The sequence below is a fragment of the Engystomops pustulosus genome, chromosome 9 (genome assembly GCF_040894005.1).
Source record: "Engystomops pustulosus chromosome 9, aEngPut4.maternal, whole genome shotgun sequence".
Lineage (NCBI taxonomy): Eukaryota > Metazoa > Chordata > Amphibia > Anura > Leptodactylidae > Engystomops > Engystomops pustulosus.
Genome location: NC_092419.1, coordinates 110,972,842 through 111,261,199, shown reverse-complemented (window position 1 = coordinate 111,261,199; position 288,358 = coordinate 110,972,842). Strand labels below are relative to the sequence as shown.

General features: G+C 51.8%; 3 protein-coding genes across 19 annotated transcripts; 2 read left to right on the top strand and 1 right to left on the bottom strand.

Moving 5' to 3' along the window:
• Positions 1-10,501: 10,501 nt before the first annotated feature.
• Positions 10,502-51,419, bottom strand: GPR107 (G protein-coupled receptor 107). The gene is made up of 18 exons (XM_072125738.1): positions 51,177-51,419; positions 45,187-45,312; positions 44,976-45,026; positions 44,700-44,788; positions 44,461-44,609; positions 43,649-43,869; positions 41,932-41,973; positions 41,761-41,853; positions 41,524-41,657; positions 38,629-38,704; positions 38,414-38,487; positions 37,116-37,233; positions 33,775-33,905; positions 32,854-32,897; positions 21,024-21,073; positions 16,519-16,602; positions 15,520-15,647; positions 10,502-12,934 (listed from the first exon to the last, which is right to left on the bottom strand). Exons 1-18 carry the CDS (start codon positions 51,402-51,404, stop codon positions 12,838-12,840), a joined length of 1,935 nt encoding a protein of 644 aa, XP_071981839.1. The 5' UTR covers positions 51,405-51,419; the 3' UTR covers positions 10,502-12,837.
• A 24,442-nt stretch (positions 51,420-75,861) lies between these two features.
• FNBP1 (formin binding protein 1) lies at positions 75,862-185,596 on the top strand. 17 transcript variants are annotated; one of them, XR_011849872.1, is made up of 17 exons: positions 75,864-76,112; positions 102,156-102,271; positions 111,034-111,090; positions 111,482-111,629; positions 130,523-130,585; positions 133,774-133,878; positions 148,686-148,814; positions 149,059-149,205; positions 158,121-158,321; positions 160,410-160,592; positions 173,304-173,431; positions 175,054-175,186; positions 176,636-176,754; positions 179,164-179,303; positions 179,375-179,533; positions 183,150-185,095; positions 185,164-185,596. XR_011849872.1 is itself a non-coding variant. In XM_072125731.1 (16 exons), the coding sequence occupies exons 1-16, from the start codon at positions 76,089-76,091 to the stop codon at positions 179,551-179,553; spliced, it is 1,836 nt and encodes a 611-aa protein (XP_071981832.1). In that variant the 5' UTR covers positions 75,864-76,088; the 3' UTR covers positions 179,554-182,824. The 17 variants fall into 17 exon arrangements, 12 of the variants coding, with proteins under 12 accessions (XP_071981831.1, XP_071981825.1, XP_071981829.1 ...); XR_011849868.1 differs by lacking the exons at positions 183,150-185,095; positions 185,164-185,596 and adding an exon at positions 181,237-182,824 and having other exon boundaries at positions 75,862-76,112; positions 179,375-181,072; XR_011849871.1 differs by lacking the exons at positions 183,150-185,095; positions 185,164-185,596 and adding an exon at positions 182,427-182,824 and having other exon boundaries at positions 75,862-76,112; positions 179,375-181,851.
• A 33,391-nt stretch (positions 185,597-218,987) lies between these two features.
• On the top strand, positions 218,988-287,088 carry ASS1 (argininosuccinate synthase 1). The gene is made up of 16 exons (XM_072125737.1): positions 218,988-219,070; positions 225,164-225,215; positions 227,061-227,173; positions 228,437-228,505; positions 233,575-233,763; positions 237,062-237,118; positions 237,241-237,315; positions 249,399-249,469; positions 250,411-250,441; positions 253,820-253,910; positions 257,076-257,160; positions 258,217-258,281; positions 279,820-279,951; positions 282,111-282,267; positions 283,959-284,024; positions 286,830-287,088. The coding sequence occupies exons 3-16, from the start codon at positions 227,066-227,068 to the stop codon at positions 286,873-286,875; spliced, it is 1,242 nt and encodes a 413-aa protein (XP_071981838.1). The 5' UTR covers positions 218,988-219,070; positions 225,164-225,215; positions 227,061-227,065; the 3' UTR covers positions 286,876-287,088.
• The last annotated feature ends 1,270 nt before the right edge of the window (positions 287,089-288,358 follow it).

The window sequence follows — 288,358 nt, the reverse complement described above, 5'->3', positions numbered from 1 at the left end:
TCTCTGTTATCAGCCATTACATCCCGGGGAGAGGAGACTGTACAGGGGGGATACAATCTATTACTCTCTGTTATCAGCCATTACATCCCGGGGAGAGGAGACTGTACAGGGGGGATACAATCTATTACTCTCTGTTATCAGCCATTACATCCCGGGGAGAGGAGACTGTACAGGGGGATACAGTCTATTACTCTCTGTTATCAGCCATTACACCCCGGGGAGGGGAGACTGTACAGGGGGGATACAATCTATTACTCTCTGTTATCAGCCATTACACCCCGGGGAGATGAGACTGTACAGGGGGGGATACAATCTATTACTCTCTGTTATCAGCCATTACATCCCAGGGAGAGGAGACTGTACAGGGGGGATACAATCTATTACTCTCTGTTATCAGTCATTACACCCCGGGGAGAGGAGACTGTACAGGGGCGATACAATCTATTACTCTCTGTTATCAGCCATTACATCCCGGGGAGAGGAGACTGTACAGGAGGATACAATCTATTACTCTCTGTTATCAGCCATTACATCCCGGGGAGAGGAGACTGTACAGGGGGGGATACAATCTATTACTCTCTGTTATCAGCCATTACATCCTGGAGAGAGGAGACTGTACAGGGGGGATACAATCTATTACTCTCTGTTATCAGCCATTACACCCCGGGGAGAGGAGACTGTACAGGGGGGATACAATCTATTACTCTCTGTTATCAGCCATTACATCCCGGGGAGAGGAGACTGTACAGGGGGATACAATCTATTACTCTCTGTTATCAGCCATTACATCCCGTGGAGAGGAGACTGTACAGGGGGGGGGGATACAATCTATTACTCTCTGTTATCAGCCATTACATCCCGGGGAGAGGAGACTGTACAGGGGGATACAATCTATTACTCTCTGTTATCAGCCATTACATCCCGGGGAGAGCAGCCTGTACAGGGGGGGATACAATCTATTACTCTCTGTTATCAGCCATTACACCCCGGGGAGAGGAGACTGTACAGGGGGGGATACAATCTATTACTCTCTGTTATCAGCCATTACACCCCGGGGAGAGGAGACTGTACAGGGGGGGACACAATCTATTACTCTCTGTTATCAGCCATTACATCCCGGGGAGAGGAGACTGTACAGGGGGGATACAATCTATTACTCTCTGTTATCAGCCATTACATCCCGGGGAGAGGAGACTGTACAGGGGGGTTACAATCTATTACTCTCTGTTATCAGCCATTACATCCCGGGGAGATACAATCTATTACTCTCTGTTATCAGCCATTACATCCCGGGGAGAGGAGACTGTACAGGGGGGATACAATCTATTACTCTCTGTTATCAGCCATTACATCCCGGGGAGAGGAGACTGTACAGGGGGGATACAATCTATTACTCTCTGTTATCAGCCATTACATCCCGGGGAGAGGAGACTGTACAGGGGGGATACAATCTATTACTCTCTGTTATCAGCCATTACATCCCGGGGAGAGGAGACTGTACAGGGGGGGGATACAATCTATTACTCTCTGTTATCAGCCATTACACCCCGGGGAGAGGAGACTGTACAGGGGGGGATACAATCTATTACTCTCTGTTATCAGCCATTACATCCCGGGGAGAGGAGACTGTACAGGGGGGATACAATCTATTACTCTCTGTTATCAGCCATTACATCCCGGGGAGAGGAGACTGTACAGGGGGATACAATCTATTACTCTCTGTTATCAGCCATTACATCCCGGGGAGAGGAGACTGTACAGGGGGGATACAATCTATTACTCTCTGTTATCAGCCATTACATCCCGGGGAGAGGAGACTGTACAGGGGGGGATACAATCTATTACTCTCTGTTATCAGCCATTACACCCTGGGGAGAGGAGACTGTACAGGGGGGATACAATCTATTACTCTCTGTTATCAGCCATTACACCCCGGGGAGAGGAGACTGTACAGGGGGATACAATCTATTACTCTCTGTTATCAGCCATTACATCCCGGGGAGAGGAGACTGTAAAGGGGGATACAATCTATTACTCTCTGTTATCAGCCATTACACCCCGGGGAGAGGAGACTGTACAGGGGGGATACAATCTATTACTCTCTGTTATCAGCCATTACATCCCGGGGAGAGGAGACTGTACAGGGGGGTACAATCTATTACTCTCTGTTATCAGCCATTACATCCCGGGGAGAGGAGACTGTACAGGGGGATACAATCTATTACTCTCTGTTATCAGCCATTACACCCCGGGGAGAGGAGACTGTACAGGGGGATACAATCTATTACTCTCTGTTATCAGCCATTACATCCCGGGGAGAGGAGACTGTAAAGGGGGGGATACAATCTATTACTCTCTGTTATCAGCCATTACATCCCGGGGAGAGGAGACTGTACAGGGGGATACAATCTATTACTCTCTGTTATCAGCCATTACATCCCGGGGAGAGGAGACTGTAAAGGGGGGGATACAATCTATTACTCTCTGTTATCAGCCATTACATCCCGGGGAGAGGAGACTGTACAGGGGGATACAATCTATTACTCTCTGTTATCATCCATTACACCCCAGGGAGAGGACACTGTACAGGTGGGGATACAATCTATTACTCTCTGTTATCAGCCATTACATCCCGGGGAGAGGAGACTGTACAGGGGGGGATACAATCTATTACTCTCTGTTATCAGCCATTACATCCCGGGGAGAGGAGACTGTACAGGGGGGGATACAATCTATTACTCTCTGTTATCAGCCATTACATCCCGGGGAGAGGACACTGTACAGGGGGATACAATCTATTACTCTCTGTTATCAGCCATTACATCCCGGGGAGAGGAGACTGTACAGGGGGGGATACAATCTATTACTCTCTGTTATCAGCCATTACACCCCGGGGAGAGGAGACTGTACAGGGGGGGATACAATCTATTACTCTCTGTTATCAGCCATTACACCCCGGGGAGAGGAGACTGTACAGGGGGGGGGATACAATCTATTACTCTCTGTTATCAGCCATTACATCCCGGGGAGAGGAGACTGTACAGGGGGATACAATCTATTACTCTCTGTTATCAGCCATTACATCCCGGGGAGAGGAGACTGTACAGGGGGATACAATCTATTACTCTCTGTTATCAGCCATTACATCCTGGAGAGAGGAGACTGTACAGGGGGGATACAATCTATTACTCTCTGTTATCAGCCATTACATCCCGGGGAGAGGAGACTGTACAGGAGGATACAATCTATTACTCTCTGTTATCAGCCATTACACCCCGGGGAGAGGAGACTGTACAGGGGGGATACAATCTATTACTCTCTGTTATCAGCCATTACACCCCGGGGAGAGGAGACTGTACAGGGGGGATACAATCTATTACTCTCTGGTATCAGCCATTACATCCCGGGGAGAGGAGACTGTACAGGGGGGGATACAATCTATTACTCTCTGTTATCAGCCATTACATCCCGGGGAGAGGAGACTGTACAGGGGGGATACAATCTATTACTCTCTGTTATCAGCCATTACACCCCGGGGAGAGGAGACTGTACAGGGGGATACAATCTATTACTCTCTTATCAGCCATTACACCCCGGGGAGAGCAGACTGTACAGGGGGGATACAATCTATTACTCTCTGTTATCAGCCATTACACCCCGGGGAGAGGAGACTGTACAGGGGGGGATACAATCTATTACTCTCTGTTATCAGCCATTACATCCCGGGGAGAGGAGACTGTACAGGGGGGGATACAATCTATTACTCTCTGTTATCAGCCATTACATCCCGGGGAGAGGAGACTGTACAGGGGGGGATACAATCTATTACTCTCTGTTATCAGCCATTACATCCCGGGGAGAGGAGACTGTACAGGGGGGGGGGGGGGGGAAGGATACAATCTATTACTCTCTGTTATCAGCCATTACATCCCGGGGAGAGGAGACTGTACAGGGGGGATACAATCTATTACTCTCTGTTATCAGCCATTACATCCCGGGGAGATACAATCTATTACTCTCTGTTATCAGCCATTACATCCCGGGGAGAGGAGACTGTACAGGGGGGATACAATCTATTACTCTCTGTTATCAGCCATTACATCCCGGGGAGAGGAGACTGCACAGGGGGGATACAATCTATTACTCTCTGTTATCAGCCATTACATCCCGGGGAGAGGAGACTGTACAGGGGGGGGGATACAATCTATTACTCTCTGTTATCAGCCATTACACCCCGGGGAGAGGAGACTGTACAGGGGGGATACAATCTATTACTCTCTGTTATCAGCCATTACATCCCGGGGAGAGGAGACTGTACAGGGGGGGGGATACAATCTATTACTCTCTGTTATCAGCCATTACACCCCGGGGAGAGGAGACTGTACATGGGGGGATACAATCTATTACTCTCTGTTATCAGCCATTACACCCCGGGGAGAGGAGACTGTACAGGGGGGATACAATCTATTACTCTCTGTTATCAGCCATTACATCCCGGGGAGAGGAGACTGTACAGGGGGGGATACAATCTATTACTCTCTGTTATCAGCCATTACACCCCGGGCAGAGGAGACTGTACAGGGGGGATACAATCTATTACTCTCTGGTATCAGCCATTACATCCCGGGGAGAGGAGACTGTACAGGGGGGGATACAATCTATTACTCTCTGTTATCAGCCATTACATCCCGGGGAGAGGAGACTGTAAAGGAGGATACAATCTATTACTCTCTGTTATCAGCCATTACATCCCGGGGAGAGGAGACTGTACAGGGGGGGATACAATCTATTACTCTCTGTTATCAGCCATTACATCCTGGAGAGAGGAGACTGTACAGGGGGGATACAATCTATTACTCTCTGTTATCAGCCATTACACCCCGGGGAGAGGAGACTGTACAGGGGGGGTTACAATCTATTACTCTCTGTTATCAGCCATTACATCCCGGGGAGAGGAGACTGTACAGGGGGGATACAATCTATTACTCTCTGTTATCAGCCATTACATCCCGGGGAGAGGAGACTGTACAGGGGGGATACAATCTATTACTCTCTGTTATCAGCCATTACATCCCGGGGAGATACAATCTATTACTCTCTGTTATCAGCCATTACATCCCGGGGAGAGGAGACTGTACAGGGGGGATACAATCTATTACTCTCTGTTATCAGCCATTACATCCCGGGGAGAGTAGACTGTACAGGGGGGGGATACAATCTATTACTCTCTGTTATCAGCCATTACACCCCGGGGAGAGGAGACTGTACAGGGGGGGATACAATCTATTACTCTCTGTTATCAGCCATTACACCCCGGGGAGAGGAGACTGTACAGGGGGGATACAATCTATTACTCTCTGTTATCAGCCATTACATCCCGGGGAGAGGAGACTGTACAGGGGGGATACAATCTATTACTCTCTGTTATCAGCCATTACATCCCGGGGAGAGGAGACTGTACAGGGGGGGATACAATCTATTACTCTCTGTTATCAGCCATTACATCCTGGGGAGAGGAGACTGTACAGGGGGGATACAATCTATTACTCTCTGTTATCAGCCATTACACCCCGGGGAGAGGAGACTGTACATGGGGGGATACAATCTATTACTCTCTGTTATCAGCCATTACACCCCGGGGAGAGGAGACTGTACAGGGGGGATACAATCTATTACTCTCTGTTATCAGCCATTACATCCCGGGGAGAGGAGACTGTACAGGGGGGGATACAATCTATTACTCTCTGTTATCAGCCATTACACCCCGGGGAGAGGAGACTGTACAGGGGGGATACAATCTATTACTCTCTGGTATCAGCCATTACATCCCGGGGAGAGGAGACTGTACAGGGGGGGATACAATCTATTACTCTCTGTTATCAGCCATTACATCCCGGGGAGAGGAGACTGTACAGGAGGATACAATCTATTACTCTCTGTTATCAGCCATTACACCCCGGGGAGAGGAGACTGTACAGGGGGGGATACAATCAATTACTCTCTGTTATCAGCCATTACATCCCGGGGAGAGGAGACTGTACAGGGGGATACAATCTATTACTCTCTGTTATCATCCATTACACCCCAGGGAGAGGACACTGTACAGGTGGGGATACAATCTATTACTCTCTGTTATCAGCCATTACATCCCGGGGAGAGGAGACTGTACAGGGGGGGGGGGATACAATCTATTACTCTCTGTTATCATCCATTACACCCCAGGGAGAGGACACTGTACAGGTGGGGATACAATCTATTACTCTCTGTTATCATCCATTACACCCCAGGGAGAGGAGACTGTACAGGGGGGATACAATCTATTACTCTCTGTTATCAGCCATTACATCCCGGGGAGAGGAGACTGTACAGGGGGATACAATCTATTACTCTCTGTTATCAGCCATTACATCCCGGGGAGAGGAGACTGTACAGGGGGGATACAATCTATTACTCTCTGTTATCAGCCATTACATCCCGGGGAGAGGAGACTGTACAGGGGGATACAATCTATTACTCTCTGTTATCAGCCATTACACCCCGGGGAGAGGAGACTGTACAGGGGGGGATACAATCTATTACTCTCTGTTATCAGCCATTACATCCCGGGGAGAGGAGACTGTACAGGGGGGATACAATCTATTACTCTCTGTTATCAGCCATTACATCCCGGGGAGAGGAGACTGTACAGGGGGATACAATCTATTACTCTCTGTTATCAGCCATTACATCCCGGGGAGAGGAGACTGTACAGGGGGATACAATCTATTACTCTCTGTTATCAGCCATTACACCCCGGGGAGAGGAGACTGTACAGGGGGATACAATCTATTACTCTCTGTTATCAGCCATTACACCCCGGGAAGAGGAGACTGTACAGGGGGATACAATCTATTACTCTCTGTTATCAGCCATTACATCCCGGGGAGAGGAGACTGTAAAGGGGGGGATACAATCTATTACTCTCTGTTATCAGCCATTACATCCCGGGGAGAGAAGACTGTACAGGGGGGATACAATCTATTACTCTCTGTTATCAGCCATTACACCCCGGGGAGAGGAGACTACTGTACAGGGGGGGGGATACAATCTATTACTCTCTGTTATCAGCCATTACATCCCGGGGAGAGGAGACTGTACAGGGGGGATACAATCTATTACTCTCTGTTATCAGCCATTACACCCCGGGGAGAGGAGACTGTACAGGGGGGGATACAATCAATTACTCTCTGTTATCAGCCATTACATCCCGGGGAGAGGAGACTGTACAGGGGGATACAATCTATTACTCTCTGTTATCAGCCATTACACCCCGGGGAGAGGAGACTGTACAGGGGGATACAATCTATTACTCTCTGTTATCAGCCATTACATCCCGGGGAGAGGAGACTGTACAGGGGGGATACAATCTATTACTCTCTGTTATCAGCCATTACATCCCGGGGAGAGGAGACTGTACAGGGGGGATACAATCTATTACTCTCTGTTATCAGCCATTACACCCCGGGGAGAGGAGACTGTACAGGGGGGGATACAATCTATTACTCTCTGTTATCAGCCATTACACCCCGGGGAGAGGAGACTGTACAGGGGGGATACAATCTATTACTCTCTGTTATCAGCCATTACATCCCGGGGAGAGGAGACTGTACAGGGGGGGGGGATACAATCTATTACTCTCTGTTATCAGCCATTACACCCCGGGGAGAGGAGACTGTACAGGGGGGGATACAATCTATTACTCTCTGTTATCAGCCATTACACCCCGGGGAGAGGAGACTGTACAGGGGGATACAATCTATTACTCTCTGTTATCATCCATTACACCCCAGGGAGAGGACACTGTACAGGTGGGGATACAATCTATTACTCTCTGTTATCAGCCATTACATCCCGGGGAGAGGAGACTGTACAGGGGGGGGGGGGGGGATACAATCTATTACTCTCTGTTATCATCCATTACACCCCAGGGAGAGGACACTGTACAGGTGGGGATACAATCTATTACTCTCTGTTATCATCCATTACACCCCAGGGAGAGGACACTGTACAGGTGGGGATACAATCTATTACTCTCTGTTATCAGCCATTACATCCCGGGGAGAGGAGACTGTACAGGGGGGGGATACAATCTATTACTCTCTGTTATCAGCCATTACATCCCGGGGAGAGGAGACTGTACAGGGGGGGATACAATCTATTACTCTCTGTTATCAGCCATTACACCCCGGGGAGAGGAGACTGTACAGGGGGGGATACAATCTATTACTCTCTGTTATCAGCCATTACACCCCGGGGAGAGGAGACTGTACAGGGGGCGGGGGATACAATCTATTACTCTCTGTTATCAGCCATTACATCCCGGGGAGAGGAGACTGTACAGGGGGATACAATCTATTACTCTCTGTTATCAGCCATTACACCCCGGGGAGAGGAGACTGTACAGGGGGGATACAATCTATTACTCTCTGTTATCAGCCATTACATCCCGGGGAGAGGAGACTGTACAGGGGGATACAATCTATTACTCTCTGTTATCAGCCATTACATCCCAGGGAGAGGAGACTGTACAGGGGGGATACAATCTATTACTCTCTGTTATTAGCCATTACATCCCGGGGAGAGGAGACTGTACAGGGGGGGATACAATCTATTACTCTCTGTTATCAGCCATTACATCCTGGGGAGAGGAGACTGTACAGGGGGGGGGATACAATCTATTACTCTCTGTTATCAGCCATTACATCCCGGGGAGAGGAGACTGTACAGGGAGGATACAATCTATTACTCTCTGTTATCAGCCATTACACCCCAGGGAGAGGAGACTGTACAGGGGGGGATACAATCTATTACTCTCTGTTATCAGCCATTACATCCCAGGGAGAGGAGACTGTACAGGGGGGATACAATCTATTACTCTCTGTTATCAGCCATTACATCCCGGGGAGAGGAGACTGTACAGGGGCGATACAATCTATTATTCTCTGTTATCAGCCATTACATCCCGGGGAGAGGAGACTGTACAGGGGGGATACAATCTATTACTCTCTGTTATCAGCCATTACATCCCGGGGAGAGGAGACTGTACAGGGGGGATACAATCTATTACTCTCTGTTATCAGCCATTACACCCCGGGGAGAGGAGACTGTACAGGGGGGATACAATCTATTACTCTCTGTTATCAGCCATTACACCCCGGGGAGAGGAGACTGTACAGGGGGGATACAATCTATTACTCTCTGTTATCAGCCATTACATCCCGGGGAGAGGAGACTGTACAGGGGGATACAATCTATTACTCTCTGTTATCAGCCATTACATCCTGGGGAGAGGAGACTGTACAGGGGGATACAATCTATTACTCTCTGTTATCAGCCATTACATCCTGGGGAGAGGAGACTGTACAGGGGGATACAATCTATTACTCTCTGTTATCAGCCATTACATCCCGGGGAGAGGAGACTGTACAGGGGGGGGATACAATCTATTACTCTCTGTTATCAGTCATTACACCCCGGGGAGAGGAGACTGTACAGGGGGGATACAATCTATTACTCTCTGTTATCAGCCATTACACCCCGGGGAGAGGAGACTGTACAGGGGGGGATACAATCTATTACTCTCTGTTATCAGCCATTACATCCCGGGGAGAGGAGACTGTACAGGGGGGGGGTACAATCTATTACTCTCTGTTATCAGCCATTACATCCTGGGGAGAGGAGACTGTACAGGGGGATACAATCTATTACTCTCTGTTATCAGCCATTACATCCCGGGGAGAGGAGACTGTACAGGGGGGGGATACAATCTATTACTCTCTGTTATCAGTCATTACACCCCGGGGAGAGGAGACTGTACAGGGGGGGGTACAATCTATTACTCTCTGTTATCAGCCATTACATCCTGGGGAGAGGAGACTGTACAGGGGGATACAATCTATTACTCTCTGTTATCAGCCATTACATCCCGGGGAGAGGAGACTGTACAGGGGGGGGGGATACAATCTATTACTCTCTGTTATCAGCCATTACATCCCGGGGAGAGGAGACTGTACAGGAGGGGATACAATCTATTACTCTCTGTTATCAGCCATTACATCCCGGGGAGAGGAGACTGTACAGGGGGATACAATCTATTACTCTCTGTTATCAGCCATTACATCCCGGGGAGAGGAGACTGTACAGGGGGGATACAATCTATTACTCTCTGTTATCAGCCATTACACCCCGGGGAGAGGAGACTGTACAGGGGGGATACAATCTATTACTCTCTGTTATCAGCCATTACATCCCGGGGAGAGGAGACTGTACAGGGGGGATACAATCTATTACTCTCTGTGATCAGCCATTACATCCCGGGGAGAGGAGACTGTACGGGGGGGATACAAGCTATTCCTCTCTGTTATCAGCCATATTAGCCCAGCTGGTGTATAGCCACCTTTGTTGCAGTTGGACGTGTTGTGTTATCTTATAATATGAAAAGAATCCACAAAACAATAATTGGTCACTTTTCTGTCGCTCCCCTTTTATTTCACTTGCATAGAAGGTAACACACAGAGACCCCGCACCTCGCTCCCCACGAGGTCCGCAGCTACATGTACAACAGGGGCCCTTGGTTAATAAAGCCAAAAATCTTCATTTTTATTCACAAAAAGAAATGTATCAATGAAAACACTGGAGATTATCGCCGGTGCATTAACTCTTTCAGCACTGGAGGGGAAAAACAACTAGAAAATATAGAAAACAAAACCTGAACCCCCCATAACCAAAACACCACAAAGCCACTTCACCCCAAGACCACCAGCGGCCCCCAATATTTGTAACCATTGGTCCTCTGACAGATGCAGCACAACCTTCTCTTGTAGAAAGCATCTCCTGCTCAATGTCAATAAAGTTTATTCAAAAAGTTCTTCCTCTTTCTAACACACGGGGTCCACATGTGTATAGTGCCTCTGCTTGCTACTATAGAATGGAAACCAATGAGACTGGTCTGTGTATCCGAGAGGTTCCATTCTCTGACAGAAAGCAGGAATAGTGAAAATGGAGGAGAGTGGGATCACAGAGATTCCAGGTATAGAGTCCATCAGGGTGTAGACCTAGCAGTGGTTGGGACCTGATAGATGTCCTAAGAAGTTCTGCAGCAGCCGACTCTCCTGGACAGATTACAGGTCAGCCACGTATGTATCAATCACTGCAGGAGGCAACATTTGTCACATGCAGCAATGAAAGGGTCAGAAGCAGCTGCCCCCACCCCCTCCTCATATATAGGATGGGCAGAGGGGGTGCAGGTAAGAATCCTCCCCACACCCTCTTATTTCAAGTAACAAGTAATATGGCCTCCAATACATGATGATACACCGCACCATGTCTACTACCACCCCAGCAATAGAGAATGTATCAGTATAGTCTATGGAGAGATGTGTAATCAGACCTCACACTGCTGTGCTCTGTGCTCTCTGCAGCCAGTGTTATGTAGTGTCCCTGGAGAGACGTGTAATTATACCTCACACTGCTGTGCTCTGTGCTCTCTGCAGCCAGTGTTATGTACTGTCCCTGGAGAGATGTGTAATCAGACCTCACACTGCTGTGCTCTGTGCTCTCTGCAGCCAGTGTTATGTATTGTCCCTGGAGAGATGTGTAATCAGACCTCACACTGCTGTGCTCTGTGCTCTCTGCAGCCAGTGTTATGTATTGTCCCTGGAGAGATGTGTAAGCATACCTCACACTGCTGTGCTCTGTGCTCCCTGCAGCCAGTGTTATGTATTGTCCCTGGAGAGACGTGTAATTATACCTCACACTGCTGTGCTCTGTGCTCTCTGCAGCCAGTGTTATGTACTGTCCCTGGAGAGATGTGTAATCAGACCTCACACTGCTGTGCTCTGTGCTCTCTGCAGCCAGTGTTATGTATTGTCCCTGGAGAGATGTGTAATCAGACCTCACACTGCTGTGCTCTGTGCTCTCTGCAGCCAGTGTTGTGTATTGTCCCAGGAGAAATGCACAATAAGACAATGGTGTATGTCATTAGTAGCAGCAGGACTGTGAAATATGGATCTATATTCCAGGAGTGTAGATTCTTCAAATACTCAACACTGGCTGCAGAGAGCAAAGAGCACAGCAGTGTGAGATATGATTACACATCTCTCCAGGGACAATACATAGCACTGGCTGCAGAGAGTACAGAGCACAGCAGTGTGAGGTCTGATTACACATCTCTCCAGGGACAATACATAACACTGGCTGCAGAGAGCACAGCAGTGTGAGGTATGATTACACATCTCTCCAGGGACATTGCACATCACTGGTTGCACAGAGCACAGCAGTGTGAGGGATGATTACACATGTCCCCCGGGCTGGCTGCAGTCCGCACGGTCACACTGAGGAGAGATCCCTAGAATGTCTGTGATCTGGATAGTGATGACTTCCTGTGGCTACCCGGATCAGTACTGAAAGAGTCAGCGAGGTTCTGGAGGCCCCATCTCCGCGGCTCGGCGCGCCCCCTCTGATATATATAGATTATGATTCCCCCTTTCTATAAACAGTAAAGATTTGCTACAAAATGAAAAATGATAATATTTACAGGTGTAGTTCCGCTCGCTGCGGTGGGGGGCGCTGCGCTCCTGACCTACAAAGTGTCCAGAAACCAAAGGAAGATTGGCGGATCCCGCAGCCCAGCAGCCGCCATGTTTCCGTGTATGGTCCCTGCTGCCCCCGGGGGCTGGTGTCCTGCTGGTTTTTGGGGTGTAAGCTGAGTATGTGGCGGCGGGGGGAGGGGGTGACCCGCTTCTCTCAATGTACCATAGGAGGAAATAATAAATTAAAATCCAGGCTCAGACTGTCCGTTCAGGCAGAGATCTCCCACTCAGAGCGGGGGTCCGACGAACCGTTCTGGACCTTCTTCACTTTCTTGATGCCCTCCGTGGATCCCGTGGTCGTCACCCTGAAACAGAGACACAACACAGACATCACAAACCCTTCTGTTACAATGTATCAGCGCAGGCTGCAGGTGTAATCCCCAACCAGTACCAGGCATTGTCCATAGAGAGCTGCTGCACCATCACAGTGCTCTGCGGCTGGGTCCTCACACTGCTGTGCTCAATGCTCTGTGCTATAAACTGCTCCACAGCCTCTTCTCTTAGCTCTGACTGCAGTAATACAAGAAACAGTGTGCATCAGATTTTAGTTTGAATAAAGCACCGAATCACAGAGCACAGCAGTGTGAGGCCAGAACACCTCCACGTGTACTAAACATAATCCTGGAATATAAATCCAAAAGTCACAGTCCTGCTGCTACTAACATACACAAAGGTCTGATTACACATCTCTCCAGAGACAATACATAACACTGGCTGCAGAGAGCACAGAGCACAGCAGTGTGAGGTATGATTACACATCTCTCCAGGGACACTACATAACACTGGCTGCACAGAGCACAGAGCACAGCAGTGTGAGGCCAGAACACCTCCACGTGTACTAAATATAATCCTGGAATATAAATCCAAATGTCACAGTCCTGCTGCTACTAACATACACAAAGGTCTGATTACACATCTCTCCAGGGACAATACATAACACTGGCTGCAGAGAGCACAGAGCACAGCAGTGTGAGGCCAGAACACCTCCACGTGTACTAAATATAATCCTGGAATATAAATCCAAATGTCACAGTCCTGCTGCTACTAACATACACAAAGGTCTGATTACACATCTCTCCAGGGACAATACATAACACTGGCTGCAGAGAGCACAGAGCACAGCAGTGTGAGGCAAGAACACCTCCACGTGTACTAAATATAATCCTGGAATATAAATCCAAATGTCACAGTCCTGCTGCTACTAACATACACAAAGGTCTGATTACACATCTCTCCAGGGACAATACATAATACTGGCGGCAGAGAGCACAGAGCACAGCAGTGTGAGGTCTGATTACACATCTCTCCAGGGACAATACATAACACTGGCTGCAGAGAGCACAGAGCACAGCAGTGTGAGGTCTGATTACACATCTCTCCAGGGACAATACATAACACTGGCTGCACAGAGCACAGCAGTGTGAGGTCTGATTACACATCTCTCCAGGGACAATACATTACACTGGCTGCAGAGAGCACAGAGCACAGCAGTGTGATGTCTGATTACACATCTCTCCAGGGACAATACATTACACTGGCTGCAGATAGCACAGCAGTGTGAGGTCTGATTACACATCTCTCCAGGGACAATACATAACACTGGCTGCAGAGAGCACAGAGCACAGTAGTGTGAGGAATGATTACACATCGCTCCAGGGACAATACATAACACTGGCTGCAGAGAGCACAGAGCACAGCAGTGTGAGGTCTGATTACACATCTCTCCAGGGACAATACATAACACTGGCTGCAGAGAGCACAGAGCACAGCAGTGTGAGGTCTGATTACACATCTCTCCAGTGACACTATATAACACTGGCTGCAGAGAGCACAGCAGTGTGAGGTCTGATTACACATCTCTCCAGGGACAATACATAACACTGGCTGCAGAGAGCACAGAGCACAGCAGTGTGAGGTCTGATTACACATCTCTCCAGGGACAATACATAACACTGGCTGCAGAGAGCACAGAGCACAGCAGTGTGAGGTATGATTACACATCTCTCCAGGGACAATACATAACACTGGCTGCAGAGAGCACAGAGCACAGTAGTGTGAGGAATGATTACACATCTCTCCAGGGGGTTGTGTATACAGAGCTGCAGAGCATTGCTTGCAGAGCAGGGGGTTGTGTATACAGAGCTGCAGAGCAGGGGGTTGTGTATACAGAGCTGCAGAGCATTGCTCCGGCAGAGCAGGGGGTTGTGTATACAGAGCTGCAGAGCATTGCTCCGGCAGAGCAGGGGGTTGTGTATACAGAGCTGCAGAGCATTGCTCCGGCAGAGCAGGGGGTTGTGTATACAGAGCTGCAGAGCATTGCTCCGGCAGAGCAGGGGGTTGTGTATACAGAGCTGCAGAGCATTGCTCCGGCAGAGCAGGGGGTTGTGTATACAGAGCTGCAGAGCATTGCTCCGGCAGAGCAGGGGGTTGTGTATACAGATCTGCAGAGCATTGCCAGGCACACATGACGCTTTGATGTTAGAAGAAACAGGAACAAGCTGCTGCCTAAACCGGGACATGTGACCGGCCGGACACTAAGCAGACACCGCCGGGGGGAGGGGGAGCTCCACAAGTAAAGCCTGCTGAAATACTCTGCACTGCTGCTTCACCACTGGGGCCTCTTCCTGACATCCTCTGTGATGCTGCCATCTGATCGGGCTGTAACAGGCACAACCTGCCTGACACCAGCAGGGGGCGCACTGGAAACAGGAAGAGATGCGTCCAGCAGAGCGCTGGGCATCAGAGATAGCACCGAGACACCGAGGCAGGGGCAACTACAAGGGGGCAACTACCTAGGGGCCTTGTCCCGCCTTATCGCCAGCCCCATCGTCTAGTCACCCCTCATCGATCTTAACCCCAGAGTTTAGTATGTCTGTACATAGTTACTCACACCGCCTCCATCTCCAGATCATCCGTGTCCTCGTCCTGGGGAAGCTGCAGGTAGGGATTGTCAGACGCCGGACGGAACTTGTACCCGGTCAGCACAAAGAAGACGAAGGTGGCCAATTCATCCAGGAGCTGGGGGGGAAGAAGGGAGAGATTTATACCCAGACACCTCACCTGAGGAGCAGACCAGCCCAGTCCTACACGCCGCCCCCTGCGCCGACCCCAGTCCTACGCGCCGCCCCCTGCGCCGACCCCAGTCCTACGCGCCGCCCCCTGCGCCGACCCCAGTCCTACGCGCCGCCCCCAGTCCTACACGCCGCCCCCTGCACTGACACCAGTCCTACACGCCGCCCCCTGCGCCGACCCCAGTCCTACGCGCCGCCCCCTGCGCCGCCCCCAGTCCTACACGCCGCCCCCTGCGCCGACCCCAGTCCTACACGCCGCCCCCAGTCCTACACGCCGCCCCCTGCGCCGACCCCAGTCCTACGCGCCGCCCCCTGCGCCGCCCCCAGTCCTACACGCCGCCCCCTGCGCCGACCCCAGTCCTACACGCCGCCCCCTGCGCCGCCCCCAGTCCTACACGCCGCCCCCAGTCCTACACGCCGCCCCCTGCGCCGCCCCCAGTCCTACACGCCGCCCCCTGCGCCGACCCCAGTCCTACACGCCGCCCCCTGCGCCGACCCCAGTGCCGACCCCAGTCCTACACGCCGCCCCCTGCGCCGACCCCAGTCCTACACGCCGCCCCCTGCACCGACTCCAGTCCTACACGCCGCCCCCTGCACCGACTCCAGTCCTACACGCCGCCCCCTGCACCGACTCCAGTCCTACACGCCGCCCCCTGCACCGATTTCAGTCCTACACGCCGCCCCCTGCACCGACTCCAGTCCTACACGCCGCCCCCTGCACCGACTCCAGTCCTACATACAGTCTTGCATCTAAATGTTGATAAAACCAATGAAAATCAATCCAACGCTGGATCTGAACAGAACATGGGGGAACCCACCTGGTACATCCATTTCCACTGGAAGGGGACGGCCAACTTGATAAGGAAGGCAATGATCCTCGTGAAGTAGATAAAGCAGACAATCTACAGAGAGAAATGGGAGAAATTGGGCCACATAAGAGGCTTTTTGTATCCCTCCTGCAGCGCTGAGCCCGTGCCCCACCCCAGCAGCGCGGCATCTCCGAGAGGCTGCGGATCTGGGATTAATCTCACTGAAAGGAATTTAATAGATTGTGGGAGCGCTGCAGGTTATTATGTCTGCATCACCAGCACCCGCTGCCTCCTGACCCATAGATGAGTGCAATTACTGCAGCACCAACGATCCATCCTGCCTGACATACAGAAGCACCGCAACACTGCAGGATAACCTACATCTGTACCATAGTTATAGTAGTTATATTCCTGTACATAGGGGGCAGTATTATAGTAGTTATATTCCTGTACATAGGGGGCAGTATTATAGTAGTTATATTCTTGTACATAGGGGGCAGTATTATAGTAGTTATATTCCTGTACATAGGGGGCAGTATTATAGTAGTTATATTCTTGTACATAGGGGGCAGTATTATAGTAGTTATATTCTTGTACATAGGGGGCAGTATTATAGTAGTTATATCCCTGTACATAGGGGGCAGTATTATAGTAGTTATATCCCTGTACATAGGGGCAGTATTATAGTAGTTATATTCTTGTACATAGGGGGCAGTATTATAGTAGTTATATTCCTGTACATAGGGGGCAGTATTATAGTAGTTATATTCTTGTACATAGGGGGCAGTATTATAGTAGTTATATTCCTGTACATAGGGGGCAGTATTATAGTAGTTATATTCTTGTACATAGGGGGCAGTATTATAGTAGTTATATTCTTGTACATAGGGGGCAGTATTATAGTAGTTATATCCCTGTACATAGGGGGCAGTATTATAGTAGTTATATCCCTGTACATAGGGGCAGTATTATAGTAGTTATATTCTTGTACATAGGGGGCAGTATTATAGTAGTTATATTCCTGTACATAGGGGGCAGTATTATAGTAGTTATATTCTTGTACATAGGGGGCAGTATTATAGTAGTTATATTCCTGTACATAGGGGGCAGTATTATAGTAGTTATATTCTTGTACATAGGGGGCAGTATTATAGTAGTTATATTCCTGTACATAGGGGGCAGTATTATAGTAGTTATATTCTTGTACATAGGGGGCAGTATTATAGTAGTTATATTCTTGTACATAGGGGGCAGTATTATAGTAGTTATATCCCTGTACATAGGGGGCAGTATTATAGTAGTTATATCCCTGTACATAGGGGCAGTATTATAGTAGTTATATTCTTGTACATAGGGGGCAGTATTATAGTAGTTATATTCCTGTACATAGGGGGCAGTATTATAGTAGTTATATTCTTGTACATAGGGGGCAGTATTATAGTAGTTATATTCCTGTACATAGGGGGCAGTATTATAGTAGTTATATTCTTGTACATAGGGGGCAGTATTATAGTAGTTATATTCTTGTACATAGGGGGCAGTATTATAGTAGTTATATCCCTGTACATAGGGGGCAGTATTATAGTAGTTATATCCCTGTACATAGGGGCAGTATTATAGTAGTTATATTCTTGTACATAGGGGGCAGTATTATAGTAGTTATATTCCTGTACATAGGGGGCAGTATTATAGTAGTTATATTCTTGTACATAGGGGGCAGTATTATAGTAGTTATATTCCTGTACATAGGGGGCAGTATTATAGTAGTTATATTCTTGTACATAGGGGGCAGTATTATAGTAGTTATATTCCTGTACATAGGGGGCAGTATTATAGTAGTTATATTCTTGTACATAGGGGGCAGTATTATAGTAGTTATATTCTTGTACATAGGGGGCAGTATTATAGTAGTTATATTCTTGTACATAGGGGGCAGTATTATAGTAGTTATATTCCTGTACATAGGGGGCAGTATTATAGTAGTTATATTCCTGTACATAGGGGGCAGTATTATAGTAGTTATATTCTTGTACATAGGGGGCAGTATTATAGTAGTTATATTCTTGTACATAGGGGGCAGTATTATAGTAGTTATATTCTTGTACATAGGGGGCAGTATTATAGTAGTTATATCCCTGTACATAGGGGGCAGTATTATAGTAGTTATATCCCTGTACATAGGGGCAGTATTATAGTAGTTATATTCTTGTACATAGGGGGCAGTATTATAGTAGTTATATTCCTGTACATAGGGGGCAGTATTATAGTAGTTATATTCTTGTACATAGGGGGCAGTATTATAGTAGTTATATTCCTGTACATAGGGGGCAGTATTATAGTAGTTATATTCTTGTACATAGGGGGCAGTATTATAGTAGTTATATTCTTGTACATAGGGGGCAGTATTATAGTAGTTATATTCTTGTACATAGGGGGCAGTATTATAGTAGTTATATCCCTGTACATAGGGGGCAGTATTATAGTAGTTATATCCCTGTACATAGGGGCAGTATTATAGTAGTTATATTCTTGTACATAGGGGGCAGTATTATAGTAGTTATATTCCCGTACATAGGGGGCAGTATTATAGTAGTTATATTCCTGTACATAGGGGGCAGTATTATAGTAGTTATATTCTTGTACATAGGGGGCAGTATTATAGTAGTTATATTCTTGTACATAGGGGGCAGTATTATAGTAGTTATATTCCTGTACATAGGAGGCAGTATTATAGTAGTTATATCCCTGTACATAGGGGGCAGTATTATAGTAGTTATATTCTTGTACATAGGGGGCAGTATTATAGTAGTTATATTCTTGTACATAGGGGGCAGTATTATAGTAGTTATATTCCTGTACATAGGAGGCAGTATTATAGTAGTTATATCCCTGTACATAGGGGGCAGTATTATAGTAGTTATATTCCTGTACATAGGGGGCAGTATTATAGTAGTTATATTCCTGTACATAGGGGGCAGTATTATAGTAGTTATATTCTTGTACATAGGGGGCAGTATTATAGTAGTTATATTCCTGTACATAGGGGGCAGTATTATAGTAGTTATATTCCTGTACATAGGGGGCAGTATTATAGTAGTTATATTCTTGTACATAGGGGGCAGTATTATAGTAGTTATATTCCTGTACATAGGGGGCAGTATTATAGTAGTTATATTCTTGTACATAGGGGGCAGTATTATAGTAGTTATATTCTTGTACATAGGGGGCAGTATTATAGTAGTTATATCCCTGTACATAGGAGGCAGTATTATAGTAGTTATATCCCTGTACATAGGGGGCAGTATTATAGTAGTTATATTCTTGTACATAGGGGGCAGTATTATAGTAGTTATATTCCTGTACATAGGAGGCAGTATTATAGTAGTTATATCCCTGTACATAGGGGGCAGTATTATAGTAGTTATATTCTTGTACATAGGGGGCAGTATTATAGTAGTTATATTCCTGTACATAGGGCAGTATTATAGTAGTTATATTCCTGTACATAGGGGGCAGTATTATAGTAGTCATATTCCTGTACATAGTGGGCAGTATTATAGTAGTTATATTCCTGTACATAGGGGGCAGTATTATAGTAGTTATATTCCTGTACATAGGGTGCAGTATTATAGCAGTTATATTCCTGTACATAGGGGGCAGTATTATAGTAGTTATATTCCTGTACATAGGGGGCAGTATTATAGTAGTTATAGTCTTGTACATAGGGGGCAGTATTATAGTAGTTATATAAGTTATATATAGTAGAATATAGTAGTTATATTCTTGTACATAGGGGGCAGTATTATAGTAGTTATATTCCTGTACATAGGGGGCAGTATTATAGTAGTTATATTCTTGTACATAGGGGGCAGTATTATAGTAGTTATATTCTTGTACATAGGGGGCAGTATTATAGTAGTTATATTCCTGTACATAGGGGGCAGTATTATAGTAGTTATATTCCTGTACATAGGGAGCAGTATTATAGTAGTTATATTCTTGTACATAGGGGGCGGTATTATAGTAGTTATATTCCTGTACATAGGGGGCAGTATTATAGTAGTTATATTCCTGTACATAGGGGGCAGTATTATAGTAGTTATATTCCTGTACATAGGGGGCAGTATTATAGTAGTTATATTCTTGTACATAGGGGGCAGTATTATAGTAGTTATATTCTTGTACATAGGGGGCAGTATTATAGTAGTTATATTCCTGTACATAGGGGGCAGTATTATAGTAGTTATATTCCTGTACATAGGGGGCGGTATTATAGTAGTTATATTCTTGTACATAGGGGGCAGTATTATAGTAGTTATATCCCTGTACATAGGGGGCAGTATTATAGTAGTTATATTCTTGTACATAGGGGGCAGTATTTTAGTAGTTATATTCCTGTACATAGGGGGCAGTATTATAGTAGTTATATTCTTGTACATAGGGGGCGGTATTATAGTAGTTATATTCCTGTACATAAGAGGCAGTATTATGTCCGTCTTCTTGCTCCTACTTACCATCACGTAATAATGTCTGAACAGCTTGAGCTTCGCCAGGTTGATAGCAGCTGATGGAAAGAAGCAGATGAAGAGGGAAGTGTTAGGGATGGGATCGCACATCTGCAGAATCAGTTAATAATGACAGATTTTCATCGTCACATGACCCTGCATTGAGCCCCTAGACCTTGATGCTTCATGATGGTCAAAATAATTAAAGTACATTGGTCCTTGTCCACAATTACAGATCTTTAACCCTTCGGAGGAGGGGGGGGGAAGTCATTATTACAAGTATTGTCCATTATCTCACATATTATGGCGGAGGACGACCCCAGAGGTCCATGAGATGGGACAGAGATGATGGGGCTGCTGATGAGGCTCCATATGAGGGGCTTCTCCTCCCATGAGCAGATCCCAGACATTATGTGGATCCTCCGGAGAGCGGATCAGCGACTCTCCACATCCACACTTGTCACATCTCACTTTGCTCACACTGAAGAATTCCTCTAAGAAAACATTGAGCTGAGGATGGGCGGCTGGGAGATGTCCAGAGCGTCTCGTGTGGATGTCCCGGTGCTTCAGGACTCTCCTACAGAGTATCGCACTTCAGAGCAGAACTAACAGCGAGAGGCAAATGATTTATTGTGTGGCATCAGGAAGCAGCCACCTAAGAGGAAGGATCAAGGAGTGGTGGTCACAGCGCCCCCGACAGCACGGGCCATGGCGCCCCCCCCCCAAATCCACCCAACAGCACGGGCCATGGCGCCCCCCCCAAAACCACCCAACAGCACGGTCCATGGCGCCCCCCCCCCCAAAACCACCCAACAGCACGGCCATGGCGCCCCCCCAAAACCACCCAACAGCACGGGCCATGGCGCCCCCCCCCAAATCCACCCAACAGCACGGGCCATGGCGCCCCCCCCAAAACCACCCAACAGCACGGTCCATGGCGCCCCCCCCCCCAAAACCACCCAACAGCACGGGCCATGGCGCCCCCCCCCCAAATCCACCCAACAGCACGGGCCATGGCGCCCCCCCCAAAACCACCCAACAGCACGGTCCATGGCGCCCCCCCCCAAAACCACCCAACAGCACGGGCCATGGCGCCCCCCCCCCCCAAAACCACCCAACAGCACGGGCCATGGCGCCCCCCCAAAACCACCCAACAGCACGGGCCTTGGCGCCCCCCCAAAACCACCCAACAGCACGGGCCATGGCGCCCCCCCAAAACCACCCAACAGCACGGGCCATGGCGCCCCCCCAAAACCACCCAACAGCACGGGCCATGGCGCCCCCCCAAAACCACCCAACAGCACGGGCCATGCCCCCCCCCCCAAAACCACCCAACAGCACGGGCCATGGCGCCCACTGACCTACCCAACAGCAGGGGCCATGGTGTCCCACACCCTCCCAACAGCAGGGGCCATGGTGTCCCACACCCTCCCAACAGCACGGGCCATGGTGTCCCACACCCTCCCAACAGCACAGGCCATGGCGTCCCACACCCTCCCAACAGCACGGGCCATGGTGTCCCACACCCTCCCAACAGCACGGGCCATGGTGTCCCACACCCTCCCAACAGCACGGGCCATGGTGTCCCACACCCTCCCAACAGCACGGGCCATGGCGTCCCACACCCTCCCAACAGCACGGGCCATGGTGTCCCACACCCTCCCAACAGCACGGGCCATGGTGTCCCACACCCTCCCAACAGCACGGGCCATGGTGTCCTACACCCAACCAACAGCACGGGGCATGGTGTCCCACACCCTCCCAACAGCACGGGCCATGGTGTCCCACACCCTCCCAACAGCACGGGCCATGGTGTCCCACACCCTCCCAACAGCACGGGCCATGGTGTCCCACACCCTCCCAACAGCACGGGCCATGGTGTCCCACACCCTCCCAACAGCACGGGCCATGGTGTCCCACACCCTCCCAACAGCACGGGCCATGGCTACAACAGAACGGGCCATTGAGCCCGGACCAGCCAACAGCATGGGCCAAGTTGAAACCATGTAAACTATACTGCCCCCGATAGCAAGTCACTACTCATCACAGCCCCCATAACAATACCACAACTGTGCAGACCTATAGATAGGAGCCGGCATCTCCACAACACAAGAGCAGTACAACCCACCAGCACATCCAGCCACGGGGGTCCTAGATGTAACTGTATAGGAGGAAGGACCATTTAACATGGAATAGCGACATGGAGCAGTGTGTGGCCTGTGCTGGTACTACATCACAAATACAAGAGAGGGGTTGAGGAAAGAGAAGAATACGCACAGATTTCACTCATCATGGGAGACCCTTAAAGGGGCATCACCATTCAGACATAGCAACGTGGACAGGAGAGAGTCTGGTATCTGTAGGAGAGGGACCCCCCAGCCCCACATAACCTGCACTGGTTCCTGTATAATCATGGTTACCATATAGGAGACCCATCATCACAGCTTAGGTCTGGGGGCACATGGCGATGTGCGTCACCCAGCCCCCGCGTCCTTACAAAGCCCGGACGTGACGGTAAATACTCTGCAGCAGCCGCAGCACATCGCTCCGGGCCCATGTAAGTAATGGAGGTTTTGTTTACGTGTGTAAACATGATGTGTTCCCGGGTCACAGCGTCAGGCGGAGGAGCAGAAAGCAGCCCTTATATAGACAGGGCCGGGAGAGGTATGTGACGGGGCAGATCTGCTACCGAAACCAACAACCAGACTATATGTAGTGATGGGGAGAGGGGGCATCCTGCTCCCCTATTTATACCAATCACACATATCACAGGGGGGTCTCCAGCACTGCCATACACCAGACTATATGTAGTGATGGGGAGAGGGGGCATCCTGCACCCCTATATATACCAATCACACATATCACAGGGGGGTCTCCAGCACTGCCATACACCAGACTATATGTAGTGATGGGGAGAGGGGGCATCCTGCACCCCTATATATACCAATCACACATATCACAGGGGGGTCTCCAGCACTGCCATACACCAGACTATATGTAGTGATGGGGAGGGGGCATCCTGCACCCCTATATATACCAATCACACATATCACAGGGGGGTCTCCAGCACTGCCATACACCAGACTATATGTAGTGATGGGGAGAGGGGGCATCCTGCACCCCTATTTATACCAATCACACATATCACAGGGGGGTCTCCAGCACTGCCATACACCAGACTATATGTAGTGATGGGGAGAGGGGGCATCCTGCACCCCTATATATACCAATCACACATATCACAGGGGGGTCTCCAGCACTGCCATACACCAGACTATATGTAGTGATGGGGAGAGGGGGCATCCTGCACCCCTATATATACCAATCACACATATCACAGGGGGGTCTCCAGCACTGCCATACACCAGACTATATGTAGTGATGGGGAGGGGGCATCCTGCACCCCTATATATACCAATCACACATATCACAGGGGGGTCTCCAGCACTGCCATACACCAGACTATATGTAGTGATGGGGAGAGGGGGCATCCTGCACCCCTATTTATACCAATCACACATATCACAGGGGGGTCTCCAGCACTGCCATACACCAGACTATATGTAGTGATGGGGAGAGGGGGCATCCTGCACCCCTATTTATACCAATCACACATATCACAGGGGGGTCTCCAGCACTGCCATACACCAGACTATATGTAGTGATGGGGAGGGGGGCATCCTGCACCCCTATATATACCAATCACACATATCACAGGGGGGTCTCCAGCACTGCCATACACCAGACTATATGTAGTGATGGGGAGGGGGCATCCTGCACCCCTATATATACCAATCACACACATCACAAGGGGGTCTCCAGCACCGCCATACACCAGACTATATGTAGTGATGGGGAGGGGGCATCCTGCACCCCTATATATACCAATCACACATATCACAGGGGGGTCTCCAGCACTGCCATACACCAGACTATATGTAGTGATGGGGAGGGGGCATCCTGCACCCCTATATATACCAATCACACATATCACAGGGGGGTCTCCAGCACTGCCATACACCAGACTATATGTAGTGATGGGGAGAGGGGGCATCCTGCACCCCTATTTATACCAATCACACATATCACAGGGGGGTCTCCAGCACTGCCATACACCAGACTATATGTAGTGATGGGGAGAGGGGGCATCCTGCACCCCTATATATACCAATCACACATATCACAGGGGGGTCTCCAGCACTGCCATACACCAGACTATATGTAGTGATGGGGAGAGGGGGCATCCTGCACCCCTATTTATACCAATCACACATATCACAGGGGGGTCTCCAGCACTGCCATACACCAGACTATATGTAGTGATGGGGAGAGGGGGCATCCTGCACCCCTATATATACCAATCACACATATCACAGGGGGGTCTCCAGCACTGCCATACACCAGACTATATGTAGTGATGGGGAGAGGGGGCATCCTGCACCCCTATTTATACCAATCACACATATCACAGGGGGGTCTCCAGCACTGCCATACACCAGACTATATGTAGTGATGGGGAGAGGGGGCATCCTGCACCCCTATATATACCAATCACACATATCACAGGGGGGTCTCCAGCACTGCCATACACCAGACTATATGTAGTGATGGGGAGAGGGGGCATCCTGCACCCCTATATATACCAATCACACATATCACAGGGGGGTCTCCAGCACTGCCATACACCAGACTATATGTAGTGATGGGGAGAGGGGGCATCCTGCACCCCTATTTATACCAATCACACATATCACAGGGGGGTCTCCAGCACTGCCATACACCAGACTATATGTAGTGATGGGGAGGGGGCATCCTGCACCCCTATATATACCAATCACACATATCACAAGGGGGGTCTCCAGCACTGCCATACACCAGACTATATGTAGTTATGGGGAGAGGGGGCATCCTGCACCCCTATATATACCAATCACACATATCACAGGGGGGTCTCCAGCACTGCCATACACCAGACTATATGTAGTGATGGGGAGAGGGGGCATCCTGCACCCCTATTTATACCAATCACACATATCACAGGGGGGTCTCCAGCACTGCCATACACCAGACTATATGTAGTGATGGGGAGAGGGGGCATCCTGCACCCCTATATATACCAATCACACATATCACAGGGGGGTCTCCAGCACTGCCATACACCAGACTATATGTAGTGATGGGGAGAGGGGGCATCCTGCACCCCTATATATACCAATCACACATATCACAGGGGGGTCTCCAGCACTGCCATACACCAGACTATATGTAGTGATGGGGAGAGGGGGCATCCTGCACCCCTATTTATACCAATCACACATATCACAGGGGGGTCTCCAGCACTGCCATACACCAGACTATATGTAGTGATGGGGAGAGGGGGCATCCTGCACCCCTATATATACCAATCACACATATCACAGGGGGGTCTCCAGCACTGCCATACACCAGACTATATGTAGTGATGGGGAGAGGGGGCATCCTGCACCCCTATATATACCAATCACACATATCACAGGGGGGTCTCCAGCACTGCCATACACCAGACTATATGTAGTTATGGGGAGAGGGGGCATCCTGCACCCCTATATATACCAATCACACATATCACAGGGGGGTCTCCAGCACTGCCATACACCAGACTATATGTAGTGATGGGGAGAGGGGGCATCCTGCACCCCTATATATACCAATCACACATATCACAGGGGGTCTCCAGCACTGCCATACACCAGACTATATGTAGTGATGGGGAGAGGGGGCATCCTGCACCCCTATTTATACCAATCACACATATCACAGGGGGGTCTCCTGCACTGCCATACACCAGACTATATGTAGTGATGGGGAGAGGGGGCATCCTGCACCCCTATTTATACCAATCACACACATCACAGGGGGGTCTCCAGCACTGCCATACACCAGACTATATGTAGTGATGGGGAGAGGGGGCATCCTGCACCCCTATATATACCAATCACACATATCACAGGGGGGTCTCCAGCACTGCCATACACCAGACTATATGTAGTGATGGGGAGAGGGGGCATCCTGCACCCCTATATATACCAATCACACATATCACAGGGGGGTCTCCAGCACTGCCATACACCAGACTATATGTAGTGATGGGGAGAGGGGGCATCCTGCACCCCTATTTATACCAATCACACATATCACAGGGGGGTCTCCAGCACTGCCATACACCAGACTATATGTAGTGATGGGGAGAGGGGGCATCCTGCACCCCTATTTATACCAATCACACATATCACAGGGGGGTCTCCAGCACTGCCATACACCAGACTATATGTAGTGATGGGGAGGGGGCATCCTGCACCCCTATATATACCAATCACACACATCACAAGGGGGTCTCCAGCACTGCCATACACCAGACTATATGTAGTGATGGGGAGAGGGGGCATCCTGCACCCCTATTTATACCAATCACACATATCACAGGGGGGTCTCCAGCACTGCCATACACCAGACTATATGTAGTGATGGGGAGAGGGGGCATCCTGCACCCCTATATATACCAATCACACATATCACAGGGGGGTCTCCAGCACTGCCATACACCAGACTATATGTAGTGATGGGGAGAGGGGGCATCCTGCACCCCTATTTATACCAATCACACATATCACAGGGGGGTCTCCAGCACTGCCATACACCAGACTATATGTAGTGATGGGGAGAGGGGGCATCCTGCACCCCTATATATACCAATCACACATATCACAGGGGGGTCTCCAGCACTGCCATACACCAGACTATATGTAGTGATGGGGAGAGGGGGCATCCTGCACCCCTATTTATACCAATCACACATATCACAGGGGGGTCTCCAGCACTGCCATACACCAGACTATATGTAGTGATGGGGAGAGGGGGCATCCTGCACCCCTATATATACCAATCACACATATCACAGGGGGGTCTCCAGCACTGCCATACACCAGACTATATGTAGTGATGGGGAGAGGGGGCATCCTGCACCCCTATATATACCAATCACACATATCACAGGGGGGTCTCCAGCACTGCCATACACCAGACTATATGTAGTGATGGGGAGAGGGGGCATCCTGCACCCCTATTTATACCAATCACACATATCACAGGGGGGTCTCCAGCACTGCCATACACCAGACTATATGTAGTGATGGGGAGAGGGGGCATCCTGCACCCCTATATATACCAATCACACATATCACAGGGGGGTCTCCAGCACTGCCATACACCAGACTATATGTAGTTATGGGGAGAGGGGGCATCCTGCACCCCTATTTATACCAATCACACATATCACAGGGGGGTCTCCTGCACTGCCATACACCAGACTATATGTAGTGATGGGGAGAGGGGGCATCCTGCACCCCTATTTATACCAATCACACACATCACAGGGGGGTCTCCAGCACTGCCATACACCAGACTATATGTAGTGATGGGGAGAGGGGGCATCCTGCACCCCTATATATACCAATCACACATATCACAGGGGGGTCTCCAGCACTGCCATACACCAGACTATATGTAGTGATGGGGAGAGGGGGCATCCTGCACCCCTATATATACCAATCACACATATCACAGGGGGGTCTCCAGCACTGCCATACACCAGACTATATGTAGTGATGGGGAGAGGGGGCATCCTGCACCCCTATTTATACCAATCACACATATCACAGGGGGGTCTCCAGCACTGCCATACACCAGACTATATGTAGTGATGGGGAGAGGGGGCATCCTGCACCCCTATTTATACCAATCACACATATCACAGGGGGGTCTCCAGCACTGCCATACACCAGACTATATGTAGTGATGGGGAGGGGGGCATCCTGCACCCCTATATATACCAATCACACATATCACAGGGGGTCTCCAGCACTGCCATACACCAGACTATATGTAGTGATGGGGAGAGGGGGCATCCTGCACCCCTATTTATACCAATCACACATATCACAGGGGGGTCTCCAGCACTGCCATACACCAGACTATATGTAGTGATGGGGAGGGGGCATCCTGCACCCCTATATATACCAATCACACACATCACAAGGGGGTCTCCAGCACCGCCATACACCAGACTATATGTAGTGATGGGGAGGGGGCATCCTGCACCCCTATATATACCAATCACACATATCACAGGGGGGTCTCCAGCACTGCCATACACCAGACTATATGTAGTGATGGGGAGGGGGCATCCTGCACCCCTATATATACCAATCACACACATCACAAGGGGGTCTCCAGCACCGCCATACACCAGACTATATGTAGTGATGGGGAGGGGGCATCCTGCACCCCTATATATACCAATCACACATATCACAGGGGGGTCTCCAGCACTGCCATACACCAGACTATATGTAGTTATGGGGAGAGGGGGCATCCTGCACCCCTATATATACCAATCACACATATCACAGGGGGGTCTCCTGCACTGCCATACACCAGACTATATGTAGTGATGGGGAGAGGGGGCATCCTGCACCCCTATTTATACCAATCACACACATCACAGGGGGGTCTCCAGCACTGCCATACACCAGACTATATGTAGTGATGGGGAGAGGGGGCATCCTGCACCCCTATATATACCAATCACACATATCACAGGGGGGTCTCCAGCACTGCCATACACCAGACTATATGTAGTGATGGGGAGAGGGGGCATCCTGCACCCCTATATATACCAATCACACATATCACAGGGGGGTCTCCAGCACTGCCATACACCAGACTATATGTAGTGATGGGGAGAGGGGGCATCCTGCACCCCTATTTATACCAATCACACATATCACAGGGGGGTCTCCAGCACTGCCATACACCAGACTATATGTAGTGATGGGGAGAGGGGGCATCCTGCACCCCTATATATACCAATCACACATATCACAGGGGGGTCTCCAGCACTGCCATACACCAGACTATATGTAGTGATGGGGAGAGGGGGCATCCTGCACCCCTATATATACCAATCACACATATCACAGGGGGGTCTCCAGCACTGCCATACACCAGACTATATGTAGTGATGGGGAGAGGGGGCATCCTGCACCCCTATATATACCAATCACACATATCACAGGGGGGTCTCCAGCACTGCCATACACCAGACTATATGTAGTGATGGGGAGAGGGGGCATCCTGCACCCCTATTTATACCAATCACACATATCACAGGGGGGTCTCCAGCACTGCCATACACCAGACTATATGTAGTGATGGGGAGAGGGGGCATCCTGCACCCCTATATATACCAATCACACATATCACAGGGGGGTCTCCAGCACTGCCATACACCAGACTATATGTAGTTATGGGGAGAGGGGGCATCCTGCACCCCTATATATACCAATCACACATATCACAGGGGGGTCTCCTGCACTGCCATACACCAGACTATATGTAGTGATGGGGAGAGGGGGCATCCTGCACCCCTATTTATACCAATCACACACATCACAGGGGGGTCTCCAGCACTGCCATACACCAGACTATATGTAGTGATGGGGAGAGGGGGCATCCTGCACCCCTATATATACCAATCACACATATCACAGGGGGGTCTCCAGCACTGCCATACACCAGACTATATGTAGTGATGGGGAGAGGGGGCATCCTGCACCCCTATATATACCAATCACACATATCACAGGGGGGTCTCCAGCACTGCCATACACCAGACTATATGTAGTTATGGGGAGAGGGGGCATCCTGCACCCCTATATATACCAATCACACATATCACAGGGGGGTCTCCTGCACTGCCATACACCAGACTATATGTAGTGATGGGGAGAGGGGGCATCCTGCACCCCTATTTATACCAATCACACACATCACAGGGGGGTCTCCAGCACTGCCATACACCAGACTATATGTAGTGATGGGGAGAGGGGGCATCCTGCACCCCTATATATACCAATCACACATATCACAGGGGGGTCTCCAGCACTGCCATACACCAGACTATATGTAGTGATGGGGAGAGGGGGCATCCTGCACCCCTATATATACCAATCACACATATCACAGGGGGGTCTCCAGCACTGCCATACACCAGACTATATGTAGTGATGGGGAGAGGGGGCATCCTGCACCCCTATTTATACCAATCACACATATCACAGGGGGGTCTCCAGCACTGCCATACACCAGACTATATGTAGTGATGGGGAGAGGGGGCATCCTGCACCCCTATTTATACCAATCACACATATCACAGGGGGGTCTCCAGCACTGCCATACACCAGACTATATGTAGTGATGGGGAGAGGGGGCATCCTGCACCCCTATTTATACCAATCACACATATCACAGGGGGGTCTCCAGCACTGCCATACACCAGACTATATGTAGTGATGGGGAGAGGGGGCATCCTGCACCCCTATTTATACCAATCACACACATCACAAGGGGGGTCTCCAGCACTGCCATAGAGCACATGCCGACCAACCTCTGGGATCAGTCTATGCTTAGAGAATTACACAGAATCTTGGGGCATCCCTGTAAGATGGCTCGTTTTATACTCTATAAACAGCGATGGCCTCAGGTCCTGATGCCACCATTAAGCCGACCACCAGCCTCAATGATCACATCTGCATGAACGGTGATCACAGAGGTCAAGGATTGGTTCAAAGGTGACACGCACGAACCCTTTAACATGAAAAATCACTCCTACAGAAGGGGTGGTACAATCTGCAAACCTGACAGCAGTGAAACTACAACTCCTACTATACTGCCTGATGAGACCTGTAGTTCTACAGTCATGTCTCTGCCGCTGGTCCCCCTCCTCCATGTTTTTATTAGAGAAGCCACAAGGCAGTCACACATCATTACAAAAGGAGTAAACATGTCTGACTGCACCCTAGGGGGACGCCTCACACCCGCTACAATCTCCTCTGCCAGCTGCTCCCGCTACACTTATAAAACCAAGTGCGTTATGCCAGAACGAGCGACGGATATTTCCCGACCAGCAGGGCAATGGGCAGGGGTCCACTTGGGAGGGCAATGGGCAGGGGTCCACCTGGGAGGGCAATGGGCAGGGGCCCTCCAGGGAGCATGACGGGTGGTTGGAAGGGGGCTACTGGGGGCGCACTGTGGTATTTGAGGTGAAGGAGTGCTCAGGCTTCTTCCAGGCAGCAGTTATAGTCATGGTTTATAGCAGGTAACTTCTCCCTGTAGGTGAGACGCTGCTGTGTGCACGCTGCATGGATGAGATGCCAACATAAAACCCCAACAAGGCGACAGGCCCCCACACACGTGATTATACCCTCCTGTGCAGCGTACGCAGCTCCCATGCAGAGTTTTACACCCTTTGAACTGCCTGGGAGCACTGCAGCTATGGTAGCAAAAGTATTCACCCCCCCCCCTTACAATAAACCCAGCACATTGTACCCCAATACTGCACAGGTTTCATCTGGAAGATGAAGGAGTTTTAATGTTTTTTTTTTTATTTTTTAAGACTGAAGAGGTCAGTGGCTGGTGTGTTACAGAGTTACCAAAGACTATGAGGGGGCAGCAGAGCTAAAATAGCTGGGGGGGGGGGGGGAGCGATCCCTGTGGTCACTGGGGGGGGCATCCTGCGCCTCTATTTATACCACGGCCAATCACACATATCACAGGGGATAATGTTGCGAACCGGACAATCAATCGCTGCTACTTAATATAAAGTATCAGCAATTACTTGCACATGTGCAGCAGGGGTGGTCGCCCCCTGGTGGCGGAGAAACGCATTACAGCAACATTACAGGAGGTCAGAGGGTGAGGCCACCAGGGGCATGAGCAGCCAGAGGTCACAGCAGACAATTACCTTTCCCATCTGTGGCTGAAGCTTCCTGAAGATGTCGGATGGACCTGGTAGGAGAGAGAGAATATAACAACATCTAAGGAGACGGTCAGCAAGTAACACTTACAGGAAGATCCCCCACCCTACAAGCCCCTGTCTCTGCCCCTAGAGGCATAGACTCCCCAAAACCTCTATAGAAGCCCTGAGGCTACAGAATGCCCATGACCGGACGTGCAGCCATACACATGACCGGACGTGCAGCCATACACATGACCGGACGTGCAGCCATACACATGACCGGACGTGCAGCCATACACATGACCGGACGTGCAGCCATACACATGACCGGACGTGCAGCCATACACATGACCGGACGTGCAGCCATACACATGACCGGACGTGCAGCCATACACATGACCGGACGTGCAGCCATACACATGACCGGACGTGCAGCCATACACATGACCGGACGTGCAGCCATACACATGACCGGACGTGCAGCCATACACATGACCGGACGTGCAGCCATACACATGACCGGACGTGCAGCCATACACATGACCGGACGTGCAGCCATACACATGACCGGACGTGCAGCCATACACATGACCGGACGTGCAGCCATACACATGACCGGACGTGCAGCCATACACATGACCGGACGTGCAGCCATACACATGACCGGACGTGCAGCCATACACATGACCGGACGTGCAGCCATACACATGACCGGACGTGCAGCCATACACATGACCGGACGTGCAGCCATACACATGACCGGACGTGCAGCCATACACATGACCGGACGTGCAGCCATACATGGGAGCGCTGTGGATAGCCGGGAGCAGAGATAGGCCATAGAGATGAAGCTCATGTGGCGAGGGGTAGGAGTGGAAGCTCATGGGGCGAGGGGTAGGAATGTTACTCTATGACTGCAGTGATTACCATATAACCGGAAACAAGATGGCACCACAACACATGAGGTCAACAAGGAATAGGATCTCTTTCCATAGGCCGGAATCTGAGGTGCCCTCCTCTGTGGACTCAATGATGATGTAAGCCACATTGGCCAGAACCTAAGAAGAGAAAGAGTTCAGAAGAAAAACTTATGTGCAATGTAAGCCCTGGATATAACACCGCGACTGCTCCGGCACAGGCCCCGGATATAACACCGCGACTGCTCCGGCACAGGCCCCGGATATAACACCGCGACTGCTCCGGCACAGGCCCCGGATATAACACCACGACTGCTCCAGCACAGGTCCCGGATATAACACCGCGACTGCTCCGACACAGGCCCCGGATATAACACCGCGACTGCTCCAGCACAGGCCCCGGATATAACACCGCGACTGCTCCGGCACAGGCCCCGGATATAACACCGCGACTGCTCCGGCACAGGCCCCGGATATAACACCGCGACTGCTCCGGCACAGGCCCCGGATATAACACCGCGATTGCTCCGGCACAGGCCCCGGATATAACACCGCGACTGCTCCGACACAGGCCCCGGATATAACACCGCGACTGCTCCAGCACAGGCCCCGGATATAACACCGCGACTGCTCCGGCACAGGCCCCGGATATAACACCGCGACTGCTCCGGCACAGGCCCCAAATATAACACCGCGACTGCTCCGGCACAGGCCCCGGATAGAACAGCGCGACTGCTCCGGCACAGGCCCCGGATAGAACAGCGCGACTGCTCCGGCACAGGCCCCGGATAGAACAGCGCGACTGCTCCAGCACAGGCCCCGGATATAACAGCGCGACTGCTCCGGCACAGGTCCCGGATATAACAGCGCGACTGCTCCGACACAGGCCCTGGATATAACACCGCGACTGCTCCGACACAGGCCCCGGATATAACACCGCGACTGCTCCAGCACAGGCCCCGGATATAACACCGCGACTGCTCCAGCACAGGCCCCGGATATAACACCGCGACTGCTCCAGCACAGGCCCCGGATATAACAGCGCGACTGCTCCGGCACAGGTCCCGGATATAACAGCGCGACTGCTCCGACACAGGCCCTGGAAATAACACCACGACTGATGTAACCTGTGCCATACTGTCCTCACCTGCAGGAGGATGATAGGAGCACACAGGTAACCTGTGCCATACTGTCCCCACCTGCAGGAGGATGATAGGAGCACACAGGTAACCTGTGCCATACTGTCCTCACCTGCAGGAGGATGATAGGAGCACACAGGTAACCTGTGCCATACTGTCCCCACCTGCAGGAGGATGATAGGAGCACACAGGTAACCTGTGCCATACTGTCCTCACCTGCAGGAGGATGATAGGAGCACACAGGTAACCTGTGCCATACTGCCCTCACCTGCAGGAGGATGATAGGAGCACACAGGTAACCTGTGCCATACTGCCCTCACCTGCAGGAGGATGATAGGAGCACACAGGTAATCTGTGCCATACTGTCCCCACCTGCAGGAGGATGATAGGAGCACACAGGTAACCTGTGCCATACTGTCCTCACCTGCAGGAGGATGATAGGAGCACACAGGTAACCTGTGCCATACTGTCCTCACCTGCAGGAGGATGATAGGAGCACACAGGTAATCTGTGCCATACTGTCCTCACCTGCAGGAGGATGATAGGAGCACACAGGTAACCTGTGCCATACTGTCCTCACCTGCAGGAGGATGATAGGAGCACACAGGTAACCTGTGCCATACTGCCCTCACCTGCAGGAGGATGATAGGAGCACTGAGGTAACCTGTGCCATACTGTCCTCACCTGCAGGAGGATGATAGGAGCACACAGGTAATCTGTGCCATACTGTCCCCACCTGCAGGAGGATGATAGGAGCACACAGGTAACCTGTGCCATACTGTCCTCACCTGCAGGAGGATGATAGGAGCACACAGGTAACCTGTGCCATACTGCCCTCACCTGCAGGAGGATGATAGGAGCACACAGGTAATCTGTGCCATACTGTCCTCACCTGCAGGAGGATGATAGGAGCACACAGGTAACCTGTGCCATAATGCCCTCACTTGCAGGAGGATGATAGGAGCACACAGGTAATCTGTGCCATACTGTCCCCACCTGCAGGAGGATGATAGGAGCACACAGGTAACCTGTGCCATACTGTCCTCACCTGCAGGAGGATGATAGGAGCACACAGGTAACCTGTGCCATACTGTCCTCACCTGCAGGAGGATGATAGGAGCACACAGGTAACCTGTGCCATACTGCCCTCACCTGCAGGAGGATGATAGGAGCACACAGGTAACCTGTGCCATACTGTCCTCACCAGCAGGAGGATGATAGGAGCACACAGGTAACCTGTGCCATACTGTCCTCACCTGCAGGAGGATGATAGGAGCACACAGGTAACCTGTGCCATACTGTCCTCACCTGCAGGAGGATGATAGGAGCACACAGGTAACCTGTGCCATACTGCCCTCACCTGCAGGAGGATGATAGGAGCACACAGGTAACCTGTGCCATACTGTCCTCACCAGCAGGAGGATGATAGGAGCACACAGGTAACCTGTGCCATACTGCCCTCACCTGCAGGAGGATGATAGGAGCACACAGGTAACCTGTGCCATACTGTCCTCACCAGCAGGAGGATGATAGGAGCACACAGGTAACCTGTGCCATACTGCCCTCACCTGCAGGAGGATGATAGGAGCACTGAGGTAACCTGTGCCATACTGCCCTCACCTGCAGGAGGATGATAGGAGCACACAGGTAACCTGTGCCATACTGCCCTCACCTGCAGGAGGATGATAGAAGCACACAGGTAATCTGTGCCATACTGTCCTCACCTGCAGGAGGATGATAGGAGCACACAGGTAACCTGTGCCATACTGTCCTCACCTGCAGGAGGATGATAGGAGCACACAGGTAACCTGTGCCATACTGTCCTCACCTGCAGGAGGATGATAGGAGCACACAGGTAACCTGTGCCATACTGTCCTCACCTGCAGGAGGATGATAGAAGCACACAGGTAACCTGTGCCATACTGTCCTCACCTGCAGGAGGATGATAGGAGCACACAGGTAACCTGTGCCATACTGTCCTCACCTGCAGGAGGATGATAGGAGCACACAGGTAACCTGTGCCATACTGCCCTCACCTGCAGGAGGATGATAGGAGCACACAGGTAACCTGTGCCATACTGTCCTCACCTGCAGGAGGATGATAGGAGCACACAGGTAACCTGTGCCATACTGCCCTCACCTGCAGGAGGATGATAGGAGCACACAGGTAACCTGTGCCATACTCTCCTCACTGGTGCCATAACGTCCTTACCTGCAGCGGGATGACAATCATGAAGATCTTCTTATCCTTATCCGATAGGATGTGTTTGACGAATGCCCAGCCGGTCCCGATGAGAGCGATGGTAATGAAGAGCAGCGCACCTTTCAACCTGTCAGGTGATGACCCCACTGTAAGCATTACATCTTATAGGATACTACCAAAACAGCTCCTACAGTGACCGGAGTCACATCTATGCTGCAACTGTCCCATCTAACACTACCTCCCCCGGGTACATGGACATGATGGTCAATAAGCTACAACTTACCAGCCACATCCAGTTCTGTTAGTGAAGGTCTTAGCAGTGCAATGCATTGTGGGATTTCATCTGTATATTACGGGACCCTCCAGATCTAACAATACACAGGGTCCTACGCTACCTGAATCGTATTCTGTGGATAGGGGGGTAACATACCGACCTGGGACAACGTTTTAATTCTACATTAACTCCTGAAGAGGCTACTGCTCCCTCTGGAAGGAGGGGGAGATCATGTGATAATGCTGCTCACTCTGGAGCAAAGGGTCATGGGACGCTGCTCTGTGTGTAGCTAGCAGGAGAGCCTTGTGACTGCAGTTCATTGGATGAAGAAGTCTCCTGCAAAGAATAGTGAGGTACAGGGTCTCCCCTGATTCCCATCAATATCTCCATCTCACTCTGCACTGCAACCTGTGTTATTGACTGCTCTGAAGCCCAAATCTATCCTTTCCGGGCACCATCTACACAGCAGGGAAGCTTTTAACACTTTGTGCACAAACAGCACAAAATATATCCCTTACGTCACTGCTGGTCTCTACTACCAATTACATGCTCCGTGTTCCTCCATGTAATGGAAGCTGCCAGGTTTTGTCGCTATATAATCCTGTATGCTACACTATGCTAATCTCAGTGGATTATTTTATAGGAATCTCATTTTATTTGCTACAGTATTTCATGAGAAAAAACAAGGCATCTGTGAGCAGCTTATAACTAACTCAGCTTTAGGGCAAAGACAGGGAGAGGTTAGTCTCTGTCCACTTTACTGCTGCTGAGGAGGATTTCTGATAATTAGCTTATTACAGAAAATCTAATTATTCTGGAAAGAAACAAATGATCAGTACAATACGGGACTCATTCATATATGACAAATCGGTAAAAGTCTACAGAATGATGACTACAGCTCTGGATGTGACTGGAGTATAACCTTACTCAGTATACGCCTAGCAGTACATTTATGTATATAGTGCAACCCCATAACTGAATACATGGATGTGAGTGTGCGCAGGGTCTCGCACTACACACAGGTTACACTTACAGGTGAGTGATGTAGTAGACCACCGCCCAGCCCTCGATGGGATAACCCTGAGTTGCGATGTAGTGGTAATCGATCTGCAAAAAACAGAAATAATGTCAGATATGTAGGAGACTTCACAGCAGCAGCGCACACAGCCGAGGCAGCCACACAGCCGAGGCAGCCACACAGCCGAGGCAGCCACACAGCCGAGGCAGCCACACAGCCGAGGCACCTACCGTGTGGAAGACCAGGGACAGGGACTTGGTGAAGGGCAGCGCCGCCATCAGCCAATGGATCTTGAACACATCGCTTCTAGAAGAGAGACTGGAGATTATTAACTCTTTACACCGACAGCCATCACTATGCACTCGCCATGGAGACAGCCATCCGCAACAAGATGGAGACAGCGGCCGCATTTATTACAACACCTGCGCCAGTTTTCTGTCTAGAAAGAACATGGAAACTGCTTGCACATGTATTTATATACTGTCTGCGCCAGTTTTGTGGCTGCTCTGCGTCCGACAAGACAGTAAAACACGCTCCAAAATGGGCCGGTACTGCTCACTCCAACCGTGCGCCACATTTATTACTGACGTGCGCCACAATTCTGAAGCATAAACAAAGTGCACCAAGAAAAAGTTGTTGCCCACTTCCTGATCAGTGCAGGGGGTTCCAGTACTCAAGAATCCGGCACCTCCTGCACACTCCACAGGACACTGCACTGGTGGTCAGTGACTATGTCTATGCCCTGCTGTAGGGCAGCCATGCAGCGCCCCCTCCAGGTAGACTGATCATAGCACCGAGCCTCAAGGTGACCAGGGCTCCAGCTGAGCAGCGTCCTATAACAGGGGACAGCACACAATGCAGTTATCAGCTGTGCTCTCAGGTGTTGGGGTGGATTAGTGCAGGTCTTATTCCGGACATCACCAGACGCACAGTGTAACTGGAGGAATGCGATAAGAACTTATCAGAAAAGTACAATTAACCCCCGAGTCACTGAGGGCAAAGCCGCAGCTGCACGTCTCCTGCTCATGTCATTGCCGGGGGCCTACACTCTTCCACATGTCTGCCTAACCTTCATGTGATACGGCTCCTCATGCAAGATGTAGATTTATATTCAGGGATTGTAGCTTCTTCCAGTCTATAGGGCAGTGGTGGCGAACCTGTGGCACGGGTGCCAGAGGCAGCACTTCGAGCTCTTTCTGTGGGCATACTTACTTTGCTACTTGGGACTGTAGGAAGAGGGAAAATGAATTGACAGGGCCGAATTATCTTGGGAGGACCTCCTGCCGGCCCCACGATTCTCTGTGTGCAGAGGGACACTGGTTGCTTTCCTCAGGAGGCCAATATGATTGAAAGTTGTTGAAGAACAGGGATCAGTAAGTTACGCTTTAATTTTTGGTTGGCACCTCACGATAAATAAGGGGGGTTTTGGGTTGCTTTTTGGGCACTCGGCTGCTAAAAGGTTCGCCATCACTGGTATAGGGAATTGTGTCCTTACACTGCTGTGCTCTGTGCTTCTCATTAGTGCACTTGGAGAAGCTACATTCATAGACTATAAATCCATATATCACAGTCATTCTGCTACTGACATACATCTTTCTAGGGACAACACATAACCTTGGCTGCACAGAGCACAGCAGTGTGAGGTTTGATTACACATCTCTCCAGGGACAATACATAGCACTGGCTGCAGAGAGCACAGAGCACAGCAGTGTGAGGTCTGATTACACATCTCTCCAGGGACAATACATAACACTGGCTGCAGAGAGCACAGAGCACAGCAGTGTGAGGTCTGATTACACATCTCTCCAGGGACAATACATAACACTGGCTGCAGAGAGCACAGAACACAGCAGTGTGAGGTCTGATTACACATCTCTCCAGGGACAATACATAGCACTGGCTGCAGAGAGCACAGAGCACAGCAGTGTGAGGTCTGATTACACATCTCTCCAGGGACAATACATAACACTGGCTACAGAGAGCACAGCAGTGTGAGGTATGATTACACATCTCTCCAGGGACAGTACATAACACTGGCTGCAGAGAGCACAGAGCACAGCAGTGTGAGGTCTGATTACACATCTATCCAGGGACAGTACATAATACTGGCTGCAGAGAGCACAGAGCACAGCAGTGTGAGGTCTGATTACACAGCTCTCCAGGGATAATACATAACACTGGCTGCAGAGAGCACAGAGCACAGCAGTGTGAGGTCTGATTACACATCTCTCCAGGGACAATACATAACACTGGCTGTAGAGAGCACAGAACACAGCAGTGTGAGGTCTGATTACACATCTCTCCAGGGACAGTACATAACACTGGCTGCAGAGAGCACAGAGCACAGCAGTGTGAGGTCTGATTACACATCTCTCCAGGGACAGTACATAACACTGGCTGCAGAGAGCACAGAGCACAGCAGTGTGAGGTCTGATTACACATCTCTCCAGGGACAATACATAACACTGGCTGCAGAGTGCACAGAGCACAGCAGTGTGAGGTCTGATTACACATCTCTCCAGTGACACTATATAACACTGGCTGCAGAGAGCACAGCAGTGTGAGGTCTGATTACACATCTCTCCAGGGACAATACATAACACTGGCTGCAGAGAGCACAGAGCACAGCAGTGTGAGGTCTGATTACACATCTCTCCAGGGACAATGCATAACACTGGCTGCAGAGAGCACAGAGCACAGCAGTGTGAGGTCTGATTACACATCTCTCCAGGGACAGTACATAACACTGGCTGCAGAGAGCACAGAGCACAGCAGTGTGAGGTCTGATTACACATCTCTCCTGGACAATACATAACACTGGATGCAGAGAGCACAGAGCACAGCAGTGTGAGGTCTGATTACACATCTCTCCAGGGACAATACATAACACTGGCTGCAGAGAGCACAGAGCACAGCAGTGTGAGGTCTGATTACACATCTCTCCTGGACAATACATAACACTGGATGCAGAGAGCACAGAGCACAGCAGTGTGAGGTCTGATTACACATCTCTCCAGGGACAATACATAACACTGGCTGCAGTCTGTATGGTCAGTGTACTTGCGTACAAATCCCTTTAATAAATCTGCTGTATTGTGTAAGTAAACGAGTAGCCATTTCTACACCTGCGCTTTCGGAGGATGTGAACCCAGACGAGGCCGGCGATGAAGAAGAACAGGGCCATAGAGATGTAGAGTTTGGGCAGAGGGATCTCGTCTGCAGACAGGTAGCTGTCAGGATTTTTCTCTGTGATGTAGATCTATAAGGGAGCGAGACATAAATCAGGAGTAACTTACACAGTTCTGAGCTCAAGAACCTCCCCCCCCCCCCCAAAAAAAAAAACAGTGAAGGGGGCCTCTTACCTCCAGACTGAAGGGGTTCTCCTTCTCACCGCAGCTGTGGAAGTACAGGCTGTACTGCCCCTCCATCTCTGGCTTACTCACATTGAACGAGAACTAATAATGAGGAAATTGGATCAAAACCCACAAGTCCCACAGCACAGAGAACCACGACATGACAGATGGACTGCATACCTGAAATGAGGCCACTCCGTTCTTCACCAGCATGGGGTAACACTAACAAAGGGACAGAGGCAATAAGCATTAGTAGGGTTTCCTACACCTGGTCATTCCTTTTATAGCTCAATGATATCACAGAGCCAGGCACAGGGTTGTGGCTGCACCCGGTATTGCAGGTCATGTAATAGGAACTGCAATAACAAGTGCAGCCACAATCTTACATATGGCGCTCTACCATGGAAATGTAACAGCTGCCTCAGCTAGAGATGGACCAAAACTAATCAAATCCTGATGCTCTATCCTATGAAATCCCTTGTAGGGTGATGGCTCGTATCAGCACAATTCCTCACTGACAGATAAGGTTATCAGGCCAAGCATCACTGGACCCAGGGGGGTGGAGGGGGCAGGTCCTCTGTGATTGGCTGCCAGGTAGAACTGACAGAGGGTGCATGGGGAGAGGATACTGGCACAGAGTGGTTCATACCGACCCCAACATGCAGAGTATTCAGCGCTGCATCTAATTAGGTAAATGGTCATGATCAGAACGGTCCTTCATAGGACTGTAAGCTCTTGTGTCACCCCTCATCCTCATAGACTGTAAGCTCTTGTGTCCTTCCTCCTCCTCATAGACTGTAAGCTCTTGTGTCACCCCATCCCCCTCATAGACTGTAAGCTCTTGTATCACCCCCTCATCCCCATAGACTGTAAGCTCTTGTGTCACCCCCTCCTCATCCCCATAGACTGTAAGCTCTTGTGTCACCCCCTCCTCATCCTCATAGACTCTAAGCTCTTGTGTCCCCCTCATCCTCATAGACTGTAAGCTCTTGTGTCACCCCTCATCCTCATAGACTGTAAGCTCTTGTGTCACCCCCTCATCCTCATAGACTGTAAGCTCTTGTGTCACCCCTCATCCTCATAGACTGTAAGCTCTTGTGTCACCCCTCATCCTCATAGACTGTAAGCTCTTGTGTCCCCCTCATCCTCATAGACTGTAAGCTCTTGTGTCACCCCCTCCTCATCCTCATAGACTGTAAGCTCTTGTGTCACCCCTCATCCTCATAGACTGTAAGCTCTTGTGTCACCCCTCATCCTCATAGACTGTAAGCTCTTGTGTCACCTTCTTATCCTCATAGACTGTAAGCTCTTGTGTCCTCCTCATCCTCATAGACTGTAAGCTCTTGTGTCACCCCTCATCCTCATAGACTGTAAGCTCGTGTCACCTTCTTATCCTCATAGACTGTAAGCTCTTGTGTCACCCCTCATCCTCATAGACTGTAAGCTCTTGTGTCATCATCTCATCCTCATAGGCTGTAAGCTCTTGTGATCAGGGCCCTCCCTCCTATTGGTCCATATGACTGTTTGTACTCTATAATGTAATATTATATTTGTATTTGTCCCCCATAATTATATTAAAAACTATATAAAGAAAGATTATTATCTGTTATTAATTTGCCGTGTATACTCCTTTAAGGTATCCGTGACTACAGTGATGTAGCTTAAAGGGGTTTTAGCACCACCATCCGTAATAGGACTCACATCCACTTCATGGATTCAGCTCTAAGGGAGTGGGAGATGAGTCCTGGAAACCCATCACCCTGCACCCCCTTCCAGCCAGAGGGGTAAAAGTGTGGACACTCATGTTGCTAACAATTTGGACCCACACAAGGTCTCCAGGTTCTACTATAAGATGTAGCAGTTACATACACTCGTACATGTAAATCTAGCGAGTTACCGGGTTTCTTTCCTGCTCTTTGGCGTCACTTTTTGGTTTGGGCTCCGCCTTGGGGTCCGCTTTCGGCTCCGCCTTGGGGTCCGCTTTCGGCTCCGCCTTGGGGTCCGCTTTCGGCTCCGCCTTGGGGTCCGCTTTCGGCTCCGCCTTGGGGTCCGCTTTCGGCTCCGCCTTGGGGTCCGCTTTCGGCTCCGCCTTGGGGTCCGCTTTCGGATCCTTCAAATCTGTATACAGATATGTACAGTGAGTATAAAGTTGAAGTCATTGATGAGGCTCAGTGTACAAGGCCCAGCGGATCCAGAAGGTCCAACATTCAACCTGTAAGCAGCGCCTCACCCTCTTCAGAACAGAACCCACCATCATACAAGGCTCAGATCGTTCATCTCCGTTAAAACATCTTCATTGCTCAAAAACTAACTCGCTAACCTACAGACTAGCAGCGGTGAAGCGCTCGGCATCTCTAGGTCACATCTCATCCCGTCTGGAGACGTCTCAGTTACAGCTGGAGTGAATCACGTGAGTGCATGCTCCCGGGAGTGGCACCAGTCACCTCAATCTCACCCCTACCTGTTTCTCTTCATCCGCACCTGAAGCCACTTTCGGGAGTGTGCAATGTAGAGAACGCGAGGCCGGAGGGGGGGTGTACAGAGAGCCTTGCATGACTGTATGATTGGTACTAATACACTACTTCTAGGATTTCTGCTGCACTGCATGATGAGAGATGTAGTCCTTCTTCCTGGGATTCTCCACCACTACAGTTCCATACAGACACTGCATGCATCTGTATAACCCTGCTGGGCCCCGGCTCTGCTCACCTGCGTCTCTGCGCTCTTTCTTTGCTGCAGGAGCTTTGGCCTCTGGTTTCTCTGGGGGGCTCTTAGTGGCGGAGGTTTTGGAGTCTTCCTTGGGTGTTGAGAAGGTGATGTGGGGTAGAAGGTTGTCATCAGCGATGCTAAGACAAACACTGTGATGGGGGAAGTGGAGAAAGAAGAAGTTACAGAACTGAATATGTAGAAGACAAATGCAAGGAGGGAAAAACTCCCCCAAAGTTCACCTCTTATCAGAGAAGTTGAGTTGCAGCAGAGCAGCGTCTTTGGGGCGGCTGCCCGTGTTCTTCAGGATACAGTTATGGATATCTTGATCCTTGTAGGAAGAAAGGCAAAAAGTAACCTAAATATAATGCAGGATGTCATATCCAAGCCCCAGTGATCAGAGCCGCAGTGTAAAGCATGAGCCACACCAGGATTCCTGACGGCACCAGAACTATACAGACAGCAGCACTAGGGGCCCACATCTGCCCCCTCTAACCCATCATGGATGAGGGTCTCACCAGGTATGTGGAGAAGCCGTCATTTTTGGTTCTGTCCAGGCTGAAGCCGAACTGCAGGAAAAGAGAAAAAAACTAATCAGCAAAAATAAGAACTGGAAAACAGATCAGGAGGTCCCAAAGGGTGATCACCCAGCTTTCCCAGAACCCAGAATGGGATCACTGAGCAGAGAGCAGAAAGGACCAGCACCACGTTCAGGGCTCTGCCACTTACCAGCCAGTTGCCCACTTCTGGGAGGTTAGTGAAGCCCTTTATAGAGAGGCCGGAGACCGTCACATCCATGTAACCATTGGTGAAGAAACCGAAAGTATTCAGGCGGACCTTCTGCCGCAGATCGTCCTGTGCAGAGCAGAAGACAGGTCACAGGGAGAGGCTGAGCACCCAAATGCATCACCCTCCGCTCACAGTATACTAGTCACTACTTACCAGGCCTAGTACCCCCATCACATTACCCCCAGTGCCCCTGTAGTCACCGCCGTCCTATTACCCCATCACATTTACCCCCAGTGCCCCTGCAGTCACCACCGTCCTATTACCGCCTGCTGCCCCTGTAGTCACCGCCGTCCTATTACCCCTGCTGCCCCTGTAGTCACCGCCGTCCTATTACCGCCTGCTGCCCCTGTAGTCACCGCCGTCCTATTACCGCCTGCTGCCCCTGTAGTCACCGCCGTCCTATTACCGCCTGCTGCCCCTGTAGTCACTGCCGCCCTATTACCGCCTGCTGCCCCTGTAGTCACCGCCGTCCTATTACCGCCTGCTGCCCCTGTAGTCACTGCCGCCCTATTACTGCCTGCTGCCCCTGTAGTCACCGCCGTCCTATTACCGCCTGCTGCCCCTGTAGTCACCGCCGTCCTATTACCACCTGCTGCCCCTGTAGTTACCGCCGTCCTATTACCACCGCCGTCCTATTACCCCATCACATTTACCCCCATTGCCCCTGTAGTCACCACCGTCCTATTACCGCCTGCTGCCCCTGTAGTCACTGCCGCCCTATTACCGCCTGCTGCCCCTGTAGTCACTGCCGCCCTATTACCGCCTGCTGCCCCTGTAGTCATCGCCGTCCTATTACCGCCTGCTGCCCCTGTAGTCACCGCCGTCCTATTACCGCCTGCTGCCCCTGTAGTCACCGCCGTCCTATTACCGCCTGCTGCCCCTGTAGTCATGGCTTCCCCTAGTACCCCGTCACATATACCCCCTGCTGCCCCTGTAGTCACTGCCGTCCTATTACCGCCTGCTGCCCCTGTAGTCACCGCCGTCCTATTACCGCCTGCTGCCCCTGTAGTCATGGCTTCCCCTAGTACCCCGTCACATATACCCCCTGCTGCCCCTGTAGTCACCACCGTCCTATTACCGCCTGCTGCCCCTGTAGTCACCACCGTCCTATTACCGCCTGCTGCCCCTGTAGTCACCGCCGTCCTATTACCGCCTGCTGCCCCTGTAGTCACTGCCGCCCTATTACCGCCTGCTGCCCCTGTAGTCATCGCCGTCCTATTACCGCCTGCTGCCCCTGTAGTCACCGCCGTCCTATTACCGCCTGCTGCCCCTGTAGTCACTGCCGCCCTATTACTGCCTGCTGCCCCTGTAGTCACCGCCGTCCTATTACCGCCTGCTGCCCCTGTAGTCACCGCCGTCCTATTACCGCCTGCTGCCCCTGTAGTCACTGCCGCCCTATTACCGCCTGCTGCCCCTGTAGTTACCGCCGTCCTATTACCACCGCCGTCCTATTACCCCATCACATTTACCCCCATTGCCCCTGTAGTCACCACCGTCCTATTACCGCCTGCTGCCCCTGTAGTCACCGCCGTCCTATTACCGCCTGCTGCCCCTGTAGTCATGGCTTCCCCTAGTACCCCGTCACATATACCCCCTGCTGCCCCTGTAGTCACCACCGTCCTATTACCGCCTGCTGCCCCTGTAGTCACCGCCGTCCTACGGTATTACCGCCTGCTGCCCCTGTAGTCACCGCCGTCCTATTACCGCCTGCTGCCCCTGTAGTCACCGCCGTCCTATTACCGCCTGCTGCCCCTGTAGTCACCGCCGTCCTATTACCGCCTGCTGCCCCTGTAGTCATGGCTGCCCCTAGTACCCCGTCACATATACCCCCTGCTGCCTCTGTAGTCACCGCCGCCCTAGTACCCCTGCAGCAGTTTTAACCCCCTAACGCTGCTCTTGTGCAGCACTTCCATTATTCATGGCCCTAACATAATCCACGTCACCCTCCTCTGATGTCACCCTTCCTGCTCTCACCCATCTGTCATCCGCAGTGCACCAGCTCTCACATCTATTAATCTGTCACCATATTGTTCTTTCACTTTTCTAATCTTCCTGCCACTCCCTCTCCTCATCCTGTCTGTCTTATTCATGTCTCCCGCACATCACCCTCCCGTCACCCCCTCTCTCTCTCTCTCTCTCTCTCTCCTCCCGTCACCCTCTCTCTCTCTCTCTCTCTCTCTCTCTCTCTCCAACCGTCACCCCCCCCTCTCTCTCTCTCCTCCCGTCACCCCCCCCTCTCTCTCTCTCTCCTCCCGTCACCCCCCCTCTCTCTCTCTCCTCCCGTCACCCCCCCCTCTCTCTCTCTCCTCCCGTCACCCCCCCTCTCTCTCTCTCCTCCCGTCACCCCCCTCTCTCTCTCTCCTCCCGTCACCCCCCTCTCTCTCTCTCCTCCCGTCATCCCCCCTCTCTCTCTCCTCCCGTCACCCCCTCCCTCTCTCTCTCTCTCTCCTCCCTTCACCCCCTCTCTCCTCCCGTCACCCTCTCCCTCTCTCCTCCCGTCACCCTCTCCCTCTCTCCTCCCGTCACCCTCTCCCTCTCTCCTCCCGTCACCCTCTCCCTCTCTCCTCCCGTCACCCTCTCCTCCTCCCGTCACCCTCTCCTCCTCCCGTCACCCTCTCCTCCTCCCGTCACCCTCTCCTCCTCCCGTCACCCTCTCCTCCTCCCGTCACCCTCTCCTCCTCCCGTCACCCTCTCCTCCTCCCGTCACCCTCTCCTCCTCCCGTCACCCTCTCCTCCTGTCACCCTCTCCTCCTGTCACCCTCTCTCTCTCCTCCTCCTGTCACCCTCTCTCTCTCCTCCTCCTGTCACCCTCTCCTCCTCCTGTCACCCTCTCCTCCTCCTGTCACCCTCTCCTCCTGTCACCCTCTCTCTCTCCTCCTCCTGTCACCCTCTCCTCCTGTCACCCTCTCCTCCTGTCACCCTCTCCTCCTGTCACCCTCTCTCTCTCCTCCTCCTGTCACCCTCTCCTCCTGTCACCCTCTCCTCCTGTCACCCTCTCCTCCTGTCACCCTCTCTCTCTCCTCCTCCTGTCACCCTCTCCTCCTGTCACCCTCTCTCTCTCCTCCTCCTGTCACCCTCTCCTCCTGTCACCCTCTCTCTCTCCTCCTCCTGTCACCCTCTCCTCCTGTCACCCTCTCTCTCTCCTCCTCCTGTCACCCTCTCCTCCTGTCACCCTCTCTCTCTCCTCCTCCTGTCACCCTCTCCTCCTGTCACCCTCTCTCTCTCCTCCTCCTGTCACCCTCTCCTCCTGTCACCCTCTCTCTCTCCTCCTCCTGTCACCCTCTCCTCCTGTCACCCTCTCTCTCTCCTCCTCCTGTCACCCTCTCCTCCTGTCACCCTCTCTCTCTCCTCCTCCTGTCACCCTCTCCTCCTGTCACCCTCTCTCTCTCTCCTCCTCCTGTCACCCTCTCCTCCTGTCACCCTCTCTCTCTCCTCCTCCTGTCACCCTCTCCTCCTGTCACCCTCTCTCTCTCTCCTCCTCCTGTCACCCTCTCCTCCTGTCACCCTCTCTCTCTCCTCCTCCTGTCACCCTCTCCTCCTGTCACCCTCTCTCTCTCCTCCTCCTGTCACCCTCTCTCTCTCTCCTCCTCCTGTCACCCTCTCCTCCTGTCACCCTCTCCTCCTGTCACCCTCTCCTCCTGTCACCCTCTCCTCCTGTCACCCTCTCCTCCTGTCACCCTCTCTCTCTCCTCCTCCTGTCACCCTCTCCTCCTGTCACCCTCTCTCTCTCCTCCTCCTGTCACCCTCTCCTCCTGTCACCCTCTCTCTCTCTCCTCCTCCTGTCACCCTCTCCTCCTGTCACCCTCTCTCTCTCCTCCTCCTGTCACCCTCTCCTCCTGTCACCCTCTCTCTCTCTCCTCCTGTCACCCTCTCTCACTCTCCTCCTGTCACCCTCTCCTCCTGTCACCCTCTCTCTCTCTCCTCCTCCTGTCACCCTCTCCTCCTGTCACCCTCTCTCTCTCCTCCTCCTGTCACCCTCTCCTCCTGTCACCCTCTCTCTCTCCTCCTCCTGTCACCCTCTCTCTCTCTCCTCCTCCTGTCACCCTCTCCTCCTGTCACCCTCTCTCTCTCCTCCTCCTGTCACCCTCTCCTCCTCCTGTCACCCTCTCTCTCTCCTCCTCCTGTCACCCTCTCCTCCTGTCACCCTCTCTCTCTCCTCCTCCTGTCACTCTCTCCTCCTGTCACCCTCTCCTCCTCCTGTCACCCTCTCCTCCTGTCACCCTCTCCTCCTGTCACCCTCTCTCTCCTCCTCCTGTCACCCTCTCCCTCTCCTCCTGTCACCCTCACCCTCTCCTCCTGTCACCCTCTCCTCCTGTCACCCTCTCCTCCTGTCACCCTCTCCTCCTGTCACCCTCTCCTCCTGTCACCCTCTCCTCCTGTCACCCTCTCCTCCTGTCACCCTCTCCTCCTGTCACCCTCTCCTCCTGTCACCCTCTCCTCCTGTCACCCTCTCCTCCTGTCACCCTCTCCTCCTGTCACCCTCTCCTCCTGTCACCCTCTCCTCCTGTCACCCTCTCCTCCTGTCACCCTCTCCTCCTGTCACCCTCTCCTCCTGTCACCCTCTCTCTCTCTCTCTCTCCTCCTGTCACCCTCTCTCTCTCTCTCCTCCTGTCACCCTCTCTCTCTCTCTCCTCCTGTCACCCTCTCTCTCTCTCTCCTCCTGTCACCCTCTCTCTCTCTCCTCCTGTCACCCTCTCTCTCTCTCCTCCTGTCACCCTCTCTCTCTCTCCTCCTGTCACCCTCTCTCTCTCTCCTCCTGTCACCCTCTCTCTCTCCTCCTGTCACCCTCTCTCTCTCCTCCTGTCACCCTCTCTCTCTCCTCCTGTCACCCTCTCTCTCTCCTCCTGTCACCCTCTCTCTCTCCTCCTGTCACCCTCTCTCTCTCCTCCTGTCACCCTCTCTCTCTCCTCCTGTCACCCTCTCTCTCTCCTCCTGTCACCCTCTCTCTCTCCTCCTGTCACCCTCTCTCTCTCTCCTCCTGTCACCCTCTCTCTATCTCCTCCTGTCACCCTCTCTCTCTCCTCCTGTCACCCTCTCTCTCTCTCCTCCTGTCACCCTCTCTCTCTCTCCTCCTGTCACCCTCTCCTCCTGTCACCCTCTCCTCCTGTCACCCTCTCTCTCTCTCCTCCTGTCACCCTCTCCTCCTGTCACCCTCTCTCTCTCTCCTCCTGTCACCCTCTCCTCCTGTCACCCTCTCTCTCTCTCCTCCTGTCACCCTCTCCTCCTGTCACCCTCTCCTCCTGTCACCCTCTCTCTCCTCCTCCTGTCACCCTCTCTCTCTCCTCCTGTCACCCTCTCTCTCCTCCTCCTGTCACCCTCTCTCTCTCCTCCTGTCACCCTCTCCTCCTGTCACCCTCCCTCTCTCTCCTCCTGTCACCCTCTCTCTCCTCCTCCTGTCACCCTCTCCTCCTGTCACCCTCCCTCTCTCTCCTCCTCCTGTCACCCTCTCTCTCCTCCTCCTGTCACCCTCTCTCTCTCCTCCTGTCACCCTCTCTCTCCTCCTCCTGTCACCCTCTCCTCCTGTCACCCTCTCTCTCTCTCCTCCTGTCACCCTCTCTCTCCTCCTCCTGTCACCCTCTCTCTCCTCCTCCTGTCACCCTCTCTCTCCTCCTCCTGTCACCCTCTCTCTCTCCTCCTGTCACCCTCTCTCTCCTCCTCCTGTCACCCTCTCCTCCTGTCACCCTCCCTCTCTCTCCTCCTCCTGTCACCCTCTCTCTCCTCCTCCTGTCACCCTCTCTCTCTCCTCCTGTCACCCTCTCTCTCCTCCTCCTGTCACCCTCTCCTCCTGTCACCCTCTCTCTCTCTCCTCCTGTCACCCTCTCTCTCCTCCTCCTGTCACCCTCTCTCTCCTCCTCCTGTCACCCTCTCTCTCCTCCTCCTGTCACCCTCTCTCTCTGCTGTCCCGCCGCCCCCCAGGCTTCGGCCTGTACCTTGAGGACCAGGTGATGGACCCGCGCCCAGCACAGGGGCAGCAGCAGGAGGCTCAGGATGAGCATTGGGCCGCCCTCGCACCGCAGCGCCATGTTTATTCCAGCATCAGCATCCCTCTCACTTCCGGGACCCGGCTCCGCCCCTATCACATGACGTTCAGCCGCTTCACCAGCATCCGACAGTATCCCGGATGTTGACGTCACCGGAAGAAAAAGAAAGACCAGCATGCTCTGCAGTGCGACTGTTTCCGGGTGGTACAAGGCATGCTGGGACTTGTAGTGCAGAAGTGAGCGGGGTCAGTATTAGACCCCTCCAAGTGCTGGAAATCAGGGTGTCCGCCAGCAGGGGGCAGATATGTTACCAGCCCTGTATAGGAAAAATACCCCATCCCCTGCCCCAATGGAGGAAGCTCAGGGGCGCGGGCAGACCCTTCCCCAAACAAGTCAGGGGGTTTCTAATTCGTTCCCCAGGGTCACATCATCTGTGGGGTACAACCCTGCAAACCCCAGGGGTCATTTATTAACAGACCTATTACAGGCAAATACAGGAGGAGGAGGACAGAGGAGTCTGCAGGGAGGAGGAGGACAGAGGGGTCTGGAGGAGGAGGAGGACAGAGGAGTCTGGAGGAGGAGGAGGACAGAGGAGTCTGGAGGGAGGAGGAGGACAGAGGAGTCTGGAGGAGGAGGAGGACAGAGGAGTCTGGAGGAGGACAGAGGAGTCTGGAGGAGGAGGAGGACAGAGGAGTCTGGAGGAGGACAGAGGAGTCTGGAGGGAGGAGGAGGACAGAGGAGTCTGGAGGAGGAGGAGGACAGAGGAGTCTGGAGGAGGACAGAGGAGTCTGGAGGAGGAGGAGCACAGAGGAGTCTGGAGGAGGAGGACAGAGGAGTCTGGAGGAGGAGGAGGACAGAGGAGTCTGGAGGAGGAAGACAGAGGAGTCTGGAGGAGGAGGACAGAGGAGTCTGCAGGGGGGAGGAGGACAGAGGAGTCTGGAGGAGCAGGACAGAGGGGTCTGGAGGAGGAGGACAGAGGAGTCTGGAGGAGGAGGAGGACAGAGGAGTCTGGAGGAGGAGGACAGAGGAGTCTGGGGGAGAAGGAGGACAGAGGAGTCTGGAGGGAGGAGGACAGAGGAGTCTGGAGGGAGGAGGACAGAGGGGTCTGGAGGGAGGAGGACAGAGGGGTCTGGAGGAGGAGGACAGAGGAGTCTGCAGGGAGGAGGAGGACAGAGGAGTCTGGAGCGGGGAGGAGGACAGAGGAGTCTGAAGAGAGGAGGAGGACAGAGGAGTCTGGAGGAAGGAGGACAGAGGAGTCTGGAGGAGGAGGAGGACAGAGGAGTCTGCAGGGGGGAGGAGGACAGAGGAGTCTGGAGGATGAGGACAGAGGAGTCTGGAGGATGAGGACAGAGGAGTCTGGAGGAGGAGGACAGAGGAGTCTGGAGGATGAGGACAGAGGAGCCTGGAGGAGGAGGAGGAGGACAGAGGAGCCTGGGGTAGGAGGACAGAGGGGTTTGGAGGAGGACAGAGGAGTCTGGAGGGAGGAGGACAGAGGAGTCTGGAGGGAGGAGGACAGAGGAGTCTGGAGGGAGGAGGACAGAGGAGTCTAGAGGAGGACAGAGGAATCTGGAGGGAGGAGGACAGAGGAGTCTGGAGGGAGGAGGACAGAGGAGTCTGGAGGGAGGAGGACAGAGGAGTCTGGAGGGAGGAGGACAGAGGAGTCTGGAGGGAGGAGGACAGAGGAGTCTGGAGGGAGGAGGACAGAGGAGTCTGGAGGGAGGAGGACAGAGGAGTCAGGGGGAGGAGGAGGACAGAGGAGTCAGGTGGAGGAGGAGGACAAAGGAGTCTGGAGGGAGGAGGACAGATGAGTCTGGAGGAGGACAGAGGAGTCTGGAGGAGGAGGAGGACAGAGGAGTCTGGGGGAGAAGGAGGACAGAGGAGTCTGGAGGGGGAGGAGGACAGAGGAGTCTGGAGGAGGAGGACAGAGGAGTCTGGAGGTGGACAGAGGAGTCTGGAGGAGGAGGAGGACAGAGGAGTCTGGAGGAGGAGGAGGACAGAGGAGTCTGGAGGAGGAGGAGGACAGAGGAGTCTGGAGGAGGAGGAGGACAGAGGAGTCTGGAGGAGGAGGAGGACAGAGGAGTCTGGGGGAGAAGGAGGACAGAGGAGTTTGGGGAGAAGGAGGACAGAGGAGTCTGGAGGAGGAGGAGGACAGAGGAGTCTGGGGGAGAAGGAGGACAGAGGAGTCTGGAGGAGAACAGAGGAGTCTGGGGGAGAAGGAGGACAGAGGAGTCTGGAGGAGGAGGAGGACAGAGGAGTCTGGGGGAGAAGGAGGACAGAGGGTCTGGAGGAGGACAGAGGAGTCTGGAGGGAGGAGTTTGGAGGAGGCGGAGGGCAGAGGAGTCTGGAGGAGGACAGAGGAGTTTGGGGGAGAAGGAGGACAGAGTAGTTTGGGGGAGAAGGAGGACAGAGGAGTCTGGAGGAGGAGGAGGACAGAGGAGTCTGGGGGAGAAGGAGGACAGATGAGTCTGGAGGAGGACAGAGGAGTCTGGAGGAGGAGGAGGACAGAGGAGTCTGGAGGAGGAGGAGGACAGAGGAGTCTGGAGGGAGGAGGACAGAGGAGTCTGGAGGAGGAGGAGGACAGAGGAGTCTGGAGGAGGAGGACAGAGGAGTCTGGAGGAGGAGGACAGAGGAGTCTGGGGGAGAAGGAGGACAGAGGAGTCTGGAGGAGGAGGACAGAGGAGTCTGGGGGAGAAGGAGGACAGAGGAGTCTGGAGGAGGAGGACAGAGGAGTCTGGAGGAGGAGGAGGACAGAGGAGTCTGGAGGAGGAGGAGGAGGACAGAGGAGTCTGGAGGAGGACAGAGGAGTCTGGAGGAGGAGGAGGACATAGGAGTCTGCAGGGAAGAGGACAGAGGAATCTGGAGGGAGGAGGAGGACAGAGCAGTCTGCAGGGAAGAGGACAGAGGCGTTTGGGGGAGAAGGAGGACAGAGGAGTCTGGAGGAGGAGGAGGACAGAGGAGTCTGCAGGGAAGAGGACAGAGGAGTCTGGGGGAGAAGGAGGACAGAGGAGTCTGCAGGGAAGAGGACAGAGGAGTCTGGGGGAGAAGGAGGACAGAGGAGTCTGCAGGGAAGAGGACAGAGGAGTCTGGAGGAAGAGGAGGACAGAGGAGTCTGGAGGAGGAGGACAGAGGAGTCTGGAGGGAGGAGTTTGGAGGAGGCGGAGGGCAGAGGAGTCTGGAGGAGGACAGAGGAGTTTGGGGGAGAAGGAGGACAGAGTAGTTTGGGGGAGAAGGAGGACAGAGGAGTCTGGAGGAGGAGGAGGACAGAGGAGTCTGGGGGAGAAGGAGGACAGATGAGTCTGGAGGAGGACAGAGGAGTCTGGAGGAGGAGGAGGACAGAGGAGTCTGGAGGAGGAGGAGGACAGAGGAGTCTGGAGGAGGACAGAGGAGTCTGGAGGGAGGAGGACAGAGGAGTCTGGAGGGAGGAGGACAGAGGATTCTGGAGGGAGGAGGAGGACAGAGGAGTCTGGGGGAGGAGGAGGACAGAGGAGTCTGGGGGAGGAGGAGGACAGAGGAGTCTGGATGAGGAGGAGGACAGAGGAGTCTGGAGGAGGAGGAGGACAGAGTATTCTGGGGGAGAAGGAGGACAGAGGGTCTGGAGGAGGAGGAGGACAGAGGAGTCTGGAGGAGGAGGACAGAGGAGTCTGGAGGAGGAGGAGGACAGAGGGGTCTGGAGGAGGAGGAGGGCAGAGGAGTCTGGAGGAGGAGGAGGACAGAGGAGTCTGGAGGAGGAGGACAGAGGAGTCTGGGGGAGAAGGAGGACAGAGGAGTCTGGGGGAGAAGGAGGACAGAGGAGTCTGGAGGAGGAGGACAGAGGAGTCTGGGGGAGAAGGAGGACAGAGGAGTCTGGAGGAGGAGGACAGAGGAGTCTGGAGGAGGAGGAGGACAGAGGAGTCTGGAGGAGGAGGAGGAGGACAGAGGAGTCTGGAGGAGGAGGAGGACATAGGAGTCTGCAGGGAAGAGGACAGAGGAATCTGGAGGGAGGAGGAGGACAGAGCAGTCTGCAGGGAAGAGGACAGAGGCGTTTGGGGGAGAAGGAGGACAGAGGAGTCTGGAGGAGGAGGAGGACAGAGGAGTCTGCAGGGAAGAGGACAGAGGAGTCTGGGGGAGAAGGAGGACAGAGGAGTCTGCAGGGAAGAGGACAGAGGAGTCTGGGGGAGAAGGAGGACAGAGGAGTCTGGAGGAGGAGGAGGACAGAGGAGTCTGGAGGAGGAGGACAGAGGAGTCTGGAGGAGGAGGACAGAGGGGTCTGGAGGAGGAGGAGGACAGAGGAGTCTGCAGGGAAGAGGACAGAGGAGTCTGGGGGAGAAGGAGGACAGAGGAGTCTGCAGGGAAGAGGACAGAGGAGTCTGGGGGAGAAGGAGGACAGAGGAATTCTGCAGGGAAGAGGACAGAGGAGTCTGGAGGAAGAGGAGGACAGAGGAGTCTGGAGGAGGAGGACAGAGGAGTCTGGAGGAGGAAGAATAAAGCGGCTCTGCTCTCCGAAGTCTGGATTTAATAAGAACTTGTCCCCGAAAAATAGGCGCTACCTCAGATGTAGCAGTGATAAGGTGCGAGTGTTATCGCTAACAGACAATGCAGCGCCGTACAATAGGAACATGAGGAGGCGGAGACTGCTGCATGGCGCTATGGAGTGGGAGGGGCAGCTCCTAGTCCCGCCCCCTCATGTCCCTGTTGTACGGCGCTGCAGTGTCTGTTAGCGATAACACTCGCACCTTATCACTGCTACATCTGAGGCAGCGCCAGGAGCTGCTTTCTATCAGTGATTATTAGTGTGAGTCTGGCTGATGCTCTCTGCTCTCCCTGCTGTGCTGTGCTCTGTGTGACGCTCTCTGCTCTCCCTCCTGTGCTCTGCTCTGTGTGACGCTCTCTGCTCTCCCTCCTGTGCTCTGCTCTGTGTGACGCTCTCTGCTCTCCCTGCTGTGCTGTGCTCTGTGTGACGCTCTCTGCTCTCCCTCCTGTGATCTGCTCTGTGTGAAGCTCTCTGCTCTCCCTGCTGTGCTCTGCTCTGTGTGACGCTCTCTGCTCTCCCTGCTCTGCTCTGTGTGACGCTCTCTGCTCTCCCTCCTGTGCTCTGCTCTGTGTGACGCTCTCTTCTCTCCCTGCTGTGCTCTGCTCTGTGTGACGCTCTCTGCTCTCCCTGCTGTGCTCTGCTCTGCGTGAAGCTCTCTGCTCTCCCTGCTGTGCTCTGCTCTTTGTGAAGCTCTCTGCTCTCCCTCCTGTGCTCTGCTCTGTGTGAAGCTCTCTGCTCTCCCTCCTGTGATCTGCTCTGTGTGACGCTCTCTGCTCTCCCTCCTGTGCTCTGCTCTTTGTGAAGCTCTCTGCTCTCCCTGCTGTGCTCTGCTCTTTGTGAAGCTCTCTGCTCTCCCTGCTGTGCTCTGCTCTTTGTGAAGCTCTCTCCTGTCCCTGCTGTGCTGTGCTCTGTGTGAAGCTCTCTGCTCTCCCTGCTGTGCTGTGCTCTGTGTGAAGCTCTCTGCTCTCCCTGCTGTGCTCTGCTCTTTCTGAAGCTCTCTCCTGTCCCTGCTGTGCTGTGCACTGTGTGAAGCTCTCTGCTCTCCCTCCTGTGCTCTGCTCTTTGTGAAGCTCTCTGCTCTCCCTGCTGTGCTGTGCTCTGTGTGAAGCTCTCTGCTCTCCCTGCTGTGCTCTGCTCTTTCTGAAGCTCTCTGCTCTCCCTGCTGTGCTCTGCTCTTTGTGAAGCTCTCTGCTCTCCCTCCTGTGCTCTGCTCTTTGTGACGCTCTCTGCTCTCCCTCCTGTGCTCTGCTCTTTGTGACGCTCTCTGCTCTCCCTCCTGTGCTCTGCTCTTTGTGACGCTCTCTGCTCTCCCTCCTGTGCTCTGCTCTTTGTGAAGCTCTCTGCTCTCCCTCCTGTGATCTGCTCTGTGTGACGCTCTCTGCTCTCCCTGCTGTGCTCTGCTCTTTGTGAAGCTCTCTGCTCTCCCTGCTGTGCTCTGCTCTTTGTGAAGCTCTCTCCTGTCCCTGTGTTGCTCAGTGTGAAGCTCTCTGCTCTCCCTGCTGTGCTCTGTGTGAAGCTCTCTGCTCTCCCTCCTGTGATCTGCTCTGTGTGACGCTCTCTGCTCTCCCTGCTGTGCTCTGCTCTTTGTGAAGCTCTCTGCTCTCCCTGCTGTGCTCTGCTCTTTGTGACGCTCTCTGCTCTCCCTCCTGTGCTCTGCTCTTTGTGAAGCTCTCTCCTGTCCCTGTGTTGCTCAGTGTGAAGCTCTCTGCTGTCTCTGCAAGTATCAACAAAATACATGATGATGATATTCGGAGAACAGAGAAAGATTAAAATGACATTCGGTGACATTCAGTAGGGAGCCATCACCAATCAGTAAGGAGAGCACAGGACCTCCGCCCCGGACACAGGACCTCCGTCCCGGCCACAGGACCTCCGCCCGGCCACAGGACCTCCGTCCCGGCCACAGGACCTCTGCCCCGGCCACAGGACCTCTGCCCCGGCCACAGGACCTCTGCCCCGGCCACAGGACCTCTGCCCCGGCCACAGGACCTCCGCCCCGGCCACAGGACCTCCTCCCCGGCCACAGGACCTCCGCCCTGGCACCAGATATCACTGGTCTCTTACACGGCTCTGCTGGACTCTGCTCCTCTCCTCTTCCAGTCTCTTCCTCAGTTCTGTGACTATTGTGAGTTTCTTGGCCAGGTCTTGGTCACCAGTGATTTCCAGAGGTTTTCTAATGGGTTTCGATCAGGACTCGGGGCTGAGGCCATTTCATTATTTCGATGTTTCTGTTCGCTATGTGACAGCATTTGACAGCTATGTGACAGAAATTAAAGCTGTCTGTCTTCTGAATCAGCCTGGATTCCTGCTCCTATGGGGTTCTGGGGGCGGTTCTGCATAAATTGGATGTGGACCTTCCACCTGTGCAGTGTTTGTCCTTCTGGAGCTCACAGCCGCTGGATTCCTGGTCTCCTGTAGCATTGTTTGCTTCCCCCTGGTATTGTATTCACCAGTTAGGTTACGCTCCCTTGTCTAGTGGTTGACCTTGACGTCCCCTCTGGTGTGGGTACGAGACCCTGTATGAGGAGACTGATCCTTACCCTGTTCAGCACCGAACTGGCGGCAATTCCAACTGCAGTGAGGAACAATTACCCATGGAGATTCTCTGCGTTATCCTGTCCTCTCTCACATTTGTGACCAGCCTTCTTGGGGAATTGAATGAATTTGTTAAAATGCTGTGGCTGATAAGGTCACCCATTTGTCCTTCATCTGGTGTCAGTTACATCGTGCGGCCACGTGTGGTGTTTGCATTGTGTTCATAAGTGCTATACATTGTTAGACTGTATATATAGACAGTGAAGCACCACTTCTCCTATACAGTGGGTACGGAAAGTATTCAGAACCGTTTCAAATTTTGTTTCATTTGTAAAAAAGTTCTTTATTTTTGCTCATTACTGTGCCCTCCGCCCCCATCTTGACAAAAATAAAACAGAAATGTAGATATTTTTAATAATTTATTAAATAAGAAAAACTGAAATATCACATGGTCACTAGTATTAGCATGCTCTCCATTTCCTGCTGATCCTCCTCGAGATGGTTCTACTCCTTCATTGGAGTCCAGTTGTGCTTAAATACACTTACTGGACTTGATTAGGAAAGGCGCGCACCTGTCTATGCAAGACCTCACAGGTCACAGTGCATGTCAGAGCACATGAGAATCATGAGGTCTAAAGAACTGCCCAATGAGCTCAGAGACAAAATTGTGGCAAGGCACAGATCTGGCTAAGGTTACAAATATCTGAAGAACTCAAGGTTCCTTAGAACACAGTCTTTAAATGGAAGAAGTTTGGGATGGCCACACCTCTTCCTTGTCCTGGCCGTCCAGCCAAACTATGCAATGGTGGGAGAAGAGCCTTAGTGAGAGGTAACCCCGAAGCAGAAGACCCTGTGTCTGAGCTCCAGAGATGCTGTAGGGAGAAGGAGTCAACTTTCACTGCAGGCATTACTGTATATACAGTAATGTGCCCACCCTAGAATGTGCCCTCTGCCCCCCCTAGTAATGTGCCCTCTGCCCCCCCTAGTAATGTGCCCTCTGACCCCTCAGTCATCATCCCTCTGCCCCCCCTCAGTCATGAGCCCTCACCCCCCACAGCCATGGGCACTCTACCCCCCCCCCCCCCAGTAATGTGCACTCCACCGCCCCAGTAATGGGCACTCTGCTCCCCCCCCAGTAATGTGCCCTATGCCTCCCCTCAGTAATGTGCCCCCTGGCCCCCCAGTAATGTGCCCTCTGCTCCCCCAATACTGTGCCCTCTGCTCCCCCAGTAATGTGCCCTCTGCCCCCCAGTAATGTGCCCTCTGCTCCCCCAGTAATGTGCCCTCTGCACCCCCCACTAATGTGCCCTCTGCCCCCCCAGTAATGTGCCCTCTGCTCCCCCAGTAATGGGCACTCTGCCTCCCCCCCCCCCAGTAATGTGCCCTCTGCTCCCCCAGTAATGTGCCCTCTGCCCCCCAGTAATGGGCACACTGCCCCCCAGTAATGGGCACTCTGCCTCCCCCCCCCCCAGTAATGTGCCGCCCCCCCCCCCCCCCCAGTAATGTGCCCTCTGCTCCCCCAGTAATGTGCCCTCCGCCTCCCCCCCAGTAATGTGCCCTCTGCTCCCCAGTAATGGGCACTCTGCCCCCCCCCAGTAATGTGCCCTCTGCCCCCCAGTAATGGGCACTCTGCCCCCCCCCCAGTAATGTGCCCTCTGTCCCCCAGTAATGGACACTCTGCCCCCCCCCCAGTAATGTGCCCTCTGTCCCCCAGTAATCGTCACTCAGCCCCCCCCCCCAGTAATGTGCCTTGTGCCCCCCAGTAATGGGCACTATGCCCCCCCCCCAGTAATGTGCCGCCCCCCCCAGTAATGTGCCCGCTGCTCCCCCAGTAATGTGCCCTCTGCCTCCCCCCCAGTAATGTGCCCTCCGCTCCCCAGTAATGGGCACTCTGCCCCCCCCCCCCCAGTAATGTGCCCTCTGCCCCCCAGTAATGGGCACTCTGACCCCCCCCAGTAATGTGCCCTCTGCCCCCCCTAGTAATGTGCCCTCTGCCCCCCCTAGTAATGTGCCCTCTGACCCCTCAGTCATCATCCCTCTGCCCCCCCTCAGTCATGAGCCCTCACCCCCCACAGCCATGGGCACTCTACCCCCCCCCCCAGTAATGTGCCCTCTGCTCCCCCAATAATGTGCCCTCTGCTCCCCCAGTAATGTGCCCTCTGCCCCCCAGTAATGTGCCCTCTGCTCCCCCAGTAATGTGCCCTCTGCACCCCCCAGTAATGTGCCCTCTGCCCCCCCAGTAATGTGCCCTCTGCTCTTCCAGTAATGGGCACTCTGCCTCCCCCCCCCCCCTAGTAATGTGCCCTCTGCTCCCCCAGTAATGTGCCCTCTGCCTCCCCCCCAGTAATGTGCCCTCTGCTCCCCAGTAATGGGCACTCTGCCCCCCCCCCCCCCCAGTAATGTGCCCTCTGCTCCCCAGTAATGGGCACTCTGCCCCCCCCCCCAGTAATGTGCCCTCTGCTCCCCCAGTAATGTGCCCTCTGCCCCCCAGTAATGGGCACACTGCCCCCCAGTAATGGGCACTCTGCCTCCCCTCCCCAGTAATGTGCCGCCCCCCCCCCCCAGTAATGTGCCCTCTGCTCCCCCAGAAGTGTGCCCTCTGCCTCCCCCCCAGTAATGTGCCCTCTGCTCCCCAGTAATGGGCACTCTGCCCCCCCCCAGTAATGTGCCCTCTGCCCCCCAGTAATGGGCACTCTGCCCCCCCCCCCCAGTAATGTGCCCTCTGTCCCCCAGTAATGGACACTCTGCCCCCCCCCCAGTAATGTGCCCTCTGCCCCCCAGTAATGGGCACTCTGCCCCCCCCCCCCAGTAATGTGCCCTCTGTCCCCCAGTAATGGGCACTCTGCCCCCCCCCAGTAATGTGCCCTCTGTCCCCCAGTAATGGGCACTCTGCCCCCCCCCCAGTAATGTGCCCTCTGTCCCCCAGTAATCGTCACTCAGCCTTAATTTTCAAAGTTCTAAATTCTCTACTTGTGATGCAGATGTCACAGCACTTACTTACTCACTTATTTCCCGGGTGTCGGCTTCGTGTTAGAAGGTTCTTTAACCCTCCATGTGGGTTTAACCCTCCATGTATATATATATATATATATATATATATACAGTGCACAGTACTACTTCTCCTATATATATATATACAGTGCACAGTACTACTTCTCCTGTATATATACAGTGCACAGTACTACTTCTCCTGTATATATACAGTGCACAGTACTACTTCCCCTGTCCTGTATATATACAGTGCACAGTACTACTTCCCCTGTCCTGTATATATATAGTGCACAGTACTACTTCTCCTGTATATATATACAGTGCACAGTACTACTTCTCCTGTATATATATAGTGCACAGTACTACTTCTCCTGTATATATACAGTGCACAGTACTACTTCCCCTGTCCTGTATATATATAGTGCACAGTACTACTTCTCCTGTATATATACAGTGCACAGTACTACTTCCCCTGTCCTGTATATATATAGTGCACAGTACTACTTCCCCTGCCCTGTATATATATAGTGCACAGTACTACTTCCCCTGTCCTGTATATATATATAGTGCACAGTACTACTTCCCCTGTCCTGTATATATACAGTGCACAGTACTACTTCCCCTGTCCTGTATATATATAGTGCACAGTACTACTTCCCCTGTCCTGTATATATATAGTGCACAGTACTACTTCCCCTGTCCTGTATATATATAGTGCACAGTACTCCTTCCCCTGTCCTGTATATATACAGTGCACAGTACTACTTCCCCTGTCCTGTATATAAATAGTGCACAGTACTACTCCCCCTGTCCTGTATATATATATATAGTGCACAGTACTACTTCCCCTGTCCTGTATATACAGTGCACAGTACTACTTCCCCTGTCCTGTATATATACAGTGCACAGTACTACTTCCCCTGTCCTGTATATATATACAGTGCACAGTACTACTTCCCCTGTATATATAGTGCACAGTACTACTTCCCCTGTCCTGTATATATATAGTGCACAGTACTACTTCCCCTGTCCTGTATATATATAGTGCACAGTACTACTTCCCCTGTCCTGTATATATATACAGTGCAAAATACTACTTCTCCTTTATATATATAGTGCACAGTACTACTTCCCCTGTCCTGTATATATATAGTGCACAGTACTACTTCCCCTGCCCTGTATATATATATATATATATATATATATATATATATATATATATATATATATAGTGCACAGTACTACTTCCCCTGTATATATACAGTGCACAGTACTACTTCCCCTGTCCTGTATATATACAGTGCACAGTACTACTTCCCCTGTCCTGTATATATATATAGTGCACAGTACTACTTCCCCTGTCCTGTATATATATATAGTGCACAGTACTACTTCCCCTGTCCTGTATATATACAGTGCACAGTACTACTTCTCCTGTCCTGTATATATATATAGTGCACAGTACTACTTCCCCTGTCCTGTATATATACAGTGCACAGTACTACTTCCCCTGTCCTGTATATATATAGTGCACAGTACTACTTCCCCTGTCCTGTATATATATAGTGCACAGTACTCCTTCCCCTGTCCTGTATATATATAGTGCACAGTACTACTTCCCCTGTCCTGTATATATAGAGTGCACAGTACTACTTCCCCTGTCCTGTATATATATAGTGCACAGTACTCCTTCCCCTGTCCTGTATATATATAGTGCACAGTACTACTTCCCCTGTCCTGTATATATACAGTGCACAGTACTACTTCTCCTGTCCTGTATATATATATAGTGCACAGTACTACTTCCCCTGTCCTGTATATATATAGTGCACAGTACTACTTCCCCTGTCCTGTATATATATAGTGCACAGTACTCCTTCCCCTGTCCTGTATATATATAGTGCACAGTACTACTTCCCCTGTCCTGTATATATATAGTGCACAGTACTACTTCCCCTGTCCTGTATATATATAGTGTACAGTACTACTTCCCCTGTCCTGTATATATACAGTGCACAGTACTACTTCCCCTGTCTGTATATATATAGTGCACAGTACTACTTCCCCTGTCCTATATATATACAGTGCACAGTACTACTTCCCCTGTCTGTATATATACAGTGCACAGTACTCCTTCCCCTGTCCTGTATATATATAGTGCACAGTACTACTTCCCCTGTCCTGTATATATACAGTGCACAGTACTACTTCTCCTGTATATATACAGCGCACAGTACTACTTCCCCTGTCCTGTATATATATAGTGCACAGTACTACTTCCCCTGTCCTGTATATATACAGTGCACAGTACTACTTCCACTGTCCTGTATATATATAGTGCACAGTACTACTTCCCCTGTCCTGTATATATATAGTGCACAGTACTACTTCCCCTGTCCTTTATATATATATATACAGTGCACAGTACTACTTCCCCTGTCCTGTATATATATAGTGCACAGTACTACTTCCCCTGTCCTGTATATATACAGTGCACAGTACTACTTCCCCTGTCCTGTATATATATAGTGCACAGTACTACTTCCCCTGTCCTGTATATATATAGTGCACAGTACTACTTCCCCTGTCCTTTATATATAGTGCACAGTACTACTTCCCCTGTCCTGTATATATATAGTGCACAGTACTACTTCCCCTGTCCTGTATATATAGTGCACAGTACTACTTCCCCTGTCCTGTATTTATATAGTGCACAGTACTCCTTCCCCTGTCCTGTATATATATATAGTACACAGTACTACTTCCCCTGTCCTGTATATATATATAGTGCACAGTACTACTTCCCCTGTCCTGTATATATATAGTGCACAGTACTACTTCCCCTGTCCTGTATATATACAGTGCACAGTACTACTTCCCCTTTCCTGTATATATATACAGTGCACAGTACTACTTCCCCTGTCCTGTATATATATACAGTGCACAGTACTACTTCCCCTGTCCTGTATATATATATATATATATATATATATATATATATATATATATACAGTGCACAGTACTACTTCCCCTGTCCTGTATATATACAGTGCACAGTACTACTTCCCCTGTCCTGTATATATATATAGTGCACAGTACTACTTCCCCTGTCCTGTATATATAGTGCACAGTACTACTTCCCCTGTCCTGTATATATATAGTGCACAGTACTCCTTCCCCTGTCCTGTATATATATAGTGCACAGTACTACTTCCCCTGTCCTGTATATATATACAGTGCACAGTACTACTTCCCCTGTCCTGTATATATATAGTGCACAGTACTCCTTCCCCTGTCCTGTATATATATATATACAGTGCACAGTACTACTTCCCCTGTCCTGTATATATACAGTGCACAGTACTCCTTCCCCTGTCCTGTATATATATACAGTGCACAGTACTACTTCCCCTGTCCTGTATATATATATACAGTGCACAGTACTACTTCCCCTGTCCTGTATATATACAGTGCACAGTACTACTTCCCCTGTCCTGTATATATATATAGTGCACAGTACTACTTCCCCTGTCCTTTATATATATATACAGTGCACAGTACTACTTCCCCTGTCCTGTATATATAGTGCACAGTACTACTTCCCCTGTCCTGTATATATATACAGTGCACAGTACTACTTCCCCTGTCCTGTATATATATATACAGTGCACAGTACTACTTCCCCTGTCCTGTATATATACAGTGCACAGTACTCCTTCCCCTGTCCTGTATATATATAGTGCACAGTACTACTTCCCCTGTCCTTTATATATATATACAGTGCACAGTACTACTTCCCCTGTCCTGTATATATAGTGCACAGTACTACTTCCCCTGTCCTGTATATATATAGTGCACAGTACTACTTCCCCTGTCCTGTATATATATAGTGCACAGTACTACTTCCCCTGTCCTTTATATATATACAGTGCACAGTACTACTTCCCCTGTCCTGTATATATAGTGCACAGTACTACTTCCCCTGTCCTGTATATATATAGTGCACAGTACTACTTCCCCTGTCCTGTATATATACAGTGCACAGTACTACTTCCCCTGTCCTGTATATATATAGTGCACAGTACTACTTCCCCTGTCCTGTATATATATAGTGCACAGTACTACTTCCCCTGTCCTGTATATATATATATAGTGCACAGTACTACTTCCCCTGTATATATACAGTGCACAGTACTACTTCCCCTGTCCTGTATATATATATAGTGCACAGTACTACTTCCCCTGTCCTGTATATATACAGTGCACAGTACTCCTTCCCCTGTCCTGTATATATATATATATATATATATATATATATATATATATAGTGCACAGTACTACTTCCCCTGTCCTGTATATATATATAGTGCACAGTACTACTTCCCCTGTCCTGTATATATATAGTGCACAGTACTACTTCCCCTGTCCTGTATATATATATAGTGCACAGTACTACTTCCCCTGTATATATACAGTGCACAGTACTACTTCCCCTGTCCTGTATATATATAGTGCACAGTACTACTTCCCCTGTCCTGTATATATACAGTGCACAGTACTACTTCCCCTGTGTATATATATAGTGCACATTACTACTTCCCCTGTTCTGTATATATACAGTGCACAGTACTCCTTCCCCTGTCCTGTATATATATAGTGCACAGTACTACTTCCCCTGTCCTGTATATATATAGTGCACAGTACTCCTTCCCCTGTCCTGTATATATATAGTGCACAGTACTACTTCCCCTGTCCTGTATATATACAGTGCACAGTACTACTTCCCCTGTCCTGTATATATATAGTGCACAGTACTCCTTCCCCTGTTCTGTATATATATAGTGCACAGTACTACTTCCCCTGTCCTGTATATATATAGTGCACAGTACTACTTCCCCTGTCCTGTATATATATAATGCACAGTACTACTTCCCCTGTATATATACAGTGCACAGTACTACTTCCCCTGTCCTGTATATATATAGTGCACAGTACTCCTTCCCCTGTCCTGTATATATACAGTGCACAGTACTACTTCCCCTGTCCTGTATATATACAGTGCACAGTACTACTTCCCCTGTCCTGTATATATATAGTGCACAGTACTCCTTCCCCTGTCCTGTATATATACAGTGCACAGTACTACTTCTCCTGTATATATATACAGTGCACAGTACTACTTCCCCTGTCCTGTATATATATAGTGCACAGTACTACTTCCCCTGTCCTGTATATATACAGTGCACAGTACTACTTCCCCTGTCCTGTATATATATATACAGTGCACAGTACTACTTCCCCTGTCCTGTATATATATAGTGCACAGTACTCCTTCCCCTGTCCTGTATATACAGTGCACAGTACTACTTCCCCTGTCCTGTATATATACAGTGCACAGTACTACTTCCCCTGTCCTGTATATATATAGTGCACAGTACTCCTTCCCCTGTCCTGTATATACAGTGCACAGTACTACTTCCCCTGTCCTGTATCTATACAGTGCACAGTACTACTTCCCCTGTCCTGTATATATATAGTGCACAGTACTACTTCCCCTGTCCTGTATATATATAGTGCACAGTACTACTTCCCCTGTCCTGTATATATATAGTGCACAGTACTACTTCCCCTGTCCTGTATATATATAGTGCACAGTACTACTTCCCCTGTCCTGTATATATATAGTGCACAGTACTACTTCCCCTGTATATATATAGTGCACAGTACTACTTCCCCTGTCCTGTATATATATACAGTGCACAGTACTACTTCCCCTGTCCTGTATATATATAGTGCACAGTACTCCTTCCCCTGTCCTGTATATATATAGTGCACAGTACTACTTCCCCTGTCCTGTATATATACAGTGCACAGTACTACTTCCCCTGTCCTGTATATATATAGTGCACAGTACTACTTCCCCTGTCCTGTATATATACAGTGCACAGTACTACTTCCCCTGTCCTGTATATATATATATATTGCACAGTACTCCTTCCCCTGTCCTGTATATATATAGTGCACAGTACTACTTCCCCTGTATATATATAGTGCACAGTACTACTTCCCCTGTCCTGTATATATATACAGTGCACAGTACTACTTCTCCTTTATATATATAGTGCACAGTACTACTTCCCCTGTCCTGTATATATATAGTGCACAGTACTACTTCCCCTGTCCTTTATATATATACAGTGCACAGTACTACTTCCCCTGTCCTGTATATATAGTGCACAGTACTACTTCCCCTGTCCTGTATATATATAGTGCACAGTACTACTTCCCCTGTCCTGTATATATATAGTGCACAGTACTACTTCCCCTGTCCTGTATATATATATAGTGCACAGTACTACTTCCCCTGTATATATACAGTGCACAGTACTACTTCCCCTGTCCTGTATATATATATAGTGCACAGTACTACTTCCCCTGTCCTGTATATATATAGTGCACAGTACTACTTCCCCTGTACTGTATATATACAGTGCACAGTACTACTTCCCCTGTCCTGTATATAGACAGTGCACAGTACTACTTCTCCTGTCCTGTATATATATAGTGCACAGTACTCCTTCCCCTGTCCTGTATATATACAGTGCACAGTACTACTTCCCCTGTCCTGTATATATATAGTGCACAGTACTACTTCCCCTGTCCTGTATATATATAGTGCACAGTACTACTTCCCCTGTCCTGTATATATATATATAGTGCACAGTACTACTTCCCCTGTCCTGTATATATACAGTGCATAGTACTACTTCCCCTGTCCTGTATATAGACAGTGCACAGTACTACTTCCCCTGTCCTGTATATATAGTGCACAGTACTACTTCCCCTGTCCTGTATATATATAGTGCACAGTACTACTTCCCCTGTCCTGTATATATATAGTGCACAGTACTACTTCCCCTGTATATATAGTGCACATTACTACTTCTCCTGTCCTGTATATAGACAGTGCACAGTACTACTTCTCCTGTCCTGTATATATACAGTGCACAGTACTACTTCCCCTGTCCTGTATATATATAGTGCACAGTACTACTTCCCCTGTCCTGTATATATACAGTGCACAGTACTACTTCCCCTGTCCTGTATATAGACAGTGCACAGTACTACTTCTCCTGTCCTGTATATAGACAGTGCACAGTACTACTTCCCCTGTCCTGTATATATAGTGCACAGTACTACTTCCCCTGTCCTGTATATATATAGTGCACAGTACTACTTCCCCTGTCCTGTATATATAGTGCACAGTACTACTTCCCCTGTCCTGTATATATATATAGTGCACAGTACTCCTTCCCCTGTCCTGTATATATATAGTGCACAGTACTACTTCCCCTGTCCTGTATATATACAGTGCACAGTACTACTTCCCCTGTCCTGTATATATATATACAGTGCACAGTACTACTTCCCCTGTCCTGTATATATACAGTGCACAGTACTCCTTCCCCTGTCCTGTATATACAGTGCACAGTACTACTTCCCCTGTCCTGTATATATACAGTGCACAGTACTACTTCCCCTGTCCTGTATATAGACAGTGCACAGTACTACTTCTCCTGTCCTGTATATACAGTGCACAGTACTACTTCCCCTGTCCTGTATATATATAGTGCACAGTACTACTTCCCCTGTCCTGTATATAGACAGTGCACAGTACTACTTCCCCTGTCCTGTATATATATAGTGCACAGTAGTACTTCCCCTGTCCTGTATATATATAGTGCACAGTACTACTTCCCCTGTCATGTATATATATACAGTGCACAGTACTACTTCTCCTGTATATATGGACAGTGCACAGTACTACTTCTCCTGTATATATATACAGTGCACAGTACTACTTCTCCTGTATATATGTACAGTGCACAGTACTACTTCTCCTGTATATATGTACAGTGCACAGTACTACTTCTCCTGTATATATGGACAGTGCACAGTACTACTTCTCCTGTGTATATGGGCAGTGCACAGTACTACTTCTCCTGTACATATACAGTGCACAGTACTACTTCTCCTGTATATATATACAGTGCACAGTACTACTTCCCCTGTCCTGTATATATACAGTGCACAGTACTACTTCCCCTGTCCTGTATATAGACAGTGCACAGTACTACTTCCCCTGTATATAGACAGTGCACAGTACTACTTCCCCTGTCCTGTATATATATAGTGCACAGTAGTACTTCCCCTGTCCTGTATATATATAGTGCACAGTACTACTTCCCCTGTCATGTATATATATACAGTGCACAGTACTACTTCTCCTGTATATATGGACAGTACACAGTACTACTTCTCCTGTATATATATACAGTGCACAGTACTACTTCTCCTGTATATATGTACAGTGCACAGTACTACTTCTCCTGTATATATGTACAGTGCACAGTACTACTTCTCCTGTATATATGGACAGTGCACAGTACTACTTCTCCTGTGTATATGGGCAGTGCACAGTACTACTTCTCCTGTACATATACAGTGCACAGTACTACTTCTCCTGTATATATATACAGTGCACAGTACTACTTCTCCTGTATATATATACAGTGCACAGTACTACTTCTCCTGTATATATATACAGTGCACAGTACTACTTCTCCTGTATATATACAGTGCACAGTACTACTTCTCCTGTATATATGGGCAGTGCACAGTACTACTTCTCCTGTATATATACAGTGCACAGTACTACTTCCCCTGTCCTGTATATATATAGTGCACAGTACTACTTCCCCTGTCCTGTATATATATAGTGCACAATACTACTTCCCCTGCCCTGTATATATAGTGCACAGTACTACTTCCCCTGTCCTGTATATATATAGTGCACAGTACTACTTCCCCTGTCCTGTATATATATACAGTGCACAGTACTACTTCCCCGGTCCTGTATATATATAGTGCACAGTACTCCTTCCCCTGTCCTGTATATATATAGTGCACAGTACTACTTCCCCTGTCCTGTATATATACAGTGCACAGTACTACTTCCCCTGTCCTGTATATATATAGTGCACAGTACTACTTCCCCTGTCCTGTATATATATAGTGCACAGTACTACTTCCCCTGTCCTGTATATATATAGTGCACAGTACTACTTCCCCTGTCATGTATATATATAGTGCACAGTACTACTTCCCCTGTCCTGTATATATACAGTGCACAGTACTACTTCCCCTGTCCTGTATATATATAGTGCACAGTACTACTTCCCCTGTCCTGTATATATACAGTGCACAGTACTCCTTCCCCTGTCCTGTATATACAGTGCACAGTACTACTTCCCCTGTCCTGTATATATAGAGTGCACAGTACTACTTCCCCTGTCCTGTATATAGACAGTGCACAGTACTACTTCTCCTGTCCTGTATATAGACAGTGCACAGTACTACTTCCCCTGTCCTGTATATATAGTGCACAGTACTACTTCCCCTGTCCTGTATATATATAGTGCACAGTACTACTTCCCCTGTCCTGTATATATACAGTGCACAGTACTCCTTCCCTTGTCCTGTATATATACAGTGCACAGTACTACTTCCCCTGTCCTGTATATATATAGTGCACAGTACTACTTCCCCTGTCCTGTATATATATAGTGCACAGTACTACTTCCCCTGTCCTGTATATATAGTGCACAGTACTACTTCCCCTGTCCTGTATATATATAGTGCACAGTACTCCTTCCCCTGTCCTGTATATATATAGTGCACAGTACTACTTACCCTGTCCTGTATATATATAGTGCACAGTACTCCTTCCCCTGTCCTGTATATATATAGTGCACAGTACTACTTCCCCTGTCATGTATATATAGTGCACAGTACTACTTCCCCTGTCCTTTATATATATAGTGCACAGTACTACTTCCCCTGTCCTGTATATATATAAAGTGCACAGTACTACTTCCCCTGTCCTGTATATATATACAGTGCACAGTACTACTTCCCCTGTCCTGTATATATATAGTGCACAGTACTACTTCCCCTGTCATGTATGTATATATATATATATATATATATATATATATATATATAGTGCACAGTACTACTTCCCCTGTCCTGTATATATATACAGTGCACAGTACTACTTCCCCTGTCCTGTATATATATAGTGCACAGTACTACTTCCCCTGTCCTGTATATATATATAGTGCACAGTACTACTTCCCCTGTATATATACAGTGCACAGTACTACTTCCCCTGTCCTGTATATATATATAGTGCACAGTACTACTTCCCCTGTCCTGTATATATATAGTGCACAGTACTACTTCCCCTGTCCTGTATATATAGTGCACAGTACTACTTCCCCTGTCCTGTATATATATAGTGCACAGTACTCCTTCCCCTGTCCTGTATATATATAGTGCACAGTACTACTTCCCCTGTCATGTATATATATATAGTGCACAGTACTACTTCCCCTGTCCTGTATATATACAGTGCACAGTACTACTTCCCCTGTCCTGTATATATATAGTGCACAGTACTACTTCCCCTGTCCTGTATATATAGTGCACAGTACTACTTCCCCTGTCCTGTGTATATATATATATATAGTGCACAGTACTACTTCCCCTGTCCTGTATATATATAGTGCACAGTACTACTTCCCCTGTCCTGTATATATATAGTGCACAGTACTCCTTCCCCTGTCCTGTATATATATAGTGCACAGTACTACTTCCCCTGTCATGTATATATATATATAGTGCACAGTACTACTTCCCCTGTCCTGTATATATATAAAGTGCACAGTACTCCTTCCTCTGTCCTGTATATTATATAGTGCACAGTACTACTTCCCCTGTCCTGTGTATATATAGTGCACAGTACTACTTCCCCTGTCATGTATATATATATATATATATATATATATATATATATATATATATATATATATATAGTGCACAGTACTACTTCCCCTGTCCTGTATATATACAGTGCACAGTACTACTTCCCCTGTCCTGTATATATATAGTGCACAGTACTACCTCCCCTGTCCTGTATATATAGTGCACAGTACTACTTCCCCTGTCCTGTATATATATAGTGCACAGTACTCCTTCCCCTGTCCTGTATATATATAGTGCACAGTACTACTTCCCCTGTCCTGTATATATATAAAGTGCACAGTACTGCTTCTCCTGTATATATACAGTGCACAGTACTACTTCCCCTGTCCTGTATATATACAGTGCACAGTACTCCTTCCCCTGTCCTGTATATATATAGTGCACAGTACTACTTCCCCTGTCCTGTATATATATACAGTGCACAGTACTACTTCCCCTGTCCTGTGTATATATAGTGCACAGTACTACTTCCCCTGTCCTGTATATATATAGTGCACAGTACTACTTCCCCTGTCCTGTATATACAGTGCACAGTACTACTTCCCCTGTCCTGTATATATACAGTGCACAGTACTACTTCCCCTGTCCTGTATATATATAGTGCACAGTACTACTTCCCCTGTCCTGTATATATATAGTGCACAGTACTCCTTCCCCTGTCCTGTATATATACAGTGCACAGTACTACTTCCCCTGTCCTGTATATATACAGTGCACAGTATTACTTCCCCTGTCCTGTATATATATATAGTGCACAGTACTACTTCCCCTGTCCTGTATATATATAGTGCACAGTACTACTTCCCCTGTCCTGTATATATACAGTGCACAGTACTACTTCCCCTGTCCTGTATATATACAGTGCACAGTACTACTTCCCCTTTCCTGTATATATATATATATAGTGCACAGTACTACTTCCCCTGTCCTGTATATATATAGTGCACAGTACTACTTCCCGTGTCCTGTATATATATACAGTGCACAGTACTACTTCCCCTGTCCTGTATATATATATAGTGCACAGTACTACTTCCCCTGTCCTGTATATATATAGTGCACAGTACTACTTCCCCTGTCCTGTATATATATAGTGCACAGTACTACTTCCCCTGTCCTGTATATATAGAGTGCACAGTACTACTTCCCCTGTCCTGTATATATACAGTGCACAGTACTACTTCCCCTGTCCTGTATATATATAGTGCACAGTACTACCTCCCCTGTCCTGTATATATATAGTGCACAGTACTACTTCCCCTGTCCTTTATATATATACAGTGCACAGTACTACTTCCCCTGTCCTGTATATATATAGTGCACAGTACTACCTCCCCTGTCCTGTATATATATAGTGCACAGTACTACTTCCCCTGTCCTTTATATATATACAGTGCACAGTACTACTTCCCCTGTCCTTTATATATATACAGTGCACAGTACTACTTCCCCTGTCCTGTGTATATATAGTGCACAGTACTACTTCCCCTGTCCTGTATATATATAGTGCACAGTACTACTTCCCCTGTCCTGTATATACAGTGCACAGTACTACTTCCCCTGTCCTGTATATATACAGTGCACAGTACTACTTCCCCTGTCCTGTATATATATAGTGCACAGTACTACTTCCCCTGTCCTGTATATATATAGTGCACAGTACTCCTTCCCCTGTCCTGTATATATACAGTGCACAGTACTACTTCCCCTGTCCTGTATATATACAGTGCACAGTATTACTTCCCCTGTCCTGTATATATATATAGTGCACAGTACTACTTCCCCTGTCCTGTATATATACAGTGCACAGTACTACTTCCCCTGTCCTGTATATATATAGTGCACAGTACTACTTCTCCTGTCCTGTATATAGACAGTGCACAGTACTACTTCCCCTGTCCTGTATATATAGTGCACAGTACTACTTCCCCTGTCCTGTATATATATAGTGCACAGTACTACTTCCCCTGTCCTGTATATATAGTGCACAGTACTACTTCCCCTGTCCTGTATATATATAGTGCACAGTACTCCTTCCCCTGTCCTGTATATATATAGTGCACAGTACTACTTCCCCTGTCATGTATATATATATAGTGCACAGTACTACTTCCCCTGTCCTGTATATATACAGTGCACAGTACTACTTCCCCTGTCCTGTATATATATAGTGCACAGTACTCCTTCCCAGGTCCTGTATATATACAGTGCACAGTACTACTTCCCCTGTCCTGTATATATACAGTGCACAGTACTCCTTCCCTTGTCCTGTATATATATAGTGCACAGTACTACTTCCCCTGTCCTGTATATATATAGTGCACAGTACTACTTCCCCTGTCCTGTATATATATAGTGCACAGTACTACTTCCCCTGTCCTGTATATATATAGTGCACAGTACTACTTCCCCTGTCCTGTATATATATAGTGCACAGTACTCCTTCCCCTGTCCTGTATATATACAGTGCACAGTACTACTTCCCCTGTCCTGTATATATATAGTGCACAGTACTACTTCCCCTGTCCTGTATATATACAGTGCACAGTACTACTTCATCTATATATATACAGTGCACAGTACTACTTCCCCTGTCCTGTATATATATAGTGCACAGTACTACTTCCCCTGCCCTGTATATATATATTGCACAGTACTACTTCCCCTGTCCTGTATATATATATAGTGCACAGTACTACTTCCCCTGTCCTGTATATATATAGTGCACAGTACTACTTCCCCTGTCCTGTATATATACAGTGCACAGTACTACTTCATCTATATATATACAGTGCACAGTACTACTTCCCCTGTCCTGTATATATATAGTGCACAGTACTACTTCCCCTGCCCTGTATATATATATTGCACAGTACTACTTCCCCTGTCCTGTATATATATATAGTGCACAGTACTACTTCCCCTGCCCTGTATATATATAGTGCACAGTACTACTTCCCCTGTCCTGTATATATATATAGTGCACAGTACTACTTCCCCTGTCCTTTATATATATATACAGTGCACAGTACTACTTCCCCTGTCCTGTATATATACAGTGCACAGTACTACTTCCCCTGTCCTGTATATATATAGTGCACAGTACTACTTCCCCTGTCCTGTATATATATATAGTGCACAGTACTACTTCCCCTGTCCTGTATATATACAGTGCACAATACTACTTCCCCTGTATATATATAGTGCACAGTACTACTTCCCCTGTCCTGTATATATATAGTGCACAGTACTACTTCCCCTGTCCTGTATATATACAGTGCACAGTACTACTTCCCCTGTATATATATAGTGCACAGTACTACTTCCCCTGTCCTGTATATATATAGTGCACAGTACTACTTCCCCTGTCCTGTATATATACAGTGCACAGTACTACTTCCGCTGTCCTGTATATTATGGTCAGATGGACTCCCCATTATTATTGGGGCCCCTGTTAGCTCCTCCTTTGTGTTCTGCTCTTTAATTATTATTACGGATAATATTTATAGATTATTAGGATTCTATGTTGCTGTGCGGCCTGTGGCCACCAGGTGTCGCCGCAGCACCTCCTAGCGGTCAGTTAGACCCGCCTCCTTCAGTCTCCGCCCTCTTCTCATCTCCCGCATGAACCGTTATCCTGTGAGGTCCGCGCTCCCGAGCTGTCAAATCTGACCCCGCCCCCTAGCACAGATTAGCGGTGGGCGGAGCCTCCTTGATTCCAGCTCTATGCACGTGTGGGCGGGGTCTGTTATCAGTGAGGGTGCGCGCTCCCGCGGTTCCTCCCGTCTTGTGCGCGCTCCCGCTTCTCCGCTGCTGAGGGGGGGACACCCGGTACTGACACACGGAGACCCCGCGCCCGAGAGCAGCCTCCGCCCGCAGACACGCCCCCGGACACTGCCCGCCGTACTGCGGCACCGAGGGCACCCGCCCGGGACACCATGAGCTGGGGCACAGAGCTGTGGGTGAGCGCAGAACCGCCGTGTGTGCACTGTGTCTATGTGTATAGCACCATATATATATTATATACCTGGTATACTCCTCTATGTATATATACCGTGTATAACACTATGTATATTATATACTATGTATACTCCATGTATATATACCGTGTATAGCACCATATGTATTATATACTATGTATACACCTCTATGTCTATATACCGTGTATAACACCATATGTATATATAATAATATGCTTTGTATACTCCATTTATGTATGTATGCATATATATATATATATATATATATATATATATACACACACACTGCATATATAGCTATATACTGTGTATACTCTATCTCTCTCTATACATACTGTGTGTAGCTCCCTGTATATACATGGTGTGTATACTCCTCTATATATTCTGTGTATATACCTCGCTTTATACAGTGCACTGCACTTTAGATTGTATTCCCTATAGATATCAATGTATGTATATAATTCTATAATTCATGTACAGAACCATTATCCCCCCTTGTATACAGCATACATAGCGCTATATACCTCTACACAATCCACTATAGAGCTGTATGTGACCCTGATTCCAGCCTATACATCACATATATGTAAGAATACTATATACCTACATATAGGGCCTGTATATACATCCCTCTATATAACTATTTCTCTGTGTATTGTGTCTGTCCTCCAGAAGGCGGCGACTCTCCTGCCGAATACAGGTTCACCCCTGCACAGGACACTAGGGGGGTACAGCCCCGACTTTTGTAATACAGGGTCAGCGTGTCCCTGTCCTGTCCCCCCAAGTGTCAGCGTGTCCCTGTCCTGTCCCCCCAAGTGTCAGCGTGTCCCTGTCCTGTCCCCCCAAGTGTCAGCGTGTCCCTGTCCTGTCCCCCCCAAGTGTCAGCGTGTCCCTGTCCTGTCCCCCCAAGTGTCAGCGTGTCCTGTCCCCCCAAGTGTCAGCGTGTCCCTGTCCTGTCCCCCCAAGTGTCAGCGTGTCCTGTCCCCCCAAGTGTCAGCGTGTCCCTGTCCTGTCCCCCCAAGTGTCAGCGTGTCCCTGTCCCGTCCCCCCAAGTGTCAGCGTGTCCCTGTCCCGTCCCCCCAAGTGTCAGCGTGTCCCTGTCCCGTCCCCCCAAGTGTCAGCGTGTCCCTGTCCCGTCCCCCCAAGTGTCAGCGTGTCCCTGTCCTGTCCCCCCAAGTGTCAGCGTGTCCCTGTCCTGTCCCCCCAAGTGTCAGCGTGTCCCTGTCCTTCCCCCCCCAAGTGTCAGCGTGTCCCTGTCCTATCCCCCCAAGTGTCAGCGTGTCCATGTCCTGTCCCCCCAAGTGTCAGCGTGTCCCTGTCCTGTCCCCCCAAGTGTCAGCGTGTCCCTGTCCTGTCCCCCCAAGTGTCAGTGTGTCCCTGTCCTGTCCCCCCCAAGTGTCAGCGTGTCCCTGTCCTGTCCCCCCCAAGTGTCAGCGTGTCCCTGTCCTTCCCCCCCAAGTGTCAGCGTGTCCCTGTCCTTCCCCCCCCAAGTGTCAGCGTGTCCCTGTCCTATCCCAAGTGTCAGCGTGTCCCTGTCCCGTCCCCCCAAGTGTCAGCGTGTCCCTGTCCTGTCCCCCCAAGTGTCAGCGTGTCCCTGTCCTGTCTCCCCAAGTGTCAGCGTGTCCCTGTCCTGTCCCCCCAAGTGTCAGCGTGTCCCTGTCCTATCCCCCCAAGTGTCAGCGTGTCCCTGTCCTGTCCCCCCAAGTGTCAGCGTGTCCCTGTCCTGTCCCCCCAAGTGTCAGCGTGTCCCTGTCCTGTCCCCCCAAGTGTCAGCGTGTCCCTGTCCTGTCCCCCAAGTGTCAGCGTGTCCCCGTCCTGTCCCCCCAAGTGTCAGCGTGTCCCTGTCCTATCCCCCAAGTGTCAGCGTGTCCCTGTCCTATCCCCCCAAGTGTCAGCGTGTCCCTGTCCTGTCCCCCCAAGTGTCAGCGTGTCCCTGTCCTATCCCCCCAAGTGTCAGCGTATCCATGTCCTGTCCCCCCAAGTGTCAGCGTGTCCCTGTCCTATCCCCCCAAGTGTCAGCGTGTCCCTGTCCTGTCCCCCCAAGTGTCAGCGTGTCCCCGTCCTGTCCCCCAAGTGTCAGCGTGTCCCTGTCCTGTCCCCCCAAGTGTCAGCGTGTCCCTGTCCTGTCCCCCCAAGTGTCAGCGTGTCCCTGTCCTGTCCCCCCAAGTGTCAGCGTGTCCCCCCCTGTCCCCCCAAGTGTCAGCGTGTCCCTGTCCTGTCCCCCCAAGTGTCAGCGTGTCCCTGTCCTGTCCCCCAAGTGTCAGCGTGTCCCTGTCCTGTCCCCCCGAGTGTCAGCGTGTCCCTGTCCTGTCCCCCCGAGTGTCAGCGCGTGTCCCTGTCCCCCAAGTGTCAGCGCGTGTGCCTGTCCTGTCCCCCCGAGTGTCAGCGCGTGTCCCTGTCGTGTCCCCCCCGTGTGAATGTTAGGTTACTGCTGGAGTGACAAGTATTGCAGAATCTCTGGTTCATTCTGTGTTGAGGAGAAGTTGTTACTTTGTATTTCCTTTATTATTACTTGCAGTATTTATCTGGATTACATTGATACATCAGTGATTGGGGGGGGGAGGGGGGGATCTTTGCAGCTTCTCTGACTAATGAAGGGACTTTCCATTCAGGGGGATCCCACTCTGTACCTAGTGGCTCCTGGGCAGTGGGGCAGCCCCCAGGATGGTCATTGAACAGAATTGTAAAGTTCTGCTATGACTTGGATTATCTTGCTTTAATTTGAAATCTTCCGCTCTAGTCACATCCAGAGCTGCAGTCACAATCCTGCTTTGGTTTGGGAGATCCCTCCTATTTAGGCCTTTAATGTTGTTGGAACCGGAGTCCTGAGGCCTCAGAAGGTTCTGGGTACCAGGATTGTGACCGCAGCTCTGGATGTGACTGGAGCTTTGGAGGAGCTTGTGTTGCTGACCTGGAGATGATCCGTCTCACGGCTGCGCCTGTCCGGATGGGTTCGGTTTGTTTAATTTGACTTGTTTACCGCTGTCTCTCAATATAGGCTGCCGGCCAGAAGCGTCACACTGTAGATCGCATAATAGCCGTCCCTTTAAATTATTTAAAGGGTTTGTGGATACATAAAGAACGTGTGATCATGGGGGTGACTGCTGAGGCTAAATCACCTCTCTGAACAGCGGGGGGACCCCAAATGATAGAAGCCCGGACCCTCATAGTCTCATTCCCTGACAGTGATAGGTTTTGGGTGGGGTTGACCTTTAACTCCTAAACCTGCAGATGTGTATAGCGCGGCATCACGAGGCGTCTTCTGCTGCATGTTCCGGGGACTTACACAAGGACATGTCGTAATCCAAGCCACACAGCGACACGTCCTCCACTACTCACCCCAACATACTGCCAGGAGATAGTAAGAATACACCTCTCCCAGAGACAAACTGGCTGATAACAGAGAGTAATAGATTGTATCCCCCCACTTACAGTCTTCTCTCCCCGGGATGTAATGGCTGATAACAGAGAGTAATAGATTGTATCCCCCCCCTGTACAGTCTCCTCTCCCCGGGGTGTAATGGCTGATAACAGAGAGTAATAGATTGTATCCCCCCCCTGTACAGTCTCCTCTCCCCGGGGTGTAATGGCTGATAACAGAGAGTAATAGATTGTATCCCCCCCTGTACAGTCTCCTCTCCCCGGGATGTAATGGCTGATAACAGAGAGTAATAGATTGTATCCCCCCCCTGTACAGTCTCCTCTCCCCGGGGTGTAATGGCTGATAACAGAGAGTAATAGATTGTATCCCCCCCTGTACAGTCTCCTCTCCCCGGGATGTAATGGCTGATAACAGAGAGTAATAGATTGTATCCCCCCCTGTACAGTCTCCTCTCCCCGGGGTGTAATGGCTGATAACAGAGAGTAATAGATTGTATCCCCCCTGTACAGTCACCTCTCCCCGGGGTGTAATGGCTGATAACAGAGAGTAATAGATTGTATCCCCCTGTACAGTCTCCAATCCCCGGGGTGTAATGGCTGATAACAGAGAGTAATAGATTGTATCCCCCCTGTACAGTCTCCTCTCCCCGGGATGTAATGGCTGATAACAGAGAGTAATAGATTGTATCCCCCCTGTACAGTCTCCTCTCCCCGGGATGTAATGGCTGATAACAGAGAGTAATAGATTGTATCCCCCCCCTGTACAGTCTCCTCTCCCCGGGGTGTGATGGCTGATAACAGAGAGTAATAGATTGTATCCCCCCTGTACAGTCTCCTCTCCCCGGGATGTAATGGCTGATAACAGAGAGTAATAGATTGTATCCCCCTGTACAGTCTCCTCTCCCCAGGATGTAATGGCTGATAACAGAGAGTAATAGATTGTATCCCCCCCCCCTGTACAGTCTCCTCTCCCCGGGATGTAATGGCTGATAACAGAGAGTAATAGATTGTATCCCCCCTGTACAGTCTCCTCTCCCCGGGGTGTAATGGCTGATATCAGAGAGTAATAGATTGTATCCCCCCCTGTACAGTCTCCTCTCCCCGGGATGTAATGGCTGATAACAGAGAGTAATAGATTGTATCCCCCCTGTACAGTCTCCTCTCCCCGGGGTGTAATGGCTGATAATAGAGAGTAATAGATTGTATCCCCCCTGTACAGTCTCCTCTCCCCGGGATGTAATGGCTGATAACAGAGAGAAATAGATTGTATCCCCCCTGTACAGTCTCCTCTCCCCGGGATGTAATGGCTGATAACAGAGAGTAATAGATTGTATCCCCCCTGTACAGTCTCCTCTCCCCGGGGTGTAATGGCTGATAACAGAGAGTAATAGATTGTATCCCCCTGTACAGTCTCCTCTCCCCGGGAGGTAATGGCTGATAACAGAGAGTAATAGATTGTATCCCCCTGTACAGTCTCCTCTCCCCGGGATGTAATGGCTGATAACAGAGAGTAATAGATTGTATCCCCCCTGTACAGTCTCCTCTCCCCGGGATGTAATGGCTGATAACAGAGAGTAATAGATTGTATCCCCCCCCCTGTACAGTCTCCTCTCCCCGGGATGTAATGGCTGATAACAGAGAGTAATAGATTGTATCCCCCCTGTACAGTCTCCTCTCCCCGGGATGTAATGGCTGATAACAGAGAGTAATAGATTGTATCCCCCTGTACAGTCTCCTCTCCCCGGGGTGTAATGGATGATAACAGAGAGTAATAGATTGTATCCCCCCTGTACAGTCTCCTCTCCCCGGGATGTAATGGCTGATAACAGAGAGTAATAGATTGTATCCCCCCTGTACAGTCTCCTCTCCCCGGGGTGTAATGGCTGATAACAGAGAGTAATAGATTGTATCCCCCCCTGTACAGTCTCCTCTCCCCGGGGTGTAATGGCTGATAACAGAGAGTAATAGATTGTATCCCCCCCTGTACAGTCTCCTCTCCCCGGGGTGTAATGGCTGATAACAGAGAGTAATAGATTGTATCCCCCCCTGTACAGTCTCCTCTCCCCGGGATGTAATGGCTGATAACAGAGAGTAATAGATTGTATCCCCCCTGTACAGTCTCCTCTCCCCGGGGTGTAATGGCTGATAACAGAGAGTAATAGATTGTATCCCCCCCTGTACAGTCTCCCCTCCCCGGGGTGTAATGGCTGATAACAGAGAGTAATAGATTGTATCCCCCCCTGTACAGTCTCCTCTCCCCGGGGTGTAATGGCTGATAACAGAGAGTAATAGATTGTATCCCCCTGTACAGTCTCCTCTCCCCGGGATGTAATGGCTGATAACAGAGAGTAATAGATTGTATCCCCCCCTGTACAGTCTCCTCTCCCCGGGATGTAATGGCTGATAACAGAGAGTAATAGATTGTATCCCCCCCCCTGTACAGTCTCCTCTCCCCGGGATGTAATGGCTGATAACAGAGAGTAATAGATTGTATCCCCCCTGTACAGTCTCCTCTCCCCGGGATGTAATGGCTGATAACAGAGAGTAATAGATTGTATCCCCCCTGTACAGTCTCCTCTCCCCGGGATGTAATGGCTGATAACAGAGAGTAATAGATTGTATCCCCCTGTACAGTCTCCTCTCCCCGGGATGTAATGGCTGATAACAGAGAGTAATAGATTGTATCCCCCTGTACAGTCTCCACTCCCTGGGATGTAATGGCTGATAACAGAGAGTAATAGATTGTATCCCCCCCCCCCCTGTACAGTCTCCTCTCCCCGGGATGTAATGGCTGATAACAGAGAGTAATAGATTGTATCCCCCCCTGTACAGTCTCCTCTCCTCGGGATGTAATGGCTGATAACAGAGAGTAATAGATTGTATCCCCCCCTGTACAGTCTCCTCTCCCCGGGTTGTAATGGCTGATAACAGAGAGTAATAGATTGTATCCCCCCCTGTACAGTCTCCTCTCCCCGGGATGTAATGGCTGATAACAGAGAGTAATAGATTGTATCCCCCCCTGTACAGTCTCCTCTCCCCGGGATGTAATGGCTGATAACAGAGAGTAATAGATTGTATCCCCCCCTCTACAGTCTCCTCTCCCCGGGGTGTAGTGGCTGATAACAGAGAGTAATAGATTGTATCCCCCCCTGTACAGTCTCCTCTCCCCGGGATCTAATGGCTGATAACAGAGAGTAATAGATTGTATCCCCCCCCTGTACAGTCTCCTCTCCCCGGGATGTAATGGCTGATAACAGAGAGTAATAGATTGTATCCCCCCCTGTACAGTCTCCTCTCCCCGGGATGTAATGGCTGATAACAGAGAGTAATAGATTGTATCCCCTCCTGTACAGTCTCCTCTCCCCGGGATGTAATGGCTGATAACAGAGAGTAATAGATTGTATCCCCCCCTGTACAGTCTCCTCTCCCTGGGATGTAATGGCTGATAACAGAGAGTAATAGATTGTATCCCCTCCTTTACAGTCTCCTCTCCCCGGGGTGTAATGGCTGATAACAGAGAGTAATAGATTGTATCCCCCCTGTACAGTCTCCTCTCCCCAGGATGTAGTGGCTGATAACAGAGAGTAATAGATTGTATCCCCCCTGTACAGTCTCCTCTCCCCGGGGTGTAATGGCTGATAACAGAGAGTAATAGATTGTATCCCCCCCTGTACAGTCTCCTCTCCCCGGGGTGTAATGGCTGATAACAGAGAGTAATAGATTGTATTCCCCCCTGTACAGTCTCCTCTCCCCGGGGTGTAATGGCTGATAACAGAGAGTAATAGATTGTATCCCCCCTGTACAGTCTCCTCTCCCCGGGATGTAATGGCTGATAACAGAGAGTAATAGATTATATCCTCCCCTGTACAGTCTCCTTTCCCCGGGATGTAATGGCTGATAACAGAGAATAATAGATTGTATCCCCCCCCCCCCCCCTGTACAGTCTCCTCTCCCCGGGGTGTAATGGCTGATAACAGAGAGTAATAGATTGTATCCCCCCCTGTACAGTCTCCTCTCCCCGGGGTGTAATGGCTGATAACAGAGAGTAATAGATTGTACCCCCTGTACAGTCTCCTCTCCCTGGGATGTAATGGCTGATAACAGAGAGTAATAGATTGTATCCCCCCTGTACATTCTCCTCTCCCCGGGATGTAATGGCTGATAACAGAGAGTAATAGATTGTATCCCCCCTGTACAGTCTCCTCTCCCTGGGATGTAATGGCTGATAACAGAGAGTAATAGATTGTATCCCCCCCCCCCCCCCTGTACTGTCTCCTCTCCCCGGGATGTAATGGCTGATAACAGAGAGCAATAGATTGTATCCCCCCCTGTACAGTCTCCTCTCCCCGGGATGTAATGGCTGATAACAGAGAGTAATAGATTGTATCCCCCCTGTACAGTCTCCTCTCCCCGGGATGTAATGGCTGATAACAGAGAGTAATAGATTGTATCCCCCCCTGTACAGTCTCCTCTCCCCGGGATGTAGTGGCTGATAACAGAGAGTAATAGATTGTATCCCCCCCTGTACAGTCTCCTCTCCCCGGGATGTAATGGCTGATAACAGAGAGTAATAGATTGTATCCCCCTGTACAGTCTCCTCTCCCCGGGATGTAATGGCTGATAACAGAGAGTAATAGATTGTATCCCCCCTGTACAGTCTCCTCTCCCCGGGGTGTAATGGCTGATAACAGAGAGTAATAGATTGTATCCCCCCTGTACAGTCTCCTCTCCCTGGGATGTAATGGCTGATAACAGAGAGTAATAGATTGTATCCCCCCCTGTACAGTCTCCTCTCCCTGGGATGTAATGGCTGATAACAGAGAGTAATAGATTGTATCCCCCCTGTACATTCTCCTCTCCCCGGGATGTAATGGCTGATAACAGAGAGTAATAGATTGTATCCCCCCTGTACAGTCTCCTCTCCCTGGGATGTAATGGCTGATAACAGAGAGTAATAGATTGTATCCCCCCCTGTACAGTCTCCTCTCCCCGGGGTGTAATGGCTGATAACAGAGAGTAATAGATTGTATCCCCCCCCCCCTGTACAGTCTCCTCTCCCCGGGGTGTAATGGCTGATAACAGAGAGTAATAGATTGTATCCCCCCCCCCCCCCTGTACAGTCTCCTCTCCCCGGGATGTAATGGCTGATAACAGAGAGTAATAGATTGTATCCCCCCTGTACAGTCTCCTCTCCCCGGGATGTAATGGCTGATAACAGAGAGTAATAGATTGTATCCCCCTGTACAGTCTCCTCTCCCCGGGGTGTAATGGCTGATAACAGAAAGTAATAGATTGTATCCCTCCTGTACAGTCTCCTCTCCCCGGGGTGTAATGGCTGATAACAGAGAGTAATAGATTGTATCCCCCCCTGTACAGTCTCCTCTCCCCGGGGTGTAATGGCTGATAACAGAGAGTAATAGATTGTATCCCCCCCCCCCCCCCCCCTGTACTGTCTCCTCTCCCCGGGATGTAATGGCTGATAACAGAGAGTAATAGATTGTATCCCCCCTGTACAGTCTCCTCTCCCCGGGATGTAATGGCTGATAACAGAGAGTAATAGATTGTATCCCCCCTGTACAGTCTCCTCTCCCCGGGGTGTAATGGCTGATAACAGAGAGTAATAGATTGTATCCCCCCCTGTACAGTCTCCTCTCCCCGGGATGTAATGGCTGATAACAGAGAGTAATAGATAGTATCCCCCCCTGTACAGTCTCCTCTCCCCGGGATGTAATGGCTGATAACAGAGAGTAATAGATTGTATCCCCCCCCACCCTGTACAGTCTCCTCTCCCCGGGGTGTAATGGCTGATAACAGAGAGTAATAGATTGTATCCCCCCCCCCCTGTACAGTCTCCTCTCCCCGGGATGTAATGGCTGATAACAGAGAGTAATAGATTGTATTCCCCCTGTACAGTCTCCTCTCCCCGGGGTGTAATGGCTGATAACAGAGAGTAATAGATTGTATCCCCCCCTGTACAGTCTCCTCTCCCCGGGATGTAATGGCTGATAACAGAGAGTAATAGATTGTATCCCCCCTGTACAGTCTCCTCTCCCCGGGATGTAATGGCTGATAACAGAGAGTAATAGATTGTATCCCCCCCACCCTGTACAGTCTCCTCTCCCCGGGGTGTAATGGCTGATAACAGAGAGTAATAGATTGTATCCCCCCCCCCTGTACAGTCTCCTCTCCCCGGGATGTAATGGCTGATAACAGAGAGTAATAGATTGTATTCCCCCTGTACAGTCTCCTCTCCCCGGGGTGTAATGGCTGATAACAGAGAGTAATAGATTGTATCCCCCCCTGTACAGTCTCCTCTCCCCGGGATGTAATGGCTGATAACAGAGAGTAATAGATTGTATCCCCCCTGTACAGTCTCCTCTCCCCGGGGTGTAATGGCTGATAACAGAGAGTAATAGATTGTATCCCCCCTGTACAGTCTCCTCTCCCCGGGATGTAATGGCTGATAACAGAGAGTAATAGATTGTATACCCCTGTACAGTCTCCTCTCCCCGGGATGTAATGGCTGATAACAGAGAGTAATAGATTGTATACCCCTGTACAGTCTCCTCTCCCCGGGATGTAATGGCTGATAACAGAGAGTAATAGATTGTATCCCCCCTGTACAGTCTCCTCTCCCCGGGGTGTAATGGCTGATAACAGAGAGTAATAGATTGTATCCCCCCCTGTACAGTCTCCTCTCCCCGGGGTGTAATGGCTGATAACAGAGAGTAATAGATTGTATCCCCCCCTGTACAGTCTCCTCCCCCCGGGGTGTAATGGCTGATAACAGAGAGTAATAGATTGTATCCCCCCTGTACAGTCTCCTCTCCCCGGGGTGTAATGGCTGATAACAGAGAGTAATAGATGGTACCCCCCCCTCCTCCGTGGATGATGTCCTGCAGTGGATGGTTCTAGGCCCCGGACTGGATGATGTCCTGCAGTGGATGGTCCTAGGCCCTGGACTGGATGATGTCCTGCAGTGGATGGTCCTAGGCCCTGGACTGGATGATGTCCTGCAGTGGATGGTCCTAGGCCCCTGGACTGGATGATGTCCTGCAGTGGATGGTCCTAGGCCCCCGGGCTGGATGATGTCCTGCAGTGGATGGTCCTAGGCCCTGGACTGGATGATGTCCTGCAGTGGATGGTCCTAGGCCCCGGACTGGATGATGTCCTGCAGTGGATGGTCCTAGGCCCCCGGACTGGATGATGTCCTGCAGTGGATGGTCCTAGGCCCTGGACTGGATGATGTCCTGCAGTGGATGGTCCTAGGCCCCGGACTGGATGATGTCCTGCAGTGGGGGGTCCTAGGCCCTGGACTGGATGATGTCCTGCAGTGGGTGGTCCTAGGCCCTGGACTGGATGATGTCCTGCAGTGGGTGGTCCTAGGCCCCCGGACTGGATGATGTCCTGCAGGGGATGGTCCTAGGCCCCCGGACTGGATGATGTCCTGTAGTGGGTGGTCCTAGGCCCCCGGACTGGATGATGTCCTGCAGTGGATGGTCCTAGGCCCCCGGACTGGATGATGTCCTGCAGGGGGTGGTCCTAGGCCCTGGACTGGATGATGTCCTGCAGGGGATGGTCCTAGGCCCTGGACTGGATGATTTCCTGCAGTGGATGGTCTTAGGCCCTGGACTGGATGATGTCCTGCAGTGGATGGTCCTAGGCCCCGGACTGGATGATGTCCTGCAGTGGATGGTCCTAGGCCCTGGACTGGATGATGTCCTGCAGTGGATGGTCCTAGGCCCTGGACTGGATGATGTCCTGCAGTGGATGGTCCTAGGCCCCCGGACTGGATGATGTCCTGCAGTGGATGGTCCTAGGCCCTGGACTGGATGATGTCCTGCAGTGGATGGTCCTAGGCCCCGGACTGGATGATGTCCTGCAGTGGATGGTCCTAGGCCCCGGACTGGATGATGTCCTGCAGTGGATGGTCCTAGGCCCTGGACTGGATGATGTCCTGCAGTGGATGGTCCTAGGCCTCCGGACTGGATGATGTCCTGCAGTGGATGGGCCTAGGCCCTGGACTGGATGATGTCCTGCAGGGGATGGTCCTAGGCCCTGGACTGGATGATGTCCTGCAGTGGATGGTCCTAGGCCCCCGGACTGGATGATGTCCTGCAGTGGGGGGTCCTAGGCCCCGGACTGGATGATGTCCTGCAGTGGATGGTCCTAGGCCCCGGACTGGATGATGTCCTGCAGGGGATGGTCCTTGGCCCCGGACTGGATGATGTCCTGCAGGGGATGGTCCTAGGCCCCTGGACTGGATGATGTCCTGCAGTGGATGGTCCTAGGCCCCCGGACTGGATGATGTCCTGCAGTGGATGGTCCTAGGCCCTGGACTGGATGATGTCCTGCAGGGGATGGTCCTAGGCCCCGGACTGGATGATGTCCTGCAGGGGATGGTCCTAGGCCCCCGGACTGGATGATGTCCTGCAGTGGGTGGTCCTAGGCCCCCGGACTGGATGATGTCCTGCAGTGGGTGGTCCTAGGCCCCCGGACTGGATGATGTCCTGCAGTGGGTGGTCCTAGGCCCCCGGACTGGATGATGTCCTGCAGTGGGTGGTCCTAGGCCCTGGACTGGATGATGTCCTGCAGGGGATGGTCCTAGGCCCCCGGACTGGATGATGTCCTGCAGTGGGTGGTCCTAGGCCCCCGGACTGGATGATGTCCTGCAGTGGGTGGTCCTAGGCCCTGGACTGGATGATGTCCTGCAGGGGATGGTCCTAGGCCCCCGGGCTGGATGATGTCCTGCAGTGGATGGTCCTAGGCCCTGGACTGGATGATGTCCTGCAGTGGGTGGTCCTAGGCCCTGGACTGGATGATGTCCTTCAGTGGATGGTCCTAGGCCCCCGGGCTGGATGATGTCCTGCAGTGGATGGTCCTAGGCCCTGGACTGGATGATGTCCTGCAGGGGATGGTCCTAGGCCCCCGGGCTGGATGATGTCCTGCAGTGGATGGTCCTAGGCCCTGGACTGGATGATGTCCTGCAGTGGGTGGTCCTAGGCCCTGGACTGGATGATGTCCTTCAGTGGATGGTCCTAGGCCCCCGGGCTGGATGATGTCCTGCAGTGGATGGTCCTAGGCCCTGGACTGGATGATGTCCTGCAGGGGATGGTCCTAGGCCCCGGACTGGATGATGTCCTGCAGGGGATGGTCCTAGGCCCCCGGACTGGATGATGTCCTGCAGTGGGTGGTCCTAGGCCCCCAGACTGGATGATGTCCTGCAGGGGATGGTCCTAGGCCCCCGGACTGGATGATGTCCTGCAGTGGGTGGTCCTAGGCCCTGGACTGGATGATGTCCTGCAGTGGATGGTCCTAGGCCCTGGACTGGATGATGTCCTGCAGTGGATGGTCCTAGGCCCCGGACTGGATGATGATCTGCAGTGGATGGTCCTAGGCCCCGGACTGGATGATGATCTGCAGTGGGTGGTCCTAGGCCCCGGACTGGATGATGTCCTGCAGTGGGTGGTCCTAGGCCCCCCATGTCGCTGTGTTATATGAAGGATTGAAGTGTCACCCGCTGCCTGTAATTAATGTTCTGTATAATAATTAGCGTGTGATATAATCCCGCACCTCATTAATATTCACCTCATTCCTGGCAAATTGGATCTAATTACAGGAAAATCCTTGTTCTGTAGAACTGCGCTGAGTACAGTCATAGCTGCCGGGTGCCCTCCCAAAGGAACCTGTCAGCAGGAGAGACCATATACACTGTGATATATGTATTTCATTTCCAGAATTGTACTGGGGGCAGTCTCTAGATAGTGTTACGTACTGTCCGTGGAGAGATGTGTAATCATACCTCACACTGCTGTGCTCTGTGCTCTCTGCAGCCAGTGTTATGTACTGTCCCTGGAGAGATGTGTAATCATACCTCACACTGCTGTGCTCTGTGCTCTCTGCAGCCAGTGTTATGTATTGTCCCTGGAGAGATGTGTAATCAGACCTCACACTGCTGTGCTCTGTGCTCTCTGCAGCCAGTGTTATGTATTGTCCCTGGAGAGATGTGTAATCAGACCTCACACTGCTGTGCTCTGTGCTCTCTGCAGCCAGTGTTATGTATTGTCCCTGGAGAGATGTGTAATCATACCTCACACTGCTGTGCTCTGTGCTCTCTGCAGCCAGTGTTGTGTATAGTCTCAAGATAGTTCTGTAGTCAGAGCACAGCAGTGTGAGGTCTGATTACACATCTCTCCAGAGACAATACATAACACTGGCTGCAGAGAGCGCAGAGCACAGCAGTGTGAGGTCTGATTACACATCTCTCCAGGGACAATACATAACACTGGCTGCAGAGAGCACAGAGCACAGCAGTGTGAGGTCTGATTACACATCTCTCCAGGGACATTACATAACACTGGCTGCAGAGAGCACAGAGCACAGCAGTGTGAGGTCTGATTACACATCTCTCCAGTGACACTACATAACACTGGCTGCAGAGAGCACAGAGCACAGCAGTGTGAGGTCTGATTACACATCTCTCCAGGGACAATACATAACACTGGCTGCAGAGAGCACAGAGCACAGCAGTGTGAGGTATGATTACACATCTCTCCAGTGACAGTACATAACACTGGCTGCAGAGAGCACAGAGCACAGCAGTGTGAGGTCTGATTACACATCTCTCCAGGGACAGTACATAGCACTGGCTGCAGAGAGCACAGAGCACAGCAGTGTGAGGTCTGATTACACATCTCTCCAGGGACAGTACATAACACTGGCTGCAGAGAGCACAGAGCACAGCAGTGTGAGGTCTGATTACACATCTCTCCAGGGACAGTACATAACACTGGCTGCAGAGAGCACAGAGCACAGCAGTGTGAGGTCTGATTACACATCTCTCCAGGGATAATACATAACACTGGCTGCAGAGAGCACAGAGCACAGCAGTGTGAGGTATGATTACACATCTCTCCAGGGACAATACATAACACTGGCTGCAGAGAGCACAGAGCACAGCAGTGTGAAGTCTGATTACACATCTCTCCAGGGACAATACATAACACTGGCTGCAGAGAGCACAGCAGTGTGAGGCATGATTACACATCTCTCCAGGGACAGTACATAACACTGGCTGCAGAGAGCACAGAGCACAGCAGTGTGAGGTCTGATCACACATCTCTCCAGGGACAATACATAACACTGGCTGCAGAGAGCACAGAGCACAGCAGTGTGAGGTCTGATTACACATCTCTCCAGGGATAATACATAACACTGGCTGCAGAGAGCACAGCAGTGTGAGGCATGATTACACATCTCTCCAGGGACAGTACATAACACTGGCTGCAGAGAGCACAGAGCAGAGCAGTGTGAGGTCTGATTACACATCTCTCCAAGACATTACATAACACTGGCTGCAGAGAGCACAGAGCACAGCAGTGTGAGGTCTGATTACACATCTCTACAGGTACAATACATAACACTGGCTGCAGAGAGCACAGAGCACAGCAGTGTGAGGTCTGATTACACATCTCTCCAGGGACAGTACATAACACTGGCTCCAGAGAGCACAGAGCACAGCAGTGTGAGGTCTGATTACACATCTCTACAGGTACAATACATAACACTGGCTGCAGAGAGCACAGAGCACAGCAGTGTGAGGTCTGATTACACATCTCTCCAGGGACAGTACATAACACTGGCTGCAGAGAGCACAGAGCACAGCAGTGTGAGGTCTGATCACACATCTCTCCAGGGACAGTACATAACACTGGCTGCAGAGAGCACAGAGCACAGCAGTGTGAGGTCTGATTACACATTTCTCCAGGGACAATACATAACACTGGCTGCAGAGAGCACAGAGCACAGCAGTGTGAGGTCTGATTACACATCTCTCCAGGGATAATACATAACACTGGCTGCAGGGAGCACAGAGCACAGCAGTGTGAGTAAACAACCACAATGCATTTTGGGTGCAGTCCTACAGTATAAATCCATTATTTTGGTTGGGGTTGGCCCGTAGATGAATATATGGAGCCCCTCAGCCTGGAATGTGTGGGGGGACACCATGTATTACGCTGGGCGGCCCTGGCACAGAGCCATGGAGAATGGGCCTCTCAGTTTATCAGTATGGGGGGGGGGGGGTACTGAGGCTGCAGACCCCCAGGCAGGGGATGGATGGATGTGCACGAGGCTACACACATTTGCGTCATGATCCCCCCTTCCTCCATCACCCGCACCCCCGGTATCAGGGCGCAGCGTGCACAAGGTGCTGATTAGATTGTGTCATATATCACAGGTATCTGCATCGCCCACATCACAGTCACAGCCGCGAACAGGGGGGTAACTCATAGACCAGACCAGGCACTGGGGCTGCAGGAATCTTCTTATATCTGTTATCTATGGCCTCCTGCCTTCTAATATCAACCTTAACAATTATGCAAATGAGCCTGTAGAGCCCCTCAGTGCTGTAGTAGCTTCACAGGCTGTTACACTGCAGAAACACTTCCCCCTCCCACTGTGTGAGATGACAACAGGAAGAGGGAGGGAAAAAGTGCTGAGGGAGCAGGGAGGGAGACAGTGTAGCAGCCTGTGAAGCTCCAGCACAGATGGACTCTGGCAGTGCCCCATAGCCCTTCAGACTCATTAGCATGATTTTAAAAGTTTATTTTAGAAGACAGGAGGCCATGAATTACAGCCGTTACATCCCAGGGAGAGGAGACTGTACAGGGGGGATACAATCTATTACTCTCTGTTATCAGCCGTTACATCCCAGGGAGAGGAGACTGTACAGGGGGGATACAATCTATTACTCTCTATTATCAGCCATTACATCCCGGGGAGAGGAGACTGTACAGGGGGATACAATCTATTACTCTCTGTTATCAGCCATTACATCCCGGGGAGAGGAGACTGTAAAGGGGGGGATACAATCTATTACTCTCTGTTATCAGCCATTACATCCCGGGGAGAGGAGACTGTACAGGGGGATACAATCTATTACTCTCTGTTATCAGCCATTACATCCCGGGGAGAGGAGACTGTACAGGGGGGGGGGGGGATACAATCTATTACTCTCTGTTATCAGCCGTTACATCCCAGGGAGAGGAGACTGTACAGGGGGGATACAATCTATTACTCTCTGTTATCAGCCGTTACATCCCAGGGAGAGGAGACTGTACAGGGGGGATACAATCTATTACTCTCTGTTATCAGCCGTTACATCCCAGGGAGAGGAGACTGTACAGGGGGGATACAATCTATTACTCTCTGTTATCAGCCGTTACATCCCAGGGAGAGGAGACTGTACAGGGGGGATACAATCTATTACTCTCTGTTATCAGCCGTTACATCCCGGGGAGAGGAGACTGTACAGGGGGGGATACAATCTCTTACTCTCTGTTATCAGCCATTACATCCCAGGGAGAGGAGACTGTACAGGGGGGGATACAATCTATTACTCTCTGTTATCAGCCATTACATCCCGGGGAGAGGAGACTGTACAGGGGGGGATACAATCTATTACTCTCTGTTATCAGCCATTACATCCCGGGGAGAGGAGACTGTACAGGGGGATACAATCTATTACTCTCTGTTATCAGCCATTACACCCCGGGGAGAGGAGACTGTACAGGGGGGATACAATCTATTACTCTCTGTTATCAGCCATTACACCCCGGGGAGAGGAGACTGAACAGGGGGGGATACAATCTATTACTCTCTGTTATCAGCCATTACACCCCGGGGAGAGGAGACTGTACAGGGGGGATACAATCTATTACTCTCTGTTATCAGCCATTACACCCCGGGGAGAGGAGACTGTACAGGGGGATACAATCTATTACTCTCTGTTATCAGCCATTACACCCCGGGGAGAGGAGACTGTACAGGGGGGATACAATCTATTACTCTCTGTTATCAGCCATTACATCCCGGGGAGAGGAGACTGTACAGGGGGGGGGGGATACAATCTATTACTCTCTGTTATCAGCCATTACACCCCGGGGAGAGGAGACTGTACAGGGGGGGATACAATCTATTACTCTCTGTTATCAGCCGTTACATCCCAGGGAGAGGAGACTGTACAGGGGGGATACAATCTATTACTCTCTGTTATCAGCCATTACACCCCGGGGAGAGGAGACTGTACAGGGGGGATACAATCTATTACTCTCTGTTATCAGCCATTGCATCCCGGGGAGAGGAGACTGTACAGGGGGGGGGGATACAATCTATTACTCTCTGTTATCAGCCACTACATCCCGGTGAGAGGAGACTGTACAGGGGGGGGATACAATCTATTACTCTCTGTTATCAGCCATTACACCCCGGGGACAGGAGACTGTACAGGGGGGGATACAATCTATTACTCTCTGTTATCAGCCATTACACCCCGGGGAGAGGAGACTGTACAGGGGGGGATACAATCTATTACTCTCTGTTATCAGCCATTACATCCCGGGGAGAGGAGACTGTACAGGGGGGATACAATCTATTACTCTCTGTTATCAGCCATTACATCCCGGGGAGAGGAGACTGTACAGGGGGGGATACAATCTCTTACTCTCTGTTATCAGCCATTACATCCCAGGGAGAGGAGACTGTACAGGGGGGATACAATCTATTACTCTCTGTTATCAGCCATTACATCCCGGGGAGAGGAGACTGTACAGGGGGGGGATACAATCTATTACTCTCTGTTATCAGCCATTACACCCCGGGGAGAGGAGACTGTACAGGGGGGGATACAATCTATTACTCTCTGTTATCAGCCATTACATCCCGGGGAGAGGAGACTGTACAGGGGGGATACAATCTATTACTCTCTGTTATCAGCCATTACACCCCGGGGAGAGGAATCTGTACAGGGGGATACAATCTATTACTCTCTGTTATCAGCCATTACATCCCGGGGAGAGGAGACTGTACAGGGGGATACAATCTATTACTCTCTGTTATCAGCCATTACATCCCGGGGAGAGGAGACTGTACAGGGGGGGGATTACAATCTATTACTCTCTGTTATCAGCCATTACATCCCGGGGAGAGGAGACTGTACAGGGGGGGATACAATCTATTACTCTCTGTTATCAGCCATTACATCCCGGGGAGAGGAGACTGTACAGGGGGGGATACAATCTATTACTCTCTGTTATCAGCCATTACATCCCGGGGAGAGGAGACTGTACAGGGGGGGATACAATCTATTACTCTCTGTTATCAGCCGTTACATCCCGGGGAGAGGAGACTGTACAGGGGGGGATACAATCTATTACTCTCTGTTATCAGCCATTACACCCCGGGGAGAGGAGACTGTACAGGGGGGGATACAATCTATTACTCTCTGTTATCAGCCGTTACATCCCAGGGAGAGGAGACTGTACAGGGGGATACAATCTATTACTCTCTGTTATCAGCCGTTACATCCCGGGGAGAGGAGACTGTACAGGGGGGGATACAATCTATTACTCTCTGTTATCAGCCATTACACCCCGGGGAGAGGAGACTGTACAGGGGGGATACAATCTATTACTCTCTGTTATCAGCCATTACATCCCGGGGAGAGGAGACTGTACAGGGGGGATACAATCTATTACTCTCTGTTATCAGCCATTACATCCCGGGGAGAGGAGACTGTACAGGGGGGATACAATCTATTACTCTCTGTTATCAGCCGTTACATCCCGGGGAGAGGAGACTGTACAGGGGGGGGACACAATCTATTACTCTCTGTTATCAGCCATTACATCCCAGGGAGAGGAGACTGTACAGGGGGGATACAATCTATTACTCTCTGTTATCAGCCATTACATCCCAGGGAGAGGAGACTGTACAGGGGGATACAATCTATTACTCTCTGTTATCAGCCGTTACATCCCGGGGAGAGGAGACTGTACAGGGGGGGATACAATCTATTACTCTCTGTTATCAGCCATTACACCCCGGGGAGAGGAGACTGTACAGGGGGGATACAATCTATTACTCTCTGTTATCAGCCATTACATCCCGGGGAGAGGAGACTGTACAGGGGGGATACAATCTATTACTCTCTGTTATCAGCCATTACATCCCGGGGAGAGGAGACTGTACAGGGGGGATACAATCTATTACTCTCTGTTATCAGCCGTTACATCCCGGGGAGAGGAGACTGTACAGGGGGGGGACACAATCTATTACTCTCTGTTATCAGCCATTACATCCCAGGGAGAGGAGACTGTACAGGGGGGATACAATCTATTACTCTCTGTTATCAGCCATTACATCCCAGGGAGAGGAGACTGTACAGGGGGATACAATCTATTACTCTCTGTTATCAGCCGTTACATCCCGGGGAGAGGAGACTGTACAGGGGGGGATACAATCTATTACTCTCTGTTATCAGCCATTACATCCTGGGGAGAGGAGACTGTACAGGGGGGATACAATCTATTACTCTCTGTTATCAGCCGTTACATCCCAGGGAGAGGAGACTGTACAGGGGGATACAATCTATTACTCTCTGTTATCAGCCGTTACATCCCGGGGAGAGGAGACTGTACAGGGGGGGATACAATCTATTACTCTCTGTTATCAGCCATTACATCCCAGGGAGAGGAGACTGTACAGGGGGGGATACAATCTATTACTCTCTGTTATCAGCCATTACATCCCGGGGAGAGGAGACTGTACAGGGGGGATACAATCTATTACTCTCTGTTATCAGCCGTTACATCCCAGGGAGAGGAGACTGTACAGGGGGATACAATCTATTACTCTCTGTTATCAGCCGTTACATCCCAGGGAGAGGAGACTGTACAGGGGGGATACAATCTATTACTCTCTGTTATCAGCCGTTACATCCCAGGGAGAGGAGACTGTACAGGGGGGATACAATCTATTACTCTCTGTTATCAGCCATTACATCCCGGGGAGAGGAGACTGTACAGGGGGGGGATACAATCTATTACTCTCTGTTATCAGCCATTACATCCCGGGGAGAGGAGACTGTACAGGGGGGATACAATCTATTACTCTCTGTTATCAGCCATTACATCCCGGGGAGGGGAGACTGTACAGGAGGATACAATCTATTACTCTCTGTTATCAGCCATTACATCCCGGGGAGAGGAGACTGTACAGGGGGATACAATCTATTACTCTCTGTTATCAGCCATTACATCCCGGGGAGAGGAGACTGTACAGGGGGGGGATACAATCTATTACTCTCTGTTATCAGCCATTACATCCCGGGGAGAGGAGACTGTACAGGGGGGGGATACAATCTATTACTCTCTGTTATCAGCCATTACATCCTTGTCCTGTAGTGCTGGGGTCAGGGGTGTGTAGTGTGTTGTATTATTCATGACCCTATAACACAGGAGTCGTCTCTTCTTTGTGTCCGCTCAGCGCTTCTGTAAATGTCGCCTGTTTTCCGCCCTCCCACGTCCATACCAGGCGCATTCCTCCGCCGCCTCTCTCGTATCTCTGGCGGTGACTTTGCTCCATGGGAAAATGTTATTGTACTGGAAGTGTCCGCAACAACAACTGCATCATCTTGTGTCTGCGCCTGGGAAAGCTGGGTGGTCCCTATCACTATGGTTATGGGGGTGTCTGGCTGGTGAGGATGGTGGGCGCCCGGGGATTCTGCTCCTCTTTCCCATTATTGCGTCCCTGGTGACGCTTCTTGTTGTGCCGCAGAACCGTTGTTTGTTTTTATTTTTGCTCTTTTGCTTTGCAAACAATCGCACGTCGCGTCCCAGCACAGACGGATCCCAGCGTCGCGTCCCGTCCCAGCACAGACGGATCCCAGCGTCGCGTCCCAGCACAGACGGATCCCAGCGTCGCGTCCCGTCCCAGCACAGACGGATCCCAGCGTCGCGTCCCAGCACAGACGGATCCCAGCTGAGTGTGAGTCATTGTACTCCTCCAGCCAATAGCGATGGGTAACGAGCGGCTGCACATTGGCGCGATCCCTCCTCGGCATCACTGGAGGGTGACCCGGGAGCCGTCCTCCAGCGTGGCCTCTCCTTGGGGATGAGCCGGGGAGGGAGACTCTTATTGCAAACAAAATAAATGCCGAAATTCCTAGAATTTTATCCATCGGATTTTCTTAGTCTGTAATAACATAAATCATTGGAGTCGGGGCCCAGTAGGAGGCGCCAAGAGGGGAAAGATGGGGGGGGATATGAACCGGCAGCGGATAATGGGGGCTGCACAGGGAAAGCTCAGGGGTCCAGGTGTTACATTGTTCAGGGGTATATATATACTACATCTGCCCCTGCTGGGCTGTGAGCGGGGGGGCTAGATCTGCCCTGGTGGGCAGTGTGCAGGGGGGTAGATCTGAGGGGTCACCCTGGGGTGCTCTGGCAGTGCTAGGGTTACTATTGGCCGAGATTGTTCTCCATAAACTCATCCGATGACTCAGTGCGAGCGGCCGGGGGACGCCACGCGGTGTCACTGCTTCCAGTAACTGATCAGACAATATGATACTGATATATATATATATATATATATATATATATATATATATATACACTGACCAAGGGGGCCGCACCCCGGCATCTCCCGAAATTATGCCCCCATATTCCTCCCCATCTGGATGATATCAACTCCACTGCCACAGCACTAATCTAGTCACACTGCACAGGGCACCCGCCCCACAGCGCACGCTGCACAGGGCACCCGCCCCACAGGGCACGCTGCACAGGGCACCCGCACCACAGCGCACGCTTCACAGGGCACCCGCACCACAGCGCACGCTGCACAGGGCACCCGCACCACAGCGCACGCTGCACAGGGCACCCGCACCACAGCGCACGCTGCACAGAGCACCCGCACCACAGCGCACGCTGCACAGGGCACCCGCACCACAGCGCACGCTGCACAGGGCACCCGCACCACAGCGCACGCTGCACAGGGCACCCGCACCACAGCGCACGCTGCACAGGGCACCCGCACCACAGCGCACGCTGCACAGGGCACCCGCACCACAGCGCACGCTGCACAGGGCACCCGCACCACAGCGCACGCTGCACAGGGCACCCGCACCACAGCGCACGCTGCACAGGGCACCCGCACCACAGCGCACGCTGCACAGGGAACCCGCACCACAGCGCACGCTGCACAGGGCACCCGCACCCCAGAGCACGCTGCACAGGGCACCCGCACCCCAGCGCACGCTGCACAGGGCACCTGCACCACAGCGCACGCTGCATAGAGCATCCGCACCATACGGCACGCTGCATAGAGCATCCGCACCATACGGCACGCTGCACAGGGCACCCGCACCACACGCTGCACAGGGCACCCGCACCACACGCTGCACAGGGCACCCGCACCACACGCTGCACAGGGCACCCGCACCACACGCTGCACAGGGCACCCGCACCACACGCTGCACAGGGCACCCGCACCACACGCTGCACAGGGCACCCGCACCACACGCTGCACAGGGCACCCGCACCACACGCTGCACAGGGCACCCGCACCACACGCTGCACAGGGCACCCGCACCACACGCTGCACAGGGCACCCGCACCACACGCTGCACAGGGCACCCGCACCACACGCTGCACAGGGCACCCGCACCACACGCTGCACAGGGCACCCGCACCACACGCTGCACAGGGCACCCGCACCACACGCTGCACAGGGCACCCGCACCACACGCTGCACAGGGCACCCGCACCACACGCTGCACAGGGCACCCGCACCACACGCTGCACAGGGCACCCGCACCACACGCTGCACAGGGCACCCGCACCACACGCTGCACAGGGCACCCGCACCACACGCTGCACAGGGCACCCGCACCACACGCTGCACAGGGCACCCGCACCACACGCTGCACAGGGCACCCGCACCACACGCTGCACAGGGCACCCGCACCACAGCGCACGCTGCACAGGGCACCCGCACCACAGCGCACGCTGCACAGGGCACACGCTGCACAGGGCACCCGCACCACACGCTGCACAGGGCACCCGCACCACACGCTGCACAGGGCACCCGCACCACACGCTGCACAGGGCACCCGCACCACACGCTGCACAGGGCACCCGCACCACACGCTGCACAGGGCACCCGCACCACACGCTGCACAGGGCACCCGCACCACACGCTGCACAGGGCACCCGCACCACACGCTGCACAGGGCACCCGCACCACAGGGCACGCTGCACAGGGCATCCGCACCACAGGGCACGCTGCACAGGGCACCCGCACCACAGGGCACGCTGCACAGGGCACCCGCACCACAGGGCACGCTGCACAGGGCACCCGCACCACAGGGCACGCTGCACAGGGCACCCGCACCACAGGGCACGCTGCACAGGGCACCCGCACCACAGGGCACGCTGCACAGGGCACCCGCACCACAGGCCACGCTGCACAGGGCACCCGCACCACACGGCACGCTGCACAGGGCACCCGCACCACACGGCACGCTGCACAGGGCACCCGCACCACACGGCACGCTGCACAGGGCACCCGCACCACACGGCACGCTGCACAGGGCACCCGCACCACACGGCACGCTGCACAGGGCACCCGCACCACACGGCACGCTGCACAGGGCACCCGCACCACACGGCACGCTGCACAGGGCACCCGCACCACACGGCACGCTGCACAGGGCACCCGCACCACACGGCACGCTGCACAGGGCACCCGCACCACACGGCACGCTGCACAGGGCACCCGCACCACACGGCACGCTGCACAGGGCACCCGCACCACACGGCACGCTGCACAGGGCACCCGCACCACACGGCACGCTGCACAGGGCACCCGCACCACAGCGCACGCTGCACAGGGCACCCGCACCACAGCACACGCTGCACAGGGCACCCGCACCACAGCACACGCTGCACAGAGCATCCGCACCACACGGCACGTCATCCTGTGTCGTACTCCAGAGCTGCACTCACTATTCTGCTGCTGGTGCAGTCACTGTGTACATACATGACATTACTTATCCTGTACTGATCCTGAGTTACATCCTGTATTATACTCCAGAGCTGCACTCACTATTCTGCTGCTGGTGCAGTCACTGTGTACATACATGACATTACTTATCCTGTACTGATCCTGAGTTACATCCTGTATTATACTCCAGAGCTGCACTCACTATTCTGCTGCTGGTGCAGTCACTGTGTACATACATGACATTACTTATCCTGTACTGATCCTGAGTTACATCCTGTATTATACTCCAGAGCTGCACTCACTATTCTGCTGCTGGTGCAGTCACTGTGTACATACATGACATTACTTATCCTGTACTGATCCTGAGTTACATCCTGTATTATACCCCAGAGCTGCACTCACTATTCTGCTGCTGGTGCAGTCACTGTGTACATACATGACATTACTTATCCTGTACTGATCCTGAGTTACATCCTGTATTATACCCCAGAGCTGCACTCACTATTCTGCTGCTGGTGCAGTCACTGTGTACATACATGACATTACTTATCCTGTACTGATCCTGAGTTACATCCTGTATTATACTCCAGAGCTGCACTCACTATTCTGCTGCTGGTGCAGTCACTGTGTACACACATGACATTACTTATCCTGAGTTACATCCTGTATTATACCCCAGAGCTGCACTCACTATTCTGCTGCTGGTGCAGTCACTGTGTACATACATGACATTACTTATCCTGTACTGATCCTGAGTTACATCCTGTATTATACCCCAGAGCTGCACTCACTATTCTGCTGCTGGTGCAGTCACTGTGTACATACATGACATTACTTATCCTGTACTGATCCTGAGTTACATCCTGTATTATACTCCAGAGCTGCACTCACTATTCTGCTGCTGGTGCAGTCACTGTGTACATACATGACATTACTTATCCTGTACTGATCCTGAGTTACATCCTGTATTATACTCCAGAGCTGTACTTACTATTCTGCTGCTGGTGCAGTCACTGTGTACATACATGACATTACTTATCCTGTACTGATCCTGAGTTACATCCTGTATTATACCCCAGAGCTGCACTCACTATTCTGCTGCTGGTGCAGTCACTGTGTACATACATGACATTACTTATCCTGTACTGATCCTGAGTTACATCCTGTATTATACCCCAGAGCTGCACTCACTATTCTGCTGCTGGTGCAGTCACTGTGTACATACATGACATTACTTATCCTGTACTGATCCTGAGTTACATCCTGTATTATACTCCAGAGGTGCACTCACTATCCTGCTGCTGGTGCAGTCACTGTGTACATACATGACATTACTTATCCTGTACTGATCCTGAGTTACATCCTGTATTATACCCCAGAGCTGCACTCACTATTCTGCTGCTGGTGCAGTCACTGTGTACATACATGACATTACTTATCCTGTACTGATCCTGAGTTACATCCTGTATTATACTCCAGAGCTGCACTCACTATTCTGCTGCTGGTGCAGTCACTGTGTACATACATGACATTACTTATCCTGTACTGATCCTGAGTTACATCCTGTATTATACTCCAGAGCTGCACTCACTATTCTGCTGCTGGTGCAGTCACTGTGTACATACATGACATTACTTATCCTGTACTGATCCTGAGTTACATCCTGTATTATACTCCAGAGCTGCACTCACTATTCTGCTGCTGGTGCAGTCACTGTGTACATACATGACAGTGCTGTGTATTTTGGGGTGCCCCCTGCTTTGGGGCATGGCTGACCCTTCTTTTCCCTGGATGTTGCAGGACCAGTTTGATAACTTGGAGAAGCACACGCAGTGGGGGATCGAGGTGCTGGAGAAATACATCAAGTTTGTGAAAGAGAGAGCGGAGATCGAAATCAACTATGCAAAACAGCTGCGGTAAGATGAGAGCGCCCCCTATAATGTGGGAGGGGGATGTGTGTTATGTGGGGGGCTCCTGGAGGTGTCTGAGGATCTGCCATCATCCCTAATCCCAGGAGCTGACACTCTAACCACAGCCCTCCCTGGGGGCACGCGTGACCTGAGCAGTGTTGCTCCTACTACCTGTTTTGCCGATTTTTGCCTTTTTTTTTTTCTTTTAAAGGCAAATAGTGAAAATCACAGGGAGAAACAAAACCTATTAATGCCCCCCCCCCTCCCTCAGTGATCACTTCAAGGGGTTGTGTTGGAGTGAGAGGAGTTAAGTTGTTACTATCACTTACTTCTTATAAGTATTTGTTGATTTTGGACCAGTCAGGAAATGGTTAAAGGAATCTGTCAGTGAGTGTAACCATACAGACTGCAGCCAGTACTAGGGATTATACTAACACTGCTGTGCTCTGTGCTCTCTGCAGCCAGTACTAGGCATTATACTAACACTGCTGTGCTCTCTGCAGCCAGTGCTAGGCGTTATACCTACACTACTGTGCTCTGTGCTCTCTGCAGCCAGTACTAGGTATTATACGAACACTGCTGTGCTCTCTGCAGCCAGTGCTGGGCGTTATACTAACACTGCTGTTCTCTCTGCTCTCTGCAGCCAGTGATAGGCATTATACTAACACTGCTGTGCTCTCTACAGCCAGTGCTAGGCGTTATACCTACACTGCTGTGCTCTCTGCAGCCAGTACAAGGTATTATACGAACACTGCTGTGCTCTCTGCAGCCAGTGCTAGGCGTTATACTAACACTGCTGTGCTCTCTGCTCTCTGCAGCCAGTGATAGGCATTATACTAACACTGCTGTGCTCTGTGCTCTATGCAGCTAGTGCTAGGTATTATACTAACACTGCTGTGCTCTCTGCAGCCAGTGCTAGGTATTATACTAACACTGCTGTGCTCTCTGCAGCCAGTGCTAGGTATTATTCTAACACTGCTGTGCTCTCTGCAGCCAGTGCTAGGCGTTATACTAACACTGCTGTGCTCTGTGCAGCCAGTGCTAGGTATTATACGAACACTGCTGTGCTCTCTGCAGCCAGTGCTAGGCGTTATACTAACACTGCTGTGCTCTGTGCTCTCTGCAGCTAGTGCTAGGTATTATACTAACACTGCTGTGCTCTCTACAGCCAGTGCTAGGCGTTATACCTACACTGCTGTGCTCTGTGCTCTCTGCAGCCAGTACAAGGTATTATACGAACACTGCTGTGCTCTCTGCAGCCAGTGCTAGGCGTTATACTAACACTGCTGTTTTCTCTGCTCTCTGCAGTCAGTGATAGGCATTGTACTAACACTGCTGTGCTCTGTGCTCTATGCAGCTAGTGCTAGGTATTATACTAACACTGCTGTGCTCTCTGCAGCCAGTGCTAGGTATTATACTAACACTGCTGTGCTCTCTGCAGCCAGTGCTAGGCGTTATACCTACACTGCTGTGCTCTGTGCTCTGTGCAGCCAGTGCTAGGTATTATACGAACACTGCTGTGCTCTCTGCAGCCAGTGCTAGGCATTATACTAACACTGCTGTGCTCTCTGCTCTCTGCAGCCAGTGATAGGCATTATACTAACACTGCTGTGCTCTCTGCAGCCAGTGCTAGGCGTTATACTAACACTGCTGTGCTCTCTGCTCTCTGCAGCCAGTGATAGGCATTATACTAACACTGCTGTGCTCTGTGCTCTCTGCAGCTAGTGCTAGGTATTATACTAACACTGCTGTGCTCTGTGCTCTCTGCAGCCAGTACTAGGGATTATACTAACACTGCTGTGCTCTGTGCTCTCTGCAGCTAGTGCTAGGTATTATACTAACACTGCTGTGCTCTCTACAGCCAGTGCTAGGCGTTATACCTACACTGCTGTGCTCTGTGCTCTCTGCAGCCAGTACAAGGTATTATACGAACACTGCTGTGCTCTCTGCAGCCAGTGCTAGGCATTATACTAACACTGCTGTTTTCTCTGCTCTCTGCAGCCAGTGATAGGCATTATACTAACACTGCTGTGCTCTGTGCTCTATGCAGCTAGTGCTAGGTATTATACTAACACTGCTGTGCTCTCTGCTCTCTGCAGCCAGTGCTAGGCGTTATACTAACACTGCTGTGCTCTGTGCTCTCGGCAGCCAGTGCTAGGTATTATACGAACACTGCTGTGCTCTCTGCAGCCAGTGCTAGGCATTATACTAACACTGCTGTGCTCTCTGCTCTCTGCAGCCAGTGATAGGCATTATACTAACACTGCTGTGCTCTCTGCAGCCAGTGCTAGGCGTTATACTAACACTGCTGTGCTCTCTGCTCTCTGCAGCCAGTGATAGGCGTTATACTAACACTGCTGTGCTCTGTGCTCTGTGCAGCCAGTGCTAGGCATTATACTAACACTGCTGTGCTCTCTGCTCTCTGCAGCCAGTGATAGGCATTATACTAACACTGCTGTGCTCTCTGCAGCCAGTGCTAGGCGTTATACTAACACTGCTGTGCTCTCTGCTCTCTGCAGCCAGTGATAGGCATTATACTAACACTGCTGTGCTCTGTGCTCTATGCAGCTAGTGCTAGGTATTATACTAACACTGCTGTGCTCTCTACAGCCAGTGCTAGGCGTTATACCTACACTGCTGTGCTCTGTGCTCTGTGCAGCCAGTGCTAGGTATTATACGAACACTGCTGTGCTCTCTGCAGCCAGTGATAGGCATTATACTAACACTGCTGTGCTCTCTGCAGCCAGTGCTAGGCGTTATACTAACACTGCTGTGCTCTCTGCTCTCTGCAGCCAGTGATAGGCATTATACTAACACTGCTGTGCTCTGTGCTCTCTGCAGCTAGTGCTAGGTATTATACTAACACTGCTGTGCTCTGTGCTCTCTGCAGCCAGTACTAGGGATTATACTAACACTGCTGTGCTCTGTGCTCTCTGCAGCTAGTGCTAGGTATTATACTAACACTGCTGTGCTCTCTACAGCCAGTGCTAGGCGTTATACCTACACTGCTGTGCTCTGTGCTCTCTGCAGCCAGTACAAGGTATTATACGAACACTGCTGTGCTCTCTGCAGCCAGTGCTAGGCGTTATACTAACACTGCTGTTTTCTCTGCTCTCTGCAGCCAGTGATAGGCATTATACTAACACTGCTGTGCTCTGTGCTCTATGCAGCTAGTGCTAGGTATTATACTAACACTGCTGTGCTCTCTACAGCCAGTGCTAGGCGTTATACCTACACTGCTGTGCTCTGTGCTCTCGGCAGCCAGTGCTAGGTATTATACGAACACTGCTGTGCTCTCTGCAGCCAGTGCTAGGCATTATACTAACACTGCTGTGCTCTCTGCTCTCTGCAGCCAGTGATAGGCATTATACTAACACTGCTGTGCTCTCTGCAGCCAGTGCTAGGCGTTATACTAACACTGCTGTGCTCTCTGCTCTCTGCAGCCAGTGATAGGCATTATACTAACACTGCTGTGCTCTGTGTCTCTGCAGCTAGTGCTAGGTATTATACTAACACTGCTGTGCTCTCTGCAGCCAGTGCTAGGCGTTATACTAACACTGCTGTGCACTGTGCTCTCTGCAGCCAGTACTAGGCATTATACTAACACTGCTGTGCTCTCTGCTCTCTGCAGCCAGTGATAGGCATTATACTAACACTGCTGTGCTCTCTGCTGCCAGTTCTAGGCGTTATACTAACACTGCTGTGCTCTGTGCTCTCTGCAGCCAGTGCTAGGTATTATACAAACACTGCTGTGCTCTCTTCAGCCAGTGCTAGGCATTATACTAACACTGCTGTGCTCTCTGCAGCCAGTGATAGGCATTATACTAACACTGCTGTGCTCTGTGCTCTCTGCAGCTAGTGCTAGGTATTATACTAACACTGCTGTGCTCTCTGCAGCCAGTGCTAGGCGTTATACTAACACTGCTGTGCACTGTGCTCTCTGCAGCCAGTACTAGGCATTATACTAACACTGCTGTGCTCTCTGCTCTCTGCAGCCAGTGATAGGCATTATACTAACACTGCTGTGCTCTCTGCTGCCAGTTCTAGGCGTTATACTAACACTGCTGTGCTCTGTGCTCTCTGCAGCCAGTGCTAGGTATTATACAAACACTGCTGTGCTCTCTGCAGCCAGTGCTAGGCATTATACTAACACTGCTGTGCTCTCTGCTCTCTGCAGCCAGTGATAGGCATTATACTAACACTGCTGTGCTCTGTGCTCTCTGCAGCTAGTGCTAGGTATTATACTAACACTGCTGTGCTCTGTGCAGCCAGTGCTAGGTATTATACGAACACTGCTGTGCTCTCTGCAGCCAGTGCTAGGCGTTATACTAACACTGCTGTGCTCTCTGCAGCCAGTGCTAGGCGTTATACTAACACTGCTGTGCTCTCTGCAGCCAGTGCTAGGTATTATACGAACACTGCTGTGCTCTCTGCAGCCAGTTCTAAGCGTTATACTAACACTGCTGTGCACTGTGCTCTCTGCAGCCAGTACTAGGGATTATACTAACACTGCTGTGCTCTCTGCAGCCAGTGCTAGGGGTTATACTAACACTGCTGTGCTCTGTGCTCTCTGCAGCCAGTGCTAGGTATTATACGAACACTGCTGTGCTCTCTGCTCTCTGCAGCCAGTGATAGGCATTATACTAACACTGCTGTGCTCTGTGCTCTCTGCAGCCAGTACTAGGGATTATACTAACACTGCTGTGCTCTGTGCTCTCTGCAGCCAGTGCTAGGTCCTCCCTGTATGTATTGGGGGTGAGGGGTACTTCTTGTATGTATTGGGGGGTCTTCCCTGTATGTATTGGGGGGTCTTCCCTGTATGTATTGGGGGGGGGGGGGGGGGTGTTCCCTGTATGTATTGGGGGGGGGGGGGGGGGTGTTCCCTGTATGTATTGGGGGGTCTTCCCTGTATGTATTGGGGGGGGGTCTTCCCTGTATGTATTGGGGGGGGGTCTTCCCTGTATGTATTGGGGGGGGGGGGGGTCTTCCCTGTATGTATTGGGGGGGGGGGGTCCTCCCTGTATGTATGTATGTATTGGGGGGTCTTCCCTGTATGTATGGAGGGTGAGGGCTACTTCCTGTATGTATTGGGGGGTGGAGTCCTCCCTGTATGTATGGAGGGTGAGGGCTACTTCCTGTATGTTTTGGGGGGTCCTCCCTGTATGTATGGAGGGTGAGGGCTACTTCCTGTATGTTTTGGGGGGTCTTCCCTGTATGTATGGAGGGTGAGGGCTACTTCCTGTATGTATTGGGGGGTCTTCCCTGTATATATGGAGGGTGAGGGCTACTTCCTGTATGTTTTGGGGGGTCTTCCCTGTATGTATGGAGGGTGAGGGCTACTTCCTGTATGTTTTGGGGGGTCTTCCCTGTATGTATGGAGGGTGAGGGCTACTTCCTGTATGTATTGGGGGGTGGTCCTCCCTATATGTATGGAGGGTGAGGGCTACTTCCTGTATGTATTGGGGGGGTCCTCCCTGTATGTATTGGGGGGGTCCTCCCTGTATGTATTGGGGGGGGGGGTCCTCCCTGTATGTATTGGGGGGGGGGGGTCCTCCCTGTATGTATTGGGGGGGGGTCCTCCCTGTATGTATTGGGGGGGGGGGGGTCCTCCCTGTATGTATGGGGGGGGGGGGGGGATCCTCCCTGTATGTATGGAGGGTGAGGGCTACTTCCTGTATGTTTTGGGGGGTCCTCCCTGTATGTATGGAGGGTGAGGGCTACTTCCTGTATGTTTTGGGGGGTCCTCCCTGTATGTATGGAGGGTGAGGGCTACTTCCTGTATGTATTGGGGGGGTGGGTCTTCCCTGTATGTATGGAGGGTGAGGGCTACTTCCTGTATGTATTGGGGGGGGGGGGGGGTCCTCCCTGTATGTATGGAGGGTGAGGGCTACTTCCTGTATGTATTGGGGGGGGGGGTCCTCCCTGTATGTATGGAGGGTGAGGGCTACTTCCTGTATGTATTGGGGGGGGGGGGGGGGGTCCTCCCTGTATGTATGGAGGGTGAGGGCTACTTCCTGTATGTTTTGGGGGGTCTTCCCTGTATGTATGGAGGGTGAGGGCTACTTCCTGTATGTTTTGGGGGGTCTTCCCTGTATGTATGGAGGGTGAGGGCTACTTCCTGTATGTATTGGGGGGTGGTCCTCCCTATATGTATGGAGGGTGAGGGCTACTTCCTGTATGTATTGGGGGGGTCCTCCCTGTATGTATTGGGGGGGTCCTCCCTGTATGTATTGGGGGGGGGGTCCTCCCTGTATGTATTGGGGGGGGGGGGTCCTCCCTGTATGTATTGGGGGGGGGGTCCTCCCTGTATGTATTGGGGGGGGGGGGTCCTCCCTGTATGTATGGGGGGGGGGGGGGGATCCTCCCTGTATGTATGGAGGGTGAGGGCTACTTCCTGTATGTTTTGGGGGGTCCTCCCTGTATGTATGGAGGGTGAGGGCTACTTCCTGTATGTTTTGGGGGGTCCTCCCTGTATGTATGGAGGGTGAGGGCTACTTCCTGTATGTATTGGGGGGGTGGGTCTTCCCTGTATGTATGGAGGGTGAGGGCTACTTCCTGTATGTATTGGGGGGGGGGGGGTCCTCCCTGTATGTATGGAGGGTGAGGGCTACTTCCTGTATGTATTGGGGGGGGGGGGGGGGTCCTCCCTGTATGTATGGAGGGTGAGGGCTACTTCCTGTATGTATTGGGGGGGGGGGGTCCTCCCTGTATGTATGGAGGGTGAGGGCTACTTCCTGTATGTTTTGGGGGGTCTTCCCTGTATGTATGGAGGGTGAGGGCTACTTCCTGTATGTTTTGGGGGGTCTTCCCTGTATGTATGGAGGGTGAGGGCTACTTCCTGTATGTTTTGGGGGGTCTTCCCTGTATGTATGGAGGGTGAGGGCTACTTCCTGTATGTATTGGGGGGGTCCTCCCTGTATGTATTGGGGGGGGGGGGGGTCCTCCCTGTATGTATGGAGGGTGAGGGCTACTTCCTGTATGTTTTGGGGGGTCTTCCCTGTATGTATGGAGGGTGAGGGCTACTTCCTGTATGTTTTGGGGGGTCTTCCCTGTATGTATGGAGGGTGAGGGCTACTTCCTGTATGTTTTGGGGGGTCTTCCCTGTATGTATGGAGGGTGAGGGCTACTTCCTGTATGTTTTGGGGGGTCTTCCCTGTATATATGGAGGGTGAGGGCTACTTCCTGTATGTATTGGGGGGTGGTCCTCCCTGCATTTGGCAGTGCCCCCCAGTAACCTCTATCAGACAGGTAGCAGAGTTAGTGTTTGGTGCGCTCTGTGCTGGGGCGGCTGACACCAGAGAATACAGCGGGGGATGTGCAGAACATTCTAGAGCTCCGTATCCATAACACGGGGCGGGTGAATCCACCGGGACACTCGCTATGGGAACCAGGACCCGGATCTGCGCTGTTCTGTGCTGGACCCTCCCCCGTGTGTGTGGGATCCCCCTTTATTCTGTCTCCTGAGGACCCCCATCCCGTGCTGTCACCCCCTCATCACCCTCCCCTCCCCCACTCGCTCCTGATCTGATACTTTGTGTCCCTCGCTCCATTACTTCTCATGTTACATTGGTTCCTTTGCTTTCTACACACCCTGCATGGCTCATACATTTACATCACCACCACCTCCTGTGCTGGGAAAGCTGGGTCTAGGGTGAGAGGATGACGCAGATTATTGCAGGTTGTGCTTCTGACAGTGACTACTCCCATCATTCCTCTGCTCCTGGGTGTCCTCATTTCTGTTTACTCACTTCCCATCCCTGTCCTTCCCTCAGACCTCAGCCGTCCCCACCCAGCTTTTCCTTCCAGCTCGTCTTCCAGGGTCATGGTTGTGCCAAAAACTCAGGACTGATCTAATGGGACCACATCCACAGCGTCCCCTCCCCCTCCTGTACATCCCCTGAAGGGGCTCTGGACTCTGGGGACTTGTTATCTGTCATCTGGTTTTAGGAAAGCTGGGTGACTAGCATTAGGTGTGTTATCATTTGGTCTTAGGAAAGCTGGGTGACTATAATCAGGGAATATGTGATCCTGAGTGGCACATAATAGGGGGCTCTTCACATTATCCAGGGGCTTGAAGTGAATGTTTTCTGGATTGTTAAAAGTTGTGTCTGTTCTTGGGAAAGCTGGGTGAATTAAAGGGAAATGAACCTCCGTGTTCCTAAGAACAGATAAACTGGGGAAATGTGAAGTTGGTATATTTGCAGTGACAAGTCCCGGGAAAGCTGGATTTTTAAAGGGGGAGGTACCTTGTCGTTTAGTTTTTTGGGCGTAAAGAGAATGATCCCCCCCTCCCCCCACCCCGGACTCCACAAGGTGATGAGAGTTGTGTCTGTTCTCTGGAAAGCTGAGTGAGAAACCAATATGGGCAAGTATTATAGCTTCTAAAAGCCCAGCTTTCCCAGGAACAGATATCCCTGATCTGTCTGTTATTACATAACTAGGAAGATTTGCCATTCTGGTACCTGGGAAAGCTGAACTTTTAGCCAGTTGATTTTGTTGCTGATTTTGCTTGAGAGGGGGGGGGCTTCAGAAATGAAAGGGTTACATCCATCCTTGATTATTGTCCTCGCATGATCCTGGGAAAGCTGGGTGGCCAGGTCTGCAGGTCTCTGGTGGTTTGAGTCATAGTGAGAATAAGAAGTGGCTGCAGCGATGGCCCCGGGGGGAGGGGCAGGGGAACTTGTGTCGTCATGGAAACTGATTGTATTTAGGAGAAGTTCCGATCATTTCCCTCAATTTGATTTTTGCTTCTTTTTTTTTTTTTGCAGGAATTTATCAAAAAAATATCAGACAAAGAAAAACTCCAAAGAAGAGGAAGAGTCCAAGTGAGTGTCTGGTGGGGGGGAGGGATGGGGGGGTCTGGCCCCGCCCCCTGGGTCCGTGACCTGGGGGTCCGGTTGTAGCATACATCCACTACACAGACTGGACACCCCCTCTTAAAGGGGCATCTTGTGATACGTTGGCCCCCAGTCTTGATTTGTAATCCGCTCCTATATACATCATGCAGAGTTATGTATCTCCATGGTTACAGACTACATGTAAACTCTTTGTAGTCTGACCCCACCCACTCTCCTAGAAAATCTAAAGCTACTGGACAGATGAGTAAATCTTTGCTCACCCTTTCATGAGGGCCGGGATGAGAGGGGTGAGGTGTAGGGGCGGCCCAGCACTTGGGGAGTTACTGACGCCTCGTGTCCCCCCCCCCCCCCCCCACAGGTACACGTCATGCAAAGCCTTCCAGACCACGCTGAACGAGACCAACGACTACGCCGGGCAGCACGAGGTCATCTCCGAGAACATGACCTCCATGATCATGGCCGAGCTGACGCGCGTCGTGCAGGAGCTCAAGCAGGAGAGGAAAGCGGTGAGTAGCGAGCGGTCACATGACCACACACACCGCCTCTGATTGGCCGCTTACAGCACAGTCTGCAGCTCCCCAAAATCCTCACCCAATGTGTCCAGGCCGCAAACCTCTCACAGCCTGGAATCTGTGACATTGTTTCTAGACAATTCTCTGTGAGCTGAACTCCTGAGCACTTGCTACATTGTATCAGAGTCCACAGAGCACTGGCCGGACTGGATGCAATTGTAACAAACTCTCAGCTGTGAGAAGTATAAGGTCGATCTGGAGTTTCAGCTGCAACCATTGCCCCATTCACGGACAGCAAGCAGAGAGAATGATGAGGTCTACAGGTTCCTCGGAGATGTGGTAGTACTACAACCCTCAGCATGTGGAAGGAATGGCGGCTCTTCGCTCCACAAGATGTTTTCCTAGTAGGGGGGGAGGGGCGGCCGTGCATCGCCCAGTGAAGCGTCTCAGTGTGCCAGCCTGGAGGGCGACACGCGCAGCAAATCAGGTCAGAGCCCGCAGGGCGCCCGCTCCGCCTGCACCCGGGTAATCTGCTCAGAGATGTAGCAGAGCCGAGCGCGGGGCTACAGGACGCCTAACCCTTTACTGCCCACAGCCAGGAGCAGTGACCAGGATGCGCCTGACAATGCTGAGAGGTCGTTACACTGTATCAGGCCACACAATCTGAGCCCCTTACATGCATCACAGCGAGCTGTCAGCACAGTCCTAAACACAGCGATGTCTCTTTACTTACATGGGACTGCTGAAGCCCTTACATATGCAGCACAGTGAGAGCGTTCAGGCTGGTCCTATACAGATTGATATATTTACATGGGACTGCTGGAGTCCTTACATATGCACCACAGTGAGAGCACTCAGGCTGGTCCTATACAGAGTGTTAGATTTACATGGGACTGCTGGAGCCCTTACATATGCACCACAGTGCGAGCGCTCAGGCTGGTCCTATACAGAGTGATATAATTACATGGGACTGCTGGAGCCCTTACATATGCACCACAGTGCGAGCGCTCAGGCTGGTCCTATACAGAGTGATATAATTACATGGGACTGCTGGAGCCCCTTACATATGCACTACAGTGAGGGCGCTCAGGCTGGTCCTATACAGAGTGATATAATTACATGGGACTGCTGGAGCCCCTTACATATGCACTACAGTGAGGGTGTTCAGGCTGGCCACATAAAGAGTGATGTATTTACATGGGACTGCCGGAGCTCCTCACATGCAGCCCAGTGTTGGCAGGTGTCTTCCTCATCCTCTATAGAGTAGTAGCTTTTGTCTGTGAAATGCTGCCCCCCCCCCCCATCTGTATCCGCTTCTCTCTTGCCTTGTTAACCCCTGCATTGCTACTGCTGGGGCTGAGTGGTGGCTGCAGATGGTCGCAGCCTTCGGCAGGCCACTCCATCAGTGGGGGTCATACAAGGCCATTCATGTCAGCAGCACATAACGGACCCCGCCGCTGCCTGTGAGAGGCTGCCCCCGCCAGGTGTATAACGCATAGTACTGAGCGCTCAGAGCACAGCAGGGTGAGACTCCTTCCGGCCCCTGAGGATTTCTTAGAATACCTGCTGGGGTTTCCTGTGCTTCTTACCGTCATATCCTGTCGTCTTTAGACCTGCTATCCCAAAATCCCCTGCCCTGCCTGAGCCTCCTGGTCCATGAATGAAATGCCAGAGGTTTAGTGAAGACTGACACACAGACCAGTAGGAGAACGGAGCTGGACATTGTATCTCTCCTTTGAATTTCAGATTAGTTTGCCCTTCCAGCGTCCTGGAAAAGCTGGGTTGCCCTATATACATATACACAGACATGAATGATGTGCAGGGTCTTGGGAAAGCTGGGTTGCCCTATATACATATGCACAGACATGGAGGATGTGCAGGGTCTTGGGAAAGCTGGATTGCCCTATATACATATGCACAGACATGGAGGATGTGCAGGGTCTTGGGAAAGCTGGATTGCCCTATATACGTATGCACAGACAGGGAGGATGTGCAGGGTCTTGGGAAAGCTGGGTTGCCCTATATACGTATGCACAGACATGAATGATGTGCAGGGTCTTGGGAAAGCTGGGTTGCCCTATATACGTATGCACAGACATGGAGGATGTGCAGGGTCTTGGGAAAGCTGGGTTGCCCTATATACGTATGCACAGACATGAATGATGTGCAGGGTCTTGGGAAAGCTGGGTTGCCCTATATACGTATGCACAGACATGGAGGATGTGCAGGGTCTTGGGAAAGTTGGGTTGCCCTATATACGTATGCACAGACATGGAGGATGTGCAGGGTCTTGGGAAAGCTGGGTTGCCCTATATACGTATGCACAGACATGGAGGATGTGCAGGGTCTTGGGAAAGCTGGGTTGCCCTATATACGTATGCACAGACATGGAGGATGTGCAGGGTCTTGGGAAAGCTGGGTTGCCCTATATACGTATGCACAGACATGGAGGGTTTTGTGCTGTGGTTTTGCTTCTGTTGTGTGTCTCACACATGATATTATCTGCTTACACTTTGATGCGATGATGTGACTGATCTTCAGCTTCAGTATCTCTGCTTGCTGTAAAATCTGAAAACCTGGTTTGTTACAATTTTAAGAAATTTCAAAATTGAACAGTTTGGACTCCTGACGATTGCTACAATGTATCAGCCCGATATATTCTGTAACAAAGCACTGCTGCCTGGACTGGAGACAATGTAACAAAGCTGCAGCTGTGCTGGGTGTGATAGTCTGTAGTGTTATTATGTAAAAGTCCCCAGGAGTGCTGGGTGTGATATTCTGCAGTGTTATCATGTAATGGTCCCCAGGAGTGCTGGGTGTGATAGTCTGCAGTGTTATCATGTGACGGTCCCCAGGAGTGCTGGGTGTGATATTCTGCAGTGTTATCATGTAATGGTCCCCAGGAGTGCTGGGTGTGATAGTCTGCAGTGTTATCATGTGTCGGTCCCCAGGAGTGCTGGGTGTGATAGTCTGCAGTGTTATTGTGTGACTGTCCCCAGGAGTGCTGGGTGTGATATTCTGCAGTGTTATCATGTGTCGGTCCCCAGGAGTGCTGGGTGTGATAGCCTGCAGTGTTATTATGTGACTGTCCCCAGGAGTGCTGGGTGTGATAGTCTGCAGTGTTATCATGTGTCGGTCCCCAGGAGTGCTGGGTGTGATATTCTGCAGTGTTATCATGTGTCGGTCCCCAGGAGTGCTGGGTGTGATAGCCTGCAGTGTTATTGTGTGACTGTCCCCAGGAGTGCTGGGTGTGATAGTCTGCAGTGTTATCATGTAATGGTCCCCAGGAGTGCTGGGTGTGATATTCTGCAGTGTTATCATGTAATGGTCCCCAGGAGTGCTGGGTGTGATAGTCTGCAGTGTTATCATGTGACGGTCCCCAGGAGTGCTGGGTGTGATATTCTGCAGTGTTATCATGTAATGGTCCCCAGGAGTGCTGGGTGTGATAGTCTGCAGTGTTATCATGTGACGGTCCCCAGGAGTGCTGGGTGTGGTATTCTGCAGTGTTATCATGTGTCGGTCCCCAGGAGTGCTGGGTGTGATAGTCTGCAGTGTTATCATGTGTCGGTCCCCAGGAGTGCTGGGTGTGATAGCCTGCAGTGTTATTATGTGACTGTCCCCAGGAGTGCTGGGTGTGATAGTCTGCAGTGTTATCATGTGTCGGTCCCCAGGAGTGCTGGGTGTGATAGTCTGCAGTGTTATCATGTAATGGTCCCCAGGAGTGCTGGGTGTGATAGTCTGCAGTGTTATCATGTGACGGTCCCCAGGAGTGCTGGGTGTGATATTCTGCAGTGTTATCATGTAATGGTCCCCAGGAGTGCTGGGTGTGATAGTCTGCAGTGTTATCATGTGTCGGTCCCCAGGAGTGCTGGGTGTGATAGTCTGCAGTGTTATTATGTGACTGTCCCCAGGAGTGCTGGGTGTGATATTCTGCAGTGTTATCATGTGTCGGTCCCCAGGAGTGCTGGGTGTGATAGCCTGCAGTGTTATTATGTGACTGTCCCCAGGAGTGCTGGGTGTGATAGTCTGCAGTGTTATCATGTGTCGGTCCCCAGGAGTGCTGGGTGTGATAGTCTGCAGTGTTATCATGTGTCGGTCCCCAGGAGTGCTGGGTGTGATAGCCTGCAGTGTTATTGTGTGACTGTCCCCAGGAGTGCTGGGTGTGATAGTCTGCAGTGTTATCATGTAATGGTCCCCAGGAGTGCTGGGTGTGATATTCTGCAGTGTTATCATGTGACGGTCCCCAGGAGTGCTGGGTGTGATATTCTGCAGTGTTATCATGTAATGGTCCCCAGGAGTGCTGGGTGTGATAGTCTGCAGTGTTATCATGTGACGGTCCCCAGGAGTGCTGGGTGTGATATTCTGCAGTGTTATCATGTGTCGGTCCCCAGGAGTGCTGGGTGTGATAGTCTGCAGTGTTATCATGTGTCGGTCCCCAGGAGTGCTGGGTGTGATAGTCTGCAGTGTTATTATGTGACTGTCCCCAGGAGTGCTGGGTGTGATAGTCTGCAGTGTTATCATGTGTCGGTCCCCAGGAGTGCTGGGTGTGATAGCCTGCAGTGTTATTATGTGACTGTCCCCAGGAGTGCTGGGTGTGATAGTCTGCAGTGTTATCATGTGTCGGTCCCCAGGAGTGCTGGGTGTGATAGCCTGCAGTGTTATTGTGTGACTGTCCCCAGGAGTGCTGGGTGTGATAGTCTGCAGTGTTATCATGTAATGGTCCCCAGGAGTGCTGGGTGTGATAGTCTGCAGTGTTATTGTGTGACTGTCCCCAGGAGTGCTGGGTGTGATAGTCTGCAGTGTTATCATGTGTCGGTCCCCAGGAGTGCTGGGTGTGATATTCTGCAGTGTTATTATGTGACTGTCCCCAGGAGTGCTGGGTGTGATAGTCTGCAGTGTTATCATGTGTCGGTCCCCAGGAGTGCTGGGTGTGATAGTCTGCAGTGTTATCATGTGTCGGTCCCCAGGAGTGCTGGGTGTGATAGCCTGCAGTGTTATTGTGTGACTGTCCCCAGGAGTGCTGGGTGTGATAGTCTGCAGTGTTATCATGTAATGGTCCCCAGGAGTGCTGGGTGTGATATTCTGCAGTGTTATCATGTAATGGTCCCCAGGAGTGCTGGGTGTGATAGTCTGCAGTGTTATCATGTGACGGTCCCCAGGAGTGCTGGGTGTGATATTCTGCAGTGTTATCGTGTGACTGTCCCCAGGAGTGCTGGGTGTGATATTCTGCAGTGTTATTATGTGACTGTCCCCAGGAGTGCTGGGTGTGATAGTCTGCAGTGTTATCATGTGTCGGTCCCCAGGAGTGCTGGGTGTGATAGTCTGCAGTGTTATCATGTGTCGGTCCCCAGGAGTGCTGGGTGTGATAGCCTGCAGTGTTATTGTGTGACTGTCCCCAGGAGTGCTGGGTGTGATAGTCTGCAGTGTTATCATGTAATGGTCCCCAGGAGTGCTGGGTGTGATATTCTGCAGTGTTATCATGTAATGGTCCCCAGGAGTGCTGGGTGTGATAGTCTGCAGTGTTATCATGTGACGGTCCCCAGGAGTGCTGGGTGTGATATTCTGCAGTGTTATCATGTAATGGTCCCCAGGAGTGCTGGGTGTGATAGTCTGCAGTGTTATCATGTGACGGTCCCCAGGAGTGCTGGGTGTGATATTCTGCAGTGTTATCATGTGTCGGTCCCCAGGAGTGCTGGGTGTGATAGCCTGCAGTGTTATCATGTGTCGGTCCCCAGGAGTGCTGGGTGTGATAGTCTGCAGTGTTATTATGTGACTGTCCCCAGGAGTGCTGGGTGTGATAGTCTGCAGTGTTATCATGTGTCGGTCCCCAGGAGTGCTGGGTGTGATAGTCTGCAGTGTTATCATGTGTCGGTCCCCAGGAGTGCTGGGTGTGATAGCCTGCAGTGTTATTGTGTGACTGTCCCCAGGAGTGCTGGGTGTGATAGTCTGCAGTGTTATCATGTAATGGTCCCCAGGAGTGCTGGGTGTGATATTCTGCAGTGTTATCATGTAATGGTCCCCAGGAGTGCTGGGTGTGATAGTCTGCAGTGTTATCATGTGACGGTCCCCAGGAGTGCTGGGTGTGATATTCTGCAGTGTTATCGTGTGACTGTCCCCAGGAGTGCTGGGTGTGATATTCTGCAGTGTTATTATGTGACTGTCCCCAGGAGTGCTGGGTGTGATAGTCTGCAGTGTTATCATGTGTCGGTCCCCAGGAGTGCTGGGTGTGATAGTCTGCAGTGTTATCATGTGTCGGTCCCCAGGAGTGCTGGGTATGATAGCCTGCAGTGTTATTGTGTGACTGTCCCCAGGAGTGCTGGGTGTGATAGTCTGCAGTGTTATCATGTAATGGTCCCCAGGAGTGCTGGGTGTGATATTCTGCAGTGTTATCATGTAATGGTCCCCAGGAGTGCTGGGTGTGATAGTCTGCAGTGTTATCATGTGACGGTCCCCAGGAGTGCTGGGTGTGATATTCTGCAGTGTTATCATGTAATGGTCCCCAGGAGTGCTGGGTGTGATAGTCTGCAGTGTTATCATGTGACGGTCCCCAGGAGTGCTGGGTGTGATATTCTGCAGTGTTATCATGTGTCGGTCCCCAGGAGTGCTGGGTGTGATAGCCTGCAGTGTTATCATGTGTCGGTCCCCAGGAGTGCTGGGTGTGATAGTCTGCAGTGTTATTATGTGACTGTCCCCAGGAGTGCTGGGTGTGATAGTCTGCAGTGTTATTATGTGTCGGTCCCCAGGAGTGCTGGGTGTGATAGCCTGCAGTGTTATTATGTGACTGTCCCCAGGAGTGCTGGGTGTGATAGTCTGCAGTGTTATCATGTGTCGGTCCCCAGGAGTGCTGGGTGTGATAGTCTGCAGTGTTATTATGTGACTGTCCCCAGGAGTGCTGGGTGTGATAGTCTGCAGTGTTATTATGTGACTGTCCCCAGGAGTGCTGGGTGTGATAGTCTGCAGTGTTATTATGTGACTGTCCCCAGGAGTGCTGGGTGTGATAGTCTGCAGTGTTATTATGTGACTGTCCCCAGGAGTGCTGGGTGTGATAGTCTGCAGTGTTATTATGTGACTGTCCCCAGGAGTGCTGGGTGTGATAGTCTGCAGTGTTATTATGTGACTGTCCCCAGGAGTGCTGGGTGTGATAGTCTGCAGTGTTATCATGTAATGGTCCCCAGGAGTGCTGGGTGTGATAGTCTGCAGTGTTATCATGTAATGGTCCCCAGGAGTGCTGGGTGTGATAGTCTGCAGTGTTATCATGTAATGGTCCCCAGGAGTGCTGGGTGTGATAGTCTGCAGTGTTATCATGTAATGGTCCCCAGGAGTGCTGGGTGTGATAGTCTGCAGTGTTATCATGTAATGGTCCCCAGGAGTGCTGGGTGTGATAGCCTGCAGTGTTATCATGTGTCGGTCCCCAGGAGTGCTGGGTGTGATAGTCTGCAGTGTTATTATGTCATGGATTGGTTGGGGGGTCTCTGAGCCCTGCAGGGGTTGGGTTCCCCTTTAGATGCCTCTGGGTGTCAGGATGAGAGCGCCCCCTCCCCCCGGCCAGAGGAAGTGACAGCGGCCGGGCAGCTGCAGGAAATCGATCAGAAGAGATGAGAGATGTGAGCGCTGCTGCTGCGCCGCCTCTTTTTTATACTCCTCTTCTGGTTTGGACATCCGAAGCGGCAATGTGTGCATGCACCCTAAAGGAGAACTCTGCAGCACCCAGCGGCGGGCACCCCCAGCCCTGACCCTGACCTCTGCAGCACCCAGCGGCGAGCACCCCCAGCCCTGACCCTGACCTCTGCAGCACCCAGCGGCGGGCACCCCCAGCCCTGACCTCTGCAGCACCCAGCGGCGGGCACCCCCAGCCCTGACCCTGCCCTCTGCAGCACCCAGCGGCGGGCACCCCCAGCCCTGACCCTGCCCTCTGCAGCACCCAGCGGCGAGCACCCCCAGCCCTGCCCTCTGCAGCACCCAGCGGCGGGCACCCCCAGCCCTGACCCTGACCTCTGCAGCACCCAGCGGCGAGCACCCCCAGCCCTGACCCTGACCTCTGCAGCACCCAGCGGCGGGCACCCCCAGCCCTGACCTCTGCAGCACCCAGCGGCGGGCACCCCCAGCCCTGACCCTGCCCTCTGCAGCACCCAGCGGCGGGCACCCCCAGCCCTGACCCTGCCCTCTGCAGCACCCAGCGGCGAGCACCCCCAGCCCTGCCCTCTGCAGCACCCAGCGGCGGGCACCCCAGCCCTGACCCTGCCCTTTGCAGCACCCAGCGGCGGGCACCCCCAGCCCTGACCCTGCCCTCTGCAGCACCCAGCGGCGAGCACCCCCAGCCCTGACCTCTGCAGCACCCAGCGGCGAGCACCCCCAGCCCTGACCTCTGCAGCACCCAGCGGCGAGCACCCCCAGCCCTGACCTCTGCAGCACCCAGCGGCGAGCACCCCCAGCCCTGACCTCTGCAGCACCCAGCGGCGAGCACCCCCAGCCCTGACCTCTGCAGCACCCAGCGGCGAGCACCCCCAGCCCTGACCTCTGCAGCACCCAGCGGCGAGCACCCCCAGCCCTGACCTCTGCAGCACCCAGCGGCGAGCACCCCCAGCCCTGACCCTGACCTCTGCAGCACCCAGCGGCGGGCACCCCCAGCCCTGACCATGACCTCTGCAGCACCCAGCGGCGAGCACCTCCAGCCCGGACCTCTGCAGCACCCAGCGGCGAGCACCTCCAGCCCGGACCTCTGCAGCACCCAGCGGCGAGCACCCCCAGCCCTGACACTGCCCTCTGCAGACCCTCTGCCCATACTGACTGTCACCAGTCCAACACAACCCAGCTTTCCAGAGACCCTGAATAGCTCATCTACATAACATACTGTCCCTGTGTCAGTCTATATAGTTGTCTGGGGTTGTATTCATGAAGCAGGGTGCTCTGGATGAGCAGCTCCCTCGGTCTATCCGGGTTAGGATTGTCACCCACAGCTCGGTTATTTTTGGCCCCATGTGATTAGATGTGCGGCCGCCATGAGAGTGGGAAGTGACGACCTGCAGGAGGGTCCGGGGGGCTTCCTCCATGTAACACGAGACGCGGCCCCTGACACGACCAAAATGGACCCTGAAATACTAGAGGAGGCGCCGACCCGGGTATTCCAGACCAAGGAGCCGGAGATCAAAGGAAGAGTATGCTGTGCGCTGCCCCCTACATGGTGGTGCGGGTATCATCCCTTAAAGGGGCAGTCATGGTATCCAATCTATTACTCTCTGTTATCAGCCACTACACCCCAGGGAGAGGAGACTGTACAGGGGGGATACAATCTATTACTCTCTGTTATCAGCCATTACATCCCGGGGAGAGGAGACTGTACAGGGGGATACAATCTATTACTCTCTGTTATCAGCCATTACATCCCGGGGAGAGGAGACTGTACAGGGGGGGGGATACAATCTATTACTCTCTGTTATCAGCCATTACATCCCGGGGAGAGGAGACTGTACAGGGGGATACAATCTATTACTCTCTGTTATCAGCCATTACATCCCGGGGAGAGGAGACTGTACAGGGGGATACAATCTATTACTCTCTGTTATCAGCCATTACACCCCGGGGAGAGGAGACTGTACAGGGGTGGGATACAATCTATTACTCTCTGTTATCAGCCATTACACCCCGGGGAGAGGAGACTGTACAGGGGGGGATACAATCTATTACTCTCTGTTATCAGCCATTACATCCCGGGGGGAGGAGACTGTACAGGGGGGGATACAATATATTACTCTCTGTTATCAGCCATTACTCCCCGGGGAGAGGAGACTGTACAGGGGGGATACAATCTATTACTCTCTGTTATCAGCCATTACATCCCGGGGAGAGGAGACTGTACAGGGGGATACAATCTATTACTCTCTGTTATCAGCCATTACACCCCGGGGAGAGGAGACTGTACAGGGGGGATACAATCTATTACTCTCTGTTATCAGCCATTACATCCCGGGGAGAGGAGACTGTACAGGGGGATACAATCTATTACTCTCTGTTATCAGCCACTACATCCCGGGGAGAGGAGACTGTACAGGGGGGGATACAATCTATTACTCTCTGTTATCAGCCATTACATCCCGGGGAGAGGAGACTGTACAGGGGGGGGGGATACATTCTATTACTCTCTGTTATCAGCCATTACATCCCGGGGAGAGGAGACTGTACAGGGGGGATACAATCTATTACTCTCTGTTATCAGCCATTACACCCCGGGGAGAGGAGACTGTACAGGGGGGATACAATCTATTACTCTCTGTTATCAGCCATTACATCCCGGGGAGAGGAGACTGTACAGGGGGGATACAATCTATTACTCTCTGTTATCAGCCATTACATCCCGGGGAGAGGAGACTGTACAGGGGGGGGATACAATCTATTACTCTCTGTTATCAGCCATTACACCCCGGGGAGAGGAGACTGTACAGGGGGGGATATAATCTATTACTCTCTGTTATCAGCCATTACACCCCGGGGAGAGGAGACTGTACAGAGGGATACAATCTATTACTCTCTGTTATCAGCCATTACACCCCGGGGAGAGGAGACTGTACAGGGGGGATACAATCTATTACTCTCTGTTATCAGCCATTACACCCCGGGGAGAGGAGACTGTACAGGGGGGGATATAATCTATTACTCTCTGTTATCAGCCATTACACCCCGGGAAGAGGAGACTGTACAGGGGGGATACAATCTATTACTCTCTGTTATCAGCCATTACACCCCGGGGAGAGGAGACTGTACAGGGGGGGATACAATCTATTACTCTCTGTTATCAGCCATTACACCCCGGGGAGAGGAGACTGTACAGGGGGGATACAATCTATTACTCTCTATTATCAGCCATTGCATCCCGGGGAGAGGAGACTGTACAGGGGGGATACAATCTATTACTCTCTATTATCAGCCATTACATCCCGGGGAGAGGAGACTGTACAGGGGGGATACAATCTATTACTCTCTGTTATCAGCCATTACATCCCGGGGAGAGGAGACTGTACAGGGGGATACAATCTATTACTCTCTGTTATCAGCCATTACACCCCGGGGAGAGGAGACTGTACAGGGGGGGATACAATCTATTACTCTGTTATCAGCCATTACACCCCGGGGAGAGGAGACTGTACAGGGGGGGATATAATCTATTACTCTCTGTTATCAGCCATTACACCCCGGGGAGAGGAGACTGTACAGAGGGATACAATCTATTACTCTCTGTTATCAGCCATTACATCCCGGGGAGAGGAGACTGTACAATCTATTACTCTCTGTTATCAGCCATTACACCCCGGGGAGAGGAGACTGTACAGGGGGATACAATCTATTACTCTCTGTTATCAGCCATTACACCCCGGGGAGAGGAGACTGTATAGGGGATACAATCTATTACTCTCTGTTATCAGCCATTACATCCCGGGGAGAGGAGACTGTACAGGGGGATACAATCTATTACTCTCTGTTATCAGCCATTACATCCCGGGGAGAGCAGACTGTACAGGGGGATACAATCTATTACTCTCTGTTATCAGCCATTACATCCCGGGGAGAGGAGACTGTACAGGGGGGGGGATACAATCTATTACTCTCTGTTATCAGCCATTACATCCCGGGGAGAGGAGACTGTACAGGGGGGGGGGATACAATCTATTACTCTCTGTTATCAGCCATTACACCCCGGGGAGAGGAGACTGTACAGGGGGGATACAATCTATTACTCTCTGTTATCAGCCATTACATCCCGGGGAGAGGAGACTGTACAGGGGGGGGATACAATCTATTACTCTCTGTTATCAGCCATTACATCCCGGGGAGAGGAGACTGTACAGGGGGGGATACAATCTATTACTCTCTGTTATCAGCCATTACATCCCGGGGAGAGGAGACTGTACAGGGGGGGATACAATCTATTACTCTCTGTTATCAGCCATTACATCCCGGGGAGAGGAGACTGTACAGGGGGATACAATCTATTACTCTCTGTTATCAGCCATTACATCCCGGGGAGAGGAGACTGTACAGGGGGATACAATCTATTACTCTCTGTTATCAGCCATTACACCCCGGGGAGAGGAGACTGTACAGGGGGGATACAATCTATTACTCTCTGTTATCAGCCATTACACCCCGGGGAGAGGAGACTGTACAGGGGGGGGGGGGATACAATCTATTACTCTCTGTTATCAGCCATTACATCCCGGGGAGAGGAGACTGTACAGGGGGGATACAATCTATTACTCTCTGTTATCAGCCATTACACCCCGGGGAGAGGAGACTGTACAGGGGGATACAATCTATTACTCTCTGTTATCAGCCATTACACCCCGGGGAGAGGAGACTGTACAGGGGGGATACAATCTATTACTCTCTGTTATCAGCCATTACATCCCGGGGAGAGGAGACTGTACAGGGGGGGGGATACAATCTATTACTCTCTGTTATCAGCCATTACACCCCATGCTGCGGGGCCCCTCGGGCCCTGTGTGATCTGCAGCTGCTGCACTTTTCTTGTTCTTTTGTTCAGTTATGATATGACAGATGTTTGTCTCCTTGCAGCCATTGCTTTCCCATAATCCTGTGTCTACCTCTACCAAACCTGTACAGGATCAGATATCTGGGCCCTCACACCCAGAGCTGTTACATCATTCCTCATACTCCACTCACACCCAGAGCTGTTACATCATTCCTCATACTCCACTCACACCCAGAGCTGCGACATCACTTCTCATACTCCGCTCACACCCAGAGCTGTGACATCATTCCTCATACTCCACTCACACCCAGAGCTGTTACATCATTCCTCATACTCCACTCACACCCAGAGCTGTTACATCATTTCTCATACTCCACTCACACCCAGAGCTGTGACATTATTTCTCATACTCCACTCACACCCAGAGCTGTTACCTCATTCCTCATACTCCACTCACACCCAGAGCTGTTACCTCATTTCTCATACTCCACTCACACCCAGAGCTGTTACATCATTCCTCATACTCCGCTCACACCCAGAGCTGTCACATCATTCCTCATACTCCGCTCACACCCAGAGCTGTTACCTCATTCCTCATACTCCACTCACAACCAGAGCTGTGACATCATTCCTCATACTCCACTCACACCCAGAGCTGTTACCTCATTCCTCATACTCCACTCACAACCAGAGCTGTGACATCATTCCTCATACTCCACTCACACCCAGAGCTGTTACATCATTCCTCATACTCCACTCACACCCAGAGCTGTTACATCATTCCTCATACTCCACTCACACCCAGAGCTGTTACATCATTTCTCATACTCCACTCACACCCAGAGCTGCGACATCACTTCTCATACTCCGCTCACACCCAGAGCTGTTACATCATTCCTCATACTCCGCTCACACCCAGAGCTGTTACATCATTTCTCATACTCCACTCACACCCAAAGCTGTGACATCATTCCTCATACTCCACTCACACCCAGAGCTGTGACATCACTTCTCATACTCCACTCACACCCAGAGCTGTTACATCATTTCTCATACTCCTCTCACACCCAGAGCTGTGACATCATTCCTCATACTCCACTCACACCCAGAGCTGTGACATCATTCCTCATACTCCGCTCACACACAGATCTGTGACATCATTCCTCATACTCCGCTCACACCCAAAGCTGTTACATCATTCCTCATACTCCGCTCACACCCAGAGCTGTGACATCATTCCTCATACTCCACTCACACCCAGAGCTGCGACATCACTTCTCATACTCCGCTCACACCCAGAGCTGCGACATCACTTCTCATACTCCTATCACACCTAGAGCTGTGACATCATTCCTCATACTCCACTCACACCCAGAGCTGCGACATCACTTCTCATACTCCGCTCACACCCAGAGCTGCGACATCACTTCTCATACTCCTATCACACCTAGAGCTGTATACACAATCCTTCATACATTATCTGCTACATAACCACATATTCTCCACTCACACCCAAAGCTGAATCTACACATCCTAAACTCTAGTCACATCTAAAGCTGCATTCTGCATTTCTTGTCAGGTTTCGGTGTCTGTTGCGGTGCATTATTCTGCATGTACCATTATACACTGTACCAGAACCTCTGCTGCTAAACTTTTGGGGCAGTAATTTCCGGCCGCCATCTAGAGGTTTTCCTCGGGGTTGTTTTTTTTTGTCCTGGTGGTCGGGGTGTAATTACAGGGAGGCAGCAGCTGTGGTGACCCCCGGAGCAGCGCTCCTCTGCTCAGGCAATACTATCAATGCTGATCCGACTGTCCTGCGGACCCCTCCAATAGATTGTGTGCACCTGGGTGATATCTTGCAACAAACCCTCAGCTGTGAGAAGTCCCTATTGTTGTGTGCATATATAGAGAGCAGGGAGAGCGCTGCCCCCACCTGCTACGTGTGGCTGTACCGCTGCCAGATCCGAGCCGCACTGCCTTTTATGGAGCCCGTTCTCCTACAGCCGAGGTTCTTACTGAGCCCAATGCGTCCGGGGAGCAGCGAGCCGAGATATGTATCCTGGCCTGCTACATGCTATAGGGGCGGTCACTCAATGATGCTAATGCAGTATTGTACATTGGAGATTTGCCATTCAGGAATCTGGAAAGCTGGGTTACTGTATGGAGCATGGTCAGAAGCTACAACTGTACACAATGTATCTCCTCATCCCTCATGTGCCAGTATATAGGACAGCACCAAGTCCTTCCTCATATCATCAGCTCCACTGCACACAACTCTGAAGCTAGAGAATAGTGAGTGCAGCTCTGGAGTATAATACAGGATGTAACTCAGGATCAGTACAGGATAAGTAATGTCATGTATGTACACAGTGACTGCACCAGCAGCAGAATAGTGAGTGCAGCGCTGGGGTATAATACAGGATGTAACTCAGGATCAGTACAGGATAAGTAATGTCATGTATGTACACAGTGACTGCACCAGCAGCAGAATAGTGAGTGCAGCTTTGGAGTATAATACAGGATGTAACTCAGGATCAGTACAGGATAAGTAATGTCATGTATGTACAGTGACTGCACCAGCAGCAGAATAGTGAGCGCAGCTCTGGGGTATAATACAGGATGTAACTCAGGATCAGTACAGGATAAGTAATGGCATGTGTGTACACAGTGACTGCACCAGCAGCAGAATAGTGAGTGCAGCTCTGGGGTATAATACAGGATGTAACTCAGGATCAGTACAGGATAAGTAATGTCATGTATGTACACAGTGACTGCACCAGCAGCAGAATAGTGAGTGCAGCTTTGGAGTATAATACAGGATGTAACTCAGGATCAGTACAGGATAAGTAATGTCATGTATGTACAGTGACTGCACCAGCAGCAGAATAGTGAGCGCAGCTCTGGGGTATAATACAGGATGTAACTCAGGATCAGTACAGGATAAGTAATGTCATGTATGTACACAGTGACTGCACCAGCAGCAGAATAGTGAGTGCAGCTCTGGGGTATAATACAGGATGTAACTCAGGATCAGTACAGGATAAGTAATGTCATGTATGTACACAGTGACTGCACCGGCAGCAGAATAGTGAGTGCAGCTCTGGAGTATAATACAGGATGTAACTCAGGATCAGTACAGGATAAGTAATGTCATGTATGTACACAGTGACTGCACCAGCAGCAGAATAGTGAGTGCAGCTCTGGGGTATAATACAGGATGTAACTCAGGATCAGTACAGGATAAGTAATGTCATGTATGTACACAGTGACTGCACCAGCAGCAGAATAGTGAGTGCAGCTCTGGGGTATAATACAGGATGTAACTCAGGATCAGTACAGGATAAGTAATGTCATGTATGTACACAGTGACTGCACCAGCAGCAGAATAGTAAATGCAGCTCTGGAGTATAATACAGGATGTAACTCAGGATCAGTACAGGATAAGTAATGTCATGTATGTACACAGTGACTGCACCAGCAGCAGAATAGTGAGTGCAGCTCTGGGGTATAATACAGGATGTAACTCAGGATCAGTACAGGATAAGTTATGTCATGTATGTACACAGTGACTGCACCAGCAGCAGAATAGTGAGTGCAGCTCTGGAGTATAATACAGGATGTAACTCAGGATCAGTACAGGATAAGTAATGTCATGTATGTACACAGTGACTGCACCAGCAGCAGAATAGTGAGGGCAGCTCTGGAGTATAATACAGGATGTAACTCAGGATCAGTACAGGATAAGTAATGTCATGTATGTACAGTGACTGCACCAGCAGCAGAATAGTGAGCGCAGCTCTGGGGTATAATACAGGATGTAACTCAGGATCAGTACAGGATAAGTAATGTCATGTATGTACACATTGACTGCACCAGCAGCAGAATAGTGAGTGCAGCTCTGGAGTAAAATACAGGATGTAACTCGGGATCAGTACAGGATAAGTAATGTCATGTATGTACACAGTGACTGCACCAGCAGCAGAATAGTGAGTGCAGCTCTGGGGTATAATACAGGATGTAACTCAGGATCAGTACAGGATAAGTAATGTCATGTATGTACACAGTGACTGCACCAGCAGCAGAATAGTGAGTGCAGCTCTGGAGTATAATACAGGATGTAACTCGGGATCAGTACAGGATAAGTAATGTCATGTATGTGCACAGTGACTGCACCAGCAGCAGAATAGTGAGTGCAGCTCTGGGGTATAATACAGGATGTAACTCAGGATCAGTACAGGATAAGTAATGTCATGTATGTACACAGTGACTGCACCAGCAGCAGAATAGTGAGTGCAGCTCTGGGGTATAATACAGGATGTAACTCAGGATCAGTACAGGATAAGTAATGTCATGTATGTACACAGTGACTGCACCAGCAGCAGAATAGTGAGTGCAGCTCTGGAGTATAATACAGGATGTAACTCAGGATCAGTACAGGATAAGTAATGGCATGTATGTACACAGTGACTGCACCAGCAGCAGAATAGTGAGTGCAGCTCTGGGGTATAATACAGGATGTAACTCAGGATCAGTACAGGATAAGTAATGTCATGTATGTACACAGTGACTGCACCAGCAGCAGAATAGTGAGTGCAGCTCTGGAGTATAATACAGGATGTAACTCGGGATCAGTACAGGATAAGTAATGTCATGTATGTACACAGTGACTGCACCAGCAGCAGAATAGTGAGTGCAGCTCTGGGGTATAATACAGGATGTAACTCAGGATCAGTACAGGATAAGTAATGTCATGTATGTACACAGTGACTGCACCAGCAGCAGAATAGTGAGTGCAGCTCTGGAGTATAATACAGGATGTAACTCAGGATCAGTACAGGATAAGTAATGTCATGTATGTACACAGTGACTGCACCAGCAGCAGAATAGTGAGCGCAGCTCTGGGGTATAATACAGGATGTAACTCAGGATCAGTACAGGATAAGTAATGCCATGTATGTACACAGTGGGGGTCATTTACTAAGGGCCCGAATCGCGTTTTCCCGACGTGTTACCCGAATATTTCCGATTTGCGCCGATTGTACCTGAATTGCCCCGGGATTGTGTCGCACGCGATCGGATTGTGGCGCATCGGCGCCGGCATGCGCGCGACGGAAATCGGGGGGCGTGGCCGAACGAAAACCCGACGTATTCGGAAAAACCGCCGCATTTAAAAACCGAAAAAGTGTCGCTTGGTGACCGCTTACCTTCACCTGGTCCGAGGTGGTGCATTCCGGCGCGTGGAGATGATTTTTAGCGCAGCAGCGCCACCTGGTGGACGGCGGAGGAACTGCCTTCATGAATCCCGGCCGGACCCGAATCCAGAGCAGAGAACGCGCCGCTGGATCGCGAATGGGCCGGGTAAGTAAATTTGCCCCAGTGACTGCACCAGCAGCAGAATAGTGAGTGCAGCTCTGGAGTATAATACAGGATGTAACTCAGGATCAGTACAGGATAAGTAATGTCTTGTATGTACACAGTGACTGCACCAGCAGCAGAATAGTGAGTGCAGCTCTGGAGTATAATACAGGATGTATCTCAGGATCAGTACAGGATAAGTAATGTCATGTATGTACACAGTGACTGCACCAGCAGCAGAATAGTGAGTGCAGCTCTGGGGTATAATACAGGATGTAACTCAGGATCAGTACAGGATAAGTAATGTCATGTATGTACACAGTGACTGCACCAGCAGCAGAATAGTGAGTGCAGCTCTGGAGTATAATACAGGATGTATCTCAGGATCAGTACAGGATAAGTAATGTCATGTATGTACACAGTGACTGCACCAGCAGCAGAATAGTGAGTGCAGCTATGGAGTATAATACAGGATGTAACTCAGGATCAGTACAGGATAAGTAATGTCATGTATGTACACAGTGACTGCACCAGCAGCAGAATAGTGAGTGCAGCTCTGGAGTATAATACAGGATGTAACTCAGGATCAGTACAGGATAAGTAATGTCATGTAAGTACACAGTGACTGCTCCAGCAGCAGAATAGTGAGTGCAGCTCTGGGGTATAATACAGGATGTAACTCAGGATCAGTACAGGATAAGTAATGTCATGTATGTACACAGTGACTGCACCAGCAGCAGAATAGTGAGTGCAGCTCTAGGGTATAATACAGGATGTAACTCAGGATCAGTACAGGATAAGTAATGTCATGTATGTACACAGTGACTGCACCAGCAGCAGAATAGTGAGTGCAGCTCTGGAGTATAATACAGGATGTAACTCAGGATCAGTACAGGATAAGTAATGTCATGTATGTACACAGTGACTGCACCGGCAGCAGAATAGTGAGTGCAGCACACTATGGCGGTAGTATATGTGTTGGTGCAGGTGACATGTGGTTACACCTTTCCTGTATTTCCTTGTACTGTTACTCTCTTTCCTCTTCCAGCATTTCCATGAAGGTCGTAAAGCGCAACAACACATCGAAACCTGCTGGAAGCAGCTGGAGTCGGTGAGTGGAGGATGTCCTGGTCAGAGGTCACTAGTGGTCATGATGCTGATGATGATGGGGGTGATGATGATGATGATGGTAATGATGAAGTTTATGGTGGTGGTGGTGGTGGTGGTGGTGGTGGTGGTGGTGGTGGTGATGATGATGATGATGGTAATGATGAAGTTTACGGTGGTGGTGGTGATGATGATCTTGATGATGGGGGTGAAGATGATGCTGATTGTGATGGTGGTGGTGAAGTTGGTGATAGTGGTGATGATGATGATGATGATGATGGGGGTGGTGGTGATGATGATGATGGTGGTGGTGGTGGTGGTGATGATGATGACGGTGGTGGTGGTGGTGATGACGGTGGTGGTGATGATGATGCTGATTGTGATGGTGGTGATGATGATGATGGTGGTGATGATGATGATGGTGGTGATGATGATGATGATGATGGTGGTGATGATGATGGTGGCGTCTTTGTTCTCATACATTGAATTTGTCTTAATAGTTTTGTGTCAGAAAGCCTCCTGTGGCGCCCCCCAGTGGCGGCAGTGTGGTGCCCCTGCACAATCCATACCATGTCACACGAGGCACCATTCTCCTTCCATGGAAGGGCTCGTCACATTTAGGGATCGGCCTCATGTTTGAGCTCAGGCTGTGAATGAGGGGACTCACTGATCCCCCGTATCTGCACATCCTGTAGTGTTCTGCTGCAGACACTGAACCAGCAGGAGGTGACTGCACGGCCTATAATGGAAGAACATCTCTAGTCCTAGTTCTAGTCCATCTCTAGTCCTAGTCCTGAAATCTGGGCCTGACTTTCTCACTAGAGACTGTGCCCCGTGCCTAGAGGTGAAGACCTTGCACATTGAAGCAGAACTTCCCCTGACAGACGGAACTGACTGCCTGCGGCTCCTGGTATCAGTCTTCAGCTGCCAAAACCACTTCACTTCCTCCAAAAGCCACTTCCTGCAGTGACTAATACCCGACCCCCTCCCCCGCCCCTTCCTAAAATTATGTCCCACCCCCATGACTTTAATCGGTTGTTTTATCCTCGGTGTGTATTGTGCACAGCTGGGTTACAGCTCTCAGGCACCCAGCTTTCCCACATGACTTGGACGTCTTGTTATATGACTCAGCATTTCCATGAGAAGAGCAACAGTAACATTTACACAGACAACAACAACAACAACAACAACAAGCACTGGGTTAAAGGGGTATTCTCCTCTCGTCTGGCGCTCACATTCAGTTTCATTAATCTACCATATGTATAAACATTTCTTCAATTGGATGTCCCTGTGTGAAGATAATTTCTCATAAATGTAGTCTTATGGTCCCTTAGAAACGAGACTGTGTCCTTGGATACGACCACGTCACACTCTGGCAGCGGTGGCCAGACATGCGCTATAAAGTCCTGACGGACCATTAGGATTCAGCAGTCATTACCACAGGACGGCTGTAGTATACACAGTAACTCCCAGACACTTCATATACAAAAACAATTTGTTTCTTTGTGCAATCCCTCCAGCAGAGGTGGCCGTATCCAAGGACACAGTCTCGTTTCTAAGGGACCACATGACTACATGTATGAGAAATTATCTTCACACAGGAACATATTTTTTAATAACATCTAATTGAAGAAATGTTTATATATATGGCAAATAAATGAAACTGAATGTGAATGCCCAGACGAGAATACCCCTTTAAGGCTTGAGGAGGTCATGCCCCACCTCTGAGAACCAGCCCCAGCCCCAGAGGTCAGGCCCCACCTCTGAGCTCCAGCCTCCGCCCCAGAGGTCAGGCCCCACCTCTGAGCTCCAGCCTCCGCCCCAGAGGTCAGGCCCCACCTCTGAGCTCCAGCCTCCGCCCCAGAGGTCATTCCCCACCTCTGAGCTCCAGTCCCCCGCTCCAGGAGGTCATGCCCCCCATCTGAGCTCCAGTCCCCCGCTCCAGGAGGTCATGCCCCCCATCTGAGCTCCAGCCTCCGCCCCAGAGGTCAGGCCCCACCTCTGAGCTCCAGCCTCCGCCCCAGAGGTCAGGCCCCACCTCTGAGCTCCAGCCCCCGCTCCAGGAGGTCATGCCCCCCATCTGAGCTCCAGCCTCCGCCCCAGAGGTCAGGCCCCACCTCTGAGCTCCAGCCTCCGCCCCAGAGGTCAGGCCCCACCTCTGAGCTCCAGCCTCCGCCCCAGAGGTCAGGCCCCACCTCTGAGCTCCAGCCCCCGCTCCAGGAGGTCATGCCTCACCTCTGAGCTCCAGCCCCCGCTCCAGGAGGTCAGGCCCCACCTCTGAGCTCCAGCCCCCGCTCCAGGAGGTCATGCCTCACCTCTGAGCTCCAGCCCCCGCTCCAGGAGGTCATGCCCCACCTCTGAACTCCAGCCCCTGCCCCAGAGGTCACGCCCCACCTCTGAGCTCCAGTCCCCCGCTCCAGGAGGTCATGCCTCACCTCTGAGCTCCAGCCCCCGCTCCAGGAGGTCATGCCCCACCTCTGAGCTCCAGCCCCTGCCCCAGAGGTCACGCCCCACCTCTGAGCTCCAGCCCCGCTCCAGGAGGTCACGCCCCACCTCTGAGCTCCAGCCCCCGCCCCAGAGGTCAGGCCCCACCTCTGAGCTCCAGCCCCCGCCCCAGAGGTCAGGCCCCACCTCTGAGCTCCAGCCCCCGCCCCAGAGGTCAGGCCCCACCTCTGAGCTCCAGCCCCCGCCCCAGAGGTCAGGCCCCACCTCTGAGATTCATCCCTAATCCCTGCCCCCTGAGGTCATGGCCCACCCCTGAGAATCTGCTCCAGTCCCTGCCCCAGAGGTCATGCCCCACCTCTGAGCTCCAGCCCCCGCCCCAGAGGTCATGCCCCACCTCTGAGCTCCAGCCCCCGCCCCAGAGGTCATGCCCCACCTCTGAGATTCATCTCTAATCCCTGCCCCCAGAGGTCATGCCCCACCTCTGAGATTCATCTCTAATCCCTGCCCCCAGAGGTCATGCCACACTCCTGAGCATCTGCTCCAGTCCCCGCCTCAGAGGTCATGCCCCACCTCTCTACTTCAGCCTTAGTCCCTGCCCCGGATATAGCACCTGCCTCTGAGCTCCAGTACCCGCTGTAGAGATCATGTCCTTAGTCCACCCCAGAGGCGCAGACCCCAGAGGTCACCACTAGGAGACCTGTAACCACAGAAGGTTCTTGTACTGACGATGATGTTTTCTCTCCTCAGAGTAAGAGAAGGTTTGAGCGGGACTGTAAGGAGGCGGACCGGGCGCAGCAGTACTTCGAGAGGATGGACGCCGACATCAATGTCACCAAAGCCGACGTGGAGAAGGTGAGTGTCCCGAGACCATGAAGGGGGCAACAAGTGCCAGGGGGAAGTGATGAACAGGCGAGATGCTTTGCGTGGCCCTGGTGGGCTGGATGTGTGGCCCTGGTGGGCTGGATGCGTGGCCCTGGTTGGGCTGGATGCGTGGCCCTGGTTGGGCTGGGTGCGTGGCCCTGGTTGGGCTGGGTGCGTGGCCCTGGTTGGGCTGGGTGCGTGGCCCTGGTTGGGCTGGGTGCGTGGCCCTGGTTGGGCTGGGTGCGTGGCCCTGGTTGGGCTGGGTGCGTGGCCCTGGTTGGGCTGGGTGCGTTGCTTGGTACGTGGGTGACATTCACCAGCCGCCAAGGGTCATAGCCAAGGGACTTGTGGCTCGGGTGTATTGGCCCCGTTGTTGTTATCTGGTGTCAGCAGCGATGACCACAAGGTTATGATAATGGTAGCGCTGGCGGAGCCCCCTCCCCCGATCCCTATCAGTGCCCTCATGAATAGCGGCAGCATGTGACCCCCTGTCGTTACATAACCCCTTAATTCAGCTGATGATGAGGAGCGCACATAAGGCTCATTGTTCCCCGCGCCGCCGGATAATCACACGGATTGTGCTCCGCCCACGTGACTCTCCTGAGACAGGTCACAGCTGAGGGTTTGTTACACTTGTATCCAGCCTAGACATGAGCTCTATGTATCTTTCCTGCACTGATACATTGTCACAAACCCTCAGGACAGGAGAGGGATTTGTGTTTAGCACTGGATGCAGCTGTAACAGACCCTCAGCTGTATATGGTGCAGCAGGTCTGTGTGTGTGGGGAGGGGGGGGGGTGACCACTTCCGGGGCCCGGGCCCCTCCTCCTGTCACCGGGTCCTTCTCCGTGTCCTGAGGCTTCACAGCAGCTGCGGGCGGTGACATCTATATATAGCAGGTCCTCGTCATACAGAGATGTCATATAGCGCCAACATATTCCATAGCGCAGGAAGCTCTAGCCCTCTGTCCCCAGGAGCTTACACTCCACAGGGGCGCTTTATCCATCTGTCATCCATCTTTCCGAGAGACCTGAAGGGCGCACTGAGTAGTTATTAAGGTACTAGGGGGAACTTATGGCAGCGGTGCTTGTCACCCAGCTTTCCCAGTCATTGTAGTCCCCAAGATGCGACCCCCCCCCCCCCCCTCCTAGGAGCTGTGGGGTGTCCATGGCAGGATCACAGGGGCCCCTGCTCCTCATTAACTATTTATTGGCATCAATTATCCGGCGGCGGTGAGATTTGTGGCTGATCCGAGCTCCTGACACTTTCCCTGCTGTTCCTGAGCCGCTCGCTCTGGGGAGATCATGTGACCTCATCGCCGCCCGCTGCAGCAAAACACGGGCAATGAATGGAAGCGCCCATTCAGTCTCATGCACATGCTTTGTTACAATGTGTCGGTGCAGGCTCCTTTACCTGCGGATAAATCCTCTGTGATGACAATGTATCATCTCAGGGAGAAGTTCTAGGGTCATTCAGAGAGCGGCCTTGTAACAAACCCTCAGCTGTGAGTGTCAGCTCACTTACAGGCCTCCAGATGCAAACACAAATCTTCCCATTCACTGTCTGCAAGCAGAGATCCTGAAAGTAGTGATGAATTCTATTAGTCGCAAAACCAAATTCACTTAAAACACAAGGGGGGGTCATGGAAGGGGGGGTGATCCGGGCAGGATGTGGGGCCCCCATCACTCAGGACGTGTAGGACGATACCTGCTGGCTGTGGTGGCTTTGATCCGGGCCATTGTTTTCTATGTATTGTCCAGGATCACATACACACTGACACGACACCGCAGCAGTGACGTGTGTGGGGGTCATTCACCGGATATAGTAGACGTGTCTGAGTTTTTGGGCCCTATGTCCAGGTGATCATCCCCCATGTCAGCGCTGGGTGATAGATCCCCCCCCAATGATGATGAGACCCCCGTGCAGTGTAGACAGGAGACCACCCGGGGCGCCGCAGGGGGGATCCTCCTCTATATCTGGGTCTCCATAATTAAAGAGCTGCTGGTAATTAGCGAGTGGATGTCACTGCGGTAATCTCACGAGGCGGGTGACGCAGAGGAGGGAGGGTGTCACCACCCTAGGGTGCCAATGGCTCCATATACCAAGTCACATCATCCAGGACCACACCCTCCTCTCCTGAAGTGCTCTGTGCTGCTGTGGGACCTGAATATCTTCTTCTTTTATCTTTGTATCCTGCCTTGTATCATGTAATATTATCTATAAGACCTGCAGATACTCTGTGCTGATCACTACCACCCCCAGCCTCCTCTGATATACTCTGTGCTGATCACTACCACCCCCAGCCTCCTCTGATATACTCTGTGCTGATCACTACCACCCCCAGCCCTCCTCTGATATACTCTGTGCTGATCACTACCACCCCCAGCCTTCCTCTGATATACTCTGTGCTGATCACTACCACCCCCAGCCTCCTCTGATATACTCTGTGCTGATCACTACCACCCCCAGCCTTCCTCTGATATACTCTGTGCTGATCACTGCCACCCCCAGCCTCCTCTGATATACTCTGTGCTGATCACTGCCACCCCCAGCCTCCTCTGATATACTCTGTGCTGATCACTACCACCCCCAGCCTCCTCTGATATACTCTGTGCTGATCACTGCCACCCCCAGCCTCCTCTGATATACTCTGTGCTGATCACTGCCACCCCCAGCCTCCTCTGATATACTCTGTGCTGATCACTACCACCCCCAGCCTCCTCTGATATACTATGTGCTGATCACTACCACCCCCAGCCTCCTCTGATATACTCTGTGCTGATCACTGCCACCCCCAGCCTTCCTCTTATATACTCTGTGCTGATCACTACCACCCCCAGCCTCCTCTGATATACTATGTGCTGATCACTACCACCCCCAGCCCTCCTCTGATATACTCTGTGCTGATCACTACCACCCCCAGCCTCCTCTGATATACTCTGTGCTGATCACTACCACCCCCAGCCTCCTCTGATATACTCTGTGCTGATCACTACCACCCCCAGCCTCCTCTGATATACTCTGTGCTGATCACTACCACCCCCAGCCTCCTCTGATATACTCTGTGCTGATCACTACCACCCCCAGCCCTCCTCTGATATACTATGTGCTGATCACTACCACCCCCAGCCCTCCTCTGATATACTCTGTGCCGATCACTGTCACCCCCAGCCCTCCTCTGATATACTCTGTGCCGATCACTGTCACCCCCTGCCCTCCTCTGATATACTCTGTGCTGATCACTACCACCCCCAGCCCTCCTCTGATATACTCTGTGCTGATCACTGCCACCCCCAGCCTTCCTCTGATATACTCTGTGCTGATCACTACCACCCCCAGCCTCCTCTGATATACTCTGTGCTGATCACTGCCACCCCCAGCCTCCTCTGATATACTCTGTGCTGATCACTGCCACCCCCAGCCCTCCTCTGATATACTCTGTGCTGATCACTGCCACCCCCAACCCTCCTCTGATATACTCTGTGCTGATCACTGCCACCCCCAGCCCTCCTCTGATATACTCTGTGCTGATCACTACCACCCCCAGCCTCCTCTGATATACTCTGTGCTGATCACTACCACCCCCAGCCTCCTCTGATATACTATGTGCTGATCACTACCACCCCAAGCCCTCCTCTGATATACTCTGTGCTGATCACTACCACCCCCAGCCTCCTCTGATATACTCTGTGCTGATCACTACCACCCCCAGCCTCCTCTGATATACTCTGTGCTGATCACTACCACCCCCAGCCTCCTCTGATATACTCTGTGCTGATCACTGCCACCCCCAGCCTCCTCTGATATACTCTGTGCTGATCACTGCCACCCCCAGCCTCCTCTGATATACTCTGTGCTGATCACTGCCACCCCCAGCCTTCCTCTGATATACTCTGTGCTGATCACTACCACCCCAGCCTCCTCTGATATACTCTGTGCTGATCACTACCACCCCCAGCCTCCTCTGATATACTCTGTGCTGATCACTGCCACCCCCAGCCTTCCTCTGATATACTCTGTGCTGATCACTACCACCCCCAGCCTCCTCTGATATACTCTGTGCTGATCACTGCCACCCCCAGCCTCCTCTGATATACTCTGTGCTGATCACTACCACCCCCAGCCTCCTCTGATATACTCTGTGCTGATCACTGCCACCCCCAGCCTCCTCTGATATACTCTGTGCTGATCACTACCACCCCCAGCCTCCTCTGATATACTCTGTGCTGATCACTACCACCCCCAGCCTTCCTCTGATATACTCTGTGCTGATCACTGCCACCCCCAGCCTTCCTCTGATATACTCTGTGCTGATCACTACCACCCCAGCCTCCTCTGATATACTCTGTGCTAATCACTACCACCCCCAGCCTCCTCTGATATACTCTGTGCTGATCACTACCACCCCCAGCCTTCCTCTGATATACTCTGTGCTGATCACTACCACCCCCAGCCTCCTCTGATATACTCTGTGCTGATCACTACCACCCCCAGCCTCCTCTGATATACTCTGTGCTGATCACTGCCACCCCCAGCCTCCTCTGATATACTCTGTGCTGATCACTGCCACCCCCAGCCTCCTCTGATATACTCTGTGCTGATCACTACTACCCCTAGCCTCCTCTGATATACTCTGTGCTGATCACTGCCACCCCCAGCCCTCCTCTGCTATACTCTGTGCTGATCACTACCACCCCCAGCACTCCTCTGATATACTCTGTACTGATCACTACCACCCCTAGCCTTCCTCTGATATACTCTGTGCTGATCACTACCACCCCCAGCCTTCCTCTGATATACTCTGTGCTGATCACTACCACCCCCAGCCTCCTCTGATATACTCTGTGCTGATCACTACCACCCCCAGCCCTCCTCTGATATACTCTGTGCTGATCACTGCCACCCCCAGCCTTCCTCTGATATACTCTGTGCTGATCACTACCACCCCCAGCCTCCTCTGATATACTATGTGCTGATCACTGCCACCCCCAGCCTCCTCTGCTATACTCTGTGCTGATCACTGCCACCCCCAGCCTCCTCTGATATACTCTGTGCTGATCACTACCACCCCCAGCCTTCCTCTGATATACTCTGTGCTGATCACTACCACCCCCAGCCTCCTCTGATATACTCTGTGCTGATCACTACCACCCCCAGCCTCCTCTGATATACTCTGTGCTGATCACTGCCACCCCCAGCCCTCCTCTGATATACTCTGTACTGATCACTACCACCCCCAGCCTCCTCTGATATACTCTGTGCTGATCACTACCACCCCCAGCCTCCTCTGATATACTCTGTGCTGATCACTACCACCCCCAGCCTCCTCTGATATACTCTGTGCTGATCACTACCACCCCCAGCCTCCTCTGATATACTCTGTGCTGATCACTACCACCCCCAGCCTCCTCTGATATACTCTGTGCTGATCACTACCACCCCCAGTCTCCTCTGATATACTATGTGCTGATCACTACAACCCCCAGCCTTCCTCTGATATACTCTGTGCTGATCACTACCACCCCCAGCCTCCTCTGATATACTCTGTGCTGATCACTACCACCCCCAGCCTCCTCTGATATACTCTGTGCTGATCACTACCACCCCCAGCCTCCTCTGATATACTCTGTGCTGATCACTACCACCCCAGCCTTCCTCTGATATACTCTGTGCTGATCTCTGCCACCCCCTGTGCTGATCTCTGCCACCCCCAGCCTCCTCTGATATACTCTGTGCTGATCTCTGCCACCCCCAGCCTCCTCTGATATACTCTGTGCTGATCACTACCACCCCCAGCCCTCCTCTGATATACTCTGTGCTGATCACTACCACCCCCAGCCTCCTCTGATATACTCTGTGCTGATAACTGCCACCCCCAGCCTCCTCTGATATACTCTGTGCTGATCACTACCACCCCAGCCTCCTCTGATATACTCTGTGCTGATCACTACCACCCCCAGCCTCCTCTGATATACTCTGTGCTGATCACTACCACCCCCAGCCTCCTCTGATATACTCTGTGCAGATCACTACCACCCCCAGCCTCCTCTGATATACTCTGTGCTGATCACTACCACCCCCTGCCCTCCTCTGATATACTCTGTGCTGATCACTACCACCCCCAGTCTCCTCTGATATACTCTGTGCTGATCACTACCACCCCCAGCCTCCTCTGATATACTCTGTGCTGATCACTGCCACCCCCAGCCCTCCTCTGATATACTCTGTGCTGATCACTGCCACCCCCAGCCCTCCTCTGATATACTCTGTGCTGATCACTACCACCCCCTGCCCTCCTCTGATATACTCTGTGCTGATCACTACCACCCCCAGCCTCCTCTGATATACTCTGTGCTGATCACTACCACCCCCAGCCCTCCTCTGATATACTCTGTGCTGATCACTACCACCCCCAGCCTCCTCTGATATACTCTGTGCTGATCACTACCACCCCCAGTCTCCTCTGATATACTCTGTGCTGATCACTACCACCCCCAGCCTCCTCTGATATACTCTGTGCTGATCACTGCCTCCCCCAGCCTTCCTCTGATATACTCTGTGCTGATCACTACCACCCCCAGCCTCCTCTGATATACTCTGTGCTGATCACTACCACCCCCAGCCTCCTCTGATATACTCTGTGCTGATCACTACCACCCCCAGCCTCCTCTGATATACTCTGTGCTGATCACTACCACCCCCAGCCTCCTCTGATATACTCTGTGCTGATCACTACCACCCCCAGCCTTCCTCTGATATACTCTGTGCTGATCACTACCACCCCCAGCCCTCCTCTGATATACTCTGTGCTGATCACTACCACCCCCAGCCTCCTCTGATATACTCTGTGCTGATCACTACCACCCCCAGCCCTCCTCTGATATACTCTGTGCTGATCACTCCTCTGACATACTCTGTGCTGATCACTACCACCCCCAGCCTTCCTCTGATATACTCTGTGCTGATCACTACCACCCCCAGCCTCCTCTGATATACTCTGTGCTGATCACTACCACCCCCAGCCTTCCTCTGATATACTCTGTGCTGATCACTACCGCCCCCAGCCTCCTCTGATATACTATGTGCTGATCACTACCACCCCCAGCCCTCCTCTGATATACTCTGTGCTGATCACTACCACCCCCAGCCTCCTCTGATATACTCTGTGCTGATCACTACCACCCCCAGCCTCCTCTGATATACTCTGTGCTGATCACTACCACCCCCAGCCTCCTCTGATATACTCTGTGCTGATCACTACCACCCCCAGCCATCCTCTGATATACTCTGTGCTGATCACTACCACCCCCAGCCTCCTCTGATATACTCTGTGCTGATCACTACCACCCCTAGCCCTCCTCTGATATACTCTATGCTGATCACTACCACCCCCAGCCCTCCTCTGATATACTCTGTGCTGATCACTACCACCCCCAGTCTCCTCTGATATACTCTGTGCTGATCACTACCACCCCCAGCCCTCCTCTGATATACTCTGTGCTGATCACGACCACCCCCAGCCTCCTCTGATATACTCTGTGCTGATCACTACCACCCCCAGCCTCCTCTGATATACTCTGTGCTGATCACTGCCACCCCCAGCCCTCCTCTGATATACTCTGTACTGATCACTACCACCCCCAGCCTCCTCTGATATACTCTGTGCTGATCACTACCACCCCCAGCCTCCTCTGATATACTCTGTGCTGATCACTACCACCCCCAGCCTCCTCTGATATACTCTGTGCTGATCACTACCACCCCCAGCCCTCCTCTGATATACTCTGTGCTGATCACTGCCACCCCCAGCCTTCCTCTGATATACTATGTGCTGATCACTACAACCCCCTGTGCTGATCTCTGCCACCCCCAGCCTCCTCTGATATACTCTGTGCTGATCACTACCACCCCAGCCTCCTCTGATATACTCTGTGCTGATCACTACCACCCCCAGCCTCCTCTGATATACTATGTGCTGATCACTGCCACCCCCAGCCCTCCTCTGATATACTCTGTGCTGATCACTGCCACCCCCAGCCCTCCTCTGATATACTATGTGCTGATCACTACAACCCCCTGTGCTGATCTCTGCCACCCCCAGCCTCCTCTGATATACTCTGTGCTGATCACTACCACCCCCAGCCTTCCTCTGATATACTCTGTGCTGATCACTACCACCCCCAGCTACCACCCCCAGCCTCCTCTGATATACTCTGTGCTGATCACTACCACCCCAGCCTCCTCTGATATACTCTGTGCTGATCACTACCACCCCCAGCCCTCCTCTGATATACTCTGTGCTGATCACTACCACCCCCAGCCTCCTCTGATATACTCTGTGCTGATCTCTCCTCTGACATGCTCTGTGCTGCTGTGGGGCTCTTCTTTGTGTTGCAGTGCAGTGTTGTGGTGCCCGGGCAGGGGCTGGCAGTGACGGGTACACATTATATAATCACACAATGCGCATTGTTCAGGGTTCCCACACACCCGTCGTGCAGCCGCCCTTCCCAGTGCCCGGCCAGATGTTGTCTCGGAGCTTGTTGGCAGGCGGCGCGGGCATGATGGGCATTAGTATGCAGATGAGGGCGCAGGTTCCCACTCCACATGCCCGTATTGTAGAGCAGATGAGGAGGACAGGCCCCAGCTCGCCAGGCACTCTGACCGGACAAAGCCACCATTCACCCCCTCCACCGCTGCCAGGAGAGAAGCAGCCTGAATGCTCCATGTGAGGCGCAAAGGAGTCCCTCCTCCCCCACAGCCAGTACAATACACAAGGCTCTCTGCCGCTCTGCTACTGGAAAAGCTGGGTGATCCATCTAGTTCATCATAGCTCCTGTCACCCAGCTTTCCTGAGGTCTAGAAATGCTGATCTGTATGCATCTCATCTGGAACCGGAATGACAAACAGAAATTGTCATTCAGGACCTCAGGAAAATTGAGTGGTGTAGTCGCGGCCATGTTCATGCAACAATGCAGCAAAGCTCCATCTCAGGGGCATCACTCAGCTTTCTTGGAGTCCTGAGTGACTCAATGGGTTCCCCAGTGTGACTGGGCAGGTTGTCGGCAGTCTGACTGCTACATTGTAACGCTGCGCTCCTCTCTGCAGCAGCAGGAGTGTGACAGTAAATATTTGGGCTGCAGATCTCTCCCCATATGTCTCCAGTGTCTGTGCGAGACTCCAGTCCTGATGCTCCATACAGCAGTTGCTATGGTGATTTCCCCGTGACACAACGGCGGCCAAGATAGCGAATCGCCGCACCCAGATCTGATGTGCGAGAATACGAGGTGCCCCAGCAAAGGGCGATACATTGTAACGATGTGCGGAATATGCATCATCAGCGTGAATGAAACATTGTAACGGAGTCTCTCCAACAAGGATGTTGCACAGACATGACATGAGGATGATACATTGCAACGAAAAGTGAGAAAGATATGCAACAGAGTGTCGGGTGCGGATGGGTGGGAGCTCGGGTAGGGGGAGCGGATGGGTGGGAGCACGGGTAGGGGGTGCGGATGGGTGGTAACTCGGCTACGGGGTGTGGATGGTGGGAGCACAGGTACGGGCTGTGGATGGGTGGTAGCTCTGGTAAGGGGTGCGGATGGGTGGGTGCTCGGGCACAGGGTGCGGATGGGTGGTAACTCGGCTACGGGGTGTGGATGGTGGGAGCACAGGTACGGGCTGTGGATGGGTGGTAGCTCTGGTAAGGGGTGCGGATGGGTGGGTGCTCGGGCACAGGGTGCGGATGGGTGGTAGCTCTGGTAAGGGGTGCGGATGGGTGGTAGCTCTGGTAAGGGGTGCGGATGGGTGGTAGCTCTGGTAAGGGGTAAGGATGGGTGGTAGCTCTGGTAAGGGGTGCGGATGGGTGGTAGCTCGGGTAAGGGGTGCGGATGGGTGGTAGCTCTGGTAAGGGGTGCGGATGGGTGGTAGCTCTGGTAAGGGGTGCGGATGGGTGGGAGCTCGGGTAGGGGGTGCGGATGGGTGGGAGCTCGGGTAGGGGGTGCGGATGGGTGGGAGCTCGGGTAAGGGGTGCGGATGGGTGGTAGCTCGGGTAAGGGGTGCGGATGGGTGGGATTCTCAGGTAAGAGGTGCGGATGGGTGGGAGCTCGGGTAGGGGGTTCGGATGGGTGGGAGCTCGGGTAAGAGGTGCAGATGGGTGGGAGCTGGGGTAGGGGGTGCGGATGGGTGGGAGCACGGGTAGGGGGTGCGGATGGGTGGGAGCTGGGGTAGGGGGTGCGGGTGGGAGCACGGGTAGGGGGTGCGGATGGGTGGTAGCTCGGGTACTGGGTGCGGGTGGGTGGGAGCACTGGTACAGACTGCGAATGGGTGGTAGCTCGGGTAAGGGGTGCGGATGGGTGGTAGCTCGGGTAAGGGGTGCGGATGGGTGGTAGCTCGGCTAAGGGGTGCGGATGGGTGGTAGCTCGGCTAAGGGGTGCGGATGGGTGGTAGCTCGGCTAAGGGGTGCGGATGGGTGGTAGCTCGGCTAAGGGGTGCGGATGGGTGGTAGCTCGGCTAAGGGGTGCGGATGGGTGGTAGCTCGGCTAAGGGGTGCGGATGGGTGGTAGCTCGGCTAAGGGGTGCGGATGGGTGGTAGCTCGGCTAAGGGGTGCGGATGGGTGGTAGCTCGGCTAAGGGGTGCGGATGGGTGGTAGCTCGGCTAAGGGGTGCGGATGGGTGGTAGCTCGGCTAAGGGGTGCGGATGGGTGGTAGCTCGGCTAAGGGGTGCGGATGGGTGGTAGCTCGGCTAAGGGGTGCGGATGGGTGGTAGCTCGGCTAAGGGGTGCGGATGGGTGGTAGCTCGGCTAAGGGGTGCGGATGGGTGGTAGCTCGGCTAAGGGGTGCGGATGGGTGGTAGCTCGGCTAAGGGGTGCGGATGGGTGGTAGCTCGGCTAAGGGGTGCGGATGGGTGGTAGCTCGGCTAAGGGGTGCGGATGGGTGGTAGCTCGGCTAAGGGGTGCGGATGGGTGGTAGCTCGGCTAAGGGGTGCGGATGGGTGGTAGCTCGGCTAAGGGGTGCGGATGGGTGGTAGCTCGGCTAAGGGGTGCGGATGGGTGGTAGCTCGGCTAAGGGGTGCGGATGGGTGGTAGCTCGGCTAAGGGGTGCGGATGGGTGGTAGCTCGGCTAAGGGGTGCGGATGGGTGGTAGCTCGGCTAAGGGGTGCGGATGGGTGGTAGCTCGGCTAAGGGGTGCGGATGGGTGGTAGCTCGGCTAAGGGGTGCGGATGGGTGGTAGCTCGGCTAAGGGGTGCGGATGGGTGGTAGCTCGGCTAAGGGGTGCGGATGGGTGGTAGCTCGGCTAAGGGGTGCGGATGGGTGGTAGCTCGGCTAAGGGGTGCGGATGGGTGGTAGCTCGGCTAAGGGGTGCGGATGGGTGGTAGCTCGGCTAAGGGGTGCGGATGGGTGGTAGCTCGGCTAAGGGGTGCGGATGGGTGGTAGCTCGGCTAAGGGGTGCGGATGGGTGGTAGCTCGGCTAAGGGGTGCGGATGGGTGGTAGCTCGGCTAAGGGGTGCGGATGGGTGGTAGCTCGGCTAAGGGGTGCGGATGGGTGGTAGCTCGGCTAAGGGGTGCGGATGGGTGGTAGCTCGGCTAAGGGGTGCGGATGGGTGGTAGCTCGGCTAAGGGGTGCGGATGGGTGGTAGCTCGGCTAAGGGGTGCGGATGGGTGGTAGCTCGGCTAAGGGGTGCGGATGGGTGGTAGCTCGGCTAAGGGGTGCGGATGGGTGGTAGCTCGGCTAAGGGGTGCGGATGGGTGGTAGCTCGGCTAAGGGGTGCGGATGGGTGGTAGCTCGGCTAAGGGGTGCGGATGGGTGGTAGCTCGGCTAAGGGGTGCGGATGGGTGGTAGCTCGGCTAAGGGGTGCGGATGGGTGGTAGCTCGGCTAAGGGGTGCGGATGGGTGGTAGCTCGGCTAAGGGGTGCGGATGGGTGGTAGCTCGGCTAAGGGGTGCGGATGGGTGGTAGCTCGGCTAAGGGGTGCGGATGGGTGGTAGCTCGGCTAAGGGGTGCGGATGGGTGGTAGCTCGGCTAAGGGGTGCGGATGGGTGGTAGCTCGGCTAAGGGGTGCGGATGGGTGGTAGCTCGGCTAAGGGGTGCGGATGGGTGGTAGCTCGGCTAAGGGGTGCGGATGGGTGGTAGCTCGGCTAAGGGGTGCGGATGGGTGGTAGCTCGGCTAAGGGGTGCGGATGGGTGGTAGCTCGGCTAAGGGGTGCGGATGGGTGGTAGCTCGGCTAAGGGGTGCGGATGGGTGGTAGCTCGGCTAAGGGGTGCGGATGGGTGGTAGCTCGGCTAAGGGGTGCGGATGGGTGGTAGCTCGGCTAAGGGGTGCGGATGGGTGGTAGCTCGGCTAAGGGGTGCGGATGGGTGGTAGCTCGGCTAAGGGGTGCGGATGGGTGGTAGCTCGGCTAAGGGGTGCGGATGGGTGGTAGCTCGGCTAAGGGGTGCGGATGGGTGGTAGCTCGGGTAAGGGGTGCGGATGGGTGGTAGCTCGGCTATGGGGTGCGGATGGGTGGTAGCTCGGGTAAGGGGTGCGGATGGGTGGGAGCTGGGGTAGGGGATGCGGGTGGGAGCTGGGGTAGGGGGTGCGGGTGGGAGCACGGGTAGGGGGTGCGGATGGGTGGTAGCTCGGGTACTGGGTGGTAGCTCGGGTACTGGGTGCGGGTGGGTGGGAGCACCGGTACAGACTGCGAATGGGTGGTAGCTCTGGTAGGGGGTGCGGATGGGTGGTAGCTCGGGTAAGGGGTGCGGATGGGTGGTAGCTCGGGTAAGGGGTGCGGATGGGTGGGAGCTCGGGTAAGAGGTGCGGATGGGTGGGAGCTCGGGTAGGGGGTGCGGATGGGTGGGAGCTGGGGTAGGGGGTGCTGGTGGGAGCACGGGTAGGGGGTGCGGATGGGTGGGAGCTGGGGTAGGGGGTGCGGATGGGTGGTAGCTCGGGTACTGGGTGCAGGTGGGTGGGAGCACCGGTACAGACTGCGAATGGGTGGTAGCTCTGGTAGGGGGTGCGGATGGGTGGTAGCTCGGGTAAGGGGTGCGGATGGGTGGTAGCTCGGGTAAGGGGTGCGGATGGGTGGGAGCTCGGGTAAGAGGTGCGGATGGGTGGGAGCTCGGGTAGGGGGTGCGGATGGGTGGGAGCTGGGGTAGGGGGTGCGGGTGGGAGCTCGGGTAGGGGGTGCGGATGGGTGGTAGCTCGGGTACTGGGTGCAGGTGGGTGGGAGCAACGGTACAGACTGCGAATGGGTGGTAGCTCGGGTAAGGGGTGCGGATGGGTGGTAGCTCGGCTAAGGGGTGCGGATGGGTGGTAGCTCCGGTACAGGCTGCGAATGGGTGGGAGCTCGGGTAGGGGGTACATGTGGGTGGGAGCTCGGGTAGGGGGAGCGGATGGGTGGGAGCTCGGGTAGGGGGAGCGGATGGGTGGGAGCACGGGTAGGGGGTGCGGATGGGTGGTAGCTCGGCTACGGGGTGCGGATGGTGGGAGCACAGGTACGGGCTGTGGATGGGTGGGAGCTCGGGCACAGGGTGCGGATGGGTGGGAGCTCGGCTACCGGGTGCGGATGGGTGGAAGCACGGGTAGGGGGTGCGGATGGGTGGTAGCTCGGGTAGGGGGTGCGTGTGGGTTGGAGTTCGGGTAGTGGGAGCGGATGGGTGGGAGCACGGGTAGGGGGTGCGGATGGGTGGTAGCACGGGTAGGGGGTGCGGATGATGGGAGCACAGGTACGGGCTGTGGATGGGTGGGTGCTCGGGCACAGGGTGCGGATGGGTGGGAGCACGGGTATGGGCTGTGGATGGGTGGGAGCTCGGCTACGGGGTGCGGATGGGTGGGAGATGAGTCCTCTGTGACCCCATTAGTCCTGACACAAAGCAACGGCTTCTGTTCTTGGGCACAACAACACAACCCACTGCTACTCATGCAGAGCATCTCTGTAGGCTGTCAGGGCATGCTGGGACTTGTAGTGGTGCCACAGCAATGATATGAACAGGTTCTCCTGGGGAAGCTGGGTAGTCATGTTTACACTCTGTAGGTGGTGCACAGCCTGACCTCACTAATGACATCACTAATGACATCACTAATGACATCACTAGGACTGAGGTAACAAGAGGCCAAAGAAAGACGTGTCCTCAGGGAGCGAGCGGGATCCAGAGCAAGCGTGCTGGTGTCATAGTGCTCGATATGTAACTCCCATCATCCCCTGCCTGCATGTATGACTCCCATCATCCCGTGCCTGTATATATGCATCCCTGGCTGCCAGTATGTATGTATGACCCCCATCGTCTCCCCTGTATGTATGTATGACCCCCATCGTCTCCCCTGTATGTATGTATGACCCCCATCGTCTCCCCTGTATGTATGTATGACCCCCATAGTCTCCCCTGTATGTATGTATGACCCCCATCATCTGCCCTGTATGTATGTATGACCCCCATCGTCTCCCCTGTATGTATGTATGACCCCCATCGTCTCCCCTGTATGTATGTATGACCCCCATCGTCTCCCCTGTATGTATGTATGACCCCCATAGTCTCCCCTGTATGTATGTATTACCCCCATCATCTGCCCTGTATGTATGTATGACCCCCATCATCTGTCCTGTATGTGCGCGGCTGTGTGATGCTGAGACGTCTTGCCGCAGTCTGGAAGTTTCCGCGGCTCCTGGATAAACCCTTCCGTCCGCTGCTGTTTTGCAGATCATTTGTTTGGAGACAATTGTATCCAGGTTGTGTATCCGCGCTGTGTACGTGGCAGAGCCTGGGAAAGCTGGGTGGATGCTGGTGCCTGCACATTGTATGTCTAATCCTCCGATGTCCCCGCAGGCGCGGCAGCAGGCGCAGATACGTCACCAGATGGCAGACGACAGCAAAGGAGATTACTCGTCCGTGTTACAGAAGTTCAACCACGAGCAGCAGGAGCATTACCACACGCACATCCCCGCCATCTTCCAGGTGAGCTCCGCCCACTGCACCCCTGACCACGCCCACCAACATGACCAAATATCCCAGGGGTGCTGAGACTTGTAGTCCTACCACCGCTGAGCATCTGCACATACATCACATATATTCTCATCTAGTCTCAATTTACAATAAATATAGTTGTAACAAAAACTCAGCTCTGAGCAAGCCTGGACCAGGATACCGGTATAAGTGGTAAAAGTGCTGCCCCCTCCTAACATCTCACATATCCCCCCAGAAACTGCAAGACATGGAGGAAAGGAGGATATCCAGGCTGGGGGAATCACTGAAAACCTATGCAGAGATCGACCGCCAAGTCATCCCCATCATCGGCAAGTGTCTGGACGGAATCACAAAATCCGCAGAGTCCATCAACGGCAAACAGGTAACTTCACCAGCAGAATAGTGAGTGCAGCTCTGGGGTATAATACAGGATGTAACTCAGGATCAGTACAGGATAAGTAATGTCATGTATGTACACAGTGACTGCACCAGCAGCAGAATAGTGAGTGTAGCTCTGGGGTATAATACAGGATGTAACTCGGGATCAGTATAGGATAAGTAATGTCATGTATGTACACAGTGACTGCACCAGCAGCAGAATAGTGAGTGCAGCTCTGGGGTATAATACAGGATGTAACTCAGGATCAGTACAGGATAAGTAATGTCATGTATGTACACAGTGACTGCACCAGCAGCAGAATAGTGAGTGCAGCTCTGGAGTATAATACAGGATGTAACTCAGGATCAGTACAGGATAAGTAATGTCATGTATGTACAGTGACTGCACCAGCAGCAGAATAGTGAGTGCAGCTCTGGAGTATAATACAGGATGTAACTCAGGATCAGTACAGGATAAGTAATGTCATGTATGTACACAGTGACTGCACCAGCAGCAGAATAGTGATTGCAGCTCTGGAGTATAATACAGGATGTAACTCAGGATCAGTACAGGATAAGTAATGTCATGTATGTACACAGTGACTGCACCAGCAGCAGAATAGTGAGTACAGCTCTGGGGTATAATACAGGATGTAACTCAGGATCAGTACAGGATAAGTAATGTCATGTATGTACACAGTGACTGCACCAGCAGCAGAATAGTGAGTGCAGCTCTGGAGTATAATACAGGATGTAACTCAGGATCAGTACAGGATAAGTAATGTCATGTATGTACACAGTGACTGCACCAGCAGCAGAATAGTGAGTGCAGCTCTGGAGTATAATACAGGATGTAACTCAGGATCAGTACAGGATAAGTAATGTCATGTATGTACACAGTGACTGCACCAGCAGCAGAATAGTGAGTGCAGCTCTGGAGTATAATACAGGATGTAACTCAGGATCAGTGGAGGATTAGTAATGTCATGTATGTACACAGTGACTGCACCAGCAGCAGAATAGTGAGTACAGCTCTGGGGTATAATACAGGATGTAACTCAGGATCAGTACAGGATAAGTAATGTCATGTATGTACACAGTGACTGCACCAGCAGAATAGTGAGTGCAGCTCTGGAGTATAATACAGGATGTAACTCAGGATCAGTACAGGATAAGTAATGTCATGTATGTACACAGTGACTGCACCAGCAGCAGAATAGTGAGTGCAGCTCTGGAGTATAATACAGGATGTAACTCAGGATCAGTACAGGATAAGTAATGTCATGTATGTACACAGTGACTGCACCAGCAGCAGAATAGTGAGTGCAGCTCTGGAGTATAATACAGGATGTAACTCAGGATCAGTACAGGATAAGATATGTCATGTATGTACACAGTGACTGCACCAGCAGCAGAATAGTGAGTGCAGCTCTGGAGTATAATACAGGATGTAACTCAGGATCGGTACTGGATAAGTAATGTCATGTATGTACACAGTGACTGCTCCAGCAGCAGAATAGTGAGTGCAGCTCTGGAGTATAATACAGGATGTAACTCAGGATCAGTACAGGATAAGTAATGTCATGTATGTACAGTGACTGCACCAGCAGCAGAATAGTGAGTGCAGCTCTGGAGTATAATACAGGATATAACTCAGGATCAGTACAGGATAAGTAATGTCATGTATGTACACAGTGACTGCACCAGCAGCAGAATAGTGAGTGCAGCTCTGGGGTATAATACAGGATGTAACTCAGGATCAGTACAGGATAAGTAATGTCATGTATGTACACAGTGACTGCACCAGCAGCAGAATAGTGAGTGCAGCTCTGGAGTATAATACAGGATGTAACTCAGGATCAGTACAGGATAAGTAATGTCATGTATGTACACAGTGACTGCACCAGCAGCAGAATAGTGAGTGCAGCTCTGGAGTATAATACAGGATGTAACTCAGGATCAGTACAGGATAAGTAATGTCATGTATGTACACAGTGACTGCACCAGCAGCAGAATAGTGAGTGCAGCTCTGGAGTATAATACAGGATGTAACTCAGGATCAGTACAGGATAAGTAATGTCATGTATGTACACAGTGACTGCACCAGCAGCAGAATAGCGAGTACAGCTCTGGGGTATAATACAGGATGTAACTCAGGATCAGTACAGGATAAGTAATGTCATGTATGTACACAGTGACTGCACCAGCAGCAGAATAGTGAGTGCAGCTCTGCAGTATAATACAGGATGTAACTCAGGATCGGTACTGGATAAGTAATGTCATGTATGTACACAGTGACTGCTCCAGCAGCAGAATAGTGAGTGCAGCTCTGGAGTATAATACAGGATGTAACTCAGGATCAGTACAGGATAAGTAATGTCATGTATGTACACAGTGACTGCACCAGCAGCAGAATAGTGAGTGCAGCTCTGGAGTATAATACAGGATGTAACTCAGGATCAGTACAGGATAAGTAATGTCATGTATGTACACAGTGACTGCACCAGCAGCAGAATAGTGAGTGCAGCTCTGCAGTATAATACAGGATGTAACTCAGGATCGGTACTGGATAAGTAATGTCATGTATGTACACAGTGACTGCTCCAGCAGCAGAATAGTGAGTGCAGCTCTGGAGTATAATACAGGATGTAACTCAGGATCAGTACAGGATAAGTAATGTCATGTATGTACAGTGACTGCACCAGCAGCAGAATAGTGAGTGCAGCTCTGGAGTATAATACAGGATATAACTCAGGATCAGTACAGGATAAGTAATGTCATGTATGTACACAGTGACTGCACCAGCAGCAGAATAGTGAGTGCAGCTCTGGGGTATAATACAGGATGTAACTCAGGATCAGTACAGGATAAGTAATGTCATGTATGTACACAGTGACTGCACCAGCAGCAGAATAGTGAGTGCAGCTCTGGAGTATAATACAGGATGTAACTCAGGATCAGTACAGGATAAGTAATGTCATGTATGTACACAGTGACTGCACCAGCAGCAGAATAGTGAGTGCAGCTCTGGAGTATAATACAGGATGTAACTCAGGATCAGTACAGGATAAGTAATGGCATGTGTGTACACAGTGACTGCACCAGCAGCAGAATAGTGAGTGCAGCTCTGGGGTATAATACAGGATGTAACTCAGGATCAGTACAGGATAAGTAATGTCATGTATGTACACAGTGACTGCACCAGCAGCAGAATAGTGAGTGCAGCTCTGGAGTATAATACAGGATGTAACTCAGGATCAGTGGAGGATTAGTAATGTCATGTATGTACACAGTGACTGCACCAGCAGCAGAATAGTGAGTGCAGCTCTGGGGTATAATATAGGATGTAACTCAGGATCAGTACAGGATAAGTAATGTCATGTATGTACACAGTGACTGCACCAGCAGCAGAATAGTGAGTACAGCTCTGGGGTATAATACAGGATGTAACTCAGGATCAGTACAGGATAAGTAATGTCATGTATGTACACAGTGACTGCACCAGCAGCAGATAGTGAGAGCAGCTCTGGAGTATAATACAGGATGTAACTCAGGATCAGTACAGGATAAGTAATGTCATGTATGTACACAGTGACTGCACCAGCAGCAGAATAGTGAGTGCAGCTCTGGAGTATAATACAGGATGTAACTCAGGATCAGTACAGGATAAGTAATGTCATGTATGTACACAGTGACTGCACCTGCAGCAGAATAGCGAGTACAGCTCTGGGGTATAATACAGGATGTAACTCAGGATCAACACAAAATAAGTAATGTCATGTATGTACACAGTGACTGCACCAGCAGCAGAATAGTGAGTGCAGCTCTGGGGTATAATACAGGATGTAACTCAGGATCAGTACAGGATAAGTAATGTCATGTATGTACACAGTGACTGCACCAGCAGCAGAATAGTGAGTGCAGCTCTGCAGTATAATAGAGGATGTAACTCAGGATCAGTACAGGATAAGTAATGTCATGTATGTACACAGTGACTGCACCAGCAGCAGAATAGTGAGTGCAGCTCTGGGGTATAATACAGGATGTAACTCAGGATCAGTACAGGATAAGTAATGTCATGTATGTATACAGTGACTGCACCAGCAGCAGAATAGTGAGTGCAGCTCTGGGGTATAATACAGGATGTAACTCAGGATCAGTACAGGATAAGTAATGTCATGTATGTACACAGTGACTGCACCAGCAGCAGAATAGTGAGTGCAGCTCTGGAGTATAATACAGGATGTAACTCAGGATCAGTACAGGATAAGTAATGTCATGTATGTACACAGTGACTGCACCAGCAGCAGAATAGTGAGTGCAGCTCTGGAGTATAATACAGGATGTATCTCAGGATCAGTACAGGATAAGTAATGTCATGTATGTACACAGTGACTGCACCAGCAGCAGAATAGTGAGTGCAGCTCTGGAGTATAATGCAGAATGTAACTCAGGATCAGTACTGGGGTAATAGCGCCATAGTAACCCAGAGTAACATGCCCTGTGCTGTCACACTGTATGACAGTGTGTATGGCGGTATTATAAGGGTACAGTGTGACGGCACAGGGCATGTTACTCTGGGTCAGTATGGCGGTATTATATGGGTACAGAGTGACAGCACAGGGCATGTTACTCTGGGTCAGTATGGCGGTATTATATGGGTACAGTGTGACGGCACAGGGCATGTTACTCTGGGTCAGTATGGCGGTATTATATGGGTACAGTGTGACGGCACAGGGCATGTTACTCTGGGTCAGTATGGCGGTATTATATGGGTACAGAGTAACCTTCCCTGTGCTGTCACACTGTACCCATATAATGCCGCCATACATATTAGTGATGTCTCTATAGCGTCTGTCCTGTGTGTGACCCGCCCCCGCCTGGCGCAGCGTCTCTTGTGTCGCGGCAGTACCTGTATCAGCGCCAGACCCGCGTCTTCCTTCCTGCGGGCGCGCTCTTATCTGCTGCGGAGTCCTGGGAAATCCTGCGGCGCGGAGGACACGGGGAAGTGACGATTATTGATCTGGAAAATTCAGGGAACGGTTTGTGTTGTGACAGCGGATCCGGGCTTCCTGTTATTACATGAGAGGATCATCACCCCCAGCATCCGCTGTCATCCCAATGTACAGAGTTTCCATAACTCCATCAGCGTCCTGAAATCGTCTGCGCTGCGAGGACCCCGGTCTGTGACTATTGTGAGGTTATAGCGCCCTGCCCACATGATTATCAGCGGGGTCCGGGCCCCTTCATCCAGTGTCATGGGACAGGCTGAGGGGGCCCCTTGTCTCCTTTACTCCAGGATCTGGGCCCCAAAAGGTCACGGGGAAAGGATTTATACGCAGCATTCATCAGCGGGAGCAGCAGCATTACACTGTCCTGCTGCTACTAACACTGTGGTACATGGACAGCACAGAGCACAGCAGTGTGAGGTCTGATTACACATCTCTCCAGGGACAGTAGATAACACTGGCTGCAGAGAGCACAGAGCACAGCAGTGTGAGGTCTGATTACACATCTCTCCAGGGACAATACATAACACTGGCTGCAGAGAGCACAGAGCACAGCAGTGTGAGGTCTGATTACACATCTCTCCAGGGACAATACATAACACTGGCTGCAGAGAGCACAGCAGTGTGATGTCTGATTACACATCTCTCCAGGGACAATACATAACACTGGCTGCAGAGAGCACAGAGCACAGCAGTGTGAGGTCTGATTACACATCTCTCCAGGGACAATACATAACACTGGCTGCACAGAGCACTGCAGTGTGAGGTCTGATTACACATCTCTCCAGGGACAATACATAACACTGGCTGCAGAGAGCACAGAGCACAGCAGTGTGAGGTCTGATTACACATCTCTCCAGGGACAATACATAACACTGGCTGCAGAGAGCACAGAGCACAGCAGTGTGAGGTCTGATTACACATCTCTCCAGGGACAATACATAACACTGGCTGCAGAGAGCACAGCAGTGTGATGTCTGATTACACATCTCTCCAGGGACAATACATAACACTGGCTGCAGAGAGCACAGAGCACAGCAGTGTGAGGTCTGATTACACATCTCTCCAGGGACAATACATAACACTGGCTGCAGAGAGCACAGAGCACAGCAGTGTGAGGTCTGATTACACATCTCTCCAGGGACAATACATAACACTGGCTGCAGAGAGCACAGAGCACAGCAGTGTGAGGTGTGATTACACATCTCTCCAGGGACAATACATAACACTGGCTGCAGAGAGCACAGAGCACAGCAGTGTGAGGTCTGATTACACATCTCTCCAGGGACAATACATAACACTGGCTGCAGAGAGCACAGAGCACAGCAGTGTGAGGTCTGATTACACATCTCTCCAGGGACAATACATAACACTGGCTGTAGTGAGCACAGAGCACAGCAGTGTGAAGTATGATTACACATCTCTCCAGGGACAATACATAACACTGGCTGCAGAGAGCACAGAGCACAGCAGTGTGAGGTCTGATTACACATCTCTCCAGGGACAGTAGATAACACTGGCTGCAGAGAGCACAGAGCACAGCAGTGTGAGGTCTGATTACACATCTCTCCAGGGACAGTACATAACACTGGCTGCAGAGAGCACAGAGCACAGCAGTGTGAGGTATGATTACACATCTCTCCAGGGACAATACATAACACTGGCTGCAGAGAACACAGCAGTGTGAGGGAGGATTACACATCTCTCCAGGGACAATACATAACACTGGCTGCAGAGAGCACAGCAGTGTGAGGTCTGATTACACATCTCTCCAGGGACACTACATAACACTGGCTGCAGAGAACACAGAGCACAGCAGTGTGAGGTCTGATTACACATCTCTCCAGGGGCAATACATAACACTGGCTGCAGAGAGCACAGAGCACAGCAGTGTGAGGTATGATTACACATCCCCCAGGGACAATACATTACACTGGCTGCAGAGAGCACAGCAGTGTGAGGTCTGATTACACATCTCTCCAGGGACAGTACATAACACTGGCTGCAGAGAGCACAGAGCACAGCAGTGTGAGGTCTAATTACACATCTCTCCAGGGGCAATACATAACACTGGCTGCAGAGAGCACAGAGCACAGCAGTGTGAGGTCTGATTACACATCTCTCCAGGGACAGTACATAACACTGGCTGCAGAGAGCACAGAGCACAGCAGTGTGAGGTCTGATTACACATCTCTCCAGGGACAATACATAACACTGGCTGCAGAGAGCACAGAGCACAGCAGTGTGAGGTCTGATTACACATCTCTCCAGGGACAGTACATTACACTGGCTGCAGAGAGCACAGAGCACAGCAGTGTGAGGTCTGATTACACATCTCTCCAGGGATAATACATAACACTGGCTGCAGAGAGCACAGAGCACAGCAGTGTGAGGTCTGATTACACATCTCTCCAGGGACAGTACATTACACTGGCTGCAGAGAGCACAGAGCACAGCAGTGTGAGGTCTGATTACACATCTCTCCAGGGACAATACATAACACTGACTGCAGAGAGCACAGAGCACAGCAGTGTGAGGTATGATTACACATCTCTCCAGGGACAATACATAACACTGACTGCAGAGAGCACAGAGCACAGCAGTGTGAGTTGTGATTACACATCTCTCCAGGGACAGTACATTACACTGGCTGCAGTCTGTAGGATCAGTAATAATGGGTGAAGCCGCTGTGTGTGTATAGACCTGTAGCTCGGGCCCCCCTTCCCCTTGGGATCCCGGATCATTACATCCAGACGTCTTATTCTATAATCTGAGGTCTCCGCTGAGAGTATAATGACAGGGTAGCGGCTCCTAATCCGACCGCAGCATGAAAACAAGTCGCCCGCTGGTCACCAGATGTCCTTGGTTCCTCTCCGGCGGATGGGGTCTGGCAGCGCTCCTGGTATTGTCCCCTCTGCCAAGCGGCTTCTCACTATCTTCATGTGTCACATATTACATGCCACTCCAGGAATAGCCCCCAATAACGTGCGCATGCCAGTGATAACACCCTGGGGATCGCTCCTCTGTGCTCTGTGATGTGCTGCGGGGATCGCTCCTCTGTGCTCTGTGATGTGCTGCGGGGATCGCTCCTCTGTGCTCTGTGATGTGCTGCGGGGATCGCTCCTCTGTGCTCTGTGATGTGCTGCGGGGATCGCTCCTCTGTGCTCTGTGATGTGCTGCGGGGATCGCTCCTCTGTGCTCTGTGATGTGCTGCGGGGATCGCTCCTCTGTGCTCTGTGATGTGCTGCGGGGATCGCTCCTCTGTGCTCTGTGATGTGCTGCGGGGATCGCTCCTCTGTGCTCTGTGATGTGCTGCGGGGATCGCTCCTCTGTGCTCTGTGATGTGCTGCGGGGATCGCTCCTCTGTGCTCTGTGATGTGCTGCGGGGATCGCTCCTCTGTGCTCTGTGATGTGCTGCGGGGATCGCTCCTCTGTGCTCTGTGATGTGCTGCGGGGATCGCTCCTCTGTGCTCTGTGATGTGCTGCGGGGATCGCTCCTCTGTGCTCTGTGATGTGCTGCGGGGATCGCTCCTCTGTGCTCTGTGATGTGCTGCGGGGATCGCTCCTCTGTGCTCTGTGATGTGCTGCGGGGATCGCTCCTCTGTGCTCTGTGATGTGCTGCGGGGATCGCTCCTCTGTGCTCTGTGATGTGCTGCGGGGATCGCTGTGTTATACACTTACTATGGATGAGGGTTATACATTGTATCCATGTATATAGAATGTACTGCCTGACCTCTCCTCTATGTGACCTCTCCTGTGACCTCTCCTCTATGTGACCTCTCCTGTGACCTCTCCTCTATGTGACCTCTCCTGTGACCTCTCCTCTATGTGACCTCTCCTGTGACCTCTCACCGGTCAGGTCCCCCCATCCTCCTGGTCGTGTTCTTAGTCTCCCCCTTCCTCTCCTCAGGACTCTCAGACGGTGGTCGATTCCTTTAAGTCGGGCTTTGAGCCCCCGGGAGACGTTGATTTTGAGGACTTCACTCAGTCCATGAAGCGCACGGTGTCGGACACGAGTCTGACGGCTCCTCGGGGCGACATCGGCAAGAGCGAGGCCAAGACCCCCGGCAAATCCCGCGGCAAACTGTGGCCCTTCATCAAGAAGAACAAGGTAAGCTCCGCCCCCAGCGCCGGTGCAATCACTAACGGTTACGTTACTTGTGGTTTTATTATTATTTCTATTTGATTTGTGTTTTTTTTGTTTTTTTTTATGTTTTTTTCGATTTTGTAATCATTTAATCTTCATCATTAATTTAGATTCATTTCCATTAACGAGTTCTCCTGCTGCTGCGTGCGACTAGGGGGGGGGGGGGGGGGGGGGGGGCACTTACCTGCTGATCATGGCACAAGCCTGGACCCCCAATCCCCTGCGGCCTGTACACCCTGCACTGAAGGGGTTAATGATGAATTCTGTGACATCACCAGGACGTCAGTGATGTCACTTTTTGTAGGGGAGGGGCCCTATGCCATGTTCCAGGCGGGGAGCAGGTGATGGTGCAATGTGCTGCAGGTGGGATTTATCCTTATGTGATGGGTTCAAGGTGGACTGCGCCTTTAAGAATATTTTTTATGCCTTGTGCTGTTTGTTTAGGGTTAAAGTGTAAAAATAGAAAGGTGATAACAGAGAACAATAGCTTGGAGGGATACAGAGGAGGGGATTGCATGATCCACTCTATGTGGGGGGGCTCTGCCGAGGGCACGCTGCAGGGTTGGTGGGGGGAGCTCTGTTTGGCGCACGCTGTGGGGGGCTCTGCCTGGTGTACACTGCAGGGGGGGCCTCTGCCTGGTGTACACTGCAGGGGGGGGGCTTTGCCTGGTGCATGCTCTGGGGGGCTTTGCCTGGTGTACACTGCAGGGGGGGGGGGCTTGGCCTGGCGCACACTTGGGAGGGGGGCTCTGCCTGGTGCATGCTCTGGGGTCTCTGCCTGGTGTACACTGCAGGGGGGCTCTGCCTGGCGCATGCTCTGGGGGGCTCTGCCTGGCGCATGCTCTGGGGGGCTCTGCCTGGCGCACGCTCTGCGGGGCTCTGCCTGGCGCACGCTCTGGGGGGCTCTGCCTGGCGCACGCTCTGGGGGGCTCTGTCTGGCGCACGCTCTGGGGGGCTCTGCCTGGCGCACGCTCTGGGGGGCTGTGCCTGGCGCACGCTCTGGGGGGCTCTGCCTGGCGCACGCTCTGGGGGGCTCTGCCTGGCGCACGCTCTGGGCGGCTCTGCCTGGCGCACGCTCTGGGCGGCTCTGCCTGGTGCACGCTCTGCGGGGCTCTGCCTGGCGCACACTTGGGAGGGGGGGGCTCTGCCTGGGGCATGCTCTGGGGGGCTCTGCCTGGGGCATGCTTTGGGGGGCTCTGCCTGGCGCACGCTCTGGGGGGCTCTGCCTGGCGCACGCTCTGGGGGGCTCTGCCTGGCGCACGCTCTGGGGGGCTCTGCCTGGCGCACGCTCTGGGGGGCTCTGCCTGGCGAACGCTCTGGGGGGCTCTGCCTGGCGCACGCTCTGGGCGGCTCTGCCTGGCGCACGCTCTGGGCGGCTCTGCCTGGCGCACGCTCTGGGCGGCTCTGCCTGGCGCACACTTGGGAGGGGGGGGCTCTGCCTGGGGCATGCTCTGGGGGGCTCTGCCTGGCGCACGCTCTGCGGGGCTCTGCCTGGCGCACACTTGGGAGGGGGGGGCTCTGCCTGGCGCATGCTCTGGGGGGCTCTGCCTGGCGCATGCTCTGGGGGGCTCTGCCTGGCGCACGCTCTGGGGGGCTCTGCCTGGCGCACGCTCTGGGGGGCTCTGCCTGGCGCACGCTCTGGGGGGCTCTGCCTGGCGCACGCTCTGGGGTGCTCTGCCTGGCGCACGCTCTGGGGGGCTCTGCCTGGCGCACGCTCTGGGGGGCTCTGCCTGGCGCACGCTCTGGGGGGCTCTGCCTGGCGCACGCTCTGGGGGGCTCTGCCTGGTGCTATTGCATGTCCTGTCCCCCACCTGTGTCTCTCATCTCCTAACATCTCCGCACTTTACTTCCAAGCCGTCGCCATCAGTGTGAAGTCATTTGCGTGTTTTTTGTTTTTATTTGTTTTTGTTCTTTTTTGTTTGTTTTTTTCTGCCGTTGGTTCGTAATAATATTGTTTTTTTAATCTTTGTTTTGATTTTGTGTTTGTTTTGTTTCTTTTCCTTCTTATTCTGATTTGATTCTATTCTGTGGCTGCTCCTCTCTGATTCGTAGCTTATGTCCCTCTTAACGTCCCCCCATCAGCCCCCTCCGCCTCCCCCTGCCTCTGCCTCACCCTCTGCTGTTCCCAACGGCCCCCAGTCTCCCAAGCAGCACAAGGAGCCCCTCACCCATCGCCTCAACGACTTCATGACCTCCAAACCCAAAATCCACTGCTTCCGGAGCCTAAAGCGCGGGGTAAGTTGTGGTTATCTGCCTCTCGCTCTTCATGTTTCCCCTTCTGCTTGTGGCATTAACTGCGTCCTGTCTGTGTCCATCACATGTGACCACCCGGAGCTCATCAGGGTACCCGCTGGATGGTAAGGGGTAAAGAGGGCATCTACTGGGCTGAGATACTACTGTATGAATACTGAGACTATCCGAGAGAGCAGCGGTGCCATCACTGAGAATACAGCCTATCCATCACTAGAGAGCAGCGGTGCCATCACTGAGAATACAGCCTATCCATCACTAGAGAGCAGTGGTGCCATCACTGAGACTACAGCCTATCCATCACTAGAGAGCAGCGGCGCCATCACTGAGAATACAGCCTATCCCTCACTAGAGAGCAGCGGTGCCATCACTGAGAATACAGCCTATCCATCACTAGAGAGCAGCGGTGCCATCACTGAGAATACAGCCTATCCCTCACTAGAGAGCAGCGGTGCCATCACTGAGACTACAGCCTATCCATCACTAGAGAGCAGCGGCGCCATCACTGAGAATACAGCCTATCCATCACTAGAGAGCAGCGGTGCCATCACTGAGAATACAGCCTATCCATCACTAGAGAGCAGCGGCGCCATCACTGAGAATACAGCCTATCCATCACTAGAGAGCAGCGGTGTCATCACTGAGAATACAGCCTATCCATCACTAGAGAGCAGCGGTGACATCACTGAGAATACAGCCTATCCCTCACTAGAGAGCAGCGGTGTCATCACTGAGAATACAGCCTATCCCTCACTAGAGAGCAGCGGTGCCATCACCGAGAATACAGCCTATCCATCACTAGAGAGCAGCGGCGCCATCACTGAGAATACAGCCTATCCATCACTAGAGAGCAGCGGTGACATCACTGAGAATACAGCCTATCCATCAGTAGAGAGCAGCGGTGTTATCACTGAGAATACAGCATATCCCTCACTAGAGAGCAGCGGTGCCATCACTGAGAATACAGCCTATCCATCACTAGAGAGCAGCGGTGTCATCACTGAGAATACAGCCTATCCATCACTAGAGAGCAGCGGTGCCATCACTGAGAATACAGCCTATCCATCACTAGAGAGCAGCGGTGCCATCACTGAGAATACAGCCTATCCATCACTAGAGAGCAGCGGTGTCATCACTGAGAATACAGCCTATCCATCACTAGAGAGCAGCAGTGCCATCACTGAGAATACAGCCTATCCATCACTAGAGAGCAGCGGTGCCATCACTGAGAATACAGCCTATCCATCACTAGAGAGCAGCGGTGCCATCACTGAGAATACAGCCTATCCATCACTAGAGAGCAGCGGTGCCATCACTGAGAATACAGCCTATCCATCACTAGAGAGCAGCGGTGACATCACTGAGAATACAGCCTATCCATCACTAGAGAGCATCGGTGCCATCACTGAGAATACAGCCTATCCATCACTAGAGAGCAGCGGTGCCATCACTGAGAATACAGCCTATCCCTCACTAGAGAGCAGCGGTGCCATCACTGAGAATACAGCCTATCCCTCACTAGAGAGCAGCGGTGCCATCACTGAGAATACAGCCTATCCCTCACTAGAGAGCAGCGGTGACATCACTAGAGAGCAGCGGCGCCATCACTGAGAATACAGCCTATCCATCACTAGAGAGCAGCGGTGTCATCACTGAGAATACAGCCTATCCATCACTAGAGAACAGCGGTGCCATCACTGAGAATACAGCCGTGCCATCACTGAGAATACAGCCTATCCATCACTAGAGAGCAGCGGTGCCATCACTGAGAATACAGCCTATCCATCACTAGAGAGCCGCGGTGCCATCACTGAGAATACAGCCTATCCATCACTAGTGAGCAGCGGTGCCATTACTGAGAATACAGCCTATCCATCACTAGGGAGCAGCGGCGCCATCACTGAGAATACAGCCTATCCATCACTAGAGAGCAACGGTACCATCACTGAGAATACAGCCTATCCATCACTAGAGAGCAGCGGCGCCATCACTGAGAATACAGCCTATCCATCACTAGAGAGCAGCGGCGCCATCACTGAGAATACAGCCTATCCATCACTAGAGAGCAGCGGTGCCATCACTGAGAATACAGCCTATCCATCACTAGAGAGCAGCGGTGCCATCACTGAGAATACAGCCTATCCATCACTAGAGAGCAGTGGTGCCATCACTGAGAATACATCCTATCCATCACTAGAGAGCAGCGGTGCCATCACTGAGAATACGGCCTATCCCTCACTAGAGAGCAGCGGTGCCATCACTGAGAATACAGCCTATCCATCACTAGAGAGCAGCGGTGCCATCACTGAGAATACAGCCTATCCATCACTAGAGAGCAGCGGCGCCATCACTGAGAATACAGCCTATCCCTCACTAGAGAGCAGCGGTGCCATCACTGAGAATCCAGCCTATCCATCACTACAGAGCAGCGGTGACATCACTGAGAATACAGCCTATCCATCACTAGAGAGCAGCGGTGCCATCACTGAGAATACAGCCTATCCATCACTAGAGAGCAGCGGCGCCATCACTGAGAATACAGCCTATCCATCACTAGAGAGCAGCGGTGCCATCACTGAGAATACAGGCTATCCATCACTAGAGAGCAGCAGTGCCATCACTGAGAATACAGCCTATCCATCACTAGAGAGCAGCGGTGACATCACTGAGAATACAGCCTATCCATCACTAGAGAGCATCGGTGCCATCACTGAGAATACAGCCTATCCATCACTAGAGAGCAGCGGTGCCATCACTGAGAATACAGCCTATCCCTCACTAGAGAGCAGCGGTGCCATCACTGAGAATACAGCCTATCCCTCACTAGAGAGCAGCGGTGCCATCACTGAGAATACAGCCTATCCCTCACTAGAGAGCAGCGGTGACATCACTAGAGAGCAGCGGTGACATCACTAGAGAGCAGCGGTGCCATCACTGAGAATACAGCCTATCCATCACTAGAGAGCAGCGGTGCCATCACTGAGAATACAGCCTATCCATCACTACAGAGCAGCGGTGACATCACTAGAGAGCAGCGGCGCCATCACTGAGAATACAGCCTATCCATCACTAGAGAGCAGCGGTGTCATCACTGAGAATACAGCCTATCCATCACTAGAGAGCAGCGGTGCCATCACTGAGAATACAGCCTATCCATCACTAGAGAGCAGCGGTGCCATCACTGAGAATACAGCCTATCCATCACTAGAGAGCAGCAGTGCCATCACTGAGAATACAGCCTATCCATCACTAGAGAGCAGCGGTGCCATCACTGAGAGTACAGCCTATCCATCTCTAGAGAGCAGCGGCGCCATCACTGAGAATACAGCCTATCCCTCACTAGAGAGCAGCGGTGCCATCACTGAGAATACAGCCTATCCATCACTAGAGAGCAGCGGTGACATCACTGAGAATACAGCCTATCCATCACTAGAGAGCAGCGGTGCCATCACTGAGTATATACAGCCTATCCATCACTAGTGAGCAGCGGTGCCATCACTGAGAATATGGCCTATCCCTCACTAGAGAGCAGCGGTGCCATCACTGAGAATACAGCCTATCCATCACTAGAGAACAGCGGTGCCATCACTGAGAATACAGCCTATCCATCACTAGAGAACAGCGGTTCCATCACTGAGAATACAGCCTATCCATCACTAGAGAACAGCGGTGCCATCACTGAGAATACAGCCTATCCATCACTAGAGATCAGCGGTGACATCACTAGAGATCAGCGGTGACATCACTAGAGATCAGCGGTGACATCACTAGAGATCAGCGGTGACATCATTAGAGAGCAGCGGTGCCATCACTAGAGAGCAGCGGTGACGGTCTTGTAGTATCTCAGCCCAGTAGTCGGATCTCTTCAGTGTTTATTCAGATGGATTATTAGAATTAGATGAATGTGAGAAGTTGTTGGTTAGTTTTATTTAGTGAACAGTAGAAGCTGCTGCTGTATAATCTGTTAGCCCCGCCCCCGAGGAGCTGCTCCAGGGAGTTTGCGGATAAACCTCCTCCGCAGGTGTATCCCTGGACACTACTACAGCGGCTGTGCCGTTGCTTAAAGGGAATGTGGGGGACTGAGGCACTAAGTGGCCTACACCCAGAATCAGAATTAGGAAAGTTGGGTGAGAGCCAGTATGACGGCCTTTATGCTCAATGGGTTGTCACCCAGCTTTATACTGGTGCTGAATGGTGCCCAGTACAGGTGTGTCAGTGAGGATGTTCAACTGGCCGTGACCCCCACGACCCCCTCCCTCCATGTGGGGCGCCCCTTTAACCCCGTGTTTGCTTCTCTCTTCCCGCTGCCTGGGCCGGCAGACTCCGTCTGTGTGTTTTCACAAGAGGATGATGAAGAGGACGCTAGGAAAAGCCACGTGCGCCTATGAGGCTAGGGACTATGTCGTAAGTGACAGGGTGGTGATGGACCGGTGGCCGGCTCCTCCATTCACTGACAGCAACTAGCCGGAGGCAAAGAAGGACACCCCCTGTCCTCCATTCACTGACAGCAACCAGATAGAGCAGGGGAAGGACACCCCCTATCCTCCATTCACTGACAGCAACCAGCCAGAGCAGGGGAAGGACACCCCCTATCCTCCATTCACTGACAGCAACAAACCAGATCACAGCAAGGACACCTCCTGTCCTCCATTCACTGACAGCAACCAGCCAGAGCAGAGTAAGGACACCCACTATCCTCTATTCACTGGTGGCAACCAGCCAAAGCAGAGGAAGGACCCCCTTCTCCTCCTTTCACTGACAGCAACCAACAAAAGCAGAGGAAGGACCCCCTTCTCCGTTCACTGACAGCAACCAACAAAAGCAGAGGAAGGACACCCTGTTTCCTCCATTCACTGAGAGCAAACAGCCATAGCATAGGAAGGACACTCCCTGTCCTCCATTCAGTGACAGCAACCAGCCACAGCAAAGGACACCCCCAGTCCCCGTTGTATAATTACTTCCTGCAGCTTTATTACTTAATGTTTCCACTCCTCAATAATATCTCTGCTTGCTGTTAATGAAAGAAAACCTTCCTACAGCCGAGGATTTGCTACAATTGTAACCAGTCTGAACAAATCTGGCCCTTGTTACAATGTATCAGTATAAGTAACTTGTATCAGTTTGGAGTCCACTGAAGAGTGTGCCCCTCCGCTGTGATGGGAGGCTCGTCAGCTCTTAGACAGTTCACTCAGCAAGCAGAGATCTTGGGAGAGGTGAGAATGGAAACACAGAAGCTGCCATGTGCTCAGGTCCATCCTGCGGATCACAACTCCCATCCTGCTCCTTTAGGAAGACGGCGCCCCCTCCTGCTCTGGTGATTCCTGGTATTGCCATGACTGCCTCAGCCCTAGTGAATGTGTGGAGCCGGCCGTGTCAGGACTATCCCACCCCATAACCAGCTCCCTGTAGGGTTCTAGATCCTGCCGGCTGGGAGTTGTAGTTGCTCAGCTATGATGTGCTATTGTCTGCTCTGGTTGGATAATGGGGATTATAGGGTGAGCACAAGTCCTTGATTCATCAGTTTCTGGGAAAGCTGGGTGGCGGTCTGTGTATGTAGTGATGCTGCAGGCTGTGTGAGTATAGCTGTATGGTGCTGAATTCTGCGCATGATGGGACCTCACACTGCTGTGCTCACAGCCTGGGCCTCACACTGCTGTGCTCCCAGCTCTGTGCACTGCTCTACGGACCTGTTGACCTGCTGATTTGAGAGACTGCAGTATTAACCCTGTTTTTTAGGCTGCGTAGCCGCTGAGTGCACAGAGCACCAGTGCTACAATCCCAGATAGATCCATATATCACAGTCCTGCTGCTACTAACTACATGCACAAAGGAATGTTACCACCATCTCCATGGACATTACAGAGCACTGGCTGCACAGAGCACAGCAGTGAGAGTATGATACATAACACTGGCTGCAGTCTGTATGGTCACACCCGCAGACAGGTTCACTTTAAAAGTTTTATCTTGTCTCAGGAAAGCTGGGTGAGGACTGCTTTGGTGTCAGAGCTCCAGGAGGGGGATGTATCATTCCATAATTGGGCAGATTTGCCACTCAGGAGCTTAGGAAAGCTGGGTGAGGACCACTTTGGCATGAGTGTCAGAGCTGCAGGAAGGGGATGTATCATTCCATGATTGGGCAGATTTGCCACTCGGGAGCTTGGGAATGATGGGTGATATCCTTTCCTGTGGCCGTTCTGATTGTCACCCATCCGTTCTCGATCAAGGACTTGTGTTCACTGGAGAATCTCGTGAGACATTTTCCCCGTTATTAACCCTTCCCAGCCCTGATCCTGCTGTGCAGATGGTTTAGGACAGGAATTAGTCTACTTGTGATGACCTGTGACCCCGTTGTGACTGTCTCCGTCTATCACAGCTTATTAGGTGTGTGTCAGATGTCTGCCCACACGTTGCCACCAGGCGCTGCCCAGATGTGACCCCTGCAGGTCCGGTGGCAATGACAGGCGGAGTGCCCCCAGTGGTCTCTTAGTAGATGACCCCCAGGAGATGTCCCCCCTCCTGCCATGTGTCTGTGCCCATTTGTAGCTGGATCCACTGCTGCTGTGCCAAAGCTCACAAGCGGGCGCTGTGGGCATCCCAAAACCATGGAGAAACCTGGCGGAGGGATAGGTGGGCACCCAAAAAACACACTCACAATGTATCACTCCCATCATCCCTGACTCCAGGAGCTCACAATCTAATCTCCCTAAGTATCACTCCCATCATTCGTAATGATGTAACTGGAGTTCCCTATGCCAGGCTGGGTGCCCGCTGTGCCACTCTCTCCACCTCTGTGTTTTGTATTCTCCTCCTGATGTCACTGCAGTTGTCTCTCGCCATCTGTCACCCACAGGACAGTGCAGAGAAGGTCACAGCAGAGCGCCCCCTGCCTGCTGGAGGAGGCTCTGCACCGGCACCCAGCAGGTCACAGTCCTCCCCCCCCCCCCCCTCCTACAAGCCTCCCCCAGGTCACAGTCCCCCCACACACACAAGCCTCCCCCAGGTCACAGTCCCCCCACGCACACACAAGCCTCCCCCTGGTCACAGTCACCCCCCCCCCCCTACAAGCCTCCCCCAGGTCACAGTCCCCCCCACAAGCCTCCCCCAGGTCACAGTCACCCCCCCCCCCCCCCCACAAGCCTCCCCCAGGTCACAGTCCCCCCACGCACACACAAGCCTCCCCCTGGTCACAGTCACCCCCCCCCCCCCCCCTACAAGCCTCCCCCAGGTCACAGTCCCCCCCACAAGCCTCCCCCAGGTCACAGTCCCCCCACGCACACACAAGCCTCCCCCAGGTCACAGTCACCCCCCCCCCCTACAAGCCTCCCCCAGGTCACAGCCCCCCCCACAAGCCTCCCCCAGGTCACAGTCACCCCCCCCCCCCCCCACAAGCCTCCCCCAGGTCACAGTCCCCCCACGCACACACAAGCCTCCCCCTGGTCACAGTCACCCCCCCCCCCCTACAAGCCTCCCCCAGGTCACAGTCCCCCCACGCACACACAAGCCTCCCCCAGGTCACAGTCACCCCCCCCCTACAAGCCTCCCCCAGGTCACAGCCCCCCCCACAAGCCTCCCCCAGGTCACAGTCACCCCCCCCCCCCCCACAAGCCTCCCCCAGGTCACAGTCCCCCCACGCACACACAAGCCTCCCCCTGGTCACAGTCACCCCCCCCCCCCTACAAGCCTCCCCCAGGTCACAGTCCCCCCCACAAGCCTCCCCCAGGTCACAGTCCCCCCCACAAGCCTCCCCCAGGTCACAGTCCCCCCCACAAGCCTCCCCCAGGTCACAGTCCCCCCCACAAGCCTCCCCCAGGTCACAGTCCCCCCACGCACACACAAGCCTCCCCCTGGTCACAGTCACCCCCCCCCCCCCCAAGCCTCCCCCAGGTCACAGCCCCCCCCCCCCCACACACACAAGCCTCCCCCTGGTCACAGTCACCCCCCCCCCCCCAAGCCTCCCCCAGGTCACAGTCACCCCCACAAGCCTCCCCCAGGTCACAGTCCCCCCACGCACACACAAGCCTCCCCCTGGTCACAGTCACCCCCCCCCCAAGCCTCCCCCAGGTCACAGCCCCCCCCCCCCACACACACAAGCCTCCCCCTGGTCACAGTCACCCCCCCCCCCCCCAAGCCTCCCCCAGGTCACAGCCCCCCACACACACACAAGCCTCCCCCTGGTCACAGTCACCCCCCCCCCCCAAGCCTCCCCCAGGTCACAGTCCCCCCCCCCTACAAGCCTCCCCCAGGTCACAGTCCCCCCCACAAGCCTCCCCCAGGTCACAGTCCCCCCACGCACACATAAGCCTCCCCCAGGTCACAGTCACACCCCCCCCCCAAGCCTCCCCCAGGTCACAGTCCCCCCCACAAGCCTCCCCCAGGTCACAGTCCCCCCACAAGCCTCCCCCAGGTCACAGTCCCCCCACGCACACACAAGCCTCCCCCAGGTCACAGTCCCCCCACGCACACACAAGCCTCCCCCAGGTCACAGTCACACCCCCCCCCCCCCAAGCCTCCCCCAGGTCACAGTCCCCCCCACAAGCCTCCCCCAGGTCACAGTCCCCCCACGCACACACAAGCCTCCCCCAGGTCACAGTCCCCCCCACAAGCCTCCCCCAGGTCACAGTCACACCCCCCCCCCAAGCCTCCCCCAGGTCACAGTCCCCCCTACAAGCCTCCCCCAGGTCACAGTCCCCCCACGCACACACAAGCCTCCCCCAGGTCACAGTCCCCCCACGCACACACAAGCCTCCCCCAGGTCACAGTCACACCCCCCTCCAAGCCTCCCCCAGGTCACAGTCCCCCTACAAGGCTCCCCCAGGTCACAGTCACACCCCCCCCCCCCAAGCCTCCCCCAGGTCACAGTCCCCCCTACAAGCCTCCCCCAGGTCACAGTCACACCCCCCCCCAAGCCTCCCCCAGGTCACAGTCCCCCCACAAGCCTCCCCCAGGTCACAGTCCCCCCACAAGCCTCCCCCAGGTCACAGTCCCCCCACAAGCCTCCCCCAGGTCACAGTCCCCCCACAAGCCTCCCCCAGGTCACAGTCCCCCTACAAGCCTCTCCCAGGTCACAGTCCCCCCTACAAGCCTCCCCCAGGTCACAGTCCCCCCACAAGCCTCTCCCAGGTCACAGTCCCCCCACAAGCCTCCCCCAGGTCACAGTCACACCCCCCTCCAAGCCTCCCCCAGGTCACAGTCCCCCCTACAAGGCTCCCCCAGGTCACAGTCACACCCCCCCCCCCCCAAGCCTCCCCCAGGTCACAGTCCCCCCTACAAGCCTCCCCCAGGTCACAGTCACACCCCCCCCCCCCAAGCCTCCCCCAGGTCACAGTCCCCCCTACAAGCCTCCCCCAGGTCACAGTCACACCCCCCCCCCAAGCCTCCCCCAGGTCACAGTCCCCCCTACAAGCCTCCCCCAGGTCACAGTCACACCCCCCCCCCAAGCCTCCCCCAGGTCACAGTCCCCCCACAAGCCTCCCCCAGGTCACAGTCCCCCCACAAGCCTCCCCCAGGTCACAGTCCCCCCACAAGCCTCCCCCAGGTCACAGTCCCCCCACAAGCCTCCCCCAGGTCACTGTTCCCCCACAAGCCTCCCCCAGGTCACAGTCCCCCCACAAGCCTCCCCCAGGTCACAGTCCCCCCACAAGCCTCTCCCAGGTCACAGTCCCCCCACAAGCCTCCCCCAGGTCACAGTCACCCCCCCCCCTACAAGCCTCCCCCAGGTCACAGTCACCCCCCCCCCCTACAAGCCTCTCCCAGGTCACAGTCCCCCCTACAAGCCTCTCCCAGGTCACAGTCCCCCCACGCACACACAAGCCTCCCCCAGGTCACAGTCCCCCCACAAGCCTCCCCCAGGTCACAGTCCCCCCACAAGCCTCCCCCAGGTCACAGTCCCCCCACAAGCCTCCCCCAGGTCACAGTCCCCCCACAAGCCTCCCTCAGGTCACAGTCCCCCCACAAGCCTCCCCCAGGTCACTGTTCCCCCCACAAGCCTCCCCCAGGTCACTGTTCCCCCACAAGCCTCCCCCAGGTCACTGTTCCCCCACAAGCCTCCCCCAGGTCACTGTTCCCCCACAAGCCTCCCCCAGGTCACTGTTCCCCCACAAGCCTCCCCCAGGTCACTGTTCCCCCACAAGCCTCCCCCAGGTCACAGTCCCCCCACAAGCCTCCCCCAGGTCACAGTCCCCCCACAAGCCTCCCTCAGGTCACAGTCCCCCCACAAGCCTCCCCCAGGTCACTGTTCCCCCCACAAGCCTCCCCCAGGTCACTGTTCCCCCACAAGCCTCCCCCAGGTCACTGTTCCCCCACAAGCCTCCCCCAGGTCACTGTTCCCCCACAAGCCTCCCCCAGGTCACTGTTCCCCCACAAGCCTCCCCCAGGTCACTGTTCCCCCACAAGCCTCCCCCAGGTCACTGTTCCCCCACAAGCCTCCCCCAGGTCACAGTCCCCCCACAAGCCTCCCCCAGGTCACAGTTCCCAAGGGTCTCCCCAGGTCACTGTTCCAAAGGGTCTCCCCAGGTCATGTTCAGGTCTCCTCCCCCCCCCCAGGTCCCCTCACATTAGTCAGGTCAGAGTCCAAACGCCCCGGTCCCCCCTGCCCTGTGGTCACTGTCCTCCCAGGGTCAGCACCTAGGTCACAGTCAGGTCACAGGCCACAGGTCACCTCTCCTCGCATTGCACTTGACAGTATATGAATACAATAACCCTTAGTAGGGAGGCGCCAGCAGGGGGCGCCCTGGGTTTGGGGGCTTTGGCACAGGGTGTGTGGGATGTGTCTGCTGCACCCCTCGCTGACCTGCTCTCATCTCTTCTTCTTTTTCCTCTTCTCTTTTTCATTTGATCTCCCATGAAGCTTTCTCTGAAGCTGGTAAGATGTGTTTTGGCATGATCCCCCCCCCTCCCCCTAATAACCCCCCACCAAATCCTATGTCCAGTCCCAGAGGCACCAGAGCTGCATGAAAATGGTAAAATCTGAATGATTCATACCTGGAAGAATCTCCAGGGAACTACTCTAGTCACATCCACAGCTGCAGCCCTTGTAGGGTCCTGTGCTGTTGTGCATTGTGGGAGATTTAGGTGTGGAGCGTATGTATAGGTTGTAGGTGCAGCTCTGGCTGTGACTGGAGAATTACATATACTATGCAGAGCTTCTTTCGCACACTTTATTTCCCATGATGCAGCAGCAGAGCGCGGTCTACACAGCAGCTTGGGATGTGACTAGAGTAGATGCACGGATCTGTTGATGTATGGAGGTGCAGAGACTTGCTGATACTTGTAGTGCCTCTGGTGACCAACACCCCCCCCCCCCCCAATGGTTCATAGATCTGCATGTGCCCCCCGCCTTGGAGTGCCCCCCGCTTTGTGTGTCATGTGACCTGTGTCCAGCTTCAATAACCCAAGTGTGAGACCATTAACATGAAACATGAGCCGCCGCTGGGAGTTGTAGTCCTCCATCCACTGCATAGCCACAGGAGCCAGCTCATGCTCCAGTCACAACCAGAGCTGCATTCATCACGTGTCCATAACAATCAGCTAACAAGTCCTGACTCTCCTTGCTGTTATCAAGATCTCTGCTTGCTGTCACCTCTGTAAATCGAACGGCTAGAAACCCCGTCCAGGCTTCTTGATGAGGTTTTTTTTCACAGCTGAGGGTTTGTTACAGTTTTGTAAAGGCGGATACGTCCATCGGCAGAGCTGATCACTTTCTGGTCTTGATCGCTTTGCTACAATGTGTCAGTGCAGGTAAAAAGTATCCAACTGAATGCAATTGTAACAAACCCTCAGTGGCGGATCAGCTTCATAGAAATCCCATAGTCTTCATTCATTGACAGCCAGCAGAGGTCCTGGTAATGGTGTTGAATTCCCTCAGGTAGTTCTTCCTGTCACAGTGTGATGCCTGAGTATATGGGAAGTCATGTGACCCCAGTATAGCGTCTACAGAGCGGAGCAGGTGCATCATCGCCCCCCGGAGGTCACAGTACTGAGGCCCCCAATCTCACATGTGTCACGTCCCATGACTCCAGGGGTCCTCTCCCTGTATAATGAATGTGGGGGTGACCCGGAGACAAAGCCATTGTTCTGCGCCATGCTTTGTGTCTGGAGGGATGCGGTGTGTGCAGAGCGCCACCTAGTGTCCACAGCCATCACTGCATGTAATACATTACAAATGTACAGAACTTTACCACCAATCAGGAGGCTGTTACCACACGCCAGGCAGCAGAGGAGGCCGCCATGACACATAGTAACACATCTGCTCTGCTGCCTGTCAGTGAATAGCAACACAAACGAGCCCCGACCACCCCACTGCTGAGGATCTGTTACAGTCGGGTGCAGTGATACATTGTATCAGGGTGTTTTGTAAGCTGCTGCTACACTGTAGCAAACCCTCTGCCATAGTTTATTCCTATGTCAATCAATCTGGAGACTAAAACCAATACACAAGAACAAGCAAAGATCTGGGGATGAGCCGCACATTATGCAGGAAGACGAGGAGGTTGTCATAGTAAGAGTCTGGCTGATGGGGGGTTCATACTCCAGGAAGCAGAGCTGCTGCGTCTGTAATTCACCTGTGGACAATACCATGCCTGTCCTGTGCCGTGGTGGGGGCGCCCTCTCCTCCTGCCCCGGATCTCATTCTTGCATGCGGTGCATGGGAACAGCTAGTGCATGCTGCCGGAGCAGATGGTGGACATGACATGTCAGTGCTTTGGCTTCCACCAGGGGGCGACTCCAGAGGACTTCAGCAACCTGCCCCCGGAACAGAGGAGGAAGAAGCTGCAGCAGAAGGTGGACGAGCTAAACAAGGACATCCAGAAGGAGATAGACCAGAGGTGAGAAGTGAGGGCATTGCTGTGTACACAGTGACTGCACCAGCAGTAGAATAGTGAGTGCAGCTCTGGGGTATAATACAGGATGTAACTCAGGATCAGTACAGGATAAGTAATGTCATGTATGTACACAGTGACTGCACCAGCAGCAGAATAGTGAGTGCAGCTCTGGGGTATAATACAGGATGTAACTCAGGATCAGTACAGGATAAGTAATGGCATGTATGTACACAGTGACTGCACCAGCAGCAGAATAGTGAGTGCAGCTCTGGGGTATAATACAGGATGTAACTCAGGATCAGTACAGGATAAGTAATGTCATGTATGTACACAGTGACTGCACCAGCAGCAGAATAGTGAGTGCAGCTCTGGGGTATAATACAGGATGTAACTCAGGATCAGTACAGGATAAGTAATGGCATGTATGTACACAGTGACTGCACCAGCAGCAGAATAGTGAGTGCAGCTCTGGGGTATAATACAGGATGTAACTCAGGATCAGTACAGGATAAGTAATGGCATGTATGTACACAGTGACTGCACCAGCAGCAGAATAGTGAGTGCAGCTCTGGGGTATAATACAGGATGTAACTCAGGATCAGTACAGGATAAGTAATGTCATGTATGTACACAGTGACTACACCAGCAGCAGAATAGTGAGTGCAGCTCTGGGTATAATACAGGATGTAACTCAGGATCAGTACAGGAGAAGTAATGTCATGTATGTACACAGTGACTACACCAGCAGCAGAATAGTGAGTGCAGCTCTGGGTATAATACAGGATGTAACTCAGGATCAGTACAGGATAAGTAATGTCATGTATGTACACAGTGACTGCACCAGCAGCAGAATAGTGAGTGCAGCTCTGGGGTATGATACAGGATGTAACTCAGGATCAGTACAGGATAAGTAATGTCATGTATGTACACAGTGACTGCACCAGCAGCAGAATAGTGAGTGCAGCTCTGGGGTATAATACAGGATGTAACTCAGGATCAGTACAGGATAAGTAATGTCATGTATGTACACAGTGACTGCTCCAGCAGCAGAATAGTGAGTGCAGCTCTGGGGTATAATACAGGATGTAACTCAGGATCAGTACAGGATAAGTAATGTCATGTATGTACCCAGTGACTGCACCAGCAGCAGAATAGTGAGTGCAGCTCTGGAGTATAATACAGGATGTAACTCAGGATCAGTACAGGATAAGTAATGTCATGTATGTACACAGTGACTGCACCAGCAGCAGAATAGTGAGTGCAGCTCTGGAGTATAATACAGGATGTAACTCAGGATCAGTACAGGATAAGTAATGTCATGTATGTACACAGTGACTGCACCAGCAGCAGAATAGTGAGTGCAGCTCTGGGGTATAATACAGGATGTAACTCAGGATCAGTACAGGATAAGTAATGTCATGTATGTACACAGTGACTGCACCAGCAGCAGAATAGTGAGTGCAGCTCTGGAGTATAATACAGGATGTAACTCAGGATCAGTACAGGATAAGTAATGTCATGTATGTACACAGTGACTGCACCAGCAGCAGAATAGTGAGTGCAGCTCTGGGGTATGATACAGGTGTAGTAATGTGACTACTGTGGTTATGTGATGTGTTATACAGAGATGCTCTGACGAAGATGAAGGACGTGTACATGAAGAATCCGCAGATGGGTGACCCCTCTAGTGTCGCACAGAAACTGATAGAGATTGGAAATAACATTGAGAAACTTCGAGTTGAAGTTCAGAAGTTTGAGGTGAGCAGTTCCCTTGTTATACAAATGACTCTTGAGCGCCCCCTGTCTTGTGTATACGGCTGCCCTGTATTGCCCCATGTCTCTGGCAGTAGCGCCCCCTGTCTTGTGTATACGGCTGCCCTGTATTACCCCATGACTCTGGCAGTAGCGCCCCCTGTCTTGTGTATACGGCTTCCCTGTATTGCCCCATGTCTCTGGCAGTAGTGCCCCTGTCTTGTGTATACGGCTGCCCTGTATTGCCCCATGTCTCTGGCAGTAGCGCCCCCTGTCTTGTGTATACGGCTGCCCTGTATTGCCCCATGTCTCTGGCAGTAGTGCCCCTGTCTTGTGTATACGGCTGCCCTGTATTACCCCCATGTCCCTGGTAGTAGCGCCCCCTGTCTTGTGTATACGGCTGCCCTGTATTGCCCCATGTCTCTGGCAGTAGCGCCCCCTGTCTTGTGTATACGGCTGCCCTGTATTGCCCCATGTCTCTGGCAGTAGCGCCCCCTGTCTTGTGTATACGGCTTCCCTGTATTGCCCCATGTCTCTGGCAGTAGCGCCCCCTGTCTTGTGTATACGGCTGCCCTGTATTACCCCATGTCTCTGGCAGTAGCGCCCCCTGTCTTGTGTATACGGCTTCCCTGTATTGCCCCATGTCTCTGGCAGTAGCGCCCCCTGTCTTGTGTATACGGCTGCCCTGTATTGCCCCATGTCCCTGGTAGTAGTGCCCCCTGTCTTGTGTATACGGCTGCCCTGTATTGCCCCATGTCTCTGGCAGTAGCGCCCCCTGTCTTGTGTATACGGCTGCCCTGTATTGCCCCATGTCTCTGGCAGTAGCGCCCCCTGTTTTGTGTATACGGCTGCCTTGTATTGCCCCCATGTCTCTGGCAGTAGCGCCCCCTGTCTTGTGTATACGGCTGCCCTGTATTGCCCCCATGTCTCTGGCAGTAGCGCCCCCTGTCTTGTGTATATGGCTGCCCTGTATTGCCCCATGTCCCTGGCAGTAGCGCCCCCTGTCTTGTGTATACGGCTGCCCTGTATTGCCCCATGTCTCTGGCAGTAGCGCCCCCTGTCTTGTGTATACGGCTGCCCTGTATTGCCCCATGTCTCTGGCAGTAGCGCCCCCTGTCTTGTGTATACGGCTGCCCTGTATTACCCCATGTCTCTGGCAGTAGCGCCCCCTGTTTTGTGTATACGGCTGCCTTGTATTGCCCCCATGTCTCTGGCAGTAGCGCCCCCTGTCTTGTGTATACGGCTGCCCTGTATTGCCCCATGTCCCTGGCAGTAGCGCCCCCTGTCTTGTGTATACGGCTGCCCTGTATTGCCCCATGTCCCTGGCAGTAGCGCCCCCTGTCTTGTGTATACGGCTGCCCTGTATTGCCCCATGTCCCTGGCAGTAGCGCCCCCTGTCTCTGGGGCAGCGCCAGGTTGTGTGTGATGAGGTTACACTCCGCTCCTGTCCTGCAGGGCTGGCTGGCAGAGGTGGAGGGACGACTCCCATCACGTGATAACTCGCGGCGGCAGAGCGCACTTTACGAAACGCAGACCACAGCGCCCGTCAATAACTGTGTACAAGACCGAGAGAGGTACAGTATACCCCCCATCCTATCCTGCCAACCAGGAGGTCCATCCTGCACAACATCTACACAGCTGGCTCATTGTCTAGACAGAGGCTGTCACCCAGCTTTCCCAGAACCCAGAAAAGCCAGCTGCCAAACTGTGTCTTTAATTCTTTCCGAATCTACCCAATATTGATTATACCACGAAAGTAATCGGACCCAATCCAGAACCCCTAAATGAATCAGAACCAGAAGTGCTTTATGAATGAATCAGATATTAGACAAGACCTCAAGACCTGAGTCAGACCCCAAACCAGATCCCCTAGATGAATCAGGACCTCCCTCCCCCCAGAAAATTAAAACCCAATATTAGTGAAGCCTCTGAACAGACTCCATAAATGGCCACCACATTAGGACCATAGTCCCTTTATCGTAACAAAGACCAGACCCTCTTAATCAATCCAAGACCCTGGACCATAAAAACAGCAAACCAGAACCCTGTGCACCTGCGATTGGCATCCTAAACAAGCCAGACCCCAAACTAGGCCTTCTAAACGCATGGGACCCCAGACCAGGCCTCCTGGAGGAACTAGACCCCAGACCAGGCCTCCTGGAGGAACTAGACCCCAGACCAGGCCTCCTGGAGGAACTAGACCCCAGACCAGGCCTCCTGGAGGAACTAGACACTAGACCCCAGACCAGGCCTCCTGGAGGAACTAGACCCCAGACCAGGCCTCCTGGAGGAACTAGACCCCAGACCAGGCCTCCTGAAGGAACTAGACCCCAGACCAGGCCTCCTGGAGGAACTAGACCCCAGACCAGGCCTCCTGGAGGAACTAGACCCCAGACCAGGCCTCCTGGAGGAACTAGACCCCAGACCAGGCCTCCTGGAGGAACTAGACCCCAGACCAGGCCTCCTGGAGGAACTAGACCCCAGACCAGGCCTCCTGGAGGAACTAGACCCCAGACCAGGCCTCCTGGAGGAACTAGACCCCAGACCAGGCCTCCTGGAGGAACTAGACCCCAGACCAGGCCTCCTGGAGGAACTAGACCCCAGACCAAGGCCTCCTGGAGGAACTAGACCCCAGACCAAGGCCTCCTGGAGGAACTAGACCCCAGACCAGGCCTCCTGGAGGAACTAGACCCCAGACCAGGCCTCCTGGAGGAACTAGACCCCAGACCAAGGCCTCCTGGAGGAACTAGACCCCAGACCAAGGCCTCCTGAAGGAACTAGACCCCAGACCAGGCCTCCTGAAGGAACTAGACCCCAGACCAGGCCTCCTGGAGGAACTAGACCCCAGACCAGGCCTCCTGGAGGAACTAGACCCCAGACCAGGCCTCCTGGAGGAACTAGACCCCAGACCAGGCCTCCTGGAGGAACTAGACCCCAGACCAGGCCTCCTGGAGGAACTAGACCCCAGACCAGGCCTCCTGGAGGAACTAGACCCCAGACCAGGCCTCCTGGAGGAACTAGACCCCAGACCAGGCCTCCTGGAGGAACTAGACCCCAGACCAGGCCTCCTGGAGGAACTAGACCCCAGACCAGGCCTCCTGGAGGAACTAGACCCCAGACCAGGCCTCCTGGAGGAACTAGACCCCAGACCAGGCCTCCTGGAGGAACTAGACCCCAGACCAGGCCTCCTGGAGGAACTAGACCCCAGACCAGGCCTCCTGGAGGAACTAGACCCCAGACCAGGCCTCCTGGAGGAACTAGACCCCAGACCAGGCCTCCTGGAGGAACTAGACCCCAGACCAGGCCTCCTGGAGGAACTAGACCCCAGACCAGGCCTCCTGGAGGAACTAGACCCCAGACCAGGCCTCCTGGAGGAACTAGACCCCAGACCAGGCCTCCTGGAGGAACTAGACCACAGACCAGGCCTCCTGGAGGAACTAGACCCCAGACCAGGCCTCCTGGAGGAACTAGACCCCAGACCAGGCCTCCTGGAGGAACTAGACCCCAGACCAGGCCTCCTGGAGGAACTAGACCCCAGACCAGGCCTCCTGAATGAATTAGACCCCAGACCAGGCCTCCTGGAGGAACTAGACCCCAGACCAGGCCTCCTGGAGGAACTAGACCCCAGACCAGGCCTCCTGAATGAATTAGACCCCAGACCAGGCCTCCTGAATGAATTAGACCCCAGACCAGGCCTCCTGAATGAATTAGACCCCAGACCAGGCCTCCTGGAGGAACTAGACCCAAGACCAGGCCTCCTGAATGCGTCAGACCCACTATCCTAATCCTCGCACAGTGTGGAGGAGCGGGTGTGGCTCGGGGTTCTCTGTTTTTTGATCTGCTAAAGTTCTTTATGCACCAGAAGGCTCAGCATGAGCAGTATTACTCAGAGGCGGCGGTTCATACTGTCCAGACGTGTGTGTAGCGCCCCCTTGTGGCTGCGGGGGGTGTAGCTATAGTGATTTCTGGCTTTGTCTCTTGAGCAGTCCGGATGGGAGTTATACAGAAGATCAGAGCCAGGAGACAGAGGTCAAGGTCACGCCCACAGAATTCGATGACGACTTTGATGATGAGGAGCCTCTGGCCACCATAGGCACCTGTAAAGCCTTATACCCCTTTGACGGTAAGTTGTCCATATCCCCCGTGTGTGGTGTGTGATCAGGTGATCGCTGACTCTCACCCCTCCCCCCTCAGGTGAAAACGAAGGCACCATATCCATAGCGGAGGGCGAGATCCTGAGCGTCATTGAGGAGGACAAGGGCGATGGCTGGACGCGGATCCGGAGGAACGAGGAGGAGGAAGGCTACGTCCCCACATCTTACATCGAGGTGTACCTGGACAAAAACGCCAAAGGTGCGAAGACCTACATCTAAGCTCTGAGCCCCTGACAACTGGAGTGTATGGAGGACTGTGATTGGATGAAATATCAAGGCCCAAAAAGTTTCACATTATAACTAAGCTCAACCCCTGCGGAGCTCCTAATAACACTGTATGGTAACATTTCCACCTCTGAGGTGCCCCCCACAATACAGACTGGTCATAGCTCCACCCCTGAGGTGCCCTAATAATACATACTGGTCATAGCTCCACCCCTGAGGTGCCCTAATAATACTGCTCGGTCATAGCTCCACCCCTGAGGTGCTCTAATGATACTTCCTGGTCATAGCTCCACCCCTGAGGTGCCCTAATAATACTGACTGGTCATAGCTCCACCCCCTCAGGGGCCCCCCATAATACTGACTGGTCATAGCTCCACCTCTGAGGTGCCCTAATAATACAGGTAAATGAATAGATGAAGTGGCATTCACCGGAATAATTCTTCAATGCTTTAATGGGTGCGCGGACAGTACAGGACGCTGACATGCGGCAAGGCGACGGGCCGTTTTATAATAAAGCGGAATATTACGTCCTTGTACCGGATTTACAGATTACAAGAAAACACAAAGGTCATTGCCATCATTAGAGACCTAGAACGCCCGGGCATCACATCTAAGGGTCCCCTCGGATCTCTGGGGTTTCTATACCAGCAAAGCGGAGTGGAGCCCGGGCATCAGAATGGTTAATGTGCTCGGTCAGCCTGGGGCAAACATTCCCCGAAGAGACACATTCACAGACAGTTACATTCTAACAAAAATGCTCCTAATCCTTGTAGTAAAATTTGTTACATGAACAAAAAAAGGAACTTCTACTACAAAAGTAATTCTGCAGGTGATGAAATCCTTTACCGCCACTTTATCGCCCCCTAGCTGCAGGGTTTTGGCTTTGCACATTGTACCTTTAGACATTGCAGTGTCAACACTTGTAGTTACCCCTAGGAGCTCCCCCTCGCTGAGCCAATGCTGTCCGGGAATGGAGTGTCCGCTCAGTCTGTGGGTAACAAGTGCTCTGTACACTGCAAGATTCCATACAAAGTATATGCTGGAAAGTCAAAAGACAAGGGGGCGGAGTCTCCGTCTGGAGAAATCAAGGTTTTTTTTACTATGAGAACTGTCAATCTGTGGAGCCGTGTAGTGTCACTGGCTATACGGGACACTCTATATGACGTGTGGGGTGTGCGTTCCAGGCTTGAATGATGACAATGACCTTTGTGTTTTCTTGTAATCTGTAAATCCGGTACAAGGACGTAATACTCCGCACTATTATATATACCCCTGCTCTGCTGCATTACAAGATCTGCATCTCCTCCATTGCTGTTTAAGTAATACGAGGCTAGAGGAAGCGCTTTGTAGCGCCGTGCCACATGTCGCCGTCCTGTACTGTCCGCGCACCCATTAAAGCATTGAAGAATTATTCCGGTGAGTGCCTGTATGATGTCCTAATAATACAGACTGGTCATAGCTCCACCCCTGAGGTGTCCTAATAATACAGACTGGTCATAGCTCCACCCCTGAGGTGTCCTAATAATACAGACTGGCCATAGCTCCACCTCTGAGGTGTCCTAATAATACTGACTGGCCATAGCTCCACCCCTGAGGTGCCCTAATAATACAGACTGGTCATAGCTCCACCCCTGAGGTGCCCTAATAATACAGACTGGTCATATCTCCACCCCTGAGGTGCCCTAATAATACTGACTGGTCATATCTCCACCCCTGAGGTGCCCTAATAATACTGACTGGTCATATCTCCACCCCTGAGGTGCCCTAATAATACTGACTGGTCATATCTCCACCCCTGAGGTGCCCTAATAATACTGACTGGTCATATCTCCACCCCTGAGGTGCCCTAATAATACTGACTGGCCATAGCTCCACCTCTGAGGTGTCCTAATAATACTGACTGGCCATAGCTCCACCTCTGAGGTGTCCTAATAATACTGACTGGCCATAGCTCCACCCCTGAGGTGTCCTAATAATACTGACTGGTCATAGCTCCACCCCTGAGGTGCCCTAATAATACTGACTGGTCATAGCTCCACCCCTGAGGTGCCCTAATAATACTGACTGGTCATATCTCCACCCCTGAGGTGCCCTAATAATACTGACTGGTCATATCTCCACCCCTGAGGTGCCCTAATAATACTGACTGGTCATATCTCCACCCCTGAGGTGCCCTAATAATACTGACTGGTCATATCTCCACCCCTGAGGTGCCCTAATAATACTGACTGGTCATATCTCCACCCCTGAGGTGCCCTAATAATACTGACTGGTCATATCTCCACCCCTGAGGTGCCCTAATAATACTGACTGGTCATATCTCCACCCATGAGGTGCTTCCTATAATACTTCTGGGTCATAGCTCCACCCCTGAGGTGCCCTAATAACACAGACTGGTCATAGCTCCACCCCTGAGGTGTCCTAATAATACAGACCGGTCATAGCTCCACCCCTGAGGTGTCCTAATAATACAGACCGGTCATAGCTCCACTCCTGAGGTGTCCTAATAATACAGACCGGCCATAGCTCCACCCCTGAGGTGTCCTAATAATACAGACCGGCCATAGCTCCACCCCTGAGGTGTCCTAATAATACAGACCGGCCATAGCTCCACCCCTGAGGTGTCCTAATAATACAGACTGGTCATAGCTCCACCCCTGAGGTGCTCCCATAATACTTCCTGGTCATAGCTCCACCCCTGAGGTGTCCTAATAATACTTCCTGGTCATAGCTCCACCCCTGAGGTGTCCTAATAATACAGACTGGTCATAGCTCCATCCCTGAGGTGTCCTAATAATACAGACTGGTCATATCTCCACCCCTGAAGTGTCCTAATAATACAGGCTGGTCATAGCTCCACCCCTGAGGTGCTCCCATAATACTTCTGGGTCATAGCTTCACTGCTGAGGTGTCCTAATAATACTGCCTGATCGTAGCTCCTCAAGAGGTCACTGCCCCAGCCCTGATTTTTGATTGCATTAATACTCAATGGTCACAACTCCGCCCCTGCAGAGCTTTTGGTCTCCGCCCTTGCAGTTTACATAATGTGATGAAGTCACAGCTCCTCCCCCTTTGGTGCATTAAATAATACTGACTGGTCACAGCTCCGCCCCCTAAGCTTTCTCTTTCCCAAGAGGTGCTGGACTATAGGACTGGGTGCGTTACAATGTGTCAGTTCCGTCATCTATGTCATTTGTGGCTCTTGTTTTATTTTTTATTGCAGGGGCCACGTCCCCGACCTCATAATAAATGACGTTATTTTTTATAGCAGTCTGCAGATTATTGCATCGTAAGCGCGATGTGCAACGTCCTCCAGAGATGCACTCACAATCCTGCTTCCTTACCCCCCCCCCCCCCAGGCATTGGGGTACCTACTAGAATGTCTCTGACAACTCTGCTTGCTGTCAGTGACTGGAAACGCTGCACAGCTGAGGGTTTGTTACAGTTGTATCCTTCTGTGTGCCCTCAGCTTAGGTCTCTTCATTCACTGACAGCAAGCAGTGATCACACGATGAGCTCATTTCCCGCTTGGGGAGGGTTTTGTGGTTTTTTTCCGCCCTCTAACGTGTTTCATGTGTGTTTTGTCGTAGATTCGTAGAGGTGTTGCTGATGCAAGGACCCCCGGGGCGAGCTTATACAGGAGGAAAATAAGACCCCCCTGACCCCTCCATATCAACCCCACAGAGCGTGCGAGAATCCTGCGAATGGAGGCGCTTATCAGTGTTACAGTGTATCCTGCTGCAGACCCCGGATAGCGCCCCCCGGGGGACAGCCGTGTCATAACCCAGCAGCTGCTCCCAGGCTTTGCCGCCATGTTTAACCGACTAACCCCTCCCCCTGTGCGAGAGACCGCCCCCACCATACTGACAGGTGGGTTTACCTACCCCGTTAACCCTTCCCATTCTTCCTTTCTCACTCTCTTTCTTTGCTCCTCACTTCCTGTCTGGTCACGCCCCTTTAAGGGCCCCACTTTTTTTCTGCCTGCATGCTCGCCCTGTCTCCTTGCCTTTGCGCACCTTCTGAGGGCCACCTCTCCTCTAAATTATTTTGGGTCTCTTAACCTCGTCCTGCTGCATGTGCGCTGCAAACATTTTGTCCTAACATCGCCCTTAAGATTTAAAGGGGCGGGGTCACCAGGTCATCCCGAGGTGGATGATGTCGGTCTGTGGAGACTGCAGAGGTACCAGGGAGCCCCGCACCTCGGACAGACCACTAAGGACGACTCTGCGCTCCTCCGGCGCCGGGGGAGGAGCTGCTTTTGGTGTTGTCACTGGATCGTATAGGAATCCTTAAAGGGGAGGTCAGGAAACTGTCCAGCTATCGCTGACCTGATCATCTGCTTCCTGTTTGTCCCCTCCGGGGCACAGTATTGCACATAAGTCCATGTACTGCACAGTCCCAGCGGCCAGAGGAGGCGAATCCGACAGTAACAGAACATTAGGAAAGGAGCCGCCCTTTAACCCCTCCCCCTGCTGTCCTGGCCCCTCCCCGTGTGATTATTGTTAGTCTGTTACATGCGCTTCCTGTAGATTATAGTCCGGGTGGACAGTATATTATTGTCAGCACTGGCCGCGCCTCGTATCCCGTCTACAGGAGGAAAGTTACAAAGAATAGAGGATATTAAATCCCTGCTTCCCCGTAATGTGCACTGCGCCGAAACCTCCCCCCCCCCCATATTGTGCCCCTCCCCCGCCGCCATAATGTGCACTGCGCCCCTCCCCCGCCGCCATAATGTGCACTGCTCCCCTCCCCCACCGCCATAATGTGCACTGCGCCCCTCCCCCACCGCCATAATGTGCACTGCGCCCCTCCCCCGCCGCCATAATGTGCACTGCGCCCCTCACCCCCCCCCCCATATTGTGCACTGCGCTCCTCCCTCCCTCCACTATAATGTGCACTGCGCTCCTCCCTCCCTCCACTATAATGTGCACTGCGCTCCTCCCTCCCTCCACTATAACGTGCACTGCGCTCCTCCCTCCCTCCACTATAATGTGCACTGCGCTCCTCCCTCCCTCCACTATAACGTGCACTGCGCTCCTCCCTCCACTATAACGTGCACTGCGCTCCTCCCCCCACTATAAAGTGCACTGCGCTCCTCCCCCCACTATAACGTGCACTGCGCTCCTCCCCCCACTATAAAGTGCACTGCGCTCCTCCCTCCACTATAACGTTCACTGCGCTCCTCCCCCCACTATAACGTGCACTGCGCTCCCCCCCCCCCCCCACTATAACGTGCACTGCGCTCCTCCCCCCACTATAACGTGCACTGCGCTCCCCCCCCCCCCCCCCACTATAACGTGCACTGCGCTCCTCCCCCCACTATAACGTGCACTGCGCTCCTCCCCCCACTATAACGTGCACTGCGCTCCTCCCTCCACTATAACGTGCACTGCGCTCCTCCCTCCACTATAATGTGCACTGCGCCCCTCCCTCTTAATGTGCACTGCGCCCCTCCCCCACCCCCACAATGTGCACTGCGCCCCTCCCCCGCCTCCATAATGTGCACTGCGCCCCTCCCCCATGTACACAGGAGGAGGTTTCACTGCGCCCCTCCCCCGCCTCCATAATGTGCACTGCGCCCCTCCCCCATGTACACAGGAGGAGGTTTCGTACCTTGGTTTTTTTCTGCGCCGTTCTCCATAACGTTATGAGGTTTTTTTTGTTTTCCCACTTTTTATGTTGTTTTTAGAGTTTTAAAGGAAAAGAAATATAAATATATATATAAAATTACTGCCAAAATGTATAGATCTAATGTATTACCCATGTCCCGGGGCCCGGCGCTGCGCCCTGGGGTTATCCATGTGCCATATCCGAAAATAACCCAAACTCTGATGCTCACTGTCCCTGTGCCAATAAGGAGCAGGCACCGCCCCTGCGGAACTGGGGGTGTGGCTCAGAAGGCCAGGAGTGTACCATTACCCAGTGTAGGGGGGGGTGTACCTCCCCCGTCCGCCGGCACAGAGAACTTTCCATCCGCATGATACAAGACGACATTCAGTTCTGAGAACTGCCGCTGGAAATAAAACTACTACCACAAGCTCCAGGCTCCGCCTCTTATTGTCCACGCCGTCACCCGCGGCAACGGGCGCAGTAAAATCACACATTTTGTACCTCCGCCCCCGTAGGGGCCCAAGCTCCAAAACTAGAAAAGTGTTTATCCAAAAAAAAAACTTTAAAAAAAACATGTTGTAAACGATGTTCAAAATTGATATTTATTTAATCATCCATCACACAAAAATTATATTAACAGTTATATATACCCCCAAGTGTACAAATAAAAAGCTGCGAAAAAATAAGCCGCCACAAAGATAAAATGACAACAACAAAAAATTTCTTTCTTTTCCCCAAAAGTTTTTCATAGAGCACCTCATAGATTTTAATTTTTTAATAACCTATGAATTAGTTATCACTGTTTGCGAACTGACCCAGAGGGGGGGGGGGGAAATTTGATTATAAAAGCAAAAAAAAAATTTATTAAAAAAAAACCCTCATATTTGCACTGTTTATAAATAAACTGCACCCGAAGGGTTAAAAAGAGGTTCAGCGGGAGGACAAATGAAGCCCAAAACTGCTATTTTGCCCCTAAAAATCAAATTAGGACTCAGTGAGACTACAAAAAACAAAAAAAAATTGTCGAAGGAAATGACGGTAAGTAGCAGAAAACTGTCCCGGGCTTTAACGGTGAAAATGGGTGCGGAGATAAGGGGTTAATGGCTGCTTGTCTATTGCTGGGGTAATGGGAGTAGATAACAGTCAGTATGTGATGGCCCGGAGTGAGGCCCCTGGTGTCCATAGGGACCCCAGGAAAGTGACGACTCAGCAATTCCGGTTCTGATATACAAGTAGAGCCATGGGCCTCACATCTTCTCCCCTCCAGTCTGGGGCAACAAGTGGTGGAAAGGGGTATAAATCTGTGCAATGTTTTGTATGAACTGCTGTGCAACTGAAGGGTTAATTAATGTTCTGTGGTGATTGGTTGGCACCTCGGAGGCTACACCTGGTCTGTGGAGATGAGTATCCGCTGCTGCAGACACTATCCAGACATTGCTGAGGCAGCAGAGCCAAACAGGCTCCAAGGCTGTGGTACTAAGCTGTTCCTACTAGTGAGGATTATCACCTACATCAGCGGCCAATACCCAGACCTGCAGGACACAGGAGAAGACGATCAGGCCTCGACTTTGCTGCCATTTGGATTGTTTGTCATTACAGGAACTGTAAGTTGATACCACATGATTTTAGTGTCTCCATTGTCCATCCCTGGCCTGCCACTAACATCAAGGGCCTCCCTTCTGCCACCTGCCAGGCATTCACCACCAATATATTTTTCATATTTTTAGTATTTTTCGGCCTATAAGGCGCACCGGAGTATATGGCGCACCATCAATAAATGCCTGCTAAAACCTCTAGGTTCATATATAAGGTGCACCGGAGTATAAGGCGCACCTGATTATAACGATGAATGACCAGCAGGTGGCAGACCTGTGCACAGTTCAAGGCAGCTGCTGTCTGTAAGTACGGTTCATATATAAGGCGCACCTTTGATTTCTGAGAAAATCAAAGGATTTTTAGTGCGCCTTATAGTCCGAAAAATATGGTACCATAGGATTAGCCTAGGGAGGTTATCTACCATAATACCACCTCCCACAGGGACTGACCACCTGTATACACCGGGGGTGCCCCAGGGGGACTATCTACCATACTACCGCCTCCCACAGGGACTGACCACCTGTATACACCAGGGGTGCCCCAGGGGACTATCTACCATACTACCACCTCCCACAGGGACTGACCACCTATATACACCGGGGGTGCCCCAGGGGGACTATCTACCATACTACCACCTCCCACAGGGACTGACCACCTGTATACACCGGGGGTGCCCCAGGGGGACTATCTACCATACTACCGCCTCCCACAGGGACTGACCACCTGTATACACCAGGGGTGCCCCAGGGGACTATCTACCATACTACCGCCTCCCACAGGGACTGACCACCTGTATACACCGGGGGTGCCCCAGGGGGTCTATCTACCATACTACCACCCCCACAGGGACTGACCACCTGTATACACCAGGAGTGCCCCAGGGGGACTATCTACCATACTACCACCTCCCACAGGGACTGACCACCTGTATACACCGGGGGTGCCCCAGGGGGACTATCTACCATACTACCGCCTCCCACAGGGACTGACCACCTGTATACACCGGGGGTGCCCCAGGGGGACTATCTACCATACTACCGCCTCCCACAGGGACTGACCACCTGTATACACCGGGAGTGCCCCAGGGGGACTATCTACCATACTAGCACCTCCCACAGGGACTGACCACCTGTATACACCGGGGGTGCCCCAGGGGGACTATCTACCATACTACCACCTCCCACAGGGACTGACCACCTGTATACACCGGGAGTGCCCCAGGGGGACTATCTACCATACTACCGCCTCCCACAGGGACTAACCACCTGTATACACCGGGGGTGCCCAAGGGGGACTATCTACCGTACTACCACCTCCCACAGGGACTGACCACCTGTATACACCGGGGGTGCCCCAGGGGGACTATCTACCATACTACCGCCTCCCACAGGGACTGACCACCTGTATACACCGGGGGTGCCCCAGGGGGACTATCTACCATACTACCACCTCCCACAGGGACTGACCACCTGTATACACCGGGAGTACCCCAGGGGGTCTATCTACCATACTACCACCTCCCACAGGGACTGACCTCCTGTATACACCAGGAGTGCCCCAGGGGGACTATCTACCATACTACCACCTCCCACAGGGACTGACCACCTGTATACACCGGGGGTGCCCCAGGGGGACTATCTACCATACTACCACCTCCCACAGGGGCTGACCACCTGTATACACCGGGGGTGCCCCAGGGGGACTATCTACCATACTACCGCCTCCCACAGGGACTGACCACCTGTATACACCGGGGGTGCCCCAGGGGGACTATCTACCATACTACCGCCTCCCACAGGGACTAACCACCTGTATACACCGGGGGTGCCCCAGGGGGACTATCTACCATACTACCACCTCCCACAGGGACTGACCACCTGTATACACCGGGGGTGCCCCAGGGGGACTATCTACCATACTACCACCTCCCACAGGGACTGACCACCTGTATACACCGGGGGTGCCCCAGGGGGACTATCTACCATACTACCACCTCCCACAGGGACTGACCACCTGTATGCCCCAGGGGGACTATCTACCATACTACCACCTCCCACAGGGACTGACCACCTGTATACACCGGGGGTGCCCCAGGGGGTCTATCTACCATACTACCACCTCCCACAGGGACTGACCACCTGTATGCCCCAGGGGGACTATCTACCATACTACCGCCTCCCACAGGGACTGACCATCTGTATACACCGGGGGTGCCCCAGGGGGACTATCTACCATACTACCACCTCCCACAGGGACTGACCACCTGTATACACCAGGAGTGCCCCAGGGGGACTATCTACCATACTACCGCCTCCCACAGGGACTAACCACCTGTATACACCGGGGGTGCCCCAGGGGGACTATCTACCATACTAGCACCTCCCACAGGGACTGACCACCTGTATACACCGGGGGTGCCCCAGGGGGACTATCTACCATACTACCACCTCCCACAGGGACTGACCACCTGTATACACCGGGAGTACCCCAGGGGGACTATCTACCATACTACCACCTCCCACAGGGACTGACCACCTGTATACACCGGGGGTGCCCCAGGGGGACTATCTACCATACTACCACCTCCCACAGGGACTGACCACCTGTATACACCGGGAGTGCCCCAGGGGGACTATCTACCATACTACCACCTCCCACAGGGACTGACCACCTGTATACACCGGGAGTGCCCCAGGGGGACTATCTACCATACTACCACCTCCCACAGGGACTGACCACCTGTATACACCGGGGGTGCCCCAGGGGGACTATCTACCATACTACCGCCTCCCACAGGGACTGACCACCTGTATACACCGGGGGTGCCCCAGTGGGACTATCTACCATACTACCACCTCCCACAGGGACTGACCACCTGTATACACCGGGGGTGCCCCAGGGGGACTATCTACCATACTACCGCCTCCCACAGGGACTGACCACCTGTATACACCGGGGGTGCCCCAGGGGGTCTATCTACCATACTACCACCTCCCACAGGGACTGACCACCTGTATACACCAGGAGTGCCCCAGGGGGACTATCTACCATACTACCACCTCCCACAGGGACTGACCACCTGTATACACCGGGGGTGCCCCAGGGGGACTATCTACCATACTACCACCTCCCACAGGGACTGACCATCTGTATACACCGGGGGTGCCCCAGGGGGACTATCTACCATACTACCGCCTCCCACAGGGACTGACCACCTGTATACACCGGGGGTGCCCCAGGGGGACTATCTACCATACTACCGCCTCCCACAGGGACTGACCACCTGTATACACCGGGGGTGCCCCAGGGGGACTATCTACCATACTACCACCTCCCACAGGGACTGACCACCTGTATACACCATGAGTGCCCCAGGGGGACTATCTACCATACTACCACCTCCCACAGGGACTGACCACCTGTATACACCGGGAGTGCCCCAGGGGGACTATCTACCATACTACCACCTCCCACAGGGACTGACCACCTGTATACACCGGGAGTGCCCCAGGGGGACTATCTACCATACTACCGCCTCCCACAGGGACTAACCACCTGTATACACCGGGAGTGCCCCAGGGGGACTATCTACCATACTACCACCTCCCACAGGGACTAACCACCTGTATACACCGGGAGTACCCCAGGGGGTCTATCTACCATACTACCACCTCCCACAGGGACTGACCACCTGTATACACCGGGGGTGCCCCAGGGGGACTATCTACCATACTACCACCTCCCACAGGGACTGACCACCTGTATACACCGGGGATGCCCCAGGGGGACTATCTACCATACTACCGCCTCCCACAGGGACTGGCCACCTGTATACACCAGGAGTGCCCCAGGGGGACTATCTACCGTACTACCACCTCCCACAGGGACTGACCACCTGTATACACCAGGAGTGCCCCAGGGGGACTATCTACCATACTACCGCCTCCCACAGGGACTGACCACCTGTATACACCGGGGGTGCCCCAGGGGGACTATCTACCATACTACCGCCTCCCACAGGGACTAACCACCTGTATACACCGGGGGTGCCCCAGGGGGACTATCTACCATACTAGCACCTCCCACAGGGACTGACCACCTGTATACACCAGGAGTGCCCCAGGGGGACTATCTACCGTACTACCACCTCCCACAGGGACTGACCTCCTGTATACACCAGGAGTGCCCCAGGGGGACTATCTACCATACTACCACCTCCCACAGGGACTGACCACCTGTATACACCGGGGGTGCCCCAGTGGGACTATCTACCATACTACCACCTCCCACAGGGACTAACCACCTGTATACACCGGGGGTGCCCCAGGGGGACTATCTACCATACTACCGCCTCCCACAGGGACTAACCACCTGTATACACCGGGGGTGCCCCAGGGGGACTATCTACCATACTACCACCTCCCACAGGGACTGACCACCTGTATACACCGGGAGTGCCCCAGGGGGACTATCTACCATACTACCGCCTCCCACAGGGACTGACCACCTGTATACACCGGGGGTGCCCCAGGGGGACTATCTACCATACTACCGCCTCCCACAGGGACTGACCACCTGTATACACCGGGGGTGCCCCAGGGGGACTATCTACCATACTACCACCTCCCACAGGGACTGACCACCTGTATACACCGGGAGTGCCCCAGGGGGACCATCTACCATACTACCACCTCCCACAGGGACTGACCACCTGTATACACCGGGGGTGCCCCAGGGGGACTATCTACCATACTACCACCTCCCACAGGGACTAACCACCTGTATACACCGGGGGTGCCCCAGGGGGACTATCTACCATACTACCGCCTCCCACAGGGACTGACCACCTGTATACACCAGGAGTGCCCCAGGGGGACTATCTACCATACTACCACCTCCTACAGGGACTGACCACCTGTATACACCGGGGGTGCCCCAGGGGGACTATCTACCATACTACCACCTCCCACAGGGACTGACCACCTGTATACACCGGGAGTGCCCCAGGGGGACTATCTACCATACTACCACCTCCCACAGGGACTGACCACCTGTATACACCGGGAGTGCCCCAGGGGGACTATCTACCATACTACCACCTCCCACAGGGACTGACCACCTGTATGCCCCAGGGGGACTATCTACCATACTACCACCTCCCACAGGGACTGACCACCTGTATACACCGGGAGTGCCCCAGGGGGACTATCTACCATACTACCGCCTCCCACAGGGACTGACCACCTGTATACACCGGGGGTGCCCCAGGGGGACTATCTACCATACTACCACCTCCCACAGGGACTGACCACCTGTATACACCGGGGGTGCCCCAGGGGGACTATCTACCATACTACCACCTCCCACAGGGACTGACCACCTGTATACACCGGGAGTGCCCCAGGGGGACTATCTACCATACTACCACCTCCCACAGGGACTGACCACCTGTATACACCGGGAGTGCCCCAGGGGGACTATCTACCATACTACCACCTCCCACAGGGACTGACCACCTGTATACACCGGGGGTGCCCCAGGGGGACTATCTACCATACTACCACCTCCCACAGGGACTGACCACCTGTATACACCGGGGGTGCCCCAGGGGGACTATCTACCGTACTACCACCTCCCACAGGGACTGACCACCTGTATACACCGGGGGTGCCCCAGGGGGACTATCTACCATACTACCGCCTCCCACAGGGACTAACCACCTGTATACACCGGGGGTGCCCCAGGGGGACTATCTACCATACTACCACCTCCCACAGGGACTGACCACCTGTATACACCGGGGGTGCCCCAGGGGGACTATCTACCATATTACCGCCTCCCACAGGGACTGACCACCTGTATACACCAGGAGTGCCCCAGGGGGACCATCTACCATACTGCCGCCTCCCACAGGGACTGACCACCTGTATACACCGGGGGCGCCCCAGGGGGACTATCTACCATACTACCACCTCCCACAGGGACTGACCACCTGTATACACCGGGAGTGCCCCAGGGGGACCATCTACCATACTACCACCTCCCACAGGGACTGACCACCTGTATACACCGGGAGTGCCCCAGGGGGACTATCTACCATACTACCGCCTCCCACAGGGACTGACCACCTGTATACACCGGGGGTGCCCCAGGGGGACTATCTACCATACTACCACCTCCCACAGGGACTGACCACCTGTATACACCAGGAGTGCCCCAGGGGGACTATCTACCATACTACCACCTCCCACAGGGACTGACCACCTGTATACACCGGGGGTGCCCCAGGGGGACTATCTACCATACTTCCGCCTCCCACAGGGACTAACCACCTGTATACACCGGGGGTGCCCCAGGGGGACTATCTACCGTACTACCACCTCCCACAGGGACTGACCACCTGTATACACCAGGAGTGCCCCAGGGGGACTATCTACCATACTACCGCCTCCCACAGGGACTGACCACCTGTATACACCAGGAGTGCCCCAGGGGGACTATCTACCATACTACCGCCTCCCACAGGGACTGACCACCTGTATACACCGGGAGTGCCCCAGGGGGACTATCTACCATACTACCACCTCCCACAGGGACTGACCACCTGTATACACCGGGAGTGCCCCAGGGGGTCTATCTACCATACTACCACCTCCCACAGGGACTGACCACCTGTATACACCGGGAGTGCCCCAGGGGGACTATCTACCATACTACCACCTCCCACAGGGGCTGACCACCTGTATACACCATGAGTGCCCCAGGGGGACTATCTACCATACTACCGCCTCCCACAGGGACTGACCACCTGTATACACCGGGGGTGCCCCAGGGGGACTATCTACCATACTACCACCTCCTACAGGGACTGACCACCTGTATACACCGGGGGTGCCCCAGGGGGACTATCTACCATACTACCACCTCCCACAGGGACTGACCACCTGTATACACCAGGAGTGCCCCAGGGGGACTATCTACCATACTACCACCTCCTACAGGGACTGACCACCTGTATACACCGGGGGTGCCCCAGGGGGACTATCTACCATACTACCACCTCCCACAGGGACTGACCACCTGTATACACCGGGGGTGCCCCAGGGGGACTATCTACCATATTACCGCCTCCCACAGGGACTGACCACCTGTATACACCGGGGGTGCCCCAGGGGGACTATCTACCATACTACCACCTCCCACAGGGACTGACCACCTGTATACACCAGGAGTGCCCCAGGGGGACCATCTACCATACTGCCGCCTCCCACAGGGACTGACCACCTGTATACACCGGGGGTGCCCCAGGGGGACTATCTACCATACTACCACCTCCCACAGGGACTGACCACCTGTATACACCGGGAGTGCCCCAGGGGGACTATCTACCATACTACCACCTCCCACAGGGACTGACCACCTGTATACACCGGGGGTGCCCCAGGGGGACTATCTACCATACTACCGCCTCCCACAGGGACTAACCACCTGTATACACCGGGGGTGCCCCAGGGGGACTATCTACCGTACTACCACCTCCCACAGGGACTGACCACCTGTATACACCAGGAGTGCCCCAGGGGGACCATCTACCATACTGCCGCCTCCCACAGGGACTGACCACCTGTATACACCGGGGGTGCCCCAGGGGGACTATCTACCATACTACCACCTCCCACAGGGACTGACCACCTGTATACACCGGGAGTGCCCCAGGGGGACTATCTACCATACTACCACCTCCCACAGGGACTGACCACCTGTATACACCGGGAGTGCCCCAGGGGGACTATCTACCATACTACCGCCTCCCACAGGGACTGACCACCTGTATACACCAGGGGTGCCCCAGGGGGACTATCTACCGTACTACCACCTCCCACAGGGACTGACCACCTGTATACACCAGGAGTACCCCAGGGGGTCTATCTACCATACTACCACCTCCCACAGGGACTGACCACCTGTATACACCAGGAGTGCCCCAGGGGGACTATCTACCGTACTACCACCTCCCACAGGGACTGACCACCTGTATACACCAGGAGTGCCCCAGGGGGACTATCTACCATACTACCACCTCCCACAGGGACTGACCACCTGTATACACCGGGAGTGCCCCAGGGGGACTATCTACCATACTACCACCTCCCACAGGAACTGACCACCTGTATACACCGGGGGTGCCCCAGGGGGACTATCTACCATACTACCGCCTCCCACAGGGACTGACCACCTGTATACACCAGGAGTGCCCCAGGGGGACTATCTACCATACTACCGCCTCCCACAGGGACTGACCATCTGTATACACCGGGGGTGCCCCAGGGGGACTATCTACCATACTACCACCTCCCACAGGGACTGACCACCTGTATACACCGGGAGTGCCCCAGGGGGACTATCTACCGTACTACCACCTCCCACAGGGACTGACCACCTGTATACACCAGGAGTGCCCCAGGGGGACTATCTACCGTACTACCACCTCCCACAGGGACTGACCACCTGTATACACCAGGAGTGCCCCAGGGGGACTATCTACCATACTACCACCTCCCACAGGGACTGACCACCTGTATACACCGGGAGTGCCCCAGGGGGACTATCTACCATACTACCACCTCCCACAGGGACTGACCACCTGTATACACCGGGAGTGCCCCAGGGGGACTATCTACCATACTACCACCTCCCACAGGGACTGACCACCTGTATACACCGGGGGTGCCCCAGGGGGACTATCTACCATACTACCGCCTCCCACAGGGACTGACCACCTGTATACACCGGGGGTGCCCCAGGGGGACTATCTACCGTACTACCACCTCCCACAGGGACTAACCACCTGTATACACCAGGAGTGCCCCAGGGGGACTATCTACCATACTACCACCTCCCACAGGGACTGACCACCTGTATACACCGGGGGTGCCCCAGGGGGACTATCTACCATACTACCACCTCCCACAGGGACTGACCACCTGTATACACCGGGGGTGCCCCAGGGGGACTATCTACCGTACTACCACCTCCCACAGGGACTGACCACCTGTATACACCGGGAGTGCCCCAGGGGGACTATCTACCGTACTACCGCCTCCCACAGGGACTGACCACCTGTATACACCGGGGGTGCCCCAGGGGGACTATCTACCATACTACCACCTCCCACAGGGACTGACCACCTGTATACACCGGGAGTACCCCAGGGGGACTATCTACCATACTACCACCTCCCACAGGGACTGACCACCTGTATACACCGGGGGTGCCCCAGGGGGACTATCTACCATACTACCACCTCCCACAGGGACTGACCACCTGTATACACCGGGAGTGCCCCAGGGGGACTATCTACCATACTACCGCCTCCCACAGGGACTGACCACCTGTATACACCGGGGGTGCCCCAGGGGGACTATCTACCATACTACCACCTCCCACAGGGACTGACCACCTGTATACACCAGGAGTGCCCCAGGGGGACTATCTACCGTACTACCGCCTCCCACAGGGACTGACCACCTGTATACACCGGGGGTGCCCCAGGGGGACTATCTACCATACTACCACCTCCCACAGGGACTGACCACCTGTATACACCAATAACTTGTTGGCGATACCATACTGCATTTAGGGTTTGTTTGTTTTTTTCATCTCACAGATTAAACCTTTATGTGGGGAAAATATCTATAGCTTTTGCTTTGCCGTCTTCCTATAGTAACATGCGGAGCTGTTTGAGGTCTTGGTTCTTGTGTGACGTGTTATACTTTACACTAGAACTATTCTGATGTAAATACATTTTTTTAATCACTTTTTATTGCATTTTTATGTCCATGAGGAGAGGTAAAAATAATAACTTTTGGTGAGTTTTAAAATGTAGTTTTATAGCGTTCAGAGTGCGGGTGATACCAAATGTTTTGTTGAATTTTTTTATTTTAAAATATTTTAATTATTTTTACTAGTTTTACTCTGAAATAGACTATGTGACAGGATCTTACAGGCTCCACTATGGACAGCCCCGGGGTCCTGATTGCATCCCAGGGTTGCCATTACAACAATCAGAACTCCCTGAGGGACGCTGCTCCCAGCAGCTCTGGCTTCCTCCTCTCCTAGCGGCTCCGGCTTCCTCCTCTCCTTGCGGCTCTGGCTTCCTCCTCTCCTTGCGGCTCTGGCTTCCTCCTCTCCTTGCGGCTCTGGCTTCCTCCTCTCCTTGCGGCTCTGGCTTCCTCTTCTCCCCGTGGCTCCGGCTTCCTCTTTAACCTTTGTCTTAGGCTTCCTGTTCTCCCCGCGGCTCTGGCTTCCTCCTCTCCTTGCGACTCTGGCTTCCTCTTCAACCTTTGTCTTAGGCTTCCTGTTCTCCCCGCGGCTCTGGCTTCCTCTTCAACCTTTGTCTTAGGCTTCCTGTTCTCCCCGCGGCTCTGGCTTCCTCTTTTCCCTGCGGCTCTGGCTTCCTCTTCTCCCCGCGGCTCTGGCTTCCTTTTCTCCCCGTGGCTCTGGCTTCCTCCACTCCTTGCGGCTCTGGCTTCCTCTTCTCCCCGCGGCTCTGGCTTCCTCTTCTCCCTGCGGCTCTGGCTTCCTCTTCTCCCCGCGGCTCTGGCTCCCTCTGGCTCCCCGCGGCTCTGGCTTCCTCTTCTCCCCGCGGCTCTGGCTTCCTCTTCTCCCCGCGGCTCTGGCTTCCTCTTCTCCCCGCGGCTCTGGCTTCCTCTTCTCCCCGCGGCTCTGGCTCCCTCTGGCTCCCCGCGGCTCTGGCTTCCTCTTCTCCCCGCGGCTCTGGCTTCCTCTTCTCCCCGCGGCTCTGGCTTCCTCTTCTCCCCGCGGCTCTGGCTTCCTCTTCTCCCCGCGGCTCTGGCTTCCTCTTCTCCCCGCGGCTCTGGCTTCCTCTTCTCCCCATGGTTTCAGATTCCTCTTCTCACCGCGGCTCTGGCTTCCTCTTCTCCCCATGGTTTCAGATTCCTCCCCTTCCCATGGCTACGGTTTCCTCTTCTCCCCGCAGCTTCAGCTTCCTCTTCTCCCCGCGTCTCTGGCTTCCTTTTCTCCCCGTGGCTCTGGCTTCCTCCACTCCTTGCGGCTCTGGCTTCCTCTTCTCCCCGCGGCTCTGGCTTCCTCTTCTCCCCGCGGCTCTGGCTTCCTCTTCTCCCCGCGGCTCTGGCTCCCTCTTCTCCCCGCGGCTCTGGCTTCCTCTTCTCCCCGCGGCTCTGGCTTCCTCTTCTCCCCGCGGCTCTGGCTTCCTCTTCTCCCCGCGGCTCTGGCTTCCTCTTCTCCCCGCGGCTCTGGCTTCCTCTTCTCCCCATGGTTTCAGATTCCTCTTCTCACCGCGGCTCTGGCTTCCTCTTCTCCCCATGGTTTCAGATTCCTCCCCTTCCCATGGCTACGGTTTCCTCTTCTCCCCGCAGCTTCAGCTTCCTCTTCTCCCCTCGTCTCTGGCTTCCTCTTCTTCCCATGGCTTCAGCTTCCTTTTCTCCCCCTGGCTTCAGCTTCCTCTTCTCCCCGCAGCTCTGGCTTCCTCTTCGCCCCGCAGCTCTGGCTTCCTCTTCTCCCCGCAGCTCTGGCTTCCTCTTCTCCCCGCAGCTCTGGCTTCCTCTTCTCCCCGTGGCTTTGGATTCCTCTTCTTTCTGTGGTTTTGGCTTCCTTTTCTCTCTTCGGCTTCGGCTTCCTCTTCTTCCCGTAACTTTGGCTTCCTTTTTCTCCCCTGGCTCTGGTTTCCTCTTCTTCGTGCAGTGTCAGATTCCTCTTCTAAGCTTCGGCTTCCTCTTTTCCCCTTGACTTTCTCTTCTTCCAGTGTCTTCGGCTTCCTCTTCTTCCCGTACTCTTTTCCCTGCTGCTCCGGTTTCCTCTTCTCAGCGCAGTTTCAGATTCCTCTTCTCCCCGTGGCTCCAGTTTCCTCCTCTTCCTGTATCTCCGGTTTCCACCACTATGTGAGGTTTCAGATTCCTCTTCTCCTCACGGCTCTGGCTTCCTGTTCCCCCCGCGGCTTTGGCTTCCTTTGGCTTCCTGGATCTGGCTTCATCCTCTATCCGTGGCTTCCTTTTCTCCCCAAGGCTCCAGTTTTCCTTTTCTTCCCATGGCTTCGGTTAACTCTTTTCCCCCTGGCTACCTCTTCTCCCCATGGCTCCGTCTTCCTCTTTTACCTGCAGCGTCGGCTTCCTCTTCTCCGCAGCGTCGGCTTCCTCTTCTCCGCAGCGTCGGCTTCCTCTTCTCCACGTGGCTCAAGCTTCCTTAGGATTTGTATTTAGGTGTTTTCTATATGAAACTGTTGAGAAATATGTGATTGGTGCCTCTGTGTGTTTTAAAGGGAACCTGTCATCAGCAATTGGCCAAATGAACCACTAACAGGGCAATGTCAAACACCTTCTAGGTTTTGTTTCTTTTCATAGTTCTGTGTGATGGCATCATCCACAAAATCATCTTTGAAGTGAGATGTAAATTGGTTGTCTAAAGTCAAGGAGGCGGAGAGTTTAAGTCAAGGTGGGGCGCTCTGGGACTTCAGGAGATCTGGTTAGTGATGTCTCTGGATGCAGGACCATCAATAACCATGAAGAATTCGGAGTAGAGAGAGCTTGACTTCAGTGTTAAACTCTCCGCCTCCAGTTCACATCTAACTCAAGGTTGATTTTCTGGATGCTGCCGCTGCACTGGACCATGGAGGACACGTGATCTAGAAGGTGTTCAGCTGCCGGACAACATACTGGTAGCGGTTCATTAGGTACATTTCTGCTGACAGGTTCCCTTTAAGGGGTGAATAGGGAGTAAGATTAGCCAAGCGAAGTTTGCATCTTGCACTCGAAACGTGTTTCTGTTTGTAACTATGAACCTTGTATTTTATTCATAGAACAGTAAAGTCTGAAGTTTTGAAGAATTCTTGGATTTCTCTGTTGTTTGGAGCTTAGATTTAATAATAATATAACCTATCTATACATAACCTATAGAGAAACTCCCACAATGCACTGCTCTCTAGTAGCCGCTGCCCCTGTGGATAGAGGGGACAGATCAGTCCCCTATAACTACATGAACCAACCTTAATACTTGTCACAGCTGAAGGTTTGCTACAGTTGCGCCTCCTGTTTGTCTTCTTCTGCCTCTTTCCTGCTGTATTGTCTTTTTGTTGCAGTGTATCAGTGCAGGTAAATTGCAGACCACCACAGTTTTGGGTCTTACCTTCTCATGGGTGCCGCACCTCACAGTTTTGGGGGTCAGTCACCGGCACAGTCAGAAGTTGTTCTTCTCCTCAGCCCAATCTGTGTGATCCAGGTCACACAAGGTTCTGCCGGAGCAGCGATCAGAATTCTCCCAAATTCATCCAAGTGCTAGATAATCAGACGTGTTAGAGCCTCATGTCTCCCCTCTCACCCTGAACACCTGAGAATTTGGGGCGAGACGAGATCTCCCCAGCTGCAACGTTATTGCGTCATAATTAAAGGGGTAAAGGGAGGTCATGTGACTGCTCACACCCTGTTTCTTAGAAGTCCTGCTCACCGAGACATTGTACCAAACCTTAAGCTCTGAGAAGTGTGAGGTCTGCTCATCTTTATTTCATTAGATTTAAAGGGGTTTTTATTTATGTGCTAAAAACATTTTACAATTTTCCAATATATTTTCTGTATCAGTTCCTGGCAGTTTCCTAGATCCTAGATCTCTGCTTGCTTTTATCATATAGAAAGATTCTCTGTTTACTTCCTGTGGATAAACGCTTGGTCATGTGATGTCATACAGGTGCACGGCTCGTTACATCCCTGGTCATGTAATGTCACACAGGTGCACGGCTCGTTACATCCCTGGTCATGTGATGTTACACAGGTGCACGGCTTGTTACATCCCTGGTCATGTGATGTCACACAGGTGCACGGCTCGTTACATCCCTGGTCATGTGATGTCACACAGGTGCACGGCTCGTTACATCCCTGGTCATGTGATGTCACACTGGTGCACGGCTCGTTACATCCCTGGTCATGTGATGTCACACAGGTGCACGGCTCGTTACATCCCTGGTCATGTGATGTTACACAGGTGCACGGCTCGTTACATCCCTGGTCATGTGATGTCACACTGGTGCACGGCTCGTTGTATCCTCGGTCATGTGATGTCACACAGGTGCACGGCTCGTTATATATCCTTGGACATCACATGACCAGGCAGCAGAGGTTTGTCCACAAGAAGTAAACATAGAAGCTTACCATAGCAGGACAGCAAGCAGAGATCTAGAAAACGTTAGTGAATAGATACAGAAAGTATATTTAGGGACAATGGACAACCCCTTTAAGCTCGTAGAGATTCAGGAAATGGTGAGGAAGAAGATCCTAAAGTTTTATCCGCCATAAATGTGACTCTGGATTCTCTGTTCTGGATTATTCGGCCTCCATGGAAATTCGGACGCTTTATTACAGGTTGTTCAACACATTGGGATTATTTCCAGAGGTCACAGCGATGACACAAGGACAGAAGCCGCGGGTGCCCACCCCCCACCCATCACTACACGACAAGCAGGTGACCAGTGATCCAGGTAATGGGGGGGGCTTGGTTATAATCCAACGCTGTCGCAACGTCTGATCCCATCACAGAGACAAACAGACAGCGGCCTTGACTCTGGACAAAGACAGAAAACACTCATCATATCATCCGAAACATATACAGGAGGGAGGGGGCGGATATATATATATACAGGATGTAATGGCTGATAACAGAGAGTAATAGATTGTATCCCCCCTGTACAGTCTCCTCTCCCCGGGATGTAATGGCTGATAACAGAGAGCAATAGATTGTATCCCCCCTGTACAGTCTCCTCTCCCCGGGGTGTAATGGCTGATAACAGAGAGTAATAGATTGTATCCCCCTGTACAGTCTCCTCTCCCCGGGATGTAATGGCTGATAACAGAGAGTAATAGATTGTATCCCCCCCTGTACAGTCTCCTCTCCCCGGGATGTAATGGCTGATAACAGAGAGTAATAGATTGTATCCCCCCTGTACAGTCTCCTCTCCCCGGGGTGTAATGGCTGATAACAGAGAGTAATAGATTGTATCCTCCCCTGTACAGTCTCCTCTCCCCGGGATGTAATGGCTGATAACAGAGAGTAATAGATTGTATCCCCCCCTGTACAGTCTCCTCTCCCCGGGATGTAATGGCTGATAACAGAGAGTAATAGATTGTATCCCCCCCTGTACAGTCTCCTCTCCCCGGGATGTAATGGCTGATAACAGAGAGTAATAGATTGCATCCCCACTGTACAGTCTCCTCTCCCCGGGATGTAATGGCTGATAACAGAGAGTAATAGATTGTATCCCCCCCTGTACAGTCTCCTCTCCCCGGGATGTAATGGCTGATAACAGAGAGTAATAGATTGTATCCCCCCTGTACAGTCTCCTCTCCCCGGGATGTAATGGCTGATAACAGAGAGTAATAGATTGTATCCCCCCTGTACAGTCTCCTCTCCCCGGGATGTAATGGCTGATAACAGAGAGTAATAGATTGTATCCCCCTGTACAGTCTCCTCTCCCCGGGATGTAATGGCTGATAACAGAGAGTAATAGATTGTATCCCCCCCCCTGTACAGTCTCCTCTCCCCGGGATGTAATGGCTGATAACAGAGAGTAATAGATTGTATCCCCCCCCCCTGTACAGTCTCCTCTCCCCGGGATGTAATGGCTGATAACAGAGAGTAATAGATTGTATCCCCCCTGTACAGTCTCCTCTCCCCGGGATGTAATGGCTGATAACAGAGAGTAATAGATTGTATCCCCCCCTGTACAGTCTCCTCTCCCCGGGATGTAATGGCTGATAACAGAGAGTAATAGATTGTATCCCCCCTGTACAGTCTCCTCTCCCCGGGATGTAATGGCTGATAACAGAGAGTAATAGATTGTATCCCCCCCTGTACAGTCTCCTCTCCCCGGGATGTAATGGCTGATAACAGAGAGTAATAGATTGTATCCCCCCCTGTACAGTCTCCTCTCCCCGGGATGTAATGGCTGATAACAGAGAGTAATAGATTGTATCCCCCCTGTACAGTCTCCTCTCCCCGGGATGTAATGGCTGATAACAGAGAGTAATAGATTGTATCCCCCCTGTACAGTCTCCTCTCCCCGGGATGTAATGGCTTATAACAGAGAGTAATAGATTGTATCCCCCCCTGTACAGTCTCCTCTCCCCGGGATGTAATGGCTGATAACAGAGAGTAATAGATTGTATCCCCCCTGTACAGTCTCCTCTCCCCGGGATGTAATGGCTGATAACAGAGAGTAATAGATTGTATCCCCTGTACAGTCTCCTCTCCCCGGGGTGTAATGGCTTATAACAGAGAGTAATAGATTGTATCCCCCCCTGTACAGTCTCCTCTCCCCGGGATGTAATGGCTGATAACAGAGAGTAATAGATTGTACCCCCCCCTGTACAGTCTCCTCTCCCCGGGGTGTAATGGCTGATAACAGAGAGTAATAGATTGTATCCCCTGTACAGTCTCCTCTCCCCGGGGTGTAATGGCTGATAACAGAGAGTAATAGATTGTATTCCCCTGTACAGTCTCCTCTCCCCGGGATGTAATGGCTGATAACAGAGAGTAATAGATTGTATCCCCCTGTACAGTCTCTCTCCCCCGGGATGTAATGGCTGATAACAGAGAGTAATAGATTGTATCCCCCTGTACAGTCTCCTCTCCCCGGGATGTAATGGCTGATAACAGAGAGTAATAGATTGTATCCCCCTGTACAGTCTCCTCTCCCCGGGATGTAATGGCTGGTAACAGAGAGTAATAGATTGTATCCCCCCTGTACAGTCTCCTCTCCCCGGGATGTAATGGCTGATAACAGAGAGTAATAGATTGTATCCCCCCTGTACAGTCTCCTCTCCCCGGGGTGTAATGGCTGATAACAGAGAGTAATAGATTGTATCCCCCTGTACAGTCTCCTCTCCCCCGGGATGTAATGGCTGATAACAGAGAGTAATAGATTGTATCCCCCCTGTACAGTCTCCTCTCCCCAGGATCTAATGGCTGATAACAGAGAGTAATAGATTGTATCCCCCGTGTACAGTCTCCTCTCCCCGGGGTGTAATGGCTGATAACAGAGAGTAATAGATTGTACCCCCTGTACAGTCTCCTCTCCCCGGGGTGTAATGGCTGATAACAGAGAGTAATAGATTGTACCCCCCCCCCCCTGTACAGTCTCCTCTCCCCGGGATGTAATGGCTGATAACAGAGAGTAATAGATTGTATCCCCCCTGTACAGTCTCCTCTCCCCGGGATGTAATGGCTGATAACAGAGAGTAATAGATTGTATCCCCCCTGTACAGTCTCCTCTCCCCGGGATGTAATGGCTGATAACAGAGAGTAATAGATTGTATCCTCTCCTGTACAGTCTCCTCTCCCCGGGGTGTAATGGCTGATAACAGAGAGTAATAGATTGTATCCCCCCTGTACAGTCTCCTCTCCCCGGGATGTAAGGGCTGATAACAGAGAGTAATAGATTGTATCCCCCCCCTGTACAGTCTCCTCTCCCCGGGATGTAATGGCTGATAACAGAGAGTAATAGATTGTATCCCCCCCCCCCTGTACAGTCTCCTCTCCCTGGGATGTAATGGATGATAACAGAGAGTAATAGATTGCATCCCCCCCCCCCCTATACAGTCTCCTCTCCCCGGGATGTAATGGCTGATAACAGAGAGTAATAGATTGTATCCCCCCCTGTACAGTCTCCTCTCCCCGGGATGTAATGGCTGATAACAGAGAGTAATAGATTGTATCCCCCCTGTACAGTCTCCTCTCCCTGGGATGTAATGGCTGATAACAGAGAGTAATAGATTGTATCCCCCCCCCCCCTGTACAGTCTCCTCTCCCTGGGATGTAATGGCTGATAACAGAGAGTAATAGATTGTATCCCCCCTGTACAGTCTCCTCTCCCCGGGATGTAATGGCTGATAACAGAGAGTAATAGATTGTATCCCCCCTGTACAGTCTCCTCTCCCCGGGATGTAATGGCTGATAACAGAGAGTAATAGAGTGTATCCCCCCCTGTACAGTCTCCTCTCCCCGGGGTGTAATGGCTGATAACAGAGAGTAATAGATTGTATTCCCCTGTACAGTCTCCTCTCCCCGGGATGTAATGGCTGATAACAGAGAGTAATAGATTGTATCCCCCCTGTACAGTCTCCTCTCCCCCGGGATGTAATGGCTGATAACAGAGAGTAATAGATTGTATCCCCCCTGTACAGTCTCCTCTCCCCGGGATGTAATGGCTGATAACAGAGAGTAATAGATTGTATCCCCCTGTACAGTCTCCTCTCCCCGGGATGTAATGGCTGGTAACAGAGAGTAATAGATTGTATCCCCCCCTGTACAGTCTGCTCTCCCCGGGATGTAAGGGCTGATAACAGAGAGTAATAGATTGTACCCCCCCTGTACAGTCTCCTCTCCCCGGGATGTAGTGGCTGATAACAGAGAGTAATAGATTGTATCCCCCCTGTACAGTCTCCTCTCCCCGGGGTGTAATGGCTGATAACAGAGAGTAATAGATTGTATCCCCCCCTGTACAGTCTCCTCTCCCCGGGGTGTAATGGCTGATAACAGAGAGTAATAGATTGTATCCCCCCCTGTACAGTCTCCTCTCCCCGGGGTGTAATGGCTGATAACAGAGAGTAATAGATTGTATCCCCCCTGTACAGTCTCCTCTCCCCGGGGTGTAATGGCTGATAACAGAGAGTAATAGATTGTATCCCCCCTGTACAGTCTCCTCTCCCCGGGATGTAATGGCTGATAACAGAGAGTAATAGATTGTATCCCCCTGTACAGTCTCCTCTCCCCGGGGTGTAATGGCTGATAACAGAGAGTAATAGATTGTATTCCCCTGTACAGTCTCCTCTCCCCGGGATGTAATGGCTGATAACAGAGAGTAATAGATTGTATCCCCCCTGTACAGTCTCCTCTCCCCCGGGATGTAATGGCTGATAACAGAGAGTAATAGATTGTATCCCCCCTGTACAGTCTCCTCTCCCCGGGATGTAATGGCTGATAACAGAGAGTAATAGATTGTATCCCCCTGTACAGTCTCCTCTCCCCGGGATGTAATGGCTGGTAACAGAGAGTAATAGATTGTATCCCCCCTGTACAGTCTCCTCTCCCCGGGATGTAATGGCTGATAACAGAGAGTAATAGATTGTATCCCCCCTGTACAGTCTCCTCTCCCCGGGGTGTAATGGCTGATAACAGAGAGTAATAGATTGTATCCCCCTGTACAGTCTCCTCTCCCCGGGATGTAATGGCTGATAACAGAGAGTAATAGATTGTATCCCCCCTGTACAGTCTCCTCTCCCCAGGATCTAATGGCTGATAACAGAGAGTAATAGATTGTATCCCCCGTGTACAGTCTCCTCTCCCCGGGGTGTAATGGCTGATAACAGAGAGTAATAGATTGTACCCCCTGTACAGTCTCCTCTCCCCGGGGTGTAATGGCTGATAACAGAGAGTAATAGATTGTACCCCCCCCCCCCCTGTACAGTCTCCTCTCCCCGGGATGTAATGGCTGATAACAGAGAGTAATAGATTGTATCCCCCCTGTACAGTCTCCTCTCCCCGGGATGTAATGGCTGATAACAGAGAGTAATAGATTGTATCCCCCCCTGTACAGTCTCCTCTCCCCGGGATGTAATGGCTGATAACAGAGAGTAATAGATTGTATCCTCTCCTGTACAGTCTCCTCTCCCCGGGGTGTAATGGCTGATAACAGAGAGTAATAGATTGTATCCCCCCTGTACAGTCTCCTCTCCCCGGGATGTAAGGGCTGATAACAGAGAGTAATAGATTGTATCCCCCCCCTGTACAGTCTCCTCTCCCCGGGATGTAATGGCTGATAACAGAGAGTAATAGATTGTATCCCCCCCCCCCCTGTACAGTCTCCTCTCCCTGGGATGTAATGGATGATAACAGAGAGTAATAGATTGCATCCCCCCCCCCCCCATACAGTCTCCTCTCCCCGGGATGTAATGGCTGATAACAGAGAGTAATAGATTGTATCCCCCCCTGTACAGTCTCCTCTCCCCGGGATGTAATGGCTGATAACAGAGAGTAATAGATTGTATCCCCCCTGTACAGTCTCCTCTCCCTGGGATGTAATGGCTGATAACAGAGAGTAATAGATTGTATCCCCCCCCCCCCTGTACAGTCTCCTCTCCCTGGGATGTAATGGCTGATAACAGAGAGTAATAGATTGTATCCCCCCTGTACAGTCTCCTCTCCCCGGGATGTAATGGCTGATAACAGAGAGTAATAGATTGTATCCCCCCCTGTACAGTCTCCTCTCCCCGGGATGTAATGGCTGATAACAGAGAGTAATAGAGTGTATCCCCCCCTGTACAGTCTCCTCTCCCCGGGGTGTAATGGCTGATAACAGAGAGTAATAGATTGTATCCCCCCTGTACAGTCTCCTCTCCCCGGGATGTAATGGCTGATAACAGAGAGTAATAGATTGTATCCCCCCTGTACAGTCTCCTCTCCCCGGGATGTAATGGCTGATAACAGAGAGTAATAGATTGTATCCCCCCTGTACAGTCTCCTCTCCCTGGGATGTAATGGCTGATAACAGAGAGTAATAGATTGTATCCCCCCTGTACAGTCTCCTCTCCCCGGGATGTAATGGCTGATAACAGAGAGTAATAGATTGTATCCCCCCTGTACAGTCTCCTCTCCCTGGGATGTAATGGCTGATAACAGAGAGTAATAGATTGTATCCCCCCCCCCCCCTGTACATTCTCCTCTCCCTGGGATGTAATGGCTGATAACAGAGAGTAATAGATTGTACCCCCCCCCCCTGTACAGTCTCCTCTCCCTGGGATGTAATGGCTGATAACAGAGAGTAATAGATTGTACCCCCCCCCCCTGTACAGTCTCCTCTCCCTGGGATGTAATGGCTGATAACAGAGAGTAATAGATTGTATCCCCCCCCCCTATACAGTCTCCTCTCCCCGGGATGTAATGGCTGATAACAGAGAGTAATAGATTGTATCCCCCCCTGTACAGTCTCCTCTCCCTGGGATGTAATGGCTGATAACAGAGAGTAATAGATTGTATCCCCCCCTGTACAGTCTCCTCTCCCCGGGGTGTAATGGCTGATAACAGAGAGTAATAGATTGTATCCCCCCCTGTACAGTCTCCTCTCCCCGGGGTGTAATGGCTGATAACAGAGAGTAATAGATTGTATCCCCCTGTACAGTCTCCTCTCCCCGGGATGTAATGGCTGATAATAGAGAGTAATAGATTGTATCCCCCCTGTACAGTCTCCTCTCCCCGGGGTGTAATGGCTGATAACAGAGAGTAATAGATTGTATCCCCCCCTGTACAGTCTCCTCTCCCCGGGATGTAATGGCTGATAATAGAGAGTAATAGATTGTATCCCCCCCTGTACAGTCTCCTCTCCCCGGGGTGTAATGGCTGATAACAGAGAGTAATAGATTGTATCCCCCCCCTGTACCGTCTCCTCTCCCCGGGGTGTAATGGCTGATAACAGAGAGTAATAGATTGTATCCCCCTGTACAGTCTCCTCTCCCCGGGATGTAATGGCTGATAACAGAGAGTAATAGATTGTATCCCCCCTGTACAGTCTCCTCTCCCCGGGATGTAATGGCTGATAACAGAGAGTAATAGATTGTATCCCCCCCCCCTGTACAGTCTCCTCTCCCCGGGATGTAATGGCTGATAACAGAGAGTAATAGATTGTATCCTCCCTGTACAGTCTCCTCTCCCCGGGGTGTAATGGCTGATAACAGAGAGTAATAGATTGTATCCCCCCTGTACAGTCTCCTCTCCCCGGGATGTAATGGCTGATAACAGAGAGTAATAGATTGTATCCCCCCCTGTACAGACTCCTCTCCCCGGGATGTAATGGCTGATAACAGAGAGTAATAGATTGTATCCCCCTGTACAGTCTCCTCTCCCCGGGATGTAATGGCTGATAACAGAGAGTAATAGATTGTATCCCCCCTGTACAGTCTCCTCTCCCTGGGATGTAATGGCTGATAACAGAGAGTAATAGATTGTATCCCCCCTGTACAGTCTCCTCTCCCTGGGATGTAATGGCTGATAACAGAGAGTAATAGATTGTATCCCCCCCCCCCCCCCTGTACAGTCTCCTCTCCCCGGGATGTAATGGCTGATAACAGAGAGTAATAGATTGTATCCCCCCCTGTACAGTCTCCTCTCCCTGGGATGTAATGGCTGATAACAGAGAGTAATAGATTGTATCCCCCCCCCCCCCCCCCTGTACAGTCTCCTCTCCCCGGGATGTAATGGCTGATAACAGAGAGTAATAGATTGTATCCCCCCTGTACAGTCTCCTCTCCCCGGGATGTAATGGCTGATAACAGAGAGTAATAGATTGTATCCCCCCTGTACAGTCTCCTCTCCCCGGGATGTAATGGCTGATAACAGAGAGTAATAGATTGTATCCCCCCTGTACAGTCTCCTCTCCCCGGGGTGTAATGGCTGATAACAGAGAGTAATAGATTGTATCCCCCTGTACAGTCTCCTCTCCCCGGGATGTAATGGCTGATAACAGAGAGTAATAGATTGTATCCCCCTGTACAGTCTCCTCTCCCCGGGATGTAATGGCTGATAACAGAGAGTAATAGATTGTATCCCCCCTGTACAGTCTCCTCTCCCCGGGATGTAATGGCTGATAACAGAGAGTAATAGATTGTATCCCCCCTGTACAGTCTCCTCTCCCCGGGGTGTAATGGCTGATAACAGAGAGTAATAGATTGTATCCCCCCTGTACAGTCTCCTCTCCCCGGGGTGTAATGGCTGATAACAGAGAGTAATAGATTGTATCCCCCCTGTACAGTCTCCTCTCCCCGGGATGTAATGGCTGATAACAGAGAGTAATAGATTGTATCCCCCCTGTACAGTCTCCTCTCCCCGGGATGTAATGGCTGATAACAGAGAGTAATAGATTGTATCCCCCCTGTACAGTCTCCTCTCCCCGGGATGTAATGGCTGATAACAGAGAGTAATAGATTGTATCCCCCCTGTACAGTCTCCTCTCCCCGGGATGTAATGGCTGACAACAGAGAGTAATAGATTGTATCCCCCCCCTGTACAGTCTCCTCTCCCCGGGATGTAATGGCTGATAACAGAGAGTAATAGATTGTACCCCCCCCCCCTGTACAGTCTCCTCTCCCCGGGATGTAATGGCTGATAACAGAGAGTAATAGATTGTATCCCCCCCCCCCCCCCCCCCCTGTACAGTCTCCTCTCCCCGGGATGTAATGGCTGATAACAGAGAGTAATAGATTGTATCCCCCTGTACAGTCTCCTCTCCCCGGGATGTAATGGCTGATAACAGAGAGTAATAGATTGTATCCCCCCTGTACAGTCTCCTCTCCCCGGGATGTAATGGCTGATAACAGAGTAATAGATTGTATCCCCCCCTGTACAGTCTCCTCTCCCCGGGATGTAATGGCTGATAACAGAGAGTAATAGATTGTATTCCCCCTGTACAGTCTCCTCTCCCCGGGATGTAATGGCTGGTAACAGAGAGTACCCTGTACAGTCTCCTCTCCCCGGGGTGTAATGGCTGATAACAGAGAGTAATAGATTGTATCCCCCTGTGCAGTCTCCTCTCCCCGGGATGTAATGGCTGATAACAGAGAGTAATAGATTGTATCCCCCCCTGTACAGTCTCCTCTCCCCGGGATGTAATGGCTGATAACAGAGAGTAATAGATTGTATCCCCCCTCTACAGTCTCCTCTCCCCGGGATGTAATGGCTGATAACAGAGAGTAATAGATTGTATCCCCCCTGTACAGTCTCCTCTCCCCGGGATGTAATGGCTGATAACAGAGAGTAATAGATTGTATCCCCCCCTGTACAGTCTCCTCTCCCCGGGATGTAATGGGCTGATAACAGAGAGTAATAGATTGTATCCCCCCCTGTACAGTCTCCTCTCCCCGGGATGTAATGGCTGATAACAGAGAGTAATAGATTGTATCCCCCCCTGTACAGTCTCCCGTGGTCCCCGGGGTGTAATGGCTGATAACAGAGAGTAATAGATTGTATCCCCCCCTGTACAGTCTCCTCTCCCCGGGATGTAATGGCTGATAACAGAGAGTAATAGATTGTATCCCCCCCCTGTACAGTCTCCTCTCCCCGGGATGTAATGGCTGATAACAGAGAGTAATAGATTGTATCCCCCCTGTACAGTCTCCTCTCCCCGGGGTGTAATGGCTGATAACAGAGAGTAATAGATTGTATCCCCCTGTACAGTCTCCTCTCCCCGGGATGTAATGGCTGATAACAGAGAGTAATAGATTGTATCCCCCCCCTGTACAGTCTCCTCTCCCCGGGATGTAATGGCTGATAACAGAGAGTAATAGATTGTATCCCCCCTGTACAGTCTCCTCTCCCCGGGATGTAATGGCTGATAACAGAGAGTAATAGATTGTATCCCCCCTGTACAGTCTCCTCTCCCCGGGATGTAATGGCTGATAACAGAGAGTAATAGATTGTATCCCCCCTGTACAGTCTCCTCTCCCCGGGGTGTAATGGCTGATAACAGAGAGTAATAGATTGTATCCCCCCTGTACAGTCTCCTCTCCCCGGGATGTAAGGGCTGATAACAGAGAGTAATAGATTGTATCCCCCTGTACAGTCTCCTCTCCCCGGGATGTAATGGCTGATAACAGAGAGTAATAGATTGTATCCCCCCTGTACAGTCTCCTCTCCCCGGGATGTAATGGCTGATAACAGAGAGTAATAGATTGTATCCCCCCTGTACAGTCTCCTCTCCCCGGGGTGTAATGGCTGATAACAGAGAGTAATAGATTGTATCCCCCTGTACAGTCTCCTCTCCCCGGGGTGTAATGGCTGATAACAGAGAGTAATAGATTGTATCCCCCTGTACAGTCTCCTCTCCCCGGGATGTAATGGCTGATAACAGAGAGTAATAGATTGTATCCCCCCCTGTACAGTCTCCTCTCCCCGGGATGTAATGGCTGATAACAGAGAGTAATAGATTGTATCCCCCTGTACAGTCTCCTCTCCCCGGGATGTAATGGCTGATAACAGAGAGTAATAGATTGTATCCCCCCCTGTACAGTCTCCTCTCCCCGGGATGTAATGGCTGATAACAGAGAGTAATAGATTGTATCCCCCCTGTACAGTCTCCTCTCCCCGGGATGTAATGGCTGATAACAGAGAGTAATAGATTGTACCCCCCCTATACAGTCTCCTCTCCCCGGGGTGTAATGGCTGATAACAGAGAGTAATAGATTGTATCCCCCCTGTACAGTCTCCTCTCCCCGGGATGTAATGGCTGATAACAGAGAGTAATAGATTGTATCCCCCCTGTACAGTCTCCTCTCCCCAGGATGTAATGGCTGATAACAGAGAGTAATAGATTGTACCCCCCCTATACAGTCTCCTCTCCCCGGGGTGTAATGGCTGATAACAGAGAGTAATAGATTGTATCCCCCCTGTACAGTCTCCTCTCCCCGGGATGTAATGGCTGATAACAGAGAGTAATAGATTGTATCCCCCCCTGTACAGTCTCCTCTCCCAGGGGTGTAATGGCTGATACCAGAGAGTAATAGATTGTATCCCCCCCTGTACAGTCTCCTCTCCCAGGGGTGTAATGGCTGATACCAGAGAGTAATAGATTGTATCCCCCCCTGTACAGTCTCCTCTCCCCGGGGTGTAATGGCTGATAACAGAGAGTAATAGATTGTATCCCCCTGTACAGTCTCCTCTCCCCGGGGTGTAATGGCTGATAACAGAGAGTAATAGATTGTATCCCCCTGTACAGTCTCCTCTCCCCAGGATGTAATGGCTGATAACAGAGAGTAATAGATTGTATCCCCCCCCTGCACAGTCTCCTCTCCCCGGGATGTAATGGCTGATAACAGAGAGTAATAGATTGTATCCCCCCTGTACAGTCTCCTCTCCCCGGGATGTAATGGCTGATAACAGAGAATAATAGATTGTATCCTCCTGTACAGTCTCCTCTCCCCGGGGTGTAATGGCTGATAACAGAGAGTAATAGATTGTATCCCCCCCTGTACAGTCTCCTCTCCCCGGGATGTAATGGCTGATAACAGAGAGTAATAGATTGTATCCCCCCTGTACAGTCTCCTATCCCCGGGATGTAATGGCTGATAACAGAGAGTAATAGATTGTATCCTCCCTGTACAGTCTCCTCTCCCCGGGGTGTAATGGCTGATAACAGAGAGTAATAGATTGTATCCCCCCCCCTGTACAGTCTCCTCTCCCCGGGGTGTAATGGCTGATAACAGAGAGTAATAGATTGTATCCCCCCTGTACAGTCTCCTCTCCCCGGGATATAATGGCTGATAACAGAGAGTAATAGATTGTATCCCCCTGTACAGTCTCCTCTCCCCGGGATGTAATGGCTGATAACAGAGAGTAATAGATTGTATCCCCCTGTACAGTCTCCTCTCCCCGGGATGTAATGGCTGATAACAGAGAGTAATAGATTGTATCCCCCCCTGTACAGTCTCCTCTCCCCGGGATGTAATGGCTGATAACAGAGAGTAATAGATTGTATCCCCCTGTACAGTCTCCTCTCCCCGGGATGTAATGGCTGATAACAGAGAGTAATAGATGGTATCCCCCTGTACAGTCTCCTCTCCCCGGGATGTAATGGCTGATAACAGAGAGTAATAGATTGTATCCCCCTGTACAGTCTCCTCTCCCCAGGATGTAATGGCTGATAACAGAGAGTAATAGATTGTATTCCCCTGTACAGTCTCCTCTCCCCGGGATGTAATGGCTGATAACAGAGAGTAATAGATTGTATCCCCCCTGTACAGTCTCCTCTCCCCGGGGTGTAATGGCTGATAACAGAGAGTAATAGATTGTATCCCCCTGTACAGTCTCCTCTCCCCGGGATGTAATGGCTGATAACAGAGAGTAATAGATTGTATCCCCCCTGTACAGTCTCCTCTCCCCGGGGTGTAATGGCTGATAACAGAGAGTAATAGATTGTATCCCCCCCTGTACAGTCTCCTCTCCCCGGGATGTAATGGCTGATAACAGAGAGTAATAGATTGTATCCCCCCCTGTACAGTCTCCTCTCCCCGGGATGTAATGGCTGATAACAGAGAGTAATAGATTGTATCCCCCCTGTACAGTCTCCTCTCCCCGGGATGTAATGGCTGATAACAGAGAGTAATAGATTGTATCCCCCCCTGTACAGTCTCCTCTCCCCGGGATGTAAGGGCTGATAACAGAGAGTAATAGATTGTATCCCCCCTGTACAGTCTCCTCTCCCCGGGATGTAATGGCTGATAACAGAGAGTAATAGATTGTATCCCCCTGTACAGTCTCCTCTCCCCGGGATGTAATGGCTGATAACAGAGAGTAATAGATTGTATCCCCCCTGTACAGTCTCCTCTCCCCGGGGTGTAATGGCTGATAACAGAGAGTAATAGATTGTATCCCCCCTGTACAGTCTCCTCTCCCCGGGATGTAATGGCTGATAACAGAGAGTAATAGATTGTATCCCCCCCTGTACAGTCTCCTCTCCCCGGGATGTAATGGCTGATAACAGAGAGTAATAGATTGTATCCCCCCCTGTACAGTCTCCTCTCCCCGGGATGTAACGGCTGATAACAGAGAGTAATAGATTGTATCCCCCTGTACAGTCTCCTCTCCCCGGGATGTAATGGCTGATAACAGAGAGTAATAGATTGTATCCCCCCCCTGTACAGTCTCCTCTCCCCGGGATGTAATGGCTGATAACAGAGAGTAATAGATTGTATCCCCCCCCTGTACAGTCTCCTCTCCCCGGGATGTAATGGCTGATAACAGAGAGTAATAGATTGTATCCCCCCTGTACAGTCTCCTCTCCCCGGGATGTAATGGCTGATAACAGAGAGTAATAGATTGTATCCCCCCCCCCCTGTACAGTCTCCTCTCCCCGGGATGTAATGGCTGATAACAGAGAGCAATAGATTGTATCCCCCTGTACAGTCTCCTCTCCCCGGGATGTAATGGCTGATAACAGAGAGTAATAGATTGTATCCCCCCTGTACAGTCTCCTCTCCCCGGGGTGTAATGGCTGATAACAGAGAGTAATAGATTGTATCCCCCCCTGTACAGTCTCCTCTCCCCGGGATGTAATGGCTGATAACAGAGAGTAATAGATTGTATCCCCCCCTGTACAGTCTCCTCTCCCCGGGATGTAATGGCTGATAACAGAGAGTAATAGATTGTATCCCCCCTGTACAGTCTCCTCTCCCCGGGATGTAATGGCTGATAACAGAGAGTAATAGATTGTATCCCCCCCTGTACAGTCTCCTCTCCCCGGGATGTAATGGCTGATAACAGAGAGTAATAGATTGTATCCCCCTTGTACAGTCTCCTCTCCCCGGGATGTAATGGCTGATAACAGAGAGTAATAGACTGTACAGTTGCTGTACTCTGTGTAGTTCTGGCTGTGTGGTGCAGTTCTATAATCCTCCACTAGATGGAGCACTGATTATCGGGGTCCGGTCTTTTGGGGTGGCTTAGTGGACTCTTTAGTATAAATGACCCCTCCATGTGACCCCTACATGTTACTGTGACCTCTGGGTGTATCAGGCGGCAGAGGTTTTGGTTCTGTTGGACCTCGGGTCACCTGCTGATTTCCCAATTCTTGCGCCATTCTCCTGGCAGCCGCCGCTGTTTGATCTTTGTCACATTTTGTCACTGAGACTTTGTGCTTCTTTCTAAATCCCAAATCACATGAGCCCCATCCCAGCAAGAGGTCACATCCTCCGCCGCGGGAACCGAGACATTGTAACAAACTGTCAGCGCAGGAGAACCAAGGGGCTCATTCACTTATCAGGTCACAGGAGGTCACAGGATGGGGCGCGTGACACAATTTACATGTTAAATACGGCACTGGGTCCGAATCAGTTGGATTGTCCGATGGTGCGCCCCTTGGGGTCACCTGTGCCACAGTGTGAGATGGAAAAACGGACATCGCAAAAAAACGGAACCGCTATTAATCCATTTCTAAACAGAAGGCAAAACGCGAATGGGCCCCGGAGCTCAGAACGCTGCCCAATCCTCCGTGTCCCCTCTGTGACTGGGTGTCCGGTGTGAATGGGCGCAGGGGATACATTTGGGTTCTTGTTGATGATCAGCCCCCTCCCCCTGCGTGCCCCGAATTCCTCCGAGACCAACCCTGCCGGAGGGTAAAGGTGCAGGAGCGGCCAAACATCCCAGAGGGTTCACACACAGGGTTTGGGTTGCGCTCACATAAACACAATCGCTGCGTGTGAACACAGACCTAAACATCTGTGGAAGAGGAGTCCAGGGGGCGGAGCCTGTGATACTCCACAACCAGAGCTGCAGCATAATAGGGGGCGCACGGGGGGTCACACTTTCTGATGTCACCCAAGGGAGGCGTCACTTCTTGTGGGGGATGTGTAGGTGACACTGTTATGGGGGATGTGTAGATGTTATGGGGGGATGTGTAGGTGACACTGTTATGGGGGGGATGTGTAGATGACACTGTTATGGGAGGGATGTGTAGGTGACACTGTTATGGGGGATGTGTAAATGTTATGGGGGGATGTGTAGGTGACACTGTTATGGGGGGGATGTGTAGATGACACTGTTATGGGGGGGATGTGTAGGTGACACTGTTATGGGGGATGTGTAGATGACACTGTTATGGGGGGATGTGTAGGTGACACTGTTATGGGGGGGATGTGTAGGTGACATTGTTATGGGGGATGTGTAGATGTTATGGGGGGGATGTGTAGGTGACACTGTTATGGGGGGATGTGTAGGTGACACTGTTATGGGGGGATGTGTAGATGTTATGGGGGGGATGTGTAGGTGACACTGTTATGGGGGGGATGTGTAGGTGACACTGTTATGGGGGGGATGTGTAGGTGACACTGTTATGGGGGATGTGTAGATGTTATGGGGGGGATGTGTAGGTGACACTGTTATGGGGGGATGTGTAGGTGACACTGTTATGGGGGGATGTGTAGATGTTATGGGGGGGATGTGTAGGTGACACTGTTATGGGGGGATGTGTAGATGTTATGGGGGGGGTGTGTAGATGACACTGTTATGGGGGGGATGTGTAGGTGACACTGTTATGGGGGGGATGTGTAGGTGACATTGTTATGGGGGATGTGTAGATGTTATGGGGGGGATGTGTAGGTGACACTGTTATGGGGGGATGTGTAGATGTTATGGGGGGGATGTGTAGGTGACACTGTTATGGGGGGATGTGTAGATGTTATGGGGGGGATGTGTAGGTGACACTGTTATGGGGGATGTGTAGATGTTATGGGGGGGATGTGTAGGTGACACTGTTATGGGGGGAGGTGTAGGTGACACTGTTATGGGGGGATGTGTAGGTGACACTGTTATGGGGGGGATGTGTAGGTGACACTGTTATGGGGGGGGATGTGTAGGTGACACTGTTATGGGGGGATGTGTAGGTGACACTGTTATGGGGGATGTGTAGGTGACACTGTTATGAGGGATGTGTAGGTGACACTGTTATGGGGGGATGTGTAGATGACACTGTTATGGGGGATGTGTAGATGACACTGTTATGGGGGGATGTGTAGGTGACACTGTTATGGGGGGGATGTGTAGATGACACTGTTATGGGGGATGTGTAGGTGACACTGTTATGGGGGATGTGTAGGTGTCACTGTTATGGGGGATGTGTAGGTGACACTGTTATGGGGGGATGTGTAGGTGACACTGTTATGGGGGATGTGTAGGTGACACTGTTATGGGGGGATGTGTAGGTGACACTGTTATGGGGGATGTGTAGGTGACACTGTTATGGGGGATGTGTAGGTGACACTGTTATGGGGGATGTGTAGATGACACTGTTATGGGGGATGTGTAGATGACACTGTTATGGGGGATGTGTAGATGTTATGGGGGGATGTGTAGATGACACTGTTATGGGGGGATGTGTAGGTGACACTGTTATGGGGGGATGTGTAGGTGACACTGTTATGGGGGATGTGTAGGTGACACTGTTATGGGGGATGTGTAGGTGACACTGTTATGGGGGATGTGTAGGTGACACTGTTATGGGGGGAGGTGTAGGTGACACTGTTATGGGGGATGTGTAGGTGACACTGTTATGGGGGGGGAGGTGTAGGTGACACTGTTATGGGGGGAGGTGTAGATGACACTGTTATGGGGGATGTGTAGATGACACTGTTATGGGGGGAGGTGTAGGTGACACTGTTATGGGGGATGTGTAGATGTTATGGGGAGTATGTGTAGGTGACACTGTTATGGGGGGATGTGTAGATGACACTGTTATGGGGGGATGTGTAGGTGACACTGTTATGGGGGAGGTGTAGGTGACACTGTTATGGGGGGAGGTGTAGGTGACACTGTTATGGGGGGATGTGTAGGTGACACTGTTATGGGGGATGTGTAGGTGACACTGTTATGGGGGGATGTGTAGGTGACACTGTTATGGGGGGGGGGAGGTGTAGGTGACACTGTTATGGGGGATGTGTAGATGACACTGTTATGGGGGATGTGTAGATGACACTGTTATGGGGGATGTGTAGATGTTATGGGGGGATGTGTAGGTGACACTGTTATGGGGGATGTGTAGATGACACTGTTATGGGGGATGTGTAGGTGACACTGTTATGGGGGATGTGTAGGTGACACTGTTATGGGGGGGATGTGTAGGTGACACTGTTATGGGGGGGATGTGTAGATGACACTGTTATGGGGGATGTGTAGGTGACACTGTTATGGGGGATGTGTAGGTGACACTGTTATGGGGGGGATGTGTAGGTGACACTGTTATGGGGGGATGTGTAGATGACACTGTTATGGGGGGGATGTGTAGATGACACTGTTATGGGGGGAGGTGTAGGTGACACTGTTATGGGGGGATGTGTAGGTGACACTGTTATGGGGGGGATGTGTAGGTGACACTGTTATGGGGGGGGATGTGTAGGTGACACTGTTATGGGGGGAGGTGTAGGTGACACTGTTAGGGGGGGGGGGAGGTGTAGGTGACACTGTTAGGGGGTGGTCTGGGGTCTCATGGAGATGTATAACACCTGGAGGGTGTCGTAAGAATTGGGAAATCCGTGTAGACTGATACAATGTAACAATCAGTGTCTGTGCAGCTCCAGGCAGTGGAGGGTTAATATGATAGTGACTATTTGTAGGTGATCCCCTCCCCATGTCTCTGGTGTAGTGACAGGCAGGTAGTGGTCACATGACCTCAGGGCCCGCCCCCTGCCCTCCTCCTGTCACTGCTATGTAAGGATCAGGAGCAAGGAGCAGCTCAGGACTCAGGAGCAGAACTGTGAGTACTCTGCACCCCCTGCCTGTACTCTGCACCCCCTGCCTGTACCCATACTGCCTATAATCTTTGCTCCCTGCACATATGCCTATGTACCTGCACCCCCTGCCACCTCCGCTGCCCCTCTCCTACCTGTACCTGCACCCCCTGCCACCTCCGCTGCCCCTCTCCTGCCTGTACCTGCACCCCCTGCCACCTCCGCTGCCCCTCTCCTACCTGTACCTGCACCCCCTGCCACCTCCGCTGCCCCTCTCCTGCCTGTACCTGCACCCCCTGCCACCTCCGCTGCCCCTCTCCTGCCTGTACCTGCACCCCTTGCCACCTCTTCTGCCCCTCTCCTGCCTGTACCTGCACCCCCTGCCACCTCCGCTGCCCCTCTCCTGCCTGTACCTGCACCCCCTGCCACCTCCGCTGCCCCTCTCCTGCCTGTACCTGCACCCCTTGCCACCTCCGCTGCCCCTCTCCTGCCTGTACCTGCACCCCCTGCCACCTCCGCTGCCCCTCTCCTGCCTGTACCTGCACCCCTTGCCACCTCCGCTGCCCCTCTCCTGCCTGTACCTGCACCCCCTGCCACCTCTTCTGCCCCTCTCCTGCCTGTACCTGCACCCCCTGCCACCTCTTCTGCCCCTCTCCTGCCTGTACCTGCACCCCCTGCCACCTCTTCTGCCCCTCTCCTGCCTGTACCTGCACCCCCTGCCACCTCTTCTGCCCCTCTCCTGCCTGTACCTGCACCCCCTGCCACCTCTCCTGCCTGTAGCTGCTGTTGTCTCTGTGCTGCCACCTCCGCTGCCCCTCTCCTGCCTGTACCTGCACCCCCTGCCACCTCTTCTGCCCCTCTACTGGCTGTACCTGCACCCCCTGCCACCTCTTCTGCCCCTCTCCTGGCTGTACCTGCACCCCCTGCCACCTCCGCTGCCCCTCTCCTGCCTGTACCTGCACCCCCTGCCACCTCTCCTGCCTGTAGCTGCTGTTGTCTCTGTGCTGCCACCTGTGCAGTTCTGCCTCTCTAGGGGCGGGGTTGGGGGCATTAGGGGCATTAGTGCTTTGTATCTCTGTACTACATCTACCTGTGACTTTCTCGCTGTTGTAGAACTACTACTCCCAGCATGCGATGCTCAGATGTTGCTGAGCTTTTAGGAGCCTATCTGGTTAATGGTGACATGTGGGGGCTGCACAGATGTGGGGGGCTTTGCTATAAGCCATTAACCCTAGCAGTGCTACCTGCCCTGTGGATGGAGCGTCCCCTCCTTGGTGTCAGTTACTGTGGGGCTCATCCTACTGGGGGCAATTACACCTGCCCATCCCGTCTGGGTTCAGGAGACATTCTGGGTCAGGGCTATTTCTCAGAATATTTTTTGGTAATTTGGCCCTGAATGGGTTAAAAACCAAAGTCAAATCTTCCTGATCCCCATTTCCTGGTGCCATTGCAACACATGGGGGAATCCTGCACTCCTGCGGCCACCACCAGAGGGCGCTCTCTGCAGACTGAATACAGAGCGGGTGATTGTGTATCATAATTGTTCCCTTATTTGCATAGAAATGTTATTATGTGATTTTTTTTTTATATTTTTGGGGCTGAGCAGGAAGTGGCGGAGGATTGAGATTTGGGAATTATTGCTCCAGACTGGATTATTACTCATTATTACTGTAACTATCCAGGAAGATATTTCTACATGTGTCACCTTGTTTTATGGACTTTCCCAAAGTTTTTAAATTATCTGATACTTCCTGCAAATCATCCACACCCTAAACCCGTAAGATAATAACTTATTACACTCCAGGAAGAGCGAGCAAGACCCACCGCAACATCTCAACATTCCTAATAACTACAACCGAGAGCAGCCTCATGTCTCTAATGTGAGGAGACACAGATATGTATAATACCGCCACGCACATGACTGCACCGAGTACTGCACCTCCTGACACCACAGACCCTGCCTCCAGGCTATGCAGTAGTATATAACTATAATACTGCCCCCTATGTACAGGGATATAACTACTATAATACTGCCCCCTATGTACAGGAATATAACTACTATAATACTGCCCCCTATGTACAAGAATATAACTACTATAATACTGCCCCCTATGTACAGGGATATAACTACTATAATACTGCCCCCTATGTACAGGAATATAACTACTATAATACTGCCCCCTATGTACAGGAATATAACTACTATAATACTGCCCCCTATGTACAAGAATATAACTACTATAATACTGCCCCCTATGTACAGGAATATAACTACTATAATACTGCCCCCTATGTACAGGAATATAACTACTATAATACTGCCCCCTATGTACAAGAATATAACTACTATAATACTGCCCCCTATGTACAGGGATATAACTACTATAATACTGCCCCTATGTACAAGAATATACCTACTATAATACTGCCCCTATGTACAGGAATATAACTACTATAATACTGCCCCCTATGTACAAGAATATAACTACTATAATACTGCCCCCTATGTACAGGAATATAACTACTATAATACTGCCCCCTATGTACAGGAATATAACTACTATAATACTGCCCCCTATGTGCAGGAATATAACTACTATAATACTGCCCCCTATGTACAGGAATATAACTACTATAATACTGCCCCCTATGTACAGGAATATAACTACTATAATACTGCCCCCTATGTACAGGAATATAACTGCTATAATACTGCCCCTATGTACAAGAATATAACTACTATAATACTGCCCCCTATGTACAGGAATATAACTACTATAATACTGCCCCCTATGTACAGGAATATAACTACTATAATACTGCCCCCCTATGTACAGGAATATAACTACTATAATACTGTCCCCTATGTACAGGAATATAACTACTATAATACTGCCCCCTATGTACAGGAATATAACTACTATAATACTGCCCCCTATGTACAAGAATATAACTACTATAATACTGCCCCCTATGTGCAGGAATATAACTACTATAATACTGTCCCCTATGTACAGGAATATAACTACTATAATACTGCCCCCTATGTACAGGAATATAACTACTATAATACCGCCCCCTATGTACAAGAATATAACTGCTATAATACTGCCCCCTATGTACAGGAATATAACTACTATAATACTGCCCCCTATGTACAAGAATATAACTGCTATAATACTGCCCCCTATGTACAGGAATATAACTACTATAATACTGCCCCCTATGTACAAGAATATAACTACTATAATACTGCCCCCTATGTACAGGAATATAACTACTATAATACTGCCCCCTATGTACAGGAATATAACTACTATAATACTGCCCCCTATGTACAAGAATATAACTACTATAATACTGCCCCCTATGTACAGGAATATAACTACTATAATACTGCCCCCTATGTACAAGAATATAACTACTATAATACTGCCCCCTATGTACAAGAATATAACTACTATAATACTGCCCCCTATGTACAGGAATATAACTACTATAATACTGCCCCCTATGTACAGGAATATAACTACTATAATACTGCCCCCTATGTACAGGAATATAACTACTATAATACTGCCCCCTATGTACAGGAATATAACTACTATAATACTGCCCCCTGTGTACAAGAATATAACTACTATAATACTGCCCCCTGTGTACAGGAATATAACTACTATAATACTGCCCCCTATGTACAGGAATATAACTACTATAATACTGCCCCCTATGTACAGGAATATAACTACTATAATACTGCCCCCTATGTACAGGAATATAACTACTATAATACTGCCCCCTATGTACAGGAATATAACTACTATAATACTGCCCCCTATGTACAGGAATATAACTACTATAATACTGCCCCCTATGTACAGGAATATAACTACTATAATACTGCCCCCTATGTACAGGAATATAACTACTATAATACTGCCCCCTATGTACAGGAATATAACTACTATAATACTGCCCCCTATGTACAGGAATATAACTACTATAATACTGCCCCCTATGTACAGGAATATAACTACTATAATACTGCCCCCTATGTACAGGGATATAACAACTATAATACTGCCCCCTATGTACAGGGATATAACTACTATAATACTGCCCCCTATGTACAAGAATATAACTACTATAATACTGCCCCTGTGTACAAGAATATAACTACTATAATACTGCCCCCTATGTACAGGGATATAACTACTATAATACTGCCCCCTATGTACAAGAATATAACTACTATAATACTGCCCCCTATGTACAAGAATATAACTACTATAATACTGCTCCCTATGTACAGGAATATAACTACTATAATACTGCCCCCTATGTACAAGAATATAACTACTATAATACTGCCCCTGTGTACAAGAATATAACTACTATAATACTGCCCCCTATGTACAGGGATATAACTACTATAATACTGCCCCCTATGTACAGGAATATAACTACTATAATACTGCCCCCTATGTACAAGAATATAACTACTATAATACTGCCCCCTATGTACAAGAATATAACTACTATAATACTGCTCCCTATGTACAGGAATATAACTACTATAATACTGCCCCCTATGTACAAGAATATAACTACTATAATACTGCCCCCTATGTACAAGAATATAACTACTATAATACTGCCCCCTATGTACAAGAATATAACTACTATAATACTGCCCCCTATGTACAGGAATATAACTACTATAATACTGCCCCCTATGTACAGGAATATAACTACTATAATACTGCCCCCTATGTACAGGAATATAACTACTATAATACTGCCCCCTATGTACAAGAATATAACTACTATAATACTGCCCCCTATGTACAGGAATATAACTACTATAATACTGCCCCCTATGTACAGGAATATAACTACTATAATACTGCCCCCTATGTACAGGAATATAACTACTATAATACTGCCCCCTATGTACAGGAATATAACTACTATAATACTGCCCCCTATGTACAAGAATATAACTACTATAACACTGCCCCTATGTACAAGAATATAACTACTATAATACTGCCCCCTATGTACAGGGATATAACTACTATAATACTGCCTCCTATGTACAGGAATATAACTACTATAATACTGCCCCCTATGTACAAGAATATAACTACTATAACACTGCCCCTATGTACAAGAATATAACTACTATAATACTGCCCCCTATGTACAGGAATATAACTACTATAATACTGCCCCCTATGTACAGGAATATAACTACTATAATACTGCCCCCTATGTACAGGAATATAACTACTATAATACTGCCCCCTATGTACAGGAATATAACTACTATAATACTGCCCCCTATGTACAGGAATATAACTACTATAATACTGCCCCCTATGTACAGGAATATAACTACTATAATACTGCCCCCTATGTACAGGAATATAACTACTATAATACTGCCCCCTATGTACAAGAATATAACTACTATAACACTGCCCCTATGTACAAGAATATAACTACTATAATACTGCCCCCTATGTACAGGGATATAACTACTATAATACTGCCTCCTATGTACAGGAATATAACTACTATAATACTGCCCCCTATGTACAAGAATATAACTACTATAACACTGCCCCTATGTACAAGAATATAACTACTATAATACTGCCCCCTATGTACAGGAATATAACTACTATAATACTGCCCCCTATGTACAGGAATATAACTACTATAATACTGCCCCCTATGTACAGGAATATAACTACTATAATACTGCCCCCTATGTACAAGAGTATAATTACTATAATACTGGAGTAGTATATATCTGGGGGTTGCAGGCCTCGGTGTATAATCTCCTATATGTAGCCCCCTATGCTCTGTACGGGGGTCTCCGCTGTAATCAGACTCATTAGTTTCCATTTCTTGTGGATTATCCGGAAGCTCCTCCCGCTCCGTTCATTATAAAGTGTTACATTATAACCTCCGCCCTTCCTGCCAGTGATTATCTCCAGTATAAATCCTGCAGGAAGTTCCTCTTACATTTAGTCAGTAACTCAGCTTTCCCAGGGAAGGATAAAAGCTACAAAAGTCTCGATGTCACCGCTCGTCTTTCTCTGTAATTCCAGGAGATCAGGAGCGAGAATTTATCCGGACATTTCTAGAAACTTGGAAATACTGGTAAGATACAGCGGGGCAGTGATGTCACAGTACATGGATAATACACAGTGATGTCACAGTACATGGATAATACACACAGTGATGTCACAGTACAGGGATAATACACACAGTGATGTCACGGTACAGGGATAATACACACAGTGATGTCACAGTACAGAGATAATACACACAGTGATGTCACAGTACAGGGATAATACACACAGTGATGTCACAGTACAGGGATCATACACACAGTGATGTCACAGTACAGGGATAATACACACAGTGATGTCACAGTACAGGGATAATACACATAGTGATGTCACAGTACAGAGATAATACACACAGTGATGTCACAGTACAGGGATAATACACACAGTGATGTCACGGTACAGGGATAATACACACAGAGAGGTCACAGTACATGGATAATACACACAGTGATGTCACAGTACAGGGATAATACACAGTGATGTCACAGTACAGTAATAATACACAGTGATGTCACAGTACAGGGATAATACACACAGTGATGTCACAGTACATGGATAATACACAGTGATGTCACAGTACAGGGATAATACACGCAGTGATGTCACAGTACAGGGATAATACACAGTGATGTCACAGTACAGGGATAATACACACAGTGATGTCACAGTACAGAGATAATACACACAGCGATGTCACAGTACAGGGATAATACACACAGTGATGTCACAGTACAGGGGATAATACACACAGCGATGTCACAGTACAGGGATAATACACACAGTGATGTCACAGTACAGGGATAATACACACAGTGATGTCACAGTACAGGGATCATACACACAGTGATGTCACAGTACAGGGATCATACACACAGTGATGTCACAGTACAGGGATCATACACACAGTGATGTCACAGTACAGGGATAATACACACAGTGATGTCACAGTACAGGGGATAATTCACACAGTGATGTCACAGTACAGGGATAATACACACAGTGATATCACAGTACAGGGATAATACACACAGTGATGTCACAGTACAGGGATAATACACACAGTGATGTCACAGTACAGGGATAATACACACAGTGATGTCACAGTACAGGGATAATACACAGTGATGTCACAGTACAGGGATAATACACACAGTGATGTCACAGTACAGGGATAATACACACAGTGATGTCACAGTACAGGGATAATACACACAGTGATGTCACAGTACAGGGATCATACACACAGTGATGTCACAGTACAGGGATCATACACACAGTGATGTCACAGTACAGGGATCATACACACAGTGATGTCACAGTACAGGGATCATACACACAGTGATGTCACAGTACAGGGATCATACACACAGTGATGTCACAGTACAGGGATCATACACACAGTGATGTCACAGTACAGGGATCATACACACAGTGATGTCACAGTACAGGGATCATACACACAGTGATGTCACAGTACAGGGATCATACACACAGTGATGTCACAGTACAGGGATAATACACACAGTGATGTCACAGTACAGGGATAATACACACAGTGATGTCACAGTACAGGGATAATACACACAGTGATGTCACGGTACAGGGATAATACACACAGTGATGTCACAGTAAGGGGATAATACACACAGTGATGTCACAGTACAGGGATAATACACACAGTGGTGTCACAGTACAGGGATAATACACACAGTGATGTCACAGTACAGGGATAATACACACAGTGATGTCACAGTACAGGGGATAATACACACAGTGATGTCACGGTATATGTCACAATATGAGATATTCGGGGGGTGGCAGGGGTTGGCGCCCCCTGTTGGTGTTTCTGGTGACGTTCCTTCTCCCCGCACAGGTGACATGTCTCAGGTGAAGGGCACGGTGGTCCTGGCGTACAGCGGGGGGCTGGACACCTCCTGTATCCTGGTGTGGCTGAGGGAGGAGGGATACGACGTCATCGCTTACCTGGTGAGTTGGACCCCAAGTGCCATCGCCCTCTAGTGGGCGGAGCTAACCTAGTGGGGGGCTGCTGTAGGGTCCACGGTTACCTGCCGGTGTCACGGGTGGATCCTGCTGACACTGCAATAATCACCAGATAAACATTCACCTTTGTGACCAGAGGGAACCTGTCAGCAGATTTTACCCCATAAACTCCCATCCCCCTCAGGTAGGGAGTGAAATGTCCCTTCTGGACAGTGAGCAGAGAAGAGTCATATTTGTCTGAGATGAGTCAAGTTTAGTGGCTGCAGAGGGAGGGTCACTTTAGACGCCCTTTAGGTTCTTTATCACCTACAAACATGCTGCTGGTGTCATATTAAAGTTAAGAAGCTGATATTTCACAAGCCTGATTAGATTCTTATCTTTCCAGTGACACCAGCAGCAGGTGTGTAGTTGTTACAGATACATAGACCCTGCCCCTTCAGCCTCTAAACTTGACTCATCTCAGGGCTGACTCTTCTCTGCCCACTGTCACATGACTTTATAGGTAAATGGGTGAGATTTCAAGGGGATTCGAGAAAGGACATTTCATCGCTGACCTGAGATTGTCGTGTGGGGGAGGGGAAGTGACAACCCGACATGTCACAGTATGGAGCACCTTTAATTCACTGAGCACCTTTAATTCACAGCAAGCAGATTATTGGAGCCAAAGAGAGAACTTACACTTCTCACAGCTGAGGCTTTGTTACACTTCCATTCCGTCTTGTGACACCTGTGGTCATTCTCCTTTCCTGAAGGTTTGTTACAGTGTATCAGTGCAGGAGACGTGTCTGCGCCTGGAGAAGGCAGAGGTTTATCATCTGTGTAATATACAGATAAAAAAAAGGTCAAATCTTGATACATTGTATCACAACAATCAGTTGTTACTTTTATTGCCAGCCTTTAACACTTTCTGGTCCTGATGTCTGTTACAGTGTATCAGTGCAGGATTCTCTAGACTGGATGCATATCAGATATTCTGGATTCTGGCAGTTCCACTAGTTCTCGCCATGTGTGACCCAGCTTTCCCAGGACTCTGGTTAATTATGGACACAAGTTCCATTCCTGTATGGAGGGAAAGTGGTCAGACCCCACCTCTCTGGAATCTAGGAAAGCTGGGTGACATATTATAGACCTTTTGCCGCACTTAACCCTAACCCTGAGTGCCAGAGGGAAGGCGCCAAAATAACCAGCGACGCATCTGAAGTGTCACATGACTTATATAATTATCCTGTATTCATCGCCCTCCCCCAGGCAAACATCGGACAGAACGAAGACTTCGATGAGGCGAGGAAGAAAGCCCTGGCCCTCGGAGCCAAGAAGGTAAAACCCAGGTCACTGCAGCTGATAACAGAGAGTAATAGATTGTATCCCCCCCCACCCTGTACAGTCTCCTCTCCCCGGGATGTAATGGCTGATAACAGAGAGTAATAGATTGTATCCCCCCTGTACAGTCTCCTCTCCCCGGGGTGTAATGGCTGATAACAGAGAGTAATAGATTGTATCCCCCCCCTGTACAGTCTCCTCTCCCCGGGGTGTAATGGCTGATAACAGAGAGTAATAGATTGTATGCCCCTGTACAGTCTCCTCTCCCCGGGATGTAATGGCTGATAACAGAGAGTAATAGATTGTATCCCCCCTGTACAGTCTCCTCTCCCCGGGATGTAATGGCTGATAACAGAGAGTAATAGATTGTATCCCCCCCCCCCTGTACAGTCTCCTCTCCCCGGGATGTAATGGCTGATAACAGAGAGTAATAGATTGTATGCCCCTGTACAGTCTCCTCTCCCCGGGATGTAATGGCTGATAACAGAAAGTAATAGATTGTATCCCCCCTGTACAGTCTCCTCTCCCCGGGATGTAATGGCTGATAACAGAGAGTAATAGATTGTATCCTCTCCCCGGGATGTAATGGCTGATAACAGAGAGTAATAGATTGTATCCCCCCCCTGTACAGTCTCCTCTCCCCGGGGTGTAATGGCTGATAACAGAGAGTAATAGATTGTATCCCCCCCTGTACAGTCTCCTCTCCCCGGGATGTAATGGCTGATAACAGAGAGTAATAGATTGTATCCCCCTGTACAGTCTCCTCTCCCCGGGATGTAATGGCTGATAACAGAGAGTAATAGATTGTATCCCCCCTGTACAGTCTCCTCTCCCCGGGGTGTAATGACTGATAACAGAGAGTAATAGATTGTATCCCCCCCCTGTACAGTCTCCTCTCCCCGGGGTGTAATGGCTGATAACAGAGAGTAATAGATTGTATCCCCCCTGTACAGTCTCCTCTCCCCGGGATGTAATGGCTGATAACAGAGAGTAATAGATTGTATCCCCCCTGTACAGTCTCCTCTCCCCGGGATGTAATGGCTGATAACAGAGAGTAATAGATTGTATCCCCCCTGTACAGTCTCCTCTCCCCGGGATGTAATGGCTGATAACAGAGAGTAATAGATTGTATCCCCCCTGTACAGTCTCCTCTCCCCGGGATGTAATGGCTGATAACAGAGAGTAATAGATTGTATCCCCCCCCCCCTGTACACTCTCCTCTCCCCGGGATGTAATGACTGATAACAGAGAGTAATAGATTGTATTCCCCCCCTGTACAGTCTCCTCTCCCCGGGATGTAATGGCTGATAACAGAGAGTAATAGATTGTATCCCCCCTGTACAGTCTCCTCTCCCCGGGATGTAATGGCTGATAACAGAGAGTAATAGATTGTATCCCCCCTGTACAGTCTCCTCTCCCCGGGATGTAATGGCTGATAACAGAGAGTAATAGATTGTATCCCCCCCTGTACAGTCTCCTCTCCCCGGGATATAATGGCTGATAACAGAGAGTAATAGATTGTATCCCCCCCTGTACAGTCTCCTCTCCCCGGGATGTAATGGCTGATAACAGAGAGTAATAGATTGTATCCCCCCTGTACAGTCTCCTCTCCCCGGGATGTAATGACTGATAACAGAGAGTAATAGATTGTATCCCCCCCCTGTACAGTCTCCTCTCCCCGGGATGTAATGGCTGATAACAGAGAGTAATAGATTGTATCCCCCCCTGTACAGTCTCCTCTCCCCGGGATGTAATGGCTGATAACAGAGAGTAATAGATTGTATCCCCCCCTGTACAGTCTCCTCTCCCCGGGGTGTAATGGCTGATAACAGAGAGTAATAGATTGTATCCCCCCCTGTACAGTCTCCTCTCCCCGGGGTGTAATGGCTGATAACAGAGAGTAATAGATTGTATCCCCCTGTACAGTCTCCTCTCCCCGGGATGTAATGGCTGATAACAGAGAGTAATAGATTGTATCCCCCCTGTACAGTCTCCTCTCCCCGGGGTGTAATGGCTGATAACAGAGAGTAATAGATTGTATCCCCCCCTGTACAGTCTCCTCTCCCCGGGATGTAATGGCTGATAACAGAGAGTAATAGATTGTATCCCCCCCTGTACAGTCTCCTCTCCCCGGGATGTAATGGCTGATAACAGAGAGTAATAGATTGTATCCCCCCCTGTACAGTCTCCTCTCCCCGGGATGTAATGGCTGATAACAGAGAGTAATAGATTGTATCCCCCCCTGTACAGTCTCCTCTCCCCGGGATGTAATGGCTGATAACAGAGAGTAATAGATTGTATCCCCCCTGTACAGTCTCCTCTCCCCGGGATGTAATGGCTGATAACAGAGAGTAATAGATTGTATCCCCCCCTGTACAGTCTCCTCTCCCCGGGATGTAATGGCTGATAACAGAGAGTAATAGATTGTATCCCCCCTGTACAGTCTCCTCTCCCCGGGATGTAATGGCTGATAACAGAGAGTAATAGATTGTATCCCCCCCTGTACAGTCTCCTCTCCCCGGGATGTAATGGCTGATAACAGAGAGTAATAGATTGTATCCCCCCTGTACAGTCTCCTCTCCCCGGGATGTAATGGCTGATAACAGAGAGAAATAGATTGTATCCCCCCTGTACAGTCTCCTCTCCCCGGGATGTAATGGCTGATAACAGAGAGTAATAGATTGTATCCCCCCTGTACAGTCTCCTCTCCCCGGGGTGTAATGGCTGATAACAGAGAGAAATAGATTGTATCCCCCCTGTACAGTCTCCTCTCCCCGGGATGTAATGGCTGATAACAGAGAGTAATAGATTGTATCCCCCCTGTACAGTCTCCTCTCCCCGGGGTGTAATGGCTGATAACAGAGAGTAATAGATTGTATCCCCCTGTACAGTCTCCTCTCCCCGGGATGTAATGGCTGATAACAGAGAGTAATAGATTGTATCCCCCCCTGTACAGTCCCCTCTCCCCGGGGTGTAACGGCTGATAACAGAGAGTAATAGATTGTATCCCCCTGTACAGTCTCCTCTCCCCGGGGTGTAATGGCTGATAACAGAGAGTAATAGATTGTATCCCCCCTGTACAGTCTCCTCTCCCCGGGGTGTAACGGCTGATAACAGAGAGTAATAGATTGTATCCCCCCTGTACAGTCTCCTCTCCCCGGGATGTAATGGCTGATAACAGAGAGTAATAGATTGTATCCCCCCCCTGTACAGTCTCCTCTCCCCGGGATGTAATGGCTGATAACAGAGAGTAATAGATTGTATCCCCCTGTACAGTCTCCTCTCCCCGGGATGTAGTGGCTGATAACAGAGAGTAATAGATTGTATCCCCCTGTACAGTCTCCTCTCCCCGGGATGTAATGGCTGATAACAGAGAGTAATAGATTGTATCCCCCCCTGTACAGTCCCCTCTCCCCGGGGTGTAACGGCTGATAACAGAGAGTAATAGATTGTATCCCCCTGTACAGTCTCCTCTCCCCGGGGTGTAATGGCTGATAACAGAGAGTAATAGATTGTATCCCCCCTGTACAGTCCCCTCTCCCCGGGGTGTAACGGCTGATAACAGAGAGTAATAGATTGTATCCCCCCTGTACAGTCTCCTCTCCCCGGGATGTAATGGCTGATAACAGAGAGTAATAGATTGTATCCCCCCCCTGTACAGTCTCCTCTCCCCGGGATGTAATGGCTGATAACAGAGAGTAATAGATTGTATCCCCCTGTACAGTCTCCTCTCCCCGGGATGTAGTGGCTGATAACAGAGAGTAATAGATTGTATCCCCCTGTACAGTCTCCTCTCCCCGGGATGTAATGGCTGATAACAGAGAGTAATAGATTGTATCCCCCCCTGTACAGTCTCCTCTCCCCGGGGTGTAATGGCTGATAACAGAGAGTAATAGATTGTATCCCCCCCTGTACAGTCTCCTCTCCCCAGGATGTAATGGCTGATAACAGAGAGTAATAGATTGTATCCCCCCTGTACAGTCTCCTCTCCCCGGGATGTAATGGCTGATAACAGAGAGTAATAGATTGTATCCCCCCTGTACAGTCTCCTCTCCCCGGGATGTAATGGCTGATAACAGAGAGTAATAGATTGTATCCCCCCCCCTGTACAGTCTCCTCTCCCCGGGGTGTAATGGCTGATAACAGAGAGTAATAGATTGTATCCCCCTGTACAGTCTCCTCTCCCCGGGGTGTAATGGCTGATAACAGAGAGTAATAGATTGTACCCCCCTGTACAGTCTCCTCTCCCCGGGGTGTGATGGCTGATACCAGAGAGTAATAGATTGTATCCCCCCTGTACAGTCTCCTCTCCCCGGGATGTAATGGCTGATAACAGAGAGTAATAGATTGTATCCCCCCTGTACAGTCTCCTCTCCCCGGGGTGTAATGGCTGATAACAGAGAGTAATAGATGGTATCCCCCTGTACAGTCTCCTCTCCCCGGGATGTAATGGCTGATAACAGAGAGTAATAGATTGTATCCCCCCTTGTACAGTCTCCTCTCCCCGGGATGTAATGGCTGATAACAGAGAGTAATAGATGGTATCCCCCTGTACAGTCTCCTCTCCCCGGGATGTAATGGCTGATAACAGAGAGTAATAGATTGTATCCCCCCCTGTACAGTCTCCTCTCTCCGGGATGTAATGGCTGATAACAGAGAGTAATAGATTGTATCCCCCCTGTACAGTCTCCTCTCCCCGGGGTGTAATGGCTGATAACAGAGAGTAATAGATTGTATCCCCCCTGTACAGTCTCCTCTCCCCAGGATGTAATGGCTGATAACAGAGAGTAATAGATTGTATCCCCCCTGTACAGTCTCCTCTCCCCGGGGTGTAATGGCTGATAACAGAGAGTAATAGATTGTATCCCCCCCCTGTACAGTCTCCTCTCCCCGGGATGTAATGGCTGATAACAGAGAGTAATAGATTGTATCCCCCCTGTACAGTCTCCTCTCCCCGGGGTGTAATGGCTGATAACAGAGAGTAATAGATTGTATCCCCCTGTACAGTCTCCTCTCCCCAGGATGTAATGGCTGATAACAGAGAGTAATAGTGTCTCCCCCGGCAGGTGTACATAGAGGACATGCGGCAGGAGTTTGTGGAGCAGTACATCTGGCCGGCGGTCCAGGCTAATGCCATCTATGAGGACCGTTACCTCCTGGGCACATCGCTGGCTCGTCCCTGCATCGCCAAGAAACAGGTGGAGATTGCCAAAAGAGAAGGGGCCAAGTTTGTCTCTCATGGGGCCACTGGTAAGGTAAGTACTGCCCCCTCTACTCCTCTCCTCTTCCCTCCTCTCCCCTGCTCCGATGCCCTCCTCTCCCCTCCCCTGCTCCGATGCCCTCCTCTCCCCTCCCCTGCTCCGATGCCCTCCTCTCCCCTCCCCTGCTCCGCTGCTCTCCTTTCCCCTTCCCTCCCCTGCTCCGATGCCCTCCTCTCCTCTCCCCTCCCCTGCTCCGATGCTCTCCTTTCCCCTTCCCCTCCCCTGCTCCGATGCTCTCCTTTCCCCTTCCCTCCCCTGCTCCGATGCTCTCCTCTCCCCTCCCCTGCTCCGATGCTCTCCTCTCCCCTCCCCTGCTCCGATGCTCTCCTCTCCCCTCCCCTGCTCCGATGCTCTCCTCTCCCCTCCCCTGCTCCGATGCTCTCCTCTCCCCTCCCCTGCTCCGATGCTCTCCTCTCCCCTCCCCTGCTCCGATGCTCTCCTCTCCCCTCCCCTGCTCCGATGCTCTCCTCTCCCCTCCCCTGCTCCGATGCTCTCCTCTCCCCTCCCCTGCTCCGATGCTCTCCTCTCCCCTCCCCTGCTCCGATGCTCTCCTCTCCCCTCCCCTGCTCCGATGCTCTCCTCTCCCCTCCCCTGCTCCGATGCTCTCCTCTCCCCTCCCCTGCTCCGATGCTCTCCTCTCCCCTCCCCTCCCCTGCTCCGATGCTCTCCTCTCCCCTCCCCTGCTCCGATGCCCTCCTCTCCCCTCCCCTGCTCCGATGCCCTCCTCTCCCCTCCCCTGCTCCGATGCCCTCCTCTCCCCTCCCCTGCTCCGATGCCCTCCTCTCCCCTCCCCTGCCCTCCTCTCCCCTCCCCTGCCCTCCTCTCCCCTCCCCTGCCCTCCTCTCCCCTCCCCTGCCCTCCTCTCCCCTCCCCTGCCCTCCTCTCCCCTGCCCTCCTCTCCCCTCCCCTGCTCCGATGCCCTCCTCTCCTCTCCCCTCCCCTGCTCCACTGCTCTCCTTTCCCCTTCCCTCCCCTGCTCCGATGCCCTCCTCTCCTCTCCCCTCCCCTGCTCCGATGCTCTCCTCTCCCCTCCCCTGTTCCGATGCTCTCCTCTCCCCTCCCCTGCTCCGATGCTCTCCTCTCCCCTCCCCTGCTCCGATGCTCTCCTCTCCCCTCCCCTGCTCCGCTGCTCTCCTTTCCCCTTCCCTCCCCTGCTCCGATGCCCTCCTCTCCTCTCCCCTCCCCTGCTCCGATGCTCTCCTCTCCCCTCCCCTCCCCTGCTCCGATGCTCTCCTCTCCCCTCCCCTCCCCTGCTCCGATGCTCTCCTCTCCCCTCCCCTCCCCTGCTCCGATGCTCTCCTCTCCCCTCCCCTGTTCCGATGCTCTCCTCTCCCCTCCCCTGTTCCGATGCTCTCCTCTCCCCTCCCCTGTTCCGATGCTCTCCTCTCCCCTCCCCTGCTCCGATGCCCTCCTCTCCCCTCCCCTGCTCCGATGCCCTCCTCTCCCCTCCCCTGCTCCGATGCCCTCCTCTCCCCTCCCCTGCTCCGATGCCCTCCTCTCCCCTCCCCTGCTCCGATGCCCTCCTCTCCCCTCCCCTGCTCCGATGCCCTCCTCTCCCCTCCCCTGCTCCGCTGCCCTCCTCTCCCCTCCCCTGCTCCGCTGCTCTCCTTTCCCCTTCCCTCCCCTGCTCCGATGCCCTCCTCTCCTCTCCCCTCCCCTGCTCCGATGCCCTCCTCTCCCCTCCCCTCCCCTGCTCCGATGCCCTCCTCTCCCCTCCCCTCCCCTGCTCCGATGCCCTCCTCTCCCCTCCCCTCCCCTGCTCCGCTGCCCTCCTCTCCCCTCCCCTCCCCTGCTCCGCTGCCCTCCTCTCCTCTCCCCTCCCCTGCTCCGATGCCCTCCTCTCCCCTCCCCTGCTCCGATGCCCTCCTCTCCTCTCCCCTGCTCCTCTGCCGTCCTCTCCCCTCCCCTGCTCCGATGCCCTCCTCTCCCCTGATCCGCTGCCGTCCTCTCCCCTCCCCTGATCCGCTGCCGTCCTCTCCCCTCCCCTGATCCGCTGCCCTCCTCTCCCCTCCCCTGCTCCGATGCCCTCCTCTCCCCTGATCCGCTGCCCTCCTCTCCCCTCCCCTGCTCCGCTGCCCTCCTCTCCCCTGGGTCCACTGGCCTCACAAGCACAATATAAACTCTGTTACAATGTAATACCCATAACTGGCCACAAGATGGTGCTGTAGCCCCACATACTGCTTCCTAATGATACTGACTGCTGGCTGCCGCTGTCAGGACATGCTGGGAGTTGTAGTTGCAAAGCAAGTTTATAACCCCAGACAATTCTATCGTAGACAATTAGTGATACATAAAAGACATCTGTAGACATAATATAAAATCCCATAAATACAGAGTTGTAGCACGTTCAGCACTGCTATATGGACACCTCAGAAATCTTTCCTCCCCTAGCGCTGATATGACCCCCACCCCCATCCCCTTCACCCAGTAGTGGATTATAATCCAGGTGGTTTGGGAGGTGGCCCGGGGCCCAGGCCTTCTAGGGGGCCCATGGTCATCCAAACCACCCACCACATTTTATACAGAGATTCTTCACCCATCAAATCCTTGTACATCTGCTCCTGCTCTCAATAAACAAGAGCCGCTTCAGGACTTTTGAAGGTCCTACAAAGGTCCTGAAAGTGCAGATTGAAAGCAGCAGAAGGGACACATCCTCTATCCCCCAAGAATTTGATTCTGGTACCAGATGTAGGAAGGGACTTCTGGACTTGTAGGGGCCATAATATTCATCCAGTCCGGGCCCAGGGTGGTCTCACCCCCCCCCCCCCTCCATACACCGACACTAATCTCACCGTCTGTTATAGGAAAACTGCTGCTACTTGTGTTCTGTGCAATCTCTGGCCTGTAATACATGGATGTAGCCACCGGAGGGAGACAGAGACCACCCGCAGCCAAACTCAGCCACATCCATGTATATACAGATGTAGCAGTGTGTGACCCCTGTGGTACAGTGTCACAGGTGATGGTAGCACCAGCAAACAGGCCTCGGTGGTGCCGGGTGCGCTGCCGCCTCGGTGGTGCCGGGTGCGCTGCCGCCTCGGTGGTGCCGGGTGCGCTGCCGCCTCGGTGGTGCCGGGTGCGCTGCCGCCTCGGTGGTGCCGGGTGCGCTGCCGCCTCGGTGGTGCCGGGTGCGCTGCCGCCTCGGTGGTGCCGGGTGCGCTGCCGCCTCGGTGGTGCCGGGTGCGCTGCCGCCTCGGTGGTGCCGTGTGCGCTGCCGCCTCGGTGGTGCCGGGTGCGCTGCCGCCTCGGTGGTGTCATGTGCTCTGTGCTCAGCTTTTGCTCTTTCTTGCAGGGTAACGACCAGATCCGCTTTGAGTTGACCTGTTATTCCCTGTACCCGGAGGTGAAGGTAAATCTCATGTGCACCGGGGGGAGGGGGGTGGATTATTATAAATGCACCCCCAATACAATATAAAGAGGAAGATCTATACTCTGCAGAGCATTGTGTCACCTTCTTCCCTCTCTCTGCAGATCATTGCACCATGGAGGATGCCAGAATTTTACAACCGATTCAGGGGGCGAACAGACTTAATGGAATACGCCAAGGTACAGACCCCCAGCAGCTCTATAGGGGGCAGTATTATAGCAGTTATATCCCTGTACATAGGGGGCAGTATTATAGTAGTTATATTCCTGTACATAGGGGGCAGTATTATAGTAGTTATATTCTTGTACATAGGGGGCAGTATTATAGTAGTTATATTCTTGTACATAGGGGGCAGTATTATAGTAGTTATATTCCTGTACATAGGGGGCAGTATTATAGTAGTTATATTCCTGTACATAGGGGGCAGTATTATAGTAGTTATATTCCTGTACATAGGGGGCAGTATTATAGTAGTTATATTCTTGTACATAGGGGGCAGTATTATAGTAGTTATATTCCTGTACATAGGGGGCAGTATTATAGTAGTTATATTCCTGTACATAGGGGCAGTATTATAGTAGTTATATTCCTGTACATAGGGGACAGTATTATAGTAGTTATATTCTTGTACATAGGGGGCAGTATTATAGTAGTTATATTCCTGTACATAGGGGGCAGTATTATAGTAGTTATATTCTTGTACATAGGGGGCAGTATTATAGTAGTTATATTCCTGTACATAGGGGGCAGTATTATAGTAGTTATATTCCTGTACATAGGGGGCAGTATTATAGTAGTTATATTCCTGTACATAGGGGGCAGTATTATAGTAGTTATATTCCTGTACATAGGGGGCAGTATTATAGTAGTTATATTCTTGTACATAGGGGGCGGTATTATAGTAGTTATATTACTGTACACAGGGGGCAGTATTATAGCAGTTATATCCCTGTACATAGGGGGCAGTATTATAGTAGTTATATTCTTGTACATAGGGGACAGTATTATAGCAGTTATATCCCTGTACATAGGGGGCAGTATTATAGTAGTTATATTCCTGTACATAGGGAGCAGTATTATAGTAGTTATATTCCTGTACATAGGGGGCAGTATTATAGTAGTTATATTCCTGTACATAGGGAGCAGTATTATAGTAGTTATATTCCTGTACATAGGGGGCAGTATTATAGTAGTTATATTCTTGTACATAGGGGGCAGTATTATAGTAGTTATATTCTTGTACATAGGGGGCAGTATTATAGTAGTTATATTCTTGTATATAGGGGGCAGTATTATAGTAGTTATATTCCTGTACATAGGGGGCAGTATTATAGTAGTTATATTCCTGTACATAGGGGGCAGTATTATAGTAGTTATATTCTTGTACATAGGGAGCAGTATTATAGTAGTTATATTCCTGTACATAGGGGGCAGTATTATAGTAGTTATATCCCTGTACATAGGGGGCAGTATTATAGTAGTTATATTCTTGTACATAGGGGGCAGTATTATAGTAGCTATATTCCTGTACATAGGGGGCAGTATTATAGTAGTTATATCCCTGTACATAGGGGGCAGTATTATAGTAGTTATATTCCTGTACATGGGGGGCAGTATTATAGTAGTTATATTCCTGTACATAGGGGGCAGTATTATAGTAGTTATATTCCTGTACATAGGGGGCAGTATTATAGTAGTTATATTCTTGTACATAGGGGCAGTGTTATAGTAGTTATATTCTTGTACATAGGAGCAGTATTATAGTAGTTATATTCTTGTACATAGGGGGCAGTATTATAGTAGTTATATTCTTGTACATAGGGGGCAGTATTATAGTAGTTATATTCTTGTACATAGGGGGCAGTATTATAGTAGTTGTATTCTTGTACATAGGGGGCAGTATTATAGTAGTTATATTCCTGTACATAGGGGGCAGTATTATAGTAGTTATATTCTTGTACATAGGGGGCAGTATTATAGTAGTTATATTCTTGTACATGGGGGGCAGTATTATAGTAGTTATATCCCTGTACATAGAGGGCAGTATTATAGTAGTTATATTCCTGTACATAGGGGGCAGTATTATAGTAGTTATATTCCTGTACATAGAGGGCAGTATTATAGTAGTTATATTCTTGTACATGGGGGGCAGTATTATAGTAGTTATATTCCTGTACATAGGGGGCAGTATTATAGTAGTTATATTCTTGTACATAGGGGGCAGTATTATAGTAGTTATATTCTTGTACATAGGGAGCAGTATTATAGTAGTTATATTCCTGTACATATGGGCAGTATTATAGTAGTTATATTCCTGTACATAGGGGGCAGTATTATAGTAGTTATATTCTTGTACATAGGGGCAGTGTTATAGTAGTTATATTCCTGTACATAGGGGGCAGTATTATAGTAGTTATATTCTTGTACATAGGGGGCAGTATTATAGTAGTTATATTCTTGTACATAGGGGGCAGTATTATAGTAGTTATATTCTTGTACATAGGGGGCAGTATTATAGTAGTTATATTCCTGTACATAGGGGGCAGTATTATAGTAGTTATATTCTTGTACATAGGGGGCAGTATTATAGTAGTTATATTCCTGTACATAGGGGGCAGTATTATAGTAGCTATATTCTTGTACATAGGGTTATAACATGTTGTAGTCCCAGGAATGATGAGAGTTGTAATCTACCTCCATGGAAGTCTTTAGGGATATATAAGATGATGTCCCCTGTCATGATTCTCTTCATCAATCCCTGTTAGTTGTGCTTGTGGTGGTCAGTGTCTATCCTGTGGGGCAGTAAGTGGCCCCTGTGTCACATGTGGGGTGTAATTAGCTGTTATTCACACTATGGGAGCTCTGGTGCAGGTTGTGTGTGGCGCTGGTGTCAGTGTGTGACAGATTTGCCCCTGGGCTCGGCCCCCGGCTGATGATTATTTCCCATTCAGAATAAACAAAGGGCGTCATTAATTGACTTACAAGCTTTTGAAAACTAATGAGAGGCTGAAGCCGAGGAGCTACTAGAGCGTGACGCGGCTCCCTGCTCAATGAGTGTCAGCCATTTATGGTTCCTGTCTGTGCCTGGGAAAGCTGGGTGTGCAACCACTATGCCAAAGTACATTCATTGCTGTATAGTGGCACAATGTGGGCACCATATGGCGTTATTATTCTGGTATGGCGGTATGATTTGAGCATGCTATGGTGTATGGCGGTAGGATATGAGCACACTATGGTGTATGGCGGTATGATTTGAGCACGCTATGGTGTATGGCGGTATGATTTGAGCACGCTATGGTGCATGGCGGTTGGATATGAGCACGCTATGGTGTATGGCGGTATGATTTGAGCAGGCTATGGTGTATGGCGGTATGATTTGAGCACGCTATGGTGCATGGCGGTTCGATATGAGCACGCTATGGTGTATGGCGGTATGATTTGAGCAGGCTATGGTGTATGGCGGTATGATTTGAGCACGCTATGGTGCATGGCGGTAGGATATGAGCACGCTATGGTGTATGGCGGTATGATTTGAGCACGCTATGGTGCATGGCGGTTGGATATGAGCACGCTATGGTGTATGGCGGTATGATTTGAGCACGCTATGGTGTATGGCGGTATGATTTGAGCACGCTATGGTGCATGGCGGTTGGATATGAGCACGCTATGGTGTATGGCGGTATGATTTGAGCAGGCTATGGTGTATGGCGGTATGATTTGAGCACACTATGGTGCATGGCGGTAGGATATGAGCACGCTATGGTGTATGGCGGTATGATTTGAGCACGCTATTGTGTATGGCGGTATGATTTGAGCACTCTATGGTGTATGGCGGTATGATTTGAGCACTCTATGGTGTATGGCGGTATGATTTGAGCACTCTATGGTGTATGGCGGTATGATTTGAGCACGCTATGGTGTATGGCGGTGTGATTTGAGCACTCTATGGTGTATGGCGGTATGATTTGAGCACTCTATGGTGTATGGCGGTGTGATTTGAGCACTCTATGGTGTATGGCGGTGTGATTTGAGCACTCTATGGTGTATGGCGGTGTGATTTGAGCACGCTATGGTGTATGGCGGTGTGATTTGAGCACTCTATGGTGTATGGCGGTGTGATTTGAGCACTCTATGGTGTATGGCGATATGATTTGAGCACGCTATGGTGTATGGCGGTGTTATTTGAGCACGCTATGGTGTATGGCGGTGTGATTTGAGCACACTATGGTGTATGGCGGGATGATTTGAGCACGCTATGGTATATGGCGGGATGATTTGAGCACGCTATGGTATATGGCGGGATGATTTGAGCACGCTATGGTATATGGCGGGATGATTTGAGCACGCTATGGTGTATGGCGGTGTGATTTGAGCACGCTATGGTGTATGGCGGTGTGATTTGAGCACACTATGGTGTATGGCGGTATGATTTGAGCACTCTATGGTATATGGCGGTATGATTTGAGCACGCTATGGTGTATGGCGGTATGATTTGAGCACGCTATGGTGTATGGCGGTATGATTTGAGCACGCTATGGTGTATGGCGGTATGATTTGAGCACGCTATGGTGTATGGCGGTAGGATATGAGCACGCTATGGTGTATGGCGGTATGATTTGAGCACGCTATGGTGCATGGCGGTTGGATATGAGCACGCTATGGTGTATGGCGGTATGATTTGAGCAGGCTATGGTGTATGGCGGTATGATTTGAGCACGCTATGGTGCATGGCGGTAGGATATGAGCACGCTATGGTGTATGGCGGTATGATTTGAGCACGCTATTGTGTATGGCGGGATGATTTGAGCACTCTATGGTGTATGGCGGTATGATTTGAGCACTCTATGGTGTATGGCGGTATGATTTGAGCACTCTATGGTGTATGGCGGTATGATTTGAGCACGCTATGGTGTATGGCGGTGTGATTTGAGCACTCTATGGTGTATGGCGGTATGATTTGAGCACTCTATGGTGTATGGCGGTATGATTTGAGCACGCTATGGTGTATGGCGGTGTGATTTGAGCACTCTATGGTGTATGGCGGTATGATTTGAGCACTCTATGGTGTATGGCGGTGTGATTTGAGCACTCTATGGTGTATGGCGGTATGATTTGAGCACTCTATGGTGTATGGCGGTATGATTTGAGCACGCTATGGTGTATGGCGGTGTGATTTGAGCACTCTATGGTGTATGGCGGTATGATTTGAGCACTCTATGGTGTATGGCGGTGTGATTTGAGCACTCTATGGTGTATGGCGGTATGATTTGAGCACGCTATGGTGTATGGCGGTATGATTTGAGCACGCTATGGTGTATGGTGGTATGATTTGAGCACGCTATGGTGTATGGTGGTATGATTTGAGCACGCTATGGTGTATGGCGGTGTGATTTGAGCACGCTATGGTGTATGGTGGTATGATTTGAGCACGCTATGGTGTATGGCGGTATGATTTGAGCACGCTATGGTGTATGGCGGTGTTATCTGAGTACTGTTGTTTAGTATAATGTAGACACTATGTAGTGTTATTAGTTGGGTATTACATGAAACATTCGGGTATTTTAGGGAATGAGTTGTGCACAGTATGGCGGTATTAGTTTTGCATTGGTATTTGAGTCTTTTTGAAGTGTGTCCTTGGAATTTCCTCCCATGCGGCAGTGCGGCCCCCCATATGGCCGGTCTTCTGCGCCCCCGAGCCGCCTCTTATCACAAGGAGCCCATCTCCGCAGCAAAGTATCATCTGAAGAGTTAAAGGAGAAGTGTAAATGAGAAGTGGGTTAAACAGATCGCTATCAGGAGACCCTTCACTCTCCCACCTAGGGCCCCCTCCCCTTATAATTGGTGGGAATCTGGAAATAGATAAACCTAAGTGTCCCATCAGCCCCCAGGCTCAGGATTTATCAGGATAAGTAAAAGCCTCTCAGTTAACTCCGGGACTGGCTACTGATTAACTGTCCGGCCCGATGGCCATTCACTGCCTGTCACTGCATTCCAAGGGGTTTCCAGGCCATTCACTGCAGGGACAATCGCTCCATGGAGAGATACAAATTGGAGTTTTGTTGTCGGCAGGTTATAAAAACCTCCCAGAGACAATGGGGATGGAGGTAGCCGCATTGACCAGTGGTCACGGCATATAATGTTACAAGGTATCACGAGGTATCTAAGCGCTGCACTGAGGGATTCAGTATATTAAGGAGGAGGTATCACGAGGTATCTAAGCGCTGCACCGTAGGGATTCAGTATATTACAAGGTATCACGAGGTATCTAAGCGCTTCACTGAGGGACAGAGGATAGAGGATAGTACAGGATATAAAAGTGCTGGACTGTGTGATACGTGTACTGTATCTAATTTACGGGCATAAGGATACAGGATATTACAGGGTATAAAAGTACTGGGCTGGAAGGTATCTAAGCACTGGAATGATGAATTTGTTATATTACTAAGTATCTGTGTGCTGGTCATAAATATACAGGGTATTATAAGCTATAACGTATCTGAGCTCTGTATATAGATGTGTGTTACATTGTATCAGAAAGTATCTAAATATCTAATACACAACAGATTTATTATGTTACATAGTATCCGAGTGCTGGAGATACATTATATTCCAGAAGCAAGTTCCATATTGGAATATTGCTGAGTATCTAAGCACATAGTGATCCAGTATCTAAGCACTGGTGATACAGCTTATATGAGCAGTGGATATAGTGATACATCCCATAACCAGGTATCTAAGCACTTGCATGGTGATACAGTATATTTCAGGGTATCTAGGCACTTTCATGGTGCTGTGTTATCTAAGCACAGTGATGCATCTTATTATAAGGTGACTCAGTGGTTAAGAGCCCGCGGCTCAGTCACTGTATTCCCGGTATGTGATGGATACAGTCGAGGGCCTCCTGTGGGTGTGTAGTGCCCGGTGGTGCGGTGGCATCGCTCTTGTATGATGGGTATCATTTACCCACTGAGCCCCCGGGGGCAGATGCGCAGCCTCTCACTGCTGTCAGGGCGCTCTGCAGTCCATTGTAATGAAGTGATTGTGACAATGAAGTGTCCTGCAGCTTGTGACATCTTCATTATTTCAGCCTTAGGTTTTCTTTATATAGTGGCAGCTCATAAGTGTGAATGGGGGGCCGGGGGCCGCGGGTAAACATTAGCCACAGGCCTTTCTTCTGGATGTGGGTGGCATCGCTCTATTAGGAGAAAAGGGTCTCGGCCTCTTTGTTGTCTTCATTATGGGTGCATTGCTTCATTACTGAGCCCAATGAGTGGGGGGCACGTCCTGAGGCTGCCTGCCGGCCACCTAGGGGGGGTCCACCTGGGCCCGGTTGGGGACTTGTTCTTCCTGTGATGGGTTTGTTAACATATTAGGGTCCCCACTGAGACGGAAGCGACTCTGAGTTATTCTGAGTAGTTTGCGCTCCGGCCCAGATGGGAAAATGGAGATTTTTAGTATTTTTCCGTGGGAAGGGAGGAATACATTTTCCTGGTGATTCTGTGAAGTGTGAGGGTTTTTGGTGAGGGGATTGTGATTAGATTCCCCGGGAGGGGCCCGGTGTTTATAATGCATAGAATCCATCTCCCTGCTCGCTGGATTGTACATGACGTGCGGCCCGGGCTGACGCCTTCTGCGCTTCCATTTACTCCTGAAAATGCAAAACAGGTAAAATCCGGGGGGAATTCATGCATTCTGATCCTAGGAAGCCAACTCTGCTACCTGTGCATGGTGGGCCGAGGGGAAAATCTGCACCACATCCGGGGCCACTCACCCTGACCATATCCAGGATCAGGTGACCCCTCTATGTGCTAACTCTATGGGGCCACTCACCCTGACCATATCCAGGATCAGGTGACCCCTCTATGTGCTAACTCTATGGGGCCACTCACCCTGACCACATCCAGGATCAGGTGACCCCTCTATGTGCTAACTCTATGGGGCCACTTACCCTGACAATATCCAGGATCAGGTGACCCCTCTATGTGCTAACTCTATGGGGCCACTCACCCTGACCATATCCAGGATCAGGTGACCCCTCTATGTGCTAACTCTATGGGGCCACTTACCCTGACAATATCCAGGATCAGGTGACCCCTCTATGTGCTAACTCTATGGGGCCACTCACCCTGACCACATCCAGGATCAGGTGACCCCTCTATGTGCTAACTCTATGGGGCCACTCACCCTGACCACATCCAGGATCAGGTGACCCCTCTATGTGCTAACTCTATGGGGCCACTTACCCTGACAATATCCAGGATCAGGTGACCCCTCTATGTGCTAACTCTATGGGGCCACTCACCCTGACCATATCCAGGATCAGGTGACCCCTCTATGTGCTAACTCTATGGGGCCACTCACCCTGACCATATCCAGGATCAGGTGACCCCTCTATGTGCTAACTCTATGGGGCCACTCACCCTGACCACATCCAGGATCAGGTGACCCCTCTATGTGCTAACTCTATGGGGCTACTCACCCTGACCATATCCAGGATCAGGTGACCCCTCTATGTGCTAACTCTATGGGGCCACTCACCCTGACCACATCCAGGATCAGGTGACCCCTCTATGTGCTAACTCTATGGGGCCACTTACCCTGACAATATCCAGGATCAGGTGACCCCTCTATGTGCTAACTCTATGGGGCCACTCACCCTGACCATATCCAGGATCAGGTGACCCCTCTATGTGCTAACTCTATGGGGCCACTCACCCTGACCATATCCAGGATCAGGTGACCCCTCTATGTGCTAACTCTATGGGGCCACTCACCCTGACCACATCCAGGATCAGGTGACCCCTCTATGTGCTAACTCTATGGGGCTACTCACCCTGACCATATCCAGGATCAGGTGACCCCTCTATGTGCTAACTCTATGGGGCCACTCACCCTGACCATATCCAGGATCAGGTGACCCCTCTATGTGCTAACTCTATGGGGCCACTCACCCTGACCATATCCAGGATCAGGTGACCCCTCTATGTGCTAACTCTATGGGGCCACTCACCCTGACCATATCCAGGATCAGGTGACCCCTCTATGTGCTAACTCTATGGGGCCACTCACCCTGACCACATCCAGGATCAGGTGACCCCTCTATGTGCTAACTCTATGGGGCCACTCACCCTGACCACATCCAGGATCAGGTGACCCCTCTATGTGCTAACTCTATGGGGCCACTCACCCTGACCATATCCAGGATCAGGTGACCCCTCTATGTGCTAACTTTATGGGGCCACTCACCCTGACCATATCCAGTATCAGGTGACCCCTCTATGTGCTAACTCTATGGGGCCACTCACCCTGACCACATCCAGGATCAGGTGACCCCTCTATGTGCTAACTCTATGGGGCCACTCACCCTGACCATATCCAGGATCAGGTGACCCCTCTATGTGCTAACTCTATGGGGCCACTCACCCTGACCCCATCCAGGATCAGGTGACCCCTCTATGTGCTAACTTTATGGGGCCACTCACCCTGACCATATCCAGGATCAGGTGACCCCTTTATGTGCTAATTCTATGGGGCCACTCGCCCTGACCACATCCAGGATCAGGTGACCCCTCTATGTGCTAATTCTATGGGGCCACTCGCCCTGACCACATCCAGGATCAGGTGACCCCTCTATGTGCTAACTCTATAGGGCCACTCACCCTGACCATATCCAGGATCAGGTGACCCCTCTATGTGCTAACTCTATGGGGCCACTCGCCCTGACCACATCCAGGATCAGGTGACCCCTCTATGTGCTAACTCTATGGGGCCACTCACCCTGACCATATCCAGGATCAGGTGACCCCTCTATGTGCTAACTCTATGGGGCCACTCACCCTGACCATATCCAGGATCAGGTGACCCCTCTATGTGCTAACTCTATGGGGCCACTCACCCTGACCATATCCAGGATCAGGTGACCCCTCTATGTGCTAACTCTATGGGGCCACTCACCCTGACCCCATCCAGGATCAGGTGACCCCTCTATGTGCTAACTTTATGGGGCCACTCACCCTGACCATATCCAGGATCAGGTGACCCCTTTATGTGCTAATTCTATGGGGCCACTCGCCCTGACCACATCCAGGATCAGGTGACCCCTCTATGTGCTAATTCTATGGGGCCACTCGCCCTGACCACATCCAGGATCAGGTGACCCCTCTATGTGCTAACTCTATAGGGCCACTCACCCTGACCATATCCAGGATCAGGTGACCCCTCTATGTGCTAACTCTATGGGGCCACTCGCCCTGACCACATCCAGGATCAGGTGACCCCTCTATGTGCTAACTCTATAGGGCCACTCGCCCTGACCACATCCAGGATCAGGTGACTCCTTTATGTCCCAATCCTATGGGGCCACTCACCCTGACCATATCCAGGATCAGGTGACCCCTCTATGTGCTAACTCTATAGGGCCACTCGCCCTGACCACATCCAGGATCAGGTGACTCCTTTTATGTCCTTACCCTATGGGGCCACTCACCCTGACCCCATCCAGGATCAGGTGACCCCTCTATGTGCTAACTTTATGGGGCCACTCACCCTGACCACATCCAGGATCAGATGACCCCTTTATGTCCCAATCCTATGGGGCCACTCACCCTGACCATATCCAGGATCAGGTGACCCCTCTATGTGCTAACTCTATGGGGCCACTCGCCCTGACCACATCCAGGATCAGGTGACCCCTCTATGTGCTAATTCTATGGGGCCACTCGCCCTGACCACATCCAGGATCAGGTGACCCCTCTATGTGCTAACTCTATAGGGCCACTCACCCTGACCATATCCAGGATCAGGTGACCCCTCTATGTGCTAACTCTATGGGGCCACTCACCCTGACCACATGCAGGATCAGGTGACCCCTCTATGTGCTAATTCTATGGGGCCACTTGCCCTGACCACATCCAGGATCAGGTGACCCCTCTATGTGCTAACTCTATAGGGCCACTCGCCCTGACCACATCCAGGATCAGGTGACTCCTTTATGTCCCAATCCTATGGGGCAACTCACCACGACCACATCCAGGATTCAGTGATCCCTTTATGACCTGACCCTATGGGAGACGCTCGCCCTGGCTTCATGCAGAATCAAATGACCTCTTTATGTCCCAACCCTATGGGGGCAACTTACCCTGGCCACATCCCAAATCAGGTGACCCCTTAATGTCCTAACGCTATGGCAACAATCACCCTGACCATATCCAGAATTCCAGAATCAGGTGACCCTTTTATGTTCTGACCCTATGGGGCCACTCACCATGGGCATATCCATGATTCAGTGACCCCTTTTTTGTCCTAACCCCATGGGAAACACTCACCCTGGCTACATGCAGAATCAAATGACCTCTTTATGTCCCAACCCTCTGGGGCCACTCACCCTGGCCGCATCCAGCATCAGATGACCCCTTTATGTCCTAAGTCTATGGGGTCTGTCAGCCTACATATACCTTGTATCACATATAATCAGAGCCTCTCGGGTTCTAACTCCATAGAGCCTCCATATAACCCTATGGGGCCCTTCATTCAGACCTATATGAACCCAATGTCCAGGATCACGTGACCCACGTATGTTCTAGCTCTTTGGAGCCATCACCAAGACCTACACATCATATATTTAATTCTGCAGTCCCACAAACCCGCTGTTCCCATTGAGCTCATTATAGGGCCGTCCCTACTTGTAAACTCCTATAAATCACTTGCTTACTTATAAACCCGAGGACAATGGCCGCCACCAGTCAGCCCGGAGAATGACAGATTGACTTGGGAAGCGACAATTCATTTTATAGATTTCCTTCCTAAAACTTCAGCATCATGAAGATCAGGGGCGTAGCCCGGGCCTCAATAGCCCCCGACCCGCACAATAAACCACATCGTGCTCATGCAGAGCGATTAGATGACCACCCAAAGGCCCACAGCGAAGGGTATATGGGCCTTGATGAAGGATGAGAGGTCCCGGGTATAGACCCCGAGAGCAAATTTATAAGCAGTGTCTAGTGATGGATTCTGTAAGGTGGTTTATTAAAAATCTGATATTTGTGTATAATATTACAGACCTGAGGCTGCACTATTGAGAGATTCTGATTTCAGGTGAAGTTTTTTAATAGACAATATGGAAGCCATTAATGTAGAATGTAGCTGCCTCCCCAATCTGGGCCGGGTACACAAAGGGTCTGTATGTGGAAAGGGAGGGCAGTTATAGGGCAATATTCAGATTACAGTGACTGGAATATTAATATATATCTACATCTCCTCGCAGAAACATGGGATCCCCGTACCTGTAACGCCAAAGAGCCCCTGGAGTATGGACGAGAATATCATGCACATAAGGTAATGGATGTCAATATCTCACTGACACTTGGGGGGGACAGGACAGGGACACGCTGACACTTGGGGGGACAGGACAGGGACACGCTGACAGTTGGGGGGACAGGACAGGGACACGCTGACAGTTGGGGGGGACGGGACAGGGACACGCTGACAGTTGGGGGACACGCTGACAGGACACGCTGACAGTTGGGGGGACAGGACAGGGACACGCTGACACTTGGGGGGACAGGGACACGCTGACACTTGGGGGACAGGACAGGGACACGCTGACACTCGGGGGGACAGGACAGGGACACGCTGACAGTTGGGGGGACGGGACAGGGACACGCTGACAGTTGGGGGGACTGGACAGGGACACGCTGACAGTTGGGGGGAAGGGACAGGGACACGCTGACAGTTGGGGGGACGGGACAGGGACACGCTGACACTTGGGGGGACGGGGACAGGGACACGCTGACACTTGGGGGGACGGGACAGGGACACGCTGACACTTGGGGGGACGGACAGGGACACGCTGACACTTGGGGGAGGACAGGACAGGGACACGCTGACAGTTGGGGGGGACAGGACAGGGACACGCTGACACTTGGGGGGGGGGACAGGACAGGGACACGCTGACATTTGGGGGGGGGGACAGGACAGGGACACGCTGACACTTGGGGGGGGGACAGGACAGGGACACGCTGACACTTGGGGGACAGGACAGGGACACGCTGACACTTGGGGGGGGGGGGGGACAGGACAGGGACACGCTGACACTTGGGGGAGACAGGACAGGAACACGCTGACACTTGGGGGGAGACAAGACAGGGACACGCTGACACTTGGGGGGAGACAGGACAGGGACACGCTGACACTTGGGGGGAGACAGGACAGGGACACGCTGACACTTGGGGGAGACAGGACAGGGACACGCTGACATTCTCTCTCTATTATTTCAGCTATGAAGGGGGGATCCTGGAGAACCCTAAGGTGAGTGACCATTGCTTGTTGGCCTTTATTACTGATTGTGTCTGAGAAGGATCCATAGATACTTCATGTATAGGGATGGGGGCCATGTACAATTGGTTGTATTCCTGAACACATGACAGGGCTACATGGACCAGAAGGCCTCATACACAGCAGTGACCAATCAGCATCCTTGTCTTACTTTGCCAGAGCACTTTCCACAATGAAAGCTGGGCTGTGGTTGGTTGCTATTGACAACCAGGCCACTTCTATTATATAAAACTGAGGCCTAGTTACAGATTTTTATCTGTCTGTGATCATGGCCGAGGGTTTCCTCCTTCACAGCTGAAGTACAGGCCACATTATGGCGGGAAACATAAAGGAGCTGCCTCAGAAATGGTGGCCATACCCTTAAAGCTGTGAGGGGGTTGTAGACCTCTGTCCCAAGGAGCTGACAATCTAGTGTAACTCTGCAGGTGTGGGCTCAGTCATGGAGCTGTGGCAGGTAATTGATCTCCATCAGTCAGGAGCAGCGGCCGCAAAAGCCCCGGGGGTGGAGACACTTTGCTCTAATATTGTGGTAAACACTTCAGTCTTTGATCAGGACATCACCTCAGCGGCCGCAGGAATCCAGGAAATCCTCTGTCCCTGAGGAGAAATCACTGCGTGCTCGACCATATTATAGCAACAGGGAGACCTGTACCCCAAATATAATGTGCCACTGGTGCAAGGCCTGGTGTCATCTATCTATCTCCTATCTATCTATCTATCTATCTATCTATCTCATATCTATCTCATATCTATCTATCTATCTCATATCTATCTATCTCATATCTATCTATCTATCTATCTATCTATCTATCTATCTATCTATCTATCTCATATCTATCTCATATCTATCTATCTATATATATATATATATATATATCTCCTATCTCTCTATCTTCTATATATGTCCTATCATTTATCCATCTGTCTAATTATCTCAGGTTTTCCTTTCTTTTACTCTTTTCTCGCACTTCATCTTCCCACTGCCGGGATTCATTTAGGAGTAGAAAAAAAAACCACAGATGGTTTGGCCATTTTCTGCCTCCATGAGACCCGATTGAGGGCAATGAGGCATTCTAATGTTAGAAAGATAGAAATTTACTTGCTTTAACTTCATATGGCGCTTTGAAAGAGTTCATTCAGACTCGGACACAACAACATCAACTGGGTGAATAAAGCATTGACGGCACAAGCATCTTACACCGGCCTTCACTTCATGCCCCATTTCCTCCTAATCTCCTCTCCCCTGGCTGCCCTCACCCTCCTATTCTCTCACACAAAGCTCCTCTCCTCCGCCTCACACTCTATTACTATTACATTCTTTGGTTTTATCTATATATTTTTCTTTTTTTTTTGCTTTGCCCCCTCCTCCATGGCAATGCCCCCCGCTGAGCCGGATACATGGACGTTCCTGTCATTACATAGACTGAGGTCATATAGTGGATGGTGGAATGTTCCTTGTTTTATATCAGTTTTATATAATTCCCGGGATCTTGGGGAATGTGAGTTCATGGGACAAGTAAAGAGAGGAATCTGGGAGTTTCTGGTAAACTTTCAGCTCTTGTCCCTTTCATCTGACCAGACCCCTCGGTGTAGGCCGACATTTAGCCCGATCCCCTTATTTTATCCAACCACTCACAAATCCTTTACGAAGTCAGACCCCCTCGCTTGGTCCAGGCTCCCCTACACCTCAACTTATCCGTACTTCCATTTAATTAGGTCTACTTCTCACCTTACATGGCCATTACCTCCTAAGCCTTCATTTAGCTGAGACCCCTACGCCCCCCCCCCCCCCCCTCATTTTATCTAGACACCTACCAACTCCCTTGGTCAAGACCCCCACATTCAGTGTGGCCATTCCCCATCACTTTGTCCAGACCCCCTTTTCCTTACACACAGCCTTTACTCAGCTCCTCGTTTACATTGAACCCCTAAACTTGGCCCTCCGCTTGGTCAGGACAACCCCACTCACTTCACCAGTCTCCCTTATCTTGCCCAAAACCATCACTCAGTCTGGACCCTTCTGTTTTTGGTTCGGAGACCCCCACCCATCACATGTGCAGGATCTTCTCACTTTACAACCCTCGCTCAGCCCAATTCCTTCTCTAACTGGGCCCGGTCCCCCATTTTCATATTAAATTTGTACCCCCAGGGGCTATAGGGAAATTGGAAACCGGGAAATAATGTATTACAAGATTTTGTAAAATATTATCCCACTTTATTAGGATTCCTCCTGGTGAGGCGCAGTAGTCTGGCGGACGCACACCCAGAGAGATATCCCCTAACCCTGGGCCCCTGGCGTTCCCCCATCTTGGCCCCACTCCCGGCTAGGAATGCCGCTCTGGCAGTTTTCCGGAGGTGTCTGTGGATTTTCCAAGGCTGGAACGCAGGGTGCCGGAGTGATTGACGGGCATCACCACGCCCACAAGTCAGGGACAGCAAGCAATCAAATGGGCCACAGCAGATTTTAGCCACTAACCCAGAAAGGGCGTGAATGATGAGCGCTAAGAGAAGGCGCCGTCTCATTGTGACTCTGCCAAGGCTGGCATTAGGCTGATATGTTTTTAGATGAGTTTCTGCTTTGTTCTTCTCCGCTCCCCCGGATGTATTAACCTCGGGGACACTGTACGAGTGCGTTCCTGCGGTGCACCTGCTGGGGTCACCCACTCTGATTTCTTTCTCTATTTTTGCAGAATAAACTGCAGGGATATAAGCGGGGGCTCTGTCTTCAATCTAGCGGCTTGTGATTGTGCATCGGTTATAGGCGCGCTCTGCCCCCTCCACGCTCCGCTGCGTTACGTGACGCTGCTGTCATCTTCCAGTACAAATTCTTTCATTGCTCCAGTTATTACGTGGATATTATAATGAGGGTCCCTATTGTAGAGATGGCCACTTGTTCTCCCGCCCTGTTAGTCATAACTTGCTATGTCCAGGATGCCCTAATACGATGCCAACCTATTGCCCATGTGGTAAGGACACAGTCTGTAACGTGGCACATTGACAGTGGCAGAGCCCACAGTATCACTCACTTAGCCCATAGATAAGCGGCACCAGTGGTGTCTGATGACTGCGTGTCTCAGTTCTCTCCATAGTAACATCATCTTTCTCTAGAGATCTGAACAGGCTTGTAGTTGTATAAGGGAATAGTTGTAAATGATATAAATGGATCACACATTAGTGACAGTGAACCGGGCCAGGGCCGTTACTGCTCAGAGGTCACAGTAATATCGTATACACCTGTGTATCCTGATCTGGACTTTGCGCACATAAATGATTATATAACCTACAATAATATCTCTCCCTGTGTTCTGATTGGTCACTTTCCAATCACCCTATATTCTTATTTCCATACAGAACCACGCACCAGATGGGCTTTATGTGAAAACGAAAGACCCCAACGCGTCCCCGAGCACCCCGGACATCCTGGAAATTGAGTTTAAGAAAGGTGAGTGTAGTCATGGGTGCAGCAATAACCCCCAACCCTGGTACATGGGTCTCTAACAGTAGTAGATTATAATACAGGTGGTTTCAGGGGTAGCCCCGGGCCCAAGCCTTCTAGGGGGCATGTGGAACCCCAAACCAATTACCAAATTTTTTACTGAAAAGGGTCTTTGCCCATGAAATTGTCATAGATCTGTTCCTGCTCTCAATACAAATGTACACAAGAGCCATTTCAGGACCTTTGAAGGTCCTCCAAAGGTCCTGAAATTGCAGATTAAAAGCAGTAGAAGAACCTCATCCTCTATTCCTAAAGAAGCTGATTCTAGAACCAGATGTAGGAAGTGATTCCAGACTTGTGGGGGCTATAATATTCATACAGCCCGGGGTAGTCTAAATCTGCCCCTGCTCTCTACCACATAGACCCCAAGGTACTTGTCTGATATTTATAAATAAAGTTGTTTGAAATTGATGTATGATCTGTCAAAGTGATGTACAGGCGGTCCCCGACTTAAGGACACCCAACTTACAGACAACCCCTAGTTACAGACGACCTCTCTGCGCCCTGTGACCTCTGGATGTTACATTAGGCCCAGGATACAATGATCAGCTGTAAGATGTCTGTAATGAAATTTTACAGATAATCCTTGTTCCTGTGACCGCACAAAATATTGAAAATCCAATTTTCACTGGGACAAAAATAATTTTGTCTTGAGCTACAATTATAAAACCTAAAGAAGCGATATTGTATGTACTGCGCTGCCATCATGAGGTGTTAATGTTAATCCCATGATACGGCGAACATACAACATAGAGATATCACATTTTATTATTATTTCTTATTATTATTATACGTCCGCCGGTCCTCTCCATAGCAATGCATTACGTATTGCTCTATCTTTCTGCGAGTGTGCGGCCGTGTGCCACTGTTTCCTATGGAATGAGGAGGGGTCACCTCCTCCTCACCTCCAGTACACGGCGGTATTCCCGCGTGTGAACCCTAATACCGATAACAAGTGTAATAATCATAGCAACAAAATGTATGGTATTATAACAAGCTAAAATAATAGCAGCCACAATATAGGCATTCCCCTACTTAAGAAAATACCACTTAAAGACGACCCCTAGTTACAAACCTCTGGATTTTGTTAATTTACTGTAGTTTAGCCTCACAGGTGTCTGCAATGAAGATTTAGTGTTACTCCTGGTTCTTAAAGGAAACCTACCACTTGTAGTGGCAGGTTTCCGATGGCAATACCGAGCACCAGCTCAGGGTGAGCTGGTGCCGGAGCTTATTTTAGTTAGTGTTTTAAACCGCGGTATCGCGGTTTAAAACACTTTTTAAACTTTATAGCGGCGCAGGCAGGTACGCGCTCGGCGCTTACCGTGCACGCGGCTCTCATTCACTTCCTATGTAGCCGCGCGCACGGTAAGCGCCGAGCCCGTACCTGCCTGCGCCGGCTATAAAGTTTAAAAAGTGTTTTAAATCGCGATACCGCGGTTTAAAACACTAACTAAAATAAGCTCCGGCACCAGCTCACCCTGAGCTGGTGCTTGGTATTGCCATCGGAAACCTGCCACTACAAGTGGTAGGTTTCCTTTAAGAGAACCCAACATTTTTAAAATCCAATTGTCACAGAGACCAAAAAAATTTTGACTGGGGTTACAATTATAAAGTGCACAGTTCTGACTTACATACAAACTCAACTTAAGAACAAACTTCCAGAGCCAATCTTGTATGTAACCCGGGGACTGCCTGTATAGAGAATAATCAGCACCATTTCTCCCAGTAATATGAGTTCTACTGTAAGATAATTCTTCTATGCCCCCTCTTCCCCGCTGCTCTATGATATGAAGTCCATTATTGTTACTGTAGAATACCGTAATAAATGGCTGTATGATGTCACACGTCTTGTAGGAGACGGTGTCTGGCAGCTGCTCGGAGCCTGCGCCGTCACTCATTTACACGTGGCATTATAGTAACTTATACCATTGTCACGGAATATCCCCGAGAAATTAAAGTCCCATCGTCATCCTGCGGGAACAATGGCGGCTCCATTCACTGCGCCCCATCAGATTATCTATTCATTCCCTTCACTTTATTTATTTGAAGTTCTAATCTAATTATTGACTATTTGAAAACTATAAGCCGCGGATCAGGGATCAGAGCGGGACTGGGACGGGGACGAAATACGGCCAATCCAAGGAGACCCCCGGAAAAAAAAAATCCTTTAAATATAAATAGGATCTGGAGAGACTGATGAAGGCGGCTTAAAGTTCATTATTGCAAAGAATTACATTTAATAGCATAAGAGAGCGAGAGTGCGCGGTGAAGAGGTGATTGGCATTGAATGGTGCAATCAATACTAATGGGGGCAACAGATGGAGAAAAGATTAAGCACAGAACTAGTCCCGGCTCCGCTTTGTGGCGAAACAAGCCCTTGTCAGATTGCTGATACATTTATTGCTCATTTCACTTTGCAAAAGAATAATGCGGCCTTTCTTTTCATAGTCTGTCCTCTCCCTCCCACCCAGAGCCCCTCGCCCTCCCCGGGGCTCAGCCCGTACACCACACCCTTCCCTCTGCCTTTCTTGTGGAAGGTGTAATAATTAATTCATGGGGTCTCCCTATGGCGCTGAGGCTTTAACTTTTTTACTGATTGACCCCCTCCCTCCCCTCTTTTCAGTGTTGACAGGTCTAGAACTTGGTTGGCGCTCATTGAAACAGACATTATGGGAGGGATGGATGGGTGGGTCGGAAACCCACCAAGCAACTGGCCACCAGCTTCCCCCTCCTCTGTCCCCATTTGTCAGGCTCAAATCTCTGAGTGGTGAGACAGAAGGTGCCGGGCCGTAAGACAATGGAGGACCGTGAAATGCAATTAAGAATGGGGCTGGTGGCAATTTCACAGTGTATGAAATGAAAGACAGGGTGACAGTAGAGACAGGCAGCGGGCCCAGGGCCTAGGGGGGGGCCTCATTTTATTGCACTTTCTATTTTACCCTAAATCTGTAACCTCTCCCCCCCTCCCTTCCCCGCCACCTTCTGGTTCTTAAGGAGTTATTTAGAGTTCATATCTGTCTCATCCATTAAACGCTGCTGTGTGTGACGGTCCCGAGGGGCTCCTTCTCTGTCTGCGGCGGCCATGACGCTCTGCTCTCTCCGTCACAGGTGTCCCCGTGCAGGTCAGGAACGTTCGGGATGGGACGAGGCATCAGTCTGCGCTGGAGCTCTTCTGCTATCTCAATGAAGTGGCGTAAGTTCTGTAGTCACGGACAGGTGGAGGGGCTTGTGGTGTAACACTAGGACATGGTAGCCCCCCACACCGGAGACATAGTGTATAACTCCTCTGGGGGTGCACATATCATCCACGGATAGCATGGGCCTTCCCTATGTATGGGGAGACCTGGAAGGTGAACCTTGGGGCTACATCCCTACAGCTGAGCACAGCGCCCCCTCCCTGGGTCCAGCACAGTATCTCCAGAATCGCCAGTACCTGTACAAGCGCCATATAGTCCCATCGGAGAATAATGGCACCTGCCTTCCCAAATAATAGTGTAAACCAGTACACGGCACCGCGGCTCCACAACATCAACGATGTAACCTGGACCTGGGGCCACCCCCTCAAATTACACTCCTGGGGGGTGCCCACTGTAGGAGTCTCTCTGCCCACTTATGCCTCCTGAACCCCCTCTCCTCATACTGGAGATACCTGGGGCCTGCCCCACGGTGGGTTCTGCACTAAAGTATCTGACATATCAGGGGTCCCACTCCGAATGGCTCCCTGCTCCGCCATCGCTGGGGATGTCAGGTCCTCCTGATCTCTGCAGCTGTGACACATTGTACGGTCTCGTCAGATAAGTTGTACCCCATCGAGGGTCTTCTGATCCAAAAATGAACCCGTCTGACCCCGACCCCTGAACTTTTTACTATCAACTGCTGAAATGTTCCACAATTATATATAAAAATCCAAGACCCCTCAGAGAGTGTGCGGGTGCTGGCAATAAACCAAGGCCTCTATGACCCTGGAGACGCCTGAATGCCACGTCACATAAGTGCACCGCTTCCATCTTCCCTCCAGAAACAATACGACTACCAGCCCGACACAAGGGCACGAGCCTCCGAGTGGGGCACAGATCTTATAATGCTCTTCTATGATAATGGCAGACACAATAACACAACCTTGTCTCAGCCTATTGAGAATCAAGAGCCGTCTCTACATCATAAGCTGCACGGAGAGCGCCCCCTACTGGAGGACACTGCAGCTGCACGGATGTATAGGAATCACTGACACGTCTCATTCTCTGTGCAGGGGGAAGCACGGCGTGGGACGCATAGACATTGTGGAGAACCGATACATCGGGATGAAGTCACGGGGTGAGTGTCCGAGTAACAACCATAAGAACTTACCCTGGAGAGAGCACAGAGCACAGCAGTGTGAGGTCTGATTACACATCTCTCCAGGGACAATACATAACACTGGCTGCAGAGAACACAGAGCACAGCAGTGTGAGGTCTGATTACACATCTCTCCAGGAACAGTACATAATACTGGCTGCAGAGAGCACAGAGCACAGCAGTGTGAGGTCTGATTACACATCTCTCCAGGGACAATACATAACACTGGCTTCAGAGAGCACAGAGCACAGCAGTGTGAGGTCTGATTACACATCTCTCCAGGGACAGTACATAACACTGGCTGCAGAGAGCACAGAGCACAGCAGTGTGAGGTCTGATTACACATCTCTCCAGGGACCTTACATAACACTGGCTGCACAGAGCACAGCAGTGTGAGGTCTGATTACACATCTCTCCAGGACAATACATAACACTGGCTGCAGAGAGCACAGAGCACAGCAGTGTGAGGTCTGATTACACATCTCTCCAGGGACAATACATAACACTGGCTGCAGAGAGCACAGAGCACAGCAGTGTGAGGTCTGATTACACGTCACTCCAGGGACAATACATAACACTGGCTGCAGAGAGCACAGAGCACAGCAGTGTGAGGTCTGATTACACATCTCGCCAGAGACAATACATAACGCTGGCTGCAGAGAGCACAGAGCACAGCAGTGTGAGGTGTGATTACACATCTCTCCAGGGACAATACATAACACTGTCTGCAGAGAACACAGAGCACAGCAGTGTGAGGTCTGATTACACATCTCTCCAGGGACAATACATAACACTGGCTGCAGAGAGCACAGAGCACAGCAGTGTGAGGTCTGATTACACATCTCTCCAGGGACCTTACCTCACACTGCTGTGCTCTGTGCTCTCTGCAGCCAGTGTTATGTATGATACCTAGAACTTTGTGTGTTACAGTTGTGTCCAGTCTTGACATTTCTCAATGGACTCCCAATGCCAAAACTATGGTCCGTCCATGCTGTCATTTTGGTCAATGTCGTATGCGCTACTTTTGTGACTTGTGACAATGGGGGTCATTTACTAAGGGCCCGATTCGCGTTTTCCCAACGTGTTACCCGAATATTTCCGTTTCGCGCCGATTATCCCTGAATTGCCCTGGGATTTTGGTGCACGCGATCGGATTTTGGTGCATCGGCGCCGGCATGCACGCGACGGAAATGGGGGGGCGTGGCCGAACGAAAACCCGACGGATTCGGAAAAACTGCCGCATTTAAAAAAAAAAAATGTGTCGCGAAACTTGCACTTGCCTTCACTAGGAATAGGCCGGTGAATTTCGGGGCATTCCAGCGGGTCTCGGCAGACTTCAGCGCAGCAGCGCCACCTGGTGGGCGTCAGAATCCCTTAGTGAATCCCGACCGGACCCGAATCCTGTGCAGAGAACGCGCTGCTGGATCGCGAATGGGCCGGGTAAGTAAATCTGCCCCATTGCCTCCTATCCTACCTGCGCTGATACATAGTAACAAACCAATTGAAATGAATGTGTCAAGAAATAAATTGTAACCAATCCTCAGCTGTGTAACTAGGATTCTGGGCTCTTCACTGACAGCCAGCAGAGATCTTGATAATGATTAGTATTATTGATTGGGCCCCACAGCGCAGGCGGGTGTGTAGTGCTCCCCCTGCTGGTGCTCTGTCTGTACATCTCAGCCCCATTATCGGCTGTTCCCTGCGCGGCGCTCAGGCGGCTGAGATTACAATGGATTTGATGCATATTATGTCTTTCACAACCTCATTATCAAATTATGTTTTTTGCTCTGAAGGAGGCCTCATTAAGTCAAGTGAATTAAATCTGTGGGAGGGAAAAAAGTGGCGCACGTGGGGGCTTCTAATTCTGCCAGAAGAACAAAGGGGAGGTTTTTTTTTTTTTCACTTCATTTTAATTTTCCTTTTTGTCTCAATTTTCACAATTTTTTTTTTTTTAAACCCTTTAAGGCCAGAAAACGACAATTTAATTTATCGTCTGAGATGGAGAAAAGTTTCTAAAAAGTTTCTTTTGCAGCTGGGCCAAGAAAGGGTCATCCTTGTAGCAGGGGGTCCGCACAATTCCCTAAGAAAATTGGTGGCTTGTTTTTCACACTTAAAGGGGGGGGGGGATAGGCACATATTACTGGATCACTGGACACTGAGTACACAGATAGCGCCTGGGGGGGGGATAGGCACATATTACTGGATCACTGGACACTGAGTACACAGATAGCGCCTGGGGGGGGGGGGGTGATAGGCACATATTACTGGATCACTGGACACTGAGTACACAGATAGCACCTGGGGGGGGGGGATAGGCACATATTACTGGGTCACTGGACACTGAGTACACAGATAGCGCCTGGGGGGGGGGGGATAGGCACATATTACTGGGTCACTGGACACTGAGTACACAGCGCCTGGGGGGGGGGGGGATAGGCACATATTACTGGGTCACTGGACACTGAGTACACAGATAGCGCCTGGAGGGGGGGGGTAGGCACATATTACTGGATCACTGGACACTGAGTACACAGATAGCGCCTGGGGGGGGGGGATAGGCACATATTACTGGATCACTGGACACTGAGTACACAGATAGCGCCTGGGGGGGGGGGGGATAGGCACATATTACTGGATCACTGGACACTGAGTACACAGATAGCGCCTGGGGGGGGGGGGGGGATAGGCACATATTACTGGATCACTGGACACTGAGTACACAGATAGCGCCTGGGGGGGGGGGGGGGGGATAGGCACATATTACTGGATCACTGGACACTGAGTACACAGATAGCGCCTGGGGGGGGGATAGGCACATATTACTGGATCACTGGACACTGAGTACACAGATAGCGCCTGGGGGGGGGGATAGGCACATATTACTGGATCACTGGACACTGAGTACACAGATAGCGCCTGGGGGGGGGGATAGGCACATATTACTGGGTCACTGGACACTGAGTACACAGATAGCGCCTGGGGGGGGGGGGATAGGCACATATTACTGGATCACTGGACACTGAGTACACAGATAGCGCCTGGGTGGGGGGGGGGGGGATAGGCACATATTACTGGATCACTGGACACTGAGTACACAGATAGCGCCTGGGGGGGGGGGGGATAGGCACATATTACTGGATCACTGGACACTGAGTACACAGATAGCGCCTGGGGGGGGGGGGGTGATAGGCACATATTACTGGATCACTGGACACTGAGTACACAGATAGCGCCTGGGGGGGGGGGGTGATAGGCACATATTACTGGATCACTGGACACTGAGTACACAGATAGCACCTGGGGGGGGGGGGGATAGGCACATATTACTGGGTCACTGGACACTGAGTACACAGATAGCGCCTGGGGGGGGGGGGGGATAGGCACATATTACTGGATCACTGGACACTGAGTACACAGATAGCGCCTGGGTACATATTACTGGGTCACTGGACACTGAGTACACAGATAGCGCCTGGGGGGGGGGGGGGATAGGCACATATTACTGGATCACTGGACACTGAGTACACAGATAGCGCCTGGAGGGGGGGGTAGGCACATATTACTGGATCACTGGACACTGAGTACACAGATAGCGCCTGGGGGGGGGGGATAGGCACATATTACTGGATCACTGGACACTGAGTACACAGATAGCGCCTGGGGGGGGGGGGGATAGGCACATATTACTGGATCACTGGACACTGAGTACACAGATAGCGCCTGGGGGGGGGGGGGGGGGATAGGCACATATTACTGGATCACTGGACACTGAGTACACAGATAGCGCCTGGGGGGGGGGGGGGGGATAGGCACATATTACTGGATCACTGGACACTGAGTACACAGATAGCGCCTGGGGGGGGGGGGGGGGGATAGGCACATATTACTGGATCACTGGACACTGAGTACACAGATAGCGCCTGGGGGGGGGGGATAGGCACATATTACTGGATCACTGGACACTGAGTACACAGATAGCGCCTGGGGGGGGGGGGGGGATAGGCACATATTACTGGGTCACTGGACACTGAGTACACAGATAGCGCCTGGGGGGGGGGGGATAGGCACATATTACTGGATCACTGGACACTGAGTACACAGATAGTGCCTGGGGGGGGGGGATAGGCACATATTACTGGATCACTGGACACTGAGTACACAGATAGCGCCTGGGGGGGGGGGGGGATAGGCACATATTACTGGATCACTGGACACTGAGTACACAGATAGCGCCTGGGTGGGGGGGGGGGGATAGGCACATATTACTGGATCACTGGACACTGAGTACACAGATAGCGCCTGGGGGGGGGGGGATAGGCACATATTACTGGATCACTGGACACTGAGTACACAGATAGCGCCTGGGGGGGGGGTAGGCACATATTACTGGATCACTGGACACTGAGTACACAGATAGCGCCTGGGGGGGGGATAGGCACATATTACTGGATCACTGGACACTGAGTACACAGATAGCGCCTGGGGGGGGGGGGGGATAGGCACATATTACTGGGTCACTGGACACTGAGTACACAGATAGCGGCCTGGGGGGGGGGGGGGGGAAAGGCACATATTACTGGATCACTGGACACTGAGTACACAGCACCTGGAGGGGGGGGGGTAGGCACATATTACTGGATCACTGGACACTGAGTACACAGATAGTGCCTGGGGGGGGGGGGATAGGCACATATTACTGGATCACTGGACACTGAGTACACAGATAGCGCCTGGGGGGGGGGGGGGGTAGGCACATATTACTGGATCACTGGACACTGAGTACACAGATAGCGCCTGGGGGGGGGGGGGGGAAAGGCACATATTACTGGATCACTGGACACTGAGTACACAGATAGCACCTGGGGGGGGGGGGGGGATAGGCACATATTACTGGATCACTGGACACTGAGTACACAGATAGCGCCTGGGGGGGGGGGTGATAGGCACATAATACTGGATCACTGGACACTGAGTACACAGATAGCGCCTGGGGGGGGGGGGGGATAGGCACATATTACTGGATCACTGGACACTGAGTACACAGATAGCACCTGGGGGGGGGGGGATAGGCACATATTACTGGATCACTGGACACTGAGTACACAGATAGCGCCTGGGGGGGGGGATAGGCACATATTACTGGATCACTGGACACTGAGTACACAGATAGCGCCTGGGTACATATTACTGGATCACTGGACACTGAGTACACAGATAGCGCCTGGGGGGGGGGGGGGCGGGATAGGCACATATTACTGGGTCACTGGACACTGAGTACACAGATAGCGCCTGGGGAGGGGGGGGGATAGGCACATAATACTGGATCACTGGACACTGAGTACACAGATAGCGCCTGGGGGGGGGGGGGATAGGCACATATTACTGGATCACTGGACACTGAGTACACAGATAGCACCTGGGGGGGGGGGGGATAGGCACATATTACTGGATCACTGGACACTGAGTACACAGATAGCACCTGGGGGGGGGGGGATAGGCACATATTACTGGATCACTGGACACTGAGTACACAGATAGCACCTGGGGGGGGGGGATAGGCACATATTACTGGATCACTGGACACTGAGTACACAGATAGTGCCTGGGGGGGGGGGATAGGCACATATTACTGGATCACTGGACACTGAGTACACAGATAGCGCCTGGGGGGGGGGGGGGATAGGCACATATTACTGGATCACTGGACACTGAGTACACAGATAGCGCCTGGGGGGGGGGGGGGCGGGATAGGCACATATTACTGGGTCACTGGACACTGAGTACACAGATAGCGCCTGGGGAGGGGGGGGGGATAGGCACATAATACTGGATCACTGGACACTGAGTACACAGATAGCGCCTGGGGGGGGGGGGGATAGGCACATATTACTGGATCACTGGACACTGAGTACACAGATAGCGCCTGGGGGGGGGGGGATAGGCACATATTACTGGGTCACTGGACACTGAGTACACAGCGCCTGGGGGGGGGGGGGATAGGCACATATTACTGGGTCACTGGACACTGAGTACACAGATAGTGCCTGGGGGGGGGATAGGCACATATTACTGGATCACTGGACACTGAGTACACAGATAGCGCCTGGGGGGGGGGGATAGGCACATATTACTGGATCACTGGACACTGAGTACACAGATAGCACCTGGGGGGGGGGGGATAGGCACATATTACTGGATCACTGGACACTGAGTACACAGATAGCACCTGGGGGGGGGGGGATAGGCACATATTACTGGATCACTGGACACTGAGTACACAGATAGCGCCTGGGGGGGGGGGGTGATAGGCACATAATACTGGATCACTGGACACTGAGTACACAGATAGCGCCTGGGGGGGGGGGGGGGGGGGTTGGGGGGTAGGCACATATTACTGGATCACTGGACACTGAGTACACAGATAGCGCCTGGGGGGGGGGGGGGGGGGGTAGGCACATATTACTGGATCACTGGACACTGAGTACACAGATAGCGCCTGGGGGGGGGGGGGGATAGGCACATATTACTGGATCACTGGACACTGAGTACACAGATAGTGCCTGGGGGGGGGGGATAGGCACATATTACTGGATCACTGGACACTGAGTACACAGATAGCGCCTGGGGGGGGGGGGGGATAGGCACATATTACTGGATGACTGGACACTGAGTACACAGATAGCGCCTGGGTACATATTACTGGATGACTGGACACTGAGTACACAGATAGCGCCTGGGTACATATTACTGGGTCACTGGACACTGAGTACACAGATAGCGCCTGGGTACATATTACTGGGTCACTGGACACTGAGTACACAGATAGCGCCTGGGTACATATTACTGGGTCACTGGACACTGAGTACACAGATAGCGCCTGGGTACATATTACTGGGTCACTGGACACTGAGTACACAGATAGCGCCTGGGGGGGGGGGGGGTGATAGGCACATAATACTGGATCACTGGACACTGAGTACACAGATAGCGCCTGGGGGGGGGGGGGGGGGGGTTGGGGGGTAGGCACATATTACTGGATCACTGGACACTGAGTACACAGATAGCGCCTGGGGGGGGGGGGGGGTAGGCACATATTACTGGATCACTGGACACTGAGTACACAGATAGCGCCTGGGGGGGGGGGGGGGGATAGGCACATATTACTGGATCACTGGACACTGAGTACACAGATAGTGCCTGGGGGGGGGGGATAGGCACATATTACTGGATCACTGGACACTGAGTACACAGATAGCGCCTGGGGGGGGGGGGATAGGCACATATTACTGGATGACTGGACACTGAGTACACAGATAGCGCCTGGGTACATATTACTGGGTCACTGGACACTGAGTACACAGATAGCGCCTGGGTACATATTACTGGGTCACTGGACACTGAGTACACAGATAGCGCCTGGGTACATATTACTGGGTCACTGGACACTGAGTACACAGATAGCGCCTGGGTACATATTACTGGGTCACTGGACACTGAGTACACAGATAGCGCCTGTGCTGGGTCACCTGGCCCTGCTGGTCTTGGGTGACATGAAGGTTATATGGGTTATATCCCATTGTGTATGCTGTTCATATGGTCCGGATCAGCTCCAGGTATCAGTGGGCCCTTTGCCGTGAACTCAAGTAGCGGAATTAAAAATTCAGAAACTAAAACAGTCTCCTGTTCCCTAAAATATTCCCTAGTTTATAATCCCAAACAGCCCCCTCATGGTTATATTATATAAAGCCCCCTCACCCCCTATGGATTAATTAGATACAGTTCCTTCAACCCATGGATTTCTTATGTACAGCCTTATGTGAGCCCCCCAGCAGCTCTGGGCCCCGGTTTAGGGGTCCAGGTGTGCCCAGTGCTGACGCCGGCCCTGTATATGGTTTATAGTGGAATCAGTGGTCTGGGATGCATGTCCCTGGTGGACTGGTGGTTATATCCCACATGCAGAGAGGGAAGGCTGGAGACTGCACAGACACAGCCTCTGCTGCAATATCCTCACAGGCCCTGGATTTTATCCATAGTTCTCTCTAGGGAACTGTACATGATGAGTGGGAGCGGACTGGTGGGCGATCAAGAAGGCCCCCAGGATTCATCTCCCTACCACATGTCTTCTGTATCCAAGCCATCCGCAATCTCCAAGTGAAGGCCACCCCTGGGAAAGTTTCCTGTGCCTGCATCAACCCTGTGGCCGGCCATCCTCCTACCCCTGAGACCCGCCATTCGTCCTTCTGGCCCTCTGTGGCCCATCATTCTCTGGTCCCCTGTGGCCCTCCACCCTCCTGCCCCCCACCCCTCCCTCTGGCCCCATGTGGCTCACCACCCTCCCGCCTCCTGTGGCCCACCATCCCCCTGCCCCGTTACCTGTAGCCCAGTACCCCTCCCTCTGCCCCCTGTGGCCTGACACCCTTCCCTCTTGTCCCCTGTGGCCCGCCACCCATCCCTTCGGGCCCCCTGTGGCCCACCACCCTTCCCTCCGGCCCCTTGTGGCGGCCCGCCGGACCCTCCCCCTCCTGTGGCCCGCCACCATTACCGCCCCACCGTGGCCGCCACCCTTCCCTCCGGGTCACCCTCGCTCCCCCTGTGGCCGGCCACCCTTCCCTCTGGCCCCCTGGGTCACCCTCCCTCCCCCTGCGGCCGGCCACCATTCCCAGCCCCCTTTGGCCCACCACCCTTCCCTCCGGCCCCCTGGGTCACCCTCGCTCCCCCTGTGGCCGGCCACCATTCCCAGCCCCCTTTGGCCCACCACCCTTCCCTCCGGCCCCCTGGGTCACCCTCCCTCCCCCTGTGGCCCTGGCAGTGGCATGGCGTGTTGTGGGCGGCCTAGCTGCTCTATTTCTGGTCTTGGATGACGTTCCCTGCGCTGTATAATCACTTACACTCCTCGCGCTCATACAGCAGGGAACAACATGTTTATTCATCAAACGTTAAAAATAATTCACTTTACTGAAAAGCCGAGCGCTGCGCCTGTAACAAAGCCAAAAACCTGTTAAATTACACACAAAATATGAAGACGCCATGAAGTCTCCAGTGAGATAATGAGAAGAAGCTGCCGAGTAAAACACCGGCAATCACTTACTGTATACCAGAGATACAGTGCTGAGCTGTGTATCTAATCCTATCCTGTGTGATACAGTCTGCTGAGCCGTGTATCTAATCCTACCGTGTGTGATACAGTCTGCTGAGCTGTGTATCTAATCCTACCGTGTGTGATACTGTCTGCTGAGCCGTGTATCTAATCCTACCGTGTGTGATACAGTCTGCTGAGCTGTGTATCTAATCCTACCGTGTGTGATACTGTCTGCTGAGCCGTGTATCTAATCCTACCCTGTGTGATACAGTCTGCTGAGCTGTGTATCTAATCCTACCCTGTGTGATACAGTCTGCTGAGCTGTGTATCTAATCCTACCGTGTGTGATACTGTCTGCTGAGCTGTGTATCTAATCCTACCGTGTGTGATACTGACTGCTGAGCTGTGTATCTAATCCTACCCTGTGTGATACAGTCTGCTGAGCTGTGTATCTAATCCTACCCTGTGTGATACAGTCTGCTGAGCTGTGTATCTAATCCTACCCTGTGTGATACAGTCTGCTGAGCTGTGTATCTAATCCTACCGTGTGTGATACTGCCTGCTGAGCTGTGTATCTAATCCTATCCTGTGTGATACTGTCTGCTGAGCTGTGTATCTAATCCTATCCTGTGTGATACTGTCTGCTGAGCTGTGTATCTAATCCCATCCTGTGTTATACTGTCTGCTTAACTGTGTATCTAATCCCATCCTGTGTGATACTGTCTGCTGAGCTGTGTATCTAATCCTATCCTGTGTGATACAGACTGCTGAGCTGTGTATCTAATCCTACCGTGTGTGATACTGCCTGCTGAGCTGTGTATCTAATCCTATCCTGTGTGATACTGTCTCTGAGCTGTGTATCTAATCCTCTCCTGTGTGATACTGTCTACTGAGCTGTGTATCTAATCCTATGGTGTGATACTGCCTGCTGAGCTGTGTATCTAATCCCCTCAGGTGTGATACTGCCTGCTGAGCCGTGTATCTAATCCCCTCAGGTGTGATACTGCCTGCTGAGCCGTGTATCTAATCCCCTCAGGTGTGATACTGCCTGCTGAGCCGTGTATCTAATCCCCTCAGGTGTGATACTGCCTGCTGAGCCGTGTATCTCATCCCCTCAGGTGTGATACTGTCTGGTGAGCCGTGTATCTCATCCCCTCAGGTGTGATACTGTCTGCTGAGCCGTGTATCTAATCCCAGCATGCGATACAGCCTCTGCCCCTGTAGCAGGTAGTGTGATGTGACGCTCTCCTCTGGTTGGGGTCTCTCTCCTCCGGGGCTGTCACTGTATCGGTGCAGTCTCTTGTATTTGGTGACAGATGTCACAGCAATGAAAACATGAAAACAAGACCCCACCATCCGCAGTGAGGAGGGGGCCGCACAGAGCAGTACATGTCACCACTGCAGCCTCCGCCATCTTCCCACAATCCCCTGCAGCCTGATAATGTCCTGCGGGTCTCTACAGGGGCCACGGAAGGTAATCCTAGGGCCACACCACAATATCTGCTGACAGTAGGGTGGAAGCAAGCGTACGATGGGGACATAGTGATCTGCGGCCAACAGACCGTATCAAACAAGAAATAATTCAATAGAGTATCTCAGCAAAGTGTGACACATTATGGGATTAAATACACATCTCAGCAGACAGTATCACACAGGATAGGCTTAGATACACAGCACAGCAGACAGTATCACACAGGATGGGCTTAGATACACAGCTCAGCAGACTGTATCACACAGGAGAGGATTAGATACACAGCACAGCAGTCAGTATCACACAGGATAGGATTAGATACACAGCTCAGCAGACAGTATCACACAGGAGAGGATTAGATACATAGCTCAGCAGACTGTATCACACAGGATAGGATTAGATACACAGCTCAGCAGTCTGTATCACACAGGATGGGATTAGATACACAGCACAGCAGACAGTATCACACAGGATGGGATTAGATACACAGCTCAGCAGACTGTATCACACAGGATAGGATTAGATACACAGCTCAGCAGGTAGTATCGCACAGGATAGGATTAGATACACAGCTCAGCAGTCAGTATCACACAGGAAAGGATTAGATACACAGCACAGCAGACAGTATCACACAGGATGGGATTAGATACACAGCTCAGCAGGCAGTATCACACAGGATAGGATTAGATACACAGCTCAGCAGACTGTATCACACAGGATAGGATTAGATACACAGCTCAGCAGGCAGTATCACACAGGATGGGTATAGATACACAGCTCAGCAGACTGTATCACACAGGATAGGATTAGATACACAGCTCAGCAGGTAGTATCACACAGGATAGGATTAGATACACAGCACAGCAGACAGTATCACACAGGATAGGCTTAGATACACAGCTCAGCAGACTGTATCACACAGGATAGGATTAGATACACAGCTCAGCAGACAGTATCACACAGGATAGGATTAGATACACAGCTCAGCAGGTAGTATCGCACAGGATAGGATTAGATACACAGCTCAGCAGTCAGTATCACACAGGAAAGGATTAGATACACAGCACAGCAGACAGTATCACACAGGATGGGATTAGATACACAGCTCAGCAGGCAGTATCACACAGGATAGGATTAGATACACAGCTCAGCAGACTGTATCACACAGGATAGGATTAGATACACAGCTCAGCAGACAGTATCACACAGGATGGGTATAGATACACAGCTCAGCAGTCAGTATCACACAGGATAGGATTAGATACACAGCTCAGCAGGCAGTATCACACAGGATGGGATTAGATACACAGCTCAGCAGCCAGTATCACACAGGATAGGATTAGATACACAGCTCAGCAGACAGTATCACACAGGATGGGATTAGATACACAGCAGTCAGTATCACACAGGCTGAGATTAGATACACAGCTCAGCAGTCAGTATCACACATAATGGAATTAGATACACAGCTCAGGAGACAGTATCACACATGATGGGATTAGATACACATTTATTAGCCCGCTGTCCGTGGTCCTGACCCCATCCTCTATATGTCACTCCCCGGTAGGATAGGATAGAATTGGGTACAGCAGACAATAATGAACTACTTAGAATTAGATACACCGCTCAAGTAAGGATAGAATTAGATACTGTCATCTGAGCTGCTGTATCACACATGCTGGAATTATATACACAGCTCAGGAGACAGTATCACACACAATGGGATTAGATACACATTTATTAGGCCGCTGTCCGTGGTCCTGACCCCATCCTCTATATGTCACTCCTCCGGTATCTTGGCTCCGTCTGTTGCCTCCGTCCTCCGGTATCTCGGCTCCGTCTGTTGCCTCCGGTATCTCGGCTCCGTCTGTTGCCTCCGGTATCTCGGCTACGTCTGTTGCCTCCGGTATCTGGGCTACGTCTGTTGCCTCCGTCCTCCGTTATCTCGGCTACGTCTGTTGCCTCCGGTATCTCGGCTACGTCTGTTGCCTCCGTCCTCCGGTATCTCGGCTACGTCTGTTGCCTCCGGTATCTGGGCTACGTCTGTTGCCTCCGTCCTCCGGTATCTCGGCTACGTCTGTTGCCTCCGGTATCTCGGCTACGTCTGTTGCCTCCGTCCTCCGGTGTCTCGGCTCCGGCTGTGGCCTCCGTCCTCCGGTGTCTCGGCTCCGGCTGTGGCCTCCGTCCTCCGGTGTCTCGGCTCCGGCTGTGGCCTCCGTCCTCCGGTGTCTCGGCTCCGGCTGTGGCCTCCGTCCTCCGGTGTCTCGGCTCCGGCTGTGGCCTCCGTCCTCCGGTGTCTCGGCTCCGGCTGTGGCCTCCGTCCTCCGGTGTCTCGGCTCCGGCTGTGGCCTCCGTCCTCCGGTGTCTCGGCTCCGGCTGTGGCCTCCGTCCTCCGGTGTCTCGGCTCCGGCTGTTGCCTCCGTCCTCCGGTGTCTCGGCTCCGGCTGTTGCCTCCGTCCTCCGGTGTCTCGGCTCCGGCTGTTGCCTCCGTCCTCCGGTGTCTCGGCTCCGGCTGTTGCCTCCGTCCTCCGGTGTCTCGGCTCCGGCTGTTGCCTCCGTCCTCCGGTGTCTCGGCTCCGGCTGTTGCCTCCGTCCTCCGGTGTCTCGGCTCCGGCTGTTGCCTCCGTCCTCCGGTGTCTCGGCTCCGGCTGTTGCCTCCGTCCTCCGGTGTCTCGGCTCCGGCTGTTGCCTCCGTCCTCCGGTATCGGGGACCTGTCATCTTCATTCAGTCTCCATTTCCTCTCAGTTAATTTTCCCCCTGACTTTCAAGGACTGTGAAGGGAGTAATTTTGGAGACACTGGAAATGGGAAGATGTTACCCTCCTCACCCCGGAAGATTATTTTGCGGCTGATTTAGCAAAACATTTTTCCTGACAACTTCATCTGTTATCAGCTTCCAGTGTCAGTGAGGTCAGAGGCAAAGAGAGACGGTCCACGCACAGACACGGACGCCTCCTACATGGGGGGGCTTCAGCTCTGTCATCAGAGAACATGGAGGAGCTGGGATAGGGGGGTACAGAGGGAGCAGTCAGGGGTGTAGATATAGGGGGGTACAGAGGGAGCAGTCAGGGGTGTGGATATAGGGGGGTACAGAGGGAGCAGTCAGGGGTGTAGATATAGGGGTATAGAGGGAGCAGTCAGGGGTGTAGATATAGGGGGGTACAGAGGGAGCAGTCAGGGGTGTGGATATAGGGGGTACAGAGGGAGCAGTCAGGGGTGTGGATATAGGGGGTACAGAGGGAGCAGTCAGGGGTGTGGATATAGGGGGTACAGAGGGAGCAGTCAGGGGTGTGGATATAGGGGGGTACAGAGGGAGCAGTCAGGGGTGTGGATATAGGGGGGTACAGAGGGAGCAGTCAGGGGTGTAGATGTAGGGGGGGTACAGGGGGAGCAGTCAGGGGGGTAGATATAGGGGGGTACAGGGGGAGCAGTCAGGGGGGTAGATATAGGGGGGGGGGGTACAGAGGGAGCAGTCAGGGGTGTGGATATAGGGGGTACAGAGGGAGCAGTCAGGGGTGTGGATATAGGGGGGTACAGAGGGAGCAGTCAGGGGTGTAGATATAGGGGGGTACAGAGGGAGCAGTCAGGGGTGTAGATATAGGGAGGTACAGAGGGAGCAGTCAGGGGTGTAGATATAGGGGGGTACAGAGGGAGCAGTCAGGGGTGTAGATATAGGGGGGTACAGAGGGAGCAGTCAGGGGTGTAGATATAGGGGAGTACAGAGGGAGCAGTCAGGGGTGTAGATATAGGGAGGTACAGAGGGAGCAGTCAGGGGTGTAGATATAGAGAGGTACAGAGGGAGCAGTCAGGGGTGTAGATATAGGGGAGTACAGAGGGAGCAGTCAGGGGTGTAGATATAGGGGAGTACAGAGGGAGCAGTCAGGGGTGTAGATATAGGGGAGTACAGAGGGAGCAGTCAGGGGTGTAGATATAGGGGGGTACAGAGGGAGCAGTCAGGGGTGTAGATATAGGGGGGTACAGAGGGAGCAGTCGGGTGTAGATATAGGGGGGTACAGAGTGAGCAGTCAGGGGTGTAGATATAGGGGAGTACAGAGGGAGCAGTCAGGGGTGTAGATATAGGGGATACAGACGGAACAGTAAGGGGTGTAGATAAAGGGGGGTACAGAGTGAGCAGTCAGGGGTGTAGATGTAGGGGGTACAGAGTGAGCAGTCAGGGGTGTAGATATAGGGAGGTACAGAGGGAGCAGTCAGGGGTGTAGATATAGGGAGGTACAGAGGGAGCAGTCAGGGGTGTAGATATAGGGAGGTACAGAGGGAGCAGTCAGGGGTGTAGATGTAGGGGGGTACAGAGGGAGCAGTCAGGGGTGTAGATGTAGGGGGGTACAGAGGGAGCAGTCAGGGGTGTAGATGTAGGGGGGTACAGAGGGAGCAGTCAGGGGTGTAGATATAGGGGGGTACAGAGGGAGCAGTCAGGGGTGTGGATATAGGGGGTACAGAGGGAGCAGTCAGGGGTGTAGATATAGGGAGGTACAGAGGGAGCAGTCAGGGGTGTAGATATAGGGGAGTACAGAGGGAGCAGTCAGGGGTGTAGATATAGGGGAGTACAGAGGGAGCAGTCAGGGGTGTAGATATAGGGAGGTACAGAGGGAGCAGTCAGGGGTGTAGATATAGGGAGGTACAGAGGGAGCAGTCAGTGGTGTAAATATAGGGGAGTACAGAGGGAGCAGTCAGGGGTGTAGATGTAGGGGGGTACAGAGGGAGCAGTCAGGGGTGTAGATATAGGGGAGTACAGAGGGAGCAGTCAGGGGTGTAGATATAGGGAGGTACAGAGGGAGCAGTCAGGGGTGTGGATATAGGGGGGTACAGAGGGAGCAGTCAGGGGTGTAGATATAGGGAGGTACAGAGGGAGCAGTCAGGGGTGTAGATATAGGGGAGTACAGAGGGAGCAGTCAGGGGTGTAGATATAGGGAGGTACAGAGGGAGCAGTCAGGGGTGTAGATATAGGGGAGTACAGAGGGAGCAGTCAGGGGTGTGGATATAGGGGGGTACAGAGGGAGCAGTCAGGGGTGTAGATATAGGGGAGTACAGAGGGAGCAGTCAGGGGTGTAGATATAGGGGGGTACAGAGGGAGCAGTCAGGGGTGTAGATATAGGGAGGTACAGAGGGAGCAGTCAGGGGTGTAGATATAGGGAGGTACAGAGGGAGCAGTCAGGGGTGTAGATATAGGGGGGTACAGAGGGAGCAGTCAGGGGTGTAGATGTAGGGGGGTACAGAGGGAGCAGTCAGGGGTGTAGATATAGGGGAGTACAGAGGGAGCAGTCAGGGGTGTAGATATAGGGGGGTACAGAGGGAGCAGTCAGGGGTGTAGATATAGGGAGGTACAGAGGGAGCAGTCAGGGGTGTAGATGTAGGGGGGTACAGAGGGAGCAGTCAGGGGTGTAGATATAGGGGGGTACAGAGGGAGCAGTCAGGGGTGTAGATATAGGGAGGTACAGAGGGAGCAGTCAGGGGTGTGGATATAGGGGGTACAGAGGGAGCAGTCACAGGTGTAGATATAGGGGGGTACAGAGGGAGCAGTCAGGGGTGTAGATATAGGGAGGTACAGAGGGAGCAGTCAGGGGTGTAGATATAGGGGGTACAGAGGGAGCAGTCAGGGGTGTAGATAGATATAGGGAGTACAGAGGGAGCAGTCACAGGTGTAGATATAGGGGGGTACAGAGGGAGCAGTCAGGGGTGTAGATATAGGGAGGTACAGAGGGAGCAGTCAGGGGTGTAGATAGATATAGGGAGTACAGAGAGGCAGTCAGTGGTGTAGATATTGGGGTACAGAGGGAGTAGTCAGGGGTGTAGATGTAGGGGGGGGGGGGTACAGAGGAAGCAGTCAGGGGTGTAGATATAGGGGTGGGGGGGTACAGAAGGAGCAGTCAGGGTTATATATAAACCAAAATTGAACATACACAAATAGGGAAAGAAAAGGGGTTATAATGGTGTAATATGTCTGTCACAGTGTACTGGTCATGCTTCCCTATAATAATTATACTCCATGAAGCTTGTTGGAGAGCATAAATAAAACCTATCTTTCAACCCTCAAAACAGGGGGGTGAGAAAACCCACATAAACAGCAAGAGACGTCATAAATGGTAGAAAATTGTAAATTTTATTAAATTCAAATATAGCATACTGGTTAAAAGTGAGCCCCACTACAAAGAGTTGCATCACGGGCGACAGAACAATACATCCATATGTAAAAACATGTATGGGCATCCGTGGCCTTATACAAATATACAATAATAACGTTGGGAAGCATGAAAGGTGATGAGTCACATAACCTGCAATCAATGCATACATACTACTGTGTCAAGCTTACCCATATTGAACTCGTTACCCGAGATAGCAGCAACCCCGCTGGCTAAGCTTGACACAGTAGTATGTATGCATTGATTGCAGGTTATGTGACTCATCACCTTTCATGCTTCCCAACGTTATTATTGTATATTTGTATAAGGCCACGGATGCCCATATATGTTTTTACATATAGATGTGTTGTTCTGTCGCCCGTGATGCAACTCTTGCTTGTGTCCCCCCTTTTGTAGTGGGGCTCACTTTTAACCAGTATGCTATATTTGAATTTAATAAAATTTACATATTTGAATTTAATAAGATTTACAATTTTCTACCATTTATGACGTCTCTTGCTGTTTATGTTGGTTTTCTCACCCCCCTGTTTTGAGGGTTGGGAGCAGTCAGGGTTGTAGATGTAGGGGGGGTACAGAGGGAGCAGTCTGGGGTTTGGTGTATACAGTACTTCCAGAGATAGCGCCACACCTGTCCACAGGTTGTTTATGGAATTGCAGCTTAACTGTGATGCTGTTTTCAGAAATAAGCAGAAATCTTTTCTAATCTCTGAGAAGTGAGTGTACAATCGGCTACACTGGGGCATTTACTAAGATCAGTGCAGTGTCCTGTGTGGTGTGCAGGGGGCGCCAGATTCAGGACATGTAACGCCCGTTCTTCATGAATCTGACGCCCCCTGCATTGCTCTGACACTTTTTTTGGTGCAGCTTCAACATGGGGCCTGCAACACAATTCTGTCTGCATTTTGTATGATAAATGTGACACACGGTCCGACCGAGCACCGGACGCCCTTCGGTGCAGAAATTTGTGCCGCATGAGTAATAGTGCAGCGTGTGCCACAGACGTGCCTCGGACACTTCCTAAATACATGTGCAAGCAGTTGGCGCGTGAAAGAACATGCAAAGTGCAACATAAAACTGGCGCACGCCCCTTAGTAAATGTGCCCCATTGTGTAGTAATCTTTCCCTAATTGTGTAATTCTACAATGTTGCATTTGATACATATTTACCCTTTAGCTTCCTACTACTTACATTTATAATATTTACAGTGGCCCCATGCCTGCCCTGTGTGGCCCCCATCCCAGCCCTGTGTGCCTCTAATTCTGCCTTGTGTACCCCTTCCCTGTCCCATGTGACACTTCCCTGCTCTGTGTGGCCCCATCCATACCCCGTGTGGCCCCATTCCTGCTCTGTGTGGCCCCATCTATACCCCGTGTGGCCCCGTGCAGCCCTTCTGTGCCCTGTGTGACCCCATCCCTGCCCCATGCAGCCCTCCTGTGCCCTGCCTAGCCCCATCCCTGCCCCGTGTAGCCCTCCTGTGCCCTGCCTAGCCCCATCCCTGCCCTGTGCAGCCCTCCTGTACCCTGTGTGGCCCCATCCCTGCCCTGTGCAGCCCTCCTGTACCCTGTGTGGCCCCATCCCTGCCCCGTGCAGCCCTCCTCTGCCCTGCCTAGCCCCATCCCTGCCCCGTGCAGCCCTCCTGTGCCCTGCGTGGCCCCATCCCTGCCCCGTGTAGCCCTCCTGTGCCCTGCCTAGCCCCATCCCTGCCCTGTGCAGCCCTCCTGTGCCCTGTGTGGCCCCATCCCTGCCCCGTGTAGCCCTCCTGTACCCTGTGTGGCCCCATCCCTGCCCCGTGCAGCCCTCCTGTACCCTGTGTGGCCCCATCCCTGCCCCGTGCAGCCCTCCTGTGCCCTGCCTGGCCCCGTCCCTGCCCCGTGCAGCCCTCCTGTGCCCTGCCTAGCCCCATCCCTGCCCCGTGCAGCCCTCCTGTACCCTGCCTCGCCCCATCCCTGCCCCGTGCAGCCCTCCTGTACCCTGCCTCGCCCCATCCCTGCCCCGTGCAGCCCTCCTGTACCCTGCCTAGCCCCATCCCTGCCCCGTGCAGCCCTCCTGTACCCTGCCTCGCCCCATCCCTGCCCCGTGCAGCCCTCCTGTACCCTGCCTAGCCCCATCCCTGCCCCGTGCAGCCCTCCTGTACCCTGCCTAGCCCCATCCCTGCCCCGTGCAGCCCTCCTGTGCCCTGCCTAGCCCCATCCCTGCTCCGTGCAGCCCTCCTGTGCCCTGCCTAGCCCCATCCCTGCTCCGTGCAGCCCTCCTGTGCCCTGCCTAGCCCCATCCCTGCCCCGTGTAGCCCTCCTGTGCCCTGCCTGGCCCCATTCCTGCCCCGTGCAGCCCTCCTGTGCCCTGCCTGGCCCCATCCCTGCCCCGTGCAGCCCTCCTGTGCCCTGCCTGGCCCCATCCCTGCCCCGTGCAGCCCTCCTGTGCCCTGCGTGGCCCCATCCCTGCCCCGTGTAGCCCTCCTGTGCCCTGCCTGGCCCCATCCCTGCCCCGTGCAGCCCTCCTGTGCCCTGCCTGGCCCCATCCCTGCCCCGTGCAGCCCTCCTGTGCCCTGCCTGGCCCCATCCCTGCCCCGTGCAGCCCTCCTGTGCCCTGCCTTGCCCCATCCCTGCCCCGTGCAGCCCTCCTGTACCCTGTGTGGCCCCATCCCTGCCCCGTGCAGCCCTCCTGTACCCTGTGTGGCCCCATCCCTGCCCCGTGTAGCCCTCCTGTGCCCTGCCTAGCCCCATCCCTGCCCCATGCAGCCCTCCTGTGCCCTGCCTAGCCCCATCCCTGCCCCGTGCAGCCCTTCTGTGCCCTGCCTGGCCCCATCCCTGCCCCGTGTAGCCCTCCTGTGCCCTGCCTAGCCCCATCCCTGCCCCGTGTAGCCCTCCTGTGCCCTGCCTAGCCCCATCCCTGCCCCGTGCAGCCCTCCTGTGCCCTGCCTAGCCCCATCCCTGCCCCGTGCAGCCCTTCTGTGCCCTGCCTGGCCCCATCCCTGCCCCGTGTAGCCCTCCTGTGCCCTGCGTGGCCCCATCCCTGCCCCGTGTAGCCCTCCTGTGCCCTGCCTAGCCCCATCCCTGCCCCGTGTAGCCCTCCTGTGCCCTGCCTAGCCCCATCCCTGCCCCGTGTAGCCCCCCTGTGCCCTGCCTAGCCCCTTCCCTGCCCCGTGCAGCCCTTATGTGCCCTGCCTAGCCCCATCCCTGCCCCGTGCAGCCCTTATGTGCCCTGCCTAGCCCCATCCCTGCCCCGTGCAGCCCTCCTGTGCCCTGCCTAGCCCCACCCCTGCCCCGTGCAGCCCTCCTGTGCCCTGCCTAGCCCCACCCCTGCCCCGTGCAGCCCTCCTGTGCCCTGCCTAGCCCCACCCCTGCCCCGTGCAGCCCTCCTGTGCCCTGCCTAGCCCCATCCCTGCCCCGTGCAGCCCTCCTGTGCCCTGCCTAGCCCCATCCCTGCCCCGTGCAGCCCTCATGTGCCCTGCCTAGCCCCATCCCTGCCCCGTGCAGCCCTCATGTGCCCTGCCTAGCCCCATCCCTGCCCCGTGCAGCCCTCATGTGCCCTGCCTAGCCCCATCCCTGCCCCGTGCAGCCCTCCTGTGCCCTGCCTAGCCCCATCCCTGCCCCGTGCAGCCCTTCTGTGCCCTGCCTAGCCCCATCCCTGCCCCGTGCAGCCCTTCTGTGCCCTGCCTAGCCCCATCCCTGCCCCGTGTAGCCCTCCTGTGCCCTGCCTAGCCCCATCCCTGCCCCGTGCAGCCCTCCTGTGCCCTGCCTAGCCCCATCCCTGCCCCGTGCAGCCCTCCTGTGCCCTGCCTAGCCCCATCCCTGCCCCGTGCAGCCCTTCTGTGCCCTGCCTAGCCCCATCCCTGCCCCGTGCAGCCCTTCTGTGCCCTGCCTAGCCCCATCCCTGCCCCGTGTAGCCCTCCTGTGCCCTGCCTAGCCCCATCCCTGCCCCGTGTAGCCCTCCTGTGCCCTGCCTAGCCCCATCCCTGCTCCGTGCAGCCCTCCTGTGCCCTGCCTAGCCCCATCCCTGCCCCGTGTAGCACATTCGCAGGCCCGGATGGAGTTCTTCTGCTGTTGTGTCTGATATGAGATCTTTTCCAGGCTGCTGCTGGCTCGGTGCTCAGAACCCAGCAAGTTAGAGGTTTGGTGTCCAACATAGTTCAACATTGTTCTGACAGGCGGAGAATTAACCTGTCACTGCGCTCGGCTGCCTTCCAAAGCCGGCGGACACTTATCTAAATGAGCAGCTCTCCTCGGGAGAGAGATACTTTCAGCTTTGTTGCCTGGCGTAGCGCTCTCCATCGCAACGTGAGGCGGCTCGCCTTCCAATCACCGCTCTTTTAAATAGTATTATTTCCTAAGCGCTTCTGCTTGGCCGAAAGTGAGAGTGAAGTAGAGGGGTAGAGGGAGGGGAGGCAAGGAGGGGGGTCTATAGAGAACTGTTATTTCAGGCCCTTCTCCTCCGAGCCTCCTCTCCTTCTCCTTGGCTTTAATTACAGCCTTCCTGCGGGAGTCCGGTGGGCTAGAGACGGTGAAGCGATCAGTTCTTGAAACCTGTCATTTCAGCCTCTTCAAAAAAGAGGAATCTACACATTTTCACCACAAGGTGCGGAGTGGTCTGTCTTTGCCCCCAGCGGGGTAGTAATGACACACACACTTTGCGGCAAGCTGAGAGTGAATGAAGTCCGTCTGCAGTTTTGCTGTCACGGGCCTCATTAATGGTGTCATTTGACAGCAATTTGGGCTTCATGTATCCTTGTCTTATTTTTTTTTTCTTTCTCTTTCTCTCTCCCTCCCTCCTCCTGCTTCGAAATGGGGAAAAAAAAAAAAATATGGCTAGGTATCTACGAGACGCCGGCTGGAACCATACTGCACCACGCTCACTTAGACATCGAGACCTTCACCATGGACCGAGAGGTGCGCAGGATCAAGCAGGAGCTGTCGCTCAGGTTCTCCGAGCAGGTCTACAATGGTAGGTGACCCGCACCCAACACGTCAGTCCATAGAGTCTGCATACAAAAGCAATGACCCCCCCCCCCCCCATCTCCATAAAACTTAAGCTGAACGTCCACATCTCAGCACCGGATCATTTTAGGTCCAACGTTCTGTGCTGGTTAGAATATTCCATCATATTCTGGTGATACAACGTTACAAATCCTCTACTTACATGATAAAATTTCTTCTTCCTGCACTAGGGGGAGCTCACTGCATACAATTAGGCCATTGAATATAACCGTAAGCTCCGGAGCTCCCCCTAGTGGTGACTTCTGGCAGAAATACTTTTATCATCTAACTGTATCTGTGCAGTGGATTTGGTTGTCTGAGATAGAGAAATTACTTTTGGAGCAATGTTGCAGAACAGAAATAACAGTATAACAAAGTCTATCATAATTTCAGGACCAGAGAAGTGCCTAAAAATGGCAAAGGATGCAAAAAACAATGCACCATGTTAGGTTTTGTTCTCCAGATTTCCTGCTTCTGTGATGTCTTTACTGTGCTCGCTCTGAGGTTTCTATGGAAGCAATTGCTTCTGGACTTTCTACATCAATGTGCCGTGATGAGGAGTGGAAGTCACGTGACAGGAAGTCCCAGAGCAAGCACAATAGTCACATGACTGCAACAGCGAGCGGGTCAGGACAGATCTCTCTGGTTCTGTGACCACAAACACATTATTGTAGCGAATGTTATCTGTCTGTGGGTATGGGAGAAGCATCTCCCAGGCAGCAGTTTTTTTTTGCTAATGTTGTACAAAACTTTTTAATTCTTTTAAAAAATGCCCATAGAGGCTGCTGTTTTATGATTACCCAACTTTCCCCAACTTCTGAGCGATATTTGAGTATCGGTTCCACTAGATGTGTAGGAAAGCTGGGTGACAACCCCTGTGGGAGCTTGATTGTTGGGCATATTGGTTGTCACCATAGAAAAGTCACAAGTACGGGAGGGGGAAGTTTCTTCTCCTTACATAAAGCTCCTTTTCTGTGGCTGCTCCTGCAGCATAGCCCTGGGGAGCGGCCGCTCTGGTGGAGGCTCAGGGACAGATGTGCTCTGGTATTCCTTTCCTTTCTTCTCCCTGTGACTAATGTTACCTTCAGAGAATGCCATGGAAGGTGAGCGCACCTGAGCCGGCTCCCAGCAATCCCCCGTCCATATGGCCTCTGATTCCTGACCCTGATAAGACGCGGGGTCAGGCCGCAGCCTGGCGTCTTTCATGCAGGGGAGCCCGTCCTGCGCTGGCCTATAGATGGCTGCTTTTCTAGGATTACAATCCAAATGTTTCAAGTCCCCGCCGCGCTTCCTCCGGCAGTTCCCGAACGGCGATAATTGGTGCAGCCGTGCGTGAATAGTCGGCAACTTATCAAGAGCCATTTCCCCATTATAACTCGCAGATCGCGTTTAACGTGTCGACATTCAAAAAATGAGACGGAAGGGGAAATTGTTAAATGTGAACGCCGCACCGGCCCATTCACAGGAGAAGAGATGTTTTGACTGATTCTGTATAAATCGGGTGGGAAATTATTGTTGTTGCTGTTGATATAATATCACAGTAGACAAGGGCCCAACCATTGAATCCTAACAAATATCTAATGTGTACACGAGCCTAACGACCTCTAGAGGGGGACACAGGGGTCCACACGGAATAGGAGAGGGGCCCTGGGGGGGACAGTGCAATCTGGGAGGGGGTACAGCAAGGCCTGATGAAGTTTGGGTGGTACAGAAGGGTCTGGAAGGGTTGGAGGGCTCCAGAAAACCACAGTAGGTTCTGGAGGAGAAGCCAGAGAAGTTTCAACGTTCAGAGGGGTCTGGGGCGAGCACAGAGGTGACCCGAGATCCTGAAGGGTTGCTTTCCTAGTACATGCATGCTTGGTTGAGCCGAGTGTGCACTTGCATAGGGGAGTGGGGAAGGATCCCGGTCATTCGCACACAGGCCGCTCATGTCAAGTTACATAAAGTTCTGCCATTCTGTGACCGGGCAGCACCCGGACTGCTGGGTGTAGATGCAGGAGGAGGCTGGAATCATTGTGTTGATGTAATGTGATGTTATTTCTGTACCGTTACTGACGCGGCAGGTACCCGATTGTCCTGCGGCTATTCTTTACACGATCTCTCTGTTCTTCTCACTTGTGTCTGCAGGTTACTGGTACAGCCCTGAGTGCGATTTTGTCCGTTCCTGTATCGCCAAATCCCAGGACCTGGTGGAAGGCAAGGTGCAGGTGTCTGTGCTGAAGGGGCAGGTGTACGTGCTGGGCCGAGAGTCGCCACAGTCTCTGTATAACGAGGAGCTGGTCAGGTAAGACTGAAACGTCCGAGCCTATAGGTCTGTAAGGAAGTATTCACACACAGCAGAATAGATCTGGAATATTAGATGTTCTGCTGAATGTGTGTCATACAGCCTCTTCTTTTAATAAAGGGGCGGGTCCAGACTACAAAGCTATCTCATTGTGTAGTCTGGACCCTCCCCATCTTGGCTGTATAAGGGTAGCAATGCCGCTGCATTATGTCTCGATTTACTGCTCCAAGCTCAGATGAAAAGACAAAGCTCCTCATATTACGTATAGGCCCCGGGGGTGGCAAATGTTTTCAGGGGTACAGTATTGGGGCCCCCTCCCCTGGATAAGACCACCAAGTGTTTATGGCGGCTCGGATATCCCACCTCTGTTTATTTTACCTGAGCAGAGGACGGAGCTGTCATATTATCTCCACCACCTACTTACCTTGGGTGCCCCCTCCACCTCCTCTTCTCCCACCTCCTCCCTTCCGTTTTCCAAATCAGCGTCTTCTCAATCCCCATCCAACCCCTCTCATTATGTCACTCTCGCTCTCTCTCTCGGGGAGATTAGATGAATAAAGTGAAAAGAAGAGGAGAAAAAAAACAAAAAAACAACCCGCTAAAGCGAGCGCGATCAGCGGAGAGACGGCTTTTATACTCACCGCGTCTCCAACCATTTGCCTTTCTTCTTCTTGACTTTTGCATCTTTGCTTTGAAAGCTTTTGAATGACAGCGTAACGGGAAGCAGGGGGAACGAGCACGAGCTCCAAGCAGCGCCGGGTGGAAATGCCTCCGCTCAGTGGGTATAAAGTAATGTAATTATAGAGCAGGTCACAGTCACTTCAATGAGCAAAAATAAAAGGCGCCGCTTTTCTTCTCCGTCTCTTTCCTTCATACTTTACTTTCACGTCAAGGGAGGTAAAATCATTCTCAAGGCTTTTTTTGGTGGTAATTTCTATATGGGGGGGGGGGGGAAGCTGGAGCTGGCCGGGCACCGAGGTGGTGGCGGAGTTGTGGTTTTACAATTTCCGTAATTTAGTCTCATAGTAATAGTAAGTTTGCTATGAACAGTAAGCGGGGACCTAGAGATGGGGGTGTCTATAAAAAGCCATTGGGGTATACAGTCAATATGGCCCCCACTGTCACCCAGCTTTCCCAAGCATCACTGTAGTCATGTCTGCCTATGGCCCCTGCTCCAGCAGTCACCCCCTAGACTCCTAATGGGGCTTTTTCTTGTAGTCCCCTATGGTGGTGGGCCGCGAGTACTTACCTGACCCCTATCCTGAAGTGTCTGGGGTCGCAGCATCCAGAGAATGGGATCTGTGATGTGCATGCAGGACTCTGCTCCATTCACTTCTATGGAGGCTGCTTCCTGGGACACCTAGCAGGTGTCCTATACATTCCTAGCCTGCACTCTATTCATTTCTATGGGTCTTTAAAGATGGCCGCCCTGGGAGTCTTCCCAACCAACCCCATGACAGGGGTCCCAGCAGACAGAAACCTATCTATTAGTTCCCATAGAAGTAGATAGAGGGGTGTTCCTACAACTGCTGGGACCCCCAGCTACATACAGTATGAGCATCATGCCCCTTTTAATTCTGATGACCAATGTGTCCGCCATCACCACCCAGCTTTCCCTGGATGCAGAATATCGGATATGTACAATATATCCAGTTGATCTTCGTGCACTGAACCTCCATCTTTCCCCACAGCATGGACAAGCAGGGGGATTACGAGCCGTGTGACGCCTCTGGATTCATCAGGATCAATGCCGTCAGGTGAGGTCACTTGTGTTCTGGGGTTAGGGGTCACTATGGGGAACAAGGTCATCGTATATGAGAAGATGTAGAGGATTGATATCAATGCACTGGCCCCTGGGGGTGCTCCCCTCTAATATACTCTGTAGCGGGGCCTGGGGTGCAGGTGTTTGTGATGGGGCTGGGGGACACGTCACTGGACTTACAGTTCTGGTAACTGCTCTATAGTCTCTGTAACCTGAGCCATGGCCCTTTAATGATGCCCCATAGTGTAAATAGGCGTCTATGTCCTATATGTCTCCCCCATGATTGATAAGTGATCATTCAGGTAGTTTTCCTGAGTGACAGGTGGGATTAACCCTTTGCCAGATTTACATATAGTGGGTACAGAAAGTATTCAGACCCCTTTACATTTTTTACTCTTTGTACCATTGCAGCCAATTGGTAAGATCAAAAAAAGTTTTTTTTTTTCTTGCTCATTAATGTGCCCTCTGCCCCCATCTTGACAGAAAAAAAACTAAAATGTAGATATTTTTGCTGCTTTATTGAACAAGAAAAACTTCAATATCACATGGTCATTAGTATTCAGCCCCTTTGCTGTGACACTCCGAAGTAACTCACATGCTGTCCATTTCCTTCTGATCCTCCTTGAGATGGTTCTATTCCTTCATTGGAGTCCAGCTGTGTTTAATTAAACTGATTGGACTTGATTAGGAAAGGCTTAAACCTGTCTATCCAAGACGTAGGGGTGCATGTCTGGGTGCATGTGAATCATGAGGTCTAAGGAACTGCCCAAGGAGCTCAGAGGCAGAATTGTGGCAAGGCGCAGATCTGGCCACGGTTACAAAAGAATTTCTTCAGCTCTAAGAGCACAGTGGCCTCCATAATCCTTACATGGAAGAAGTTTGGGACGTCCACACCCCTTCGTCCACCTGGCCCTCTAAGCAATTGTGGGTGAAGAGCCTTGGTGAGAGAGGTGAAGAAGATCCCCAAGATCCCTGTGACTCCAGTAGTTTGGGCTTTATGGCAGAGTCTGGAAGCTTCTCCTCGGGGTAAGACACATGAGAGCCGCATACAGGGAGCAGAACACATGGAGGGTCCGGACCATGAGGAATAAGATTCTCTGCTCCGAGGAGATGGAGATTGGACTTTATGGTGATAATTCTAAGGAGTGGAGAAAACCGGCGCCGCTCATCACCTGCCAAATACAGTCCCAGCAGTGACACATGGGGGGCAGCACCAGGCTATGAGGGGGGGACAGTGCCCAATACTGGGGGGGGGGGACAGGACCACTGGTGGTAATGAGAGATGAATGCGGCCGAGTACAGAGATATCCTGAATCAGAACCTCTTCTATATATCCTGGGCCGAACCTTCCAACATGACACTGACCCCAAACCCACATCTAAAATACCACAGCATCAGAACATCTCTGACCATTCCTGACCGGCTCAGCCAGAACCCGGACCCAAACCCAATGGAGAATCTTTGGAGAGACTGGAAAATGTCTCCACCAATGTCACCAACCAACGTGAGGACCTGGAGAGGATCTGCAAGGAGGAGGCAGAGGACCCCAAATCCAGGGGGAGGAACTTGTAGCATCTTCCCAAGAAGACTCCGGGCTGCACCGGCTCCAAAGCTTCTACTCATCACTGGGGGGCCGAGTACTCCTCACCTGGGGAGATTTCAGTTTTTTTCTTGTGTAATAAATTAGCAAAAATTTCTACAAGATGGGGGCAGAGGGCACTTTAATTAGCAAAAAAATAACTTTTTTGATCTTGGCAATTGGCTTCAATTGAAGAAAGAGTGAAAAATTTAAATGGGTCTGAATACTTTCCGTACCCACTGTATATCAGTCCAGGTAGGGCAGCTCTATGAGAACCAGTCCAGGTAGGGTTAACCCTCTGCCAGGTCTAGGAGCAGCGGTCCAGGTAGGGTTAACCCTCTGCCAGGCCTATGAGTAGCAGTCCAGGTAGGGTTAACCCTCTTCCAGGTCTACGAGCACCAGTCCAGGTAGGGTTAACCCTCTGCCAGGTCTATGAGTAGCAGTCCAGGTAGGGTTAACCCTCCGGCAGGTCTAGGAGCACCAGTCCAGGTAGGGTTAACCCTCTGCCAGGCCTATGAGTAGCAGTCCAGGTAGGGTTAACCCTCTTCCAGGTCTACGAGCACCAGTCCAGGTAGGGTTAACCCTCTGCCAGGTCTAGGAGCAGCGGTCCAGGTAGGGTTAACCCTCCGGCAGGTCTAGGAGTAACGGTCCAGGTAGGGTTAACCCTCCGGCAGGTCTACGAGTAGCGGTCCAGGTAGGGTTAACCCTCTGCCAGGTCTAGGAGCAGCGGTCCAGGTAGGGTTAACCCTCCGGCAGGTCTAGGAGTAACGGTCCAGGTAGGGTTAACCCTCCGGCAGGTCTAGGAGTAACGGTCCAGGTAGGGTTAACCCTCCGGCAGGTCTATGAGTAGCAGTCCAGGTAGGGTTAACCCTCCGGCAGGTCTAGGAGCCCCGGTCCAGTTAGGGTTAACCCTCGGCAGGTCTGGCCCCCGCACCATTTACATAAAAGGCTTTCTCTGCAGTAATTGGCTTCCTTCAAGGCTCAGAGTCGCCGCTGATCTGCATTTACCTTCCATCTTCCAAGGCATTTGAGAATAATAAGCCCCCGCCCGCACCCCCGCCCTGTTATAATTCATGCATCCGTAATAAAGCGCTTCCTTGACTTATTAACAAATAAAATTGACCTTGTGACTCGTTTCCATTGATTTACATGAATGACATCGACCTCTCGCTAATTGACTCCCCTCCCCCACCTTTGTTTTCTCGACTCCGACTCTTAAAGGTTAAAGGAATATCACCGATTGGGGAAGAAGGTCACAACGAAATGATGACGAGGGGGGAGAAGAGCTGAGGAGCAGCGGTGGTGGGGTGCGCACCCTCAGACGCCCCATCCTTACCTCCCACCGGCGCTGGGTGCAGAACACGGCTACAGGTTATACCAGACGACTCCTCCAACAAGAGCCACCACCACAAGGGGTTAACAGCACTCAAAATAAAGGAAATGATTCTGGAGAATTAATTAAAAGTATATAAAAGCCGTGTATTCAGTGTGGAGAATCTGTGAGTGGTGGGTGATAGGCGGCACAGAGGATTCAAGGTCAGAAATCTACATAGAGATGGATAGTAAGATCATAGAGAGATGCACTCAGCTGCCACCAGGAGCTCCGGGGGCCCTCACAGGCACAGGTGTGAGGGGTATATATGATATATGTGGGGTCACAGTGTGGTCAGTTGTGGTGTGAGGGGTATATATGATACATGTGGGGGCACAGTGTGGTCAGGTGTGGTGTGAGGGGTATATATGATATATGTGGGGTCACAGTGTGGTCAGTTGTGGTGTGAGGGGTATATATGATCTATGTGGGGGCACAGTGTGGTCAGGTGTGGTGTGAGGGGTATATATGATATATGTGGGGCACAGTGTGGTCAGTTGTGGTGTGAGGGGTATATATGATACATGTGGGGGCACAGTGTGGTCAGGTGTGGTGTGAGGGGTATATATGATATATGTGGGGTCACAGTGTGGTCAGTTGTGGTGTGAGGGGTATATATGATCTATGTGGGGGCACAGTGTGGTCAGGTGTGGTGTGAGGGGTATATATGATATATGTGGGGCACAGTGTGGTCAGTTGTGGTGTGAGGGGTATATATGATATATGTGGGGTACAATGTGATCAGTTGTGGTGTGAGGGGTATATATGATATATGTGGGGGCACAGTGTGGTCAGGTGTGGTGTGAGGGGTATATATATGATATATGTGGGGGCACAGTGTGGTCAGGTGTGGTGTGAGGGGTATATATGATATATGTGGGGGCACAGTGTGGTCAGGTGTGGTGTGAGGGGTATATATATGATATATGTGGGGGCACAGTGTGGTCAGGTGTGGTGTGAGGGGTATATATATGATATATGTGGGGGCACAGTGTGGTGTGAGGGGTATATATGATATATGTGGGGCCACAGTGTGGTCAGTTGTAGTGTGAGGGGTATATGTGATATATGTGGGAGCACAGTGTGGTCAGTTGTGGTGTGAGGGGTATATATGATATATGTGGGGACACAGTGTGGTCAGTTGTGGTGTGAGGGGTATATATGATATATGTGGGGGCACAGTGTGGTCAGGTGTGGTGTGAGGGGTATATATATGATATATGTGGGGGCACAGTGTGGTCAGGTGTGGTGTGAGGGGTATATATGATATATGTGGGGGCACAGTGTGGTCAGGTGTGGTGTGAGGGGTATATATGATATATGTGGGGGCACAGTGTGGTCAGGTGTGGTGTGAGGGGTATATATATGATATATGTGG

Coding starts and splice junctions, on each gene's coding strand:
- GPR107 (XM_072125738.1), bottom strand. CDS start 51,404: ATGCTGGTCTTTCTTTTTCTTCCGGTGACGTCAACATCCGGGATACTG. Junction 43,870..44,460: donor GAAAGAGCGCAGAGACGCAG/GTGAGCAGAGCC, acceptor ATCTGTATACAG/ATTTGAAGGATCCGAAAGCG. Junction 15,648..16,518: donor AGTGGAAATGGATGTACCAG/GTGGGTTCCCCC, acceptor CTTCCCCCCCAG/CTCCTGGATGAATTGGCCAC.
- FNBP1 (XM_072125724.1), top strand. CDS start 76,089: ATGAGCTGGGGCACAGAGCTGTGG. Junction 111,630..130,522: donor TCAAGCAGGAGAGGAAAGCG/GTGAGTAGCGAG, acceptor TTCCTCTTCCAG/CATTTCCATGAAGGTCGTAA. Junction 179,304..179,374: donor AGCCTTATACCCCTTTGACG/GTAAGTTGTCCA, acceptor CTCCCCCCTCAG/GTGAAAACGAAGGCACCATA.
- ASS1 (XM_072125737.1), top strand. CDS start 227,066: ATGTCTCAGGTGAAGGGCACGGTGGTCCTGGCGTACAGCGGGGGGCTG. Junction 282,268..283,958: donor TATAACGAGGAGCTGGTCAG/GTAAGACTGAAA, acceptor CTTTCCCCACAG/CATGGACAAGCAGGGGGATT. Junction 284,025..286,829: donor ATCAGGATCAATGCCGTCAG/GTGAGGTCACTT, acceptor CGACTCTTAAAG/GTTAAAGGAATATCACCGAT.